The following is a 288,358-nucleotide window of genomic DNA, read 5'->3' on the forward strand; positions in this document are numbered from 1 at the left end:
TTAATGTCAGCCCTGCCAGTGTAAAAGGTGAATGCAGAGTTATAACACGAGCTAAAGGGAAACTCTGTCACCCAATCAGCTGTCGAAGCTCCTGCTGTGTTCCTGCTCCGTCCCCACAGAGACGAGGTCTGAATATTTCATAACCGATCATTTGAAGGGTTGCAAGAGCTCCCAGCGTGACTAAATATTCAGTGAACTGCAACTCACATTTTAACCCGGTGGAACGGGATGAAAGGCAGCGCCGCGGACGAGACGTGAGCTGCTCCTCTTCACCTGGAGGACCGGGGCCAGAACTCCCTCTGTGCTGAATCTCGCGGTCAGGTTTTTCTGAAATGAGATAAATTATTCAGGAATTAATTTAAAACATCTTTTATTGATGTTAATGGTTGTGGTCAACATCATACCAGAGGTTCAAAGTCTTCAGGGAGGGACCTCAAGGTTGACTTGATGTGCATATGCAGACGAGATTAAAGACTGATTTATTAGTTTCAATGCTAATTTTTTTTCTCCTAACTTTTATTTTAATGCAGGGGGCTCAAACTCAATTTACCTGGGGGCCGCTGGAGGCAGTATCAAAATTACCAAAAAATGACAGAAAATGACTAAAAAAAAAGACACAAAATGACTAAAAAAAGACAGAATTACCAGAAAAAAAAGACAGAAAATCATTAAAGACACAAAATTATTAAATAAAGACACAAAATTATTAAGAAAAGACACAAAATTACCAAAACAAGACACAAAATTACCAAAAAAAAGGAATTTAAGGGAGCTTCCACACACAACACAGTAAAGTGCCATTCATATCAAACTCACATTAAACTTTCATATCAAGGTGAGGGCCACAAAATATCTTCACGAGGGCCACAATTGGCCCGCGGGCTGCGAGTTTGAGGCCCATGTTTTAATGGATGTAGCTTTATAACATATTCATTGGGGGTTTGCAACATCAAGCAATGTGGAGATGTAACCTTGGGCTCAGTCAAACACAATGTTTGGGCATTGTTAAACATGAAACGTTGTCTTTATTAGCGCGCCAACAGAACATGACAGAACACAAAGCAGAGATATTTAACAAAGGGTCCCAGCTGGACTCCAATCAGGGCTGTTGTTAAGGGTCCAGGTTCAATTTTTGTAGTGTTATCAAACAAAGAGAAACACTAGAGTACTCTTTGTTCTATGAATGAAGCGGTACATGAGAAGCAGTTGTGTTGTGTGTGTGTAACCAATCAGTGACAGTCGTCCCTGCAAGCTTCACTCCAAAAAGTTCCTGTACTTTCAGAAAGTACCACCCCCCTACCAGGGTCTTAACTTGATTTAGTCCATGGGTGTCAAACTGATCAATGGAAGGGACGGTGTGGCTATTGGTTTTTGTTCCAACCAACCAAGAGCACCCGAGAGAATAAACTGTGTGACGACAGTTCAGTTGATTGAGTGAATCGAAACAGGTGTGCTTCTTATTGGTTGGAATGAAAACCTGCAGCCACTCTGGTCCTCTCATGGATCAGTTTAACATTTGTGATCAAGACGCTGGTCCCTGAAATTGGTCAAAATGAATGGGTTAAAAGGAGAAAAGGGTTTAACATATCTATTCAGATCGTATTCTGCTTGAGAAAACCTTGGCGAGCAAGCAAGGATAAGGGAAAAAAAGAGGTAAGTTAAGCTTTAATAAAATGTATTAAATATAAAGGTGTCCTTGATTTTGAGGCAGTTGTTTAAGTAACTTTAATATAAAAATGTTTGAGATAGAATCTACTTATTTTGATCACATTAAATATAATCTTTATGTGTATGTAATTCTAAATCAAGAACATTTTGAATGAATCCAACACAATAGAATAAGTCCATTTTTAATTGACAGGCACTTCCTGTTAAGTTGTTATTAACTCAACCTGTAACGTAGTTAGATTTAATTAATAATATTGCGTGCAATCTGTTGCCTCAATTCCATTGAGTAGCTATTGTTTATCTTTTTTTACAGTGTAGGATTGTATAAAACCAAACAAAGGTCCCTCCATGAATCGAACGCCTGACGATGTGGACCCAATAGTTCACATTCTTGTTCGGCCTGAACGGCTTCACCCAATAAAAGTTTTTTTTTCTTCTTTTTTGTGCTTTTTTAGACTTTGTTTTTAACTGTGAGGGGGGTAGTTTGTTGATGTTAACATACTCCATTTGTAAGATAAACGTTAGCTGGTGTTGTAAACTGTTGCGTTGAAGAGCAGATGGAGAAGCATAACGTTCCTTTGGATTTTCCCATAAAAAAACATTGTCATTTATATTAAAAATCAGTCATCAAGCTGTTACAGGACACCAAGAAAATAGGTTAAGGTCTCAGATGTTTAGTTACAGTACAATCTGTTCACCCACTTTCAATACAAAGCAATTAATGCATGTTAATGGTTGCACATAGAATCTTTAAACCTCAGTTTTTATTTCCGACATTTATCACCACTAGATTTGCACTAAAGCACCAACATCTTGGACCAAAACAAATGTGCAAGTCGGCCACACATGCATCAGGACTCATTTACACTCAGCCAACTTGGATACCAAAAAACAAAGAGCTCTGACAACAACACAAACAGAAGGAGTCAGGGTGCCATTACACCACTTTATCTTTACAAATATTTGTTTGCTGCTTTATTAATATTGAAACTCTCTTATAGAAGCTTTGAGGTTCAAGCCTTCTGATGTATCCTTGTGCAAGCCACTCAGTTGCTGCGTTTTATTGCTCATCCTTCACGTTGACCTCCCTGGAGGGAGGCGGCAAGCAGTTATCAATAAAGTCTCACATTATCATAATACTGGAACAGCAGCCAAGTGGTTAGTGCTTTGGCTCCGCAGCAAGACGAACCTGTGTATTAATCTTGTTGATTTCTTGGTGGAGTTTGGAGGTTGCACTCAGTCGGCTTTAATAAAAGCTTGAACTGGATCCAGCAACCTGTGACAGGAAAGTCTACCGGGCAGTTGTGATGTGTAACCAATTTCATTTACTCAAGTATTCTACTTGATCCTTGTACTTTACTTGAGTATTTCCATTTTATGCAACTTCCTACATCTACTCCACTACATCTCAAAGACAAGTATACTTAAAACACATCGTCACAATGCTGAAAACAGGGCTGAAAAGTCAACTTTTTAGGTAAACATGGTTCTCACAGGACAGCCTCACTGCAAACATATGAGGATCTTTCTGAATATGATGCATTGCTGTAGATTAAACTAACCAACAGGACGTAAAGGAGTTAAAATTAGACCAATCCTAAACATCCACAGCTGCAAAATGCACAAACACATCAGTTCAGCAGCAATATTATCCAACATCTAAAAACATCATATATTATGGCGAAACACTAACAGAACATTTTTACTGCAGACTGAGAACCTTTGATACTTTATATAAGTTTTAGTAATAATACTTTAACTTTTAGTGGAGTACTTCTGATTGGGATGGGAATCGAGAAATGGTTCCAAATTGATCCATCTAAAACGTAGGCCTCAAAGCTAAGTGGGTCTGAGTGTTTGAGTGATTAACCAATTTATAGTAGATACTGCTGATATGTGACCGCAACACATTGTTGACAAATGACGGCTGTGTCACGATTGATGTTGTTAACACATCATTAATGCTGTAAAAAAGGTCAAGTTTAAGCAACAAAACCACTTCCTTAAGGTTAGGCATCAATTCACTATCATAGCGTAAAAATGAACGCTATGATAGTCAGGATTAGTCTCAAAAACAATACTTCCAGACATAACTTCCAAAAACGAACACCAGTCCACCACCCTTCCAACTAGGCACACATCCAACAGTTGACCTACATGACTTTTAACATTATGATGCTTCATCTCTTGTCAAAATTTTGTAGGATACCTACAAATTCCATTGAATCATCCATCCATGCATTCATCCATCTATTCAACCATCCACCCATGCATTCATCCATCTATTCAACCATCCACCCATGCATTCATCCATCAATTTGTTTATCCATCCATCCATCCGTTTATCCATCCATCCATTTATCCACCCATCCATCCATCCGTTTATCCATCCATCCATTTATCCACCCATCCATCCATGCATTCATCCACTCACCCATCCATTTATCCACCCATGCATTCATCCATCCATCTGTATATCCATCCATCCATCCATCCATGCATTCATCCACCCATCCATGCATGCATTCATCCACAGACCCATCCATCCATGCATTCATCCATCCATCCATGCATGCATTCATTCATTCATCCACCCACCCATTCACCCATCCATGCATCCATCCATCTATCCGTTTATCCATCCAACCATTTTCAACCGCTTATCGAGAGGGCAGCAGAAGCGTTCCCAGGCCAGGCGAGAGATATAATCCCTTCACCGTGTTCTGGGTATTCGCCGTGGTCTCATACCAGTTGGACGTGCCCAGAATACCTCTAACAGGAGGCCCCCGGGACGCATCTTCACCAGATGCCCAATCGGGGAGCAACGGCTCTACTCCGAGCTCCCTCGCTTTCCTTCTTTATTTACAATTTACAAGTTGCGCTGTGATTTCTTTTTTTTTTGTAGTTGTGCACAAAAAATCTTTGTGGTTCAGGTAACCAAATTTTATCACAGACGAGTTTGCTGACATCTTCTCACGGCCTCTTCTCCTGTCACTCACATGCACTTTTGTGGGGGCGTGTGAAAGGAGGCGGGAGGGGTGACAGCCCTTAAAGGTGACAACAATTTCAAATGATATATGAGTCATGTTATTGGTTGAACTCGAAGCAATACAATTTAAGCAAAATCACAGTAATGATATTGACAAGTAAATCTAAAAATGCACGGTTGTGGTCTTTACTGGTCTTGAAATAAAATCCAGAGTCCGCTTTGTCCGAGACAGAGACAAGGTTGAGTAAAAATGCAGTCGATTCCCAGACAAGACCGAGACCTTCAAAAAGTGGTCTTCAGACCGGTCTCGAGACCAAGATCAATCTTGATTACTTCAACACTGCATCAAACCTTAATTTAACAATATTTTATCTCATGCATAACACAAGCTATTTTTTCACTTTTACCACACAAATTCAACTGATTTAACCACCAAACCTAACAAACAGGCTTCTCTCTAACCTGAGAGATTACACTTACTTTTGCTGGTCGTGTGACTTTTATCAGGTTTGCTCCTCTGAAGTAGCCATCCGTCTGTAACCCTTTCTAGAAACAGTCAACTGGCATTGCTGCATTATAGCTTCAAAGTAAGTTCAAATTTTCCGTGGAGCCTACAGCTTGGTGCATCTGACACTCCAGTCATACTTGACTCCAGTGTAATAACCTTAATCAAATAGAGAAATATCATGATGTCTCACCATAATACCAGCTTTCTCTTTGTCGAGTGAGTCATTTATTTGAAGATGACAAACTGAAACTGGCTGCTGAAGAATTTAGGCATCCTTCACTGGCAGATCATACTTTGCTTTTATGAATTATTGTGCTTTAAACATTGTTCCATTTTAGTTTAAATCAAATTACACATTACTGCCCACCTTTACTATGACATGCCTTTGTTTTCAGACTTTTAGATCTGTTTGCTTTCTTTCCAGCAGCCTTCGGTTTTTATTCATTTCAGTAACTGTGAACCTTTACTGCTTTGTTATATTAAAATTGTGTGCACAGCAGACTTTTATTTCTATCAGCTTTCACTTTCACTATCAATACTCCACCACTCAATGGCAGTGTATTGTCAGGGTGTTAACTGTAATGGCTTATTTGATGGTTTTCACACCATTTGGAAATGAATAAAAGGAACGGCTGACTGAAAGGAAAGGAAAAATGCTACTTTATGAAACGATACAATATGATTTAAGGCTGCTTATACAATCATGTACCATTTTATAGCTGTTAGGTTTAAATAGATTTCCACACTTTCATGACTCAAAAAATATTTTTTCCAGTAAGTGACAAGAAAAAAGAAAGGAGTTGAAATGCTTTCATAAAATGTAGCCATTTATTTTATTTTTCTTTATTCTTTAAATGATCAGCAAATGACTGACACTGAACATACAGTACTGATGTTTATTTAGCTATTTATTTTTTTATTTATTCTGTATTTTCTCACCATTAATTTCTAGAGTTGGTTGGCAATGTAGTACATTGTAATATTCCTAAATATTCTTCAATAGTGATTTGATCTAGAAAGCACTCCAAAGAACCATTTTTATTCCAGCCCAAAAAATCATTACGTCGGCCGCCATATAGGTAATTGGTAGATTTCTCCCCTCTAAACACGTTATTGTATTGGTTTATAAAATCTAATACTGGTCGGGCTCTACCTTTCACCTGTAAATCTAATCAGGTCACCATTGTGTCCAAATGGACGTTCCTGAGATATCACATTCCCAGGAAAGGGATGGACGGACAACCCAACTGCATATTGCCTCCAACTACGTTTGTCATTGGTGGGGAGGAATAAAAACCATTAATGATTTACTAAATTTACAGAATGTGTTAGTGAACATTGCCCAAACAGGAGAAAATCCTCTGTTTGTTGGGGACTATTTTCAGCGCTGGATTACACATTTGGTGTTCTAGTGAGTATTTCCAGCAGGAGGATGGTGTATGTGGAATTAATTCAAAAATAAACAACCACGTTCATGTACAAATTAAGGAACTTGTCAGCCAGTGAAACTGTGTTTTAAGCTCCCAGGAAGCAAATCACTCTCATGTATTTTGGGCAAAGTTCACACTTTTTGGTGTAAGATCAACAAACGTATTTGGAACGTCAGTTTTAGTTGGAACCACCATTTATCTGGGACCCAAATCCACCTACAAACACCAAAACTAAATACTTATACATAGCAGCCAGAAAGGGAATAACGGGTCAGTTGGTAGATCAATCACCCACTGATCGGAAGGTCGGTGGTTCGATCCCTGACCATGGCAGCGTACATGTCGAGCTATCTTTGGACAAGATACTGAACCCCAAATTGCTCCCAATGCTGTGTTCATCTGTGAATGAATGAATTCCCAAAGGTGGCACCATTTAGGGAAGCCTCTGCTACCAGTATGAATGTGTGAATGAGCGTAGTCTGTAGTGTAAAGCACTTGTGGCAAAGCAACTAGAAAAGCACTATATGAGTACAGGTCCATAACCAAAAAATGGCTTAAGTCAGTCACTCCAACTATTGAAGACTGGTACATCATAAGCCGCCCCATTACTATTGCTGCGACAGGAAGTTATTCAAAACAGTTAGTCACAGTTTAGTGTGATTAAAACAACTTTAAAAGCTAATGACTTTAGGTAGACTCTAGGTAATTAATGGGAAACCCTGCAAAAGATGGATGACACTGGAAGCTATTCAACCAATGATGTTTGTGCAGCTGTCTGTCATTCTATGTGATTCCAAATAAAAGAATAGTATACAGTATAAAAGAAACTGTGTTTTAAGGAGATTTGGGACAACAATGGAGCTTAATGGCACAGACGACAGGCTGAATACACAGAAAATACAGATGATTAGATCAATTTGGGGGTTTAACTGATGCGATTCGTTGACAAGAATATATTTTATAGAATATCACCAGAGTATCCTTCAACAACAATTCTTTGTGAATAAGGTAAAAAGTGTCTTAAAAGTGTCCCAGACAGATGAACTCTCTCTGATCCTCTTTTCAAATGGGGGCAGCACAAATCATATTACTCTCCAGTGATGTTTGGCATAAACAGCTGCAACAGAAAACCAGAGGCTGCAGATAGAGTGGTGTTGGGGAGAAGATTATGATGATTTTCTAAATGACTTGGGTATCTGTCCACGTTCAGGAAACAGCCAAACACAGAGGACGTTTCACTTCAGGCCGATGTGTTCGCTGAGTCTGTTCTGATCAAACCTCGAGGGTCCTCCACGGCCTTTTCACAGACACACACCAACTCATCTGCCTACAATATGTTTCTGGAACAAAGCATTTGGCTCAACCTCTTATCTGGTAATCAATGTGAAGAGACCACTCAACATAATTGATATAGGATGTGATGTTTTTTTCCCCCCCTAGACTCCAGCACACACACACACACATTCAAAGCTGGAGCACCGGGCGATTGTGGACTGAAGAGGAGGGCGTTCTAGTAGAGGATAAGTTTGAATTTGCATATGAATAACAGCGAATAATGAATTCCTCCTACAAGTTATTGTTTGAAGTGAAGCTGTCCACGTGTTCCCTCTTAAATGGGACCACAATGGAGAGCGTGGCACTTACTGTCCATTGTTTCAGATGCATCACCATTGTACTATCAACTAGCTATTTTATTATTTAATAACCCATTGTAAACCATTTAAGCCTATTGTTTTACTTCCACCTACAACGTTTCATACACTATTGTATATTACTCACATTAGGGTAATTTTATACTTGTGTAAAGCACTGATTATAATGAATATTTCATGTAATTTTCATTTGAAACACCCAGTAAGATGAGAAATGGAGGTTCTGTAAACAAAAAGCCACATTTGTAACCGACAGTTGTGCAACGAAAAAGCAAAACATCAGAGCTCTGGGACCCGAATGAAAATGCCCGACAATAAGTAACGCTAAGCTTTTGCACGGAGAGAGCAGAAGTCCCTACGGCTTGTTTGACTCACTCATCTGAGCGAGTGAAATATAACAGAGCAGTGATGGACGTGGCTCCTGTCTCACCGGGTTCCCTCCAGTTACTCTTCTATGAATTATGGATGAAATATTTTGTCTCCACAAAAAAAAAGAGAGAATGGTTTCAGCACACACAACACAGTGTCTTTTTAAACACATTACTGTGCTTGCATAATAGCCTCAAATAACCTCAAACTACCTTTCTGACAGCAGCGTAGCCAGGTGTGTAGAGGTGGATGAGTAAGGCGGATCTGAACTTCTCTCTGCAAGCCATTTTTCTGTTCATTTTTCACAGAACTAAAGACCTTTTTCACAGCAGATATTCTGACTTGTAAAAGAAGGAAAAGCACAGGTGAATCAAATTTAGTTAAAGCGTAACTGCACCCCCAAGTGAGCCTAACGCTACTTATGTCAGAATCTGGAGGGAAGAAGGGAGGAGTTGAGTTAAGGGATGGAGTGGCGTCCTGAATGGGGCGCCACAGGGATGAGGACTAGGCCCCATGGCGATTCTAAATTCAGGTAGAGGTCAGTAGAGGTGTGAATCAGCATATCGGCCCCATTATACAATTGTATCCCGATACTTGAGTCATGATACGATATTATTGCGATTTTCTGCACTTTGCGATATGGTGAGTATTGCGATACAATGATACAATATATTGTGATTTAACCGTTTAACTGCATTTTGTTACCACACAATTCAATCCAATCAAGAATTGTTTTGTCAAAAAAGAGAAAATTCTCCGTCTATTCATCTCACTTCAGTCTTTTTATTTCTCCACAATGAGAGTCAAACCCACAGACTGACCAACAAATTATTCAGTCAAGCTGAACTCAACTATATAGATATCAAACATGTATGGACGACAACAACTGCAGCATTTTATCAAACTTTCCTCAACTTTAAGCTTCACTGCTCTGATTTTTTTGAATGAAACATAAAAAAGCCGAACTTTGCAGCATTATTTCGCCAACTTCCCGACACGATATCCTGACACATGGTGCTTATAGATTCCTTAGATCTTAGATTGAGTTTCATATGATACCAGTATCCACAGTATATTCCTAAAAGAACAAAAACTGTGAAAAAAAGGAAATATCGATACTTGGCGGCTATGAATTGATACAATATTGCCACGCAAAATATTGTGATACTATGCTGTATTGGTCGTTTTGATGACGCATTCCTTATACAGAACATGTACAAGTTTGTATCACTGGAATAGGGCTCCTTTAACATATAACTCTGATGCAATATCAATTCAATGTCAGACATTTAAAGCTCCCAGTTTATTTTATTGATATTTATATTAGACCTTTTGCCTTATGTTCAGGAGGCCCTATTCAAAAGATTATCGGTAATTCTCCAAATGCAGGCTGTGATATGCGCTGAAGGCTCAATAAGTTGTAAATGATACACTAAAATTACATTTTCCGCTCTGTGAAACAAAATTGCACGTGAGATGTAAATACACTCAGCTACTCAATGTAAATACTCAACCAGGTGCATCTAAGCTTTTAGAAAACATCCTTACAACGGAGTGTAACCCAGAAACCGACCTGTTTAGCTGTTTACCACACAGGTGTTTATGTAATGCCGGACGGTTAAGTGCCTCCACAGATCCACTCTGTCATGATGAATTAGGGCAAACCTGTGTGGGCGTCAGAGTGGAAATCTAACACATTAGATGCCATAACAATAAAGCTTTTTGCCAGGAATGCTAAAATAACGACGCAAATAAACTGTTAAATTATATAGAAGCCACAAAAACATGTTTATCTAAATAAATAAACTGCTGTGTTTCAGAAAGTATTGGATTTTTTGCTGACATTTTTACTAGTTACAAGCCTAGATGTGGGTGTTTTAACGATTGATGTAACACATAAAACTCTCAAGCCGTTGTGCAACTCTAGTCTGGTTGTTTTTCAAAAAACTATAATTTATGTGCCCTTAAGCGTGGCGCTTTGCCCCCAACTGCTGCAGTGAGGCGGCCAGCAGCACATAATCATTTCAGACGATTGTATTGGCAAATGAATATTGTGTAACACACCCTCCCCCGGAGTTAACCTCCCGAGCCATTTGTGTAAATAAGAACATGTTCTGGATAAATAAAGCTTTAACAACAGGAATAAAAAGATGGAAATAAAGCCCGGATAAGGACGTTTAACACCGGAGATAAAAACTGAAGTTGTTTGAGAAGTTGCCTTTGATCAGACGAGGGACGGCGAGAGACTCAGATGGTGATTCACCGCCACGGGGGCCGCTGCCATGAAATGTGAATGACAGCATCATGTCTCATCTCAGACAGCCTGTAGCCAAACAAACAGCAGCTCATTACAGCTTCAGTTTGGATTGCCTTCTCTGAATAGAAGAGAGGTGACATTGGTATAATAATGTGTGTGCGTGGCGGGGGAGGAGGAGGAAGTGTGCGGCCATAAATTGTTTAATGTTTCTTTACGTCTCAACGGTCACAATGTCAAACCAAAGGTACTTGAACTTTGGATGCACCGGCTCTTTGAGTATCGGAGCGAGTCAGCGTTGTGTGAGAAGCTGCAGCCTGTTTCTAATCTGTTTGGTTTGAGATTTGATCCAGACATGCAAACAATTTCCAAGAAGCTGCACTAAAACACAACGGGCACTCGGCCATCAAGTGAGGGGACCGAAGTGGTTGCCTGAAATCATCTTAATGACCGAGCAGAGGGCTGTTCATTCAGTTTAGGAATTCTTAAAACATTTCCTGACTTCCATCTGTTAGATGTGGGAATAATTTGGCAGCATAGTTTGTCCGATAATGATTCAGATGAGACTATAAAGTGATTATTAAGTCATCAGAACAGTGTTTGTTTGACTACTTGCTTCCTTCAAAACATCACATATTTAGATCCAAAAATTATCTTTATAACATTATCTTTTAGTTTAATTAGACACAACTTGAGTTAGGGGTGGAAATGCAGGGAAAAAATGATTGATAATTTTGGTTATTTTCCAGAAAACCATGAAAAAGGCTAGATATGAGCTCTTAAATTAAACTCTCATGAGCTATTTTTGTTGTTATCTTTATATTTGTCCAAACAAATGTACCTTTAGTTGTACCATAAATCCAATAAATCAGGGATGGGCAACTTAAATGCTGGAGGGACCCACAATTTTTCATGGACACTACCACAGGGCCACATATAGGACCTTGCACTTAACCAGATATGATGAAACTGCAATTTTAATTATGTTTACAGTGCAGTAACTTAACATATTTCATGCTCAAATGCATGTTTAACAGCATAAATAGGAATACAAAAGGTTTGAAGCAAATAAAAAATAACCACTTACTGCGCTTTCTTTCTTTTTTTCAGTGCAAGAACAGCAGACCAACATTAATTGCAAGAAGTAATTTTGTGCATTTGTACACTGCACTTTTAAGATTTCATGCTCAAATGCATGTAGTTGTACTGAGGGCCACTTCAAGTGAGGGTGCTGGCCGTATGCGGCCCCCGGGCCTCCAGTTGCCCATCCCTGGTATAAATAGAAATGATCGCCCAGCACTACTCTGAATTTACGACTGTCAGACAAGCAGTTCTGACGAGTATTCTGGCTCCTTTAGAGAACTTTGACATGAGGTTTGCTAACAGAAAAGTCTGCTTTGTTACAGGATGTTCAGTGCTTTGTCTTCTTTTACATTACATGTCATCTGGGTGACGCTTTTGTGGAAAGCAACTTACAATAAGTTCTTCTTCTTCGAATGTTTGTTCAAAAAGTATTCAAATGTTCTCTCTTTGAATAGCTCTTTCAGTAAAAACCATGACGACGACATAACATTTCACTCCCACAACAGCCGAGGTGTTGAAGTGTCGTGATTCAAGCAGCTGAGTGCGGCCACAGCTGGCCCCGCTGATGAAAGCCTGCATCTTAAACAGTCCTCATTACACTGTACATCCATGATGTAGAGGCCGGACGGCATCTGTCTGAATTTGTCGGTTACAGATGTTCTAACAGGCAGGCAGCTGATAAACAGTCGCCCTCTCAAACAAACTAGAGCAGAGGTATTTCAGTGGAAGGACACGCCACTCCTGGTGTGCTGTAGCGGCTGCGTGTCCTTGAGAGCACGACTGTGCAATGAAGCAACAAAGTGCTTTATTAGATGTCCCCCGATAGATCTGGTCGAGGTGGAATTCATGTCTCCAGTAAGAGGGATAATGTTTGGCTGCAGCTCAAGAGGGAGGTTCCCCTCGGGTATCTATCACTGGAGGTGACTGGGTGTCAAATAAAAAAGCAGTGCCGGGTAATTTTACAGGATGAAAGTCAATACAGTCGATACAGGCAATCATCTAAGGGACGCCTCCCGCCTTTCCCTAAAGATACTCACTGGTACAGTCCTGGGACAGACGCTCAGAACGGAGAGGGATGGATTTGGCACATGTTCAGGAACAATGTGTTGGATTTAAGAGAAAGAATCAGTCAAGTAAAAGGAATATTTGCTTTTCTGTGAAGGAAACCTGTAATCATCTGTGTGATTTTTTTGCAAAACTGTTTACGTCACCCTCTGAAACTGAGTAGTTTCAGGGTGTTTTCTTGCTCCTGTCACATTTTACTAACTGTAGCCTCATTTTTAGCTGCTATATATAATATACAATCATGGGAAAATGATTAGACCATTGTTTTCTTCAATTTCTTGTTAATTTTAATGCCTGGTACAACTAAAGGTACATTTGTTTGGACAAATATAATGATAACAACAAAAATAGCTCATAAGAGTTTAATTTAAGAGCTGATATTGAGCCATTTTCCATAGTTTTCTTGAAAATATCCAAAATCATAATCAAGAAAACCATGAAAAATGGCTCTTAAATTAAACTCTTATGCTTTTTATTTTATTTTTATCATTATATTCCTCCAAACAAATGTACCTTTAGTTGTACCAGGCATTAGAATGAACAAGAAATTGAAGAAAACAATGGGTGGTCTAATAATTTTTTCCATGACTGTAATATATATATATATATATATATATATATATATATATATATATATATATATATATATACATATATATATAGTTATAATGGCATAACCAATAACAGAGGGAAAACGCAAGATTCATTTCTTTGATAATTTTATACAATTTTTTATAGAAATGGAATCAACTGGTGTTATCAACATTGTTAAAAAAAATTGGGTCTCAACCTGCTGTACATAATGAGCTATTTATAGTTTCATAATCTCTACTTCCAACCACTTTTGTCCTCTCCTCTCTGCTCTGTGTAAGCAGTTCAGTCCAAATTTTACTGAATTTTAGTCACGACTGTTGGTCTCAACAGAGTCGTTCATGGCTTCACAATTGCCATGAGGATCGCAGAATTTAATGTTTATTACGGGTTCTGGTTAACGCAAACGGTTTGTTATTGGCAAAATTTTAAATGAGACATGTATGTCACAATCATCTATTGATAAAAGAAATGTTATACTGTTTTGAAAACACAAGTTCCTTCATTTTCAGTATCTGTAAACCAATTGTATGTTGTCCAAACTACGACTAATAAGGCAGTATTTTAAAAGGCCGTTTTTCTGGATTTAAGTTTGGATTTGGTTACAACAGTATCCGTTCAAGGGTCAAGCCAATTATTTCCTTGATTATTAAATAATTTGTTTGTCAATAAAATGAAAGCAAAAAATATATATATTTTGTACTAGTTACTAGTTGCCTTATGTCCAAGTTTTTGTATTTTAGTGTCTTGTTTCATCAAACAAACTTTCAAAACCCAAAGATCTCTATAGTAAAAACAAAGAAAAGCAGCGAATCCTCACTTTGGAGAAGCTGCCATTTTTTTCTGCAATATTTACTGAATTATCAAATTTGGAGCCAATTAATGTCCTTTAATTGACTAACCAATTAACTAATTGTTTCTGCTTCTGTAAAAACAGAAAAAAAATCATCCCAAAAGAGAAGCTGGAATGAGGGAATTACTAATTGATTATCAAAAAAGCTGCTGATTAATTCTGTCAGTCAACTAATTGATTGTTCCAGTGAAGGATCCAAACCTTCACACTTATTTTCTCTTATAGATAACGTAGGACGGACTGGAAAGTACAGTTTAAGCCTTTGAAATATGTGACTGAAATGTAATTATGTTAAATGATTTCCACATCTCAGTTATGTGTTATGTGCAAATTGTAATTTCGACTCTTATCGCAGCAAAACAACCAGCGTTGGTTTGAGTTTCACCAGAAGAGATGACAGGGATAAGAAGCCCAGACTTAGTTTTATGTTTCCATTTTCGAGTGGGCAAAACAGGAAGGGAAAAGAGAGCAAACCAGCCTTTGATTTATATTCAAATGAGAAGTATACAGGGGAAATTGGATTTCTCTTTCATTTCAGAGAATGAATTTCCTGGTGGCAGATTGTATTGTATCATCTCGTGGCGTTAATATCCAGCTCAGAGCGTCAGGAGCTATTCTTCATTACAAAGACTCAGAGGAACTTTTACACCTCCTCGCCACAGAAAGCAATGACAATTTCTATTTCTGCTCCGATGTTCAAACAATACCCCCAAGGCCATTTAAGACATTTTTCACCCGTTTTAATTTACACATGAAAGGCGATAACATATCAAAGGAGTCCTGCTTTAAATTCAGAAGAAAACTTGTTTCTGTCTTGCGTCCCTTATGTCAACGAACCGGGCTAATTCTGTACCTCAAAGCAAGGCAGCCGGAGGAGGATCCTTTTGTAGGTGTAATTGAGTTCAGCGTGTTTATACGCCGATGAAAAATTCAACAACGTACACAACAATTCTAATCAGGCTGCACCGGCTCACGGGAGAGGAACGCCATCCGCTCGCCATTAGAAGCCAGCTTTCTGGGGAAAAATCCCTTAATGCTCGATTCTGATTCGGTCTTTGGGTTTGATGCATACATACATGTTGTAATCCTCAAAGGGAACAAGCACAGAGCTTCCAGGTTTCTGTGCCATGGCGAGCATCACAAATGCAAGAAACTCAGACTGGAAACGGGGAATTCTCAGAGAACTCAGTCTGATAAAGCAGTCATTCCTAAAGTGGGTGTTGTGGCACCATGGGGTGCTTTGAGGACTGGCTGTGGGTGCCACAAGATTAGTTAAAATTAGAGCAGCACTGAGTCGGGGCCAGAAGATGAAACAAGGAAGACAAATTACAGAAATGTGAGGGTTTTGACACAGAACTGCCCGAAACTAAGCTATAATTAAATTTAAAGTCATGTGTCGCTTATCCTGAGTAGGTATAGAGAGGAAACCAAATGATGTATTTTTGCAGGCCAACCCAGAAGTTAGCATCACCATGGGGTCTATTCAGTTACCCTCTTAGACTTTGGGTCTTTTAAGAGTTTAAAAAGTAAACAATGAGATGGATTTTCATTATTCCTGCCAGCTCCAAGCACATGAACATTTCTGCCTGGACCTTCATTTTGGCTGAAGTTGCAAAATCTGGCACAGACGCCTGATTTGTAATGAATTAGAAATTACAAACAAAGCTCATTTAGCTCAGGACTGGACCTATGTGCAAAGTTTGGTTTAATTTCATGCACGGGAAGGCAGATTTTCTAGTAGAAAGAATAATAATAATATTGGCAAAAACAAGAGGGACCAGCATGTTTTCTAACATATTCAAATAGAATCAATTGCAATTCACTGTTTAGTTTACAAAATCTAGAATAATAAAATTACAGACTCTCAGCTTTTCAGGTTTTGGCTAGTTGTTGAACAACGATATACATCACAAACTGTTCAACCCGTATCAACAACGGCGGTTTAACTAACTTCAGTTATTACAAACTCGGCTCCTTTTTTCCAACTTAATGTGTTAAGATACAACAAACAGTGTGGGGATTTCTCTGGCTCCACCTAGTGGACTTACACAAGTCCAAACAAAACTGGTGCAAAAATGACAACACAATTTTCTCATTTTTAAAGCGTCTTGTTTTTTTATTGCCACACAGCAAACTGACCTATCATTAGGTAGTTAAAGTGTTCGTTCACCCAAGATATGAAAATAAAATGTCACTTAGCTTTGGAGGAATTTAGCCATACAAAATAAAATCGTTTTGATTTTATTCATCAGAGTGTTGAGATTTCTGCTGCCACCAAATACAATAAAGGTGAAGAATTATATAAATAATACAGTACCGTAATTTAGAGTTCGTACAGCTTTTTAAGCACTTTTCGGAAACTTTCAAGGTACCTTGGTACCTTTCAAGGTTTTTGACCATATCGCCCTGCCGTAATTTTTTTGGTGGTGGCAGAAATCTATCTTAATCTGGTCAAGTAAGATAAAAACTACCTGCATGGACAGATACCTCTATAAGTAAGTGAGAAAATGTTTTATCCCTTCATAACTTAGTTGAACTAACCCTCTAAGCCTAACGAGCAGAACTTATGATACAGAAACAAACATTTAACAGATAAAGCAGTAACGTTAACTTCATCACTTCCCTCAAAAAGACCAAAGAGAGGACTGACTGTTTTTAACAGGGAAGTCACGATACCAGAAATGTAGTCGTCAATGTCGATACCAGTGAAATTCTACAATTTTTCAATTCAATATGATGGTAAAACAAAAAGAAAATAATGATCCCATTTTATTGTTCCTGACCGGCAGAGATAGTATTAAATAACTGCATGACAATGAACTTTACAGCATAGTTACAACTGTAACTCTTGTTTCTATTTGATTCTTCCTGACTCACAGAATTCTTTGTCATCTGTAAGAACCGTAGTTAGAAAAAGGTGCAGTTAGGACTCTGCAGTCTTCTAACTGTTTCAGCAATTTTAGGCAGTAAAAACGTGCATGGAGGCTTAAATTCAACCATGAGATTAAAGAGATTAAAGGGTCTCTCTGTACGCTGCAAATGAAGCTTGCATCATCTGCCGGACTGTCTTTAAGAGACAGTGGGCTCCCCTGGATCGCAACGAGTACCGTCATGTTTACAGAAATTCGGTATCGACTTGATAAAGAAGGTATCTGTTCTTGTGACATTCCTTGTATCTAAAGTGCCACTTATTGTTAAAACAGTTTTGAGGATTTGTGAATCTTTGGCACATGTGATGACAAAGCAACTAAACACACAAAGTTAATGCTGAAGTTGCACTGCAGTGATCTCTGACAGGTGCATAACTTGCTGGAAGAGTTATTCTCTCCACCTTTGCATCCATCTTCTGTACAAATCTGCTGGAAAACCAAAGCATCCGGGTCTCTGTTGGGTCCTTTGTGTCACTTTCTTCACTGTTTTGCATGCAAATAGCAAAAAGTATTCAAATAAATTAAAGTTCTCTAAACTAAAGTGGTAATCCTCTGTCCAAGAAAAGGTTTCTCAGTTTACGTCCAATGTACAGTACATCCATACTCCCTGTGTAATCCAATGCCAATATTCCATCTTGGTGAGTCTCTTCATCAAAATATTCCAAAAATGATGAAATAATCTTGTCCAGAAAATTAAAAGCAGTCAGTCTGCATGTAAGCAGTTCATGGAAGGGATCTCCGAACAGCGAGCGAAGCATATGGCGTGGCGGCGAGATGAATATCAGGACAAATATTTAATTTAAGTGCAAGATCCAAAAATCAATCCCATGTAAGTTCTCCGAAGCAGCAGGAAGACTTTTGAGATACTTTTATTTCACTCGCACTAATTTGAGTCTCTAAAAGCTGCAACATATCTGCAGGATAAGTTTTTGAGCATATGGAGTTCATTCTGACTCAATCAAAAGTGTTCCTCCGCTGCCTCTTGATTAGTAAGGAGAGCGTGTTCCTGGAAGATTGCCAGTTTGATTCCCTGCAGGGAGGGGATAAGTAATAATCTCCTACACCTCTGCAGTCGGGGTACATTTGATCGCAGCACTTCATAAGTTGGCAGCTGCTCATGTCGAGCCGCTCAGCAGCAGAAGGTTAAACTCAGGTATGAACGTGTGTAAAAATGCTGTACTGAGTACAATGTGAGGGATAGTTCGTATTTTTCTTGAGTGGGGTTGTATGAGGTACTTATCTGTAGCAGGTGTAACGACAAGAAAGCTTTGCAATGTACTGTTCTGGATGTTTATTATGCCCATCTAAAACAAGTGTACACTATATTTAGTACAGTTTTACTGCTTTATCTTGCAGTCAGAGATTCCCGTTAATGTTTCGTTTAAAGCCACCAGACTCCTTAGACAAAAACTGTAATTTTAGCTCGCAGAATACGGGATTTGTCTGTCTTCTGCTGCCTTGATCAAATAAGTTTATGTGTTATTTTGCAACTTTGTTGCACAGGAAGTCCTTGAAAAGTTTTCATATTCATTGTTCATTCATTCACTCTTATTTCAGCTAACAAATATTTTCTTTAAATCGATTAATCTGCTGATTATTTTCTTGATTCATCGTTTGGTCTATAAATGTCAAAAGACAGAAGTAAAATGTTTCAAAGATTATATACTTAAATGTCCTTCCATATCCCAAAGATAATCAGTTTTATATGATATAAAACAGAGAAAAGCTGTAGATCTACATCTTTGAGAGGCTGAAAAGAGCCTTTTTGGCACTAAAAATTACTTAAACGATTCATCAAATCTCAAAAGGATCGTTTTTCTGTCAATTGAACAACCGATTAGGCAACTAACTGCTGCAGCTCTGCAGCTCAGAAACGGGTTTATTTGCCACTTGAGTCTGGTGGTTTTAAGGAGAGCATAGATAAAAGTTTCAGTTCCCTCCATGTAAACTTAAACAGGGCTGTGAGATGGCAAAGTAAAGAGGTAAAAATATTAGAAAATAAAGTGCACACTCAAACTGAGATAGATTTTTTTTTTAGCAGGACATTGTTCAGCTTTCTTTCTGGTACTCCTGACTGTGGATAAGTACCAAACTATCCCTTTAAGGACTGACCTGGAGAGCTGACGACAGCAGTCTCACTCATTTACACCTTAGCTCTACCTTAATTATGAAAACAGAACTTTTAATGGGTATTCCCTACAGCCGGACAGACCTGCACTTCCTCCTGGCCACCGGACCGGATGGAGACTGGGATTAGAAGCAGCTGTACAGGTTTGAAGAGGCTACTTGGTGGCAGAATCCCCATCAGGCCTCATGCTGAAGGGCTCCAGACGCTCGCTCTCAGGCAGCATGTTGTTGAGGCGCTCCATCAGCGGCACCGTCTGGTCGATGCCCATCTGGATGCGTCTCAGGATCATCGACATCTCGTTGACCTTCTGGATTTGCTCGGCGTACTTGGCGTAACGCTTCTGGCGCTCCTGCATTATGCTGAACAAGGTTTCCACCGACAAGTCCATCTGGAAGGAAACACTCAGGAATGAGAAAGAGAGATAGTCTTTGACATTTGATGAAAGTTGATGAATCATCTTCAAACAACTCACAAAACTCCTCATCAGCAACTTATGCAAGAATATGATTAATAAAATACAAAAATGTACATTGCAAGCACCTCTCGGTGATACAATATGAATTTAAATATGAAGAAAAGGAGGCGTTAAAGGACAAGAGTCTGAAATGTGGAGCGTTTTAAAATGATCTTTCCTATAATAGTGGTTCACAAGCCTTCAGAATCATCAGGTTTGTGTTTCAACACCCAAAACCCAGATGCAAACACATCAGGCCTTGTGCATGAATAATCAGCCATTTATAAACTTTCATCAACACTTTCATGCTTCCAATTTGTTCTTAGGTAAGATTACATTTAAGGCAGAACAAAAGCTGACTTATTTACTTACTTACTTTGTTTTTACACAGAAGAAAAAAAAATCTTGTTGTTGAATTGTTGAATTGTTGAGGCCTATTTATTTAACATTTTTTAAATGTTTACACTTATTTTAGATGGTCAGATGCAGCCTAAGTCACTTAAAAATCAGACCAATATGCCCTCACACACACACACAGACAAACCTGTCTGGCTGAAGGAGACACGGGGGAGTGCATGACTCTGCATTAGTCCTCATTATTGACTCCTTTTAACATAAATCTTCTGAAAAGTTATCACTCCATAGCCATTCCATCAGTGTCCAACAAGCTTTTTCAGAGTAAAATTCAAGCACGTTTCAATCTTTTTCAAGGTACCAAAATAAAAGATTTCCACTCTAAAATTGTTATTATGAATGCAATTTTGAACAAAGACTATAAATCCCTGAAAATTATCTTCCCAAGACATATTTCTATGTGCTACAGAGGCTGAGAATTTTTTTTATTTACTTTTTTTATGATGTTCATTATTTACATTTTTTATAGAAGTCTTAATTAATTTTTAGGACAAAGGCAATTCTCTGCAGTTACAGCCAAAGGTTTAAGCTTTTAAATGTTTTTTTTTATTTCAAGTCTCTATCTGCAACAGAGGCTGAGAGATAAATTATTTAGGTATTGTGACATTCTGTGCAATTTTTCAGAAAGCCTTCAGGTTTTGGGAGGTCGCTTTGAAACAATGCTGAGGTTTTAGATGGTGATTTTTGAGGCAGAGTTGGATCTTAATGGGTTAAGAATTGAGAAACTGCATGGCAAATATCTCCTGCTGTACTTCTGCAGCCGTACCTCTTTGATCCTCTTGACCAGGGCGTTCTGGTCGAAGGCCACGGCCTCGGCACACTGGTGCAGGTGGTCCTGGTAGCGGACGCAGAGCTGCATAACCTGAGCCGCATCCAGCCGCTCCAAACACACGCTGCTGGGTGACGTCTGCCCGCTCAGCACTCCTGTGGATAGTGAAGGCAAGGACTTGCATGTTGGAACAGAGTCACACTCGACAACGGCGTAACACTTCGTAATTATTGTAATTAGCACAGGATCTGACAGAATTACCCCTCTGGTATTTCAGGAGTGCGCCTACACAGAAAACTTGGCTCATTATCTGCCTTGAAACACGGTGCTAATGGAGTGCAGCGACGATTAGCTTTGAAAATGGACTGGTGAGAACTGGCTGAAAATTACATGAAGCTCTCGATGTATTCACATGACAACTGAAATGGTAGAAGTCTGATAAAAGATCTGCACATTCTACTACTGCTGCTAATGGCTCCCAAAAACTCCTAATTAGTAGAGCAAGATTTTGATCTAAAACAAATCTTTGTCAGACAAACACACTCATTACAGAGATGGAAACACTGTGGTATTATATTTAATTTATTTGGAGCCATCAGTGCACCGTGCAGATCTGCTCCCAGGTTATTTTTTGAATTTAGCACCTTTAAAAGTTATTTAGATGAGCGTAATTAACACTCTAAAAACTACCACTACTACTTTTTAATGGCAGTATTCTTGTAAGTTAGTTCTTATTTTTGAAAGTAGTGCTATAAACATTTGGTCTTCAAAATTTTACATAATTTGGGAGAATATCTGTCAGAAAAAAAAGGATTAGACCTGTCCACTCAGGTGAGTAAATTGTATCAGACTGCATTAGTTTTAGCAAGATGTACCTAATGAACTATCTGTCTGGGAGTCGACATTAAAATTCATGTAAGCAGCTCGGAAAGTTACCTTTTAGAAGAGGCTGAAAGGTCGGTATCTCCTGAAGCTTGATGACATCGGGGTCGTTGTGGATATTTCTCATCGACTGGGTCCCCGGAGCCACGACAACGATGTCATCCATCTTTGCTTTATGCTTCGCTGGGGAGGGAACCACTGCGGTGACAATATTCATGTTAATATCAACAAGCAGCAGTTACTTCACATTTCATCACCTTCTTGCATTCAGAACACAAGCTGGTAAATCTGAGAATGTTTTGAGTACATTTATCAAGATTTATCAATACTGTACTGATCCATTTAAGCAGACTTTGAAGAAATAATATTTGCTTAAGAAGAAGTTTTAATTACAGTATAAATAACTGGTATTAGTTGTCAAATAAATGTAGTGAAGTAACAAATGCAGTACGTCACTTTACAGGTGATGGAAAGTGGAGTAAAGTACATTTAATCAAGTACTATTCTTAATTTAAGGTACCTGTACTCTACTTGAGCATTTTCTTTTCTTTTCTATTTCAACAACATCACATTTCAGATGCGTATTATACTATTTATTCAAAAATTGGTCCAGCAGTTTGTTATTAAAATATCCACAAATAAATGATGTATTATTACAGAATAAAGTAATTTACTGTCAATGAGCTTCACTTTAACCAGTTGCAGCATTAAAGTGATGAACACATTAATGCATCAAAAATTATAATACAATAGTATAATGGATTATGACTTATTACTTTAAATACAGTCTGATCGTCATACTTTAATTTAAGTTAAAATGTAAAGGCAGGACTTTTACTTGTAACAGGTGATTCTGCACTGTGTACATTTACTTCAGTTTTAGATCTGAAAACTCACTCCACCAGTGTCCCTTTGAGATGAAGTGGAGTAGCAGTATACTGTCATGGAAAAAAATATTAGACCATTTTTTAAATTCAATTTATTGTTCATTTTAATGCCTGGTACAACTAAAGGTACATTTGTTTGGACAAATATTATGATAACAACAAAAAGAGCTCATAAGAGTTTAATTTAAGAGCTATATCTAGCTATTTTCCATGGTTTTCTTGATAATGATTTTTGTTATTATCAATAAAACCTTTGAGCTATTTTTGTTGTTATCATTATGTGTCCAAACAAATGTACCTTTAGTTGTACCATTCAATAAATGAACAAGAAAGCAAGGAGAAAACAAGGGTAGTCTCTTATTTTTTTCCATGACTGTAAATCATAGAGTGGGAATAATCAAATAAAACAATACTCACAGTAAACTTCTTCAGTGAACTTACACTTTCACATCAATGAAGTTACTTTCTATCAGTCAAAGCAAGCTGATATACCAGGCTAATCTGGTGTAACTCGAGTCTATGAAGAGTTAAATTGCAAAAACATATTGATTTATTTCAAAATATTTGTTAGTATGCAGTCCAGGAGGTTGTTTCGATATCTCAAGCTTCCCTAATTTTCCTGAATCATTTCAACGGGGAAATTAATCAAACTAATGTTGGCTTATTGTTGTTGTTTTTTTGCAGATGAACTCTTCATACATAACGTTAGTATATAAGTATGTTAGTGGTCTTACCGGATGAGCTGTAGTCCGAGTGCTTGTGCTCCGAGTCTACACTCTGTTCGGCTCCCATCGTGCTAACGTTCGGCTAGCAAGCTAACAGTTAGCTTCCGTTAACGTTTCCAAAAAATGGCAGCGAGAAAAACAAAGACCGTATAAATCAACCGTCTACAGAGACTTCACACGACGTGTAAACACACCCGGACTAACAATGAGAGAACCATGTCCCACCGGAGAGGTTGTTGTTGGCTCTGAGGTTTAAAGCTAGTTAGCTGAAGCAGCTAACAGCAGTTATCCCTGTTACTGTTTACGAGCTAACATGTGAGCACACGTGGGTTTGGAGCTTAGTTAAAGCTCTGCAGACTTTTATCTTTGCGGTTAATAAAATCGGTTTATCTCAAGAAATTCTGTTTAAATGACTCGCCACAGCAGAGATGACAGCCTGAGCATATACTCCAGTTAAAGAAGAGGCAGCACTTCCGTAAATATTGATCACGAGGTTTCTTCATTGCGTCCACAACATATTAGCGCCCCCTACTGACGGTCAGGACTCAACAAACCGTCACCCTGTTAAAATAATCGCCTAACTCATTTTTTTCAAGTTCTGCAGGAAACACAAAAAACTTCAAGTATCATGAGCATTAATGTTATTTCAAAGTGTCATTAATGTTCATGACACATCCCATGTCATGTTTATGACACGTTCATGTCACTCTTATGTAGACACCTTAGAGTAAAGTGTTACCGATATTAGTGTCAACAATAAAACACTGATAAACTTAACTGATAACTAAACAATCTCCCTCTAGCTCTTCTTTGCTGGGTTCTTATCTGATGCCTATGAATGTGGCAAATTGTCAAAGAAGTGATGATCTTAAAGGGGTAAAATCACATGATCTGATCAACTGAGGATGTAGGAGATTTTACCATAGGTGGCCGGCATCATGAGGAGATGATTAAGGCGAAAATAACAATTTTGATTAAAAAATGACTTAGGTGATTATTTTAACAGTGTGATGATATCACACTTAACTTATTCTTCCCAATTATTATCAGAGGTGGAGGAGGAATTATATGGAAGCACATTTCAGCTTGTTAAATAAAATAAAAAATAAGATGGTAACTTTGCTTTTTGATGAAAGAAAAAAAAGCTCCTGTAAGAGTTTTTAATGAGAAAGTTTCCTAAATAGTGACAGAATTTCACAAAAATACTGGAACAGCAATATAATGAAGCTTTCTCATCTCAAAATAATTAGTTTGATCTCAATGAATGGTGATTATTTGAACCTATTCATTATTATCTCAATGAATAGGTTATTATTTTTGAGGTGGAGAAAGTATTATATAAAAGCAGATGTTGACTTTGCCTTTTTCATGAAAAAACAAGATCCTGGAAGTGGTTATAATGAGAAACTGAAAGAATGAGAATCTCAAAATAATGACAAGGTTTGTCAAAAATACTATCTTAAAAAACTGTATTGTATAATAAGGCTATCTCACAATAATGAATTTGTATCTCAATTTTTCTATCTTATTCTTAAGAAAGCTTTTCCCTCAAGTCATTTTAAGTAGGCCAATATTTCAAGAAAGTTTATTTATTTCAGACACTAACTCAAGTAATTCATTATTTTTCTGAGATACTTAATAATAATTTTGCAATAAGTTATTATTTTACATAGTAAGTCATTTTTAGATTTGAGGTTTTATCATAATTAATGACTTCTAGGATCTTTCTTTCTTCATCTCCAAAATCCTGGTTCAATGTATGATTTTAAATGCAGGAGTTTTAACTGTATTGTTGTATTGTATTATTAAATTGTGGTATTGTTACTTTTACTTCAGTAAACCATCTTAATACATCTTCCACTGCTTTTTTTTAAACCCAACTTTGTGGTGTAATTGTGCCCCTTTGTGGCCGAGTCAGACCGCCACATAACGTTACAAACAACAGATATGAGAACACATCTTCAACTCTGTAGATTTAATAAACAGGACAAACTTTATGCTTAAAAGCACAACTTGAATACAAAACACTTACACATACAAGTTAAATGAACAAGTATAAAAACAAAGGCGGTATGGGCCAACATTTATCTCTTTTTAACATGAAACATAAATAAGAGCCAGAACATTTTAGAAACACGTTGAAACAGTAGAACCAGTTCTCTTTTCATGCTGTTTTTGCCTTTTAACCATGTGAAAGTTATTATCGAAGAAGTAACACTATAGTATTTAAGACTTTCTTTGTTGGTCTTATTATGGACCAAATTTGCAAGATTTTTCACATGAATGCTGCTATCTAAACACAGAACCCATTCCTAAACTTTTACCCTAATCCAGTCAAATGCTGCCTGTTACCCAAAGAAACTAATCCCATGCATTACGAAAATCTCTTTAATAAAATCTGATTTAGTAAAAAAACTCAAAAAAATTGAACATAGAAATCGTCATTTGGTGTTGAAATAAACTGCTTTGCCTTTTAAGTCAATGATAAGAACACTAAGAACCAGTGATATGCTCAATGAACAAAAGGAAACGACATACATTCAGGTGGTTCCAGGCTACATGTGTCCCGTCCTCTCTGTGTCCATCTGTGACCCGTTGTTGTCTTCCCCCAGCGGGTACGGCTGCAGGTCCAGGGTCAGAATACGGCTGAACATGCATTCATCAAACTGTGAAGAAGAGAAGAAATTAAGAGACTCTATTGATCTAAAAATGAAAGATTTCTTCTCCAACTAGTTGTGAAAGTTTTTTTTACATCAGAATAGACTCCCAGCAAAGCGTCGGCTTTGGAGAAAAACTCCTCCTTCAGAGAGATGACAATGATCTGCATGTTCTCCCTGGACTCCTCTCTGATGAAACTGGTCACCTGGATGCAAAAAAAAAGCACTATGTAGAGCTGCAGTCAAAGAAAATCCTGATTGATTTCAATGATCTTGATCATCAGCATTTTTAATGAATAGATGCTAATTACTTATTAAAGGAAGACTACAGCTTCCTTTTTGGGTTTTTCAAATGGAAACAACACTGCTAGTTACCACAGTAAGTACTGAACACCAGCACACAGAGTACACTGGTGTGTATGTCACAATTTAGTTTCCTGTCACAAACTGTTGTCTGACAACAAGGTAAAGAGGTGAAAATATTGTTAATATAGCATATATATTAATTTGATAGATTTTTTAGGTGTAACTTATTTTAGGTGGCTTAAACACATTTTTCTGCAGCCCACATCCACAGCGTTATATAGCTCTCTTTAAAGCCACCAGACTCCTTTGACAAAAACAGTAATTTTAGTTAACTGAACACAGGAGTTGTTGGTCAACCTCTGCATTGATCTGTTAGTTAGTTTGTGTTGTTGTGTGACTTTTGTTCTCTGATCTGAACTAACGTGGCGTCCACAGCAGGACACTGCTGAGCTTCCATGTCAGTGCTCTGCTTCTCCAAGCAGGGAACACACCGACCACTACTAGTAACACACGCTGGCTAAAAGATTAAAGATAAATATGTCGCAACTTCATCATCCAGAAACCTGTCAGGTCACGTGCAGAAGGGCTGGGGAAAATAGTATTTTGACGCTATAACAGACTAAAACTTTGCCCAAAATGTAAAAGTTTGGACTTTAATACATAAGGAAGACTACTGCAAAGCTACAGAATAAAATAAGAACCTCATAACAAACAAAAAGCAATGGACCTGCCCTTTAATAGTAAACCCTGGGTGCAGTAGGAATCTTACCTTTCCAATGTTTGTGTTGTCCAGGGCTGCATCCACCTCGTCCAGGACGAAGAAGGGAGCGGGTCGGAAGCTGAGAGACACGACGCCAAACAGCACAGACAGCCAACCAACAACGTGGGTCAAATGTCAGAACTTACAGCTGTTATAAACTCATACGACAAGAGTTTCAGAAGGAAAGAAGTATCAGTCAAGTGGCTTAGAAAAGGTCTTGAATTCAAGAAGACTAGAAAGAATATTAAAAACAGGAGCAGCGAAGATGGATGGGATTCAGAGAGATGTCGAGTGTCTCTAAAGAAGAGAGTTCTTCACATAAATGATGATGATGTGAAAGAGAAAAAGGATCAACAGGCTCTCTAGATTTCAGAGGCCGTTCTTTATGAGTCCATTCATCAGTTTAAAAACTCATAGTCATTACAAGTTAAGTATCCCCCGGGCTAAATATGTGTTTTTTTTTGAAAGAAATTGTAGTTTCTGAAAGATATTTCATCTTGTCTCTGCAGCTGTGCTAATTCCTTTTTTATTTTTTGGTTTTGTTTTTATAGCTGTGGGGGGAAATTATCCAGCTGTCCAGCTAAATTATTATCCAGCAAATGCAGATTTTGTTAAATGAATTTGGGGAAATAGGATGCTGTGATGTCAATCTGCCAATGAAGACTTATCATTCTGTTAATTCTACTTGATATCTGGTGCTTTCATTTGCACAGTTTAGTATCTGGAAATCATTTGTTTGTGTTACTGCACCACAAAGTTTCCCCTTTTATAATCTAATGTACTTGATTGTAAGCCCAGTGTTACCTGTGGATGGCGAACAGCAGGGCGAGGGCAGCGATGGCCTTTTCTCCACCGGACAGATTGTCCATGGACATGAAGCGTTTCCCCGGCGCCACGCAGTTGTAGTTAATGCCCCCGAGGTACGGCTCGTCTGGATTCTCAGCGCTCAGAATGGCCTGCAGCACAAAAAGCAGGATCTTCTTATTAATAAAGGCTCCTGTTCCTGTTTGTTGCTGCAATTCTCAGTGCTAATGAGAATTATGTTTAATAATTTATTACACATAGTGACAGGTAACCATTCATTCTCTCATTCACTAGTATGTACAAAAGGTCACTTTCACATAGTAAGTGTGGGGGACTCTATGTGATTCAGTGAATCAGTGTTTTTCATCTGGTTTGGTTTCTTCCACACTGAGCTTTATGTAAACAAATTTCCTTCGCCTGTTGGACAGAATATGTGAGGGAAAGAGCTGACACTTTAGAAGGAAGTCGCCGACTTCAATGTATTGTTGGTGGAGTTTTTGCCACCATACTGAGACTAAATCATTTCAAGACTCTGTTGGTTTTTGTGTGTGTTCTGTGATTGTCTAACAACAGCCTTTACTTCATCATTAGACCACGTCTGTCCACAAGACATTTTTCATCCTGCTAATACTGTGCTGCTGCTGATTCTCAAATTTCTGCCCCTAATTCAACCCAGATTGCTCAGTGTTTTGGTCGGCTTCCTTCCTTTGGTTCGGTCTGTGTTCTCATCTGCAGAGAATCCAACGTTGGTGCACGTGGCAGAGAACCCAGACCCCCATAATTTTAGAGGACCAGAGTTCGGTTCTTTGGTCCCGAACAGAGTTTGTTAACACCAGCAAAAACCAAACGGATTATCAGACAAAATGCACCAAAGTTTGTTTCAAGTGGACCAAACAGCTCAGTTGGGAATGCTCCCTTAGAGTAACCAATTAAACCTGAGCTGCATGTCTTTGGGAAGCCGAAAGAGAAACCACGCTGACTTGGGGGAGAACATGCCAACTCCACACAGTGAGGCAAAAGTGGCACTACACCACCTTGTAGCACATTTAATTCAGTACAGTCCTGGTTATTTCACAAAAAACAGTTGAGTAAATCAATGTTGAGAGTACAAACAAAAAATGACCTAAATACAGAAAAAAACAGCAAAAACAGAAAGTTAAGAGTATGTTTGATCTTTTGTTGGCTCACCTGGGCGCTGTTGTTCCTGCAAATCCTTTTATATATCTGATCGATTACGATGGACACGTGCTCAAAGCACTGGTTGAACAGCTGTAAGCGCTGGGCTTTGACTTGCTCGAACTCCAGATTGCATTTTCTGGCTGCTTTGGTGCTGGCCTCAAACTCTGAGTTAGTGAGGGACAGGAAACAGTTGAATCAGGTGTCCAGGTACTTTAATGATCATATACCAACATTAAACTACAGAAATAAATCCCATGTGGGCTTCAAATGCTCCAGAATTTTACCATAAACAGCTGACCAATAAGACTCTTTTACACCAGAAAAAGTGTACTTATGCGTAATTATAGTACCGTATTTTCCGCACTATAGGGCGCACCGGAGTATAAGCCACAGCAGCTAAATTGAATGATGTGTACATATATAAGCCGCACTGGACTATAAGCCGCAGATGTTTTAAAGTTTAATTACCATATGTAAGGGTTCGTGCACAGAGGGGATTGTCGGGAAAGAGATGGCTGCTTGAGGAAGCTTCTTTTACAGCCAGATTGACTGTCTTTAACTTAAAAGCTGCATCATATGCATTTCTACGTTTGTTTTCCATAATGAGGGTTTGTGCATGAAAACTTCCTTTGCACAAACTACCTCGCTCTCGTAATGTCGGTCTTGCTCTTGTTCTGTCTTTCGTACCACTCTCGGTTTCACTTTTACTTTTGCGCGCTACCTGTTTCACTCTTTTCCTTCGTCTGCCGCTGATTACACACAAAATTCTACGGCACGGCGACTCCGACAAACTAAGTAGCTTTCGACACAAATACACACAGACAAGTGAAAAACAGCTTAAAAGTATATGAAGGACCCCGAGCCGATCTGGTACGTACACCTGCCTCCAGCTTTTCCTGCTGGAGCCCGCCGCTCCTCGCGGACCGGTCATAGAGCCCATAGAGTTAAAGTTGGTGGACTGTAACCTGTAAAATCCATAGATTTAGGAGGTAACCTAGTGGCCGTTAGCTGTAAAAATCCATAGATTAGCCGCACCGTTATATAAGCCGCAGAATCGAAAAATGGGGAAAAAGGCGCGGCTTATAGTCCGAAAATTACGGCAGGTATATTCCACCTATCAAGGGTCTCATTTTGACATTAAAAACTTGATAGATACCGTGTGTGACTCCCTGTAACTTGTCCTTCACCTCCCTCAGTTTCTCCAGAGCTTTGAGGTTGGGGGCGGTGGTGCGATGCAGCAACGCCTCGATGGAGGACATCGACTCCTTCAGTCTATCCAGGTACGCCTCCACCTCCTCGTCTGTCTGCAGTCTCTGTACACATAAAAATTAATGTACCATGTTAAAGATATACATGTCGGGTCATATGAATAAACAGGAGAAATTAGGACAACGACGAGGCTTTATTTTTATCACCCTGAGTTCTGGGTCCAGGCCGGAGTAGTCGATCACTAGCTGAGCCTCTCTCTCATAGATGGTCAGAGTGGCTGAAGTGCTTTCAGATTCTGTGTCCAGCTGCACAAGAGAGAAGAATCAGCAGCTGTTTCATTGCTTTAGCTTCTCAAAAGTCAGCAGGGTTTCTCAGACTTTATTACTTTAATGTGAGGGTTTTATACAGCTTATTTTATTACATGCTCTACGTTTCTCAATTTAATATCCTGTGCTTTTTCAAAATCATGAAGAACTGGGGCTGAAATGGTAATTTCAGGAGAGACAGAAACAGAACAGTCAGTTCTCTCTCTTACCTGCACTTCGCTGATTTCGTTCAGGCTCCCTGACAGCAGAGTGATGGGCAGACTCTGGATCTTGCAGGCCAGCAGCAAGTTGTGTCTGGCCAAGCGTTTCTGCTCCAAGGCGCTCTCTGCAGACATCACCTCCCGCTGAAGCTTCACCAACTCTCTGAGTGAAAGAGAGACAGTGAAGAAGTGTCGGTCCAGAATCTTCAATCAAGTCTTCATGTTGGTTCATTTTTATCCTTCTGGTCATAAAACATGTAGACTTTCATGAAAAAATGAAATCTTTTGATGGATAGTTTGTTGAACAAGAGAATAACAAGCGCAAATCTGCAAATGTTTTCACCACATACATTCATGCATCCACACACTTGACAGACATTTTTTTCTGGACCGACAAACAACTGACAGGGCAACTTATAGTCTCGAAGGATGTGAGGTTCGTTGTCAGATATGTCAGCTTAGTTATGGAATCATTACTCAAGCTCGATATGGATGAAAGTATTGAGAAGAAAGTAAATATTTATCTGGGATAAACAGATTATAGGTTCTTGGTCTAAAGATATACGCAAAAAAAAACTACTTTGCAACTCTGCGTTTAGTGAGGCTTTTTAAAAACAAACCTGTGTATATTTATGATGATAAAAAGTGGTAAAGAGCTGTAAATCATTTGAAGACAAAGAGGTTTAAGACGAGATCTGGAAACCCTTTAAATTACCAGATAATATAACAGACTTTTGATTGTCAGGAGCGATTAAATTGGCTCAAAACTCCTTTAGTTTGAACCAGGCACTAGTTGTCATCCAGTCTTAATCTGTTTCTTGAGAGACCTGTCAATCAATTTAGCAGTATAAGCAAGTTTTAATGTTTTATTTCTATTCAGCAGGGGAAAAACACTCAGCAGGTAGCAGTAATAACAGCACAACAGCCCAGTGAGCAGAATCAGTGGAAGTGTTACTTGTTGATCTCTTGGAGGTTGAGTATTTTCTGGTCCAGCTCGGCTTTGGCAGCGGCCACCTGGCTCTTCTTGGACAGCAGCTGGTTCTGCAGCTCCAGCAGTTTGTTCTGACCCTCCTCCACCGCCACCAGCAGCTTCTCCTCGTCCTGTGGGGGAGTACAAACATCAGGCTGAAATGTTTGATTTCACATCAACCACAGTGTGTCCAGAAAACAGCCCTAAACACAGACTTAATCAAATCAAATTCAGAGGAAAACAACAGTCCAGGAGGGAGTGGGTATCGTGACTAAACCTTTCATTCTGGACACATTTTACCCATATTACAGGGTTTGAATGAATGCCTGAGGGGAGTACCTTCCTCTGTTCTGCGACGGTTCTCTCCTCCTTTTCGATGGTTTCCTCCATTTTGCGGAGCTTCTTCTTCTGCTGCTCCAGTCGGTCTTGTTCGTACTCCAGCTGTGCATTCAGGCGAGTGCACTGAGTTTCAAACTCCAGCCTGAAGGGAGAAACATAACCAGGTGTTAAGAACTGTTGAAGAATTTAACATGCTTACAAATACCGTCATTATAGTAAAAATAAAAATCATGTATTTACTCAGGACACACAAGAATATTCAGAACCATAAGCTACATAAAAGTTGTTGCCATTTTGCTGAACATTAGCAAAATGTATTGATTTATTCTTTATCCAACCAGGAAGATCCAATTGAGCTACAATATCATGTCTGCCAAGGAGTCCTGTTCATGATGGGTAGCAGAATAGAAAATCTGTGTATAACATTAAATACAATACAAAATATAAAATGCAATCTAGAAAATACAAACAAAAACATCACAAGAAACACACTGAAACAAAACAATAGACACAAATCAAACAAACAATCAATCAATCAATCAGCAGCTAAGAAAGTCACGTCAGTTAATTGACTTATGTATAATAACAAAGATCTTGGAAGAAGTTAAATTATATTATTTATTTTTAATCAAAACTGTAACATCTCAGATTTTGTTGGAAACCTTAAAAAAAGTTAATGTTTTTTAGCTACAGATATTTGATGACTATCCCAATTGTGACTCCATAGATAAATAAGTAAATAAATATCTAAAATCAGCTGATTTCCTCACATAAAATCCTAATATTAGAAAGATATTTTCCTTTTCTTTTAGAGTTTGTAATATTTTCTATTCATCCCAGATTTGGCTGGTTGAGTTTAGCACATGTGGAACAGTTTATCGTACCTCTTCTTGTCGAGCTCCTCCTGCTGCTTCAGATGCTCCTGCTCATACTCTCTGATGTTGTCCACGCCGATCTCAGCACAGAAGTCAGAAAACACCAAGTCCTCCATCTAAATACACGGAGCATTTACAGTGTGAAGTCAAGTCCAATCTCATAAATCACAAATCAAATTAGCTTTGAGGGCCTCTATTGTTATCTGTACAGCATATGGGACCCCCTGTCGTTCTGCTCACCCTCAATATGTGAACAAAACAGACCAACATAGTAAAACGACAGTGGAGACAATCAGAAAATAAAGATGAGAATGAGGATGTGGCACTTTACTGAAACAGTAATACCATTAATTCACTGTAAACCTCAGCATGAGTGTCAGAGTTGCAGTCTGACAGGTTGGAGACAGCGTGCGGGCAGCCGTACCTGCTCAATCTGGTTTCTGATCTTCTTAATCTTTGTATCCTTTGCTTCCACACTCTCCTGCTGCATCTGGATCTGAGAGTCCAGGTTTGCTATTTCGCTCTGCATACGAGAAATGTCCTGAAAACAAAGATTAGGATAAGATTGCGTGGGCTCTCTCTTACCCATTCCATAGGGTTTAAGTGTCAACAAATTCAGCCTCAGTTATGATTTTACATTCGAGACAGTCAGAGTTTTGTGGCCTTACTGCTTGGCACTTGAGGATGTGTTTCTTCTGAATGTTTTCCAGCTCATTTTTTGAGTATTTCAAGCGGATCTGAGCGCCCTGAGCCTGAGCAATGATGTTTTTCAGTTCTGGGTCCTTTCGCCTCAGCCTCATCAAATCCTGTCACAGGACCAGAACGAAGAGTGAAAAGTCAGTAACAAATAAGTTAGTCAAGTCAAGTCAAGTCAATTTTATTTATATAGCCTAAAATCACAAATCACAGATTTGCCTCAAAGGGCTTTACAGACTGTACTCCTCAAAAAACCCTTTTAACAGGGGAAAAAGAAGAAGAAACCTCAGGGAGAGCGACAGAGGAGGGATCCATTTGAGAGTGTCAGTTAGACACTCTTTAAAAGTAATTTCATGTGAGTAGTGAGAGTATACTGAGTGTTAAAAACACAAATAACACTAGTGATTTTCTGACAACTGTGCAAACAGGGCAGAACAAAATAAATGTTTTTAAATCTTCACTTTGAAAAATAATTTTAAAGTTTACATTGTGTGATTTTCCAAGATAACCGGCATTTTGTGTGAATACTCACCCGCATCTCTGCTGTCAGCAGCTCCTTGCGTTCGATCAGCCGTCGCATGTCCTTCTCGTCCCAGCAGCGAGCTTTACTCCGCAGGTAACTGGAGCCTCCAGAGATTGTGCCTGACTTTGCAAACATCGTCCCGTCCAGAGATACGGTCTACAGAAACACATCTGATTACATGAGGGAAAAGGTCACCCATTCCCCCAAAAAACAACGGTTCTCATGCAGAAACCAGTTTCACTTTGCATTAGTTTCTTGGAAAAAGCCATGAAATACAATGACAGAAGCACCGCTGCAGACTGTGCAGCTGGAGCAGTATGACTAAACAAAACTTAATATCTTGTGTTTTTGTTGTACTTGTACTTGTAATAATTTAGGTGACCCCAAGTCATCCGTGGCCGAGGAGCTCACCTTAATGCGAACCTGCCCGTCAAACGCCACACTCCTTGCTTCCTTGATGGTCTCACACACCAACGCGTCACCACATACAAACTGCACCACTTTCTTCAGCTGGCCAGCGCCGGCGTTAACGGAAACCTGCACAACATCGACCACCATCTTGGCTCCGCGCACGTCCCTCAGCCGCTCGTTCAGAGGACTCACCTGGACACACAGTAGTGGTGGTTATAACTAAAACTACACATGCATGTGTGTGATTTCAGATTTCTGCACTGTGCAAATTCCCCTGCTCTGACACACTGACAGGCTGTCAGGTTATTGCCACCAAGAGGACTGTGACATGCCTCGACCGTCAGAGTGCTACAGATTATTGAACTGGTGGTTTGTTCCTGTAGTCGTATTCAGGAGTCGTGCATATATGAAACTTGAGTTCTATAGTTTCGGTTATGCATCTGGTGGAACCTTTAAGTTATATATAAGTTCTTAAGTCTATTAACCTTGTGCTGTTAAGGAGCACTTTATTGATATATTCATATACATACATGTATATGTATGTGTATATATATATATATATATTCTTAGTTGTGTTCCCTTTAGAAAACAACACATACTTGCTGGCATAATTATAATCGCCTTATCGGAAATCATTAAAGATTGTTGAATTGTTGAACTCCTGGATTGCTGCAGTCTTTTTTTACTGAAGGCTTAGGCCAGAATTGTGTACAGCAGCATACTGAACAGTTTTTAACAGCATTTTCAACAATCAGGAAACTTACATCCAAGTAGTCGATGGGCAGGAAGAGCTCAGGTTCACATCGCTCCTCTTTGATGAAAGTGATACAGTCCCGGGCCACTTTCTCCGAGGTCACTACAATGGCGTTCATGTATCGGCCGAACACCTTGATGACAGCCAGCTGGTACTTCTTATGGATCGGGCTGCACAAGTCAGAAAGACGACCAAACTGCATGGGGGGAAAAAATAATTTAAAAGAATGGTTTCAGAATACTTTCATAGCATTTACAAAAAAATGACCTGGTTAAGAAGGTTTCACCTCCTAAAAAAAAATAAAATAATTCTCTCTAAAGATGTAGCCAGAGTGTGTGAGCAGCAGGAAAAATAGCCCTCAGTAAGTATTATGACAGATAGGGGACGTTTAAAAATGATTAAGTTGTAAAAGACGAATGACCGTGTACTAAAGGGATTTATAGCCACAGTATACTTTAATGATGCTTGAAGAAAGAAAAAAAAGTATTTTGATTTGTAGGGATTCATTATCATCTTCCAGGAAACTAAATTGAGCATGTGGGGGGTGTTTGATGTCAACAAGCTGACTGATGTTACTGTCAGGGCTGTGCAGCTGGGCGCTCTCCAAGGTGCTGATCCATGGGGTTACCCCTGTGTCTTTATAATGCATCAAAAAGAACAGTTTTAAGAGCAAGACGGTCCACTTTGCAATCAAGAAATAGATTTGAGAGAAAAACTACTGACACTGCAACAATGAAAAAATATTCCACCATCAGTACCGGTTCAGCCCATGAAATTCAGTTTAACAGCACGTAAAACTTTTGTATTTAAAAGCAAAACTATTGTATTTGCAAACACAAGTATATTTGCAAAAAACATTTTTTAAATTGCAGTGAGGTAACTTTTGCTCTTAAACCTGTTTGTTTCTTTACAAATACACAAAATAACTCCATATTGATCCTACTCCTGGAAGTCTTATCAGTGACTTCATCTGTTTCCTGACATTCCTAACAAGCCTTTAATGTGTTCATACACCAGACAAAAAGCTATCTACAGTTTGAGTGTATTTGTGGGTTTTTTTGTTTGTTTTGTTTCCTTCAACACATCTTCAGTCTCCTGGCTGCATTCTCAGTTTCCCCCCCCCTTATCCTTCTCTGTGTCTTACCACAGTTTCAGGGAAGAGCCTGCGGAGCTTCTCCAGCAGCTCTTTGCGCTGCAGCTGGCGTCTGCTCTCCTGGCTGTCCAGACGGGCGTTCCCCAGCTCCTCCAGCACCTGACCCAGCTCCTGGTTCACCTCCTCGCTGCGCTGGCGGCCCCGCTGCAGCTCTGCACTCAGGGTCTCCTCCTGCTGACGGTACTCTTCAAGGGACGACCTGAAACAAGCAGTAACTCTATTAAGTATTCTCTGTTTCCTTTCTCTGATGTTGCACCTTGATTTATCAGAGTTTGATCAACACCTCCCCGACAGTTAGGGACAGACTGCGGTATAAGCTGTGCACATTACGTACTTGCAGGACTTGTTGTACTCCTTGAGCTTCTGTGCTCTGCTTGTCAAATCTTCCAGCTCAGTCTGGGTGTTCCTGATAGCAACCTACAACAGATGATGTTCCAAGAGTGGTGAAATTAAAGTGGTTAAAATGTTGTGTTTTCTTTTAATTTAATCTCTCTGCTCTCATATATTCTGTCTGACTTTCAGTGAATATTTGTTATGTGAGCCTTTGTCTCAGCAGAATCAATCATGGCTTCACAATGTCACTGAGGAACGCAGAAGTTATTGTTTTTAACAGGATCTGGTTAAGAGACAGATATTTCACTCAGGGGCTGGTAGAAACAAAAGACAGAGCTAAAAGAGAGTGAATATTGGACAACTGACGGACAACAGTATTACAACAGAATATTGGACAACTGATGAAACTGTAACAACATTTAAAAAGGTGACAAGTGAATGTTGTGCTGACAAGTTGTTTCTGCTGCTCCAAAGTAGATTAAAAAATCAGTTATTACATGTTAAAAAAGGCAATTAAACCGTTTCAGTAGCATGAAAATGTGTCTCTCAGCAGCTGTTGAATTCACAGTCATTAATTTCAAAGATGTGTAATAGCAGCACCAAACGTGCCACAGACAGTACCTCCACTTCCTTCTTCCTGCGCTGGTCAAAGGCCATCTCCTCGTTGTCCGCTCTCACTTCCCAATGCAGCTTCTCTGCCTGCTGGCTGAGGACGGCCCCCTGCCTCTGGGCCAGCTCCTTCAGCTCTTTGTATCGCTCCAACTGCAGCAAAAATACATGAAAAAAATACACTGAGGATGGGATAAAAATGTTAGTGTTATTTGTCTCTTAAATAAATATTTGGAAAACTAGTATTAGTGATGAATATTTTAGGATACGGAAGTCCCTCCAACCTTCCAGCGACAATATTTTACATCATATTAACTGACTTCTGGTTTGATTGTTCTGTCGTTCTTCGACACACTCACCTGATCCTCATCCAGCTCGATGTCTGTCCCCATGGCCGCTCCTTCCTCCTGCACCTGCCTCTCATAGTTCGTCCAGGTCGTCTCCAGTTCAGCGATCTCCTGTCGTTCCTCTGCAATCTCCTGCTCCTTAAGAGCCACCAGCTTCTGATTCTTCCTCAGGGCATCCCGGACCTCCTCAGCCTTCTTTATGTGATGGGAGGTGTTGACTTTGGCTTTGACATACTGGGATCGACACTGGGACAGGATATGCTCCTGAGCGCTGAGGGACACAGAGAGGAGAAAGTTCATCATGTAGTATTTTTCTGTTCTATGCCCCTTCCATTAGAGCTAAACAGATGATATCATCAAGGCAGAAAAAAACAGAAATATCACCGAATCTCCTTATCAATGTGCTGCTGCTCTCTGGTGAGACGTCCGTGTTCCTTCTTCCATTGTTTGACCGTCTGCTCAGTGTTCATCAGCTTATTGTTCTTCGCAGCTGCAGCCTGCTGTCTCTCTGTCAGCGAGTCGCTGAGGGCACCGATGCCCTTCTCATTTCTGTAAAGCTCAGCCAGACTCAGCTGCAGGCGACTTTGTTGAAGTTCGTCCACCAGCGCCTGGTACTTCTGGGCCTGGAAGAGTGGAAGGCGGAGGGGTTAATCAATGGACTGTACTGGAAAGCTAAAGAGAAACAAAGGCTACTAAAGTTCAGTTGATGCTAAACTGTCACTTACTGTTAGCAAACATACAAATATCAACGTATTTCTGCTGCTACATGAACAGAGAAAGTGTTTGTTTTTAAGTGCTAGCAAGTATTCACACTTAAATATGCATTATGTACTACTTATGACCATTATAAATCAGTGTTTCTGTTGGAATTAAATGAGTGCCGGTCCAGTAAGATTTCAATCTCCTGGACAAAAAAAGACCAAACTGATACAAGTCATCAAATGAGAAGTTTAAATGTTTGTTGATGCCTTTTTTGTTGTTGTTCCTGTTATGTTTTTGAGGAGACGGTTAAGGGCTTTCTGTTCTGAAGCCCCTCGTTCTGGAAACAGCATGAGCAGCACAAGTGACAGCACTGTAGTAGCATTGTGTCCTCCAGACTGAAAAATGAATATGGGCCACCTGCTCTCAGCCAGACACTTAATTTATCTGTGAGTGGTTATGAGTGTAGCTGGCAGGAAATATCACAACAAGTCACTGTAGCTGGGAAACAGAAAGATTATTCCTTATTTGGTGTGACTTTACCTCTACTTTCTCCTGGGACACCTGCTTCCTCTCGACAGTCGCAGATTTCTTCTTGTTGAAGTGAAACTGTGTGTCCTCTTTGGCCTGCAGCAGGGCTTGTTTCTTCTTGTCGTACTCTGCAATGTATTCTTTCGACCCACTGATGGTCTCTAACATCTTGGTCCTCTCCTTTGGGTCCTTCAGAGCGATGGACTCCACTGCCCCCTGGTGAGGAGCGTAGAGTAGCACACTTGTTTGTAGGGCATCTTTACTACAGTTAAGTCATTGTAATGGCTTAAATTGTACATTGTGGAAAAATGATCCCAAAATAGGGAGAATACCATATATATCTCCCAACATAAAGCATTATGTGTTGTGCTGCCCTGCATCCTGACTTTCTATTTCTTTACAATGTATGTGTATGTTTTAATGCTTATATCACATGCATTTTTTCATATTACATAGGCATAAATGACAAAAACAAGAATATAATTGTAATGTATACCTCTAGTCTTGCTACGTCCCAACCTTTTCCACAAATATTCTACACTACAGTATGTTTTCATGCTTACAACAGTGTTTATTTACCTGGAACACCAGACAGTTTCGAGCTTTGGTCACAATGCCGATCCTCCCCAGCTCCGTCATATATTTTGCTAGAGAGACATGTACTCCATTTATGCGATATTCAGAGGAGTCACCTAAAAAATTAAAATAAATGGCAGTTATAACATATGATATATCTAAAACTTTGGGAATCAAACATTTGTGCTCATCTCTACTTTATACTGCTGAGGGCAACTAAAAATATATGTTTCTTTCTTTTTCAGCTATTAAAGATAGTTTCAATGATAATAAAATTATCTGTATCACATCATGTTTGAAATTATCATTCTTTCCAGGACTCTGGCAAACATATTAATGAAACAAAAAAAAAAGAAATAATCTTTTTCTTCAAAAATAATAGGAGCAAGCAAACTGTGTCATTAATTATTATGACTATAATACATATTCATTCTTCATAACAAGTACTTTTACTTTTGATACGTTTAACATCTGTAAGGTTTTGAATGCAAGCCTTTTACGTGTAGTGGAGTAATTTCAGTTTGATATTAGTACAGTATTGAAGCAAGGCAATAATGTCATGGGCTCTGGTGCAGCAGGACACGCCCCCTAATCAGAGGAGATCTGCTGCACCTGCAGAGCTGAGCTGGAGCTCATTCAGAGCTCATCAAGCTCCAGCATTTAAGCCCCACCAGCCTAGCTCCAGTTGCCAGATTGTCTCTTGTGTCATGCAGAACTTTCCAGCGCTTTCTCTCAGATGGAGATGGTGTCGTCGTTCCTGACTCCGTCTCCTCGCCTCTGCCCTGGTAAACCTGCCTACCTCCTGTCCCTGACTCTGATTCCAGCCTAAGTGTTTCCTGGTTGGATTTTCACCGTTCCTGTGTTGGTGTCTGCTGCTCTGGCTTCTCTGAAGAGGATTACTTGTCAGTCGCCTTCCCTGCTTTAGAGCTGTGCTCGGGACTCTGTTATTTCTGCGTCATTCAGAGACTCTAGTTGCAAGATTGTTTATTGTTCCCTGTGTTTCCTGTTGTGTGTGTGTGTAACAATAAAAGAGACCTCGCTCTCAATCTTGGTTGTACTGTATTTGGATCCTGCCTGATTCATGGCAAATAAATACTTCTCCACTACTGCTGAAAAAACACCAAAAACAAGACTTCTGCAAGAACACTGACCAGCCAAGTGACAATGAAATATTAAGACTGTATAAGAAATTATGCATTTTTAGACTATTCTATCCCCCCTTAGTTTTGGGTTTAATATGAATAACATAATTTTTTTTATTCTTTCCAGTACTCTGGCAAACAGCTTTATGAACCAGAAAACGCCCAAAACAATCGACTACTACAAAAATGGCAGCACCAGTGTCATTGACTTATATGTACAGACTAATGCTGGGTTTACACCAAACGATTTTCACAGTCCCAGACTAAAAACTGAAAGTCTTTAGTAAATCTAGGAGTCTTACTGGAGTCACAGCGCGCTCCCGTCATCCCGATCGTTAAGTGTAAGGTAGTAATCGGCGCTGTTTCTTATCAGTCTTTTCCTAATCTTGGGTTTGCGATCATATCAAACGTGTTTGATATGATCGCAAGTCGCAGTGACGTAACACAATCAACAACCAATAGATGAGCGGGTCCAGACCGGCAGAAAAACCACTTCGACAGGAAAAAGTAACATCACAATAATGTCAGAAAACTCAATCCTAAATACAAATATAGAGATGTAATATATTTATGGCCACAAGCGGGATTTTGGGGGCGCTGTTTCTTAGTAAAGAGAACAGTAAGCAGACCCAGTTAAAATGTATAAATAAATGTATACATAAATAAGTAATAAATAATTGATGATGAATGTGTGATTAACTAAATGAAAGTTGATAGAGCTGATAAGTATAATTATTCAATTAAACAAATAATTAAATAGGACATAAATGTATATCATGAATTCTTTTCTACAGTTTCCTTTCCTTTATTCTTCCTTATATCTATTTTTACTGTAAAATAGTCACTTTTCATGTCAGAAAAACAGAAACCCCTTTTCAGCTTTGTGAGGGGCATTTTGTGGCGTCTTCTCCTCTTCTTTTTGTTGTTTTTTTTTCCAACACAAACCACTGCACACACAGAAATTGCATGGTAGGTAAAAAATGCTAAAGGAAATCTAGTTGTAGTCTTGTAAATAGTGATCCTGCAAGATTCACAGTCTTTGTAGAATCTCAGTCTGAGACTAGGCTGGGACTAAAAACTCTAAACACTTGTCTTTAGATGTGAGCAGGTGTGAGCTGATAGTCTTGCAGGAGTCTTTCCAAATCTTTTCAAAGTCTTCTGGTGTATAGGTAGCATTAGGTAGTTAAACGTTTTAAACTGACCCACGATGCTCCGGCAGAAGACTGTCTCCCGGTCCTCGTCGTTGCAGTACCGCAGGGTGACGCTGGCGGTGTCCTCCACCGGCCGCCCGATATGAGCTCCGTGAATCAGGTCCCGGAGCTGCTTCACCCGGAGGGAGGCCGCGCGCTCCCCCATGGCGAAGCTCAGCGCGTCCATCACGTTAGACTTACCTGGATGAGTCAGCACAGCGCGGAATCACTAGCACATCAGCTAAACTAACTGGCTAACTAACTGTTTAATTATATTTTTGAAACGAAACAAAAGTGAAGCAATAGTTAAATCATGTCAAACATATTATTAATCATTCAGTTCCTTAAAAAGAGCGATATGTGTAATATTACATTTTGTCCGCTAACGCCCCAGTATCTTCATATTAATTGACTAAGTTATTAGCATTAGCAGCTAACGGTAGCTAGCCTCGGAGCTAACAGCCGTTAAAAAGTAAAAAACGTTAATTTACCGGAGCCGTTGGTGCCAATAATGCAGTTAAACCGCATAAACGGACCGATAACTTTCTTCCCTCGCCACGACTTGAAGTTTTCCATGTCAATTTGTTTTAAATAACCCATTTTAATGGACTTTGCTGCAGCTAATCAGACAGTTAATTAAAACTAATCCTTAATGTGAAGTAACGTTAAAGTGGGCCGGAAGGACAGTCAGAGGCGGGAAGAACCACTTTCATCTTTCAAAAACACATTTTAATTACATTTTATTTATTTATTTTTGCCCTTCTGCACATCAGTTGATGTACTTTATTTATCCACAACTAACAAATAATTTTATTTAATTAAATGTTTTTTAAAAATGTAGTATAGTGCATATAATTACAAAGCTAAATAAAAAATATAGGTTATAGTAATTATGGATCTGATCCTTTATTTTTAAAAGATGAAACTTTAAAATAAATATAGTGCAGTAAAATGTACAATATTTCCCTCTGAAATGTCGTGGGGACAAAGTATAATTAACTGAGCTGAAAGTACAATTTTGAGGTATTTTTACTTGAGTATTTCCATTTTATGCTACTTTATACTCTTCACTTCACCACATTTATTTGACATTAGTGGATTTGCAGATTCCGATTATTAATACGAAAAAAATCAACAAATTATATTATTTAAAGTAAAGCTTCCCAACTGTATATAAAGCAATTCAATTGAGAAAAAGTCAAGCCATTCTTCAGTCCCTGCTGATAAAATTGTACATTTTAACATAATAATTTAGAAAGTTAAATAAGATAGAAATAAAAAAAAAAGCCAGGTCAAGTATAGTAATATTCCTCTAAATTTTAAAAATCTCAAGTAAATAAACTAATTTACACAGTTTTACTTGTATAACTTGTGTGTAAAGCAACACCAGAGACAAAGTATTCATGACTTTATTGGTAAATATTGCACATCAGGACAGAGAGATGATTAATTTGTCCTGTCTGTTTATGTCACAGATTACAGGATCAATAAGGATGGTCCCGGACGTACTCCATGATGTGCTTCAGAGCCAGCCAGGTCTCGGTGGCGGTGGGGATGATCTGGTTGGCGGGCAAAATGAAACCGTAGCGTCCGGTGTCTCTCAGCTCGAAGGCGTACGAGTACTTGATGCCGACGTTGTAGGACCAGTCGATGCTGCCGCCGCTGGCTTGGTCTGAGGGGAGGAGGAGAGATGGAAGAGAGGAAAAGGAGAGGAGAGATGGAGGAGAGGAGAGGAAAGATAGAGGAGAGATGGAGGAGGAGGAGAGGAGAGATGGAAGAGGAGGAGAGGAAGAGGAGAGGAAAGATGGCGGAGATGAGAGGAAGAGGAGGAGAGATGGAGGAGGAGGGGATATGGAGGAGGAGATGTTAGGAAGACGAGGAGATGAGAGGGAGAGGAGAGATGGAGGAGGAGAGGAGAGGAAAGATGGAGGAGGAGGAGGAGAGATGGAGGAGGAGATGAGAGGAAGAGGAGGAGATGAGAGGCAGAGGAGAGATGGAGGAGGAGGAGAGGAGAGATGGAAGAGGAGGAGAGGAAGAGGAGAGGAGAGGAAAGATGGAGGAGGAGGAGATGAGAGGAAGAGGAGGAGAGATGGAGGAGGAGATGTGAGGAAGAGGAGGAGATGGGAGAGGAGAGGGAGAGGAGGTCATCAATTGCTATTCAAATGTTTTACATAAACACATTAATAGGGTTTCTGCAGGTTTCAACAATTTAAATTAAAGACCTTTTAAGACATTTTAAGGCCATTATGAATGCAATTTAAGCCTGTATAGTATCGATATGAAGGACTTCTGACAGACTTTTTAAGGCCTTAAATTCAGATTATTGAATTTAAGACTTTTTAAGGACGTGCAGAATCCCTGATTATGTAAAAGAAAGAAAAAAAACATTTTTGATGATTCCTTGAATTTGCCAAAAAGTTAAGAGAAAAAACAGCATATACAGTTTATATATATACATATACAGTAGATTTATATTTATTTTTCATCAAAAAAAGTGAAAAAAGCGACTTACAGATGATCTTGCAGATGCTTCCAACCTTGTACTGGGTGCCGTAAAGGGAGGTGAGTTTCTGCACAGCTGCTTTGCCAACAGAGTGCTGCAGGACACAAGAAAGGAAACAAAACTGTAACAAAATGGTATCCTTTTTTTCAAACCCTCATACCTCTCTGACATTTTACCGGGGTATTTGGTATATGAAGCCACGTTGGTTATACTCAGATTTTCACTGAGCGACGGCATGTTGTACAAATTTTTGTGAAGAAAGAAAGATTCTGACACCTATTTTATCTTATTAAACAAAAAATACAACAGTACATTTGAATTCAAGTGTTTCTCTCTTCCACTGAACTCAGAGAAGCTAAATTGTGTTGTTAACTTCTCTACAACCAGTGGTGGAATGTACATTTATCATACACATACATCTCAAGTAAAGTACAATTTTGGGTTACTTTACTTGAGTATTTCCACATATATTACTTTATACTTCTACTCCACTACATTTTAGAGGTAAATATTGTACTTTTTACTCCACTACATTTAGCTGACGGCTTTAGTTTTAGCTTTTTGGTCGAGATTTAACCTAAAAAAAAACATGAGAATTTTAAAATGATTATGCATGTTTATGAACCAAACATAACCATATATTAAGTAGTTAAATTAGCCCTACCTTGATGACAGTAAAATGCTGCTTACTTAAATGCATCAATAGAAATAATCTAATATATTTAGAGTATATAAAAGAATCTGAGTGGGTTCATTCTGCATAAGGAGTAGTTCTATTTTTGCTACTTTAAGTACATTTTGATGCTGATTCTTTTGTACTTTTACTTCAGTAAGTTTTGAACGCAGGACTTTCACTTGTAATGGAGTAATTTTGTAAAATATTAGTACTTTTACCGCAGTAAGGGATCTGAATACTTCATTCAAGCTGGACAGAAACAAAACTCTACTAAATTAATAAAGACTAAATTGTGTATTTCACTGCTCAGACCTGATTCCTCCTCTAGTGAAGTTACCAGTCTTCTGTAGCCCAAAACCAGAGAAATATGAGGACAGTAAGTTAGTTTCTCTGCCTTAAAAAGCACAAAAACTTCAGCAGTAGTGCTGAAAAAAAGAGTTAAGAGAGATAATTTGTCTTGTGTTGTAGTGATGAGTTTATAATTGGTCGATTTATCAATCCTGGAGCACAAAAATTTGAATTTTTTAGCAATAAAACTTTAATAAGATGAGAAATTGTAACCCCCGAGTTGTTCTGCTGCAGTCTGCAGGATATTGCTTTTTTTAAATCATGAGAGTTACTGAAGGATAACAGAGACAGACGCTTTCATATCAGGTGAATCTTCCTGAGAGCATTTATAGTTTCTGTGTTAGCTCTCCGCTGTGAGGGCTCGTTTGTTTTATGTGACAGCGCTCGGATCTGATTCTCCGTGTTTCCTCTCACCAGCTCGGGCTGAAGGGACACGTCCTTGCAGTTGTAGCCGTAGGGGTACATGAGCAGCTGGGAGTAGGCGTGGACGGAGATGAAGGACTTGAAGTTTCCGTGGTTCTTGATGAGGTTCACCACATTCTTCACCTCGATCTCAGAGTGAGCCGACGGGCCGTGGTAGGAGTCGGAGCAGGGGTTCCTGCTGGCTCCGGGGCCTGGAGGTTACATGGAAACACACTCAGACATGAGAGGAATGACACACATGACCTGTGTTTCTGGGACATTAAAGAGCAGCACAGGGGCTCCACAAGGCACTGTTCTGGCTCCACTCCTGTTCACACTACACTTCAAATACAACTCTTGTGGCGTGTATCAGGAATGGACAGGAATCTGAATATAGGGATCTGATAAAAGCCTTTAGTGACTGGAGTCACAAGAACTATCTCCTACTGAACACCTCAAAGACTAAGGAGATGATCAGAGATTTCTGCAGGTTCAAGCCCCCCTTCAGCCAGTGAATACCTGTGGGGTGGACATGGAGGTGGTGCCAAGTTCTAAGTATCTAGGTGTATACCTGGATAATAAGTTGGACTGGTCCCTAAACACAGACGCTCTCTACAAAAAGGGGCAGAGCCGCCTCTTTTTCTTAAGGAAGCTCAGATCTCTGGACATCTTTAGTAAGATGCTGCAGATGTTTTATCAGTCTGTGGTGGTAGTGTGTTATTTTCTGCTGCAGTCTGCTGGGGAGGCAGCATCACACACAGAGATACAAGGCACTTGGACAGACTGGTCTAAAGAGCTGGTTCTGTGGTTGGAGCCAGGTTGGACACACTGGAGGAGGTGGTGGAGAGATACACTGACAAGATGTTCCAGGCCATCCTGAAATACCCAGATCATCCGCTATACAAAACCTTTATGGAGCAAAAAAGCAGCAGTGGACGGCCCCTCTCTTTCTGTTGCAGGACGGAGAAATACAAAAGATCCTTCTCTCCTACAGCCATCAGGCTGTCTCATTCTAACAGAGATAACAGTAATAACTCACTGAATTTCCCCTCGGAGATAAATAAAGTAATTTTCATTATGACTTTTGATTTACAGAAATATCAACAAATGTGTCTTTTCCTTGCAAATAAATAAATGATCATACATCAAATTATACATAATTTCTGTATCTGTTTCTTCAAAAAGCTGTTCCCCTTCTAGTACAACATCTACTACAAAAACAAAGTTTTCTGTACTGACCACCAAAGCCGGCGTCCCAGTTCCTGTTGGGATCGACTCCACGGCACACAGAGCCGGAGTTCTTGGAGCGAGTCTTACGCCACATACGGTCCTGAACGCATCACAGGGTAGAGTCAGTAAGTCAAACACAAAACTGCAAATACTTTGTTTTTCCAAGGGATCTAAACTTAATCATATCAACAGTGTTTTACTCTCAAATACCAACCTTGCATGATAACGTCTTTTGGTAAATACATGAAAAACAGGGAATAAGAGATGTGAGATGTGAGGGGTTTAGGAGTGTGTTCGGTGACATACGTTGGAATGAGTGTAGGCGTATCCGTCAGGGTTGGCCAGCAGCAGCATGTAGATGTCCATGGTGTTCAGCAGGGAGGTCAGGGAGGCGTCGGTGCCAAAATCAGAGGCGATCTGAGGCAGAAAACACAGTTTTCTCATGCAGTAAAATCTTCACAGACATGCCCACTTTATAATCTTGTGCAATTTGATGCAAAAGCCATGTAGTGTTTCTCCTGCAGTAAAATATGTTATTTTGTCCTCTTGTATGTGAATATTTCTGCACATTGGGCTCCCTAAACAGTCTGTGAGTTGCAAAAATCAGGTCTCACTGGAAAGCTTTATTTAGGTGAGAACATTTTTTTTTAGCTTGAACTTACTGTATAAAGCTTTCAGATGCTATACACCACTTCCCCTAAAAATTCACTGCACCCCAATTCTCTATATTCTCTATTATTTTTCATTATCTATTAATCATTTTAGATGTAAAATGTCAAAGATCAGGACCTTAATATTTAACCCTCTGAGCCCACTTTAATTTACTGAAGTTGATCAAAAGATTTAACCCCAAAAAGTTGAAAAAAATATTTATCAGTAATCGTTTTATAGCGATACAAAAAAACACTACAAAAAAAAAATATTAATGCATCAAAATCAATTTTTTTGCTTATCTTTGACGTATCCAAAGCTGTGATAGAAAATAAATGCCCCAGCCAAAAATATTTATTATGTGGAAAATAACTCACTTTTTGTATGTTTTTTCTTTGAAAAACAGTGACATAATGTAATCAAACTGGCATTTAAAGGGTTAAAATCCTCACAACCTTTAAATGTTTGGTAGTTTTGAGCAGGGCGGAAGTTGTTTAAGAAGTTTATGCAGAAAAAAGTCGAAAAAAATATTAATCTGTAAAGTTTTTATATCACTTTTTTTGGAGGGGGACATTTTCAGCCTTAAGGGCATGAAAGGGTAGTAAATTTGAAAAACAAAATTAAATTTGAATTTCAAAATATATCAAGAAAAAAAACCTTACAAAAATTATGTCATTTGCAGTATCACAGCCAAAATTATTGCCAAAACAAAGTGAAAAATGACAAATATGGCTGAAAATGTCCACAGTGGTCCCAGAGGGTTAATGCATAATGAAATATGCTTAAATTCATTCATTTATCAGACTTATTTCAAATGCTCTGATGTTTTTTTTCAGTTTCTGGAGGATTTTAAACACATTTTAATTAAATGTGTTGTCCCATCTGGTGTTCATGTTGTACCTTGTTGGCGGTCCAGACTCCGGTGGCCTGGGACACCCACTCTCTGGAGTGGATCCCCGTGTCCATCCAGACGGCGGGACGCTTGTTTCCTCCGGTGCTGAACTGAAACACAACAACCAAAGTGTTGATGAAAAAGGTGTCACACTCACACAGGAACACAAACACTGATGTCTCTCTGAGACGTGTCCTACCTTGAGGACGTACATCGGTCTGTTCTCATAAGATCTGCCGATCTCCATCTTGGTGACCAGTTTAGGGTACTGAGCCACCAGAGTGTCCATCCAGCTGTAGATCTGAACCGAGAGACAATAAGTCTTTTCAATACAGACGTTTAATGTGATAAAAAACAGGTAACAGAAGGTTGACTAATAAAGAATGAATTGACTAGTTCAAGAAAGGCACATTAGACTTCAGATACACAAAATAAATAAAATGTGCAAAATCTGTCATTTAAGGACCTAATGTCCCCGCTCTGGTGTTTTTTAGGGGTTCAAGATAAGATGAGATGGAATTTATTAATCCTGAAGGAAATTCTGGTTCCAGATTGCTCCAACTTACAAAAACAATTACAAAATAACCACAATATAGGATAATATAAGAAAAACAATGAACAAAATAGGCAACAATAACAATTTTCAAGCTGAAATTGCCAAATTTAGGCAAAAAATAAATAAATTCATCATTAAAACTTGTTTAGATATGATATGTTTTGTGCAAAATGGTGAAATTAATTTTGAAACTGTAAATCCGAAAGAACTCAGATATCGCACTCAAATCTTTTTTTGGTGATTATTGAAAAATTTGATTAAAAAGGATGCTGATGAATTGAATGAATATTATCAATAGAAATTAAATGGGACAATGTGGATTTATTACATTTATTTACGTTCATTTTGTGGTAATAAAACACATTCCATTTTTTGTTATGTTTAAGTAATAATTCATAAAAAACAGGGATATTATTTGTGAATGTTTTTCCTGTAATATGATCATAATAAAAACATTAAATTCTCACTAATTCAGTTGTATGCAAATGTCCAGATGGCGGTGCTATAATTAAAGGTCAAAATTTCAAACTTTGAAAATGATAACTTCTATGACATGTAACTTTAATAATATTGATAATAAATAAAGTCCTACAGTCTCCAGACGGTGGTAAGCTCCAAAGTTGAAGCTCCGGCTGCTGCGCTCCATCATCTGGTTCTCGAACATCTCCGTCTTCTCCTCATCCAGCAGCTCCTGCAGGAGACACACAAGAGAAAGTTTTAGTCTCTAAATCCAATTAAAAATCCTGAAACAGCTGCAGGATGACGTACCTGCAGGTCGTTGATGAGGACGGAGTAGGGGATGTTATGAGTCCTGAGGAACTCGGTCACAGCGCTCACAGCGGAGCGAGGCACCCTGATGTCCACGGGGAGCTCAGAGGAGACGGGACTGAGCCAGAAGTCCAGCTGGAGACACCAGAGAAACCACAGAGTGGAACATGAACACATCACTCCAGCCTTTGCTGCTCTTTAATATAATTTATCTAAACCTTAGATTGATAACACAAAAAGGAAAAAAGAGTGAGCCATAAAATGTATTAAAATTATATAAATAAAATTATATTCTCACTTATTTATTCTAAAGCTACAGCTGAGGTCAGACCTGGTTTCATGCAGTTTTTAACTACTCGTTTCTCCCTCACACTTTCTTTATTTCTTGTTTTCTTTACTGACAGAAACTTGTTTTCTGTAACTGTGCAAATGGCAAATAAAGTAACTTAAACTTGTTCATCCTATTGCATTTTTCTTTATCATCGAACTCTTCAAAATCTTCAAATATTGCAGAATTTCAGATTATGAAATCACTAGAAAATGTCCCAATATGAATCTTAACTATACATTTAATCAACTAAAATAAACATATTCTAACACTAGAATCTGTTGCTGTAAATACTTCATTAATATTCATAAAATAAGAGGAAATCGTGCAACACAAAATATCAGCTGAGCCTCTGAGAGTTTCTGACTCTCTGAACCTTCAACCTGCAGAAACTCTCCACATGATTCATGAGAAACTGTTTGATACAAACAGCTGAGAAAACTCACGTAGGTGTTTGTACAGTGTGTGTGTGTGTGTGTGTGTGTGTGTGTGTGTGTGTGTGTGTGTGTGTGAAAGAGAGAGTGTGTATGTGTATTTGTGTGTGTGTATGTGAGAGTGTGTGTGTGTGTGTGTGTGTGTGTGAGATAGAGTGTGTGTGTGTGTGTGTGTGTGTGTGTGTGTGTGTGTGTGTGTGTGTGAGAGAGAGTGTGTGTGTGAGAGAGAGAGAGAGTGTGTTTGTGTGAGTGTATGTGTGAGAGTGTGTGTGTGTGTGTGTGTGTGTGTGTGTGTGTTTGTACAGTGTGTGTGTGTGTGTGTGTGTGTGTGTGTGTGTGTGTGTGTGTGTGTGTACCTCCCACTCCTCCTGTGTCTCCAGCTCCTGCAGGAGTTTGATCTGCTCCTCAGACTCAACGTTGACTCTGAGGACCTGATCTCTGCAGGAAGAAATTCATTTCTGAGCGTCATTATTTACATAAGTAAATTACATGAGTTTACACAAGCAAATCTGCTGCAATGAGGTGAGCTGCAGAATTAATTCACTGAGTAACAACATTAAAAAATGATTAATTGTACTGAACAACTTACATCCAGACCCTCTGACTGTCACTCTTAATACGACTGTAATTATGATGTAATCAATTAAACAATCAGTCATTTTCTGCCCACTGAACACACATTTACTCCTTTTACCTGGATAGTTATTCCACATACTGATTATAAGACATTCAAAGGAAGGAAAATACACCTAATAAAGTCTCTTAATACTTTAACTTAAAAACTAATGATGCATTTTCTTTTTCCGAAGTAAATTTAGGGGCTGGGGGAGGACGTTCTTCTAGAAAAAGAAAAACTGGACACAGACTTTTTTTTTTGCAAAAACACACATTTGTACATCTCTCTATTTACTTCAAATGTATTCTATATTTCCATGTTGCTATTTGTAAATCTCTATTTACTTAACGACTTGTTGCATTTGTATTTAACATTGTGGTTATATATTTAGTATAGTGTGCTCTTTATTTTATTTACATACTTACTTATTTCTATTTCTTATAAAGCAGCAACTAAAAAACAAATCACATTCATATATATATATATATGAATATAAACAATTCTCACGCGCTGTAAACATGTGGCGACATCTGTTTTTATCACCGAGGACAATAAAAAAAACACTTTATGACGGAAACAAAACCACTTTTGCTTCTTTGTTAGACAAATTATTTTTAAAAACGCTTGCTGATTAACTTATCTGTGGTTTTCAGGTATGGACAATGCAAATATTCAGGGTTTTTTTAGGTGCAAAACAGTCATAAGATGCAAGAAAGATGCAAAAAACACGAACTGCATCAGTCAGAAATCCATGTTTTAAAGTTTTTTATATGACTTATATTTATAATGAATCACTTTAATACTTGCTGATCCATTTTTTGCAAAAAAAAACCAAACAAAACATTATTAATATCTGGGATAAATTCACTTTTAATCTTCATTATTAAAACCAGTTTAGATGTTATCTGTTTTTTTGTAAAATGGTGAAATTCATTTGTTTCCATATGGAAAATATATCGGGAGATGGAAGTGAACTGACTACAACTTTTTATAATTTTATTAACATTTTGTCATTTCAGACATGAAAAGAATTAATTTATGTAATGTAAAAATTCAAAAATATAAAATTTACATTAAAAAAAAAGATATATATGAGTTTAACCCTTAATAGGGCACTAAATTGAAATACTTGCAAATTCCAAATTTCAACCCTAGAGAATATTGGAGGATATTACATACAGCCAGAATGTGTAAAAAAAAAACATACGGACCCGAGGGAGGAGGGTAATATTTTGAGAAAAAAGTTTACGAGATTAAAGTCTTAAAGTCAAATCTACGAGAAAAAAAGTTGCAAATTTACTAGATTAAAGTGGCAAATCTACAAGAAAAAAAGTTGCAAATTTACTAGATTAAAGTGGCAAATCTACAAGAAAAAAAGTTGCAGATTTATGAGATTTAAAGTGGTGAATCTGCGAGAAAACCTTTTTTTTTTCACTTTTTTTGCACAGATTTGCCACTTTAATCTAGTAAATTTGCAACTTTTCTCTTGAAATATTACCTCCCCCCCGGGTTTGTATTTTTATTTTTATTCATACTTAATATGCCGTCATAGTCAAGCTCAGACTGTTTCTTTCAGATTTTTTTTCTAAATTTTTCATTTTTCAAGGTCAAGGTCAATAAAGTTAATATTATTATATTATTATCATACTGATCTCTCAGGAAGAAATGGGGACCCCATTTTGATATCCACTGAAGTTACCAAATATAGTTCTTCGCCCAATAAAGGGTTAAAGAAGAGGATGGAATGTGCAAGAGATAAGTAAAGAAAGAAAAGATGATAAACAGTCTGCAGAATAAAGTATTGAAACTCTTGACTGGCTTTGAATGAATTTAAATGATAATAAATATGTTGGTGCACAGATGATATTTACCCGATGAAGAGCCTCTCGGCCGAGGCCGCAGCCACGAGCACCAGCAGCAGCCACGTTCCTCTCATCTCGTCTGTGTGACTGCAGAAAGTGTCAGACTTCAGGTTGTCTGCTCTCTTATGGTCGTCAGCTGACAGGTGCTCCGTTCTCACAGTTACACCACTCTGCTGTTATCACACGTCTGGAACAAAAAGTTATTCTGAGGGAGAAAGTTGCTGATGAGGCTGTTGGATCCGTGCAGAGCTCAGCTGCACAAAGTCGGACGTTTCCCCCCCAATCTTTGCTCACTTTAATAAACATGTTTACAGTAAAAGAAGAAGGAAGTATTCAGATATTTTATATCAGTTAAAGTCCTGTGTTCAAAAACATCTTTTAACCCTCTGGAGTCTCCAAAAGCTCCAAATCATGACTTCTCCATGACATCTAGACTAAAAAAAAAGCATATATGTTAAATTTGCAACCTTTGTTCACATTTGCAAAATTGAAAGTAAAAGAAAAGATTCAAAATCACATTTTATGTTGGACTAAAGGCCTAAAAATGACACAAATGACTAAAAAAAAAAAATACAAAATGACCAACAAAAGACAGAAAATGGCTAAAAAAGACACAAAATGACTAAAAAAAACCCACAACATGACTAAAAAAAGACACAAAAAGACTAAAAAGACACAAAATGACTAAAAAGACACAAAAAGACACAAAATGGCAAAAAAAAAAAAGACACAAAATGACCAAAAAAAGACACAAAATGAGAAGACAGAATGACCAAAAAAACCCACAGAAGACACAAAATAACTAAAAAAAGACACAACAACAGACACAAATGGCCAAAAAAGACACAAAATGACTTACAAAGACATGAAAAGACAATGAAAAGGATTCAAAAATGGACAAAGTAGCCCAAGACTCCTTAGAGTTAATAAACAGCTGCATGTGTTGACAGCAGCCAGCAGAGGGCAGCGCAGCACCAAACTTCTCCAACAGGAACCACAGAGTTTAATAAAGCACATCACAGCTGCAGAGTGACATCAGAATTACTCTAAACCTTTAATTATTCATCACCTAGTGAGGTATTTCTGTCATTAATAGAGTAAAAGAGTAGAGTGAGAGTGGAGCTTTTTATAAGACTACACATGATATCAGAATCGAGCTGAAATTATGCATCAAATTACTATTTTGATGAATGATTTATTGTTCAAGTCATTTTTTAAGCACAAATACCAGACTTATGGTGCACTGACTAGACGAGTGATGGAGAAAACATAAAGCTGATGAATTAAAATAATTGTTGCAGCCTCGTAAATGAAGATAGGTCATTTTTTGCAGCGGTGGAAAAAGGACTCCGATATTTTATTAAACAAAATGTAGAAATATCATTGGTCACAACACTCTGTTACAAGTAAAAGTTGTCAATTCATAATATTACTTTAGTAAAAGTTCAGAAGTTTATCTGCAAAATGTATCAAAAGTATCAAAATAAATCAGATTTATTCTGCAGAATGGTTCATTTAAAAGTGTTATAATATTATATTATTGTGATTTTATCACTAGTTTAACCACATAAAAGTGTTTCAATGTTTGAGTTTGTCAGCGTGAGGACAATTTTAGTCACTGTTTTGTTTTTAAGTCTCAAGTCTTTGCAAGTCAAATCTCAGGTCACGACTCACAAGTCCCAAGTCCTTAACTTTGAGTTTGGAGTCCTCAACAAGTCAGATTGTGCCATTTTAACAGTAATAATAATAATAATAATAATAATAATAATAATAATAATAATAATAAAAACAATACATTAAATTTACAAAAATCACAATAACAAACATATATAAATAATAATAATAACAATAATCATAATAATAATATTAACAATACTACTAATAAAATTAAGTTAAGGAAATTACATAAAAATGTAAATGTAATAAAAAATAATAATAGTAAAAAAATAAAAAGTAATAATACGTTAAATTTACAAAAATCACAATAAAAAACATAGAATAATAACAATAATTTAAAAAAATCATTATGATAATAATAATAATAACAATAATAATAAAATTAATGTAATGAATTTACAAAAATAAAATAAAATGTGTATTTAATTCTTAAAATATATATTTTTGTATTTTTTTAAAGAAATGCTGCTTAAGTTCATTATAAAAAAAATAAAAAAAATAAGTGATAATGTTGCACTTTCATAGTGTTTAGCACCTCTTGGGGGGACACGTATTTTCAAGTCCAAAAGTCACAATTCACTGATATTAAAGTCCAAGTCAAGTTGCAAGTCTTTAGTAATAAGAGATGTACAAATAGAAATAAAAAATAGAAATATGGAATATGCACAACTTTGTATTTTTGCAGAAATATACAATGTTGACATTTGGTTAGTTTAGTTTTGCTTTTTCCAGAAAAACTGCCTTTATTTTTGTCATCAAATTTGTTGTGAGTCTAGTCTGAGTCACATCACTTGCATCTTCACCTTTGCTGCATTATAAAACATTTCATATATTACTTTTATCAAAATAAGATTACAATATTCTGATCTGAACTGTAGTGGAGTGAAAGTAGAATAAAATACTTAAAACTGAACTTAATTCCTTCAGCAAAATGTATTTATATGTTTTGCATGTTGCAAACACCTTTAGCCGTCTCCTCGTGTTTGATAAAATAATATAAAATAAAGTGATAAAGAGCTGATGTTTAGTCATATTTCACAACTTCATGTATTATCAGAGGATTCTGCGTGAAGTTATCAGCAGAGCATCGCTCTCAGAATTAATAAAAAGAGGTTTTAACGTGTCGCTTCGTTTCCTCTTTCACTCCCAAACACTCTCCCACGAGCCTCAGAGGGAGGAGCGGCGGCGGCGGTGGCGGGGACGACGGCGGTGGCGGTTTAATAGGAGCGGGGGGCTGCGGGGGACGTGGGAGTTGAGCCGGGGCTTTCCATCTTTCCTCAACGTGGAAATTATTTATTGCTATTCCTGCTCCGCGTGTCTAAAAGTTTAATGTCGCCAAGAAAAGTGGCTTTACATGCAAATGTGGGTGTTTTTCTTTTTCCCCTCCACTGTCATTTGCCTCTAAAAGCTATATGAACACACACACACACACACACACCCTGCAGCTCCTTCTCACTATAAATAGATCCATTTACATTGCATTTCATGGCTGAGCTCCCTCTCAATATTTCAGAGGCCCACCAGTAAATTGACCATTAATCATTTATTGCTCACTTGTTCGGCTCATTTTCGCACAAAGCTTACAACGTGCCCACATGTTTTTAAATTTGAATTTTGAATTTGAATGATCTTTATTTTTTCGACTACCTACTGTACAGCAGAACGGGGTCGGAAACCTTTTTGATATCGATACATTTTCTTGTTCATCAGTGTGCCATATCAACATTAAGCTTAATTATGACATTACATCAAAATTAAATTCACCAACAGATCTGTTGTTTTATTTAACCTGTTTATTCCGTCCATACAGGCCACTGGGTCCCAACCTGGGGCTCAACAGAGCTTCACATAGGGTCAAGTCTTGATTTGAAGGGCTGTTAAGCTGTGTTTTGACCAACAAAGTACCAAGAAAGAGTCCATCTGCTACTTTTGAAGGTGCTTTTGGAGAATTTTGTTGGAGAGTAACTAAGAACTAGAAAATTTCCTCTGGGGAAATTCTGAAAGGGCCACGGGGGCTACTGCCGGTGTGTGTACACTATGATGAGATTCTTCAGAGATTTCAAACAATTAATACTAGTAATGTTATGATACTATATTATATACAAGGAGCACACCTACAACAAGCATTCCTTTTCAAGTATTTATTTATACAGCAACCTATGACCTTTAACCTCAAAATGTGTGTGTGTGTGTGTGTGTGTGCGCGCTTACACGCGTGCGTGCGTGTAACTAAAATCACAAAAAGTTACCTGCGTGTCTGTGTGAAGCAGGTGTATCTGGAGGGGTGTGTGTGCTTACACGTGCATGTGTGTGCGTGCGTGCATGTATCTATAACTGTAATCACATAAAGTGACCTGTGTGTGTTTTATATGCATTTATATTTATATGCAAATTTCAGCACATGCATTTCACAATCTGTCTCTTTTTACAGGATTCTTACACTTTAGCAGTGGTCAAATTCAAGCATTTTTCAAGGACTTTCAAGGTAAATTTTCAAGCTTTTCCAGTATCTTACACCTGTTGTAAATTGCATGTTTTAGATGAGTACTTACATACTAAAAGGGAGAGATTTCACTGAACCATACCAACAGCGATGGTATTACACTTTTAGGAGGAACGGTCTTCATTTCAGATAGGCTACTCATTATTTTTTACATTGAACATGTGATTATCTACAGTCTATAGATGGATATAGTCAGATTGCAAGAGAAATACAGTAAAAATTTAAAGCATTTACAAGCACTTTATCCAAAATCCAAGCACTTTTAAAACCTTGAAAATACAACATTTAAATTCAAGCATTTTCAAGGATTTCAAGCACCTGTACGAACCCTGTTTTTAATCTTTGCTTTTGATATTTTCTGTCTGTGAGCTCCAACACTGTGTTGGTCACCTGAGCTGTTGTGGCTGAGCTGGTTCCTCCGTCTGCTGGTCAGATAACAGAAGAATCACCTGTCACCTGAGACGTCCGTCTGTGAGGAAAACAATCTTTGCTCTGATTCAGTTTCACCGCTCGGATCTGAATCTCAACGTGCTCCGAGCTGTAATTTTATGTGTTTGATGCATCAACTTTTCCTTCATCCTGAGCAGAACGTTTTGACGTAATGAGAGCAAGCAAAGTGACAGATTCAGATTTAAAAATGCGTCGTGACACGCTGCTGAACTTTCTGATCACAAATCCCATCAGCTGCCTGTGAACACTGAACATCAGCTGAGGAGAGAAAAAGACTCTTTGATTCAGGACGACGGCACTTTAGATTTAGTTTACATGTTGTAACGGAGCTGCTGACAGCTTTACTTTAATGTTTAGACATTTATTAACACAACAGACTTTGTAAAAAAAAAAAAAAGTATACAAATATCCGATATAGAAGTGTCTCTAAGTTTAAGTTTAGAGAATAACTAATTCATTTTACTATGACAAGGCTTTTGACAGCTAATTTCTGTATTTACTGAATGTACAATTTATTTGTTGTTGTTTTGCAGCTGTATTAATGATGCGTATGTCCTGCAACAGAAAAGGACACATATTTACAATATTTTTCATACTATTACTACTCATACTACTAAAATAATACTATTTTTTTTATTAAAGGTATTAGGGCCATTGTAGGTAAAAATAGATAAATAAATAAAAAATTACGGAGCTGGAATCTCACCCTCAAACAAACAAATTTTAGTTTAAATGAAGATTATAAAGTCATAAATTGCCAAGAAAAAATTAAAGTGGTAAATTTCTGCGGTGAAAAAAAACCCTCACAAATGTACAAGAAAAACAAATTGGATCAGACTGCTGCTAAACAAAAAAATTCAATTTTTCAGGGTTTTTTTGTGCAAATTAATAACTTTATAATATCCGAGAGTATTTGATTTTTTTCCCTGCTAATTTGTAAGATTTACTTACAAATGTATGACTTTAATCTCAGAGAATATCTCATCTTTTTTCCACATAAATTTACAACTTTAATCTCAGGAGTATCACCCCCTAGATCAGCTAAATATATATACAATATTTTTTTCAATTAATATATTTTTTTTAACCCAAGGTATTACACTTCAACTTCCACCTCTGCTGAAAAGTGAAGCATGCGTTGGTTCTCTTTCTGGCCAGCAGGGTGCGGTGGTGGGCATAAAAAGAACCCTGATTGCATAGAGTTCTTTAAGAAAATGAACCTTGATCACTTGATTTTATTGCCTCAGTAAACATTTTCACAAGTTTATGGCATTAATAAGTAGTTGAGTCTTTTCAATATGGTATTATTTCCTACAAAAAGTAAAATATATGACTGTACAGATTGTGTATATTAAAGCTCAGAGAGGCTAAAAAAACGCTAAAAGCTTTGAAGAGGTGAAATGTTAAAGCAGGGGTCTCAAACTCAAGTTACCTGGGGGCCGCTGGAGGGAGTATCAAAATGACCAAAAAAAGACACAACATTATTAAAGATACAAAATGACCGAAAAAACACTAAATTACTTAAAAAAGACACAAAATGACCAAAAAAGAGACAGAATTAACAAAAAAGACACAGAATTACCAAAAAAAAGACACAAAACTATTAAATAAAGACACAAAATGACCCAAAAAGACACAAAATAACAGAAAAAAATTAAATTACTTAAAAAAGAAACAAAAAGACACAAAAAAACATCCATCCATCCATCCATTTTCCTCCGCTTATCCGGGGCCGGGTCGCGGGGGCAGCAGGCTAAGCAGGGCATTCCAGGCGTCCCTCTCCCCAGCCACAACGTCCAGCTCCTCCTGGGGGACCCCGAGGCGTTCCCAGGCCAGGAGAGAGATATAATCCCTCCACCGTGTTCTGGGTCTTCCCCGGGGCCTCCTACCAGTTGGACGTGCCCGGAACACGTCTAACGGGAGGCGCCCGGGAGGATCCTTCCCAGATGCCCAAACCACCTCAGCTGGCTCCTTTCGATGCGTAAGGCGGCTCTACTCCGAGCTCCCTCCGGATGTCTGAGCTCCTCCCCCTATCTCTAAGGCTGAGCCCAGCCACCCTACGGAGGAAGCTAATTTCAGCCGTGATCTTGCTCTTTCGGTCATTACCCAAAGTTCAACCGCCTGTCCATCTCACGCTCTGTTCTACCCTCACTCGTGAACAAGACCCCGAGATCCATTCTCGATATGAATACAATTATTATTGAGCACCACATGTGTGTAGCAAATGGTATCAACCCAAAAACTGCTGCAACAACTTATGGGACATCTTATCGGACTTTAGAAAGCGTACCCTAATGTTATGACCCTTTATACACCATAATAGGTTTCAATAAATAAATAATTAATTAGTTAATTAGATATTCTTTTAAACAGAACAACTGGACACACAATGCTGAGCTGAAGTTAATCTTCAGGTTCACAACTTTCAGATGATGTCACCACTTCTATGTGGCATTTATTGTTGACCTACTATCTCCCCCTAAACATCCACTGCCCACAACCACCAAAAAGCTCTTTGAACAGTAAGAGATTAAAGAGCTGAAACAAGCTGCTCAATATTTGCAACCATCTGAACAACTTTCCCTCCGTCTCTGACGCCGCTTTGCTTTGTTGACAGGATTTCTCTCTTTCACACCGAGTTTGTTAAAAACACGCATCGAGGCGTTCACACTGATCTGTTTACACATTATATAAGCTGTGAAACAGAGAAACGGAGCCTCCGTGGCGTTGTCACATCGGCGTTCCCCGTCTTCTCCCGCTGAGTCTTGATGGAGCCGTACGTCTGTGCGACATCACGGCTGCACGGAGCGGACAGGCCGGACGTTAAACCGTCCCAGGGCGCATCATTTAATGCTAAAAGTCAGCGTTTTTATTATCGTTACTTCTGCACACTGGAGACGACAAGTCCCCTCATTACCTTTCCCTCCTTGTCAAGAATCCGAACTAACAGCGAGCTGACAAACTGTCTCTCGTCTTATTTCTCCCAGAAATCCCTAAAACAAACCCTGCATCAAAGCTTCTAAATCCGTCTTTTACCTTTCTCTTTTTTTAGCATCATAACACATGACTGCATGATGGAAATACTTCTTCCTGGGTCTGACTCGGCATTACTGCATCACGCCTTGGGATTTATTTATTACGTAATGGTCTAAGAAAAGACCAGAAGAGCCCAGGAAGGCCTCTGCTCGGGTAAAAATAGAAAGGCAGGCACAAAATGATCTGGTTATATTTAGCAACACCCTCCCGTCCGATCCTAAGAATAGCAGGGGAGATGTTTCATATTCATCCTGAGACGTTCCCTGCTTCGCCCAGATGTTTCCATCCCTGTACTCTGTGACTGGAGCGGACAGCAATGCCTTCTGCAGGGCTGCTGAGCTGTTTGTGTGCAGGCTGCAGGCTTTTTTTGAGGTGCATGTCATCAAAATTTTACACACTATTCCTTATTCGGTTACTCATCAGCGCGGCCTGTTTTGGCGTGCGGGCTCCTCGCGGTTGATGAGCTTATAAAAGGGGGGGGCGAGGGAAATAAAACGGGCAGGAAACGGCAGCTCGGAGACTCCGGTATCTCGCCATAACAGCTCAAGTGATATTAGATTCATGCTGAGCTTGTTCAAGTCTGCTTTATTGCTTTAAAGCCTCCGTGTGCGGTGCAGGAGGTCCCAGCGACGCCCTGACAGGTGCATATTAAAAAGGTAATTTTTGGGGGATCAGATAAGACTCCAGATCTGTTTTACGAGCAGCGGGATGTTTTCTTTCTGTTCACTGAGACATTTAAAATAAAATTAGATTAGCAAGATCAGTATCCTCTTTTAAAACGACACCTTTATAGGCTTTATTTCATGTGCAGATGGTTTTATTGTAATGGTTTTGATTTTACTTTTTATTGCTTTTGTTTGACCTCGGTGCAGATGGATGCCATCGATTAGAATCGGTCTTATTAAAGGGAGAGTTGGGCGTTTGGGAAATATGTTTATCCTCTTTGTAGAGAGAGGCAGAAGATCAATGGAGCCTCATATCCGTCTGTTAGTGACGATGCAGGAGGAGGGAATGATTAGCTCAGCAGGGGTCATGTGATCTGGCTGCATCAGAAACACCAACAACACTTTTAATGTTTTATAAATAACACCTTATATCTGCAAAATTTGACATAGAAGCGTCTCTAAGTTTAAGTTTAGAGAACAGCTTTTCAACACAACTTATTTTTTTTTTATTTTTTACCATGATAAGGCTTTTGACAGCTAATTCCTGTATTTACTGAATGCACGTTTGTATTATTTGTTGTTTTTTGCAGCTGTTTTAATTCTGCGTATGTCCTGCAACAGAAAAGGACCCATATTTGCAATATTTTTTTTCAATTAATATTAATTTTCTTATCAAAGGTGCTACAGTACAACAGTGTCTAAGGGCCATTGTAGGTAAAAGTGAATCAATAAATACAAATTATGGAGCTAGGAGAAGGGGGGATTTATTGGAGGTAACCTCTGAATTTCCTTTATTAAATGTATATAGTTATGGGGAAAAATATGATATTTCCTTTCATTAAAGTAGTAAATTTACAAGAATAATAATAATAATAATAGCAATAAAATGTGAAGATTGATTTGGATTATAAAGTCATAAATTGACAAGAAAAAGAGATTAAAGTGATCAATTTATGCAACAAAAAAACCCTCACAAATATATGAGAAAAAAAAAATTCATATTTTTTTTCTTGATTCTTCTTAATTGTAAGATTACCACTTAAATATTGGAGGATTTTCTGAGGGTTTTTTTGGTGCATCTGCAAATTAATAACTTTATAATATCCCAGAGTATTTGATTTTTTTCCCTGCAAACTTGTAAGATTTTTTATGACAAATGTACCACTTTAATCTCAGAGAATATCTCAGTTTTTGTCTCACAAGTGTCCAAATTTAATCTAAAGGAGTATCACACCTTAGACCAGCTAAATATACATTACAGTCATGGAAAAAAAATATTAGACCACCTATTGTTTTCTTCAATTTCTTGTTCATTTTAATGCCTGGTACAACTAAAGGTACATTTGTTTGGAAAAATATAATGATAACAACAAAAATAGCTCATAAGAGATTAATTTTAGAGCTGATAACTAGACATTTTCCATGGTTTTCTTGTTAATGATTTTGGTTATTTTCAAGAAAAACATGGAAAATGTCTAGATATCAGCTCTAAAATTAATCTCTTATGAGCTATTTTTGTTGTTATCATCATATTTGTTCAAACAAATGTACCTTAAGTTGTACCAGGCATTAAAATTAACAATAAATTGAAGAAAACAATGGTGGTCTAATATTTTTTCCATGACTGTATATAAATATATACAATGAATCCATTGAACAGTGGCATTCTACTCAAAGATGATTATTACACAATACAACAGATGTCCACTTTATTAACCTTCACTGTTTTTGGTGTGTGTGCTCAGAAAAATAATTAAAGTTTCTGATAATAGCTTCGAGTGGGAGGACCCCATCATCATCATAATAATAATAATAATAACAATAACAATAGAAAATTGATGATATAATAGCTCAAAACGAAGTTAAAAGTCACATGCAGATAAACACACGGAGCGGATAACGCTCATTAAAATGTTGCAGTGAAGAGGAGCTGGCTGTAATTAACACACTGCCACTTGTTAGCGCGCGGCCCACGCTGCTAGCATGTCAGATCACTTCTCGGCACCGTCAGCCGACTGTTTTGTTGCTGTTAGAGAGCGTGTAACAACTGTGGCAGATAATAAAGCAGAAACACGGGCCTGTGTGTGTTTATCAGGACAGGAGGCCACTACACTCACTCACGCTACACTGCCTCTCCGCTCTGACTGGGCGGTCAATCCAGCAAACAACTGAATAAATAAAATATGACACACGAAACAAAAGATTCACGTGTGATGCTTCTGTGCACAAACCGTTTCTTTTTTGGATTTCCTGCACCGTGAAGCAGATGGTGCCATGATGTTCTGTTATTTCTGTTTTGGAGAAAGTCCCTTTTTCTTTCTTTTTTTCTTGTTTTTTGACTCTCTCGGCGCTCCACATGGCGATAAATAATGAAGCAGAGATGCCATCAAATGTGATCGTACAAAGGATGTCAGTGTCATTTATTGTAAAAAGGGAAAAAGTCTCTGAGGAACCCTTCAACTGTAAACGGCAGATGGCTGGATGTGAGTGAGACGCCTCTCAGTCGGTGACAGCAGCCACCGTCCACTGACTGCTCGGCATGTCACAAGTTCATAAACTAAAAAATCCAACAGATAATTGTCCTTTTTTTGTCCCATGACTTCATCTCTTGAACCCTCAGATTCCCCCAAACCCAAACAATATAATAAAGGGATTTAAGCCAAATAAAATAACCGTGACTGACATTTTTTCAGGCATTTTCCCAATTTGTTTCTATAAGTTAGTGTGCCGCTATTTTAAAAGTGTAAAGTTTTCAGTTTCAGGCTCTCAAACAAGACAGAAGATATTTCCCAATCCTCATCAGAGTCTTTTGAATATTAAAATCTATCAAACATGGATGAAGGAAGGTGCACATGGGGCAGATAAACTCATTATTATTACAGCTGTTATTGTGATTTTCTAATTATCATCATTTTTAATTTATTATTTTTGGATTTTCTAGTTGCCTATCAATTTAGGTATAAGTATGTCTTTATAGGAGTATTGTGATAGAGAGTGTAAATGCTTTTGCGAGGATGTGATTTTGATTATTAATTTTATTTTAATTTTTATTAAATTTTTCTTCTTCTCTTTATTTTATTTTCGTTTTTTAAACCATTTTCTTTCTTTTTGTTTTGATGAAACAAAATGTAGAGCAACATGTGCTGTTTTGTTTTTCTTCAAATAAAAAGTGTAATAACAAAATCTATCAAACAAACACTTGAGAATTCATGCACAAACAATGCTTTGTTTATGTCTCGTTACAAGCTCACTCACTGCGACCAATACACAACTCAGTCTGCAAACATTTCTCAGCTCGTTAATCATTTTGCACAAATATTTAGTATGAGCACAGCCAGGCTGAGACACAAGTTCCATTAATGTGCACACAATGGGACTTCATCAGGTTAAGTGTTTAAATAATTATAAATTAGCGGTTTGGACCTGCAGACCATGGTCGTCATGAGTCTCCATTCTCCTTTGACCCCTGACCTCTGACATCATCACTGCATTTTGGCCAAGAGAAATGTCGCTCACTAAACACCAGCAGCCTCGGATTTAGTGGAACTGGATCATATTTTATGGATTAACCCTTTGGAGTTTTGGGGCTATTTTGTGAGTTTTGGACTCCTTTTCATTCTGCCTGTATAAACCACTTAAAAATCTTTACCATGACGTGTTGGTATCATTGTTTTCAGCACAACCTCACCTATATGACCTTATTATTATTATTTTCATTTTGACTTACTGGATCAACACTTTGAACACAAAAAACACAAAAAAACGTTTACCAAAAATACACATAAAAACAGATAAAAAACACAAAAGAATTTACAAAAAAATACACATAAAAAACACAAAAAAACACAAAAAATATAAAAACACACACAAAAAAACACTCATAAAAACACAAAAAAACACACTCAAAACACACAACACACCAAAAAACTACAACATTTACAAAAACACAAAAAACACAAAGAAATTACACAAAACACAAAAAACAGTAAACACGAAAGATTGCATTAAAAATGCTGAATGCACACTGCAAAATTAGAAAAATCTCTGCAGAAAAAATGAAATCATGTTACAACACTTGGTCAGGGTGTTTTTTACCTTTGCTGAAAAAGGGTTAATGCATTAAATTGGACATGGAAACTTCTGGAAAAGCCAAAACTTTAGAGAAAAGCTGACAGCAGGGCTCCATGCTGCTTGGTTTTTACGTTGTGACGTCATGAGGAAGTCGTGCTCCGGAGCTTTCTTGGACTCCAGAGGGTTAAATATTTTCTGTTTTTCCTCTGACGTCTCGACTCATGGCCATTTACAGAGTTCCTTGATGGACAGAAAGCTTAACTTGTTACTAAAGTACCAAGTACCTAACTGTGGCTGCCAGGACAGGAAGCTCAGAGCATCAGTGAAGTGTTGGTGTTTACACCACTAGCAGAGGAGCTTTGGACCGATGGGAGGAGGAGGTTCTCAGGGCCAGAGCGTGGGGGAAACGCTGGTGCTAAACTAGAGACACGCATCATACTCTGAAGACCACGCCCACAGGAGGGGAAACACACCAAACTCTCTCCATTGACTTTGTATTAAAAGAAGGAGCCTCCTTTACAATTTTGTCCAGTGGAAAAAGTTGAAAAATGGTCAAAAGCTGCTGTTTGGTAGAATGCACTACCAACAAGTTAAAGAACCAGAACTAAGTTTTTAATATCTGACAAACTGAAAAACTGAACTTTAAAGAGGATAATTAAGTAGATATTAGTTTGTTGACAGCCAGCTTGTCTTTCCTGGTAAAAAAACCCCTGATGTGTTTAAATCTAACAGTTTTAGCTAGAAACAGTTCGTATTTAGGCCAAGTTTGTTTTTTTTTGGTTCGTCAGATTTTAAAAACTTCTGTTCTGGTTCTCAAACTTGTTGTTTTTTTCCCAGTTTTTTTGCAAGCGGACAAAATGATCAAGGAGGCTCCTTCTTTCAATACAAAACCATTGGGAGGGATGAAGTGGGCGGGGCATAAGTCCCTTCTGTCTCTATTATATGATATATTTAACATGAATATAGTACGTTAGTATGCATTTCAAACAGCCAAATGGTTTACTTTGGTCTATTTGTGGCAAGAAAAATACAGAATACCAACGAGCCTTACATAGTGAGGCTGCAGGAGATAATACTGATTCAGGTGAAAGGAGCCTGCATTTGGAGGAGTTTTTCAGCCTGTTAGATCTTGAGACACACACTTTAAAGGTGCAATGGTGTGAAGTACGTGTATTGCAGTGTGCTGGCGCCGCTTCAGCAGATTTTATTGGCATCTTGAACAAGGACAGGTACCTATCAGAGTCTCCAACAGGTGAAAAAAACTTTAATACATTTTCTTGTGATGCACCCAAGTATTGAAATAAAATGATTTCACTTTATTTTAGTGTTGTGACATTGTAAGGCTCCAGTGATCTACCAAAAACAACAAAAAAAGGTTTGATATGAATATTTATTTAAAGACTTCAATTGTTACAGAAATAGTCATTTTAAATCTTTTAATTAGTGGCTTCCATATTTTCTATTAGAACAGTAAAACCTGTGCTGTCTTACAATATCACTAACCTCAATCACTGATTATTAAATACATATTAATGTATCAATGGACAAATAATTTCTGATCAGTGTAATCACAAGAATCATGCAGAAGCCATGAATCACTTTTTCGAGGGCTGATGACAAATAATAAATGAGTTTTGGGTGGGTGATCGTTTCTGTTGATGGTTAAAATCAGATCTGTGGTAACTTTAAACACGGCTGCATGAGGTTGGACAACAATATTCCCAGCTGAATGATTCTGTCCCTTTGCTGAGAGCGAGACAGCCCAATTTGATTTTTTTTTTTTATTCCTGCGTTTGAATCATTCTCCCTCTTATTCACATCACTTCAACCTCTGTGTCTGAGAGAACAATGCTGTGAGATGATGTCTGATGAGTGGCTGTGCATGAGCGTAACCAACAACAAAAGAAAGAAAGAGAAGAAAAAAAAAGAAAGACTTCAAAAGAAACATCTGAAGGCATTGCACAATTCCAAAGTGAGATTTTTAAGGCAAAAAAGTTGTCTAAAATACTCAGAAATAACACGTAAAAGATGTCATATTATTACAATTTCTTCCACTGATGCACCTCTGTTAGAAAAGAATCCACACATGCAAACTAAATGCATGCTATAAGAATAAAAAAAAACAGCAGAATAAAACAGGATATTCATCACGAGCATTCAGTTAAACCACTTTGTTAATATTATAAGGTACAGTAAACAACTTTCATGTCCTATGTGTGAAGATTAGTGGGCGTTCATGTGGCCTGGCATGCTGACACGTATCGCCTTGGCGGAGTGACACGATGCAAACGATGAGGCAGCGAGGTGTGAGCCGGCTTCATTAAAGCTTGTTTGTCCACCAGTGGCGCAGGGTTGTTGTTCTTTCTATCCGCCTTGTAGTCGCCTACACAATAAATGCTTTTGATTGTCACTGCTACACCGACGCAGCCTCGGAGGAACAGTGGTTTCACACGTTGCAGCCGCACGTGACGGAGCCATCCGCATACGTTAAGACTTCAAACTCTGCTGGGATTCTGTGCAAACAGCCAGCTCCGTTTGCTCGTCCTGAGGGCAAATCCTACGCGTGCCAAAGCAAACATCTACATGCTGTCACAACTATACGGCACATGATGGAATATTATGTTAGTCATGTGGTGTTTTTTATGATGCAGCTTTGTAGTCAGAGTTCATCAACTCCTCGTGGGGGCTGACCTATTTGTAATTGTTAAAAACAGTTTGTCAAATTAAAAATCAATAAAGTCTTTTATGTCAAATTGGAGCTTTGCTCGTCAAGCTTTGGATTTCTCCACATGTTGAGAGGTGTGTGGGCGGCTGTTTTAACCCATTTCTGAGGTTATTTAGTGTGATATAGAAAAATGCTGCAATATTTGTTATGATTAGTCTAAAGTCTTGAAATCTGGTACAAATCTAGTTTGGGTTGTGAAAGCGCCTTTACATATTTGCCCAAAGTTTAGTCTGTTTGGTTCATCCGAATCAGAGTGAAATTGATACATTTGGTTTGGTTTGTATTTAGTCTGGTTTCTTTCACAGTGCAGAAATGTAAGCAGACAAAATAAAATAAAAAGATTTGTGTACGAAGGTGGAGGGCTGAAAATCTATTCACAGTATTATTTCTTATTGGTTGAAAAGTTGGCAGTGAAAGATGTAATCACGGAAATAAACATAGCAACATGGAACCGATTGCAAACTGAGTCCGTTTGATTCTAGCAGCCGTAATCTGCTCTGGTGTTCACCAAACTAAAGTGGAGAGAAACGCTCAGAACGAGCTCCTGTTGAGGCTCCGAGTCGTCAACAACGTGTCGATCCATTATTTCTAACCTGTAGAATCAGTGAGGATGAGGCTTGATGCGCTACTACCATGATCTGTTTCTACCACAAAGGAAAATATTCAGTTATATTGAACACGTTGAGAATTGTGCAATGACAAATTAGCGTTAGCTCAAAATTAGCTCAGTGTTTTGGTTAATTTCCTTTAATTGGTTCAAGTTCTCGTCGAATCTCGTTCACAGTGGAATCAAATTACACTTGGGACCGAGACCCTCTCTGCAAGAGGTCTGGGACCGCTTGTTTTGGTCTGGACCAGAGTACGATTGGAGTGTTCATAACAACCAAACGAACCGTAACAAGGATTTAAAAGCACCAGAGTTCGATTGAAACTGACTGATGTTTGCTTGATGTCTGGGACGAAGAACACAAACAGGAAAAGCTGAATAAAGTTCACAAAAACATTGACTTTAGGCATTCGCCAACATTTTCCTCTTCCAACTTTCCAACCAATATCAAATAATACTGCAAGTACATTTTCAACCTTCCTAAACGCCTTTTTTGTTATTTGGTCCGCTTACATTTCTGCACTGTGAAAGAAACCAGACTAAATACAAAACAAACCAAAAGTATGGATGTCACTCTGATTCGGATGAACCAAACAGACCTGGCTTGTGAAAACGCTCTAGCGGTGCTTGAAGTGCCAGTACTATCCATATATCACATTGAATCACTCTAACATGTTTTTTTCTTTATCTATGTAACTAAAACATACATTTTCAGGCGCCAATGGTTGAAATTTTAAGGTATAAACAAATAAATACCTTGTTTTAACCCAAGACAGCTAGAAACCTTCTTCTGAAGACAAATTGTCATTTCAGCTCCCAAAGTTGAGGGTTATCAGATAGAAAAGTTGTGTGAGAAAGGGAAAGCTTGACAGGCGAAGCAGCCGTTACTAAAGAGGGCAGAGGTTTCAATTCTGTTTATCATCATTATCTCCCAGAAGGATGTTGTGTTTTGGTCACATTTGTTGGATTGATGAAAAGGGCTGTTGAGGGCCCTTGAATGCCTAAACTTTTAAATGATCCCTTCACAGTTTCAGAAGGACATTCCTACTATTATCTCAATAATCGCTGCTTTCTCACCCGTGTCATGATTGTCAATCACTTTATTGAGGATTGCACAGCCTTAACCAAGTGCTTTTAGTCCAAATAATCCCTTTGGAGTTGCCTCAGAGTTCTTGAAACTCCCACACCAGCTTGACATTCTGGACCTGAAACTGTCATTATATGCTGCTTTAAAAGGTGTAAATGCTGAAGTAAATATTGCGACTCTGAAACCACCGTTTCTCTGAGAAAACAAGCGAGAAAACCCCCCCAATCTTCACTCAACCCTGGCCTTGTTATGTAAGTGTCATGCATGTTTCATACACAATAGCATGTACTGGATGTACAGTGTATACGAGAGTGTGGGTGTGAGATGAAGCTGACATCGTGTCGTGATAAATAAATGAAAGGCCCTGCCTTGTGTTTCAGGAGAAGAGTCACAGAGTCTCGGCAGTTCGCTGCAAGTCACCTCTCCGGAAAACATCCGTACAGTATATACAGAATATATATTTACATATAAAAAGACTGATCCTTCCTGATCCGGTCTGGTTTAGACCAGTGCTACATTGTGCAATTCGATGGCCCCGCTTTCCCCTACGGGGTCCCCGCAATGAAACTATTCAGAAGTGTACAAAATCTACCGGACCACTCGCGCTAAGGGACCCTATTCAGTCAAACTGAATAACCAGCTTTCTGGAATGATTCTCGGCCAACAATGAGACGCTACACTGAACAATATGTCGATTTTGGCAGAGAAACGTTGCTACGGAGTGTACTTGATCACCAGGTCTACTGTTAAACATACATGGAACACACATAATTGTCTAACCATTGGGTTATAAAAAAATACAGGCCTGTCGTTCATGATTTAAATATGAATAACTTATGTATAAACATGGATAAGGCCTGTTAGTCATGATTTAAATATGATTACAGGCCTCAGTATAAAATGTTAGACTTATATCAGCAGTTAAGAAGCAGCAGTACATATACAGTATACTGACACAAAAAAGGCAAAACTTTGTACAGTGTATAAATGTCTAAGAAATTCTTTTTACAAGCAGTTTATACGTTTTAATGGAGCCACAAAGTATCAGGTAATTTTGAGGCGAAAGTTTAGAAAAAACGTTGTAAACTTTCTTTTACATCGATTCCTTGACTGAATAGGGCCCTAAAGGTACTTACAGGATCTACAGTTTGTAGTAAACAAATAAGTCAAATATATAAACGCTGTTCTTCAAACATTTACATGAGATAAAAGGGGAATATGGATGCGTACGGTGGCTGTTCTGAAAGGAAATGGTTTGTGCTTTGTTTAAAGTCACACTGTAAAGTTTTCATGTACACATTAACGGGTGAAGCAGCAAGGCTGAGTTTCACCCTGAAACTTGGCTAAAAGTGACAGTGCAATTACCTGTTTTAGGTTTGTGTATTAAAAACGAGTTTTAGAATATCATATACTCACCACCTGTAGGCTCTGGACAGAACGCAGCTCACTCTTTTGCAGAGGACAGCAAAGATAACAGCATAGGCACATACCCCTATATACTTATGAATGTATGTGTGTTTGTTTTGTTATTTTAATTGGTTATATCTAGAAGGTAATCTAAGGTCTGAAAAAAAACAACCTATTCTGACTTAACCATTCAAGGTCAATGTCTATCTTAAACCATTGGTGGTCAATGCCCAACTTCAACCATTCCAGGTTAGTACTTAACCTTAACAGTTCAGGTTATGAATGACTAAGTCAATGACTAACCTCATCCACTGAAGGACAAATCCTAACCATTCTGGGTCAAAATTTTGTGGTCAATGTCTAACCTTAACCGTTCTAGGTCAGTGCCTAACCTTAACCATTCTAGGACAATGCTTAACCTGAACCATTCTAGGTCAATGCCTAACCTTAACCATTCTAGGTCAACAATTCTGGGTCAATACCTAACCTTAACCACTCTAGGTCAATGCCTAAACTTAACCACTCTAGGACAATGCTTAACCTTAACAGCTCTAGGTTGATGCCTAAACTTAACCATTCTAGGTCAGTGCCTAAACTTAACCATTCTAGGTCAATGCCTAACCTTAACCGTTCTAGGTCAATGCCTAACCTTAACCATTCTAGTTCAACAATTCGGGTTCAATGCCCAAACTAAACCATTTGGGGTCAATGCCTAAACTTAACCATTCTGGGTGAACAATTCGGGGTCAATGCCTAAACTTAATCATTCTGGGTCAACAATTCGGGTTCAATACCCAAACTTAAGCGTTCCGGGTCAATGCCTAACCTTAACCATTCTAGGTCAACAATTCTGGGTCAATACCTAACCTTAACTGTTCTAGATCAATGCCTAACCTTAACCATTCTGGGTCAACAATTCTGGGTCAATGCCTAAACTTAACCATTCTAGGTCAATGCCTAACCTTAACCGTTTAGGGTAAATTCCTTACCTTAACCCTTCTAGGTCAATGCTTAAACTTAACCATTCTTGGTCAACAATTCTTGGTCAATGCCTAACCTTAACTGTTCTTGGAGAACAATTCTGGGTCAATGCCTTACCTTAGCAATTCGGGGTCAACAATTCAGGGTCATTGCTACACCTTAGAAATCTGGGGTCAATGCCTAACCTTAACCGTTCGAGGTACTCTGTTGTTTTAGTATCTTAAGTTGTCCGTTGCTTGTATTGTATTTATGTACTGTATTTCCATGTTCAGAACCCCAGGAAGACTAGAGGCCCACCCATGTGCTTCTAATGGGGTCCCTTAAATACAAAATAAACAGCAGCTGTGGTTAGCTCGGCTTCACAACAGTTACAATGGATTCCAACAGTGACACAGTCTCAAGACGAAAATAAACATATTTAACAGAAAATCTGAAAATATATTTAAAAATTGTTGAATTTTAAAATAATTGTTGTGTTCTTGTTGGATGTCATTGCTCATATCAAGAGACTTCCTCCATGTACGTTGTCAATTTGGAGGTAATTATTCATTATATTTTATTTTATCTTCTTTTTTAAAGAAATATTGCAAAGTACGGCTGTTCCTATCCCAACAAGATACCGAGGAACTCTTTCAAGTAGATTAGAGTTACGGCCCACCTACCGACCTTAAACAATCCATTAATACACTACACTTAATTTAGAAGTCTGCTGTCAGGCTTTTACTGAAACTGCAACAAAATATAGAGAGCATCTCACCCAGTTTTAGCTAACCTAAACTGCACTGGCTGCAGTATTCAGGGAAACACGCTAAAATTAGATTCCTGTTGTCTTTATTTAGACCACAGTAAAATCATGCATTTTTAATCCCACCTACAAAACTCTAAAAGGGTTTGGTAGTTGCTTTTTCCATCTGGGGGTACAAGCTGTGAATGCGCACAACACCTGGAGACTCATTTAAATGTATTAAAACAGGGAGGGGGGAATTGCCACATGAATCCAATATAAGTGTTATGAATTTAATCTGAGCACAGCTGCTGTCATCCCTGAAGTATTCAGTGCCAACTTTAAAGCCTTCAGGAGGTGAGAGTTTGATACAGAAAACACAGGTTTTTTTCTGGTGACTTTTCCTTTAAGGAGGTGATTAGTTACCTGCAATTAAACCTTAAGGGTGACTGATTATTACTGGTCTTTAGTTACAATATTGTTGGTATAAATTGAACTAAAAACTTTACTAACAGTCACTACTTGTATCCATATAGGTAGCTGCTAAAATAAAAGCATCTTTGCACGGTTTTCTGTGCACATATTCACAGTGTGCTGCTAACACAAAGGTGTGAGTCACTTGATTGGAAAGCCACCAAAGTGCTATAATTCCCAACTTACTGTTTGGCGAATATTTTACGAATACTATGTGAGAAAGGTAAAACTGTGAACTCTACAGACTCGACACACCAACACTTTGTTATTAAAACAACCTGTTTTTTTTGGCAATACTAAACAAAGTGAGAGGTAGAGAGACGTAAAAGCAAAAAGAACAAATGCTTCTGAAGTACAATGTTGTTCCACGAAAAAAAACCCAAAGAGACTCTAACACACAGTCAGGTTCGGTAGTGAGATGTGTGTTTTTGACTTCTGGGCTTGGAGATCCACGTTTCCAGAACCCACGGTGGACACGTTGCCTGTGAATGTTATCCGACAGAAGAGTAAGGCTGGTTCAGGTCCCTGCTGCATTTGATTTGACCGGACTCTGAGGGAGCACAGCTTCCTTTTGAGTCAAGGCAGGTGGACGGAGCAGAAGGTAAGGAGCGTGGGAAGATTTCAGGTGCATGATGGGTTTGTTCTTAATGGAACATGGCAGTCGTGGTGGTGGCGGTGGAGGTTTGTGTGGGAGGGACAAAGCCCTGAGTGCAGGACAACAGTGCATGCTTCTTTTTAAACTAGCACATGCTCCATTTATCAAAAAAAGAAAAAGAAAAAAGATACACACTCTGTAACGTAGAACGTGGCACCAGGGCCTAAAACGTCTTTGTACAAAGTCACAACCTCCAGTTTCTGCAGCCGAAAAATAGGAATCTGAAAGGTTTTCACATTGATCGGTATAAATGTCCTCCTGAAAAAAATCCTCCGCTCCAGTCCTCAATTTTGTAAACATTTATATATTGAAGAGACATGATTTTTTTGTGAACGATAGAGGAAGTGGAAATAGAAATAGCAGATGAACAGTGTTTCAGAAAAGGGCCTCTGAACCCAGTTTGGACCCTTCGATTGGTCCGTTTCTGTCCCGTTCACGCTTCCCGGTGGAGGTAGGTGATCTCACACCCCAACTGTCAAAACCCCCGCCTTCGTCCACTACGGGAAAAGTCCCTTCTCCTAAAAACTGGACTCGTCCCACTCGGGGGTTTTCGCCCACGGCTCGCGGGCCAAACGTTCCGGAAGGTGCAACATGAGAGAGCGGACGAGGTTCGCCGTGTGCTCAAAAGCTTCCAGTGAAGAGCAGGAAGAAGAAGAAGCAGAGGAAGGAGAGTAGAGACCAGTAGAGTCGGCTGGCCGGCGTCGGAGCCTCGGCCTTTAGATTCGGCTTACCCGTCTGCAGAGGAGGGGGTGCACGGCCGGCGGGGGGCAGGTGGTGTAAGGAGGCGGCAGCGGGCCCGGTTTGATCCCTCGGGTCCTCATGTAGGACAGGAACTGGTCTGGGATCTCGGCCAGCACTTCCTTCGCCAGGCGAGCCATGCTGAGGATGTGGTTTCCCCGCCGGTCGATGTAGTCTCTGAAGGGGACGAACTGTGGAGAGGAGAGGAGATGAGGTGAGAAAGGAAAGGAGACGAGGAGAGGAGACAAGGTGAGAAAGGAGATTAAACAATGAGAGGAGAGGAAACGAGAAGAGGAGAGGAGACAAGGTGAGAAAGGAAAGGAGACAAGGAGAGGAGAGGAGATTAAACAATGAGAGGAGAGGAAACGAGGAGAGGAGACGAGGTGAGGAGAGGAGACAAGGCGAGAAAGGAAAGGAGACGAGGTGAGGAGATTAAACAACGAGAGGAGAGGAAACGAGGTGAGGAGAGGAGACAAGGTGAGAAAGGAAAGGAGAGGAGACAAGGTGAGGAGAGGAGATTAAACAATGAGAGGAGAGGTAACGAGGTGAGGGGAGGAGACGAGGTGAGGAGAGGAGACAAGGCGAGAAAGGAAAGGAGACGAGGTGAGGAGATTAAACAACGAGAGGAGAGGAAACGAGGAGAGGGGAGGAGACAAGGTGAGGAGAGGAGACGAGGTGAGAAAGGAAAGGAGAAGAGGTGAGGAGAGGAGATTAAACAATGACAGGAAAGGAAACAAGAGGACACAAGAGGAAACGAGAGGGAAAAGAGGAGAGGAGAGGAGAGGAGAGGAGAGGAGAGGAGAGGAGAGGAGAGGAAACAGATAAAACATCATGTCAGAGAAAGTAAAAGGAAAGGAGAGAAGAAAAGGACAGAGAGGGAGAGGAGGATTCAATTTAGAGGAGCGAGACAGAAAACGTTCAGAGTGAGAAGAGGAGCCCAGCAGAGGGTCAACCACCGAGACCTTTCCCATTAATCATAAATCCACATTTCTCTGAAGACATTGTGCTGAGCGAACAGTCTCACAGCCAGTCAGCCGTGTCATCCGTGGGAATACAGCGTACCTGAACGATGTCCCTCTCGGCGTAGCGTCCTTGAGACGAGATCCGCTCCTCGTCCCCGTCCAGCTCGATCATTTCTGAGGACAGAGAGCACATCAGTCACGGCCTGTCGGCAGGCCGGAGCGGCCATGTTGGAGCCAACACGGCACGCACTTAGTCTGTTTTAATGTGCCGGAGCCATTAGCGTGCCACTGGGTTACATTTCCTTGGAGTGTTGGTAATGCCAAACGTGGCATGAGTACACAGGGTTTGCGTCGCTGGGTGTGAAGCCATCGGGCCGTGAGCTGCACACGACCGCACACAAAGAGGGGAAAACATGCGAGGATATGTGTAAGCAGAGGCAACGATGTGCACCACGGGGACATCATGCAGCCGTGCACACTGGCTTTATAAGCGTGACAAACGTTGAATCCCGCTGCAGACTAATTGCTCATCGTGAGTGAGCTTGTTTCTGCAGAGGAGCTGCTGCTGCGTTGAGTTGTAAACACGACAACAGAGGAGGAGCGGGGCCAGAGACCACTACCCACTGAGCAGCTTGACCTCGTTTTTAGAGGGAGACAAGGGAGCTTTAAGGGGGAGACAGCAGGTCAATAGTAGATGCTACATAATAGTGTATACACCATGGGCCAATTGCGGCCCTCGTGACTATATTTTGTGGCCCCCACGTTGATATGAAAGTTTAATGTGAGTTTTATATGAATGGCACTTTACCGTGTTGTTTGTAGAAGGTCCCTTTAATTCCTTTTTTTAGTAATTTTGTGTCTTTTTTGGTAATTTTGTGTCTTTTTAAATAATTTTGTTACTTTTTTAATAATTTTGTGTGTTTTTGGTAATTTTGTGTCTTTTTAAAATAATTTTGTGTCTTTTTTAATAATTTTGTGTATTTTTTGGAAATTCTGTGTCTTTTTTGGTCATTTTGTTTCCTCTTTATTTTGTTTTTTTCTGTCATTTTGTGTCTTTTTTGGTCATTTTGTGTCTTTTTTGGTAATTCTGTGTATTTTTTGTCATTTTGTGTCTTTTTTGTCATTTTGTGTCTTTTTTAAGTAATTTAGTGTTTTTATCAGTCATTTTGTGTCTTTTTTGGTAATTTTGTGTTATTTTTTGGTCATTTTGTGTAATTGTTTTGGTAATTTTGTGTCATTTTTCTGTCATTTTGTGTCTTTTTTAAGTAATTTAGTGTTTTTATCAGTCATTTTGTGTCTTTTTTGGTAATTTTGTGTTATTTTTTGGTCATTTTGTGTAATTGTTTTGGTAATTTTGTGTCATTTTTCTGTCATTTTGTGTCTTTTTTTAGTCATTTTGTGTATTTTTTGGGTCATTTTGTGTCTTTTTTAAGTAATTTAGTTTTTTTTCTGTCATTTTGTGTCTTTCTTTTTTAGTCATTTTGTGTCTATTTTTTGGTCATTTTGATACTGCCTCCAGCAGCCCCCAGGTAATTTAAGTTTGAGACCCCTGGTGTACACCATCTGAAAGCTGAGAACCTGAATATGTATTTTAGATGCAACTCAGCACTCTGTGACTGTGAAGTGTTTCTAGTCACACATCTGTAACACGATTTGTGAAATAATTAGGAGGGAACTATATTTTGACCATTTCCACGCTTAATTAAGCTGCTTGGTGCTTAATTTGACATTTTTTTGGCACTTTAGAATTAATAAAAACTGTAAAAAATCCCTCCAAAATACAAAATCAAGACACCAAGTCCTTGAGGATAAAATAATGCTGGCTGCATTTGTTTTCAAAATGACATTTTGGAGATTTCTGCAAGAATTGCATTTTTCAGTGATTGCATGGCGAGCACTTGTGTTGCCTGCTGAGAAAGCCCCTTATTGTGAATCTAGTGTGTCAGCCATTCATCCTCTGAATGCTCCAGGTCTCTAGTTTGTGGTTGTAAAGTTTCATGAGGCTGTGATTATCCTAGAGGTCACAGCAGCTCATTTTATACACTGAGCTCAAGTTTCACTCACTAACATCATCACGCATTAAGAAAATTGGACTCATTGAATCCACAAGAGTCTCAGCTTTCCAGTCAGACCCGATTTTTGCAGCTCACACATAACTAAATTGTACTGCATGAGTAAAAAGCCATGTTTGTTTTTGTTTTTTTACCTTAAACACCATTGGATTAGCATAAAGTGGGCGTGTCTGTAAAGAGGAGACTCGTGGGCATACCTTTAACTTAAAGGGGATAACAGAAAAAAGAGAACTACAAAAAAGCAGCACAAATGATAATTTTTCCCTTCCACTTAACCTCAGAGTCAGTGGGAGGAGGACGGGGAAATTAAGGGGGAGGAGAAGAAAAGAAGAGCTGCACACGGAAGGGCTGAACCATGTGGGAGGCGAGATAGGAAGCAGAAGGATTACTGCATGCAAATAAACACACATCTACACACACACACACACACACACACACACAGAAAAGCATGCACATGTGATCTGCACCCCGCTTACCATCAAATTCCGCTGGTCCAACCCCAACTATTATAATTGACATGGGCAAAGAAGCAGCCTGTAAAGGGTGGAAGGAGACAAAATAGGCTCATCAAAGGCGTGGAAAGAAGCAACGCTCGTCCTTTTCACATTTCGCTATCTTAAACGCCGCAGGCTGTCAGTGAAATACCCCCAGTGAATTACTAACTGTAAGCTAACAATCCATAGAAAGCAAGCTCAATGGCAAAAAAAAATTCAATGCCATTGTTGAGACAGACGGGCTTCGTCCAAATCCATCTGCCCGGAATCATAAAGCCTCTCGTCCGGCCAGAGTTTTCTAATTTCATGCATCTACAACTTTTTTTACTAAATCTCCCAAAGCTTGACAGCTTAAGAATGACTCCCATTTACATCTTCTTCTGCCCTGAGCTGCAGCTGAACTCCCGCCCTGCGCTGCAATATTGTTTATTAAATCTTAGCCGAGTGGGACGACAAAGTACAGTTGGAATGATGAATGAATGATGTTTTTTTTTTAAGTGTTTCATAACTTCCCGTGGTTATTAGATGGACGCCCACAAATTGCCTGAGATATGAGGGGCACGGAGCCTCCGCGGGCTAGTAAATAATTACTCTCAAATCTTACTTTACAATAACATTACATCACATGGAGGAGAGAGGAGAAAGAGGAGCGAGAGGAGCGAGAGCCGACTGAGGCTCCAAGTATATGAGAAATCGTTACACACATTAACTCCGATCGCTGTAATTAGAAAGCAGTTATTAGAGCTGAACGGAGCAGGATTGGGAGGCTGACCAGGCCACTCCACCTCCTCTCTCCTCCTCTCTCTTCTCATTAGTGAAGACGAGGAGAAGCGAGGGAGCGAGGGAGGGAGGGAGGGAGGGAGGGAGGCACTAAAAGAGAAGGACAGCTTTTCATATTCTCCATGTTGTTTGGTTTATTAGGAGCTCCATTAGTGGCTTAATCAGAGCCGGCCCTGCAGGGCTCCTCACACGTTTTACAGTAAATTAAAGGAGTGAATACGAGCTTACAGTACACGGACCGCTACTGCAGTGTTGTAGTACTCGAGATCCGTGTTGTTGGAATAGAAAATAGAATATATTTGATCAAAATGACTCATTTCATAAAATAACTTGGGACAATATAACCATGTAGTTGTTTTTCTGAATTCGTATAATTTAACCACTTATTACACACAGTGTGTGGGATATGCCAAAATCACGTACATCCAATGAAAAAAAACAGTATAAAATGAAGGAAAACACATTTTAGGAGACTTTTCATTGTACTGATATGTGTGTAAATTTTTGGCCATTTATAATAAGACCTCAGAGTTTCATTATTTTTGCTCCATTTTCATGATGACTGAGCCATTCTGATGAGGACACCGTAATAAAATTTGGTTACCTGAACCACAAAGAATTTTTGTGCACAACTACAAAAAAAAGGAAACATAGCACAACTTGTAAATTCTGCAAAGCAACGCTAACGGAGACGGCTGGGACTGGTCTTGGTATTGACTTGGTCTGGGTTTAGGTTGTCTTGACTACAACACTGCGCTACTGTAAAAATGCTTTTTTTTAAGTCGTGCAAAACGCTCTCCTGTCTTACCAATAAAAGTTTGAACAACAAAACATACAGTACATAGATTAGAGTTTAAATCTGGTACTGTACATTGACGATGGACTCCTTGGTCTGGGCCATGTCGGTGATCACGCCGTCAGAGATGATGAGCAGGATGAAGTACTGAGAGCCGTCCGTCACTGCTGACGCATACCTGACAGGAAGAGAGAGAGAGGGAGAGAACGGGGGGTCAGAGGTCAAACAGACAAAAATAAAAAGCTCCTCGGTAAGAGAAACCCACCCACTCAGAACTGGTTTCGTCTTAAGTGGGAGATGTTAGAATCGGCTTTCACTCCTGGGACGAATGAGTCACGCGGTAGTCACAGGTATAAATCAGCTGCAGAGATCACAGACTGTACAGTCTCCACTTCCTCTTACTGTACAGAAGAGAAGCAAAAATATCCCGGATACGACCGCTGCCACCCTCAGACGTCATTTGAAGTCTGACCCAATCAACACAGGACACTAGTCTGGTATAGTCTGGTTTATCGCATCAAATATTTATTTTAAAACCAAATGTACCAGAAAAATTTGCACTTTGACAGAAGATAAGAATAAGAATGACCTAAAATGACAGAAACTGTGAAGGATAGGGATAGTTTTAAAACTATTATTTGTTAAAAACATCAGTGACTTTGCAGAAAAGTGTTCAACAAACATTTAAAGTTTAATTCCTCTGTTGAACTGCAGGTGAAGGGGGCACATCCTGCCCTCATCCTGAGCAAGGCTCACTTCTTCTACTTGGCTGTGCTGCCAATTTATTTAATCTATTTAAACATCACTGAACTTCTATGTATCACATTTTTACTGAACTATATGTCACTTTCTGTAGTCACGTCCTCGTAACTACTTTACTTCTGGCATTTACGTGCTTTTATTTACTGTTTAAACTGTCTTTTATAACGCCTTACCAGGATGTTTTTTGCCCTAAACTCAAATCTTTGGTTTTGTAACCTAAATTCAATGAAACTGACGCCTTTTTTCCACAGCGAACCTTACGTTAATGTAGTAGTCATATCGTCCTCAACACTATCAGATTTAAAGCATTTACATGCATTTTTAAAAAAATATTTAAACTGTCTTGTAAACAGACTATCTGTGTTTAAATCTCTTCTTAAAAACCCATCTATTCTCTTTGGCTTCTGACACCACATAGAGTGTTGATTTTATGATTTTATGTGTATACATGCATATTTTAGTTTGTGCGGGCAGTGCATTTCATTTATTTTATTTTATTTTATTTTATTTAATTGTTCTACTTCCTCTTTTTCATTGTGCTTTTATTGTGTTATCTATTTATTGAGTTTATCTTTTTGTGCAGCACTTTGGAAACCTTGTGTTTACTAAAATAGTGCAATATAAATAAAGTGGATCGGATTGGACTGTCTTTTATAATGCCTTACCAAAAATATTTTTCTCAACACATCTCTGTTAAGACTCAAATGGGTGGTATTAACAAACAACCTATTCTAACAACGTTTTGGTTGGAGATCTTGTTATTTGACTCATCCACTAACATGTAGTGGGTGGAGTTTATAACCTATACTGCAGCCGGCCACCAGGGGGCGCTCCACATGTTTTGGCTTCACTTTTCAGGAGCTGTCAGCCATCTTTTAAGCATCTTTTAGATAATTTCGCCCCTTTTCTTTCATGATGCTATGACTGTAAAAATAAAAAAATGTGGTATCATCTTTCACTTAGCAGAACTGCTTATATTATGTGAGATTTATGTAATAATGTCAAATTATGTTTGCCAAATGAGTGTGTTTTTGAGTAATAAGAAAAAAAAAATAGCAGTTTAACCGTAAGCTTGGCTTCGTTAAAAAAAAAAAAAAAAAAATCTAATATAACAGAGGTTTTCCACCAACAGTAGGATACAGTTGAAGACTTTATTTGCCTTATCAGTCATTTAAAATGTACTTTATAAGCGGACATTTCACAATTTATTTAGTTCTTCTGATAAATTATTCAAAGCAGAACTCCAATTGAATAAAATCATGATTAAAATATTGCTTCAACTGCTGATGGGGGTGGTTTGTGATGTCAAACAGCAACATTACACATCTTACTATAGTTTACAGAAGAACACTTAAAGTTACATATTGGCCAAAATGAAAAGAGATTCCCTCTGAGTAATACATTATGATTTAAAAGTATAATCTGTGTAACAGGGAACCCAGATCTGTTAAATTGACAAATTTGTTAATGGAGTCTGGCACGTTTGTGACGTAGCAGAAAACAGCAGAGAGACTCACTCCTCTACTGTTCTGTAAAGGAAGTCTATCAACCGTTTAATAAAATTGCATGCTTATTTTGGCAGTAAAAGGGTAAAAGAGACGCAGACAGACTGATGGCACTTCCTTTAACATTTTATTACCATTAAAACAGATATTCTGACTTTTCTTTTCTTCTGGAATCTACCTCTCTATATTCATTTAGAAAGGGCACTCCGCTGATTTAACGCATCAGGACCAATTAACTGGCTATAAGAGTACTACTCAACCTTTAAAACAGTTGTAAAAACGTCTGGAGGAGCTTTCTAAAGTCTGAAGATGTCATCACGTCACAGTTATCTTGGCTGGAGTTTGGAGGCTTTTATCAAGAAATACTGCAAAGGTTTTTTTTTTCGTGCAGTATTTGCAATTTGCCTTGTTTTTTTCTCCAGTTTCCTCCCTTTATTGTAAAGCACTTTGAGCCCCACCCCTGCATGAGAAGTGCTGTATAAATGAAGTTATAAACTGTAGGCACAGAGTTTAGGATCAGGATATTATTCTTGATTTCTGTCTCACTCAAGCCCACCAACTAAATGGGAGCACAAAATTAACTTGCTGGAGTAATTCTACTAAGCGCCCCTCCACTGCTGCTGCAATTAACTTACCAAATAATGTTCCACATTAGGTTATTACACCTCAGTGATCAATAAAATCCGTCCTAGTTTATCAAAGACAAATGGTCCAATTACAGTGTAAGTATTACTGCTCTGTGCAAATAATGCACTTCATGTAAAATGACCAGTAGTGGAAGAAGTATTAAGATCTCTTACTGCAGTAAAAGTACCAATACCACACTGTGAAATTACTCCACTACAAGTAAAAGTCCTACATTCAAAACAAGTAAAAGTACAAAAGTATCAGCATCAAAATGTACTTAAAGTATCAAAGTTAAAAAAAAAATGTTATGCAGATTGTTCTATATATTCTAAATACATTATTATATTATTTGTACTGATGCATTTACATTTACATAAGCAGTGTTTTATTAATTTTAACTCCTTAATATACTGTTATGAGGTTAAATTAAAAAACAGGTCTAATCTCTTTAAATGAATCATGTTTTTTATGTTATACATTAATTATAATAATATATTTTATTTGTAATGCACTTTACATTAGAGGAAATCTCAAAGTGCTACAGGTTAAAAGCATAACAGTCTAATTATAAAAAGGATAAATAAAAAAAAGGAAAAACAGCTAAAAACAGAAGAAAAAGTATACATACTGTGATGAGGTTTAATTTAAAAACAGGTCTAATCTCTTCAAATTAATCATGTTTTTTTAATGTAAAATCTCAATCTGAAAAGTAACTAAAGCTGTAAAAAGTACAATATTTGTCTCTAAAATGTAGTGGAGTAGAAGTATAAAGTAACATAAATTATATATAAATTATACTTTAGTTACAGTCCACCACTGAAAATTTGTGTTTTTCTAGTTATTGATAGTGAAAAATAAGATTTTTGCATTGCAAGCATTAAGTACATAGTGACATTTAGATGTTTTTTGCCACTTTTAAAACCTTTAATGAAACAGGATGTATTGAAAAGAGAGAGTTTTTGCTTTATACTGGCAGTTTTTCTGTTATATAAACCTGTGTGAAATGTCCCAGGACCATATTTGGAGAGTATATGTTATGCACAACAGTCTTACGCACGTACAGTCATAATTAGGAATCTGACGTGACTCGGTGTCACTATGTTTCCGTGGTGTCTTCCTGGGTTTTAGTCAGATGCTCCGGAGAAGCTGAACAATGCAGCTATTCTCAGGCTGAGTGGGTGGACGGAGAGAGAGAGAGAGAGAGAGAGAGAGAGAGAGAGAGAGAGAGAGAGAGAGAGAGAGAGAGAGAGCGAGAGAGAGAGAGAGAGAGAGAGAGAGAGAGAGAGAGATGGGTTTTGAAAGCTGATGATGAAAGGTGGGAGAAGTGCTTGTTACAGTCAATCTTAAAGGATCATGAGACAAGATCTGGAAATAGGGAACGTCAGGTGGAAGCCGGAAAATTCTGCACTACAAACCTGCACGCTGCTTTCTATCAGGGCTGATGTGAGAAAGTGCTGCTGACAGGTGCTGCAATATTATCTGCTCTAAATATTTAAAACGGTCTAGGAGCAGCTTTTTATAATTTGTTGTTGCAATAAAAAATTGAACCGCACTCGGGGGCGCGCATGTCTCTCGTTAATGGTGTTTTTTTTTAATAGTGAAGCAGTGTGTTTTCTACTCGTGTCTACAAGGATTCATTTACTGCTTATTTGTGAAATGGTGGGAGGTGAGACATCGACTGTTATTTACAGCGCTGCTTCTGTTTCTGCTTCTGTGTCTCGGAGTTTTCGGTTTCTCTAAACTTTCTTGGTGCCTTCGCCTGCTCCTTAAAGGGACAGTTCACATTTTTTAAATGTTTTTGGTTGCATGAGGCTCAGAGGGAGGCAGTCGACTCTCTGACCAGTGTTACACTTTTAACCCATGTGATGTCTTATGGGTCAAAAATGACCTGCCATTTAACCCCCTAAATCGTGGGTTTCAAACTCGCGGCCCGCGGGCCAATTGTGGCAGTCGTGATGATATTTTGTGGCCCCCACCTTGATATGAAAGTTAAATGTGAGTTTTATATGAATGGCACTTTACCGTGTTGTGTGTGGAAGGTCCCTTTATTGCGCTTGCTGGAGCTTTGTTTCACTTGTTTCTATGACGACGTTAACAAAATAAAGGCGGCTTCTACCCGACCATTTATTATCTGCCGTGTTGTTGTTACCGGAAGAAGTGGAAATGTTATGTAATTTCATTTTGTGTCTTTTTGGTAATTTAGTTTTTTTCTGTCATTTTGTGTCTTTTTTTAGTAATTTTGTGTCTTTTTTAAATAATTTAGGTTTTTTTTCTGTCATTTTGTGTCTTTTTTAAGTAATTTAGTTTTTTTTCTGTCATTTTGTGTCTTTTTTTGGTCATTTTGATACTACCTCCAGTGGCCCCCAGGTAATTTGAGTTTGAGAACCCTGCACTAAATGATCTTTTTTCAACTTGATATTCAATTACTTTTCCTAGTATGACCCCAACATGAGAAAAAGTAAAATATTGCCTTTGTTCATATTTCCATGAAAGCTGTAGGCTACACTAACAGGGTTCAAATCTTGTCTTAGGGCTGATATTAAATCATTTTCATACCACAAAAACCATAAAAACAATGCATGCATGCGGGCATATATTCATGCATGCTTGCTAAAAAATATTTTTACACCTATGCATTACCTTTAGCAATAAAAATAACAAAATATAAACCCCTTTAGTAAAACAGTAAACCATTTATGACAGGTAGGCTGTAATAAAAACGAGTGGACTCCACTGATTAAATCCAGTTTTTCTGCACTGTAAAGAGGGAAAACCTCAATTTTCAAAAGGTTTGTGATGGCAAAATATCTTTCAAGTACCATTTGATAATGTACTATTTCAATTTGTGAGTAGGGATTGGACTGTATGAATTTAATAATGAATGTTATACTTATGAATTTAATAACGCATTTGAATAATTGCTGATGATGTTTTAATGATGTCTACAATGTTTCATTGTTTTTACATTATCATTGTTATGTGAATTTAAAATTTTTTTGGACCCCAGGAAGACTAGTTCATCCCATTTTGGTGACAGCTAATGGGGATCCTTTTAACAATAAACAATATTGTGCAAACTAAAGCTGTTATCTCTGCTCTTGTCAAAGCCACCAGACTCAATCAACAAAAACAGGAACTTTCCTCAGAGAAAACAGGAGTTGCTGCCTTGATCGTTTAGTATGTTTGTGTTATTTGTGGGGCGGCTGTGGCTCAGTTGGTAGAGCATTTGTCCAGTAACTGGAAGCTGGCAGCTACATGTCGAAGTATCCTTAAACAAGATACTGAATCCATGCTGCGTCCATCGGTGTGTGAATGAATTCCCAATGGTGGCAGGTGGCACCAGTGTGCCCTGGTAGCCTCGGCCAGCAGTATGAATGTGTGTGTGAATGAGCGTAGTGTTTAGTGTAAAGCGCTTTGGATAAAAGCCCTATATAAGTGCACCCCATTTACCATTTTGTGGGAGTTTAGTGAATCTGAAGCAACCCTTTAAAACACCAAAGTCACAGAATAACAGAAACTAACAAACAGATTTAGGCTACATAATTAATGTTTCTGTCAATGGAGTTTGGTGGCTTTGACAAAGGCTTCAGTTAATGCACGTACACTTAAACAGGGCAGACTGCAGCCATCTGCAGTAGATCAAACACTGACTAGAGATACTACAAACACTTGAATAAATGTGTACTGTCCCTTTAAGACAGCCATCAGTCATCGTGCAACAGGTCAGCAGATTGTTGTGACGCGTCCAAACCAGCACAGAGAGTATTGATTCCTCTTTGGAGCGATTAGCACATTTATTTTAATCTTCTCCCTTTGCTTCACAGATAACTGTCCAGCTGCCCACACACACACACACACACACACACACACACACACACACACACACAGTGTCTGCAGCTCCACCACAGCAGATTGCTCTGACATGAATTTCTGCAGCAGAACAGTGAATTTTCACGGTGCCATTGTCCTCCTTGTGACATTTTTTCCTGTGTGTCAGCCCACGTGTTCCCCGTCCCCCGGCTGTGATTACAGAGGACCTACCTGGCCACATGGTTAATAACAGGGGAGAAGTGGGTGGGTCCGTAGAGACGCACGGATTTGAGACTCTGGTAATAGGCCTCCATCACTCCCTCGATGCCGCTGCAGTATGGGTTCTGTGGATTACCGTTCTGCACAAAAAAAAGACAAAAAACATGAATAAAGAGGCTGAAAATAACTGAACTTTAGATGCAAAAAAAAATGTTCACACTAGGGATGGGAATAACTAATCGATGAACGATTAATGGTCAGAATTTGGTCAAAGATGTGGAATTTTTAATTGATCTGTGTTTTTTTTAAATTTTATCTCTGACTGCGTATCAGTATCACTGAACTGAATAATGCTGAGCGTTCAGTTCTGTGTCTGTACATCAATAAGCCAATGAGCTGAGAAATAAGTTGGATAAAGCTACAGTTTGCGAACTGAAAGTCGCAACAACAATGATAAAACACACAGAAATATCAACTGTAGTATCAATGTGAGCAAAGCTAGCTTACTGTATCAAACCTTGCTAGCATGAATTACTGAGTTTAATTTGATCCAAAACGTATTGAAACACAAAACACATTTAAATATGAAGATTAGTGTGACAACATAAAACATTGAACTCCTTGGTGTTATTTTTACAGTTTAATCTCACTGAGTTAGTTTTACGATCGAAAGGATCAAGTCTTTTTTCGTCCTTTCAAAATAAAAGCGCCCGTTATCACAACAGGCTTTTGCATAGTACTGTATAAATATCTTTTATTTTGCCCATGTGTGCATGTTTTTATACATACTGGAATATGTATAAAAACACTGAAATAAGAAAAAAAAGAGAGGAATAAGGATAAGATCAAACTCGTAGATGTTTAGACAGTTGCAGTGTTTTACCAGCGATGGCACATTTTTGTTTACCATTTCAATATTAATCTGAATTAATAGACAATGGACAACTTTATTCTCTGTTTTGCACTATTTTCCTGGTCATCTTTGCAAATGTTTAATTTATCTGCACATTAATTTGCCTGCAAATGTTTAATTTAACAGTTTAACTATCTTTCTTGTTCATTGTAATGCCTGGTACACCAAAAGGTACATTTGTTTGGACAAATATAATGATAACAACAAAATAGCTCATAATAACTTAATCTAAGAGCTGATATCTAGACATTTTCCATGGTTTTCTTGATAATGATTGAATAATTTTGGTTATTATCAAGAAAACGTGTAGATATCAGCTCTTAAATTAAACTCTTGTGAGCTATTTTTGTTATTATCATTATATTTGTCCAAACAAATGTACCTTTAGTTGTACCAGGCATTAAAATGAACAAGAAATTGAAAAAAAATGGTGGTCTAATAATTGTTTCCATGACTGTAGATGCTCGAATTGGCAGGTTTCTTCTAAACGCCCATCCCTAGCTCAGACTGTGTAGAAAGGATAAGAAGACCTTGGGGTGTCTTGATTTCTGAAGATATTGCTTCTGGGATGGCACCAACTAACAGTTCATTTACATAAAACAAGTCACCGTCATTGATTTAATGCCAGCCAGCTAATATGTTGAAAAATGTGTTAAATACATTCAAGGAGAACTGGAATAACTTGCTCCCACAACGTCTCTGTGGCATAGTTTGAAACGACTGTCAGGACATTTTAATACGATGCATCAAAGTTAAAATTAAATTGAACAAAGTTTGTTTTGATCTTCAGACACAGTGTGGCTAAAATAATAAGAAACAAAACTATTAGAATATTTTATATCCATTTATGGGAAAGAGGCCGGGATGGAATTACATTTTATTTTCCAAACAGACATGTTTTGGCTGCAAATTGCAGGATAACAGGATTACACGCATACCCGGAGACATCAAAAAACGGCCACCCGAGGGCCAAAACATCAATAATACTCCAATATTATCAAAACATATTACCCAGTGTAAGAGGCACTGGAGGGTTGCAACCCCTGAGGATGTGAAATCCAATCTAATATTAAACATATTTTAGGGAAATGTCGACAGTTTAATTCCCTTGTTGCAGCATTTCAGTAAAGGACATCCTGAGGCGAGACATTTCACGTTTTTCACTCTGCGTGAGGAATGGAGGAGCATCCATTGTTGTGAGATACAATTAGTTTACAACAGAGGTTACCAGGACCAATCGTGACGCTAAATCATATTATAATGAGTTTGCTGTAAATCCCTGTTTTATGCTACCTATACATCAGAAGACTTTGGAAAGATTTGTAAAACAACAGCTGCTCACATCTAAAGACAAGTGTTTAGTTTTTAGACAGACTGTGAATCTTGCAGGTTAACTATTTACAAGACTACAACTAGATTCTTTTAGCATTTATTTCCTACCATGCAATTTTTTTCCCCCTCATGCTCTTACACAATGTAGGAGAAGCAGCTTTTGGCTCCAGCTGCTCTAGTGTGTGCAGTGGTTTGTGTTGAAAAAAAAAAAAAAACAACAAAAAGAAGAGAAGACGCCATAAATGCCCCTCACAAAGCTGAAAAAGGGTTTCTGTTTTTCTGACATGAAAAGTTGACTATTTTACAGTAAAAATAGACATAAGGAACATTTAGAAATCAATTCATAATATACATTTATGTCCTATTTAACCCTCTGGAGTCCACGAAAGCACCGGCACAAAACTTCTTCATGACGTTGCAACATAAAAACGAAGCAGCATGGAGCCCTGCTGTCAGCTTTTTTTTTCAAATTTTGCAGTTTGCATTCAGCATTTTTAATGCAATCTTTTGTCTTTAATGTTTTTTTGTGTGATTTGTGTGTTTTTATGTGTTTTTTGTGTGTTTTTATGTGTTTTTTGTAAATTTTTGTGTTTTTGTGTGTGTTTTATGTGTGTTTTTTGTAATTTTTTGGGTGGTTTTTGTATTAGAAAAAAGTGTGTTTTTGGTGTGTTTTTGTGGGTTTTAAGTGTGTTTTTATGTGGGGGGTTTTGTAAAAAATTTATTTTTTATGTGTTTTTGGTATTTTGTGTGTGTTTTTTTTTGTGTTGAAAATGTTGATCCAGTAAGTCAAAAATGAAAAAAATAATAATCAGGTCATATAGGTGAGATTGTGCTGAAAACAATACCAACATGGCATGGTGAACACTTTTTAAGTTGTTTATACAGGCAGAATGAAAAGGAGTCAAAAACCAACAAAATAACCCCAAACTCCAAAGGGTTAATTATAATTTGTTTAATTGAATAATTATACTTATCAGCTCTATCAACTTTCATTTAGTTAATCATACATTAATCATCGATTATTTATTACTTATTTATGTATACATTTATTTAAACATTTTAACTGCGTCTCCTTACTGTTCTCTTTACTAAGAAACATCTAAATATATGACATCACTATATTTTTATTTAGGACTGAGCATATTAGCATTATTGTGATGTTCCTTTACTACGTCAAAGTGGTTTTACTGCCCGGTCTGGAACCAGGAAAAATCGCATGGTAGGAAAAAAATGCTAAACGAATCTAATTGTAGTCTTGTAAATAGTGACAATGCAAGATTCACAGTCTGTCTAAATTCTCAGCCTGAGACTAAAAACTCTAAACACTTGTCTTTAGATGTGAGCAGGTGTGAGCTGATAGTTTTCCAGGAGTCTTTTCTAAAGTCTTCTGATGTATAGGTAGCATTAGAAACACGTTTGATATGTTGCAAACCCAAGACTAGGAAAAGTCTGATATAAAAACAGAGCAGTTTACTACCTTAAACTTAACGATGGAGATAACGGGAGCACCGTGACTCCAGTAAAACTGCTAGATTTACTAAAGACTTTCAGTTTATATGTGGGACTGTGAAAATCCTTTGGTGTTAGCCCAGCATTAACAACCAAAGTTTGTTTTTATCCTCCGCTTCCTCTGCAGAAGAAACATTAAAACGGATGGATGGTTGACTGACTTTAAGATATGCAAAGGAAACTCACAAAGAAGCAAACAATACATTATTTAAGCCGCCCATATGTTTTGGGGCTTTCTAATTATCTGAGAACGAGACCATCTTGACTGACTCTGCTTGGTTGCTCGCGGTGCACATGCGACTCCTCCGCTCTGCAAATGGAGCTTGCATAATTACGTCCGATTCAGTGGCGGCTGCCTCCCACCGCGGCCGCACAGCTGCAGCCGTCCTCTTTAAGAGCTGACTAAGTTAAATCCTTAATGGTTAGATTAATGCATATGCGCCTTGTCTCAAAGGTTTCGCCGCCTCTGGGGAGGCTGTTACCCAACGCTGAGCAGCTGTAATGGCTGTAAACGCCTCTGGAGCAACATCTGGGAGAGACGGGGGACCAGGAGAGGACTCTGGGTGGCTGAGGAGCGGCCGGGACGTCTGCAGCCCCGGAGCGCTCGACCTTTGCAGAGTGGTATGGACGGATGGACGGACAGACGGAGGGACGGACCGATGGACGGATGGATGAGCATTAAAAGATGCATGGTTAAATGCTGACAGTGCTGGATGGAGGACACGGCTCTGTGCATGATTTACACATGTTAGACTTGTCAAATGGTTGTAGGATTTTAGGGCTAAAAGGCCGTTCACAACAAGAACAACACCTGTAAAAATAACTATGAATATAAATATAGTATTAAAAATAATTTGTTGTAATTATTTCCTATTGGCGTGATAGTTTCTACAGTCATGGAAAAAAAAATTAGACCACATCCTATAACTCCTTGACGTTATCTTTACAGTTTAATCTCACTGAGTTAGTTTTACGATCGACAGGATCAAGTCTCTTTACGTCCTTTCAAAATAAAAGCGTCCGTTATCACAACAGGCTTTTGCATAGTACTGTATATATATTTTTTATTTTGGCCATTTGTGCTTTTTTCCACACTTTTTTCTCATAAATCTGTGACTTTTTTGACGCAGATTTGCCACTTTAATCTAGTAAATTTGCAAGTTTTTTCTCGAAATATTAGCTAGAAGAAATCCATGTGGTTCTACGACCTCACAGAGAGACACGGGGACCCCATTTTGAATATCCGCTGAAGTTACCAAATATGGTTCTTCGCCCGATAAAGGGTTAAAACCCACAAATGAGAAAACACCACACTTTCTTTTCTTTATTTTCCCCATAGCCAAAAAAATAGTTTATTTACATAATTTACCATCTACAAGAACTGGTGCTACCAGATCTGGTGTGATGACGTTTAATGTCCCCGACAGCCTCTGTAGACTCATTTAGCCTCTTGTTAGCAGCCGCCTTTTTAAGGACATGTAAAAACTACAGAATTCACAAGTGGGGGTATTTACTAACGTATTTTATGTCGTACAACAAACCGTGAACATCTCGTGTTAAGCTTAAGTTTCAGCTTCTAACCACCAACCGGTCAAATCCTCTGAGTTTGAGAGGAGAAACCCCAGGGAGCTAACATGCTAACTTACTAGCGGGTTTAAGAACTCATTCCTGTGGCGACAACAACAACAGACTCCATCAGAAGCAACATGACGGCCAGGCAGCCTTTAGAGTTTTTTGAAACTCACTTGTATACTTGCTTCTTATTTTCCTTTGTATTATTCTGCAAATAAAATAACAAAACAACAACAACACAAAGCTCATTTATCTTCCTGTGTGTTCTCGGGCTGCAGCAGTTGTCTGAATGTGTTCGCCACCCACCTCTAAACTGTTGCCTGTAATTGCCTGGTGGCACGCTGTGTGTTTCCAGTTAACCTTTACAGTCGTTCTGGTGTAACTTTATGTTCACACATCGCTGTGAGAAACACACAACGGTTTCCTGCGCTCTCACTGTGACGGAGCGGCGTCCTCCAGCCGGCATGAAGGCCATTAAAAGATTTATTCTCTGCTTCTCCTCCCTCAGCGCCGCCGGGGTCACTCCTCCACTCTCCTCCACTGTCCCCATGAACCAGAGCAGCTCACACCAGCACCCCAGATGTCAACAACTGTGTGTGTGTGTGTGTGTGTGTGTTCTTGTACTTCTACTACTGAGGATATAATGAAGATGGATAAGACAAAGGAAATAAATGCAAAATTTACTGTGACCTCTTTTAATCTCCCACCAAACAAATACCCCATTACAAAAAACTAAAACTAACACTAAAACAATAGAAACTAAACAAAAACTAGCAAACTCACTCTAAAAACTCATTAAAACTAAAATTCACAACAAAATTAAACCTAAAACTAATGAAAAATCCAAAACTATTATAACCTTGCAAGGGAATTCACTATTACAATGAGGGTCCTCACAAAAGTAGAAGTACAAGAATGTGTGTGTGTGTGTGTGTGTGTGTGTGTAAATGGTAAATGGACCTGCACTTATATAGCGCTTTTGTAGTCGCTTTGCGACCACTCAAATCGCTTTACACTACAGACTGCGCTCATTCACCCTTTCACACACACATTCATACTGGTGGCAGAGGATACCCTAAACGGTGCCACCTGCCACCATTGGGAATTCATTCACACACCGATGAAAGCAGCATCGGGAGCAATTTGGGGTTCATTATCTTGCTCAAGGATACTTCGACATGTAGGCTGCCATGGTCAGGGATCGAACCACCAACTCTTCGGTTGGGGGCCAACCAACTCTACCACAGCCGCCCAGTGTGTGTGTGTGTGTGTGTGTGTGTGTGTGTGTGTGTTTGTTCTATCTTACCATTTTCCATGGTTTTCTTGTTAATGATTTTGGTTATTTTCAAGAAAACCATGGAAAATGTCTAGATATCAGCTCTTAAATTAGACTCTTATGAGCTATTGTTGTTGTTATCATTATATTTGTCCAAACAAATGTACCTTTAGTTGTCCCAGGCATGAAAATGAACAAGAAACTGAAGAAAAAGGGTGGTCTAATAATTGTTTCCATGACTGTAGATCAGGGGTCTCAAACTCAAATTACCTGGGGGCCGCTGGAGGCAGTTATTACTAAAATTACTAAAAAAAGACACAAAATGACAAAAAGACACAAATGACAGAAAAAAACACTAAATTACTTAAAAAAAGACACAAAATGACCCAAGTTGGACCAAGCATTAAAATTGGCAAGAAATTGAAGAAAATTATTGTCTAATATTTGTTTACATGACTGTATATTTTGATTGTTTTTGAAATTTGAAGCAATCTGGAACCAGAATTTCCTTCAGGATCAATAAAGTTCTATCTTATCTCATTTGATCTGATCTTATCTTCATCTGTAAGGGTTGATTACTGGAACATTTTTGGGTGGTGACGATGCAAAGGATGAGAGAAAGTCTTTTCCTCACCAGAGCGAACTCGTGCGAGACGCGTCCGTCTGGAGGAAGCTTGGCGCCGAAGCCGAGCGCGGGGAACATCTTGTCGCTGTCGTAGTCCTGGATGATCTCCCCGACGGCCCGCAGCGCCATGGCGTAGTCGTTGAGCTGGTACGGGCTCATGTAGTGCAGCGAGGTGGGCTGGGACGGGTTGCCTGGGACCCAAAACGGTTCAACACAAGAAAACACACATCAGCATCAAACGGTAATTACGCCTTGCTCCCTCCGGGCTGTGAGTCATATTAAAATAAAGAGCGGAGCGGAGTGGGTGGAAGGGGGTTAAACTGCAAACTGGAGTTTTAGTTACACAAACATTTCTCCACGGCACAGCTGCACTGGAGGCAGAAATAATCTCAGCGCTGGCTTTAAACCTCTGTGGGTAGTGAGGGGAACCAGCGCTGCAATTAATACAGTAATAAGATGACGAGCTGCAGTGACTCAAGACCCTCCGACATCTCTCCCACTGTGAGAACCAGTAAACACGTCACTACTCAGAGATATGCAGCGTCAAACTTTGATTTGCAAATAAAAATAAAGACTTTTTTTTGTCCATAAAGGCTGTTCCTGTCAATAAAACTACAAAAAAAGATGATAAAAACCAAAGTCTGGCTTCATTTGTCTCGTCTTTATTTTTGGCCCCATCAGGGAAATGAGGACAGAAGAGATATAAAAAAACATGAAAGTGAATCAAAAAACTGCTGACAGTAACGGATACGGCTGCTGATGTTCTATATTTTCACTTTGTAGTAGGGAGGGCGTTTGGAAAAAACCTGCAAACTCGAGCATCTATAACTTTAACGATCAATTAATCGATTAATCGCTGCAAAAAGCCTGTTTTGGTAACAGACGCTTTTATTTTGAAAGGACGAAAAGAGACTTCCTGTTGATCGTAAAACTATGTTTTATGTTTTAGCCCCCGAAGAGGCATGAGGTCAGTTTTTACAGTAATCTTGCATATTTAGGTGTTTTTTGTGTTTTAATAAGTTTCGGATAAAATTAAACTCAGTGATTCATGCTAGCAAGGTTTGATACAGTAAGCTACTTTTACTCAAATTAATCCTCTTGTATTTCTGTGTGTTTTATAATTGTTATTGCAATTTTAAGTTTGCAAACTGTAGCTTTATCCAACTTAATTCTCAGAGCTGGACGCTCGGCCGTGCTTCAGTTCAGTGATACTCATTTATTCACATCCCTTTATGAAAGCGAATCAGAAAACTGCAAACAAATTGCTGACAGTAACAGATACAGCTGCTGATATTTTCACTCTGGCACTTTTTCAGAACTGTAACTGATCCTTAGTGTTGTCTGGTGGATCCTCCCACAAGAATTATTTTTTATTAAAAAAGCTTTTTATTTTTTTATTTTTATGCACTCTTGCAATTAATAACATTCATTCAAAGTCCAGGCCTTAATCATTAAAAATGTGCAACGTGTGCATAAAAAAAATGTTGTTTACTTTACAGATTAAAATTATTCATGTGAATATACGAAAGGCTTTTCGCTCTGAAAGACAAACACTTTATTTCCTGCATTCTGGTGGATTCTTTTGCATAAATTTGACTCTTTTCTGCATCAATCTGTAGTGAGAATGTCATGTTACTTTCTGATTAAAGTGTGCAAAGTTTTCTGTTTGCTGGTGAGTTTGCATAATGCCACTGGCTGCTTGACTGGAGGCATTGTTGCATCTTTGAGTCTTATTCTAGCAGTGCATAAGAATCTGCTACTTATTTAAATTTGGAGTTGTGGTGTATAATATTATAAATAATAAATCAACAGGCAATTTCAACTTTTATTGAAAAGTTCAGCCTCAAATCTTAAGACATGAATCTTTAAAGGAGGTTTATTATGATTTTCTTTATAAATAATGTGACTGTGATTGTTGTTTGATGTTGATGGTCTCTATTGGCTCCAAAAATAACATTCCTATGATAAGAAAAACATAGAAAACTTCCTTTAATATGCATGAAATATATGCATATGGATTTCTTTGTGCAGTATTAAGAGAGAAAGTTGGTAAATTCCAACAAAACTTCTGATTGTAGTTTTGCAAATAAAAGCAGCTAAAAGAAAAACTTTCATCATGTTCCCGACTGCCAATAAAAAAATTAAATAATATAATTATACGCATAATATCTCTTTGTGAGTCCATGTTCGACAGATTTGATGATTCCTGATTCGGTGCTAGTGTTCATTTTGTTTTGACTAAATTTGTTTGTCAACAACCTTTTCTCATGAATAAGACACAATAATAAGATGGTTTTGGTCTCTATAGGTGACTTTTTATATAACTCACCCATTTAAATTAAACTAATATAATAAGGAAAACATAGAAAATATTTCTCTTTGTCCTTTAAAATGCATTAAGTATATAGCCTGGCTAACACCAGACTACATCACAAATGAGATCTAGTCTGGATGCCACCAATTCATTTTTCCGTAGAGGAGGCGTGGTTTACGATCCTCCAGAGCCGTTTATTGGCCGCTTAGAATGTCTATCATAAGCGTCTGTATGTAGCTCTTAGCCAATCTTATCATTTATACCAGATGACGTATGTAGAGCAACAGAAATTGATGTTTACATAGCCAGACTAGCCCATCTCTACTTTGAGACTAAAATGCTCAATTCTGCTTCTGCAACGTTTTTCTGCAGCATGTTCTGACTCTGGCTGCTCTGTAGTTTCAGCTCACAGTCTACCTGCAGTGTTGGTGTGTGTGTGTGTGTGTTGCTTGCTGCTTTGCTTCTCCAGTTCTCGCTTTCTGCAAGATTATTTATTTTTACGCCTTATTCCCCCTCATGTCATTCAGCCACACACATCCACTGATTTTATGGTCAATAGACGAGCTGCTGTGGGTCTCTGGGGGCTCAGCTGTCCCTTGGCTCCTAGCCAGATCACCGTGGTTACAGCAGTGAGCGGTAGCGGGGCTAGTTGGTAGATTAGGCTTTGGCCAAATCCTGTCGGAAGCAAGGCTAAAACATCCTTTTTGGTGGTGAAACAGGAGTGTAAAGTCAAACGTTGTTCTTCTTTTAAAATAAACTTTGCTATCTAGAACACTGTCTACAGCTAGATCCAAAGAGAGCTTTGCATCTGCTGCAGCCATGTTGGATCCGTAAGAAAACTACAAAACAACTAGTACGCGTCATCGTCTTGCCGTCTCTCCCCGTTCTGTGATTGGATCCCTAAAACAGTGGTAAGAAACAGCCATGGACACCAGACCCTTTCGCAGTTCAAAATGAAATCGAGCGCGCAAGGCAGTATGGGTACAGCCAGGCTATTAAGTATATGCATTTGTGCAGGAATAAGAAGAAAGGAGAAAGTTAACTAACAGAACTTCTGTTTGTTGTTTTGTTAATGTGAGAAAGAAAAAACTTTCAGCATGTTCCTGACTGCCAACAAGAAGCAGAAGTGATATAATTATCTGCATAATATCACCATTATTTCAGACATTCTTCAGAGACGGGGAAGTGGAAAACTGATTTGATGGCAGTAAAAAAAAGAGAAAAAAACCTGTTTCTCCTGTGACATAATGATGTCTCCAGAATTGTATTACACATATTAACTTAATAAATCATCTCTCGGCGAGAGGAGAACATCCCTCATCCGTGACAAAGTCCTCCGCGCCAAACTGCTCGTTGTGTTTGTTTGTCGTTAAATCGTTGTCACTGATAAATGTACAGTGGTTTACCTGTGGGGCTTCATAAACACTACATGCTGGAATTGGAAATGTGATTTGGAAAATGTGTGTTTAATGAGTTTCTCTGTACGCTGAGGCACAAACTGTACAAACTGTAGAAGAGAGAAAACTTCAGGCTGAGTTCACAAGTTTAAATTTACAGATAATGTTCAAATAGTTGAAATAGTTGTGCAACTTTTCGCCGCTTTGTCATTAAAATAAGTCAATTAAAACCGGCTGATAAGGAGTGACTGAAGAGTTTCCCTCGCATAAAAATCAGAGCAGTGGAATTTTATCATTTTTAAGAGACTTTTTTCATTGATAAGAGCTGTGAAACACTCACCGTTTGATGCCGTGAAATCAATCGCCACTGTGAAATTAATCTGCGTCCTACAAGAGAAAACAAACGGCGTCAGGAGTAACGAGGAAGCATCAATCAGTCAAGATTATACCACAGCATGTTTCAGAGCGTGCAGCGGCGAGCAATTAAGCAGCAGGTTATCGGCAGCTGTCAGTCTTCATATCAGAGCCAAGCCACAGACTCTGGATTTAATCATCTCACACAGACAGTTAGTGTGAACTCACCCGCCTCGGATGTAGTCCAGGAAGGAGAGCTCCGTGTCCACGAGGCAGGACAGGAGGGTCACCTGACAGGCAGGAAACATGCAAAACACGACTGTCACAGCATGAACAGAGTCTGTACGTAACACCTGATCCACAGATTAAATCAATGATTTTACGTTTCTAAATTTGTTATTTTGTGAGGCTTCTGTAGTGTAAATTTACTACCTCTCTGAGTGAGAAAAGTGGATTAACCCTTTATCAGGCAAAGAACTATATTTGGTACCTTCAGGTAATATTTTGAGAAAAGAGTTGCAAATTTACTAGATTAAAGTGGCAAATCTACAAGAAAAAAAGTTGCAGATTTAAGAGATTTAAAGTGGCAAATCTACAGGAAAAAAGTTGCAGATTTACGAGAAAAAAGTGGGAAAAAAGCAACTTTTTTCACCCGGATTCACCACTTTAAATTTCATAAATCTGCGCATTTTTTTCTCATAGATTTGCCGCTTTAATCTCGTAAACTTTTTTTCTCAAAATATTATTTTCGTATGTTTTTTTTTACCCATTCTGGCAGTCTGTAATATCCTCCAGTATTCTCTAGGGTTGACATTTGGAATTTGGAAGTATTTCAATGAGTGCCCTATTAAGGGTTAAAGTCCTGAATCTGGGAGAAAAAAGTAGCTTTTTTCCCACTTTTTTCTCGTAAATCTGCGACTTTTTTCGCGCAGGTTTGCCACTTTAAATCTCTTATTTGTGACTTTTTTTTTTGTGGATTTGCCACTTTATTCTAGTAAATTTGCAACTTTTTTCTCGAAATATTACCTGAAGTTACCAAATATAGTTCTTTGCCTGATAAAGCGTTAAAGACCAAGTCGAAGTTCCTTTTAGTTTTCTTTATTATCAAACATCAGAATACACTGCCTAGGTACAGCGGAGGAGAACTTTGTCAATTTCAAGGCTGCTAAAAAAAGGTGGTCCTGAGTCCAATGGAGCCCTCAGTTCTCTCTGGCTTTTCTGTGTGTGTGTGTGTGTGTGTGTGTAAGATCATTTAATTTGAATGTTCCAGCCCATACGCAACGCAGCGGGAACGAACACGCTGCTAAGTCTACTTTTTAACCTTAGAAGGATACAACCTATACTTGTTTATATTCAAATTCCAACGCCTTTACTGTCTGACAACTCCCAGATCTTACAGGTCAATATTCTGGTTTGAACTTGTTGTTACAGTTCTGTTCTGAACAAAAGGTCGGACTGTGGCTTCTCTTAGTAAAGCAGAACTCTAAAAGTAACATAAAATATACCACTTGTAGCATAAAATATACTACACTTCCATATTAAATGCTAACTAGTGTTCATTTTATTGCTAAAACTATGACTAAATATTTTTGTCAACAAGCTTTTTTCATGGTCTTTTCCTTTAATTTTGTGGCGGTAAAATCAGGTGTTAAGCTGGTTAATATGGACTACAAACTCTCAAACATGTGCACATCTATGACGCTTCCTTATTCAATGTTAATATTATGAACAAAAACTATGACTAAATATGTTCATCAACAACCTTTTTTCATGGTCTTTTCCTTTAATGAGGACTCAGATACTCAGAATTAACTGAGTATGAGCTTAACTATAGTTGTTCAAAAACTTTTGGGTGATGTCAACATCTATACAGTCTAATGCTTGTCTACCTGTTTTGACATCACTGTAACTTGTTATTTTTACTGAATACAATGCAGAAGCGTATCACAGTAAAAGTTTAAGTTTAATCACATAAACTTTGACTAGTAAGTTGGAAATGTTAAAAATTATAGGTGCATCTCAATAAATTAGAATATCATTAAAAAGTCAATTTCCAGTAGTTCAAGTCAAACAGCCCCAACCAAGTATTGAGTCATATTATACTTAGGCTAACATTTACATATTAAACATCATTTTTAAAATTGGTCGTCTGTAATACACTGAAGACACTGAATTTTAGGTCTTCATTCAATATAAGCCATAATCATTATAATTAGAAGAAATTAAGACATGAAATGTTTCATTCTGTGTGTAATGGATCTGTATATTGTGTTATTTCCACTTTTTGAATTGAATTACTGACATAAATAAACTTTTCTATGATATTCTAATTTATTGAGATGCACCTGTAAGTGCAAGTGAAAAATGTCCAAAACTGCTGACTCACCGTTCCTGAGTTTTGGTACTTTTTCTTCTTCTTTCCTTTTTTCTTTGGATTTAGCACCTGTGAGAGGAGAAACAGGAGCTTGAGTTCACAGTTTGTTGTGTGTCAGAGAGCAGTGGGTGGTCCTGAGTGTCATGGTCAAAGCATATTTGGAGTTTTGAGCTCCAGTTTGGTTTGTTTGAGACTCCGACCTCGCTCCACTCGACCTCCACCGAGCCTTTTCACACTCTGCCTGAACTTTAAGATAACACGGCTGAATTTGACGGGTGAATTCAGAGACGCTCCTTCGATGTTTGCCTACAGTCTGAACCTCAGATGTGTAAAAGGTCAGCAGTTTAGCTGAAAAACACTTCACGGAGAATAAACAAAAATGACAGTTTAAGAGATAAAGAGGCTGAGGAAGTCTGGAGGAAATCCAGCACAGAGCTTATACGAAAAAAGGGCAAAAGAGACACAACGAGCTGATATCTGCTGCTGCTCTTTCTGCCTTTACAGTAAGTGATTCAGAAGCACCTTTACTGACTCTCGACCTTCAGTGATTTATGGTTTTCTCACACACAGCTGGAGCAGAAATTAATGGAGCGGGTCAGTGAGCGTCAGAAGAAGAGACAGTTTGTCTTTTTCATCCTGTTAAACTAGAAAAATGTGTCTCCCTTTTCCTTCCAAATTGTGATGTGCAAAAGGTTTAGAGGAGTTAATAACGCAATTAGGCCAGTCTTGGTTCTGTAAATACAGTCACACACCGTAAAACATGGTGAAATGTCAGGAAAGTATTATGGTAAGAAAAATGAGCTGCTGCCCCGGTGAAGAGTCTCACCCGCCCACTTGAAAAAGTGTGTTTCCTTTAAAGAATTGTCAATAATCCAGCATTTATAATCGAAAGAAACCGTAAAAACAGGCATTATCAACGGAGTTTGAACTTTCCAACAATCCTTGAATGGTTCATATGTTAGGAAAGTTTCCAGTACAAAAAGAAGCCAAAACTTGTCTTAAAATGTTGATATTTCTGTCAGAATGTCTTTATTCTACATGTGTCATTTAAAATAAAGCATTTGCACTAAACAGATTGTGTTAAAAACTTTAAATTCTGCTCCTCAGAGACACTGATTGATGATTGACATGATTGATTCTGATTCTGCTGAGACCAACGATCATGTGACAAATATCCACTGAAAATCTGTTTACACAGAGCTGAGAGGAGAGGACAGGAGAGGCTGGAAACATGACAAGACTTCAATATGGACAATATGTGGATATCCATTTTTTTCCCCAATACACTTGGAAAACTGTTTATATATAAATTCCATTTTATTCCAAATTTTAAATTATTTTTTAATGATTTATTTATTTTATTTTTTTATGATTTCTATCATTCTAACTGTGTTATTCTGCACAAAGACAAGTCTGAGTTGTTCCCACTTCTAGTCATGATTGTGCTGACTCCACAGAGCTGCAGGACTTATAGAATTATATAGATTTTATATGTTGCAGAGAAATAAAAAGACACAGTGAGTAAAATGAAAAAAGAGCAAAAAGCACCCTGAGACTGTTTGTTGGGGTTCAGACTGGTTAAATGTCTCTGTCCTAAATTAAACAGTCTAACAGCAGCAGCACTGTTAATGTCTCTGTGGGTGAAGAAAAACAGCAAAAACACTGAAATATAACGAGGCAGAAAGAAAAAAAAAAGATGCTGGTTCAACTTTTTCTCAGCTTTGTGGTCAATAAGTCATAAGTAAAAAATACCAAAGCACACTGCTTTCAAAAATTAAAAAAGCCTTTAATTAACGGGCTGAATGCCGACCGTTTCAACTCCTTCAGGGCCCTCAATATTTTTTGATGATGACTTATTGACGACAAAGCTCAGTACAAGTCTAACATCATGCTTTTTTGGTTTGATTATATTTTCCCTTGGATCCAAAGAGCAAAACCTGTTTTGTTTTTTTATATATATCTATCTTCATTTGTGAAGTAGCACTAATCTACTGAAACATAATGTTGGAGTAAAAATATAAATTAAAACACAGTCCAGGAATTTTAAAGTGTCATCATACAGTTTAAGTAGCCTTTATTTAATGTATTTGTTTTATTAGTTAAAAAGAAAAAAGAAAAGAAAGAAAAGAAAGAAAAATAATAAATAGTTACAAATTATTTCCAACACAGTCCAGGAATTTAAACTATTTATTTATTTGTCACATTTTTTACATTTTAAAAGTATATTTCAACAAATACATTTAAATCAAATCAATCGATTGATTCAGTATGAAATAAATTTATGAATTAATTAAATCCCAACAAAGTTCAGGAATTTTAAACTATTTAAAAAAAAAAGTTTTTTAATTACATTTCAATAAATTAAATTAAATTAAATTAAATTAATTAATTAGGTAATAAATATATTTAAAATTAATCTAATTCCAACAAAGTTCAGACATTTTAAACGATTTTATTATTTACATTTTTTAAAATTAAATTAAAAAAATTAAATTTTACTTTAATGAATGAATAAGTAATAAATACATTTACAAATTAACTCAATTCCAACACAGTTCAACAATTTACTACTTATTTATTTATTTTTCTCTTTTTTCAATTTTATAAAATTTAATTTCAGTAAATTAATTTTAATAAAACAAATTAATTAAATACTAAATACATTTTAATTTAAGTTTCCTCTTCTCCAATTAGCGACTCTGAATTTCTGAAATTCTAATAAAAGACACAGGCGTCAGGACTGTTGATTGAAGAATGAAATTTAAAGTTAATGTTGGATTTTTTTCAGTTAAGATAAGACGGGAGAAACAGGACAGGACAGCTATGAGTTATTCGGTAACAGAAAAAAAAGGACTTTTCCTTTCTTTAAAACTCTAAAAAGTTAAGACCGGAAACACAGTCAGGATATTTTTCTGTAATGATGCCACAGATATTAAGAATCGAAGAGTCGTTTTGAGCCGTGCAGCAGAAACAAGCCTCATGTCAGCGTGTGTGCAGTGAAAGTTTAATGAACTGAAGCGAAACATAAACCAGAAAAGGCAGGTCTTTACAATTTTAAATAACCTTCAAAATCAATATAAAGCTGCAGAATAAGTGCAGCACTCAGATGGTTTTAAACCCTCTCAGCTTGATGAAGCCTCCGAAAAGTGAAGTCTGTGCTCTGAATACATTTAAATCAACTGGAACATTTCAGTCCCTGAGTGCTGGAATGTGCATTTTAAATAACCAGATGAAGATAAAGCACTGTACTGTATCAACACAGGGCTTTCTTAAAGTAATAGATCAGTCTCTGATGTTTGGATTTGTTCAGTTTTAGTCCAGGAGGAGAGAGAGGGAGAGGTTATTGCCACATTATTGTGAGAGATAGCTTCTTTATGACGCCTCCTCCATGGTGTTGTGTGTTTTTTTTCTCCTTCCTGACGTTGATGGAGTGCTCCTGTATGCAGGGCACAGTGTGGGCAGCTCCGAGCCAACAGTTCAAACCTCTGAACACAGGCTGAGCTGACCTTTGTGAGCTCTGCTGCTGCTGCAATCAAAGAGGGCGCAGGATTTCATAATGTATGTTCTTTCTCTTTTGCAGAACTGGACAATATGAAATGATGCATTTCTACGACTTCTTCCTGCTCTGCTCGTTCCATATTCATCATATCTGACTAATCAGGGATCTACCTTCGCTCCTTGAGTCAACCGAGTTTATAATTGCTCAGGTCTCCCTCTGCTGCTGCGCTCAATAAATATAGTTATTAACTTTCAAGGTGATCTCTCCTGATTAAGCCACTCTGCAGACCTCGGTGGAGGTAAACACTGAGCAGAGACATGCAGAGTGCAGCAGCAATATGGTTCTACACAACTACCGGCAGACCACAAGAGGAATATTTCTTTTTTGCAGATTTGTTTTGTTTTTTCACACCTCAGGGCGATTTCAAGACCCAAAGTTTAGTCTGTTTTAATCGAACTCTGGTGCATTTAAATTAGGGGTGCACCGATCGATCGGCACCGATTTCCTCAATTTTGCGTGATCGGCGATCTAGTTTGATTTTGTTTTTTTCTTGGGGGTTTGAATCCACTTATTGAATGTTGCTTTGAACAAGAATGTCGATCAAATGAGTGTAATATATTGAATATTTGCACGAGGGATATGAAAATAGGTGCATTGTCAAAACATAAGCATGCACTCTTGAATAGTTCTCCTCACTTTCACTTAAAACTAGGGGTGCACCAATCGATCGGTCGGCCGTTCGATCTGCACCGATATCCTTAATTTTGCGGGATCGGCGATCGGCCGATTCTTTTACGTCAAACCGATCTTATCTAGCGATCTTATCTACCTCCACAAAGGTCTGAAAGTGCGTCTGCACGTACGCGTACTTCTGCATGACTGTGTTGTATGTATGTTGTACTATAACGAAACCAAAAACTCAGGACACTTTATTTATGGTTGCAGTTCTTTTGTTGGTTTGTCCTGTAAAATGCTGTTATTTATTTTAAGTTCAATATTTTATTAACTACCTCAGACATTGTGATTTCCTTTATTTGTTAAATAAAAATACTGCTGTGTTATTGATTTTCAATAAAATAAAGATTCAAACATTGAAGGTGTATGCTGTGAGTTATAACAAAAATCGGTATCGGCCAAAATAGGAATCGGCAGGTCAGGCTTTTTAAAAATCGGTGATCAGTGACTGCTATTCACTGCTATTTAATCACCATACATCAATATTTTTTTCAGATTTTTTTTCATAAATCTCTTAAACAACTTCAGACTTGTTCAAAACTACCAAACATTAAATCATTTTCAGAACCCTTTATTTATTTATTTTAACCGTTTATATGCCAGTTTATATATTAGACTTTTTTCCATAATTTCTTCCCAAAAATCACATAAAATGAATTATTTTCCATATAATACATAGTAGGGAGCTGGGGTTTTGGTGGTGATTAGAGTCTTGGATATGTCAAAGATAAGCAAGAAAATTGATTTGATTGCATTAGTATTTTTTTATGCAGTGCCTGATACTCCCTCTCGTGACCTTCGTGGCCAGAAAAGGCCATGCAAACAAAAAGTGCTATTAAATCACCATACATTAATATTTTTTTCAGATTTTTTTTCATAAATCTCTTAGACAACTTTAGACTTGTTCAAAACTACCAAACATCAAATACTTTTCAGAATTTGAAGCATATTTTATGTATTTTTTAGACTCGAAAAGGTAAGAGAGCTTGTTTAATGTAGTTAAGGTGCACAAGCTTGTGCAATGCATGCTGGTTAATGTAGGCACAGACCCGACAGCACCACCAGCAGGAGAACTCTCAGCCAATATAGTACACACTGAGGAATTTATTGCTTCAGTGGACAAATACCATGAACACTAATTGGACATTCACATATAAGGTGTAAAACTTTCCCTTCACACTGCAAAAAAAGCCAACTTGTGTTTTTTGGCCTAAAACAGTGATTTAAGTTGGTAAAACTTGGAAATATAAATTATTAACATTTAGGGCAATTATGTAAGTTAGCACAACAAAACAAGCCAGTTGTCTGCTCAAAAACAAGTTTGTGAGTTGTTGTTACTTATATCTTTAAGTTGGGGTTCACAACAAGGGACAATAGTTCTGCTAACTCTTATTTCTTTGTTGTGAAATGCGGGAAAAAGGTGAAATTCGGTCATTAGCGAAACCTAGCGGCTAACCGATGCTAGCGGCTAACTGATGCTAGCAGCTAACTGATGCTAGCGGCTAACTGATGCTCGCGGCGCTGCTTGTTACAGCTACAAGAGTAGCCATTAGCGTATCAATGCTAACTCAAAATTGTGGTCGCAACATTAGCTGACATTTCATAGCGGCGTTACAATCGTGCCAATTCAGCACATTGCAGAAGTTAGCAGAAGTAAGGATTAAAAGTTATTACAATGTAAAATTATAAGTTAGTACAACTTACAGTTGAGTTGACAAAAATCTGAATTCAGAGTTGAGCAAACTCAAAAACAAAACTTAAAATATTTAGTTTAATTGTCCTACTTAAAATTCTATCGAAGTTTGTTGCCTTGAAATTTTGAGTTCACCCAACTTTTCTTTTTTTGCAGTGTAGGACTTTGAATAGGATTTGAATTATGTTCGGGTTAGAGTGAGGGAAAGGACCAGTGTGTGTGTGTGTGTGTGTGTGTGTGTGTGTGAAGACTATCACCTCATAGACGTGGAACTGTGACTGGCTTCTGGACATTTCTCTGTAGCTGGTGCTGAAGTCTCCGATAAAGTCGTGGCTGTAAAAAAAAAAAAGAACACTCCGTCACATTTCTCCTTCCAGACTAAAACAAAAAGAAACCGACATGTTCCGCATTAAAGTGAAACAGAAGCACTTTAGTGAATAAAAGAAGCTCCATAATAACAAAAGAAATGTAAGTGGCTTTCTTCAGCAGGAAGCAGGAGGATCACTAACGAGCTCCGGTGGCGTGGGCGGAGAAACCAATTTCATAATTTCACGGAGCTAATCGGGTCGTTTGGAATCAGGGTCAGAAACTTGCAGGAGCTCAGGGCAGAATGTCCTTCAAGTGTCAGAAAAACGCCTGTGAAATTAACAAATGAAGGGCTGAATGCTGGAATTCACTCACTTTACAAGATAAACACATAAAATGTCTTCTGACCTCTTACGAACACCAGGTCAGGTGGGAAGATTATAATTAAAAAAGTACCTACATATTGTAATATATTGTAATAATGTATGTGATATTAAATGCCTTTGGAGTGGAGAGAAAAATGTGTGACAAAGAAACGTGTGTATATATATAAATATATATATATATATATATATATACACACACACACACACGTATATATACTTTTCTTTGTTATTTTCTATTGATTATTTCTATTTTTTTTCTATGTACATACTATATTTATATATTATGTATATATATATATATATATATATATATATTTATTTAAATTTTTTTCTTCATTCTCTCCTATTGATTATATATTTCTTCTTCTCATCAATTTTAATTTAATGTAATTATTATTATTATTATATCATATACCAAATTGCATACCATATATATATATATATATATATATATATATGTATGTTATTTTAAATGCTTTTGGAGTCGAGAGAAAAATATGTATTTATTTACTTGTTTTTTGTTCATTCTTTCCTATTCATTATATCTCATCTATTTTAATTACAATACATTATTATTATTATTATTATTATTATTTTCACTATTTTATTTACCTTATTATATCTGGAGTGGTATACTGTGTTGCATGTTATTTGTTGTTAAACAACGTCTTTTATTCCCCGACTCGCTCTGAGACGTTATCTGTCAGGAGACCGTTCAGGCTGTATTAATAGTTGATGTATATTTAAAGCAGCGGGGAGTTTTGTCACAGTGATATTTTCTACTTTCTATCTGCTCTAAAAGTGGAAACAGGAGAGTGTGTGAGGACAAACATATCGCAGGGTGATCTGAGACTACAGTCCCAAATGTCCTCCCCTACTTTTGCACATATGCTCTTGTATTTTTGGGCAGTTTTTTATTTTTTAGAAGCATAAAATATCAGTTTCATCAGTCGAAAACTCTTGTTATCCTTGAATAACATGCAGGATAACAAATAAATAAATAAATAAATGAATAATCAGGTCACAACAATATATATCTCAAATGTAATTAGGACGTTTATGCTGCCTCTGGGCCTTGTTGCAAATGTATGTGCAGCTTATTTCACAGCAGGACGTCCATAAAACGATTATACTGTATAGATTAAATGAGCATTAAGAAGAAAGAGCCCCTCACCCTCCATCGCGGTCCCAGTCGTACACCTCCACCTTAATGCTCCTGCAGGGAGAAGAGAAGAGGGAAGAGGGAAGGAAAATCCCATTAAAAAACCAATTAGCACCGCTGATTTACAGTCTTTCTGTGTAAAACGCTGCTAACTGGCCCGTGGAAGGCCGGGGTCCTGAGTGGACAAGACCACGTCACACAGTGAGGGGAAGGTGGTTATCAGTATACCCTGGTGTAACCACGGAGAATCAGGAAGGAATTACAACAAGATTTAAAAAAAAAAAACAAGAATTAGAAGGCACTCAGATAGCACAAACCACCACTGAGGCTGCCCAGACCTCTAAATCTGTGTTAGAATGAGTCTTATGTTGCTCTTCATGAAGGTATTGATAAGAAATATTCCATATTGTGTTTATACAGCAACTTTTAAACAAGAAATGCAGCTCAAAGTCCTTACTTATATGTGGTATTGGAGGGAAACTACATGCACTGAGTGATATATTTAACATGTTTTATGAGCCGTAATCTAAATTAGATAACCTCACTGTGACAAATTATAGCAGGACTGGCGTCAATATTGACATTTCTTACCAAATGTATAAAAAAATCTGCATTATATGGTTTGAATCAGGAAGGAATTGGAACAAGATTAAAAAAATAAGAATTAGGAGGCACTCAGATAGCACAAACCACCACTGAGGCTGCCCAGACCTTTAGATCTGTGTTAGAATGAGTCTTATGTTGCTCTTCATGAAGGTATTGATAAGAAATATTCCATATTGTGTTTATACAGCAACTTTTAAACAAGAAATGCAGCTCAAAGTACTTACTTATATGTCGCACTGGAGGGAAACTACATGCACTGAGTGATATATTCATTCAGGACAGGCGTCAATATTGACATTTATTACCAAATGTATAAAAAAAATCTGCATTATATGGTTTGAATCAGGAAGGGATTGGAACAAGATAAAAAAAATAAGAATTAGGAGGCACAAACCACCACTGAGGCTGCCCAGACCTGTAAATCTGTGTTAGAATGAGTCTTCTGTTGCTCTTCATGAAGGTATTGATGAGAAATATTCCATATTTTAAGCGTTGATGACGGTTTTATGATCAAAGAGTTGGTTGCATTACTAAAGCACTGTATTCATTAAATTTGCATTTAATCAGACTGTATTAAAGAAGTGGATGGAGGACCTCTGAAATAAAGCCAGTAAAAAAGTGAGGCCTTAAACCTGCATTCTTTCTAATGTCCAGCAGGGGGCGACTCCACTGGCTGCAAAAAGAAGTCCTGATAAGTTTATGGTCTAAATCACTAGTTCAAAACTGAATAAAAATGATGGACACAGATCCATCATTTTTACACAGTTTACACAGTTTTACACTTTTTATATTGAACATGTGATTATCTATAGTCTATAGATGGATATAGTCAGATTTCAAGAGAAATACAGTAAGAATTTCAAGCATTTACAAGGACTTTATCCAAAATCCAAGCACTTTTTAAACCTTGAAAATACAAAATAATTATTATTTTTTTAATTTAGATTACTTTATTAATCCCACAATGGGGAAATTCAACCTCTGCACTTAACCCATATTTAAACAAGCATTTTCAAGGATTTCAAGCACCCGTACGAACCCTGAAAATACATGTCAGGTATCATTCTCTCAGTCAAACTGTAATCATTCTGAGTGAAATCTGAGTCTCTTTATCTGTTACCGTACCTGTCGTAGTCTCCGTTACACAGCGCCCTGACAGGGATTTTAAACGCCTGCCACACCGGGTCCAGAGTGTTCTTCACCACCTCTGTTTTGTGGCAGATGGTATACCTGAGAGCGAGACATACGGAGCTGTTAACAGAGGACAAATTTACCTTAAAGTCTAACAGAAATCTCATTCAGTCTCCCTTCTGGCTAAAAGAATGTCTAGAGTTTTCTGCGTAGCCGCAGACTGTAACGGTAATCTGTCGAGTTAACACAAAGCTGAACATCTAAAGTTTCTCCCTTTTTGGTTCCAGCTTTTACCTCAAAGGAGAACACACAAGACGAGATTTAGAGAACAGATATGAATGCTGCGGCAATTTAAAAAACACTTTTAGGTAAAAACTGAACCTGATGTGCACCTCCTTCGTTTTTATACAGCAACTTTCTAACAAGAAATGCAGCTCAAAGTACTAACTTACATGTAGTATTAGAAGATACTACATGTACTGAGTGATATTGATATTTAAACATGTTTTTGAGCTATAAACTATATAAAATAAATATACAATGTCATAAAACACATATGGGCAGGTGTCAATATTGACATTTCTTACCAAATTTATAAAAATCTGCATTTTATGGTTTTAAAAAAGCAGACTGTAAAGTACAAATAATAATAATAATAATAATAATAATAATAATAAAACATTTATTTATAATGCACTTTACATTAAAGGATTTCTCGAAGCATAACAGTCTAATTATAAAAAGAGATTAAAAAGGATAAAACAGCTAAAAACAGAAGTATGTATATATACATACACAATCTAAAAAACATCTGGACAGGAAATGTTGCCAAAAAAAGACACGTCTGTTTTGGAGTAAAGGTGACTTATAATACAAAAGTGCATAAAATAAAACATTGAAAAAGTGCATAAGTATTTCAGTAGTGCATAAGTTCAAAGAAGAGTAGGAAAAGTGAAGAAAATATAAGTTTTCAACTTTCTTTTAGTGAGTATTTAGCTTCCTGTCTATAGGTTGTTTTCTATATCTTTGTGCCATAATAGATGAAAGCTGCATTGTTCAGCTCCTCCTTCTTAAATGTAAACAGTTAACAAAAGCAATGTCAGAGTGCAGCGCTAAAAGTATCTCATGAAGCCTGATCTGTGGCTGAAATAACAGCTTCCTCTCTTCTCTTTTCCACGGCACCTCGTCTGGCTCTTTGTAGCCGCGACGTGCTGCTGTTTGAGCCCGCGGCGGAACATTTAGGCTGCATCAGTAAATACCCAGCTGCACTGAAAGAGAATGTGTGTCTGCACCGAGACGCTGAAGTCGACTTGAATAAAAGCATCTTCGGGGCAGAGAAAGTGCGACCTCCGCACACATTTCTCACTTAACTCCATCTTATCCATCCTTTCTCCTTTTATTTTCCTCTTGTCAGCTCTGTCCCATTATCTCTGCTCATCCCTCTTCCTGCTGCTTTGTCCTGTTAGCGTCTGGACGGGAGTCACATATACAGCGCAGGGTTACGTAACCTCACATAGGCCGTTCGGACCTTATATCCTCTGTATGGGAGCTTTTTGGAGCATGAAAAATCATGCTCACAGTCTTTACATCATGGGTCTCAATCTCGCGGGCCGATTGTGGCCCTCGTGACGATATTTTGTGGCCCCCACCTTGATATGAAAGTTTAATGTGAGTTTTATATGAATGGCACTTTACCGTGTTGAGTGTGGAAGGTCCCTTTAATTACTTTTTTTGGTAATTTTGTGTCTTTTTATAATAATTTTGTGTCTTTTTTGGTCATTTTGTGTCTTTTTTTGGTCCTTTTGTGTATTTTTTGGTAATTCTGTGTATTTTTTGGTCATTTTGTGTCTTTTTTTTTGTCATTTTGTGTCTTTTTTTGTAATTTTGTGTCTTTTTTGGTCATTTTGCGTCTCTTTTAAGTAATTTAGTTTTTTTCTGTCATTTTGTGTCTTTTTTTAGTCATTTTGTGTCTTTTTTAGTCATTTTGATACTGCCTTTGAGTTTGAGACCCCTGCTTTACATACAGACTGAGGTAGCTGCTTTTGTTCATTCACAAAATCATTCATTCACAAAACAAGGAAGCTGTTTGTTAACTTACGATCCGTCTTCGTTGCTGCGGTAAAAGACGAGAAAAGGGTCAGATTTCCCAAAGAAGTCCTTTTTATCCAGTTTGTTCCCGCAAAACTGCAACATCACCGACTCCTGAAACCGAGAAATCACCAAAATATAAACATTACAGCTTCCTTTGTTCCTCATGATGACTGTGAGGTGGACAAAAAAAACCCCAAAAAACCCAGAAAACTTCTATGAGGGCTGCAATTAGGGCTGGGCGATATGGACCAAAAGTCATATCTCGATTTACACTGAACAGAAATATAAATGCAACACTTTTGTTTTTGCTCCCATTTTTCATAAGCTGAACTCAAAGACCTAAAACTTTTTTCTATACACTCAAAATAACAATTTCTCTCAAATACTGTTCACAAATCTGTATAAATCTGTGATAGTGAGCACTTATGCCTTGTTCAGACTGCCAGCCAAAATCAGATTTTAGCCCATCCAGATTGGAACTGGATGGCTCTTTTGAAGTCTGAACAGTCACAAATCACATGAAATCAGATTTTTGCAGACCGGATCGAAACCACCTACTGGAGGTAGTTTCAGATCGCATTTGGGCAGATGCGTCTCAGTCTGAACCGCTCCAAACACTCAGATCGGTCTGATGATAAAACACACTAAATAATAATAATACAGCTTAGAATAAAGTTAAGTTCTTTAGTGATTGTTTGTTATAATTTTGTTGTCTTTACATGATTTATGCTGTTTTCAGTTCATGGTTTATAAAAACTCCTAAAAAAAAGTGTATGCTGTAACATCAATATGTAATGTAATTGTGTGTCTGTACTTGTTTGTTTTAAATCGTTAATGTTTCCAGTATTTTATTGATATTTATGTCAAAATCTCCTCATTACACTGAGCCTTGTCTCTGGAGCACCTGATGGGTCAGACTCGTCACTTTGAAGGCTATAAAAAGCAGACAGTTTGGTCTAATTAGAGGAAAGTGTCTGAAAAGTTTGAAAGTTTTACTTGAAAGGAATCAACATGGGAACCAAACAAACTCTTACCCTGCAGTTGCTCAGCTCTTCTGCTCGCACGATGATGGTGCCACATTTCTTCCCCGGGATCCCACTGGATCAAAAAAGAGAGAAAGACAAAATATTCTCTTTACATCCAAACAGCCACAGGCCTCAAACAACAGGTCTCTGACAGGTGGGGTGATGGTTTGAAACCACAGAGTTACAGTAAAAACTAGCCTGAGAGAAAACACAACTAATTAAACATAGTACATAGACAAAATATTGTATCAGAATCCGTTTTTAACTTTTCTTTAGTTTTTTCTATCACCTGATCTGAAGCTGCTTCCAGTGTTTCCATCCAAAGTTTGAGAGACTTTTAGTCCCAGGTACTACACTGTAAAAAATGATTTTACGGTGAAAAACTGCTAAACCATGACAGTAAAAGACGTAAAATGATAAATGAGTTAATTCAGATTCAGTAACAATGAAACACCGTAAATGTACATATCAGCCAAAACAGTATTTTTTACATTTTCTTTTTTTAAAAATACATTACTCCACTGTAAAATATACTGGTACTGTGTTTGTAGCAAAAAATATACTGTAATATATATACAAGCCATCATTTTTGCATTTATTTTTTGTAAAAAATACTTTTTCTCACTGTTAAATGTACTAAACACCATATCTCTAACAGAAATATACTGTAATATTTAATGGTAAAATATTTTATATTTTATTCATGCAGCATTTATAAAGTATTTTCTTGTCAATTATATGTCAGAACAGCGTTTCTTTAGATGGAAAAACTTTATTTTTCACAGTAAAATATGGAATAAAATGGCAATCTTAAATGTGAAATCAACAGTGCTAATATAATTTTACCATAATATTAAAAAAAAAGTTGCACCATATTTATTACAGTAAAGTTCTGGCAAACACAGCTGCCATTTTTTTTACCGTAATACAACAGTGTACTTTTCAAGGAACTAAAAGGTTCCTGCAGCCCATTATTGTCTGCACCGTTGTCTAAAGACTCTGAAAATTTGAAAAATTGGTCTGCTGATGTATGAAAAAGCAACAGCTTTTTTCTCCACAGACTTTTTTGTCCCTCTCTGGATGCTTAAAGTTACGCTAGGAGTTATTGTTTTATTTATGTACCTTTAAAAAATGAAAAGTATAGACTATATTGATCAAAGAAGGGGGAAAAAATGTTGAGAAGCATATTGCATGAATATTTACTTATGACATTTTTTCACATTTTCTACCTTTGTTGCTTTGAAAATGTACCAAATGTTTTTTTTCCTCATTGCTTGCATATGCACGTATATTGTCTATGAATGTCATAATGTTGCACTTTTTAAAAAAATACAAAGAAAAAGCAAAGGCTGTTTTACAGGTTGTTTTTGCACGCTAATATGCAACAGCAATGAAAACAGCCATTATCAAGCATGAAGGAGATTCCATTTGTGCTGCAGGAAACTTGCACGAAGAAACTCAGAATGCTCAGGAGTTAAAGGAAGATTTAACCCCCAAATCAACATGCATGAGACATTTTTAATGTCTGTGTTCTTCAGTTTTGCTGCACTAAAAAAATTAACAAACTATATCTTATTATATAAAAACATGTTTACAAGGTTTTCCTTAAGGGAAATATTTATATTATGCAAAAAAAAGGGTCATAAATGTCGAAATATTCCTATATATGTTATTCCACTAGGACAAATATGTTTAAAATCACAATAACACTGTTTTGTGAGTTTAGTATCATGATTTGATTGGGTTTTTGGACTGTTTATATCATAATCAAACTGATTCTACTGATCATAGTTTAAATAGTAAACTCACACAGTATTTCTCTGTGCACTTTATGAACCTTCATGCTCCTGTTAAATGATAAACTGTGTTTTTGTTGTTTTTACACATTTTAATATTCTCAATCAGTACTGATGAATACTGTTTCTGTCTACATGAGACATTTATCACCGCACTTAATAGTTTCAGGCAAACAGAAAGTATTTATCATCAACCTCTAGGAAAATATAAGATTATACTGCTGTTAAAATGTCACTTTAATGAAAAAAAAACAGTAATAAATTGTCTCGTCTGAGACCCCTGCAGACCTGGAATCAGATTTCTCTTCGTCTCTCTCACATTAATTTGCCTGATTGTCTGAATAAATATTAATTTATGCTGAATGAACACCTTAAAAAAAAAAAACCCCATCATCTTAATGTAACCACGTTCGGTGACATTTCAGCTGCAGTGTTTGTTTACATCCTGAGCTGGTGGAGCGTGGGCTAATATTCCTCCGATAAAGCCGAGGGAGACCGGCCGCTAAAAATAGCCCACATGAATACCACAGACCCCGGGCCTGATGCACAACCAGGAAGTGGGCGAGATGATTTCATTTGGCGAAGCGCCGTCCAGTACAATAACAGATGTGACGGCAAATTGAAGCGAGGCTTTGATACTCATCACCTGAGACGCACCGCCGGCCCTTTGATGCACGGAGAAGCATTCAGGGAAATTAATTCACTGTACGAGCAGAAAGAGAGAGAGAGAGAGAGAGAAAAAGCTCTGCAGGGGGGCAGAGGGAGAGACGGGAAACAGAGAGAGGAGGAACAAGAAAGAGATGGACGGAGAGGAGAGGAGAGACAGAGAGAGGAGAGGAAACAAGGAGACAACAGTACAAGGAGAACAGAGGACAGTACAGAAGAGAATACAAGGAAAGAGGAGACAAAGAAGTTGAGGAGGCAGGGAAACAAGAGTTAAGGAAATAAGGACAGGAGAGTAGAGGAGACAAGGAAGAGAGAAAGCAAGGGAACAAGAAGAAGAGAGAGGGATAAGGGAACGAAGACAAGAAAGGGGAAGAAAGGAAAGAGGAAGAAGAGAGCAGAGAAGGAGGAGAAGAAAGGAAACAAAAGGGAGAGGAAACAAGTAAGGTGAGGAGACAAGGAAATAAGAGGTGAGGAAATGAGGAGGAGTGGAGAGGAGACAAAGAGAAGATGAGGAAGAAAGGGAACGAGAGGAGAAGAGAGGAGAGGGGAGGAGAGGAAACAAGAGGAAATGAGAGGAAATGAGAGGGAGGAGAGGAGAGGACAGGAAAAAAAACGAGAGGGAAAAGAGGAGAGGAGAGGAGAGGAAACAAGGAGAACAGAGAGCAGGACAGAAGAGGACACAAGGAAACAAGGACAGAGGAGACAAAGAAGTTGAGGAGGCAGGGAAACAAGAGTTAAGGAGATAAGGACAGGAAGAGGAGAGGAGACAAGGAAGAGAGAAAGCAAGGGAACAAGAGGAGAGGAAGCAAGGAAGAGAGCAAAGAAAACAAGGAAACAAGAAGAAGAGAGAGATATAAGGGAACGAAGACAAGAAAGAGGAAGAAAGGAAAGAGGGAGAATAGAGCAGAGAAGGAGGAGAAGAAAGGAAACAAAAGGGAGAGGAAACAAGTAAGGTGAGGAGACAAGGAAACAAGAGGCGAGGAAATGAGGAGTGGAGAGAAGACAAAGAGAAGATGAGGAAGCAAGGAGAGGAGAGGAGAGGAGAGGAGAGGAGAGGAAACTAGGAAATGAGAGGAAACGAGAGGGAAAAGAGGGGAGGAGTGGAAACAAGAGGAAATGAGAGGAAAGGAGAGAGAGGAGAGGAGAGAAGAGGACAGGAAAAAAACGAGAGGGAAAAGAGGAGAGGAGAGGAAACAAGAGGAAATGAGAGGAAACGAGAGGGAGGAGAGGATTTACGATCCTTTTCGACCTCCATTAGGTTGAAAAGAACAAAGTCTTCTTGGACATCTGACTTAACGACGACTGAAAAATGGTCTTTAAGAATCATTTTGCAGTTGCTGCAATTTTTAAATTGTTCTTTCATGTCAGGTAGTAACGGCAGTTTCAAGTCTGGAGACGAACATCTGAACATAAAGCAAAAGGTGTTTACAAATCTTAATAGTGCCATAACCCATTTAGCATTTTTATAAACATTTTGATGAATTATTTGTTTTATAAATATTTTTAAAACATTTTGATTAATTATTTGTTTTATGAATATTTTTATAAATTGTTGTTTTTACAAATATTTTGATGAGTTATTTGTTTTATGAATTTTTTTTATAAATTGTTGTTTTTACAAATGTTTTGAGAAATTAATTTTATAATATTTAAAAAAATATGTTTGATCTAATTTTTTAACAATTTGATTTATATTTTTTTAATAAATATTTTGATTAACTATTTTTATAAACATTTTGATTAATTATTTGCTTTATATTTTTATTTTTTTTAAATTACAAATATTTTGATGAATTCTTTTTATATTTTTTATAAATATTTTTGATGAATTTTTTTTTAAACAATTTGATTTATATTTTTTTACAAATATTTTGAGGAATTATTTTTTTATAAACATTCTTATAATAGTTGTTTTTGTTAATATTTTGATGACTTCTTTTTTTTAAATGAAAATGCACATCCCAAAGAAATCATAACAAAAAAAGCCCCACACAAATAGGGTTAATTTAAAAAAAGGTGAGTAATAATAATAAATAACCACCGATCCTTTTTAACACAGCGCTGAGGGCAATGATAAAACAGAAGGACACTCAAAACAACTGTAAATTATTAAAGATTTATTGAAGTGTATCATTGGTGAGTCCTTCATGCGTCCTGTATTGCTTTAAATTAACTGCGTTATTAATCATGAGGGCCCACACAGACTGAATCCATGCAGCATTCTTTAAAATGTGTAGAAAAATATGTTTATGGAAACCAGGCTGCTCTGTGCAGTGTGACTGTTTAGTGTTATCTAATGTACTGTGATGGAAACTTTCCCCGGCTAGAAACTTTTTGTTACACATCATTTCCTCTTTCCTCACCTCATTTCCTGTCACTTCTCCAGTGTACACTTTCAAATAGAGTTATAAAATGCCCCAATACGTGCTTAAATATGAGCATCCGTAGTGGGTTACGTAGGCGCCCCATGTGTAGAGGCTACAGTCCTCGCTGCAGCTGGCCCCGGTTCGAGTCCCGCATCGGACGGCCCTTTACTGCATGTCATTCCCCTCTCTCTGCCCCCTGTTTCCTGTCTCTCTTCAACTATCCTGTCCATTAAAGGCATGAAAAAGCCCCAAAAAATACATTTAAAAAAAAAAAAAAAAAAAGAACCCAGACCCAGTAACAGGCTTGGAATTTCGTCATTTTAGGGGCAAGGCCATTTGGCCTTCCTGTTCACACTTATTTTATGGGCACAAAGGCCACATGACAGGGCATAAAGGCCGTTTGGTTAAATTACGCTGGTTTTACCTTTCAAATTAATACCTTAACATTCTCATTCACCACCAAGAAACATTAATGCACAATATATTAAATATATTAGAAAGGACCTTTTTGGAAAATGACAAATGAACCTGTTTTGAATAGATGGCAAATGCATATATTTTGAAAAGATGGCAAAATGAATCTCCTGCCTGAGTTCATCTAAGAGTAAGGAAAGAGAAATGCCTCCTCCTGCCATAAAAAAGGAACCTGCTGAGGTGAAATTTACATCAGCTAAATGTGGAGCCCTTGTCCCTGAGGTAGGGAAGACGTTAGCGCTATCCCAACTAGCTAGCTATGGCTAGTTTTCATGATGAAAAAATGTAACGTTAAGGAGTCGACTTTAAATAGGCAAATACAATGGTAAATACCTCTCAATAGTACTTTCTATAAAAACGTAAATGTGAAGTTGTCAAATACTACCACATACTTCAGTCACAACATATCAAAACAGCTTGTCCCGCGCATCAACACATGGCTCATTTGAATATTCAAATGAGCCATGTGTTGATGCGCACATCTGGAAGCACAGGGAGTGGGTCGGGTTAGCGTTGTGTTTACTGGAACTTTGACAGGGGTGCAAAGGCCACCTGGGCCGTAAATTGAAAATTTTTTCACAGGGCAGAGTGTGGGGCAACGACGGCCATGGCTGTGATGTGACATATATATGTTACATCAGGCGTTTATGGTATTCATGTTTATGATATTTCTTATTTTTTAATGAAACTCAAATAAACTAGACACATTTTCTGCTTACAGAGACACAAATTTTTCCGTTTTCTCTGCATCTCCACATTTATCAAAAGTGTGACATTAATAGTGCTGTTTAACAACAAATTATTTTTCAGATGTCTTTTTAAGTAACAAAATAATAATAAATCAATAATAAATAAAAACAAATAACCATTTGCCTTTTTGTTTTCATCTCCATAACATATATCATAATTGTGACTTTAATAGTGCTGTTAGACAACAAATTCCATTTTAGATTTGTTTTTAAAGTAACAAAATAATAATAAATCAATAATAAATCAATATAAATAACACTGCCTCATTGGACGGCTTCTCAACACGCTACTGTAGCTGTAGAACACTGGAAAACACACTTATGTACTTGAGAAAACATACATGAACATTACTAGAACATTTAAAATGTTTGTGACACCTGGTCACCGCGGGTTCTTATGGGTTAAGTTGGTAAAACTTGGAAATATAAATGATTGATATTTAGGGCAATAATGTAAGTTAGCACAACAAAGCAAGCTAGTTGTTTACTCAAAAACAAGTTGGTGAGTTGTTGTGAAATGCAGGAAAGACAACTTTCCGAGTTGCCGCTGCACTTGAAGTCTCATTGTGGCTGTGCTGCCTCCAGCTGGAGTCCACACAGGTAAACAACCCTTAACATGTACACAATCAGAATTCAGAAACTCTAGGCACAACATATACAAACTGTTATAGCTATTTTTTGTTTGGTTTTTCCAAGCATTCTGTATATCTCCTCTAAATGTCCCTTTTTATTTTATTTATTTATTTAGTATTATTATTATTTGTTTGGTTTTATGTGTATGTATATGTATGTGTGTATGTATGTATACATGTGTATGTGTGTGTGTATGTATGTATGTGTGTATGTACATATATATATACACTACCGGTCAAAAGTTTTAGAACACCCTAGTCTTTGTAAGTCATTTTGTTTCTTTTTGTGTCTTTTTTGGTCATTTTGTGTATTTTTTAAGTCATTTTGTGTCTTTTGGTGTCTTTTTTTGTCATTTTGTGTCTTTTTTTTTGTCATTTTGTGTCTTTTTTTAGTCCTTTAGTCCAACATAAAATGTGATTTTGAATTTTTTTTTAAACTTTCAAAACACTATCATGCTCAATACAGAATTTTAAATGTTGCAAATGTGCATTAATTTCAGAGTACACTGATACATTAAACTGCATCATTTTCAATTAAATTCTGGAAAAGTTGGTGTGTTCTTAAACTTTTGACCAGTAGTGTATATATATATGTATATTTTTATTTTTATTTTTCGTTTTTTAGTATTGTTTATTTGGCTACTGTTCACCCCTCCTGTTTTTCTTTGAGGGGGAGAGAGTTGTATTTTCTCATTATCATTACTATTTATTGTTTTTTGCTTTTTTTTGTGAATGTAACTCTCTGGTTCGGGGGCGGGGGGTTGTTCTAAAAGGGGGGAAAATGGGTGAATTGTACCTTTTCTGATTGAATATGTATTATGTCAACCCAATAAAGATATATATGAAAAATCATAATTCAGAGTTGAGCAAACTCAAAAGCAAAACTTAAAATATTTAGTTAAATTGTCCAACTTAAAATTTTATTGAAGTTTGTTACCTTGAAATTGTGAGTTCACCCAACTTTTCTTTTTTTTGCAGTGTAAGCAAAAGACGCCCCTGATCTAACCTCCTCCCACCAGTCATGGGAGATCATTCTTGGCAAAATTGCATAGTGAGGCTTATAGGGAACCAACTAATAATTAGTTAAAGCAAAAAAACAATGTGTCTATTGCCGGATTATTTCCATGGATCCACTCAAAGATAACTACATAATGTCATACTTTGTCTGAAAATGATTTAAGTGTAATAAAGCAGCAACAAAACAAAGTTAACAACAGTTTTCTGTGACTCACATGGAGCTGTGAAACAATCTCTTAGTCACCGAGGTTAATTTATATCAACACACAGCGACGTGACTTAATCCTACGATTAAACAGTGGAGTGTGTGTGTGTGTGTGTGTGTGTGTGTGTGTGCAGCACATTGTCATCTCACTCCTCTTTGTTGCTCTTTTATTTCTGTGATCCGCCTCCACTCCGCTGAGCAGAAGTGTGATGCCTTTTGACTTGAGATGTGTTTTCTTGTGTTTTCACTCGGAGGCAGCGGAGTACACACACACACGCACACATACACACACACACACACACACAGTTGTACAAACTTACAAACAAGCATTGCAGAATAATAAAGAATATCTAAAAATAGCTTCACATATCTAAAAAAAGGAATACAAATAAAGCATGCAAGGATGCACACACACACACACACACACACACACACAAATATAAAACAAATCTGACTGAATGACTGCAGGCCGAGGTGATTACATAACGAGGCGACAGCTACACATTCTTACATCATATTTCTTGTGTGTCATTCTTCAGCGGGCCCATTCAGCTGCAGCCGCTCATTGATTCCGCCACGCATACACACACACACACACACACACACACACACACTCACACACACACACACACACTCAAAGAAACAGACAGACAGTCATGGATGTAGATAGTACAGACACTTCTCTCTCACACACAGACACAGACACACACTGACACAGACACACAGACAAACACACACTCACAGACACAGACACACAGACACAGACTCACACACACACACACACACACACACACACACACACTGACACAGACACACACTCACAAACACACACTCACAGACACACACACACACACACACACACACACACACACACATACACACACACACACACACACACACAGACACAGACACACTCACACACACACTCACAGAAACACACACACACACACACACACACACCTTCACAGACACACAGACACACACACACACACACACACACACACACACACACACACCTTCACAGACACACAGACACACACACACACACACGCACACTGGCCACCACTGGAGGACAGGGATGAGTCGAGGGTCAGACTACTGATGGCTCGCTGCCTCCGGAGGAAAACAAAAGCAACAACAAATTGTTCTCTTCAGCGAGCTGCAGCAGTTCAGCTCTGAGTGTTTCACTGCAGCTGAGAGAAAATGAGACAATCACACTCCAGTTTATTAACCTGCTTTAACGATTTCTCCTGGAGAACTTGGGTCTTCTTATAAGGAGCCTTTGATGGGTTTTGGAGCACAATGTCTTCCCTCAGAATGTGTAATTATTGTGAATGGCAGCTATGACTTTCACTGGTCAACATTAAGGCTCTGTGTTTAGAAATCTATTTGTCCCTCCATGTTTTGACCACTGGATGACATGCAAATGGAGTTCAGAGTCACCAAAAGAGAGATTTTTCAAACTACAACTAAATAATTAGTTAGCTACTTAACTGTTGTTTGATTTGTTTACATCTGCAGACAAATATAAGTTCACTAATCATGCTGAGAATCTAATTTTCAACATACATAAAAACGTTCGAACATAGCCACGTTATGTCACGTTTTTTTCATGATCTTTTCTTAAACCTAACCAAGTAGTTTTGATGTCAAAACTTAACCGTTTCACAACATTAACCAAGGGCTAAAAAAAAATGAAAAAACAATTAATTTTGTTGTTGGATCATGCTCATCGCTCAGTTAATTCTTAAACAAATTATATTCTAATATTCAATTATTCATTATTTTTAACCGCTTATTATCTCTAGATAATATCTTACTGTTCCAATTCGGTACCAGTATCGGAAGTGGCTCCGATGCTGCCGAAAATGCTGGCATCGGAATCCGCGAGTACTGGAGTCCAAACATCAGAGGAGTAATGTTCCGTTAGTTAGACTATTTACATTGCAGCGCACATAGAAAGTCAGGCCTTCAAAATAAAAGCAGACACATGTAGCTTTCATAATAAGAGCACATGGATGTGTTAACAGAGTCCACCACAGAATTTACAAGAAGACTGTCAAAATAAGATGCCTTAAATAAAACATAGAAGAACCCTTATTCTCCTTTACAATAATTCTCTAAAATATGCAATGATTAAGATGGAAAAGTGGCATTAGAATGTGCGAGAGGCACCAAATTTAGGCTTTTAGGGCAAAAATGTTCTCCGGGGGAGTATGCCCCCGGACCCCCACATTTATTTATTTAAGTTGCTGTTGCACTACTGTTTTGTCAACTGTTTCATTTAAAAATAATATATTTTTTTATAACATAATGGTATCAGATCGGTACTCGGTATCGGCCGATACCCACAGCACAAGTATCGTTATCGGTATCGGGAGGAAAAAAATGGTATCGGATCATCTCTAATTATCTCTGGAATTTTTTTAATCAATATTACACAGTGATCTCAGAGAGAAATCAGAAGCATGACAAGGTTGAAAGAAGGGAGACTTCCTATTCTCAACCTTGGGGTCGTGGGATGATTTCTGGGGGTCGCCAAATCAATTTGGAAGTCAGCCCTGTCTCCACTGTGTTAAAGTGTTCATGTGTTAATGTGTTTTAGTCTTTTTGGTCATTTAATGTCTTTTTTTTTTGTGGTCATTTTGTGGGTTTTTTTTTGTCATTTTGTGTCTTTTTTGGTCACTTTGTGTCTTTTTTTAGTCATTTTGATTCTTTTTTGGTCATTTTGTGTCTTTTTCTGATCATTTTGTGGTCAATTTGTGATTTTTTTGGTCATTTTTCCTCTTTTTTTGGGTCATTTTGTGTCTTTTTTTGGGGGTCATATTGTGTCTTTTTGGGTCAATTTGTGTCTTTTTGTGGTAATTTTTTGGTCAGTTTGAGTCCTTTCTTGCTTAATTTTATGTAATTTTTTGGTTGTTTTGTGTCTTTTTTTTTATTGTCATTTTGTGGTCAATTTGATTCTTTTTTGGGTCATTTTGTGTCTTTTCTAAAAAATCCCAAAGTAGCAAGTTGTTAGTTTCCAAGGAGTCTCTGGCTTGAAGCTGACTGTTACACACTCAGGAGGTCAGAATGGACCTTTAAACTTATAGCAAAGGACTTAGATTAAAAGTAACAATAAAATATAAAAAAAATATATAAATGCACAGACAGAGAGATCTTTTAGTTGTTGTCTGCTTCATTATTTGTCCAAAATTCGTCATATCAACTGAGTTTGTATGATCTGAACAGACAACATGCATGTTAAATTGGGGGTCGCGACTCAAAAAGGTTGAGAACTACTGGACTAGAGGATCTTTCCAAACTTAAACTAACCACAGAAAGAGCAGAAAATATCTAATTTATTAACAGCTACAGCTTTAACTCGTTCGTTATACTAGAGAGCAGAAATCAGACATTCATCCAGATGTAAAAGATGATTTCTGGAGGCTTCAGTCGAGGCTTCAGTTCAGTTTAGTCTTCTCCCTGAACGGAGCCGGGAGCTCAGCGCTGACATGTTCCCTTCGGGTGAACTGTCCCTTCCCACTACTCGCTGTTTACCATCCCAACATGTTTACGGTCCGCCATTAGGCCGGCTGCTGTTTAACTATTCATCTCATTTGGCTGATGGAGACAGTGTTCGCTTTCATCAGCATCTTGGCTTATTTTCATGCCCCTGCTTCGCTTCACTTCACTTCAAAGACAAACAAATAGCAGGAGATCTTAAAATAACACGCTGATTTCAGCTCAGACCGCTGGATGCAAGAAACAGATTTCTGTGTCACCTAATGATAGCTCTCTGATTAACTCATAATGCTTCTATGGCATTACTGTAGTTTGTTTGCTTGTTTGTTTGTTTGTTTGTTGGTGTGTGCATGATACTACTCACATCAAAGGTTTTTCCAGGCGGCTTCCCAGGGAGCCGACGATCTCTCCAAGCGTGCAGAAGGCCTGGCCCAGGAAGTCCTGCACGTGAGAAAAACACACAAGACGACACATGAAACAGAAATAATAAGCATTTAGAGCAGCGGGAGATATTCTTTAAGATGTGTTTGATATCATGTGTGGTCATGTGTGTGTATCTGCATTATATTGGCTCAATTAGCCGAATATTATACTGTATTACTATAGTGTAGCGGCACTTTGTTTGCTTTTCCTTCTTTACTCTGCCACTTCTAGAATCAGTTGACAAAAACACTCTTTTTCCACGCGAGTGACGAGACTAGGGTTGTCAAAAGTAACGATACTCAAAAAAGTATTGATACTTAAATGTTGTATCCGGATACGACGCTCATTTTCAAAAGTATCGATACTTCGATATCGCTTCTTCAAACTTGGTGAAACATCTTCAAAGGGACCGACACCCTTTACAGCCTTTACAGTGAATTTCAACAGATTAGTGTCTTTCGTTTCAAACTTACCTATTACTGATGTTATCATGGCCGGTGGCTCGCATTAATGTTAGCCGTGTTATTATTAGCCGCAGCTAGCAATTAAAGGCTGACGTCACATTAATGATTATAAACAACGTAAATAAATAAATAAATCAGGCGCGTAGTACGCCCATATTACGTTAATTGACACAGTGTCAGTATACATAAGCATATAATTAATAAGTTTACATAAATGTTGGCGACTGAAAAGTGTTATTTTCTCTCTTGAAGTCCCAGAATGAAGCAGAGAAAAGTCGACCTGCAACCAAACAGCAACACACACAGCCGAAAATATTGTTGTAATTGTTTATTGTATTTATTTCTTTTTTGCACTACCTCAGACCTGAAGCTTGTTTTCATAGTTGCAGTTTCTTTTTTATTTTTATTATAAATATTTAACCTGTGGTTCTGTTAGTTTTTACATGTTGCATTTTTCTTGTTAATAAAAATATTTTTGTTACATTTTGGCGTCTTTGTTTTTATCCTTGTGGTATCGAAAATGGTATCGAAGTATCAAATTTTTTTCTGAGTATCGGTATCGAGTTGAAAATGTTAGTATCGTGACAACCCTAGACATGACAACTTCTTTGTCTTTTAAAATGTTTACTCAAAAACAACAAAGTAAATTACAAGTCTGACGCACGGTCAAAAGACTGTGTTGCTTCCACCATGTTCTGACTCTAAACGAAACTTAAGATACACAGTCAGTTACCGTAGTTACCACTATATAGTGACATCACAATGTAAAATTTAAAGCATAGAAACATTTTTAACCCTTTAAACATTACTAATTGTATATTTTAAACTAACATACCGTATTTCCTCAAATAGTAGCCGGGGCTTCTATTAATAAAAAATCAGTTTGGGACCCGGCTAATAATCGGGGCAGGCTATTATTTGAAGGAGGCTTTTATTAAAAAACGAAAATCAGAGCAGCTCTGACCGGCACTTTTTAAAGTGTTTTACACAGCGCATTGTAGCCAGTTACCCGGATGTCGGCCATATTGGAAGTACTCGGATGTAAACAAACAATGAACAGCACGCTGAATGTTCATTTGAAGCAGGATTTAAAATGTCTAAACTACTAAAAAGCCCAGAAGAACGTGCGTAAACGGCTCGACTTTACAGAGAATGACTAGGACAGCGGGAGAAACAACCATATTTACCTACAGAACTAACTCGTGTGGCCAAACTTCAAAATACAGGTGTTGAGTTGAAATCTGTTACTGTTAAATGATGTTTCCTGAATGGTGTTCTCCGTAGCATCACCTCCACGGTTGGAGTTAGGATTTAAGTTTAAGGTTAGGCCTTGTAGAGAGAACTGTTTGGGGTTAAGGTAAACTTGGGCTCATGTTAACAACTTAAAGGAGGACTGGTTGGGGTCAGGGGTCAGGTTGGTGCAGGTTAAGGTAAGGGGGACACATATCGACAGGGGAACAGACTTTGACATAACACCGGTAAGACACCCGGCTTATAAAAGAGGCCCGCTTTTATTTACTAAAAATTGTTTTTACACCCAATTTTACTAAATTGGGTGTAAATTTTTACTAAATAAAAAAACAAGGTTACTAAATTACTAGATTTTTATGAAAAAAATTACTGGTTACACCAACTGACAATGGGTTAGATCACGTCATTGACCCATATATACATTTATACAGACTTAAAAAAAAATCATATTTTCTATATATTTTTAGTATTTTGTTATATCGTCAATAATATCGTTATCGCAAAAATACTGTGATAATTTTTTAGGGCCATATCGCCCACCCCTACTTTTCATCTGTCTATTGCAATGAAGTCACAGCAAAACTGTTTATCATGGATCCATACTGGGTGCACACACAACACTGTGTTATTTGTTACTGCCAATTTAGAGCTGGAAGGATTAGTCCATTAATGATTCAGTCAAATGACAGTGACTCAGCAAGTATTCTGTCGTTCCATTCATCATTTCAGTCAACAGTCTGGTTCCAGGTTTTCAGATGCAATTATCTGATTATTTTCTTTGTCATACATTGATAGTAAAAATCCATATTCGTTGGTTAAGGTCTGTTGGTCGGAAAAATCAATCAACCGTCACTCTGCTCTGATTAATTACAACGGGCATTTTTCAGCATTTTCTGACATTTGTTAAACAAGATGATCTATTGATTAATCAGGAATTTAATCAGCCGATTAACCTTTATTCATGCTAATTGTTCCTCCTGCCACTTTTCATCACAATGTCTTTGTTAATTAAGACAAACAAGAGCGAGGCAGCTCTGTGATTAGCTGCTGCTTCGGCTGGACTGATCAAACCGCCGTTACACAGAGCAGCAGGCACAAGAAATACATTATTTCTCAATCTATGTACGTCATTTGAGCATGATAGAAGGAACAGGCGGCAACCTCCGGGTCTGAGCAGGGAGGCAAACCATGAAGTGCCTTAAACTGCATTCTACAGAAAATTCAAGCAGGGGGCGCTGACGGTGGCTGCAGAAGCATTTCGGTCCATTCATTTCAATACAAAATGAGAAAACTTCTCACTTGATTTATTACCTCAGAAATGTTTTTTAGGACAACACTATGGTCTCAATCGCGAGTAAAACATCTTCTTCAAGAAAATTTGATGTTAATAGTTCAAATAATTTCCCCCTTTAGAAGAAAATAGAAGATAAAGAATCATATGATTTGGGGCGGGGCTACCTTTGATTGACAGGTCACTAACAAGGCGAGCCGTCATCAGGAGAGAAGAGAGAAAAATGCGTATCCACGGCAACATGTCAATAAAAGTTATATACATATAAAAAAGGACGTTTACCGGTTTGGTCTCATAACTTTGACCCTTTCACTGTATTTTCAATTTATTTAGGAGTTTATTTGAACATTTTGTTCATTAAAATGTCTTGTTCAGCGTTTGGTTGGATAAACAGACACTCCAAGGAGTCGCTGTTCAGTTTTCTCAGGTAAGTAACATAAATTTAGTTTTTGTTTTTTGCCAAAACTAAAATCCCAGTTAATGCTCCAGTTGGGTTGCCGGTATAGAGAGGCGTGTCCACAAACCAATGGGTGACGTCGTGGTGGCTACGTCCATTATTTATACAGTCTATGAACAGAACACAGAAAAAAGAAGCCTTGGAAAGGTTGTCAAGTCTGCTAAAAAGAGTCATATTGTTGGCCTCCTTTCTTCTTTTCCATGTATATTCTGCACACTGACTGCTAAACGCAGCGTGCAGAGGATCCCGTGTCCTTGCTGATCACTGTAGGGCGACCGTAGCAGAGGATTGGGTTTGGAGAGGAGGAGCCTTTGGCCAGCGAGAAGAGCAAAGAGCAGAGAGAGGGGAGGGGATAAAAAGTCTGTCTACAAGCAGCAAGGAAGGATTGTTCACGCACGGCTACTGAGGCCTCCCCAAACAGATTGTGTGTGCACGTGTGTGAGTAAGCGTGCACATACATATGTGTGTGTGTGTGTGTGTGTGTGTGTGTGTGTGTGTGTGTGTGTGTGTGTGTGTGTGTGTGTAAAAGTGCTTGACAGATGAGCCGTGTTGAGTCCGGCGGGCAGAAAGCTGCTCCAAAGATCTTTGCCGGTGCTGAGCAAATTTCTCCCCCAGCCGAGGTCTCCAAACAAAAAGAGATGACAAAAAAGCTCTGGCCTTTCCATAAGAAATGTGTTGCGAGCTCACTGCCCCGCTGAGCCGCAGATATCTGAGGCCAGAGGCTGAGGCGCCGCGGATTAACGGGCTCAGTGGTGGCAGCGGAGAAGGAGAAAAAAGGTTAGGAGGGTATCTCCAAGTAAAAAAAGATCACAGCTAATGACACATGTCCTACATCCCTTTAAAGTCTCCTCTGCTCATTAGTACGGTGGCCCCGAGAGCTCACAGCACTGCAACTTAATGAGAAACACATGCAAATACACAAAACACAAGCAAATGGAGAAAACATCTTCATCAATTTGACAACACAACAGAAGTGTTTCCAGAGGACACTTAAAAGTGATGCACACATCTGGACACGCTTGTGATATTATCACGTTATTTCAAGATAATGATAATTTCACGTTATAACGTGATATATAGCATTAGCCTGCTAGCCTGTATCAATCACACTGCAGTTAAACGAATCAAATAAATGAATGATAAATAAAATAATAATAATAGATGAACGTTTTAGTTGGTCTCTCTCAACGGCACCGAGTGGGTCTTGGTCTTGCTAGCCAGCTAATGTTAGCATGCAATCGATAGCCGGCTAATGTTAGCACGCTATGATCAGCTGCTAATGTTAGCATGCTATCAATCGGCCGCTAACATTAGCATGCAACGATCGTTATAACGTTATAACATGAAATTATCATTAATTGGAATAACATGATAATATTAAAGACATGTGCATCACTTTTAAGTGGGCTCTGGAAACACTGTGGTCTATTAGCAGCGTGTTTTCTAAATGCTGTGCTTGTTCTTGTCAAATTGATGAAGATGTTTTCTCAATTTGCTTTTTCTTAAGTTGCAGCACTGTGAGCTCTCAGGGCCACCATACATTAGGCTTCTAATATGCTCAATGTATTTATCTCACTGGAAATAGTCTGCTTCATTCAGTTTCAGACATATTTAAAAGTCTCACATACTGTTTAAGCTTACCGAATAATAAGATTTGTCCTCAGATTCTGGTACGGGCCATGAATTGATCACTTTTTAACAAAGTAATGTTCAATTCTTGTAAAGTCTCTTTTATTGCCTCATTACATTAAACAGTCAAATAAGGACAAACATGTCACAAAAAAACCTTTTAAAAAGCTAATTTTACTTCAGTACATTGAATAAGGGGTAATGAAAGTTTGCAGTAAAATCCTGACTGCTTTCAAACAGTCGTCAGGGAACACACAGCCGCTTAATTACTGCCTGCAAACAAAGAAGCCATTTCTCTGCTTGCATTCATTTACTAAAGACTTCTGAACGAGATTACTGTTTGCGAGGGGGGATATTGGTGTATTTTACCACCAAAATAAACAAATAAAGGATTGTGCACGAGGCCGTGACAAGCGTCTGTCAGAATGAAACGGCAGCATCCATTTCATCTGCCTGCAAACGGGCCTTAATTAGATTTTTACTGTACGCTCCATGTGCTCGTCTCCCCCTGCAGCCATATCTGCACAAGGTATGCAAACCATATGGTGCAGGAACAACATCTGCTTTGATGAGAGGAAGGAGGATCATCAAACGCTGTCACCGAAGCTGCCAGGAGAGATACTGTACTTGTGTGCAATTTTTTTTCCTCTTATTTCCTGTTATTTATAGCGACTGGGGATGGACTGTGCCCGGACAATGGAGCCATCACTGCGTGCCAGATCTCCAATCCCACACATCCACAGCGACGACAGGACGCATCCAAGCGTCCTCAGCCTTCATGCTGAGAGTGAGTCGCTACGCTCACATTGCTCAGCGCTCTCAGTGGAAGCCCGAGGGCACGCTGGGGTGGGGGCTGAGGAAAAAGAAGTGCCTGCAGTTGGCAATGAGTATGAAGCCGGGTAATGGGGAGAGGAGAGGGGCCGGGGGTGGAGATGGAGCCCAGGTTACAGACAGAACTGGAGCAGGGTGCTGCTGGAGCTTCTGTTGGAGCTGACAGAGGAGGAGGAGGATGGGGCTGAAGGGCAGCGGAATCTGTAAATGGAGATGGGGCTGGTCGAGCTTGAGCAAAAAAAGGCGGAGTGAGTAATGTTTGGGAGGAACTCTGCCCTACAAAGTCTAACTGCAGTAACTACGCAAAGGGTTAAACTGAGAAAAACTGCTTTGAAGTTTTTTTTTAGTTGGTATGATATGACTACCTGTATTGATGATGTAACATTTATGCAAAAAAATCAAGATGATTTATTTGACCTTTGACCCCAAACATGTAGTTACTGTACTCTGGTTTTGCATTGCTGTAAAAAGTTATAATAGTAATGCAAAACCAGAGTGCAGTAACTCAAATGTTGTCGTCTTCTTTTAAGATTTTATATTTAGTTTTCAGTTAAAAAAAAAACATTTTCAAAAAGTTTTTTTTAGAAGTGTATTTAAATTTTTTTAACAACTCTATTCAAAGATTTGTGTATTTTAGACTTAAAGTAATGTTATATGTAAGTCTTAATATCATTTTATCCCAGTTGTTTTACTTAATCACTATCTAGATCAGGGATGGGCAACTTAAATGCTGCAGGGGGCCACAATTTTCATGGACACTACCACAGGGCCACGTATAGGACTGTGCACTTAACCAGATATGATGAAACTGCAATTTTAAAGATGTTAACAGTGCAGTAACTTAACATATTTCATGCTCAAATGCATGTATAGCAGTATAAATAGGAATACAAAAGGTTTGAAGCAAATAAAAAATAACTTACTGTGATTTCTTTTTTATCAGTGCAAGAACAGCAGACCAACATTAATTGCAAGAAGTAATTTTGTGCATTTTTACACTGCACTTTTAAGATTTCATGCTCAAATGCATGTAGTTGTACTGAGGGCCACTTCAAGTGAGGGTGCGGGCCGTATGCGGCCCCTGGGCCTCCAGTTGCCCATCCCTGATCTAGATAATAATTTCCCTATTAAATAAACGTAAAAGTTCTATTATTCTTGTCTTCACTATTCAACACAATGAAGAAATACAAGGCTACACTGTGAAGTTACTGCAGTCTGCTTTGGTGTTATGTTTAAATTCGTATATATATACTTAGTTGGAATTTGTAGTTACTCTAATTTTTATATCATTATTTCTCTGAAATAAAGCAAAATTGAAATCTAAAACTTTGTCACCAAGATAAAACAGACATCAAGGAGTTCATTTTGAGTTATATCTAAAATTCAACCAAAAATGTAGTTGTACTGCAGTTTGTAGGCTTTGTAGGGCAAAACTTTAACCTTTAATCCATCATCAGAGCAGCTGGAGGGTTTGCGGGATGTTTGCACTCGCAGGAGAAACAAGCAAACGTCTGATAGAGCTGATAATATCTCTCTGCTTTATTAAAGCCCGTCAGCTGACATTTGTGTCTAATATTTTTGTGTTTTAGACTTGGGGAAACGCCTGTCAAGTTGTAACTGATCTCTCCTGCTCTCTGTTTGATCATTTTGATGAGCCATCTTTTCCTCTTACACTCAATGCCGAGAGCCAAAAGCTGCACAAGGTTTTTATTTTATATCTATTTGTTAAAGTCCCTGTGAAATTATTAATTCATGACTTGATATACAGTCATGGAAAAACATTATTAGACCACACTTTTTCTTCAATTTCTTGTTCATTTTAATGCCTGGTACAACTAAAGGTACATTTGTGTGGACAAATATAATGATAACAAGAAAAATAGCTCATAAGAGTTTAATTTAAGAGCTGATATCTAGACATTTAGACATGGTTTTTCTTGATAATAACCAAAATCATTATCAAGAAAACCATGGAGAATGTCTAGATATCAGCTCTATCATTCACTCTTTATCATTATGTTTTTCGTAATAAATGTACTTTAGTTGTACCAGGCATTAAAACAGGGTCTCAAATTCAAATTACCTGGGGGCCGCTGGAGGCAGTATCAAAATGACCAAAAAAGACACAAAATTACGAAAAAAAGACACAAAATGACCAAAAAAAGACACAAAATGACTGAAAGGACTCAAAATTACCAAAAAACAAAAAAATGACATTACATAACCCTAACAAGTAAAACAAAGCTCCATCTTGCGCAATAAAGGGACCTTCCACACACAACACACTAAAGTGCCATTCATATAAAACTCACATTGAACCTTCATATCAAGGTGGGGGCCACAAATATCGTCACAAGGGCCGCAATTGGCCCGCGGGCCGCGAGTTTAAGACCTATGCATTAAAATTAAAAAAAAAGAAATTGAAGAAAAATTGTGGTCTAATATTTTTTTCTGACTGTATATATCAAATGTGTGTCAAAAAACAGCAACAGTCATTTTACATCAAAATCCCTGTAAACCCAGTGAAACAGCTTCAGTGTTTAATGAGTCATCCTGCACTTACAGAAATTAATCCAATCAAATGAGACTTTTGGTGACGAGCTGAAGTGGTCGGCACATGGCTGTCGCGGCTCAGGAGAGATAGAAGTTGTGTGTTTGGATATCAGTACGCAGAGAATCCAGGGTTACAGTAAAAAAAAAAAACAGGGTTTCCATGCAGACTTCTGCCAGCGGGTGAGTGAAGGATCTGATTTAAATCCCTCTTGTAACTTTACACCCCTTAAATATTCAGTTTCACCGACAAATATGTCAGAGTACAGAAGCTAAACATGGACTAACTTCCATTTCATGGACACTTTGAACTCATAAAGCGCCTATTTTAACCAGATAACCAACATCTCTGGTGCTGATGATGATTAGTGAAGGAGTCGATGAGTGAATCGACCAAAAATCAGGACATTTTTCTGATAACTCACTTGTCAAACATCTCTTGGACAGAGGAAATCTATTCATTAATGTGCACTTTGAAAGATTAGATGATTAGACCACCCTTGTTTTCTTCAATTTCTTGTTCATTTTAATGCCTGGTACAACTAAAGGTACATTTGTCTGGACAAATGATAACAATAAAAACAGCTCATAATAGTTTAATCTTAGAGTTGATATCTAGATATTTTCCATGGTTTTATTGATAATAAACAAAAATCATTATCAAGAAAACCATGGAAAATGTCTAGATATCAACTATATCATTCACTCTTCATTATTTTTTTCCAAATAAATGTACTTTAGTTGTACCAGGCATTAAAACAGGGGTCGCCACTGGAGGCAGTATCAAAATGACCAAAAAAAGACACAAAATGACAGAAAAAAACCCTAAATTACGAAAGAAAAAAAAAGACACAAAATGACCAAAAAAAGACAAAAAATGGGTGAAAAAAGACAAAATTACTTAAAAAAGACACAAAGTTACCAAAAAAAGACACAAAATGACTAAAAACATGCCTGGTACAACTAAAGGAACATTTGCCTGGACAAATATAATGAAAACAATAAAAACAGCTCATAAGAGTTTAATTTAAGAGCTAATATCTAGACATTTTTCATGGATTTCTTGATAATAACCAAAATCATGATCAAGAAAACCATGGAAAATGTCTAGATATTAGCTTTTAAATTAAACTCTCAAGAGCTATTTTTGTTGTTTTTTGTTTGATATCATTATATTTGTCCAAAAAAATGTACCTTTAGTTGTACCAGGCATTATATGTGAAAGAAATTGAAGGAAAAGGGTGGTCTAATATGTTTTTCCATGACTGTATGTATATATTTTTGTTTATAGATTATTGTCAATACAGGGCAAGAAAAAAACCCCACTAGAAATGATCTAAATGTAAAGAGTTGTTTCTAATTCCTGCAAGATAGCAACTGTAAATCAGTCTTGTTTGCACGTGTTAGTTGTTATTCTGGCAGCTGTTCTATAATTAAACCACTACACCTCCACATCTGTAGTTAAAGTCACTGTGATGGTGATTCTGAGCCTCAAGTTTCAGGTTATTATCGTGCATTTGCATTGCTCAGAAACACAGAAAGCAACAAAAAAAACGTTTCACAGAGGTGTAAAAAACGTCTGAATTTCATTTGCAGAGTTTAAATGCCAACACGATTGTTCCTGCTCTGCCACTCTTACCTCTGGCATTCTGATTCATATCAGGCTGCTATTGTACTGGAAGGGTAAACATTTGGCTGTATAATATCTCCATGAATGCATGGCTGATTGTTGAACAGCTGAGGTGAAGGAGACACTCACGTGTTTGGAGAGGTTGTCGCTCTTGCAGTCCAGATCGTACCTGTAGAGGAGACGGAGACGTGAGAGGCTGCAAGGTTTGAACACAAATTAGCTTCTCCATTACTGCAACGCACTTGTCCGGTAATAATCGCTGTTAAAAGAAGCTGTTCAGGTTTCAAGTGGGTCGTGATTACAGCATCAAAAGCTTTACAGTGATCCGATTTCACGCTTCAGAGTGCAACCATATTAGTGAGCTCAGGATCGTTAATGGCTGCCAAGTGCAAATCTTCACATTCGACCCAGAATATTCTCCATTCTTCAGTTTAGTAGCAGTCAGATAAAAGAATAAGACAGATGAAAGAATAATTAACTCATAAGAACCCAGACCCAGTTATCCTTAAAGGATGTGTTCTATAAGTGGACCACTTAGAACACATTTCTGATGTTTTTAAAAAAAAAAAAATACTACCCCTAAATGTTAAAGATCTGTGATGTGACATATATGTTACATTGGGCATTTATGGTATTTAGGTTTGGAATATTTCCTATTTTAAAATAAAAAAACTAGACACATTTGCCTTTTTCTTCTGCATCTCCACAACATTTTTTTCAGATCCAAAATCTAAAAAAATGTTAACCCTTGTGTTGTCATAATGGTCCAAAATGACCCATAAAAAACAAAAAAACAAATAAATGACGAAAAAAAGACACAAAATGACAGTTAAAAAAACCCTAAATTACTAAAAAAGACATAAAATGAACAAAAAAAGACACAAAATGACTGAAAAAAAACACTAAATTACTTTAAAAAGACACAAAATGACCATAAAACATTAAAAAAACATCTTTCATTTCTTTCTTTCTGTTATTTCTACATTTACACATTTCATCAATATTGAGCAGAACATATTCTTAGAAAAACAACAATTTTTTTTCTAAAGTTTTGACAAATTATGTAAAATGTGTTTCAATGTAAACGTGGATTGTATTTTTTTTTTCTCATTTTAGTTCACTTTTGTTTTCCTGTATATAGATATAGATATCAGATTTTTATGAAAAAAATAAATAAATATTGATTACACCAACTGACAATGGATTAGATCACGTCATTGACCCTTATACACCTTGAAGTTCGGGGAAATAGTTAGTATTTTGTTACTAATCTGTATAACTACTGTATAATGCCAAAGTAGTTCAAGACTTTTTTCTGGACTGTTAGGGGGGAAATCCAGATATTCATAAAGTTTTTGATAAAAGACAGGTTGTTTCTTCGTGGAAAAATAGATTTGGTGTTTTAAATACAATAATGCTGCTTCATTTTAGGAGTTAAGTTAGTAATAGTGTGGGTTTTTTTACCCTCAAGAGAAGGGGAGTACATAGAATATTAAGACTTCACAAGGGTTAAATTGAACCTCAGGATGGACAGACATTGGTGCAACCAAAAATTATATTATTATTAATTATTCTGGCGATTAAATTATAGATGATAAACTATAATAATAATAATAATAATAATACAATTTCATTGACTCCTTACCCTGATATCGTCACCCTGTTAAAATAATCGCCTCATTTTTCAAGTTTTGCAGGAAACACAAAAAACTTCACCAGAAGTGTAACATATGACATTTATTGATTATTTAACTCTAAAAGGATGTAACAAAGGATGGCTATTGGCATGGTAATAACACTGTGTGTAAAGTATGTAACTTAAGAGAAATAAATGACTTAGGTAATCTTTGGACATGCCTTTGTGACTTAAGCAAGATATGGTAACACTTTATTTTGAAGGTGTCTACATAAGAGTCACACAAGCCTGTCAGAAACATGACATGACAAGTATCACAAGCATTAATGTTACTTCAAAGTGTCATTAATGTTCATGACACACCCCATGTCATGTTTATGACACGCTCATGTCACTCTCATGTAGACACCTTCAAAATAAAGTGTTACCATATCTTGCTTAAGTCACAAAGGCATGTTCAAAAAATTGCCTAAGTCACATTTAATTGTGACATAGGCATAATAAATACGCTTAAGTCACACACTTGACATAGGCCATTATCTTAAAGGGGTAAAATCACATGATCTGATCAACTGAGGATGTAGGCAATTTTACAATAGGTGGCTATGAGGAGATGATTTAGGCAAAAAAAACAATTTTGACAAAAAATGACTCAGGCGATTATTTTAACAGTGTGACGATATATGAGGTCGTATGCAAAGCCTGTATTGTTTAGGTTCCTCCTGCTTCACTTTTCCACCAAGATTCATTAAAATCAGGTCAATTATTTTTCCCTGATCCTGTTTAGCAAACCACAGAGGAAAAAACACAACCTCCTTGGCAAAGATTAGACAGAAATGCTGGATTATTTACATGATGCTATCCTATGTGAGCATGACCTCAATATTTCAATACAACAGTATAACTGTTATTGTCAGCACTGGAATATCACAACACGGAAAGCTGTAAATAAATAATAGATATTTTTCTGTAAAGTAATGAATCTTTTGGATATATGGCAGCAAAAACTACAAAACTACAATCATGCACTGTAAAAAGAAAAAAAAAGTTGTTTTTATGGTAAAAAATGGCAGCTGTGGTTACCAGAAGTTTACTGTAATAAATACGGTAGAACTTTTTTTAATATTACAGTAAAATGATATTAGCACTGTTAATTTCATGTTTAAGATTGGCATTTTATTCCATATTTTGCCGTAAAATATAAAACGTTTTTCCATCAAAAGAAACGCTGTTCTGCGATATAATTGACAAGAAAATACTTTGTAAATATATACTGTTGATTTCATGTTCAAGATTGCCATTTTATTCGGTATTTTACTGTAAAAAATAAAAAGTTTTTCCCTCAAAAGAAACGCTGTTCTGCCATATAATTGACAAGAAAATACTTTATATTTAATTCAAGATTTTACCATTAAATAGTATTAAAAAGTATATTTTTGTTAGGGATATGGTGTATAGTACATTTAACAGTAATTTTACAAAATATAAATGCAAAAATGAAGACTTGTATATATATTACAGTGTATTTTTGCTACAAACACAGTGCCAGTGTATTTTACAGTGGAGTAATGTATTTAAAAAAATGTAAAAAAAATACTGTTTTGGCTGATATATACATTGTGTTTCATTGTTACTGAAACTGAATTAACCCATTTATCATTTTACGGTCTTTTACTGTCATGGTTTAGCAGTTTTTTCACCCTAAAATCTACATTTTTTACAGTGTGGATTTACTCCAAAACCACAAGTACCATCATGCAAACCATGTAATCCACTCACACTTCTCCAGAGAGCAATTTATCCAGCTTTATTTATTCCCAGTAACCCGTCACCTTCCTGTGTGTCTCAGGTGTGTGTCAATATGTGTGTGTGTGTGTGCAGCGGAGTGTGTAAAGGGGAGAGCGGTGCAACAGACATCATGCCATGTAGGATAACAAAAAGTGGGCACCGCTGTGTCCAATACAGCGACGTTACTAATGTTATTCCATAAGAGCAAGGAAACACGCTGCTGTTACGCAACGTGCCGACGGCAAAAAGCACAGGTGCGCTTCATGTTCTATTCGCCCCCTGCCTCTGTCACTCCCAAATGTTCATGAATCATTCATGTAATCTTATTTAATAATGAGACACAAGAAGAGAGACAGAGAGAGAGAAAGTGATGGGGGAGGAAAAGGGAAACATACTGCTCATATACGTCCTAGTCCTAGTAGTCAATTTCATTTCAATAGCTCAGAATGGAACAGGATTATAGAATAGGAAGTCCCTGTCATACCTTTATATAAGAGTATAAGTGCTTCAATATGTGTGTGTTTGTGTGTCTGTACATTAAAGTATAAATTGTTTTTTATTTATTTTTTTCCCCTTTCTGTTTCCTTTTTTTGATTCATAAATTACATTTTATTATTTCATATTTATTTTTATTTTACTTATTTTATTAAGTATTTATTTCAGCCTTGTGAGGGGTGGGTGGGTGGGATTGATTTGTTGTTTAATGTTACTGTTCTGTAACTTTAAAAATCTATAAATAAAGTGTTTAAAAAAATTTTTAAAAATAGCTCAGAATGTAAAATTTGCTTTAACCCTCTGAATCTCAGCAAGTTGTTTCAGGGTTTTTACATTTTACTCACTGTGTCCTTGTATTTCACTACAATATATAAAATCTATATACAGTAGTGTTCAATATAATAGCAATCCAATGTGCATATCATGAATGCTGGGTCTTGTAGGTTTTCTGACAATCTACTGCACCTACTGGTACCTTGTTTGTCATGTAGCAATAAAAAAAATATACTAAAAGCCTGGATTCATCTGGTTAGTCACATTGGACTGCTATTATTTTGGACAGTACTGTATAAGCCCTGCAGCTCTATGGAATCAGCACAATCATGGCTAAAAGTGGGAATAACTCAAACATGTTTTTGTGCAGAACAACACAGTTAGAATGACAGAAATCATTTAAAAAAAAAGAAAAAATGCAAGTTGAATTTCTCTGATTAATCTTTTAAAAAACGGGCTGGAATGGACTTTATATTTTTATTTATATTTGTTCTTCTCCCAGCACCCATAAGTGTCATGAATGTTGGAAAAAATATTGTGTCTCAACATATTGTAGATTTTGATTTTGATTGTTTTATTAACGAATAAACAAAAAAGAACAGTGGATTACTTATTAGGAGCCACAATATGAAAACAAGACGCTAAAACACAATTCTAGACAACAAAGACTCAGAAGCATGTTTACAAATTAGATGTAATGTAAACAAAAATAACATACATAGAATAATATAAGGGACCACCACAACAACAACAATGAAAACGATGATACCACAGTACAAAGGTATATATATAAACATGTTGTACATATTGAAAAATTGTTATGTTTCCAGCCTCTCCTGTCCTCTCCTCTCGGATCTGTGTAAACAGATTTTCAGTGAATATTTGTCACGAGAAGCAGAAGTTTTTAACAGGATCTGGTTTGTGCAAACATTATATTTTTGGACATGTTTTACAATAAAGCAATTCTGACAGAAAATATCACTATTTGAAGCTTCGTTTGGTCGATTTTTGTAACAGAGACTTCAGTAACCTATGATCTGTTGAAGGACTTTTAGAAGGTTCACATTTCAATGATAATGCCCATTTTTATAGTTTCTAGAATCGATAAATGGTGTATTTTAAGCGATCTTTTACAGAAAACATACATTTCGGGGTTCAGAGGGTTAATTTTATATATATAGCTCAGAATCTAAAATAAAAAAAATGTTCTAAGGGCTCTGTATCCTGCAGCTTCTATCCATAAACCCTTGATTTGTATCCAAAACTCCCTCATAAAACCTTTAAATTGAACCTCAGGATGGACACACATCTAATATGTTGTGTGAACAGAAATCAGAACGACCAAATGAAGAATGCATGATGACTTGGCTGCACATGTTAAGTCACACACACACACACACACACACACACACACACACACATTCAGCCACACAGCAAATGTGCACTCACGAGGTGCCGTGGGACATGTGCACTCTCGTGTGTGTGCGTGTGTGTGTGTGTGTGTGTGTGTGGATGACATCACTCTGCATCGGCACTGGGCCAGACAGGGTTTCTCTTGGTCCTGTGCTGTCTGTGGGGGGGGCGGCTGCTCAGAGCTGCGTTTGAACTGATGACTAATGAAGACACACAAACAAACAAACGGGGCCAGAGAAGCAGCACACACAGCGGCACGCCGACACTCCAGCCCCGCCTCCTCACAGCTTCATGAAGCTTCGTTAAGGCTTCATACTCGGCTGACACAAGAAACCGAACCAGTGTTTTACTACCACGTACACGGTGCAGTAACTGGTCCTGAATGTGGTGTTGTAGAACCTGATAATGTAATAAATTCCCGATAATGTAATAAAAATCTGCACTTGAGTCCATTGAAATTGTAATAAAACCTGATAATGTGATAACTTCCCAATAATGTAATAAAGTGCATTTCCAAATAATGTAATACACTTTTAACCAATAATGTAATAAAGTAAAACACCAAGCACCTTTAGATTTCAAGAAGCTGTTGAATGCATTCGTGTGTCGTCATGGATACCTCATTTGTGAAAAACGGATGAACGGGTCAAAAGTTAATAAACATTCAACTTTGACCTGTTGGTGGCGCTAGAGCTCTGGAGCTAGAGTTGCCTACACAGTATCACCACTTGAACCCAAGTAATGGGTGGTCTGCTGTTAAATTATTACAATATTGGGGAATTATTACATTATTAGGACTTGCAAAATGAAGGCTAACCTGATAATATAGTAACCTCCCATTAATGTTATACTTTATTACATTATTGGTAAAAAAAAAAAGTGTATTACATTATTGGGAAATGCACTTTATTACATTATCAGGAAGTTATTACATTATTAGGTTTTATTACATTTGCAATGGACTCAAGTGCAGATTTTTATTACATTATCGGGTTTATTACATTATCGGGAAAGAGATCAACTATTCAAGAGTGCATGCTTATGTTTTGACAATGCACCTATTTTCATACTCCTCATGCAAATATTCAATATATAACACTCATTTGGTCGACGTTTTTGTTCAAAGCAACATTCAATAAGTGAATTCAAACTAGGGGTGCACCGATTGTAATTTTTTCCGGCCGATCATCGATCACCGATTTTTAAAAAGCCTGACCTGCCGATTTCAATTTTGGCCGATACCGATTTTTTTTTTATAACTCAGAGCATATACCTTCAATGTTTGAATCTTATTTTATTGTAAAACAATAACACAGCAGTATTTTTCTTTAACAAATAAAGGAAATCACAATGTCTGAGGTAGTTAATACATTTTGAACCTAAAATAAATAGCAACAATTTACAGGACAAACTTACAAAAGAACTGCAACCATAAATAAAGTGTCCTGAGTTTTTGGATTCTTTATAGTACAACATACCTACAACACAGTTATGCAGAAGTATGCGTATGTGCAGATGCACTTTCAGACCTTTGCGGAGGTAGATAAGATCGGTTTGACATAAAAAAAATCGTCCGATCACCGATCCTGCAAAATTAAGGAAATCGGTGCACTGCTAGTTTTTAGTGAAAGTGAGGTCTGAGAATCACTAAAATACATCAACTATTCAAGAATGCATGCTTATGTTTTGACAATGCACCTATTTTCATATCCCTCATGCAAATATATCAATATATTACACTAATTAGATCAACGTTTTTGTTCAAAGCAACATTCAATAAGTGGATTCAAACCCCCAAGAAACAAACAAAATCAAACTATATCTATAATTATATCCAGCAGTGGAGTCAAAGAAAGAGCCAGAGGGGACAACTGCCCCTCTCAGTGTCCTCATGTACCTACCTATTCCGAGGTACTCTGGCTGCATTATATAGCAGCTTCACCGTATGCTTCATCGCATAAGAGTGGCCTCTTTTATTGCATAAAATCATTTCAGTGTTGTGATTATATATTAATGTAAAACTACAGTCTTCTGACCTCTTTAGCCATGCTGTTAAGTGCTAGCTCCAGTCCACCACCGTGTAGACGCAGCACAGTGCATGTGCATGACCAGAAACATACATTTTGTTTTTAAAACATCATATGTGACGATGAGAAGTATACTGGATTCAAGGTTCTTATGCATTTGGTTCAAACTAGAACAGAATATTGATTAAATTGAGTGAGACAAACAAAGCTAACACAGCTTTTATCCCTTTTGGAGGGTATCTCACATCATTTTTGAGGTCTGATCCAATTTGCCACACTTGATTAGACAACCATCCACCCGGGGGCTTCCACTGGCTCCAGTGAGCATCTCAAGTTTCAGAACCATGAAAAAACAATACAGCACAGAGGAGGAGTGAACATGGCCGGCAGTGAGCTAGGGGGTTAACAGGACTTTCAGGCAGCAGAGGAAGAAATGTGTGTCGTGGCTTTGGGGTCTTGGGTTAAAGGGATATAGCAGATATGCTGGCGGTTTGTGGGGAGCTCTGTGCTGTCTGGCTGGCTGTGTGGATGTCCTGCAGGGATGTGAGGTGCTGCGTGGGAGTGCAGGAGGTGGAGGTAATGAAGGGCTGGGGGAGCAGCCGGAGCTACTGTAAAAAAGACTTCCAGGCCTCAGGACAGCTCAGGAAACCACTGGTCCTGTGACCAGGACTCTGAGAATGTGTGCATGTGTGGGTGAGCATGCATGTTAGAGCTCAGCGTGAGGGGCAAAGAGTAGATCTGTGTGTTGGAGAATTTTGTTCTCTGAGGGCACAGTTTGTGTGTATATGTGTGTGTGTGTGTGTGTGTGTGTGAGTGAGTGGGGAAGCAAGCCATGTCCTCACTGGGAGTGTTCGTAAGGCCATCAGCCCAGCAGATAATAACGGGGCCTCATGCTCACCCACTCACAACTAGCCCTGCAGGGAGTCGGCCACACACACACACACTCACACACACATGCACACACAAGCTCGCACACACTTTTTTTGCAATATCCTCTGTATCCACAGCTTTTCAGCTTTAAACATCTTGCATGATACTCTGGAAAATGTCTGCACTTCATCTGTTTTCTTTAAAAGGTTCCCAAAAAGACACTGTTTATCGTTGAAAGAAACTTCTGCATGTGTCATTTAAAATAAAGCGTTTGCACTAACCAGATCCTGTTAAAACATTAAATTCTGCTCCTCAGAGACACTGAAGACATGATTGATTCTGCTGAGACCAACGGTCACATGACAAATATTCACTGAGAATCTGTTTACACAGAGCTGAGAGGAGAGGACAGGAGAGGCTGTTTACACAGAGCAGAGAGGAGAGGACAAGAGAGGCTGTTTACACAGAGCAGAGAGGAGAGGACAAGAGAGGCTGTTTACACAGAGCAGAGAGGAGAGGAGAGGCTGTTTACACAGAGCTAAGAGGAGAGGACAGGAGAAGCTGAAAACATGACAATACTTCAATATGTACAATATGTGACACAATTTCCCCCTCTCAATATTCCTGACAACTTGTGGGCACTTCCATTTAAAAAAAAATTTGATTTTCCGAAAATTCTTCTTGCATTTTTTCTTTTATGATTTCTGTCATTCTAACTGTGTAATTCTGCACAAAGACATGTTTGAGTTGTTCCCACTTGGAGCCATGCCTGTGCTGATTCCACAGAGCTGCAGGACTAAATTTATATGATATGTTTTTCATATTGCAGTGAAATAAGGCCACAGTGAGTAAAAAAAGCCAAAAATGCCCTGAAACTGCTTGTTGGGGTTCAGAGGGTTAAAAAACAAACTGCTCAGATTCAAACGCCCACACACAAACATCCCTCTATATATCTGCACAAACATGCTTACATGCCTAAAGGTATGAGACTTTATATGACCCTGAATGTATATTGAGTTTAAATACAATGCATTGCCTGCACACACACACACACACACACACACACAGACGCAGCAGCAGCGAGCGTCTCTCCTAGACCTTCACTGTGACCTCCCACAGCTTGTAAGCAGCATGTGGCCGCGCTGACAGGCCAACAAGTAAACAAACAAAAGAGCCGTTCCATATTTCATGAGCGATCACGAGAAATACAGTGAAAATGCGTGAGGCAGGAACACAATAAGAGAAAAATCCAGATTAGCATAATTACTCGGACAGCTCGAGTTTTTAGAGCTACATGAGGAAATGTAACTCTTTTTAAACTTCCAACAGCAGCGTGACTAAAAGTACAGGTGTCTCTGATGAGGACAAGACAACATGGAAATATTATATTACAGCAGAGCTGCAGCTGGATACCAGAGAGTAGAGAAAAATGCAACCAGATGGAGAATCTCAGGGGAGACTTTTTACACATACATCCATTAAAAAAAAGGTTTATAGTTTCAATGATAATAAAGCATTTGTCCTTCTGTTTCCTTTTTCTTTTCAGGATATTGTAGCTCATAATAAAGTTAATAATTGTGTTATTAGGGTCCTGTCACAATAATTACAATACAGACTTATCTAATGTTATCTGGACATGACCACATATGTCCCGTTATGTTTCCTGCAGGTTTGTTTCTTTAGTAATGTCAGCATAACTTTATTCAACATTTTTTTTTTTTAACTAAGTTTTTATTTCAAATTCAACCATCAGTCATTTCAGTTTTTCAAATTCTCTTCCAAGACAGATATAACTTAATACTATCAAAGGGTAAGGGAAAGAAAAGAAAAAAACAGCAACAAAAAAATAAAACCCAGATAAATAATACCAAAAGGAGGAAAGAGTCAGGGAGGCAGTTTGTGTGTGTATGTGTGTGTGTGTGTGTGTTTGTGTTCTTGTACTTCCTACATAGTGAGGACCGGAACACGTTTTTAACCAACAGAGTGAGGACACTTCTTTAAAGGCTTTTTTGAGATTTCAGACTTTCTTTTAAGGGTTAAAAGTTACAATATAATGATAATGTTACAATATAATGATAATGATAATGATAATGATAATTAACTGAAACTGTATTGTGTGGTTACAAAACTAACTAAAATTATAGTGAAAATGTCCTTTGTTTTCTTCTATGTCAACTTTTTTCATACATAATGAAAATGGATAAGACAAAGGAAATAAAGGCAAAATTTACCATGACCTCTTTTAATCTCCCATCCAACAAATACCCCATTACAAAAAACTAAAATTAATAAAAACTAAACTAAAACTAAAGCATTTCAAAAAAATAAATACTAAATTAAAACTAGCAAACTCAATCTAAAAACTCATTAAAACTAACTAAATTGGAAAACAAAAATTCACAACAAATTAAAAGTAATGAAATTTTTTTTCTTTCTATAATCTCAGGTTGTATGTTATATGTTCCATATGGTAAATTTCCAATACTTTCTCAGTCCATCTACTATATGTCGGAGGATCAGGTTTTAGCCATTTAACTGTTATACATTTGAGAGCAGTAAGCAGTATTTTTTAGGTCTGCCATCAATGCCAATTAGCGTTCGGCCCAGCAGTGCCACAGTTGGATCTTCTTTAACTTTTGGTGGAATATTACTTCTAGGGCCTTAAAAGCTTCCTCCCAAAAATGTTTTTACCCTCTGGGGTCTGAGCCGTTTTTGAATACTTTTGATTTTGCCCTTCATGTACCACATAAAAAAAATGTTTACTTTACCCATATTGGTATCCATTTTTATGGCTTTTTTTTCCTTGTTAGCTGCAACTCAAAAACAAACTGTGTGTGAAACTACACAGAGAGCTACACCAACGCTCAAATATTTCTGTACTATCAAATTAAAACTATCATATCTTTGGTTTTACATGACCTAGGAATGTCAAACAAAATCTAGGAGAAAGTTTCAAGTCTGTACTTTGGAGTGAAGTTGATAGCAGCGCTCCATTTGACCTAGTTTTTTTGTAAAACGTCACATGATCTGATCAGGACGCCACCATCATAGACCCCCCGAGGGTTAATTTTGTACATGTCCAGAATATGTGGGTTCCAACATGATGTTTGAAAAGCAGCTTCACTAAAAAAAAAAGCCAACTTGTATTTTTTGGCCAAAAACAGTTTAATTAATTTAACTTGGTAAAACTTGGAAATATAAATTATTGACATTTAGGGCACAACAAAGGAGGCCAGTTGTATGCTCAAAAACAAGTTACTTATATCTTTAAGTTGGGGTTCACAACAAGGGACAATAGTTCTGCTAACTCTTATTTCTTTGTTGTGAAATGTGGGAAAGCGGTGAAATTCGGTCATTAGCAAAAGCTAGCGGCTAACTGATGCTAGCAGCGCTGCTTGTTACATCTACAAGAGTAGACATTAGCGTATCAATGCTAACTCAAAATTGTGGTTGCAACATTAGCTGACATTTCATAGCTGTGCCACTTCAGCACATTGCAGAAGTTAGCAGAAGTAAGGATTAAAAGTTATTATAACTTATAATGTAAAATTACAAGTTAGTAGGCCTACAACTTACAGTTGAGTTGACAAAATTCAGAGTTGAGCAAACTCAAAAACAAAACTTAAAATATTTAGTTTAATTGTCCAACTTAAAATTGAATCGAAGTTTGTTGCCTTGAAATTTTGAGTTCACCCAACTTTTCTTTTTTTGCAGTCTTGTTTTACAGACCTGGGTGCAGTGCCTGAGCCCAATAAAAAGAAATAAAACATAATTTCTGCTCTGTTGTCTTATTTTATGAGGATATTTGAGTGCAGCAGGAACCAATCTAGTTATTGAAAATCTTTTATTGACTCCAAGCTACACTTTCTCTTCCTCACTCGTCTCTCCAAACTCTCTCACTTAAGTTTCCAACGTTGTCTTCTGGCAACAAGTCACCTCTCGAGATTTCAGAGGGAGACTTCTCCTTGAGCGAGACACAATAACCTCATGTCGAGGCCGCGGGCGTTTTAAGAAGCGTTTTTCATTCGCACGTCTCATGCAACACTTACAGTTTCATTTTAATCCGTGCAGCTGTCTGCACCAGCTCCGTGCAGGCTCAGCTGCAGCTCATGGACCTCAACACAACCTGAAGCTTTTATTTACGCTTCAAGCCCATTTTTCCAAACCAATACATGCATAAACATGAGGTGGATGCCCAATAAAAGCATAAAAAGGCAGTGAATAAATCTATTTATCTACATTTTGCAACCTAGTGTCTCTGCACAGAGCCAGAGAGCAGCACACTCTGCTCCTTCACTCAGCAGCTGGAGAGAAAAGACACGGAAACTACTTTGGTCTTGAGGAGCTGCAGTGTTTATTCATGGGCACACTGTAACCTACACTGTACAGTTACTGCTCAGAAAGTTTGGCTGCTCTTTTGCTGCTTGACGCTTTTAAATCCTCAGACACGACATGACCTATATAGACACTCGCTTCTGTGTGTGCGGCATGAAAGCTGTTGTCACTCGAGCGCGATGCTGACGTGACGTTTGCAGGCCAGACACGAGGAAACAAACAGGCCGGATCAAGCAAAAGGTAAAGAAAAGGCTAGGGTCCTTTTCCTATTTTGTCAGACTCTTAAAATAACAATCTGAGCCTGTCAGGGGCTAAAACAAGCACTTTTAGTGGACGGTGAAGCTGCACAATTGGCTAATGTGATTACACTGCAGCTCGTTTTGCAGCTGCAGCTCTCTCTCTCTCAATACTGGCCCAAATAAAAAACTGCATGTTAGTCACTAGTCGCTTCCACATATAAAGTGTGGTGGACTTGATTCTGTGTTTTTCATCTGGTTTGGTTCTTCCACACTGAGCTTTATGTAAATCTTTGTCTGTTGTACAGAATCTGTGAGGGAAAGAGTTGACACTTTTTATACTTTAATGTTTTGTTGGAGGAGTTTTTGATCCGCTGTGCGATTGAATCCATCAGTCACCATTCTGTGGATAAATCATTGTTCACATCTGATCACATCATCTGTGATCATCTGACCATATTTGGATCAGAGCCTTTACGTCATCATTAGATCACGTCTGTCCATGAGACACTTTTCATCCTGCTGCTACCGTGCTGCTGCTGATTTTCAAATTCGCAGACCAGAGTTCGGTTCTTTGGTCCGCACCAGAGTTCGTTTGAGCGTTCACACCAGCAAAAACCTAACAGACTATCAGACAAAATGCACCAGAGGCATTTTAAGAGGACCAAACAGCTTTGACAGCTCAGGGCTGAACGCTCCCTAAGACACAAAAACATTCTGGAAAATAGACTCCAGGTTAAAAAATACAGATTTCCCTTTTAATATTCATGTCTTTGTTGAGGAGGAATTAACTGTTTTTCTTCCAAATTCTGTTAAATCTAACTCTATGACCATTTTATATAAACTTTATAAATGTCTTGACATGTCTCAGACTAAATCATGACCTTCAAAAAGTACAGTATGACCATTAAAATCAAATTTTTAAGCTATTGTTTCAGATTTCAGTGATCATAGCAGAGCACCCATCCTGACTTTTAATTCTAGCAAGAGCCAACGAAAATACACATTACAAATTCTGTTGACACTAAAAAATAAGATGCATGAAGGGTGAGAACATGATGGGGCCCTCAAAGGAGCCATGAGGGACCCCTGAGTTGTTTTTTTTGTCCACTGTGGTAGTTGAGGAAATCTTCTGTCTAACAAATCAGGTACCATTAAACCATTAAAAATAAACATTATACATTTCTTGACATATCTCTAACTGAAGTATGATCTTCAGTATGATCTGACTTTTTATTCTAGCAACAGCCAATGAAAATACACGTTGCAAATTCTGTTTACAAATTACACTAAAAAAGAAGATAGTGAGAACATGATGGGGCCCTGACAGGAGCCATGAGGGACCCCTGAGTTGTTGTTTTTTTCCGCTGTGGTAGTTGAGGAAATCTTCTGTTTTAACAAAGCAGGTTCTATGTGAGCAGCAAGGTCTGAGAAAACTCTGTGCTGACCCAGAGATACCCACCCAGCGCTTAAGGCAACCAATTAAAATTGTATGATCGACTGTGTCAAAAGCCGCACTTAGGTCTAAAAGGATTAAGGCCGAGCAATCTCCTGCATCTGCTGCTGAAAGGAGGTCGTTTGTTACTTTCATGAGGGCTTTTTCTGCTCTCCACAGCATCATAAAACATGAGTCAAATTAATAAACAATCAAAGAAGTAAGTAATGAAAACATCTTTTAAAAAGATGAAATATAATTGACGGAGACAGGAGTTTGGAATAAATCGCCTTTTGCAGGTTTTCTTATTGTTTGCTTGATGATTTCATTATCATACAACTGTGAGGACAAACGTGTCTATTCAATGGATACCCAAGTAAAATGAACAATACTGAAAATAGGTCATAATCACCACAAAGTGCCAAGTGCATGATTCACCGTGTGCACATGGCCCTATTTTGTCTCAAAGCATTGTATGAATGGGATGAATTCAAATGGAAATGCTGGTGGAAAAAAGTGGCATGAAAACTTGTCTTTTATTTAAAAGGGAGAAGACTTACATCTCCCACTGCGCAGACCATGAATATTTCACCCTTTGCTCAACTTTTCTCCACACTGAGCAGCACCCACGCCTGCACAACACACACAATACACACACACACATTAACACCAGCACACGCGAGACAATCGTTAACTCACAGGTCAAAGCGCAGATTCTGCCTCTCCTCGAAGAAATAGTCCAGGATGAATTTGCGGACGAAGTCGGGGTTGAGGGTGTTGTCTATGACTTCTGTTCTGCCAAACTGGAAGAGAAATAAGACAGGGGAAGTTTAATTACTGGCTGAAAAAACATTAAATTACACACCAGAAAAATAAAAAGCCCTGTATAATATGACACAATTTATTCCAGTAATCATCCTGTAATAAAGACTTATACTGATATAACATTAAAAATTATATTAAAAAATGACACAAAATTATCAAAAAATGACACAAAATTATAAAAAAAAAGACAAAAAATTACCAAAAAAAGACACAGAATTACCAAAAGAAAGACATAGAATTACCAAAAGAAAGACATAAAATGACTAAAAAATATAGGTTATATATATTATATGGGTAAAATAGATTTTACAGGCATTTTTTCCAGGCGTTTTAGGCCTAAATGGGTTAAATGGCATTAAAGTTGCTGTTAAAGTTCACCTCACAATGTACAAATAGAAGGTTACTGTCTTGGAAAAAAAACTGTATAGAAGACAGCACAAAAAATAGGTACTTTGTACTTTCTAAAAGTACAGGAACTTTCCTGGTGAGGCTTGCAGGGAGACTGTTAATGCTTAATTCATAAAACAAGAAAGTACGCTAGTATCAGTTTAGGACCATTAGGACGAGGGGAGAACATGCATCTTTGTTTGAGAACATTAAAATTAAAGTTAGGCTTTGCTGACGGCTTCCCAACTCAATTTAACTCTCTGAACCCCACCGGGTTGCCAAAATGACATTCTTTATCATAGAGCCAATCTGTAAAAACAGGTATGATCGTCTGGGTTTGAAGTTTCAGATGGAATGGATTAACATTTCCACCAGCAGAAATAATGAACCATCAAACACTCTATTGTGTGTACTGTTACTGTAAAGACAGATTTTCTTAGTTTCATTTTCCAACTCTGGATTTCATTCATGACCTCTAACATGTCTCAATGAAAACTGTGCACTTAGTGTCATAGTCATAGTGTTTTTGAAATAAAACCATAAAACACTGAACTTCAGGCTTCAGGGTGTGTTTACCCCCATGTAGGCCTGTCATGATAATTACTATATAATTACTATGTAGTGCTGATGAAAAATTGTGGCCCCCTCCAGCATTTAAGTTGCCCATCCCTGAGTTAGACTATTGAAATGGATGTTATCAGCTCTCAGCTTAACTGTGATTCTACTTCTAGTAGGTTAATGCACCTGTTGAAATAGGGACAATAGGTTTCCCTGTCCATTCAACGGCTGCTCGCTGTTTCATTCCATCTCACTTGTACTTTATTTAGGATAAGGCACCAAAAAATGTGTTACAACTATTTATCTAAGGTTAGGGCTAAAGATTTCTTGGTAAGGCATTATAAAAGATAGTTTAAAAAGTAAAACAACTGCACATAAATGCCAAAAATTAGGTAGTTTTGAGGACAAATGTTACTTGCGTTGGTTGTGGGCCTCCACTATTTTTTTCTGAGGTCAAGGCTAAGTTATTTTGTCTTATGCTGGGCTTACACCAAACGATTTTCCCAGTCCCAGACTAAAAACTAAAAGTCTTTAGTAAATCTAGGAGTCTTACTGGAGTCACAGCGCGCTCCCGTCATCCCGATCGTTAAGTGTAAGGTAGTAATCGGCGCTGTTTCTTATCAGTCTTTTCCTAGTCTTTGGTTTGCGATCATATCAAACGTGTTTGATATTTTCGCAAGTCGCAGTGACGGAACAAAATCAACAACCAATAGATGAGCAGACCGGCCAGTAAAACCACTTCGACAGGAAAAAGTTACATCACAATAATGTTAGTAAGCTCAAGCCTAAATACAAATATAGAGATGTAATATATTTACGGCCACAAGCGGGATTTTGGGGGCGCTGTTTCATAGTAAAGAGAATAGTAAGCAGACCCAGTTAAAATGTATAAATAAATGTATACATAAATAAGTAATAAATAATTGATGATTAATGTGTGATCAACTAAATGAAAGTTGATAGAGCTGATAAGTATAATTATTCTTATTAAACAAATAAATTAAATATAATTAAATACGACATAAATGTACATCATGAATTATTTTCTAAATTTTCCTTTCCTTTATTCTTCCTTATCTATTCTTCTTGTCTATTTTTACTGTAAAATAGTCAACTTTTCATGTCAGAAAAACAGAAACCCTTTTTGAGCTTTGTGAGGGGCATTTTGTGGCGTCTTCTTTTCTTTTTCTTTTTCCAACACAAACCACTGCACACACAAATATTGCATGGTAGGTAAAAAAATGCTAAAGAAAATCTAGTTGTAGTCTTGTAAATAGTGACCCTGCAAGATTCACAGTCTTTGTAGAATCTCAGTCTGAGACTAGGCTGGGACTAAAAACTCTAAAAACGTGTCTTCAGATGTGAGCAGGTGTGAGCTGATAGTCTTGCAGGAGTCTTTCCAAATCTTTTCAAAGTCTTCTGGTGTATAGGTAGCATAAGGCATGGTGGCTGAAGCAATTCCCCCTCAATGATGTGTTCAAGTGCCATGCTCCTTGCACTCCTTTTATGCTGATTGAATGTTCAGGTGTTCTTAATTAGCCAATTGACTGCACGGGTGTTGTTTGAAAGCTGATTGGTTAATTAGGTGTGTTTTGAAAGCAGTAACTCACATTTCAATGACCATTTTATCAAGGGGGCTAATATTTTTGACCACCCCATTTTTCACTATAGTTGATATAAAGCAAGCCTTAAATATTATTTTATATTCCAAAATGTACCAAAAGCTACTAAAAGCACTGGTGAATGTTTGATAATATCAAGTTTTATCAATGCTGCAAATATAGGGAAGTATTTGAGGAAAATGTTCCATCATTCCAGGGGGGCTAATCATTTTGACCTCGACTGTAAATGCCAAAAACGAGGTAGTTATGAAGACAATGTTACTTGCGTTGGTTGTGTAAAATCGTGACGCACTGCAGTTAAATGCTCTGTTTACTTCACACAGGGACATGAACCCTGGTCTCCTTGGGTAGAAATCCTGGGTTTGATTGTCTTAAATGAGTCCCGTTTCACAGAATTTGTATAAATGAAAGCTGCAATTTGCAAAGTGAGTTAATTTTCTCTTGTTCATTCCGGCGTGTTTTGCAAGTTAAAACAATGCTTGTGACTGTGAAGGACTCACTGATGAATCTCCAATTTGGCAGCGTCATTTTTTATGGTGAAATGTGAAGCTACTATTATCTGCAAATTGCATGTCAGCATTGTTTCAAAATCACTTTGGTGAAACAGTCTGCTGATCTGAAAGAGACCCGAGGATAATTAGACCTGTAATCAACCCAAACAGAGAGAGAGAGAACACCAACACGATAGAAATCATTTGAATAACTCAGGTCTGGAGTCTCACTTAACCCTCTGGAGTCTCCAAAAGCACCAAATCCAGACTTCTTCATCACATCCAGACTAGAAAACAAAGCAGCGTGGAGCCCTACTGTAAATTTACCTCTAAAGTTCTGGCTGTAAACTCCATGAGGCCAGTTTCAGTTTGATGATGATATACCAAACAAAAAGTTTGAGTAAAAGTAAAGTAAAACTGGAGACAAATAGGTCAAATGTATTTTATATAAAGTGATAGAACTGGATGTAACCCTCTTATATTATATTTGCAACCTTTGTTCACATTTACAACATTTCAAATTCTTTATTGAGCATGATAGTGTTTTGAAAGTAAAAATAAAGATTTAAAATCACATTTTATGTTGGACTAAAGGACTAAAAAAGACACAAAATTACCCCAAAAAAGTCACAATATGACCCAAAAAAGACACAAAATGACCAACAAAGATACAAAATGACTAAAATTGTTACGCTAAACACACAAGACACAAATAAAATAGTCACACTTGAATAAAAACCAGAGTTGGATGACAGGATCACACAAGATCACATTTATGTTGGTTTTTCTTTGTTTCTTTTTGGTTCAAAATGTTGATCCAGTAAGTCAGAATAAAAAATCTATTATTATCAGGCCATATAGGTGAAAAAATATACCAACATGGCAATTAAACATTTTTAAGTGGTGTATACAGGCAGGATGAAAAGGATTAAAAAATGGACAAAATAGCCCAAAACTTCATAGAGTTAATATAAACTAAAAGGACCTGAAAAGACCTCGGCTTTACACGGCATGCACTTGATCTATTTTTGTCACACAAACATTTCAACAAGAATGCCTTGGGAGCGATCCGGCAATGTCATTAACATTTCTACATTCTTTGAAAAGAGATGCCTGACCGCGATTGTTTAGTTGCTCAGCACAAAACAAAACAACAAAAAGAGAGAGCCGGGTTCAATGTGATAAATGCAAACGGACACATTGAACCAACAGGCTTAGCGTAGCATCTCCGCGGGCAAAAAAAAAACACCATTATATGCAGCGGTCTTATCATTTAACAGATATTATAAGCTGGCTCACAGGCCGAAAAACTCATTGTATTTATTCAATATGACTGGCTGAATGGCTGGCTTTTAAAGCTCTCTGGAAGCTTTCACTGGTTATAAATGGTTCTCCCTCCACCACACCGCTCTACTCACCTCTCTCCATTCCCTGTTGGCTATTCCTTGAGTGTACAGCACACAAACTGTTGAGTTAGAGACAGAAGAGGGGAGAGAAACAAGAGAGAGAGAGGGTTAGATTGATTGAAGAGTGTTTAGCAGTGAATAATCAACACCGAGGAGTCAGCTGAGAGCGTGTTCTATCCCCGGACCCCAACATGAGAAGAAAACTCCCTAATTAAATGTCACTAGAACTTTGCCTTGCAGCATGATGATATTTCAGAGAGGGGGAGAGGGGGGAGGATGGGGAAGGGGTCACTGAGTGTTTGTGTGGGCGGAAGGAAAGTCCTCCTTATTGACATTCCAGCGTCTCCGTCCTAAAGAGTCTTGGAGTGTTTTTTGATTACGGACCACTAGTGAAAACACGGCGAGGCAATCATCTGGCACTAAAATGACATTTCATTTGCATTCTAGCAGCCTTTACTGTATTCACACACATCTGTCACATGGCAGAGACTCACAACTCTGCAGAGCCCCGGGACCAGACACTTGGAAATCTGTTTTAGCTGCTAAAATGTTTATATAATGAAAAAAGAAGCGAGTGAGTGAGTGGTGGAATGATGGTATAACATGATTGAATTATACAACTCTAATTCCAAGAAAGCTGTGACGCTGTGGAAAACTAAATAAAAACAGAATGCAATGATTTGTAATTAACTAACAGTTTGTGCCAGAGTGGGCTCCTTATTCACGAATGCATCGTTGAAGGGATTTCAGATGCAAAAGGACGTTATGTTATGTGGGAATTCTGATAGAGGATGCATGTGTGCCACTTTCCTTTTTTAAAAATCCTAATTGGATGCCATCATGTGTAGGCCTGTTCTGATCTCACAGGAATCCGTGAAATAGCCATGGATTTGCTTAACTCAAAATCCGTGGAATAGCCACGGAATCACTCAAATTTCCGTGAAACTGACACGGATTCCGCTACAATGCAAGTTAATGACAGTCCTATCCCGTGGCTGTTCCAACATACAAAGTGATCATGTACATTCACTGAGTGAATATTTAGAAAATAAAACATATATTTCTCGCTAGAAATGTGATCAAAATCCATTTTTATGCAGAAACAAGTCAAAATATTGATTTTTTTCACTAAAAATGAGAGAACTGTCCGCCATGTTTTTTTTTCTGACCGACGGGACCTTGAAAGTCACGTGACTTGGAACACCAATAGCCACGGGATATGACTGTCATTAACTTGCATTGTAAATCCGTGTCAGTTTCGCGGAAAATTGAGTGATTCCGTGGCTATTCCACGGATATTGAGTTAAGCGAATCCGTGGCTATTTCACGGATTCCTGTGAGACCAGGTTCCACGATGATTACTACATCAACTTATCGTTCGATATATAAAAAAGGACACAATCGTTTCTTTCTGGACTCAATATATTGACTTTTTTTTGTGTTGTGTTTAAAGTAATGCTGCAAATGTTTGACCCGCAGTACTAATTGCCGGAAAAAAACACCTATATTTCCCAAGCAGCTATTCCAGCTGTTTACATGTTATTTTAATAATAAAATAATTTAATACATAATGATTATCTCATTGCAATGTTTTGTTGACAGAGCCTGAAAGTCTATTTTATTTGCTTTGGTTGTAGTTTATTGATTTGTTTTATTCACCTAGGATATTTTAATATTTCTTTTCTACATTTCAATTCCAATGTTTAATATTCTCAAGATTTAAAAATTCACTGCTGTGGAAAAGGATATACTTATTATACTCTAATATCATTATAAAACTAAAACAACATTAATACGATACTATCGTTTATCATGATAGTTTCTGAAAAATTTAACTTTCATGAGCTATTTTTGTTGTGATCATTATATTTGTCCAAACAAATGTACTTTGAAGTTGTACCAGGCATTAAAATGAACAAGAAATTGGAGAAAACAATGGTTAAAATACTTTTTAAAACTACATAAAAAAACTTTATGTATTTTTTTTTTTACCATTTCTTGATTTTAAACACACAGATATTCCGACTAACAAACCTCATCTGCTCTGTTGTGTTTGGTTCTTGTTTACTGCTGTAATCTGAGCACCTTCCTCTGGGAATAATCTTCTAAACAAACCTCATGAGGAAGGCAGAGCGACCCGTTTCCAGCCCATTCCACCTGAGCTACAATGATGGCTAACTCGAAAAGGCCACAACGACAACAACAACAACAACAACCTCTGTGTGTCCTTGTCCTATCTGGTCACACGGAGGCACTTAAAAAAAGATAAGAAAAGAGAAAAACACAATAGAAATGAGCCTGGTAGCTCGTGTTGAGTGCTAAGTAACCACTAAGACGGTCCGCCTGGCTGGGTCACAGTCCACAGGGACCCCAAGGCTCGGCTGGGGAGCAGGGTGGTTCTGCAGCTCAGTGAATTGTTCTGGAAGAAGTTAGCAGGTTTGTTCTGGTAGAAAGCATCGTCCACATTTGTCTAGATTAAATCCCAAACTGTCTTGTGCTATTGTTAAATAATTGTTAGCATGTGAGGATTCTGTATACTATACTGGGTTGTACATAAAACTGGGATAGCTGTTTATATTGTAGAGGGTTTTATAAAACACTTAATATTCATATATTTCTATATATAAGAGGGGTAGGAATTAATAAGTGTTTACTTCTTTCTACTCATTTTCAGACATAAAATATTTAAGTTTTAGTGCCTGGAGAATTTGTTTATTGAGATCGATGTTCATTATATCATTGCACTAAGTCGTAAGTCCTGTTTGCTTTTATCTGTTTGTTTTATTATTTAAACATGTTTGAAACTGGTGGATTGCCCCCTCCGGGTGGAGAGAGGTGCTGCCTCAAGCGAAGGAGTTCAAGTATCTCGGGGTTTTGTTCAGCAGTGAGGGTAGAGCGGAGCGTGAGATTGATGGTCTGGTACAATGTCAGCAGTGATGCTGACATTGTACCAGACCGTCATGGTGAAGAAGGAGCTGAGCCTGAAGGCAAAGCTCTCAATTTACAGGTCCCTCTATGTTCTGACTAGAGATAGACCGATATATCGGCAGATATTTGCGTTTTTTACTTGTATCGGCATCGGCCGATATGTGCGTGCATTCGCCGATCAATTAGCCCATTTCACTGAGCCAACAGCAGGCAAGGCTTGGTGCAACATCTGCCATTCTCTGGTGAGCTGCTGCTGATACCGGAAAAAAGAAAAATATCAAATATGTGGATCATCTGAGGCGCCACCACCTCCAGGCCTAGAACAACATACAAATCGTTTGCTATCCAACTGTTAATATGTTTTGTTTGTTTTGTTAATACATGTTTCTTTTTTTGTTTAATTTGAGACTTGTGTAACATTTGTTATCATTGTGTAATTTTTATCATGTAAATGGAGGGAGAAAAGACAATATCGGCTTCAAGAATCAGCCCAAAAAAATCGGCAGCACATACCGGGGATTGGTTAAGACTGATGTCAAAATAATCGGCATCAGGATTAAAAAACCACTAGTTCTGACCCTCATCTATGGCCACGAGTTTTGGGTAGAGACTGAAAGAAGGAGATTGCGGATAGAAGCGGCTGAAATTAGTTTCCCTTCGTAGGATGGCTGGGCTCAGCCTTAGAGATAGGGTGAGGAGCTCAGACATCTGGAGGGAGCTCAGAGTAGAGCTGCTGCTCCTTCGTGCCAAAAGGAGCCAGCTGAGGTGGTTTGGGCATCTGGGAAGGATCCTCCCGGGCGCCTCCCGTTAGAGGTGTTCTGGGCACGTCCAACTGGTAGGAGGCCCCGGGGAAGACCCAGAAAACGGTGGAGGGATTATATCTCTCTCCTGGCCTGGGAACGCCTCGGGGTCCCCCAGGAGGAGCTGGACGTTGTAGCTGGGGAGAGGGACGTCTGGAATGCCTTGCTTATCATGCTGCCCCCGCGACCCGGCCCCGGATAAGCAGACGAGAATGGATGGATGAAATAAAGATACCTCATTCATTCTCTTCCTCCTTTTGCTGTCTCCTTTCCTCATTCTTCTTCTTGCTGGTGTTAATGTCCCGTTGTGTCACATGGTTAATATTTTCCTATTATCAATATATGATAAATATATAAGACTACAAGAAGTTGCCGTGTCTGGCCAAGAAATAGTCTGAAAGATCACACCTCTGAAGACCTCAAAATGTTTGTGATTGGTTGAACTGTACTTAAAGGTTGCAACAAGTGCATATGAGTGTCCAATAGTTACATGCATAGTGGCTTTTCAAAATAAACTTCTGTGTTAACAGGAAATGGCAGTAAAACCACTTGACTTTGGTTAGGGTAAAAGACAAGAGTTGAGCTTTAAAACAACTACTTCTGCACTTAACTACTGGATGAGGTTACGCAGGTTGAATCCGAATAAAAAGACTGACTCTTAGTTTCACAGGGGAAATGAACTCTGGTCTCCTGGGTCCATGGTTTGTTTGACCCATCTACCTCCCCGTCTGTCCGCCATGAGCTGTTCTCTGTAGTACATCTGTTACTCTAAGCACCTAATAATGCCATGGCCGTGTTTACATTACAGTAAATGAAAAGCCTGATGCGTCTCATGCACATGATACAGGGAGACTTGTGCATCAGTATCACACGTCAATAAAACGTTGTCCTAAATAGTTAATTTCTCAGCCCCTGTAGCAGATAGAGACATGAAATAAAAAACATTTGAAAACTTAAACCCTTGGCTTTAAATGTAATGAATTGTCTTGTCCTTAAAAGCAATAAAAAAAATGTAAAACATCAATAAACAACAACAAAAATGTGAAAAATTTAATACACTTTTGATTTACACATGTATTTTCAGCGAATCACGTTGCATTTCAGCATAAATATATCAGGATATGACTTTTGGTCCATATCGCCCAGCCCTAATAGTGAGTAGTGAATAAATCGAATCTCAGTCTTGGAATTAAATTGTCCACATATGAGTATTCTTGAGTAAAGAATGAAGTAGTGAAGTGTCAACTGAAAAGTATTTTTTGAAGCATTACAAGCTGTAATAAAGGCTCATTAAACTCTTTCAAAACCTTTCTCAAAACTACATTTCGCCTTTAGGTCCAGAAACATATGTCAACCCAAATACCATGTCTAATTTATGTTTTAATTACCCTAACATACAAAGAGTTAAGTAAAAAAAAAGCTTGTTCTTAATTAACTTAGTGTAACTTCTAACACTTTGAGGCAGTTCGAACCTGCTGTTTGTGCACAAAATTACAAAGATTAACTTTGACAAGCTTAAAGGATGACGACAGGAATTTGCATTTTATCTGCAGGAGAGAGGCTAGCTGGAGCCAAAAGGTGAAACTATTTAAATGTAGCATAAAAACTCTAAAATCAGGGTCCTGTCAGCAGGGACACCCACGGAAAAAAACACACACACGTTCAATCAGACAGTCTAAAAAAAGAAGTGGAGTTGATCTTCTGACATCTGATTATGGAGGCAACACCTTCCACTGCCGAGACATGCATTATCATTAATTACAGCATTAATTAATTGTAAATTTATGCCTGAGTTAATGTATGAGCTCCCACCTACTGATGAGATGACATGACTGATTTAATCATAGATTCATTAACGGTGACTGTGAGTGAAAATCATCCGATCTGATGAATTCCACCTTCCAAAACTGACATTTCCATCTTTTTAGAGAGAAGCTCCTGCTGAGCTGAGCCCCGATACGCTTACTAACATTTTGTTTTTTCTCTGACTCGCAGCCGTGTTGAAAATGTCTCACTGTTTTTGACGACAAACATAAAAAAAACAAACACCCTAATTACCTAGCGTCTGGTGAAGAGCTCAAACTTTCCGTGTTTTGGCAGATTGTCAGGCTGGATGTTGTATATGTTGCATTGTGGGTGGTGTGCAGCGGGCCGGGGCTCAGCTGGGAGAATATACAGTCATCCTTTAATCTCGCAATGAAGCATCAGTGACATATGGTCTCTGTGTTATTGTGGGTGGGGGGTGGGGGTGGGGGGGGATGGCAATACATCAATCACACGCCCGTAAATAGCGATGCATCCTCGCCGTCTGTACTGGCACACGTCCCATTCATCGGGCTAATGATGAGGGAAGGAGCTCCACAATAGCGCCGCTAACACCATCTCTGTTTTTGAATGTAGGAGATACGGAGGGTACACACTTTTGATAATGTTCCCGCTGACAAATCGCCCTATTCCGATCTGCTAAAGCACACTGATCAAAGCAACATCCTGCAAATATAAACACACGAAAAACAAGATTGTTGTCCAGCTTTATAAGCCAATATGAATATGGTGCGTAAGCCTGCCTGAGGCCCTTTTTATGTGTGTGTGTGTGTGTGTGGGTGTGTGTGGCTCTGCTGAGGCGGTCTAATGCTGTGTGACTGGGGCCAGTGCTGTCAGCAGAGCAGAGACATGGACGCAGCACAAGTGCCTCCTTGCATAAATGTTGGGGCGGGCAGGGATGCTCATCCTCCTCTCCCACCGTCTGACACTTAAAGGTCCAATCCGCGATTCTGGGAGCTCATCAATTATGGGTTCACCAGCACCGGCCGACACTAAAAGCACCACCGGGTCGACTGTTCAGCACCCAGGTGGCAGAGTGCCGAATATTTTGGGAATAACGCAAGGTGGGGGGAAAAAAAAATACATGGGATCCAAACCCCAAGATGAAAAAAAAAGATACATATTTTTCAACTTTATCTTTTCATCATAACTCGGAGTATTTCATGTTTTTTATTTTTAGAGAGCTTTTAACTGACAGGACTGTCACAGGCTGTTACAGAAAACAAAGCTGGCACGACAGATGAAAACAGCAAGGAACTACTTTACAATCTTGCAGCCTGCGTGTGCACATGTGCCCCAGTACGTGAGTGTGAGGGGATCTGCTCTCAGGCTCGGTTTTATTTTGGTACCGATAACTCAACTACAGATGTCAATAACTGATGGAGGTTTGGGGTTAATTAAAATATAGAACCCAATAATGCAGAAGACGAGTGTTTTGTCGGGTGACTGTCGGATAATGTTGAGAATTTATTTGTCTGAAACTTTTCTATGACATTCTACTTTATTGAGATGCACCTGTAAGTCAATTTTTGTCAAAAAATTGTCAAATTTTAAAGTCCCTAAAAGCAGGGTGTTCGTGTCACAGTGAGTCAGGGAAATAACGAGCAAAAAGTCTTTTAAAAACTCCACAAAAAACACTTATTAAAATATGATGTAATACAAAATCATTGAGAGAAGAAAGCGCTCCATGTACTGTACACCTCCTGAGAACAGGGAGCACACTATGCCCTGCTGAAAGACTGACAGGCAGGTTGAAATTACATTTTTGTTATTAGAGAGAGTAAAGTACTGAAAAATGGTACCGAAAGATTCCTGTACTAAATTCCCTTTAGGAAACGTATGTAGAGTATTCTATCACGACTGAAGTGTGTTGTGCGGGGATTGCTGTAACCGCTTTTACATTTCTTTAATAACTTTGTGCATTATTTACTTTACCTTGAAGGCTACAGCAATTTTCATTAAATGTTAATTCATTCTTGGACAAACACATCGAGTCCGATCATGTGGTGGAAATTGTGTTTTGTATGGCCAGTTGTTCAATTTTTTTTTTCAAAAACTTCATTAAAAGTTCCAATTACAGTTAGAACATTCATGTCGGATATAACAAACAAAGTCCGGCATCACAAATTGAGAAAATAAATTAATATGAGACATGTGAATGAAGTGCATAAGTCAGTACAGGTGTAAATGAAACAGAATAATTAAAATAATTAAAAGGGAAAGAGGAAGAAAAAACAAGGCATGATATATTACATTTCTCCAAATATTTCTTGTATTATGTTAACAGTATGTATGCATTTGTTATTATCATCAATTCTTTTAATAAATTCAAGGTAGTTATTGAATTCAATTTCAAAAACAGGAAAGAAAGGTCGACCTTTTTTTTGAAAATTTGGCTTTGTGTATGTGGAATTTCGCCATTAGAATAATCAAATTTAAGTGTTGAATTTTCCTATCTTTATTGCTATAATATAAAAGTATATCTATGGCTTTCAAATTAATTGGTAGGTTGGAATGTGAGGGGTTGTAAATTTCTGGGAAAATGACATTCAACAAAAAGGTGCCTGATTGCTTCCACTTCAGCAATCATATCTTCAATTACATCTTCACAATCATTTGTTAGTGGGGTAAATGTTATGTATGATTTTATATTGAACTTCTTTAATTTTATTGGAGATAGCAAATTTATGTGGAAGGAGCCACGTTGCTTTGCAGTTAATGTCAGAAAAAGTGATTGGCCAGTTGTTACATAGCGACACGCTCGATCCGCAAATGACGTCATTAGATTGTGCAGCTGTCACTCAAGTAGCAATAAGCTAATATTAGCTAATTGGCAAATAGTTACTAGAGACATTGTTCTTCAGTTTCTGTAAAAGTAAGTAAAGCTGAAAGAAAGGTAGGCTGTGACTCTTAATTTACTCATTTGCTTCTGGATCACATAGATTGGCTATAAATATATATATATATGTTCGGTGTTTGTGACTGTCAGCACTGATGGTCACGTTCAGTGATAGCGATTCACCTGCAGAGATAGTGTGTGTGTCAGTTTTGCTCTGAAAAATTGCAGACTTTGTCGTTTTTTGGCCGGTGTAGACCTGTGGCACCTGGAGGAGATGAGCGGGATCGATTTCACGGTCACACCCAACTGCGTTATCTATGAAATGTCATAAACAGTTTAAACCTGGCGCTGAAGGTTGGCCCTGTCTCTTTCCTTCCCACTTGGCGTAGAGAGTTTGTTTGTGTCCGATCAGCGACGAGATAAGCCTGATGAGGAAACATTAAATGCCAGTATTTGGCATTTGATTTCGATACGCTGCGTTACGGCTGAATTTCAGGCTGTACGGAGAAAGAAAATAAGGTTTTATACCCAGCTCTAATGTTTATATGCTAGGTAACAACACTACTATTCTCTAAAATGAGTCCCAGTTTGTATGTTTACAAGGAAAAACATCTTCAGTCCGACGCTTTATGTTTCTCTATCAAGGCAAATTACTGTTGGATTGCAGACTGGGCCTTTAAAAACCACTGGACCAGTTGCCAAATTGAACCCCTGCTGTCAAGGGAGTGAGGAGTGTGTATATCTGAACATGTGTGTGTGTGTGTGTGTGTGTGTGTGTGGGAAGGGAATTGGCTGGTTTGTGTGTGAGAATGATCTGGTTCCCCTCACTCACGTTGGGAGAGAGAACAGTGACGAATACGACCCCTGACATATGCAAATGTCTACTGATTCACACAGGCGAGGCAGAGCGTGTGTGTGTGTGTGTGTGTGTGTGTGTCCATATGTAGTGCATGCAAGCCTGTGTTTGTACAGTTAAAATCTGCCAGCATGTGGTGGATGTTTGTCCGTGGATATTTCTGTTTGTCTGCAGAATTTAATGTGCACGTGTCTCTGTGTGTGTCTGCTGTGTGTTCGGCCTGCTGGGAGCTGCTGTGTGTGTGTGTGTGTGTGTGTGTGTGTGTGTGTGTGTGTGATGAGCTTACTCGGATCAGACTTGGAGAACGTGTCTCTGTCCAGCAGGTTTCTGAAAAACAAGAAAACAAAAGCGACACGTTGAGATAAAGAAAAACAAATAACGGCACAGCTCTCCCACTTCTACAAAGAAAGTGGAACTAGAAAGTTATTACATCATTAAACCTCGCCTAATTAGCTCCCTCACTGACCCCCACTACTTGTCTAACCATAATCCTCCTCTGACTTGATTAACAAAAGCCATTTCATTCAGTCATTGAGGCAGCAACATTAAACAGACTATAAAATCCACCTTAAAGTGGAGCCCATTTATATTTCAAACATACAGAGAAATCAGCAAAAGACAGGACCTATTTTTCACTTTTTTTGCACTCCCTGGGTGCCGGCAACTACAGTCAAGGCTGCCATCAAATTTACATGACACTCCTGTCTTTGCTCTTTGCAAAGGGGAAGGATAAATGCACCGAAGAGTCCCATCACAGAGCAGATGCTCGGCTCCGATGAGGTACTCCACGGTTAAACAGCTCTGAAGGAATTAAAAATGCACACAAAGACGACAAGTCGCAGCTGCCTGGGACCGGAGAGAAGAAAGGAGCAGCTTGAGATGAGGGAAGGGAAACCCGGCCTGTTACGTCAGTGGAGGGCCTGTGTGGGTTTAACTCCGTGTCATTGGCTTACAGTGTCCAGGTCTCAGGAGTAGGTAACCAGGGGGACGAGGACCAGAGGGGCTGATGGGAACCTTCACTCAGTCACTCAGCTTCTTCTCCTGCCACATCTTACATTAAAACCACATAAAGCTTTGATAGAGCGATCTAGGGCTGGGCGATATATCAATATCAAATCAAATCAAACTTTATTTATATAGCGCTTTTCATACATAAAAATTCAACACAAAGTGTATAAGAATAAAAACAGACAATAAAAATGACAAAACCCACCCCTCCCTCCCCCACATATATATAAAAGATATATTTATATATATTTATTCATAATTTTTAATTTACAATTTTTCTCTGTACTGTTTTAGTGTTGTTTATTATTACTGTCATTGTTGTTTTTATGATTGTTCTTATTTGTATTGTTTATTATTGTATGTAACCTAGAGAGTCCTGAAAGGCGGCTATAAATAAAATGCATTTTTATTATTATTATTATTATTATATACTTTTAAATGTGATATGGAATTAGACCATATTGCATATATCGATATAGTTCAAATTTGCACTGTGATCCTTGCTCCAGGCAAGCTGCGGCTTTTATTTAAGATATTTTTTCATTTAAATGTGCACTTTATGGAGCTTTGAGTTTAAAAAAAGATACTCCTGTTGTTATACAGTATTTATGTTCACTTAAATAAACGGTTTCAATAAAACAACTTGTTACATGTCATATTTGGCTTTGACTTTGACTGAACATTTGTTCTCACTTTGGGATAAAAATATCGGGATATATATCGTTTATCGATATTCAGCCTAAACATATCGGGATATAACTTTTGGTCCATGTCGCCCAGCCGTACCTGACGGTTTTACATATCACCCAATCCTAGTAAAAGCTTTTTACAGCCACTTTCCATGTGTGATTTTGATGTTAAATAGTGAGATTCTAAGTAGTGCTGTAAGCTGCAGTAAAGCAGCAGCGTGACTTTGTCCATATTGAGCTCTGCTGACAGAGAAAGAGAGAGACGAGGGGGGATAGAGGGGAGAGATGTTTCTGCTATCATGCTGGCTGCGGGGCGAGCGTTCTGTCGCCCGTCCTGTCCTGGATGACAAGCAGCGAGTGTCTTGAAGCCGTTGATGGCTAGTGATGTATCTAGATCAGGCACTCGTGTTGTGCTGATCCCAGTGTGGCCCAGATGGTAAAACGCCACGCTCTGCTGCCTCGCTGTCAGGGCACGCCCACCGGCTTTTCCCCGGCTCTGAGACCCTAAATAAATGATAATAAGCGATGGAATCAGGCCTAGTCATATCAGGGCTGTGTTTATGACTGGCGGAAAGTCTGAGGGATTTTGCAGGAGTGAGAAGTGGGCGAATACACCTGCCAAACGGGATAAATGTCCAATAAAAAATAATCCAGTACTCTGTTGGCTCCCAGAGGAGTACGAGCGGAGGCAGGGGACAAGTTCCAGAGAAGGGAAGAAGAAGAAGGAAAAAAAGCATGTAAGGAGCGTATGATGGACAGGACGCAAGTGCACACACTCGTATGGATACGGCTACCTCCCTCTGATTCACGTGCACCCTAGGGTTTCCACCTGGCCCTGCAAGAGAGGGCGACTCTTTAAAAAGCCCTTTCCACCGCGGGCAGCCCTGCAAACGCCTGGGCGGTCCGAGCAGAGTGCCTCGTGGTTCATCAAACATTTACGAGCGCGGTCCCTCCTCGACACCAGAATTACATTTGAAATCCCACCAGTTACATCACAGCCACCTAAACATGGCAGCTGGAGCTTTAAATACCTGTATTTGAAGAAGAAGAAGAAGAAGAGGAGGAGGAGGAGGGAGGAAGTGGGGGAGCTCCATCTGCGAGAGCAATTGAGACGAAATTTTCCAAGATGTGTTCTTGAAAAAAGGAAAAGGGAACACTGCTGCAACCAGACATGAAAAGCGGATTTTGTTGCAACATGAGTGCAAGTGTGGGCTTGTGGAAACTGTTTTCTTTAAGATGCTTTGTTAATTATTCATATAATATGTATAATTTTCCACCTATCTACCCTAATATGATCAGATATTTAAAGGCAATAATTCAGACAGTATTTTCATATTGTATTAAAAGTTTTAACCCTTATTTGAGCCTTAGAATTTAAAAGGACAGGTGTTTCCATTGTAAGATAATGAGATGGTAAAGAAGTAAAGGGTTACCATGCATTGTGAAATGGATTGTTTTCCTTTGGGGCGATAATTCATCTACATAATTATTTCACAAATCAAGGCACTTCATCATAATGATGCAAAAAGAACAAATATCCAATATCCTGCACAGTAATTTACATCAAACCCACAGATTATAAACGGAGAGCGACCACATGCTGCATTTGGTTTCCATTCATATGCATATATGAATATGCATGAAGAAAATCTTCACTAAATATCCACCAGCTTTTTTCAACCTCAGTCTTCATACATTGAGCTCTTAAACTTGAGGCTGCCTGGCAACAACAGAACCCTAAACACCAACACACTGCCACACATTGTACTGTATTCTGTGTACTTATTCATTAATTCACTTATTGATGTTATGCTATTATGTTATGCCTAATAGCTTTAAAATGTGAGCCATCATGTTTTCCACACAGTCTGGCATAATGCGTCTTCTTTTAACAGTGTGGTGGTTTTGCATCATAAATGAATGGAAAGAGTCTCTGTGATCTCTACATTGTACAATCTCATAAATGTGTATACAGGTGAACATGGATAAAATCAAACTGGTTTAAGGTTATACACCGAACTGGAACAGCAAAACCAGAAATGGACCCAAGTCTAATGAGGACGCTTTCACAGCAAACTCTGCCTTTAAATCCTTGTTACGTTTCGTTTGTTCGCTTGTGAACGCTCCAATCGTACTCTGGTCTGAGACCACTAGGGAGAGGGGGTCTCGGTCTCGGTTTCCAAACGATCCCTAGTGCGGTTAGATTGCACTGTGAACATAATCCGGCCCAATTACAGGAAATGAACCAGATTGTGGGCGACCTGTGAGATATACACAGAGCTACAGTAGGGCTGGGCGATATGGACCAAATGTCACATCCCGATTATATTTAGGCTGAATATCGATATACGATATATATCCTGATATTTTTATCGCAAAGTGAGAGCAAATGTTCAGTCAAAGTCAAATATAAAGTAGTTTTATTGAATCAAAATCCATTTTTATGCAGAAACTAAGTCAAAATATTGATTTTTTTCATTACCCTCGGCATACAGTGGAGTGCGATTCAATGAGATTGCACCACACATCCAGTAATTACAAAATAAAACAGCGGACAAACGTAGATCGTAACTCGTAGATCGTAAGTCGTCACTTTGTCAACATTAATACAACACAATAAAACATATTTCTCGCTGGAAATGCAATCAAAATCCATTTTTATGGAAAAACTAAGTCAAAATATTGATTTTTTTCACTAAAAAGGAGAGAAATGTTGTTCTGACCGCCGGAAGCTATAAAAGTCACGACTTGGAACAAACCAATAGGAAAAAATATCCATGGAATAGCCACGGGATATGACTGTCATTAACTTGCATTGTAGAGAAATCCGTGTCAGTTTAATGGAAATTTGAGTGATTCCGTGACTGTTCCACGGATTTTGAGTCAAGCAAATCCGTGGCTATTTCACGGATTTCTGTGAGACCCATGCTGTATAACAAAAGGAGTACCTTTTCAAGTTATCAAGTGCACATTTAAATAAAAAAATATCTTAAATAAAAATAGCCTATGAAATAAAATAGGCCAATCTTTTTCTGAAATAAATATATTTATATGACAAAAGAATAATGAACATTACAATAAAAATTTTTTAACTATAACGATATATGCGATATGGTCTAATTCCATATCACATTTAAATATATATCGATATATTTTTTATATCGATATATCGCCCAGCCCTAAGCGACAGATGCAGCATGACTGGGAGAGGTAACTTGGAATTCTATAGAAACACACATACAGGAGATGCTGAATAAAGTCCACAAACACAATGGTGTTTATAAAAATCATTTGAGGTCAACCAGAGGAGAAAGGATTCGTGTGCATGATAGATCAGTGCAAAAAAACCTCAACAGCATTATTTCATGGTGCATTCAGCTCCATGTTGCTTTGTTTATTTCCGTGATTATATTTACAGACTTCCATCTTTGTACACGACCCTCCAAATATCTTTTTTTTATACATTTATTTAATCTGCCTTACATTTAAGCATTGTGAAAGCAAACCAGACGAATACAAAACAACCAAAAGTATCAATTTCACTGTGATTCAGATGTACCAAATGGACTTGGGTTGTGAAATCGCCCTACAAAACGCTGAGGACACAACAGTACAAAAGCTCAGAGGTGCACAATCAAGCAATGCAACAGCTTTTGCAGCCTTTTGCACTTGAAAATGAGATAACATATTTTTTTGTATGCTCACCCACATGCCGGGGACATTATATGTATTATATGTACTATTGTACATTACCTGCTGGCAGAAAAACAAAGTAAGCGTGCAGCTAATGAATATAGGGGTTAATTTAGTAGCAAAAGAGCCACATATTTCCCTCATTAGTTGGAGACCAGGAGGATGAATCTTGGACTCTACTCTTCAGGTGATGCAACCTTGACCTCTAATGGATGTTTATGTTTCTTTGAATCTACTGCATGTGTAAACAGGGAAATCGTGTTAAGAAATCGTAATGATAATACATGTTTGTGGTATAATGGATTGAGAACACCCACCAAATTACTATCCCACAACAGGGATTATTTAACCGACACAAAACAGAACAATTAAGCTTTTGTTTTTAATTTCAAATGCTCCTCCAGCCCTCCATTTTAATTGACACTTCATTTGATCAAACACCAGTAGTGAGACTGAGTACATGTCGAAATTGTGAAACAGCCATCAACACAACAATTTTCCACCATTCAGCCTCCTCCAACTACCTCGACACACGCTGTGAGATGGATGTGAGTGCCTACATTTTTAGCCCGGGTGGCTCCGGTGGGACTGAAAGCATTAACCCTGGCAGTGTTAGTGCCAGCCTCCGCTCGCCAGACTCCACGGGAGAACAAGCAGGAGGAAATCTTCTCAGTAAGAACGCCCTCCTCGTCTTCTTGGTTCTTAAAGTCAGAGAGCTCCAGAGCGGTCGCTCCCATCGTGTAATCTAAGTCCACTAGTTTGACATTTAGCCCTTCAGCCAATGTGTAGGTTTGTTTACTGATCCTGAGTGCAGGAGCAGTTGTCTGTGGAGCTATGAACTATTGAATAAAGAGGCCCTTTGTAATGGACAGCACAAGCTCGTCCTGCTGGGAGAATAACACCGGATCAATAAGGTCAATTGAGTCTGAAGAAAACTCTGAGCTGCTCTGATCAATCCACCTTAGAAGCACCTGAGACACTCTCTTAACTCCCAACGATTTTCTCAGATTCTCTCTGTGTGTTTGCTTGTGTGCGGAGGCGGAAATGATGTGCATCCAATAATGAACTAAAGGAATCCACCATCACTGAGGGAAAGTCACAGCATCAGCAGTCCAAGTACACTAAAAGATTACTGTAGAAGAATTTAACTTTGACTTCTACGACATGACTGTGGGAGCAAAACTCACACAACACACATTTTCCTCTTTGTTTCTGTCTGTTACAACCACGTTTAGACCAAGTTTAAGCCACTAAAAACATTTAATTTAGATAAAAGTTTAAATCATAAATATATTCACGACAAATGGTTCAAGTGGAGTAAACCAAACAAAACTAATTTTAATCTTAATTGATTTGTAATAATAGGTGGGTTTCAGTCATGTGATTATGATGACGCACGAAGGCGCGGCGATTTCAAATGGAGGGCAGGAAGTAAATATCGGTAGCCTAAACATGGAGGAAACCATAGTCCGCTAGATAGATCGCTATCATTACAATGCTACCTCACTGTATCAATCACATTGCTGTTGAAAAAATAAAATAAGTGAATGATAAACGTTTAAGTCTTTCTCAACGGCACCAAGTTGGTCTTGGTCTCGCTAGCCCGCTAACGCTAGCTCGGCCGTATCAATCACATTGCAGAAAATGAATGATACACATTTTAGTTGGTCTCTCTCAACAGCACCGAGTTGGTCTTGTTGGTCAGATAGCCCCGCCCCCAGCCCCTGGCGTATCGGTTCACGGTTAAAGACCAGCAGAGAGTTGGTGCCACTGTGGAACCAGTTTTCCCAGCCGGAAGGAAGTTAATTGGGCACCGGCCCAAAAAGCCCTGGTAAATCCACTATCTATGGCGTTGTTCAGTTACCGTTTTACATTTTTCACCTTTATGGACTACAATTGGTATTCTAAAAAAAAAATTGATTTTCCTTCTCTCTGTTTGAACTATTGGAGAAGCCGTAAACTGCACAAAACAGGCATTTTCTCAGACGACAGATCCAGCAAATTCACTTCCTGCCCTCCATCTGGATTTCGCGCTCTCGCTATAGAGCAATGTGATGTCCACAAAAGTAATTTAATCTCTGAATTGGCACTTAACCTTTTATCCGAACTTGGGTCGCGGGGGGCTGGAGCTGATCCCGGCTGACATTGGGCGAGAGGCGGGGTTCACCCTGAACAGGTCTCCAGACTATCACAGGGCTGACACATAGAGACAGAAAACCATTCATGCTCTCATACACACCTACAGGCGATTAAGAGTCACCAAACCTAAGCTGCATGTTTTTTGGACTGTGGGAGTCAAACCCTCTTGCTGTGAGGCAAGAGTGCTAACCACTACACCACCCAGAAAAAATAGGACAGACGCTTATCAGTTCAATCATTTTCAAGGTACCTTGTAGGGAAGGGCTGATGGATGGAGCCATCATCTGTCGTCCATCTTCCATCAGTCATCAGCCACTGAGCCCAACATCTTGATTTAAACTGGTGGCGCTAAGGCCATTCATTGCATGTTTAAAAATACCAATCAAGATAAACCAAAATACATTTTTAATGAAACCAAACTTAAAGTTCAGTCTAAGAGAGAAGAGACGGACAGGTCGATACAGATGAGCAACAGGAGCGTAAAGGGAATGAGATGCTGGAATATTTAATAATTATTGCATGAATTTTGAATTTTAAACACATCTCCTTGACTGAGTAGTTAAGATTATAGTAGTATTATCACAATATTGATGTTAAATTACTGGATTATAATTAGTAATGCATTAATGTGTATTGCTTTAATGTTTCAGCTGATAATGGTGGAGGATCGTAAGAGATATCAAATGAACATATTGAATTTAAAAAAAAGCAGTTTTCTTCTTTAACTTCACTGCATCTAAAATGCAGTGAAGTTAAAGAAGAAAACTGCTACTCAAAATGTTAAATATTAAAACAGAGAGCAACTGCAACCACTGTAAACCACATTCACTCATACATATATAACATAGTAAAATACTGTAAATTTACGTTAAAGCAATGTAAATGCTGTACGTTTTGCAATGATGCATTTACAGCCTAAAATTCCAGGATTATTTTGAGCAATCTGAAGCACACTGACCACATTAAAAATCTCATATTGTGCTCAGCAGAAAGGCATCAAACACATCTAATCAACAGAATGTCCTTAAATCTGCCCGCATCAATCACAGAGATGGAGGGAAGTGGCTATGCAGAAGATGAAAGCAGAGGAACAGAGCGGGCAGGAGGTGAGCTGGTTAGTAATATGATGGAGCCACATCAGCTCTCTGAGGTAAGCAGGTGAGGCTACGGTGGCTGGCTGGGGCCTTGATTAGGCCAAATGACTCCTTCTAAAACTCATTAATGCAGCCACTCAGCATGACCACCGCTGGGCCTCATGTGGTTTGGTCCTGCCACATGAGACCGCCTTGATCTGTGGGTTTTATGCCTCTTTGCTCCGTTTCACCTAAATGGTGGAGGATTTGTAAAACCGAGGAACCGACACACTTCAGGTAGCAAAGCCACAGGGTGAAGCAGCACTGAGACGGAGAGGTGGAGGGGAAACAGGGGATCTAGTTAGTCTGCTTTCACTTCACCTTGTTTCATTAAAGCAGCGTTTCAACCTGAAGTCGTACTTGGATTTAGTTGGTAGTCAACAAATGCATCGATTGGATATGTATAAAAAAATAGGTGCAATAAGAAAGAATATTAAATCAATAGGAAAAAAGTGATAAATTACATAAACAAACTGTACCTGGAGGAGTTTTTCCACCTAATTATAACAGTACACAGCAACAGGACGCTTCGCTGCTCTGAATTTAATCTCCCTCGTGTCAAAACAGTGTTTTTTTTAATCATTTCAGTACCGTGTTGATTTGACTATGACATCTATTAACTGAAAACAGCATGATTGGGAATACTATTTTCTGTGTTTAAAATGTTAGTTTGATTCCCCTCTAATTAAAGTGTGACTGCTCCCCGAGGTCTGATACAAACGCCACCTACTGCCACATGGAGCATGGATGTATGAAGAGAAATGGATACAGTGTTGGAGGCTGGCTGCCCTTCTTTACAATTAAAGTCGCTCAGTGGCGCGTGAAGCCAACTTCCTTGTGTAAAATGACCCGGCTCTTTAACATCTATGGAACCAAGGAGCAAGTGTATAAGGAACTTCTGCCGGCCGAGACAGTAACTTAAAGTTTAGAACTCTGCTAACTTGAATGGGAATAAAATGATGTAATCGTGCAGCTCTTCCAGGCTTTTCAAATGGTGTCGTACCAAAATAATTAAATACTGATAGTGAAGTTATTTCATGGGGGTTGTGGCACTTTAAAAAATGTATTTGTCAACTTATAGATGTCTCAAAGTTTATAGGAAAAAGTCATTTTGAGCCCAAAGGCATCACATTAAGTTGTCATTCCACCGTTTGGCCATTACGAAAACTGGATTCAAGGCCCAGTATTCTTACAAAATTATATCAGATGCATTGCAGAACATTGGTTCTAGATCTCTAAACACCTACTTGTTGTTGGGATTTAATTTATCTGCAGAGATGTTGTTTTGGAGCTCAATAACTTAGCACATAATCCAACTGTCGGTTGGACAAAAGCAGAAACTCCCATCACTCTGTAAACCTTGAGTTTTGTGGAGTAGTGAGTTGTGAGACGATCAATTGTGGTGGTTGTGGGACTTAAAAAAATGTTTTCGTCAATTTACAGATGTCTTTTTACCAATGAAAGTTTATGGGAAAAAGTCTGTTTGGGCCCAGAGGCATCATGTGAAGCTGTAATGTTCCACCATTTGGCCATTATGAAAACTGGCAGTATTCTTACAAAATGTTATTAGATGCATTGCAGAACTTTTGTTCTAGTGCTTGTTGTTGGGTTTTAATTCACCTGCAGAGATGTTGTTGTGGAGCGGGTAATCACAGTTTCGGTCGGACGAAAGAAGAACTGCCCCTCGCTCTGTAAACCTTGAGTTTTGTGGAGTTGTGATTAGCATTTTTTTTACATTTTATGGACAACCAATTGCAAGTATAATCAATACATTAACCCTATTTTAGCCGGGAAAGCATTATCGCATTTCCACCATTAAAACTGGGGGCACTGTTGCGTTATTCTACCATTAAAGCTGGGAAATCGGATACGTCATTTTGTAGTATTTGTAGTTTTTTCCACCTATTTTCGGTCTCTTGGCCAATGAAATGCATCAGAATACATGTGGGAGTGTCACAATGCAACATGGGACTTTTCCAGAACTTTATAATCATGGCGAAGGGAGCTCAGATATAACAGCCATAAGCTCTCAAATACTTTTTGAATTTAATTTCTATCTGCTACAGAGGCTGAAAAATCGATCATTTAGTAGAAGCGTTGACACTTCTGTTGAATTTCCAGAAAAACTTCAGGTTTTAGTGCGTTATTTTAAAATCGCCCAGAGGTTTTACAGGCATTTTTTTCCAGGTGTTTTAGGCCTTAATGGATTAATAGATAGGTGGATATAATCTTTAGTTGTGGCCCTTCTTTAAGTATCCAGTCACTGAAGGTTGTTTACTGTCCTCATCTGTTCAGATGTATGTGTCGAAAACATGCTTAATATTGCAGCAGTGCTTTGTGTAAAGTACTAAAAAATGAGAAACATTCACTCAGGATTCCTTCTCTGCTGCAACAAGTCTTTCTGTCTCTTTCTTCACCTTCCTCGTGGAAAGTGCAACATCGGCTGTGACACATCGACCGGCCTCTCAGCAGGTCAGCGTCCGGCTTCAATACAGCCACATCACAACACGTCAATTCTTCGACGCAATACACTTCCTACCTTTTGTGCCCAAAGGTCACGGCTATCTCTCCGCTGTGGACCACTCAGATCAGGTGACAGCCACACTGCTGTGAACACCGACATCTCTGCGCACAAATATTCTCAGAGGACCGACAGTCTGCAGCTCTCAGGCCTGCCAGGAGTCAGAGGCACTACGAGGGTTACAAAGGGTCATAGTGCTTCCAGAAAGATTTTCAATTGAATTAAGCTTGGGAATTTAGGAATAAAATATGTTTTTCTATAGTTTCTGTACCCATCCCAACTGGCACAGCTGTCTGAGCCCTAGGACTACATGCTTTTATGTAAGTTTTCATTATTTTTCATGATATTTAAGGTAACCTGCACACAGTAGCCAAAAGCAAAGTACACAGTTCATAACATAACACATTTTTTTCCAGATTTTGCAAACAAACTGTTACCAGGTAGGATGTAGGAAGCTTTAACATGTGCTTTGGTGATTTTAAATTAGTCTAATTCCATTCATTCTTTATTGCAAACTATTCTTTTATAAATTAGTGGCACAATTTAAACCCTAAGTTTGCACTGAGCTCACACTGTCAGCTCAAATTTAACGTACCTTTACCTATTAGTTAATTTGCTACCGAGCTATCTGACCACAAATGAATGGATTCATTTGTCAGATTATTGGATTATGTTTGTTATGATATGTTAAAAAAAAAGTTTTTTCTACCTGCATATCATCGCTAATACTGTCTGAGCAAGAAAATCCCCAATATTTCCATTTTCTTCCAGTTATTTCCAGTTTTATTCCAATAAATCCCAGTTAAATCCATTAAATGAGTTCCAAAATAGAGTATTCGTTGGATTTTGGTGCCCTAACAGGCGTTTATCAGTCAAACGGTGCCGTTGCAGCACATTGGGGGATTTGCTTGTCATTGATGCACTATATATTGGACTTGAGTTAATCAATCTGTCAGATCTTCTGCTTGACTACACACATGATGAGGGTAGCTATGGAGTGGAGGAGGGCTGGGCACAGGATAGAAGGATGGGATCCATCTAAACTGAATGCTTCAGTTGTTTTGCCGACACCAAAGTGGGAAAATCACACCACCCACCAGCTCAGAAGTTTTGTGTTGGTGAGGGTGTCGACTAAAAAAAAACAGTGATCAATTGTTGTTTGCAGTTTAAAAATAAGCAAACAAAGTGACTAAGCAATGGATGTGTCCGTCAATAGTGGGAACTGAACCTGCCTCTTCATGTTATGGATACAGTAGGGCTGGGCGATATATCAATATAAAAGATATATTGATATATTTTTAAATGTTACATGGAATTAGACAATATTGCATTTATCAATATAGTTAAAAAAAAATGTCTTTCTTTATGTATAAATGCTGCCCTTACTAGGGTTTGTCATATTTAGTTATTTTGTCATGTTCGCTATTCTTTTCTTATATAAATATATTTATTTCAGAAAAAGATTGGTCTATTTTATTTCATAGGCTATTTTTATTAAGATATTAAGATATATTTTTATTTAAATGTGCACTTTATGGAGCTTTGATTTTTTTTAAAAAAAGGTACTCCTGTTGTTTTACAGTATTTATGGACACTTAAATAAACGGTTTCAATAAAACTACTTGTGACATGTCATATTTGGCTTTGACTGAACATTTGCTCTCACTTTGTCGGGATATATATCCAATATCGATATTCAGCCTAAATATATATCTGGATATGACTCTTGGTCCATATCGCCCAGCCCTAAAAAACAGAAGGACCAGGTGTGGTAGTTTATCAAAGCTCGATTCATAGATTAGCTAAAAAAAGCTAAACATTTTCAGCTCCACTTAGAATAAGGGCTGGACATCAAATAGACATTTTGAACCAAATATCTTAATACAATTTGGCAAGTTAACAAAAAAAAACCAAGAATGTGAGAATTTTATGCTTTTAAATCATGAACTTTTGAAGGCATAACTTTGGGCTCCAAGATATTGTGATGGGCATTCTTTGGGTATTTTGATGATCAAATCAATCAAGAACTATGCCAATCATTGGTTTCTGGCACTGGCACTGGTTCAGACTGTTTAATCTGTGACATAATTCCAGGCTGAAAATATTATTTCACTTCTGTTGCACCTGAACATGACCCTGTCATGTTGTACGGACACACTCTGGAGTACACTTGTACATCACTTTCAGGGTAAAAATCAAGAATTTCAGCTTTCTAAGAGCTCCAGTAATTAAGTCACACATCCATAAAGTTTGGGTATACGCAGGTACAGATTAAAAAAGAAATAGTCTAAATCAATGCAGCAGAGACAAAGATATCCTGTCTGTTAATCCCTGCTCTGTGTCATTAGACCCTCTGTGTCTAGTAAACACTTCAGCCTCCTTCACTCCACACATCCAGTCTGAAACAGAGGCTTTCTGTTACAAATAAGTAGCCTCTAAGCCTAGAAAACAATATTTACTCTATATATTGTCTCATCCCCTGAGGTGTCGAGATAACTGTCATTGAGATTTGTGCCGCCAACTCAATACGACAGAGGTTAGTGGTGATTTTCTTTGTGCTGCTCACAGCATTGAAAACGGACTAAATGCTGTGAACACTTGGAGCTCCTTCCTACTAAAGAAACACTATAATGACTCTCCTGTGGCTATATCTAGACTAATGGGCAGAATGGGCTTCATCCAACAATATGGTCATTGTTTTTTCTTAATTCTGTTCTTAAGAAAGGTCCTCAGAAAAGGCTAAGACAGAGTCATGAAGGTGTTCCTGAGCGTCTAAAGCATTTCAGGGTTTGTCACTTTCATCACAAAGCTTAGGCACCGCAGCCGAGCCATTTTGAGCTCCACTACTGTAAGATGAATTAATATAAAATCAACTTATGTGGAGAGCATTCAAACTAACTAAATGATCTAATGGTTGGAGTTGATCCCAAATGGACTTATTTAGCAAGTTTGTTTAAGTGTTTGAGGTGTTGTTTGTTCATTATCTGCTCTACAGTAGCTTTTAAACTTTTTACACACAGATGTGGTAGTAATATTGCATTTTTTGTAATTGAAAAACATACAGTGTTCTCACAAACCCCTGACGAATAAGTGCACCACAGTCTTCAACACACCTCTGAAAAACACTGCCATTAGGCGTGTTTCCATTACGTACTTTTCCGTCTAGTGATCTGCTATGGGTGTGGCTTGGGAGAGAGGATCTGCCCAACTTCATTGGTTAGCAGCTCAGGAAGTACCTGCCTCGGTTAGGTACTTTTCTGAGCCGTTACTGAGTGCCGATTTCGCGCATGCATGATTCATTGCAGACTGGTGCAGACTGGACACTGAGGGGTTAACATCTCCTGCTCTGACTGCAGCTGGGAGAGACTGGGCCGCTTGTGAGTGCTTTGGGACGGCGCCTGCTGCTCGTTAAGAAGAGTTACAAGTCTCCAAAAGTCTCCAATAAAACCAGAAACAGTCACTAGATTTGTCACTAATCGCTTTTTTGAAAAAGAGTCTCTAGAGTCGCTAAGTTGGCAACACAAGCAGTGTTGGCAACTTAGCGACTCTAGAGATTGTTGTCACATGAACTCTGTTGGTTAGCCGCTACAAAAGTATGTATTGGAACAGAGACCGAGGGGAACTAACTAGTGGCCAGAGCCAAAAAACTCTGCCGCTTTCCAAAAAGTACTCAGTGTAAACACACCTGTTGTCCTCATAAGTTGAAAGGATGTGCTAGTTTTTCCTACACAGAAAAAAACCCATGTAATTATTATTTCAATCATCTATACACATTCTACAAAGAAATACGAATTCAGTGCTTTTACTTTAAAATAGCAGTTTTTCATGTACTGCATTACTTAGTGATTGTGGTTCTATTAAATAAATATTACTTAGAAACAGTCTGAGTAAAGATTACAAACACTTTCTGTGTGGAAAAACTTGCCTTGCTTTTTTTTTTAAGTAAATGTCACTCCAATTTTTTTCAATGTAATTAGCATAGGTAAACACCACCCCTTTCCCCATAAAAGAACATGAGACTGCAGAGCTGTGTGCAGCCACAGAAAAAATATTGTTAGAATTAAGTCAAAAAAGAAAAGAAAACTAAGTAGAAAGAGCACTGCACATAAATCAAATTGCAGTAATGAAATTGAGGTACTTCTGCAGGAAACGTATGCCTAATGGGCTGTCATATTTAATCTGTCAATTGTAGATATGAAATCACACAAGAAAACAGGCTTATGGGTTGCTGCACCTGCCTCAAGCAGCGTTCAATATACTGAGTTCTTCCCACAGTGGTCCGGACTTTTTCCTGTTTTTTTACCCATTCTCTTTCTTTTTCTTCCCTTTTCCTAACTATCATCTGCTGTATTCTCCAATACAGACAAAAAACTCAAAAAAAAGATAATTATCATGCTAATTATTGCATGGCGTGATTCTCAATTAACACAATTCCTGTGAACTGAAGTTTTAGTGTAGTCTTTACAACCCCAATTACAAAAAAGTTGGACTCTGCGAAAACTGAAAAAAACAACCCAGAATGTAATAATTTGCAAATCGTTTGTACAACAGTATATTAGCCCAGCAACCAATTATTTTGCCCAAACATAATTGTGATTCTTAGTGTGCAAAGATTCTTTTCTTACCACAAAACAAATCATAAATAAGAAATTTGGGTTTTTTAAGAAGAAATGTGTTGTTAAGAATGGGTTTAGAATAGTTGGTGGTGAGTTTTATTAGTTTCATTTTAGCTAGAAACTACATAAAAAACTGTAGATTGTAGACTACATTTACTTATTTTCTTTTGGACTTTTTGCACTGGTCCACCTCCTCCTGGGAGCTGATAAAAAAAAACAGAAACCACACATCTTCTAATGGTCCTATGACTCAACACTCCTTTACAACTATTAAAGAAATGTCCCTGCAGTTCGTCATCACACTCACACTCGTCCATCCATCTCTGTTTGTTCCTACTCACGGTCACATGTGGGCGTTTTCCTACATCATGTTTGTAGAAAAACAGCACTTTGTAGGAAAACAGAGATGATTCACGACTCTTAACACGAGAGATTTTCTTTTTCATGGTGCCACCGTTTCAAAAGAACAATTATTGTGTCCTGATGGTGGCTTCGTCATTTTTTAGTAGAAACATCTTTTCACAGGCTCTGATCTCAGAAATCATTCAGGTCATTACCAGGCTGACTTCTTCTGCCGGGCCATTATCGGGCTTTTATCTCAGAGCGACATGAAGCAACAGCAGCAGCAGCTTGGTGTCCTGCAGCAGCTGGCTGATTTTAGGTCAGTGGAAACATAATTTGGTCCACAGTCTTTGTTCTTCTGCTCATTATGTGTCTCAAAACAAGACTTTACGAGACTTAGTTTCCGGTAAAAACATTTCCGACATGAAGCACATCACAACAAAGTCTGGGGGTATATTATATTGAGTAACTGGGTCATGGTTCCGGTACAGACACATAGCTTTTTTGAGCTTTTCAAATGATTTTGCAGGCTTTGATCCCCAAAAGTGAAGTGCTGTATTGTTCTATTATATTTAAGAGAAGGCGGACATTTCTACAGCCGATATTTCAAACATGATAACTCACTAGGGTTGTCAAAAGTATCGATACTAAAATGTTGTATCCGGATACGATACTCATTTTCAAAAGTATTGATAATATCCGATGGCCCGCATTAATGTTAGCCGTGTTATTATTAGCCATTAGCCGCAGCTAGCAATTAAAGGCTGACGTCACGTTAATGATTATAAACAACGTAAATAAATAAATCAGGCACGTAGTTTGCCTATTTTACGTTTATTGACACAGTGTCAGTATACATAAGCATAGAGTTAATAAGTTTCCATAAATGTTGGTGACTGAAAAGTGTTATTTTCTCTCTTGAAGCCTTAGAAAGAAGCAGAGAAAAGTCGACTTATCAAGCTTGCCTAATATTGTGCACAACATACAACCTCAAAATATTGTTGTAATTGTTATCGTTTATTGTATTTATTTATTTTTGCACTACCTCAGACCTGAAGCTTGTTATCATAGTTGCAGTTTCTTTTTGCACAACTATTTTGATTATAAATATTTAACCTGTGCTTCTGTAAATTTTTACATGTTGCATTTTTCTTGTTAATAAAAATATTTCTGTTAAATTTTGGGGTCTTTGTTTTTATCCTTGTGGTATCGAAAATGGTATCGAGTATCGAATATTTTCATGAGTATCGGTATCAAGTTGAAAATTTTAGTATCGTGACAACCCTATAACTCACACCAAAACAATCCAGAATGATCAGGAGCACTATAGGTAAGAAGGAAAATGTGCATTTAGGATTTAGGGGCGAACTGTCAGACTTATACTAAACCTATAGAGTTAAATGATAGTGAATTATCAAATATCATAATATTTTTACTGCACCTAAATACCTCACCATTTTTATCATATACACTCATATCATTCTATGGTTTAATCATTATGTTACTGGGGTTTAGTGGTGCTCTTAGAGATGAAACAATTTGTCATCTAATGTGTTAGTCAATAGAGAGAAAATTAAGAATAAACCACACTGATTGTTGATTAATTGACTGAGTCAGTTTTCGACCATAAATGCCAAAAAATTAGCTGGTTCCAGTGAGAGAAAAAATTCATCTTTTCTGTTTTATATGAAACTAAATTAAATATCTTTGGGTGTTGGACTGATGGTCAGCTGAACAAGCTATTTAAAGACGTCTCTCAACATCATCGGAACACCGAATGAGATAATATCTGCTGGAAGAAAGCTGTCCATCCTCTCAGCAGAGACTGTGGGAATCAGTGCTAAAGCGTTATATAGTGGAGCTAATGCAGTTAATCAAATAAGTGACTCGATCGAGAGAAAATCAATAACCAACATTTTCTGGTTCTAGCTTCGCAGCTTTTAGGATGTGCTGCTTTTTTCGTCTTCTGTAATCATAAACTCAACATCTGTGCTTGTTTTGTTCCAACAAGAGTCCAAAACTCCATTTAAATGTCACCTTGAGCTTTAATACTACTTTTACTGACCAACTGTTAGGCATATCCTACAATAATTATACAAAAAATCCACAATGTAAATAATAGTTGCAGCCCTGGAAGCTTGTGGTGGACAAACACCTTACAAAGACACTTTTTTGATGATTTTACCAAAAATTATAGCCGATTCTATGCATGCACACTAGATAAGATAATAAATTCATGATCTATCTACCTACATATCTATCCCAGAGTCCAAGGTGACTTGTCTACATGTCATGCTTTGTCCATTTAACTGTCCAAACCCCAAAGGTATTCAGTTTAAAGCTGCAAATCCCCAAGACCGTCAATAATTCATTTTCTGTGGATCGACTCAAGTGTCTCAGCTTGTTGATCGATACACAGAAAGAAAGATTGATTGACATATCCAAAGAAATTAGGATGAATAAATATATAAAATACATTCAATAAAATACAGAAACTGTGATAAGGGATGGCTACAGTGTTTGCCTCTCATCGGCCAGTTGCAGCATCCAGAAATCAGCCTCCTCCCTCCCTCCCAACCCGTTCTACAGTAGCTCTACTATTAGTACTATTACAGTAATAAAGGAGTGGAGAGGATGCTGCTGCTTCTCTAGTAAAACTGCCACAATCCAAACCAAACACATGCCCGCTCCGTCCAGTCTGCACGCACAAAATCCAGGGACAAAAACATGTTTTTTTAAGCAGATTATGACATTACTACCAGGCAATAAAAAGTCCAAATCTGCTGTGATAGAAACACAAATACCCACAGATGTGCATGTGGCATCTGTATCAGAGCTGTACAGTAATAAAGACAACTCTGTCTGACCTCCATCTGGTGATCATCTAAAGGCAAACTGCTGCCAACAGACGCACAAAATCCAGCTGGATTCCCCTTCAAACTCCCCATTTAAGTCCCTAATATACCACTCAATGTTCAATATTTTACACAAAGAGAAAAGTGACCTTTAAAAGGATGCATTTCAGGTTTAAATCGATATTAACAGCAATGGCAACGATCGTGAACGGAATTCCTGGTGCGTTTTTATTCTCCACATCCATCCATCCATCCATCGTAGTGACCGGCAGTAACTCGCTGTCAAGTGTCAAATATCAACACATTTGCACACATATAAACGTGCCCTTTGTGTGCAGCAGCGGGGCACCGAGCGGGGAAACCTGCAGCAGCTTGTACTCACCTACAAGAAACCGTGAGTTCAACTTTGGTGGCAGGTATCGCAGCGGTGAAAGGGTCTGCGTCCCCAATACACGCCATATTCATCGAGCTGCGGCTCTGGTCGATCACAAATCGCCCTGTATCCAGCGCCTTAGCGGCGGCATGAGAGGAGCCCACAGAAGAAGGGAGGGAAATTTGGGGGAAAGAAAAGGGAAGACCTGCGACGTGAAGACAACAAGCCGTTTGTTTCTGGAAGCGTGAAGCACCGGAGAGAAACAGAGAGAGAGGGAGAGAGAGAGAGAGAGAGAGAGAGAGAGAGAGAGAGAGAAACGCGGACGCGGAGCTGCAGCGCGCCGGAGTCGCGTCTCTGTGCGCCTCGCTGCTCCGGAGGAGAGAGCACGGGGAGGAGGGGAGGGAGGACACACATACAAACACACACACACACACACACACACACACACACACACACACACGCACACACACATGCATAGGGGCTACACACGAAGTGGGAGTGGATACTGTTTACCCACTTAAAAGGACCAAACAGCCCGGGTTAAGGGTCAGGTTTAGTTCAAATCCAAGGTTCTTTTGGTGCTGGAGAGATTATTTAGCCCGGGTATGGGGTTAAAATGACCAGGTGTAGTTTAGTTTAGGGTTTAGCTGTGGAGAAAGGAGTTTAAATCACCTTTAAAAGACAGGATAGACATGCTAATGATCAAGGCCGGCTCTACACAGGGGCAAGAGGGAAGGGAGCCCAAAAATCAAAAATTTTAGAAGTTGAGAAAGCACATTTTAATATACTCACAAAATTATTTATACATTACAATTTGACAAAATTATCTGCAGTCGCGGAAAAATCCGCCGAAAAAGGGACACAAGATACATGATTGTTGGTTGAAATCTGGATGAAGGATGTTTTATTTTATTTTATTTTTCAGTTCCCCCCCCTGAGGGATTGCGTGCCTCAGTGACCTTAAGAGCTGAAGACCAGCAGGAGCTTAGTCTTCAGGTGGGACACCTGGACAGGTCTGAAGGTAGAGGCCTGACAAAGTGTTATCCACTTCTCCAGGTTGGGGACCCCTTTCGTTACTAAAGGCACAGAAAAAAAAAGGTGCTGGAGCATGATGTGTACACATGATGCCCCCTTCACATTTCTGACTGCCCCCTCATATATGCTGCCTAGAACCGGTCCTGCTAATGATTGAACATTTGCTCATTAAGGTCACAGAGGTAGCGATCAGTTAGTTTATTGTCATGTTTAAACCCAAAACGTCTTGTCTTTCTGACAATAAGAGTTTTCTATCATCTGGATGAACAAAAAGGTTGTCCACTGCATGATAAAAGCGATTTTAAAGACTGCATTTCTTCTTGAAATAGCTTGTGGACAGATAGCCATCTTTGTTGTGATTGTGGAATTAAAGGAAGGGGAAATACATTTTTTAGTATCACGCAGAAGAGAAATGTTTTTTTCATTCTGGTGATTAAAACCAAAATCTTGAATATTGAGTCTTGAGTTGTGTTTCAGTGTTGATTGCATTTGTAAATTTGTACAAATTTTAACACTGCATTAAATGGCCATTATCAGTTGAATAATGGTTTATGTTGTAACTTGCATGTGACTTGGACCAAATTAATTGATTCACATATTTGTTATAGTAACCTCTGTGGCCAATATGTTAACATGCTGGTCGGCCCCGGTGGTCGGATACGTCAAGTACAGTTACATTTACACTTCTAACTTCTCAAAGTTTGAGCTTTATGATATTTTGGCTTCATTTTTGCGAAAGGAAGAGGAGACACGTCTTGTAGTTTTGATACCATCCATGGTTAAGGTCAGTGGTTCCCAACCTTTTTCTTGAGGGACCCACATTTTTACCATTGTAAACTTTGGCAACCCCCCCATTGTCCATTGCTTCTATGAAGCCGAACTCAATGTGACTTTCATGGTTTCATGTTTCTGTTGTTTGGTAAGGTTACTGCTAGGTGAGGTTACCGCGAGGCTAGGTTACCGCTAGGTGAGGTTACCGCTAGGTGGTTACCGCGAGCTGAGGTTACCGCTAAGTGAGGTTACAGCTAGGTGAGGTTACCGCGGGGCGAGGTTACTGCTAGGCGAGGTTACCGCTAGGTGAGGTTACCGCAAGGCGAGGTTACCGCTAGGTGAGATTACCGCGGGGCAAGGTTACCGCTGGGCGATGTTACCACTAGGTGAGGTTACCTGTGTATACTGCAGGAGGGATGTTACACATGTCCTTATTCTCGCGATATAGCCTTTATTTTTAAACTTTTCTATCGTGATTTTTCTATTTAAATAAATGAATAAACGTTTAATGTAGCCCTTATTTAGTTGTTTTTGTCCCACTAATGAATTAAATGCTGACTCATCTATATTTAACACATTAGATTTATTACATCCCTTAAAATCAAGAGGGCTTTGCGACCCCCCGTTGATCTTTGCCGCCCCCCTGTTGGGAATCACTGGTTTAGGTGACATGAAAATATTAGTGACACGAAAATGAAAGTGACACGAAAATATAAGAAAAATGTGTGTTTGTATTCAACACACTTGTCCCGCGAAAGGTCACATTTATTTGTTTGCAGGTTTTATGTCAATGAGGAAAAACTACTTTGAAGGCCGACAGACGAGGACGGCCTTCAGACAGCAGAGAGGAGACTGTATTTAAAGTTCAATAAGTAGACTTTCACAAAACAATCACAAAAGATCTGCAGGTGGTTGATAAGGCTGATGATCAATAAAGTCATTGATTACTCGGCTGAGAGCTGAGATTCAGGCATTATAAAGCTTATAATTAGATGTGTTGTGGAACACCTTCCTACTCTACCTCCTCCTTTAAATGTAAATTAGACTTTGTTATTTCGGCCTGTTAATTCGGCAAGATTTGAAGGGGTGAAGAGGCCCTGAGTTGCTGCAATTAAACTCTTTTCCCAGCAGTAGGTTGACAATTATGCTGCTTAAAAAAACTGAGCAGTTTTCTTATTTAATGAGTTGTTTGCACTAATGTTTTGTTAGCTCCTCTAATCATGTGGATGAGGCTGAATTATCTAAACGGTATTTTTCCTCACAGCCATCCTTTAAAATATTAAAGTAATTGAGATTAAAAATAGCAAAGAAAACAAAAAGTTTCTCACAGGAGAGCCAACTGAGTCACCCTTGTGGGTGGGAGAAAATGCAATTATCTGTGTTTGAAGTACAAATGCAAAGTAATAAAAATAACAGTGTGACTTAGATATACTCATATAATTTGTGGAATAATGGTTACTTTTTACTAATTAAAGACCTGCAGTGTTTCAAAATGAGACTGAATGCATCTATAGCTGACAGGTAATAAATTACAAAGTTCGTACACTTTTTGAGTGGTCAAATTAAAGCACTTTTCAAGGACTTTAAAGGTCCATTTTCAAGCTTTTCCAGGACCTTACAACGGTTTTAATTTGCATGTTTTAGAAGAGTACTTACATGCTAAAAGGAGTAATTTCACTCAACCATACCAACAGCGATGGTTTTACATTTTTAACAACCAAAAGTACAGTTTGCCAATCTCAATATTCAATTTATTACTTTTTTCATTGAGCATGTGATTATCTATAGGCAGATTAGAGTTGTTCCGATTCCAATACCAGTATCGGAAATTGCTAGCTTGGGTATACCCATACTGCCTTGCGTGCTCGAATTTCATTTCGAACCTCCAGGCAGTCTGGCAACTAGAGAGGTTTCTTAGCCCTGTTTTAGGGATCCAATCACAGAGCGGGGAGGGACGGCAAGACGATGACGCGTACTATTCGGCAGACGGAAGCTTGTAGTTTTCTTACGGGTCCAACATGGCTGCTGCAGACGCGAAGCTCTCTTTAGCTGTAGATGGTGTTTTAAATAGTTTAGAGCGAAAGTTGAAGGGCGAAAGGTCTCTCGGCGGCTCCGCTGTCCCCCGGCTCGTAGCGAGATCACCGGCGTTATGGTAGCAGGGCTAATAGCGGTAGCGTTACGCTACCGTTACGGCGTTATGGTAACGGGGCTATTAGCTATTAGCCCCGCTACCGTAACGCCGGTGATCCCGCTACGAGCCGGGGGACAGCAGAGCCGCCCAGAGGCCCGCAGCAGCTTGTTTATTGCCCATAAAATCAGTGGATGTGTGTGGCTGAATGTCATGAGGGGGAATAAAGCGTGAAAATAAATAATCTTGCAGAAAGCGAGAACTGGAGAAGCAACGCAGCAAGCAACACTCTCTCACAGACACACACACAACAAACATCCATTTCTGTCGCTCTACTACGTCATCTGGTATAACTGATACATTTGGCTAAGAGCTACCTACAGACGCTATTGATTGATAGACATTCTAAGCGCCCAATAAACGGCTCTGGAGGATCGTAAACCACACCTCCTCTACGGGAAATGAACAGCTGGTTTCTAGACTAATCTCATTTGTGATTAGTCTGGTGTTAGCCAGGCTAGGAAATTGCTCCAATACTGCAGAAAATGCTGCATCGGTATCGGCGAGTACTGGAGTCCAGGCACCGATCCGATACCACGTAATTTATTAAATTAGTAATCTATTTACTGATTCGCTACGTTAAGCTCTGGCACAGTTCTTCTTCGCTGCCCTTAAAACAGTGGCGCTGTGCTGCAACCTGCAGTTTTAGAGGGACGAGGAGGAATTGATTACGTAACACAGACAAAGAGCAGGCTTGGAGCTAAGCTAAGTAGCACTATCATGCTAACTGGAATCTCCCACCAGTAAGACTGCTACATGTAACGTGTGCAAAGATAAAATCTCAAGGGGTGGCACGACGAGTGTTGCTAATTTTAACACACACAATTTAACACCTGAAGACGCGTCACCCTAAAGAGCACGACAAATTTTCTAAAACAAAAGGGAAAAAGAAGGGTGAGCTGCAACAGCAAACTCTGGAAGCTGCCTTCCAGCGACGAGAAAAATTCCACAGGGACAGCATAAAAGCAACCAAGATAACAGACAAAATTGTAAAATGTTTTACAAAGGGTTTAACCTGAACCAGGCCTTACCACAATGATAATCATATCACAGTCATGCAGGTTTAGCATGATATTTTTTTCATAACATACTGGTATCGGATCGGTACTCTGTATCGGCCGATACCCACAGCACAAGTATCGGAATCGGTATCGGGAGGAAAAAAATGGTATCGGAACATCTCTAAATCAGATTGCAAGAGAAATACAGTAACAATTTCAAGCATTTTCAAGCACTTTATCCAAACTCCAAGCACTTTTCAAATCTTGAAAATACAACATTAAAATTTAATTATTTTCAAGGATTTCAAGCATCCGAACAAGCATATGAACCCTGAAATTAGACACACAAAAAAAGTAAATATTGAATATTTATGGTTTATAACTTTTCTGTTTACCTGCAACTTGTCGCAGGAAACTGCTTCCTCCAACAACTGTCAGGTATGGAGGTGTGTCACATGAGCCGAGGCCGGCGTCAGAGCGTCTGAGCCAGCTGACAAAGAGCAGCGGAGGAGCAAAACAAACTCAATTAACCCGCCCAGCATGAAACGGAGAGCTAAAAATGGGAATGTGTGCGTCAGCTCCAATTAGTCTGAAGAAACAGACAGGAAGCTCATTCTGCAGGTCAAACACCTGTTAGAGTCCCCAAATAAGGAGCCATGTGTGTTATGTTGCAGATATCGTTGTCACTGACTTGCATGTTGCAGCCCTCTGAATGATCAAAATGTAGTGGTTTTGTTGATAATGACCAAAATCATTATCAAGAAAATCATGGAAAATGTCTATATCAGCTCTTAAATTAAACTCTTATGAGTTATTTTTGTTGTTATCATTATATTTGTCCAAACAAATGTACCTTTAGTTGTACCAGGCATTAACCCTCTGGGGTCTGAGTCTATTTTTTGCCCTTCATGTACCACATAAAAAATGTTTACTATACCCATATTTGGTATCCAATTTTCTCACTTTAACCTACTTAATCAACATATTGAGTTGAAAAATTACACTATTTACTACAATAAAAACCACAAATACGCTCAATGAACTGTTTTGGAACTTGAAAATGTAAACATAGGATACAAATATAGACATATAAAAAGGTAAAATGTAAATATAATAAAACTATATACAAAAAGTCCCATAAAAACATGTATATTTATAGGCTTTTTCCCCTTGTTAGCTGTGCAAATGACACAGAGAGCTACACCAACGCTCAAATATTTCTGTACTATCAAATTAAAACGATCATATCTTTGGTTTTACATGACCTAGGAATGTCAAACAAAGACTGGGAGAAAGTTTCAAGTCTGTACTTTGGAGTGAAGTTGATAGCAGCGCTCCATGTGACCTCGTTTTTTTTGTTAAACGTTACGTGATCTGATCAGGACGCCATGATCATAGAGAGCAGGGGTGTCAAACTCTGGCCCGCGGGCCAAATTTGGCCCACAGTGTAATTCTCACGAGGCAATACCAAATTATTATGTTATTATTGTACTATAAAAGCTGACCCGCCGGTATTATACGGCGCATTTACCGCTAATACTACAAATCCCACAATGCCCTGCTGTTGTCTTGGCGCGTCAATCAGGACAAGACCCAGAAACGCGCTCCTCTGTGACAGTCGTCATAGCAACCTCAGGAGACAGCTAGAGCTGTCTCCGAGCTACCCCTTCCCAAAAATGGCGAAAAGAAAGGCAGAAAACAGGAGCTTTTTGGACAGGTGGGAGGCAGAACATCTGTTTACATATGTAAAAGACAGACCGGTTTGTCTTGTATGTGGAGCTAACGTGGCTATAACTAAGGAGTACAACATTAGACGATTAATAAAGTAATCTTCTTCTTCTAGAAAAGAGGCATACAATTTTTATTTAATAAATTAATGACACTGATGTGTTTTTTATTTGAAATTTGATTTTGCATGTCTGCACTATTTAGTTATATATTGTATGTTTATCAGTGTCGCTGGTTCCATATTTAATGTTAAAGCAAAATATGTTTGTTATATATTAAAAGGTTTATTTGTTCAATGTTGGCCCGCGATTTTATTCAAGTTTTAAATTTTGGCCCATTGTGTATTTGAGTTTGACACCCCTGCCCAAGAGGGTTAAAATGAACAATACATTGAAGAAAACAAGGGTGGTCTAATAATTTTTTCCATGACTGTATATATAAGATATGGCCAAAGGTATGAGGGCATTTTAAAATCCCAAACCAAAAATGAATCTGCAGGGAGCATATAACAGCAATAACATAAGTCTCTATCTGTTTTTATCTCTGAGCTGAACTGCAATCTTACAGCACAGAAGTATCTCACCTTTACCTCTGCATCACATTTTGGGTGAAGGAACAGAACGTGGCTTTCACTATTTCAGTGTGATTTTCTGGCTCAAATGATGCCTAGTTACACTACAGCCCCCTCGTCTCTACCTGAATTCAGCAGCAGGCAATTTGTACAACATAAAAACGCCCACAAGATGATCTGAGTCCTATTTTCCTCCAAGACATTAGGAAAAAAATGAATAAGAAATGGATGACCTCTATGAATTTCATTCGAATTCTTCTTCTAGTATGCTGCTGTCCTTTGGCTACATCTTCCCCCCTTGGAGACTTTTATCCAGGTAAAACAGAGAGAGAACGACTGTTGGAAACACCTTGCTTGTGAAAATGAAAATATCTGCTTTGCTGCCAGGAATACAGAAGACATTTGAAATCCTGATCAAGTGCGAAAACTATCAGCTTCACACATTTAATTAGTGTTTTCTTTTGCAGTCATTGACAAGTACACTGTGTTCTGGATTAGGTCAGTGGGGATTTTAAGAAAGTTTATAATCATCAGTTTATTAAACACTTTATTTGCGAGTCTTAAAAACAAGCACAGCTGTACTGGCTCAGTGGAAATGGAAAGGGACTACTTTTATTACATCCAGTCAGTTTTACCTTTCTGATTGTTTTAGTCTGAACATTTTTATGGGTCTAAGAGGTTTATAATCTATTACAGGGTCATCTCTATGTCCCCAGGGTCCTGACAGTAAGAGATTATCTTCTAAGAGCTATCTTCGCGGGTGAAATTGCAGAAGAGACGAGAGAAAATGGATGTTTGAAATGCAGTTTGAATGGTACAAATCCATTCAGCCGCTGTGGAGATATCAAACTCTCAAGTCACGAAAAACTGTCTCGCCAGTAAATTTGAGGGTGTAGGTTTTTCAAGGAGTATAACATCAGTGAGCTAGAAGCTGTAGGTGTAACTTCAACATGACTCAGGGAAAAATACATTATACATTTGATCTAGGGGGAGAAAAAGTACAGCTGAAGACATAAAAACCCTTTGATAGGTCTCCTTAACCCTCTGGAGTCCATCTATTTATTGAAAATACACGTTTTATTTACAGTAATAACTTATTATAATTATATGTCATTATATATACACAGACGGTTTGTGGTTGTAGAAAAAGTTTCGTTGAATTTAGGCTGAAAAACCCACTGATCTATGTTTAGGGCAAAGAACTTAGTAGTAGTAGATATGGTAGAAAAGTTTAAATAGTTAATAAATGCACATAAATAGATAAATAAAAGATGTGAAGTAGTTATGGGGATGATACGTCTACGGGAAGTGACATAATTACATTAAAAACGTGATGCACAAAACAACATGCACAGCAGTTCAGTGATCTTTAACCCTCTGGAGTCCATCTATTTATTGAAAATTCATGTTTCATTTACAGTAATAACTTTATTTATATATGATATGTAGACAAGCTGAGAAAGCCAGTTAAAGTGCAATCATAGGAGCTTTCACAGTGTGCCATTTATGTTTCTAGACCATTTTTAAAATGTGAATTTTCTTTCTACGATGAAAACTATTACTATTTTTAATTTTCATGCAAATAGACTGTTTTGTAGTTTTATTATTTATTATTATTTCTGCTGTTTTTGTGTGTATAAATGGCAAAAAAAAAAAAAAAAAAAGGTACATTTCCATAGAAACCTGTGTTTTTTGTTTGTATTTTCGGTTCCTGGCAGCTTTATACTTTGTTAATTAAAATAAAATGAAAAATCTGACTGATAGCCAAGTTTGTGTGGAGAAAAAGGAGCCATGCATGTGATGTAAGGACAGACTGAAAGATGCTAAACAGAGACAGAAACGAATGCATAGGAAGTTGACAAATTTGAACCAAAATCTCACATTTCCTCCTCTTATTACCACAAAACAAGATGCTGTTTTAGCTTCTCTGTGAGGCTGCAAAAACTCAGAGTGGTGCTTAAAATCTAACATTATTCCATCTTAATTGACTTGATTCTGGTTTTTATTCTTTTTTGTTTTTAAATACCATGGGGATACTTTTAAATTGCTTTTGTGTTTGAAATGTGCTGCTGTCTATAAATACAGCTGGGTTGCCTTTAACCTTTAGGAGTCTGGGGCTATTCTGTTGGTTTTTGACTCCTTTTCATTCAGCCTGTATAAACCACTTAAAAAGTGTTCACCATGCCATGTTGGTATCATTGTTTTCAGCACAACCTCACCTATATGATTATTATTTTTTTCATTTTGACTTACTGGATCAACACAAAAACACACCAAAAAGACACACACAAATTACAAAAAACAGATAAAAACAGAAATCACACCCTTTTTGTTTTTTACAAAAAACACATAAAAACTCACAAAAACAGAGAAATCACACACAAAAAAACACAAAAAACACGCAAAAACGCACAAAATAACACAAAAAACTGCAAAAAACACAAAAAATTACAAAAAACACAAAAAACATTAAACACAAAATTATTGCATCAAATGCTGAATGCACACTGCAAAATTCGAAAAAATCTCTTCAAAAACTTCAGTAAAATCATGTTAGACTTGGTCGAGGTGGTTTTAACCTTTGCTGAAAAAGAGTTGACGTGCTAAATAGGACATGGAAACTTCTGGAAAAGCCAGAACCCGGCGATTTTGTGGACTCCAGGGGGTTAAAGGAATATTTTAACTCTTAAAATTATTTGTATAATATATCAATTACTCCCCCAGTGTTACCCTAAATTTTGAAGAGAACTTTTCTTGCACGCTTTACCCTGGATATATTGTATCACAATACTACCCATATCACAAAATGCTTAAAATCGCAATAAAATCGTATCGTGGAGCCCCTGGTGATTCCCACCTCTAATAATAGTCATACTGTAGACAGTTAAAATAGGGAGAGGAAAAAAAAAATTAAATAATAATAATTAAAAAATAAAAATAAAATAATAATAAAAAGATAAAATAAAATGATGATAAAAAAAATAATGGTTATAAAAAATTATAAATTAAATAAAATAATAGATCCAGGCTTTTCAGGGGGTCATCAGACAAAAAGGGTGGGAAACAACTGCGACTTGGAGAGCTAGAACATGGATGCCAGTGAAACCATTATGACCCTACTGAGAACACATGTTCACACATGGCTCTCTCTGTATCTAACAGGTTCTTGATCTTTATTTAAATAACAAATGCCCTCTGAGGGTAAAAAAACGCTGACGTTAGCATTTAGCTCAAAGCCCTGCTGTGCCTATACGTACATTCTCACAGAGCTGCTAGCACGGCGGTCGACTCTTAAGTCTTGTTTCAGTTTGTTTGTTCTGCCCGGAGCGATGACACGGGGTTATATAATGAGTCTTAATGATCTCATCTCATCTTTATTCGGTACGAGTGAAATATGAGCTTTGAACAGCAGCTCAGGGAGCAGATGAAGTGGTGAGGAGGTGATTTAACGAAGGCTTTGTCCAGCTCCTCGGTGTAGCTGCCTGACAAATGAGCTTTAATATCAGGGAACTATTTTATCAACTCTTTATTGGGGAACTGCTTGTTCTTCCTCCAGGATCAATTTATATTCTTCTCTGGCTTTTGTTATGTAGCCTTTGGAAATCCATATTAGCCATTAAAAATCATTAATAATTTCAGGATTACACTTTGATTGAGGCCGTATTTAAAAATCCTTGGAAACCTTATTAATTTCTTGTGGGAGGGCAGACACTGTGAGATTCATTCTTTAACATCTGAATCTGAAGCTGGAGTTGAGCAAATAGTTTGACTTTAATCAGAACGCTTGCACGACTTCAATTTGGGTTTAATCCCTTAAATTGTAAAGAAGTTTCTGCTTTAAGCTGCCAGTGTATCTGTCCTGACAGAAGTGTATTATATTCATGCTTCAGTGCCATTTTAAATTATCGGAGTGTAAAGCTGCTCTGACGGCTCCTAATGATTGTCTCCTCAAACTCCCTTTCTCTTAATTTGCCAAAAAGAAATATAGTCTTGCTGTGATAGATTTGTGGAGTTTCTCTAATAAGTATTAAAGTCCTCAGCCCTGCCTGACCTATTGGAAGAGCGCATGCTGTGCAGCCGTTTAAACCCACTGCACATTAATTTAAACTCTGGTTAAGATCCCAAACTTTCCACAGATGTGAAATATATCAAGTCTTATGAAACTTTTAAGTACAACTTTTTGGTCCTTTAAGCTTCGTCAGATTTGAGGTAGGGCTGGGCGATATAAAAAATATATTGATATATTTTTTAATGTGGGGTATGGAATTAGACCATATCGCATATATTCTTTTTTTTCTTTCTTTATATATAAATGCTGCCCTTATTAGGGTTTGTCATATTTAGTTATTTTGTAATGTTCATTATTCTCTTCTCATATAAATATATTTATTTCAGAAAACTATTTGCCTATTATATTTTATAGGCTATTTTTATCTAAGATTTTTTTTTAATATGCACTTTTGGAGCTTTGATTTTTTTTAAAAAGGTACTCCTGTTGTTGTACAGTATTTATGTTCACTTAAATAAACGGTTTCAATAAAACTACTTGTGACATGTCATATTTGGCTTTGACTTTGACTGAACATTTGCTCTCACTTTGCGATAAAAATTTTAGGATATATATCGTATATCGATATTCAGCCTAAATATATCGGAATATGACTTTTGATCCATATCGTCCAGCCCTAGTTTGAGGTAAAGTGTATAAAATTGTATCTAAATTTGATGCAATGGTGCCAAAGTACAGAATGGTACATGTTAGGGCTGCCATTCCAGTATGAATTAATCTTGCAAGTATTTTCTCAAGCAATCAAGTCATTTTTTGGTCTCTAAAACATCAAAAACCACTAACGCTCAAGTTAAAGTCATCAAATGTCTTGTTTTGTCCAACAAACCAAAAGATATTCAATAAACTTTAATTTAAGACAAGATAAATTGGCAAATTCTTACATTTTAGAAGCTGAAATTACTTTAAATGATGAATTGATTGACCAAACTACATTTTTCTACCATGTTTGTTTCCAATTTAAGGGAAATTAATTGAGGGAAATAGTTCATAGGTTTACAAGATTGTTATTTCTTTTATAAGTTTCCATTTTTACCACAGCAGAAAAACAAATGGGACCCAAAACAACAATAATATTGGATAATTTCAGTAAAATATAGGTTGTTATTTAAGGGCACAAAGTTCTGTATGGAAGAAACTCCCACTCAGTAAAAAAACACCTGGTGTCATTTGACATTGTTCAGAGTAAAAGGGTCTTTCATACGTAGTTTGTGCTGAGGCAGGTCAAAATCTGTCTCTAAGGGGCGGAGATCTGCTCAGCAGTGTGCAGCAGGGCTCGGGTGAAAATGTGCACATCTCTGCATCTTGAGAAAACAGCCGATCGTGCAGTTTTTAAATGAGGATTAATAGACTTACATCAAAGAAAGTGGCGACTGACCAATGAACACATCTGCTGTTTGTGAAAAAGTCAGCAGGAGCAGCGGCGGTGCTGACGGCTTTGTTAAACAAGAAGTAAAAGTCTGATTTAAAGGTTTTATTTGGGGTTGAGAGAAATAAACTGATGAGTCTTCTGGGGCGAATAGAACCCGGTATAACCTCAGTGTCATCCACACACAGACGACACCAACACTCACATCAGGCAGCCGGTGATTGGTGCTGCCTGTCAGACAGTCCTGCAGATTTGTGACAGCAGACCCTGATGGCCCCCCTGAGTCGTTCATTAGGCATCGGAACAAAGTGTCTGTATGACAGTTTTGTCTGGATTGTGCCAACTTCTTTGTGTTAGACTTGTAAGATATGGGTCCATTTGGTCGGGGTTTTTTTGTCTTATATAGTCCAAAATGTGGGCTTTACAGTCTGGATAAAATTATGATGAAGATTAATAACTTTATTAATGCCACAATGGGGCTACACGGCTGTCTAGTGGTTAGCACTCTTGCCTCACAGCAAGAGGGTCGCAGGTTCCACTCCAGCCTGCAGCCCTCTGTGTGGAGTTACATGTTCTTGTGGGTTCTCTCTGGGTACTCCGGCTTCCTCCCACACACTAGAAACATGCACTTAGGTTTAATTGGTGACTCTAATTGTCCGTAGGTGTGAATGAGAGTGTGAATGGTTGTCTGTCTCTATGTGACAGCCCTGTGATAGTCTGGCGACCTGTCGAGGGTGTACCCCGCCTCTCGCCCTACGTCAGCTGGATCACCCGGTAAGATAATGAATGAATGAATGAATGAATGAATGACACAATGGGAAAATTCAACCTCTGCATTTAACCCATCCTCATGAACACACCATGCAAGGGTATACAGTATGCTAGGGCTGCATGATTTGGAATAAATATCTAATTGTGATTATTTCAAGAATCTAGAAGGGAATGATTATTTTTACCACCTCATTTTCATTGAAAATGATAAAATAATAATAATAATAATAATAATAACAATAATAATATATGTTTTATTTATTTTATTTAATAACTTATACCTTTTCGCAAATTATTTTCTTCTTATTTTATTTTTTTATGAAGAAATAGCTGTATTTTGCCAGATTATGGTGATTCTGGGGTCGTGATGATGGGGCACTTGAATATTGTTGCCCGGGGTACAGCAAAGTGTTAATCTGGCCCTGCCTGTAGTGATGTCCGTTATTGCTCCCCCAGCTCCGGCAACACCAGCCCGCCATCCTCCCCCATGAACCTGAAAATCCTCTCTCTTCTTCTTAGCCTTCCCAAGCTCACTGGCCCGGTGCTCAGCAGTCCTGGCAGCCCGGCTAACTGAGCTAACTGAGCTAAGTTAGCTAAGTGACTGCAGTTACAAACCGTTAGCGGTTGCCATTAGCAACATGCTAACGTTAAAGTTCCTGTATTTACTTCTACGGATTGATACATCCGAAGCTAGCATGGAGCTAACGCTTTTGCAAATTTAACTCCACAAATAACTATTGTCTACTTTTGGAGGAATAAAAATTAAGGAGAAGCAAACATAAATGTCTAACATGAGTTTGAAGGATGTATCCAGGTCCAGGATGTCAAACTGACAAACTGAAGCTAACAAATCCTTTTAGCCAAGATACACCAGACTCCACTGACGAAAACTGTGATTTGAAGTGTAGTATAGAACTCGACAGAAACAGAATAAAACTGATAAAACCTGCTTGGTAAATCTTTCTACTCTTCCAAAAATCACCACTCCGACTTGGTTAAAATAAGCCCTTAATTTACTCTCTTGTGAGTATTAATGAATTTGTTTGTTGACTTTGAATGTAGTGTATTATGACATGGTAAATTTACTGGTTTTATCAACGGAGTCTGGTGTATGTGGCGAGCGCAGTCCAGCAGCTGTTCCAGTCTATCTCTGTAGGGATCCTTTTTCCCCCACTGTTGCAACATTTAAAAGCAGAAGCCACCATGTACACCAGGGATGGGTAACTGGAGGCCCGGGGGCCACATAAATCTTAAAAGTGCAGTGTAAAAATGCACAAAATTACTTCTTGCAATTAATGTTGCTCTGCTGTTCTTGCACTGATAAAAAACAAATCACAGTAAGTGGTTATTTTTTATTTGCTTCAAACCTTTTGTATTCCTATTTATACTGTCATACATGCATTTGAGGATATGTTAAGTTACTGCACTGTAAACATATTTAAAATCGCATATATCATATCTGTGCACGGTCCTATATGTGGCCCTGTGGTAGTGTCAATGAAAAATTGTGGCCCCCTCCAGCATTTAAGTTGCCCACCCCTGATGTACACTGTTTAGACCCCAGAGGAATAGCTGTACTTATGCAAAAGCTAATGGGAAATTTAATAAATAAACAAACAAACACCCATTTGCTTCATTTTTTCATTTCTTGCACTCCTCATTGCTGGTTGCTTGCAATGTTGTCCGTAAGGCTGAATTACAAACTGCGCCAAGCCTGCGGGCCCCAGCTTTATATTAATTCAGTCACTTGGTTTATAATAATATATTATAAATCTGTTGGGAAAATACAGCACTAATGCAGATGATCAGATATTATGGTGAGGTCATGTAGCTGGTCTTTACATGGTGGAAATTCCTGACTTGATTAGTTTTTTTCCTGTTCCCTGGGTGGTCAGTGGAGCCCACATGTCATTTTTGCCCTGGGGCCTGTTAGTGATTCTTGGACTGTGAGTGAAGGAATCTAAGATATTCTGCTGCTTCTCTTATTAGCCAAATGCCTAAAATGTCAGAGAAAGTATTTTTGGACAGTGACAGCTCTGAGGGTTACTTACAGTTGCTGGTCAGTCCTGGAGGTGCTGCTACTGCCATCTGGTGGCTCAAATATATTCAAATATATGAAAGAAATACTTAAAACCACCATCTGCTTTACAGAAAGTAGCTTCACCTGCAGCCAGGTGTCTGTATTATGTGTAATAGGTATGTATGAAGGATTTATTAAATATTGGTTTTATTAAATATTGGTAGAGGGCTTATAGGGGGACATAAAATATTGTGACCAAAATAAAAAAAGAACGAAGAGAGATGAATATCCCTCTATTGCAGGGGTCTCAAACTCAAATTACCTGGGCGCCGCTGGAGGCAGTATCAACATGACCAAAAAAAGACAAAATGACTAAAAAAAGACACGAAATGACAAAAAAAAAACTAAATTACTTAAAAAAGACACAAAATGACCAAAAAAAGACACAAGATTACTAAAAAAGACACAAAATTACAAAAAAAGACACAAAATAGCCAAAAAAGACACAAAACGACCTAAAAAGACACAAAATTACTAAAAAAGAAGATACAAAATGACTGAAAAAACACTAAATTATTAGAAAAAGACACAAAATTACAAAAAAATACACAAAATTACAAAAAAAGACACAAAATTACATTACATAACATTTCCACTTCTTCCGGTAAGAACAACATGGCAGATAATAAACGCTCCGGTAGCAGCTACCTTTCTTTTTGTTCACGTCGTCATAGAAACAAGTGAAACAAAGCTCCAGCTGGAGCAATAAAGATATTCTTATATAGTGCCATGTGGAAACAATTTACCATTTTCCAAAAAACATTTTGCATCTAAATGGGTTTTAATGATGAAAATGAACTTATCACAGATGCATTTTTCCCCCCTGAAGGAATACTGCCTGAATATTGAACAATTGGTCAACCATTATGGATAAGGGAAGTGCAAACAGGATTTCCTGATCATGTTTGTGATCAATTTTTTGTCAGAGAAAAGTAGAAGAAAACCTGTCATGACTAAAATATAAAACATGGATTTTATATAACTGGTTTTTAGAAAATCTGATACTATGCAGTAGAGGGACATGGAAAACACAACTCAAAAAAAAGAAATACAAATATGATTAAATTGTCACATTTAACTATATATTTGTATAATTAACCAACCTGCATGTATATTAACAGCACTAATAAGTCCTGAAATAACAAAATGAAAAATGAAATGAAAGACACGGAGTTGGTTGTTTTTGACAGATGGCGTTTATTCTCACCAAGGCATCTGACATTAGAATCGCTACAGAGTCCGCCATTTGGGAATGGCTGCTAAAACTCTAGAGTGGGAACGCCCAGGATATGTGGAACAGGGACAGCATAGCAAACAAAACAAAGAAGAAGGAGGGGGAAAAAACAAAAGAAAAGAACTAACCGAAGGCCACTAAACACAATCTGCCACCTCATGGAAGGAAAAACTCTTTTTCATTCTGCCTGTTAATGCAACTTAAATAATGATTACCATGCCATGCTGGTACTTTTCAGCTCAACCTCACCTCATTATTATTTGATCATTTTGACTTACTGGATCAACATTTTTAACCACAAAAAAACACACAAAAACACACCCACAAAAAATACGTAAAACAACAAAAAAGCACAAAAAAAAACACAAATGAAAAACATACTAAAAACACTTTAATTTTTTTTTTATTTTTACAAAAAAAAACAGAAACACACAACAATACAAAAAACATGTTAAACAACAAAAAAGCACACAAAATTAAACTAAAAACACAAATAAACCTACAAAAACATTTTTTTTTTTTTTTAACAAAAAACACAGAAACACACATAAAAAAACACACAAGAAACAAACAAAAAAACACCAAAAAATTACAAAAAACCCCATTAAAAACACACAAAAATAACAAAAATAACCCCAAAACACAAAAAAACAGTAAACACAAAAGATTGCATTAAAATGCTGAATGCACACTGCAAAATCTGAAAAATCTCTGTAACTACAAAATCATGTTATTTCACTTGGTCAAGGTGTTTTTTACCTTTGCTGAAAAAGAGTTGATGCATTAAATTGGACATGGAAACTGAAAGTTCAGCTGACAGCAGGGCTCCATGCTGCTTCGTTTTTACCTCATGAAGAAGTCAAAGTGCTCCAGAGCTTTGGTGGACTCCAGAGGGTTAAAGCTTGTCAGTTCTGGTCCTCCGCAGTCCCACGAAACTAACATTCAGTCAGATTTCTTTTATTTTAAATACATTGTTTACATACATTAGATATGTACTTGAATAATGCCTACAACTGCTGTTTCACCAAACATTCAAAAGTGACAGCACACACACATCAGTCACATGAGGAAGGCCCCGCAAGGATCAGAACTGGAGACAGACTTCAGTGGTTAGGCTCACAACACGGGTCTGAAGGCCTCTTCTCTCCCAAAAAAAAAAAGATACTGTTACATATACATACATGTCAAGGTTATAATAGTTTTGGATTTCTCATTAGTTTTAGTTTTAATTTCATCGTCAATTTTTGTTTTCAAATTCAGGTAGTTTTGATTCGTTTTTAGAGTGTGTTTGCTAGTTTTAATTCATTTTTATCTTTTGGAAAATGCTTAGTTTTAGTTTAGTTTTTATTAGTTTTAGTGTAGTTTTTTTGCAATTGGGTATTTGTTGGGCGCGAGATTCAATAAGGTCACAATAAATGTTGCCTTTATTTCCTTTGTCTGATCCATCTCAGCCCCAATAAGTCATAAAACAAGATGAAACAGGTTTCATATCAATCAAAAGATTAACGTATGAAAAAGTTGACAAAGACGAAAACAAGAACATTTTCACTATAATTTAGTTTTAGTTAGTTTTGTAACCACAAAATACAATTTCAGTTAGTTATCTTTTTTTCTTTTTTTTAAACTCTCGTTTTAAATTTTTTATTTCAGTTAATGAAAATGTTTTTTCAATTCTAGTTTTTCATTATTTTGTTCGTTTTCGTTAACTATAATAACCTTGATACATGTTGCTCGGTGTTCCATGACGAGAAAGCCCTCTTATGGGGTCGAGAGAAGAAGAAGAAGAAGAAGAAGAAGAAGAAGGAGGAGGTGAGCACACCCACTGGCTCTTAAGCAAGAGGCAAAGTGGCCCTAACCTTCCTTCCCTGTACATCACATCAGGACAGACCTCACTTATCTACACGTTCCCCTCTCACCTGATGTAATCAGAGTTAAGTTCAAAGTTTGAGTTCCCACAAGGCCTTGCGTCTTGAATATCAAGTTCATGTCCCACCATGACAGGAAACACCAAATTTCCTTCACAGGCCTAATCTACCTGAGGATCTGAGGCTGCTGCTTGGTTCACAAGGAGTCATCCAGACCAGCTTTAAGTGATCAGTGAAACTTTAAAATCAATTCTGAATCGATCAGGGAGCCCGAGGAGGAAGCCAGGATTAAGGCGATGTGCTGTCGTCTGTTAAAACCCGTGAGAAGCCCTCGAGGCTCTGAGCCCTCTTCAAAGAACTGTGTCTGAACTTGATTTAAAGTTGAAACATGTGCAGGAAATGTATGTAGCAGTGACAGAATGTTAAAGTGTGACAGTGACAGGAAGTGCTGCAGTGAGACTCACTCGGAGGCGGTGAACAGATGGCTGCTGTCGCTGGAGATGGCGTTGATGGGGCTCTCGTGGCCCTTCAGCTCCCACAGAGTCCCCAGAGAGTCCGTGTGCCACAGCTTGAGCACCCCTCCTCTGAGCCGGGCACCACGCCCAGCACACACACCCAGTCACGGTGGGCGTTCGGGACTTGCTGTTCAAGAGGAAGATTAAAGGTTTTATACAAGTTATGGAAAGGATTTCTGAAATAATTATGCAGCCGATATGTCCCTTTTTTTCACTGATAAAAATGTATTTAAGTACGTAAGTAAGTAAAGTTTATTTTAGGGTTGTCAAAAGTATCGATACTCAAAAAAGCAACCTGGTCTCACAGGAATCCGTGAAATAGCCACGGATTTGCTTAACTCAAAATCCGTGGAATAGCCACGGAATCACTCAAATTTCTGTGAAACTGACACGGATTTCGCTACAATGCAAGTTAATGACAGTCATATCCACGGATTCCTGTGAGACCAGGTTCCAAAAAAGTATCGATACTAAAACGTTGTATCCGGATACGATACTCATTTTCAAAAGTATCGATTACTCCATGAAAACACTTTTCTTTAACATTCCAGTATCAAGCAATATGAATGTTTGTGGAGTATGGAGTCTGTGTTTCATGTCATATTTAATTATTTTCATGTTGGGAAAACTTTTGAAACAGCATGTTGGCAATTAATGACAAAAAAAGCGTCAAAGTTATGAGACCAAACCTGTATACGTCCTTTTTTATATCCACATAACGTTATATATAACTTTATTGACACGTTGCCGTGGATACGCATTGTTCTTCTTCTCTCCTGTTGACGGCTCACCTTGTTAGTGACCTGTCAATCAAAGGTAGCGACGCCCCAAATCATATGATTTTTTATCTTCTGTTTTCTTCTAAATGGGGCCATCATTAGAACTATTGACATCAAATTGTCTTGAAGAAGATTTTTTACTAATGATTGAGACCATAGTGTTGTCGTAAAAAACATTTCTGAGGTAATAAATCAAGTGAGAAGTTTTCTCATTTTGCACTGAAATGAATGGACAGATTTTCATTTGCAGCCAAACTTAGCGCCCCCTGCTGGAATTTTCGGTAGAATGCAGCTTAAGTTACTTCCTGGTTTGCCTCCATGCCCAGAAATGGAGATTGCTGCCTGCGAGAGACTTGATGCCGTTGTAGTGCAGTGGCTCTAAGTTGTGTGTGGGTCCGATGCTCCCCAGAGACACACACACACACACACTGCATGTTAGAGTGTGTTTACACATACACACTTATTTTGTGAAACTCAAGGTAAATGTAAATGTGTAAGTATCTTTAATAATACATTTATGATGTTCCTGAATGCTTTAAAGAAGCATCTTGTCAATCCTCTGTTCCTGTAAAAAAATGTTGCTAATTAATTTGCTGACGATACCACCCTGTTTCTGTCTAATTAACACTTTGAAATTGTGATGAATGTAATTTACACAGAGATGTGCAAGGTTGCATATTGGTTTAAGGTGAATAAGCTGAGTCTTAATGTTAAGAAAACTAATTTTTAGAAATAGCAGTAGAAGTACACTTTTTTTTAGGTGTTTAGGTGTGCAGATGAGAAGCTTAGTTAGAAACAACATGTTCCAACTTTATTTTTTTATTAATTTATTTATACATATACAGTCATGGAAAAATTATTAGACCATTGTTTTCCTCAATTTCTTCTGAGTTCATTTGAATGCGTGGTACAAGTAAAGGTACATTTGTTTGGACAAATATAATAATAACAACAATATCTCATTTTCCATGGTTTTATTGATAATAACCAAAATCATTATCAAGAAAACCGTGGAAAATATCTAGATATCAGCTCTTAAATCAAACTCATATTAGCTATTTTTGTTATTATCATTATATTTGTCCAAACAAATGAACTTTTAGTTGTACTAGGCATAAAAATTAACGAGAAAAATTTAAGAAAAAGGTGGTCTAATAATTTTTTCCATGACTGTATTGACTATATAAAAAAGAAATTGAAAAAAGAAGGAATTATCCATAAAATGATACTGCATATTCATCATCTTGGCCGAATGTGTGTTTCACTGTTTTAAGCCACTTTAGTCTTAAACTTTGTCGTGGAAAATAGGAATTGCCCAAAATTTAGAGCTATGATATGTTTTTTTTCCCCCAATTTATATCTATTTACATAGATATATTTATAATATTTATAATATTAAGGAATTATCCATGAAGTGGGCACCATGTTCAACCCTAAAAGTTCCCTTAAGCTTTACTAAAGCTTTATATATCCATATCTTTCCTTTTGTAATAATGTATTGGCTTCCTCAGACAATTTTTTCTTTTTAGTTATTTTGTTGATTCTGTTTCATTTATTTAGTATTCATAATTATTTAGTGAGCGGGAAACTTATGAATGCTGATCCCAGAGAACGTGTTAGCTATAAAAACAGGGCCTGGTTGTTTCCAGACTGATCCACGGTCAGACAGCTTCCCTGTGGACGCAAATCTGACAAAGAGAGGAAACATCACGTCAGAAATTAATAACACAAAATCTAATAGTCTGTCTGGCACAATGGTGGTGCCATAACTGTTTATACTGCAGGAATAATAAAAAGTGTCATGTGAGTAAACAAGTTCAGTCTTTGTGCATATTGATTTAAAGTTATTTCAATCTTCCAGCCTGCTGATTATAAACACTTTCATAGTTGGAAGAGGACGACTCATCAAAAACATACACGAGAAATGAAGCGAGACAGCTTTGGATTGGATATTTGTCAGGTGAATCAGAAAGAAGCTGCAGCTGAATTAACTCACAGTGAGTTTGGTTTGCATGTAAAACTGCAGAGAATTATAAACAGACTGCAGCAATATGAAGACTCAAATTCACAATACTACAGAAAATGCTTTTTTAATGGACACTTTCTTCAAATAAGAATGCATCAATATGAGTCCAAATATTATAAGAAAATATATATAAATTGGTATAAATACCATATTGTAGCTCTAAATTTGGGCCTTTCATTTTTTTCCACAACAAAGTTTAAAACTAGAACACTTAAGTGGCTTAAAACACTAAAACATGCATTCAGGTTTCACAAGCTGAGGTGATGAATATTCAGTATAATTTCTTGACTGAATGTACAGTCATGGAAAAAATTATTAGATCACCCTTGTTTTCTTGTTCATTTTAAGGCCTGGTACAATTTGAGGTACATTTGTTTGGACAAATATAATGATAACAACAGAAATAGCTTATTAGAGTTTAATTTAAGAGCTGATATCTAGACATTTTCCATGGTTTTCTTGATAATAACCAAAATCATTATCATTGTAAAGTGTTTTGGGAGCATGCTGCATAGTGATTCAACACTATGAATATATTTTAATTGAATACGTTTTGGGGAAAAAATCCTAGAAAATGCATTGGTAGAAGTTTGTACGCTTTATTATCCATAAAAACGGAAAAAAAATGTATATTACTCAAATTTATGGGAGATTTTAAAGGAAAACTTCCCCCATGAACTGATCATTTTTGCATGAAGTACTCCGTTTGTGTTAACTTGAAATCTTAGAAAACTAGTGTGATAGCCTGGGGTGATAACCTGGGGCAACAGAGCTTCCTCAATAGCCGCCTCCTCCCTCTGGAACTGGCTCCCAAAAAACAAAACAGACTGTTCACATCCAACAACCTTCAAAAAACTTGTCAAAACCAACTTGTTCAGTCCACAACTGCTTTTAATGTATGACCAATGCTGTTGATTTATTATTGTTCATTTTTATTTGTTACTGCATTTTGGTTGTTTAATTGCTGTTGTTTTGGTCTTGTATGTGTTACAACTTGTATGTAATTTTTTAATATGTTTTTATTTTATTTTATACTTTTTAACTTATTTATCCTCTGTTAATGTGAAGCACTTTGTGACTTCTGTCTGCGAAAGGTGCTATACAAATAAAGTTGACTTACTTACTTACTTACTTACTTACTTACTTACTTACTTACATTTTAACTGTTTTAACTGTTGAGTTCCATGTTAAGCACTATTATTATTATTGTATAGTATCTTATAGTCTCTTACTCTATAATCTCTTCTTAAAAACCACCTCTTCTCTTTGGCTTTTGACACCACGTTAAGTGTTGATTTTATGTTTTTATGTGTATACATGCATATTTTATTTTCTGCGGGCAATGCATTTTATATATTTTATTCTATTTTTATCTTATTGTATTTTATCATTCCATTGTCCACTTCATCTTTTTATTGTGTTATCTATATATTGTGTTTATCTTTTTATGCAGCACTTTGGAAACCTTGTGTTTGCTGAAATCGTGCTATATTAATAAAGTGGATTAGATTGGATTTGATAGTCTGTAAATCGTTGTTTGATGTGGTTTTCCTGTTGTTAAACCTGGTCTCCATTTACTTCAATTCATAAAGGCCTGATTTTGTTTTCTGATTCTCTGTTGCATGCAACAAAAAAACATAATTCTTGATAATAATCAAAATCATTATCAGGAAAAGCATGGAAAATGTCGAGATATCAGCTCTCAATTTAACTATTATGAGCTAGTTTTGTTGGTGTCATTATATTTGTCCAAACAAATGTACCTTTATTTGTACCAGACATTAAAATGAACAGTAAACTGAAGAAAACAAGGGTGGTCTAATATTTTTTTCCATGACTGTACCTGTAGTCTTTAACAAAACCAGTGAAAACACAGAGACTGGTGGAAATATATCTTGCAGCGAGACATAAAACTCAATTCTCAATGGAAACAAAACACAATAAAAGTCAGGAAAATTAGGTATTTTATGATCTATGGGGATAAATAAGAACTCCACTTAAGTGTATTGCCAATATCTCATCCTCCATCTATCATCATAAGAAGCTCGGAGAGTTTCTCTGTATGTCACTTAGCTCACCCTCGCACCGTGCACATGACACTCTTAATTAATCCCTGCCAGCTTTTATTTGCCGTTATATAAAAACCATAACAGCACGTCAAAGTGTAATAAATTGGCAGCTGCCGTGAGGAATACTGATGAGAGGAGGAGCGGGAGAGTAATTAAGAGAGGAGAGGTGAGGAGGATTGTGGGTATTAACCTTTGGATCCGGAGAACAGGAGGTCGTCGGTGCAGGCGACACACAGAACCGCTTTACTGTGTCCCTCCGCCACATGGACGCATTTAGTGCTTTTAGTGGGCGGCACAGGGTTAAAACCCTCTGGAGTCTCCAAAAGCGCCAAAGCATGGCTTCTTCATCACATCCGCACGCTAAAACAAAGCAGACAAAAAAAAAAAGACACAAAAAAACACAAAATGACTAAAAAAAAGACACAAAATGACAAAAAAAGACACAAAATGACAAAAAAAGACACAAAATGACAAAAAAAAGACACAAAATAACTAAAAAAAGACACAACAGACACAAAATGACCAAAAAAGACAAAATAACTAAAATAGACACGACAACAGACACAAAATTACCCAAAAAGACACCAAAAAAACACAAAATGACAAAAAAAAGACACAAAATGACAAAAAAAGACACAAAATAACTAAAAAAAAAGACACAACAGACACAAAATGACCAAAAAAGACAAAAATAACCAAAAAAGACACAACGACAGACACAAAAGAGACACAAAATGACTTACAAAGACATGAAAAGGATTCAAAAATGGACAAAATAGCCCAAGACTCCATAGAGTTAATGACACCCCTGGAAAACACACACACACACACACACACACACACACACACACACACACACACATCACTGTTAACACTCATTGAAATACTTGCAAATTTCAAATTTCAACCCTAGAGAATATTGGAGGATATTACATACAGCCAGAATGTGTAAAAAAACCTGGGGACCTGGGGGAGGGGGGTAATATTTTGAGGAAAAAGTTTATGAGATTAAAGTGGCAACTCTATGAGGAAAAAAGTTGCAGATTTATGAGATTTAAAGTTGCGAATCTGCGAGAAAAAAGTTGTTTTTTTCCCCACCTTTTTCTTGTAAATCTGCAACTTTTTTCGCTCAGATTTGCCACTTTAAATCTCTTAAATCTGCGACTTTTTTTCTTGTAGATTTGCCACTTTTGCCGTCATAGTCAAGTTCTCCTCGTACAAGTCAGTGAAGAATAACACGACTGTTTCTTTCACATTTTTTTTCTACATTTTTCATTTTTACATTGGAGGTCAAGGTGAATAAAGTTAATATTATTATATTATTATCATACTGATTGGTCAGATGTCATGGTGTCACCGTCTGTGACGTAGCCTGATCTTTGCTGATTGGCTGGAAGAAATCCATGTGGTTCTACAACCAAACAGAGAGACATGGGGACCTCATTTAGATATCCACTGAAGTTACCAAATATAGTTTGTCGCCCAATAAAGGGTTAATAAATGCAAGCTGGACTAATAATCTGAGTGCAGCGCTGATATAAATCACACCCACGCGGGCAGGAGTCATGCACAGCAGGCAGCTCTCGTGACTGATTAGCACGATGCTGCAAATCGAAAAATAGAAAGATGTGACGAGGAGAATATAAAGAAATGTGAGGAGACAGCTGTGGAGAGTCACCCTGCTGCGCTGCAGAGAAGAAGAGCAGTAAAAACACCCACAGCATCAGGAGATCCTCTTTTCCAGCCCGTGATAGATTAAAAACAAGACAGATGATCATTTGGAAGCATCATCAGGGACCACAAGTTCAATAAGCATCACACCAACCACATCGATCTCTAATTGGCTGGTCGTGTGGACAAACTGGCAGCTGATAGTGTAATTGAACAATCAGTACGGCAGCGATCGGCCTCAGTAGGACGAGCTGATAGTGAACCGCAGATCCAGACATCGATATCAGGAGTTTTTCCATGAATGAGCGGTAAAAGGCCTGCTGTGTGCAGGATAAAAGGCTCGCTGATGTGAAAAAAGGGCTCATATAAAGAAAGGATTATTTAGGGTTCAATAACAGTAATAAGCTCAACACGATGACACTGTTTGGGTTAATTGTAATTACATATTGATCCCAGAGAGAGAAACAATCAGTGTTTTTAACCCTCTGACCCCAACAAGCAGTTTCAGGCTGTTTTGTTTTAAATTTCTCTCACTGTGGCCTTGTATTTCACTGCAATATATATAAAATCTACATAAATCTATAAGTCCTGCAGCTCTATGGAACCAGCAGAATCATGGCTAGAAGTGGGAACAACTCAAACATTTCTTTCCGCAAGTTGAATTTCTCTGATAAATTATTTTTAAAAATTGGAATAAAGTGGAATTTATATATAAACACTTACAAATGCCTAGAAGTGTAGCAATGGTTGAAAAAAAAGTTTTCTCCACTTATTCTACATATTGAAGTATTGTCATGTTTCCAGCCTCCCCTGTCCTCTCCTCTCTGCTCTGTGTAAACAGCCTCTTCTGACCTCTCCTCTCAGTCTGTGTAAACAGCATCTCCTGTCCTCTCCTCTCAGCTCTGTGTAAACAGCCTCTCCTGTCCTCTCCTCTCAGCTCTGTGTAAACAGATTCTCAGTGAATATTTGTCACGTGACCGTTGGTCTCAGCAGAATCAATCATGTCGTCACAGAGTCTCTGAGGAGCAGAATTTAATGTTTTTAACAGGATCTAGTTGGTGCAAACGCTTTATTTTAATTGACACATGACAGAAATATCAACATTTTAAGACAAGTTTTGGTCACTTTTTCTCACGGAAACTTTCTTAGAACTCAGACGATGACGCCTTTTGGTGGGTTCAGAAGGTTAAATAACTGTTTGTGCAAAACTCCCTACAACCGTGATAAAAGTCTTGAGAGAAAAGAAAGAAATCCACACTGAGTGAGTCCGTGTTTCCCTGCACAACAAAGGTGACATTTCAGTGAACCATGAGGTAAATAAAAACGTTGTAGTTCGGGGAGCGGAGGGGAAACAGAGCGCAGGATGTGGCTGGAGGACAGGTGGAGGCAGCCATTCCTCCTCCTGGAGGGGAAGAGAGCATCTGATGTTCCTGACACCTGATTATTAGCTGCTGAATTAAACACCTATTAACATTTATTTTGATAACGGTACAAGAAATGATTGTATACTCCATTGAAGCAAAACAGAGGTTCTAGCTTCGCTCAAACAAGCAAAGATCATAGCATAAAGTGTTGATAAAATTATGTAAATATTGCTATAATGCAGATCAGACACTGGTTTTATTTTGTGTTTGTATGTTTGTATGAAAAGTGAAAAGTGTATTGATACAAATAAATTCTGACTGATTGATTGATTTAACAATGTGACTAACAAAATATAAAAAGGACAGAAAAAACACTTTTTCTTATGATGGATAGATGTTTCCAGCAAATCTGTTTGAATTGACTTTCTTTTATTTTATGATTTTCTATTATTATATTCCATTAAAAGTATTTTACTTTACTTTACTTTACTTTACTTCTACTTCACTACATTTTAGAGGTAAATATTGAACTTTTTACTCTAAAAATGTAGTACTAAAATTATTAGACAAATTAAACCTCATAACATTTCATTAAGCAGTTAAAATGAGCCCTACTTTGACAACATTAAACACTGCTTACATAAATGCATCAATAATAATAATCCAATAATATATTTAGAATATATAAAACAATCTGCATAACAAGTATTTTTACTTTTGATACTTTAACCCTCTGGAGTCCATCTATTTATTAAAATACACTGAGCATGGTTTATTTACAGTAATAACTTTATTTATATATCATAAGTAGACAAGCTGAGAAAGCCAGTTAAAAGTGCATCATAGGGGCTTTCACGGTGTGACATTTATGTTTGTACACCATTTTTAAAATTTGAATTTTCCTTTCTACAATGAAAACTATTACTATTTTTTTTAAATGTAAATGCGAAAAGAATGCTTTATAGTTTTATTATTTATTTTTCATGCTGTTTTTATGTGTATAAATAGTAAAAAAAAAAAAAAACAACAACAAACCTGTGTCTTTTGTTTGTATTTTGGGTTGCTGGCAGCTTTATACTTTTAATTTTTTTTAAAAGAAGAAAAATCTGACTTCAGTAAGTTTTGAATGCAGGACTTTTACTTGTAGTGGAGTCATTTCACAGTGTGGTATTAGTACTTTTACTGCAGTTAAGTATTCTGAATATTTCTTCCACTCACTGGTTTGGTCTCCAATGTTTTCAGACTTAAAATGAACTTAATATATTTAAAGAAGTAGTCCTACCTTGAGGAAGCTCGTTATTTTATCACAACACTGTAAAATAAGAATGTGTCTTCATGTGTGCCTCATCTCTACATAAACAGGAGAAAGTGACTGTAATCCTGCTTTGCATCTTTCCTAATCTCTAATCTGCCTCTCTGCCAGTCCTACTTATCTCTGCTTCTCCTGATCCTGCAGGATTCTCACTGACTTCCTGTCGTTCAGATAAACGCAGCAGGAGGAGAAGAAGTGAGCTGCTCCTCAGGTTCCTGGTGACCAGGCTGTGGAGGAAGACGGTCGGGCTGCCAATTAAAGCTGCGGCGTAATTAAAGTGTGCGTTAAGCTGTTTGCACACTGCTGGCAGGAGAGTGGGAGGACGGTTGGAGACAGACGGGGGACGCATATGCTGCATTCATGTCATATGGGAGAAAGTGTCAGGACAGCTTGACAGGAAGCTGTTCAGACTCATCTGAAGCTGAAAGAAGACGTTTCCTGTTCAATGCAAGTGACTATATATGGAGATAAAGATCCTGCTTCAGCACAGCAACAAACACATTGCTCTGTACATTTTTATTTATTTAAAAGCCGAACGTATCCCACAGATCTAGTCAACTTTATCTGTATCACAAACATCAACAAAACCCTCTATTCTCTGTCCTCAAACCTACTCCAATGTCCAAAAGTTATGACATTTTAACAGCAAACTTAAAAACTTAGGGATGTTTGTTTGAACAAATTTTTGTAAATTTTGTCATGATTAGCGTATGAATTGTTGAATGTAAAGACTTATTCTGTGAGATCACATTGACCTTTGAATCCAGTCAGTTCATCTTTAGGTCCATGTGGACATTAGTGCCAAATTTGAAGAAATTCCCTCGAGGCGTTCCTGAGAAATCACGTTCACAGGAAAGAGACGGACACAAGGTCACAGGACAAAAACCTCAAAGATGTAATCAGTTCATCCTCAAGTTCAAGTTCCACATTTGAAGAAATTCCATCAAAATTTCTTCCTGAGATATCACGTTCAAAAGAATGGGACGGACGGACCGACAGACAGACAGACAGGCTGACAATGTGACTACAATCTGACAATTTCACTAAAACAGTTGCCATTTGACATGAATGCAACGATATTAAGTTCTCATGTATCAATCCGATGCACTCACACTCTGAACATGCATGTTGGGAGTAAATTTAGGGCTGGACCCAATAGATTTGCAGTATTCTGTGTGTATGCTAAACTTGGTAGTTTCTGTAATATTTTGGATAACATTTTAATGCCTGGTACAACTAAAGGTACATTTGTTTGGACAAACATAATGATTTTCCATGGTTTTCCATTTATTTATTGAAAAAAAAAAAAAAAAAAAAAAAAATATATATATATATATATATATATATATAGAGAGAGAGAGAGAGAGAGAGAGAAAGAGATAGATAGATAGATAGATAGACAGAGAGAGAGAGAGAGATTGTATACTTGGAATTGATTTGTCTCACACACACCTATCTTATTTTATCTATATATATCTCATGAAATATATCCACTTTTTTATTGATTCTTCTATATATATATATATCTTACTGTTATTGTGTATTGTACTTGTGCTTTGGCAATATTGTTTTGAAACATTCATGCCAATAAAGCCTTTTGAATTTAAAATTGAGAAAGAAAGAGACAGAGAGAGAGAGAGAGAGAGAGAGAGAGAGAGAGAGAGTCTCACATGTATACATTATTAGATAATTAGATTATGACTGGTCAAAACTGATTCAAGGATGTCTTTAGTTTTATTAATAGATATCAGTAAGTCCTTTTTGATTTTTTTTGTTTTGTTCAGAAAATAGAAGCCACCCCTTGGCTGTTTGATGACTTACTCTGAGATTTTAAACGCAATTTATACAGATAATTTATTAATCTGTCGTTCTCAATTCACCGAAATACAGTCAGAGAATAACAATCATTCAGAAATCAAAGAGTTAACACTTGACTAACTTATACAGAAACATTTCAACGTGAGGGTATTTCTCATTAATAGCCTTTTGAGTACCAGACTCAGACTCAATCAGGAAATAAAGATCACAGAATGATTAAATATAGTTGGAATCACCATGTCTCACCAGATTCTTCCACTGGGTGGCGCTTTGGATCCATAAAAAGAAATGTGACAGGATCAAATACACAGACACACACAGAGAGGTGCTATCTCCTCTTCTGTTTGTTTTATTGTCTCAGGCCTTCAGAGTTTTGGCTTCTGACCGTTCTGTTTCTCCAGAGACAAAAAGTCACCTTATGTGAAGGGGCCTTCAAAAGAGAGTCCAGTTAATTTACAATCAAAAAGAGAGAGATAGGATTATTTCAAAACTAATTTTACTGGACCTTAAACACCATAACATGGAATGTCCAAAAATGGCCCCCCTATAAAAAAAGTCATACTATAGCATGTCGATTTTTGTCTGTAGATACGTATAGTCCAAAAATAGTGGAAAAACACCATATTATGGGATCTCCAAAAATGACCACCTCAAAAAAAAAGTCATACTGTAGCATATTGATTTTTGTAAAAAAAATGGTCAAATTTTAAAATCCCTAAAAAATGCTTAAAATTGGTCAATTACAGCCTGTTGATAACTATGGGAGTATAGTTTGTACAAAAATAGCAAGAAAACACCTTATTATGAGATGTCCAAAAATGACTCCCTAAAAAAAGTCATAGTATAGCATGTCGATTTTTGTCAAAAATGGTCAAAATTTTAAAAGCATAAAAATGATTAAAAAAATGTTTTCATCAATTTTAGTCTGTTACGTGTGGGAGTATAGTTTGTCCAAAAATAGCAAGAAAATCCCATATTATGGGATGTCCAAAAATGACCCTCCAAAAAAGTCATACTATAGCATGTCGATTGTTGTCAAAAATGCTTAAAATAGGTCAATTATAGTCTGTTGACACATATTAGAGCATAATATGGCCAGAAATGGCTGAAAAACAGCATATTATGGGATAAAAACATTTTTTTTAAAAGTCATACTGTAGCAAGTCGATTTTTGTCAAAAATGGTCCAATTTTTAAAAATGCTAAAAATGGGTCAGTTATAGTCTGTTGTTAACTGTGGGTAGTAGTAAAACAACAGCAAGAAAACACCATATTATGGGATGTCCAAAAATGACTCCCTAAAAAAAAAAGTCATAGTACTGTATGTCATCTAAAATCATCTAAAATCATTAAAAAAAGTCATAGTACTGTATGTCATCTAAAATCATTAAAAAAAGTCATAGTACTGTATGTCATCCAAACAATGTAAAAAATAAATCCTAGTATAAAAAGTCAAATTTCACAAAAAAGTCACACTATACTATGTTGTCAAAAATGCTATTAAACATGGTTAGTATGTTTTATATGTTATAAATGTAGATGTGGTCATGAAGGCCAATGAAGTGCAAGAAAACAATTATTACTTGTCACATAAATCACACAACCACAATGACATTCTCAAAATCTTTAGTTTTACTGGAAATATAGTTGATTGAACAAATACATTTATACATTTTTTGGACATCTGTGTCCCTTTCCTATGAGTAAGAAACACCTTTGCACTTAATTTCTCTGTAAGTGCAAATTACTCTTCGCTGCTTTACAAAACTATTATAATACAGTATGAAAGGACACACTTCCCTCAACCAAAGAAAACAAATTGATACCGGAGGAGATTAAACTGTTTCCGGTACAGTACAGATATAACATGGAAAATTATTTAAAAAAGGAAAAAAAAAAGAAAAAGGGAATGCTCAACGTTTACTTTGCGTTTATACAGCAGCTGCTCTGAAAAAATAGACTTTTATTTCAAATAGAAAATGTTTTCTTCACTCTATAATTCATCAGGTAGCAGAGGCTGAGAAATTAAAAGCAAAAAGCATAATTTGTTATCACAAATTCACAATTCTACAGTCATGGAAAAAATTATTAGACCATTGTTTTCGTCAATTTCTTGTTTTTTTTTATGCCTGGTACTACTAAAGGTACATTTGTTTGGACAAATATAATGATAACAACAAAAATAGCTTTTAAGAGTTTAATTTAAGAGGTGATATCTCAACATTTTCCATGGTTTTCTTGATAATAACCAACATTTTTATCAAGAAAACCATGTTAAATGTCTAGATATCAGCTCTTAAATTAAACTCTTATCAGCTATTTTTGTTGTTATTATTATATTTGTCCTGGTGCAACCTTTAGTTGTACCAGGCATTAAATGAACAAGAAAGCAAGGGGAAAACAAGGGTGGTCTAATAATTTTTAAATAATTTTATGAAGGAACTGCTGTTTAATCATCTAACATTTAATCTTCGGACTGTTTGGTTGCAGTAAAAGCTGATGAGTACCTCAGGGCGTCTCTAAAGTGCATACAGATAGAAAAACAACGGTTTCTGAGTCATCACTCGTTAGTAGTGTCACTGTTCCTGTTGTAAAATAAAAAATAAAATATTCAAGAGATCCTTCTACACAACCTGCCTTTTTTTTAATGCTTAATTACTTAATTCCAGGAAACTTCACCCGTAACAACTTAAATTTAAGATTTAAAGTGGTGCTTTTGCATGATAAAAGTTTACAGATTTGTCGATTAAATCAACTTAGTTTCTAGATTTCTAGATTTTTCTAGTCCAGGATAGCCCTACTTATTATAGCGGTGTAAATTTACTGTCAATAAATTAGCTCCAATACAATACTGTACACTAAAAGTGTGTGTGTGTGTGAGGGTTAAATCAATATATTCATCATGTGTTGTTTTAATTTAAAATCAAGGATTAGCAAGTCAATTGTCAATATTATGGAAAACATTTTTTCTGCAGTTATTTTGAGATTTGAGTTAGTTATGATTCAGTGTAAATTGCGGGAAAGTTTTAGTGCCCCCTAGTGATTGAGATGCTTATTTGTACTACGGCGTATTCGGGCCAAGTATGAAAAAAAAAAAATACGGGAAATATTTCGAGAATAAAGTTGCAAATTTACGAGATTAAAGTAGCAAATCTACGGGAAAAATTTTCTCATAAATTTGCGAATTTTTCTCTCACAGATTTGCCACTTTAAATCTCGTAGATCTGCAACTTCTTTTCTCGTAGAATTGGTAATTTTTTCTCATAAATCTGCTATTTTTTTTCTCACAGATTTGCCACTTTAAATCTCGTAAATCTACGACTTTTTCTCACAGATTTGCAATTTAAAATCTTGTAAATCTGCAACTTTTTTCTCGTAGATTTGCCACTTCTTTCTCGCAAATTTTCCACTTTTTTCTCATTCTCTATGACTTTTTTCATGCAGATTTGCTACTTTTTCTTGCAGATTTGCCACTTTAAATCTCGTAAATCTGCGACTTTTTCTCGCAGATTTGCCACTTTTTTCTCATAAATCTGCAACCTTTTTTCTTGCTGATTTGCCATTTTAAATCTCGTAAATTTGCGACTTTTCTCTCAAAATATCACCCCCCCTCCCCGGATCCGTATTTTTTATTTTTTTTTTTCATACTTGGCCCTAATACACCATAGTAAATTTGGGGGAATAACGGCTCAAAAATGTTTACAATTGGCACAAAACATTCTGTCAAACCCTTGTTTTTGTCGGTTAGAGTTAGGAGTGTGTGTGTGGCTGGTTAGAGGCGCGTGTCGTGTACGTCGTCCTCGGCTTCCTCTGGCAGCGAGGAGATTTTGGCGGTCTGCGGCGGCGCCCTCTTGCTGGAGTTGAGGCGGTGCAGCGTGGGGAAGAGGCGGAGCCGGTCGGCGGGGCTCATGGCCTGCTTCAGGTGACTCGTCTCGTTCAGCAGCTTCTGGATGGAGTCGTAGCGCTTCATGGAGCTGCCCTCGATCATCTGCAGGAGGAAGAGAGGAGGAGAAAGGAGGAGTTGTGTTTACAGGAGCATCTCAATATAATAGAATATGATGGAAAAGTTCATTTCCAGCAGTTCAAGCAGTCAAACAGCCCCAACCAAGTATTGATATTAGACCACACTTGTTTTCTCTAATATCTTGTTCATTTTAATGCCTGATGCAACTAAAGGTACATTTGTTTGGACAAATATAATGATAACAACAAAAGTAGCTCATAAGAGTTTAATTTAAGAGCTGATATCTAGACATTTTCCATGGTTTTCTTGATAATAACCAAAAACATTATCAAGAAAATCATGAAAAATGTCTACCTATCAGCTCTTAAATTAAACTCTTATCAGCTTTTTTTGTTTATTTGGTAACACTTTACAATAACCATCATTTATAAACCGTATATAGGCCGTTTAGAATGGTAAATAGATAATTTATTAATGTTTAACTAACTAAATAATTTATAAATGCAAATAGATGGTATATTAACGTAAGTTTATAGTTACTTTACCATTAAAAAACAATTAAATTATAATTATTAGTTTATTAATAGTTTTAGCTGCACTCATTATAAAATTTTTAACACCATAATAAGTATGTTAATGATTTTGAAATGATTCATATACCTTTAAGAAATTGGTTGAAAACATTTAAAGATTGAATATGTATAGCACTCTGTAGAAGGTTAATAATTGGTTTATAAACCATCTACAAACTTAGTTGGTTATTGTAAAGTATTACCGTTTATTTTTATAATTGTCAAAAAAAATGTACCTTTAGTTGTACCAGGCATTAAGATAAACAAGAAATTAAAGAATACAAGTGTGGTCTCATCATTTTTTTCCATGACAGTATAAATTCATCACATAAAAACCCATAATGAGCGCTTTTCTCCACCCAGTGGTGGGAGGTTTCAAGCAAACAAACAAACAAACAAACAAACAAACAAACAAACAAACAAACAAAACAAAATGTCTCTTACACATTTTATCCAAAAGCTTACCAGGAATGATTGACACTCCAGCAGCGGCTCCACTCTGTGCTCTGATAGGATGATGGTGCAGCCGGAGAACGCCTGCTTCAGCGTCTTCCTCAGGACCTGTAACGTTCTGCTCACACAACAAACACACACACACATCATCATCATCATCATCATCATCATCATCATCATCATCATCAAAGGCCGTCTCTCTCTGCTAACACACATCAGCTCAGCGTTCAGTTCCCGGTGAGGCCGACATGAAAAGCTGTGTTGGCCTCAGGTTAAATTAGAGTGCTCATTATAGGCTTCATTTACCATTATGATCACACACACACACACACACACACACACACACACACACACACACACACACACACACACAGTAGGTCAGAATTACTGGATTTTAGATTGTCACCATATGCAGTGACAGGAATACCACATGTTGGATTTGGGTGACTTCGGCTGAGACACACACACCCTTGTTTATCTATCTTTGTGAGGACTGCCACTTACTTACTTACCCTAACCCCCAACCTAACCTTCACCATCACAACTAACCATCCCTGACATAAACCTTAACCCTAAAACAAAGTCTGAACTCTCAAACAAGCCTTTAAAGAGGTGAGGACCGGCTGAAATGTTCTCACTTCGCAAAAATTTCCTCACTCTGTTGGTTAAATTTGTGTTCTGGTCCTCTCTATGTAGGAAGAACACACACACACACACACACACACACAGATGGGAGTGTGTTGGCGTTGGTACTGACATGGGGTCGAGGTAGGCGGAGGGCTCGTCCAGCAGCAGGATGCGGGCCTTGCTGAGGATGGAGCGGGCCAAACACAGCAGCTGTTTGTGTCCGTTGCTCAACACGTTGCCTCCGTCCTCCAGCTGAAAGTCCAGCTTGTCAGGAAACTGTTCAATCACCGACTTCAAGCCCACCTGAGGACACACGGCACAGATTTAACTTCCCACCACACTCACCAAAATCTGTGTCGTCAGCTCAGAGGCTCAGAGGCTCAAAGACACAAAGAGAATGAGGTAAAAGAAAAGTTTCTCCTCTACTGGCACTGTAGTTTTATTTAAAGAAGCTTATTCTGACTTCAGGTATTGTTTTGGTTTAGTCACACAGGTTGAGCACATTTTACATTACACAATTTTCATTCTTCATTTGTTAATAGTTTTGGCTGTGTTCATACATTTGGCAGGAATTTTGGCAAGATTCTGTATTTTTATTTGCTCTTGTTATTTCCAGCTCAGCTCCTGCAGTAAGGCTAAAATACACTGTGGATGAACAATAACTACACTCTTCAGATTGAGCAATTTTTTTTTTGTTTGATCTCACTTATGTAAAAGCATAAAACATGCATTTTCTTAAAACTTGGTGTCAATCTGGGCTTTGGCCTTGGAATTGATCATTTTTACTACTTTCCACCAGATTGCGTCATTTTGACCATACTCAGCATATAGAGAAAAAACATGTGATTTATACACACAAGCATGTACAGCTTCAAATAAATCTGAACATGGATCATCTTGAATCACATCAAAGATGAGACATAATAAACTCATAGCAAAAAAGATTATTTATACAGCTGTGATTGCAGCCAGTTCTATAAAAATGGTGGCATCATGACACAAACCTGGCATAATAAGGGTTAAAATTTTCAAAAATAAATTCGTTTTTGATATCAATTATTAGGTCAGATGTAGATGAAAAAAATCTGTATCATGAAAGTAGAATATAATAATGTATAATATTTGTTTTATAGCTCGCTTTTTTATGAGCTAAGCAGAACAAGTGTGAGTATTTGACACTGCACAAAAAAAAAATAATGCAACAAAATCACTGTTGCTGCTAATCATTGACAAGTTCCAGGCTGCAATAATTCAAGATTTTTTTTTTACTACCATGGTTGTATTCAAAACCACTTTTCATTTAACAAAAGCATCCAAACAAAATCCTTACATTGGTTAATCCCAAAACGTCTTCACATTTTCCTTTCAACGTCTCGTCTTTTACGTTCATTACTTCTTATTGACTGATTAAATGTCTGGTAGCCTGGAATGATTTATAAATGATTGATATAATTCAAAGCGGAGCAGAATAAAAGAAGGATGGGAGCCTCACCTCCTCTGCGACCCTCCACAGCTCCTCGTCGCTGTAACGTCCGTGGGGGTCCAGGTTCATCCGGAAAGTGCCGGTCAGAATAAAAACTCTCTGTTCAAAACAGACCAAAAAAGATATTGAAATCACATAGTAAAGGGACTAAATGAAGGCACGTAAATGTCTCTCTGTTGCAGTCAGTTTCTTCACGTTTGAATATCTACCTTCAAATTTTTTATTGTTTTTAGCGAGAGCTGAATTATCCGCAGAGTTCTCCTCCTCTCCAAAACAACCAGACCGGCTGATTAAAACTGGTAGAAACACTAATTAAAACAGTTTCATGTTAAAAATGTATGTATATCCAGTGCTGTTTTGCACACAAGTGCTGCTGTTACTAACTTTTGCTCAGCTTATTTGAGTTGATGTCTGGTGACTAAAATCCTCATCTGGTTAAAAATATAGAGTTTAAAATGACCAAGATTTAAAAAGTGTATCGTTAAAATGTGGCTTAAAACATGAAAGGAGATAAGACGCCATTAACAAGTGATGGAAACATTTTGGATAATGAAAGAACACAATAATGTGACTTATTTTAATTGATTTTGAACCTCTGAGCTGCTTTCCAAAATAAAATCAGAAATATCTCCCAATTTAGGATATAAGGCGTGTTTCCACTGAGTACTTTTTGCGTGTGTTTCGGCTCCGCCCACTAGTTAGTTCCCCTCGGCTTCTGTTCTCATACAGGTACTTTTGTAGCAGCAACAGAATTTTTTTCTAGTAAATCTGCAACTTCTTTTCTCGTAGATTTGCCAATTTTTTCTCATAAATCTGTGACTTTTTTTCTTGCAGATTTGCCACTTTAAATCTTGTAAATCTGAGACTCTTTCTTGCAGATTTGCCACTTTTAATCTCGTAAATCTGCGACTTTTTTTCTCGCAAATTTTCCACTTTTTTCTTGTAAATCTACAACTTTTTTCTTGCAGATTTGCCACTTTAAATCTCATAAATCTACAACTTTTTTCTCCCAAATTTTCCACTTTTTTCTCGTAAATCTACAACTTTTTTCTTGCAGATTTGCCACTTTAAATCTCGTAAATCTGCGACTTTTTCTCTCGCAGATTTGCCACTTTAAAGAGAGCAGGAGATGTTAACCCCTCAGCATCCAGTCTGCAAATGAATCGCATGCACAAAACCGCCGCCTTAACCGTATCCAATCAGCGTCGACTAGTCAGTAGCGTCTCAGAAAGTAGCTACCTGAGGCAGGTACTTTCTGAGCCGCTAACTGGTGAAGTTGGGCAGATCCTCTCTCCCAAGCCATACCCCTAGCGGCTCACTAGAGGGAACAGTACCTAATGGAAACGCGCCTATTGAAAAGATTAAGGTGGCCTAAAATGAGAGCCATCTCCCTGTGCAATGAGTTACTGAAAGCAGTTGTTGGTTATTCAAGAGCTGTGAAGATGAGAATACCACAAGAAAATTCAATTTTGCTTTAAGTTCACCTCTTGAATTTGAATCATGAAACCTTGTCTTTTTGAAAAGTGTCTCTGCAGTCGTAGACGTACCTGCGGCACCACCCCGAAGGCCTTCCTCCACGTGTGCAGGGACACGGAGCTCCAGGAGACGCCGTCGATGCAGATTTCTCCGTCAGTGGAGGCGAGGCGCAGCAGAGCAGAGAGCAGGGTGCTCTTCCCTGAACCTGTTCGCCCCAGCAGACCAATCTACACACACAGAAACATTTCTATCTGATCAATGTGTCCACTCATTTTTCAGTTATTTAGAAACCTGAACTCATGCACCATCTTCAGTGAGTTCATTGGCTGGTGTTCCTGTGTGCATATACAGTTCATATAGATTACACGTGGCATTGTGGTATGAACTGCTGCCTTGTGGTGTTTAGGAGTCTAAAAGCTCTCTGTCCTTTCTTCTGCAGCCTCGAAGCAACAATTAGTCCGTTTATCAGGAGGCCATAGAGGAGCTAATGGGCCCAGGCTAAAGTGCTGATACTTACTGAGTTCCACTGTCCTCCAGGATTCATTATAGAGGAGCTCAAACTGACTACAATTACCTCCAGGAGCAGACAGAGCAGTCAAATATTCAGTTTTCACTATTTTCCACTGAAAGCTATTTGCCCACTTCTTATAAGGATGTTCTTCTGCTCCTTGGTAAATAGCATAAGGCACTTTAAATCCAGACAGAAGTGAGATAAAACTAATATGAATGTATGAGTTGGAAAAGTGCGTTTTACCAGCAAGAACTTAAGCATTTATCAGCAATGTTATTGCTGCTGTTTTTACTTATGCAGTGCTCTGTCATTTTGCTATTTTATTTTAGTAGTCTCACAGCACTGCAACTTAAGAAAACACATGCAAATACACAAAACACAAGCAAATTCAGAAAACATTTTCATCAATTTGACAATACAAGCGGAGCATTTAGAAAATGCGCTGCAAAGACCACAACACAACAGAAGTGTTTCCAGAGGACACTTAAAAGTGATGCACATGCGGGCTAGCGCTAGTGTGCTAATGTTAGCGGCCGATCATAGCATACTCACATTAGCCGGCGATCGATAGCATGCCAACGTTAGCGAGCTAGCAAGACCAACTTGGTGCCGTTGAAAGAGACCAACTAAAACGTGTATCATTCATTTATTTGATTTGTTTAACTGCTATGTGATTGATACGGGCTAGCGGGCTAACACTATATATCACATTATAACATGATAATATCATTTTCTTGAAATAAGCATGTCCAGACGTGTGCATCACTTTTAAGTGTCCTCTGGAAACACTTCTGTTGTGTTGTGGTCGTTGCAGCTCGTTTTCTAAATGCTGCGCTTGTGTTGTCAAATTGATGAAGATGTTTTCTCAATTTTCTTGTGTTTTGTGTATTTGCATGTGTTTTCTTAAGTTGCAGCATTGTGAGCTCTCAGAGCCATCGTATGCATCGCTCTGCTGAGTTTCATTAAAATCCAGTCACATCTAATTCTTATGCAGTGGAAGTCAGTAAAACCACCCTCATTTAAACACTGGGTTAAGGAGGTGCTTTCTATGATTCTATTAGAGAAGCTGAAATATATTTGTGGCGGCAGAAAGGACAGATTTGTTCAAACCTGGACTCCCTTCATAGAATTAATTGAGAACGAATCTCTTACTTAACTACTTACTTACTTGACACCATCTTAGTACACTAACCTGATGCGATCAGCTGGACCTGTGTGTGTGATATAGGATGTCCCTGTCATACCTTTATATAAGAGTATAAGTGCTTCAATATGTGTGTGTTTGTGTGTCTGTACATGAAAGTATAAATTGTCTCTTTTTTTCCCCTTCTGTTTTTGCCCTTTTAAAAAAAAAATAATAATAATTTTAATTTTAATTTTTTTTTTTAAATATTATTTTTTTATTTATTTATTAATTACATATTTTATTTATTTCGGCTTTGTGAGGGGTGCGGGTGGGTGGGATAGATTTGTGGTTAAATGTTACTGTTCTGTAACTTGAAAAATCTATAAATAAAGTGCTTAACCCTTTATCAGGCAAAGAACTATATTTGGTAACTTCAGGTAATATTTAGAGAAAAAAGTTGCAAATTTACTAGATTAAAGTGGCAAATCTACAAGAAAAAAAGTCACAGATTTAAGAGATTTAAAGTGGCAAATCTGCGCGGAACAAGTCACAGATTTACGAGAAAAAGGTTACTTTTTTCTCCCAGATTCACCACTTTAACCCTTAAAAGGGTACTCATTGAAATACTAACCCTAGAGAATATTGGAGGATATTACAGACTGCCAGAATGTGTAAAAAAAACATACGAAAAAAGTATTTTGAGAAAAAAAGTTTACGAGATTAAAGCGGCAAATCTACGAGAAAAAAATGCATAGATTTATGAGATTTAAAGTGGTGAATCTGGGAGAAAAAAGTTGCTTTTTTCCCACTTTTTTCTTGTAAATCTGCGACTTTTTTCTCACAGATTTGCCACTTTAAATCTCTTAAATCTGCAACTTTTTTTCTTGTAGATTTGCCACTTTAATCTAATAAATTTGCAACTTTTTTCTCGAAATATTACCTGAAGTTACCAAATGTAGTTCTTTGCCTGATAAAGGGTTAAAAAAAAATTACAAAAAAACTTACGCTCTGCCCTCCGTCCACTGTGAAAGAGATGTCGCTGAGGACGGAGCGTCCAGCCTCCGTGTATTTGACAGTGAGTCCCTTGACATCCATGTGGCCGCGGTTGGGCCAGCAGTCCTGGGCGTGAGGGTTGTCGATGACGAGGTCAGCGCCTCCTTTACCGCCGGATTTCCCCGGCAGCGGCTCCTCTGACGGCAGGTCGATGAACTTGAACACTCGATCCACCGAACGCATCTGAGAGGAGAGAGAGAGAGAGAGAGAGGAAGAGGATGAGGATGAAGAGAGCTGCAGATAAATGCAGTTTATTACTGTCTTCATTGAGTTGTTGAGGGAAAAAAATTCAATTTATTGTTGTTTTTCAGTACAATGTCTGTATCCTGCTGTACACATCTTGAAATAAGTAAATAAATTCATATATATTTTATTTTCCCAACTTTTCCATTGTATGGCATTTAACTTACAGAAACAAAAACAATGCATCTTTTAATTTTATGTTTAATTTTTCGGATGAACTGAAGCATTTGTCAAAAGGGTCGGGAATGATTCCAACTAATGAGCTACAAATAAACTATTTTAAAAATGGTGGAATGTCTAAAAAAAAATCTAAAAATCATTGTAATACAGTCATGGAAAAAATTATGAGACCACCCTTTTTCTTCAATTTCTTGTTCATTTTTTAAGGCCTGGAACAACTCAAGGTACTTTTGTTTGGACAAATATAATGATAACAACAACAATATATGATAAGAGTTTAATTTAAGAGCAGATATCTAGACATTTCCCATGGTTTTCTTGATAATAACCAAAATCATTATCAAGAAAACCATGGATTTGTCTAAACAAATGTAACTATAGTTGTACCAGGCATTAAAATTAACAATAAAGTGAAGAAAACAAGAGTGGTCTAATAACTGTTTTCATGACTGTAAAGCCGAAAATAAGACTTTTTTTGTGTTTTTCTTTACTTCAGCACTGTTACAGCAAGAGCAAACTAAAAGTACTTGTGCTTGAGAAGATAGTTTAGTATCTATTCTTACCATAACTAAACATGCTCTTCAGAGGGAGTCACTGTGATATGATTTTTCTTACTTTCTAATATCAGTCACACTGTTAAGAGCTCTGCCAGCTCCCCTGAACAGACACACACATTTGTGTGTATGTACTGAACAAAACGTCCTGCACTGTAATTAGCTCCGTCAGCTCCACTAACAAACAGAACAACAACCACTGGATGGGTAAAACAGCCTCATACACTCTTTATAAACAGAATTGACTGCTGAGAAACCTGCAGTTCAACCTGTTCAATCCTCTGAGTAAGGAGCGGTAAGGCAACATCAACTGCAGTTACACAGGACAAGAAAGGAAATTTTTCTTATAATAAGTGCATTTAAACTCCAAACAAACAAGTGTTCAGCTAAATATCAATAATAACTGAAAGTACTTCCCTCCCAAACAAACAACTGTAAGAGTGAAACCAATTCTGGAGAGCCTTAAACCTGCATTTTTTCTAATGGCCAGCAGGGGGCGACTCCACTGGCTGCAAAAAGAAGTCAGTCAGTTTTAAGCATAGACTGTGTAAAATAATTGGATGTCGCCACTGTAACATAATTTACTGGTTTGTGGATTAAAGTTTTAAAGAGATTAAAGAGTGTTTTTTGAGCCAGAAGTGACCATATTTGAGTATTTGAGCCCTGCAGGGCCAGACCAAGACCAATTAGTATAGCAAACGCTGTAGTGTTATGTAGCAAGGTAAATCTGTAATTGATTCACATTAACTGTGATTTTAATTGGACATTCTTTGTTCTTGGCTGAGATTGACTGTATAACACTCCTGTGTTTATGCCAAACAATATATAAAGTTTAAAAATGTAATTTATAAATAATAAATTCATTAGGAAAATATTTATGGACCTGCACTTTTATAGCGTTTTTCTAGTCGCTTTGTGACCACTTGAAGCGTTTTACACTACAGACTGCACTCATTCACTCACACATTCATTCAGGTGGCAGAGGCTACCCTAAATGGTGCCACCTGCCACCATTGGGAATTCATTCACACAACGATGAACGCAGCATCGGGAGCAATCTGGGGTTCAGTATCTTGCTCAAGGATACATCGACATGTAGGCTGCCATGGTCAGGGAATCGAACCACCAACCAATCAAGTGAGGTCCTTTTCGAATAGACTTCTATATCATCTGGCTTCTTTTTGCAGCCAGTGGAGTCGCCCCCTGCTGGTCATGAGAAACAATGCAGGGACTAGCTATTGACGGGACCTTTCATTCAAAGTCCACATCAAAGCTCCTGATGTCAGCTAGTTTTTTCATCCATTCTTGATTATGGCGATGTTGTGTATATGTGTGCCTCAACCAGCTGCCTACATGACATTTTGTATGTCTTTGTTCCTCGTGTCAGAACTGAAACAGGAAATAGGTCGGATATACTTCTTTATCGTCTGACTTCTTTTTGCAGCCAGTGGAGTCGCCCCCTGCTAGCCAATAGAAAAAAAGCAGGTTAACCTGAGGCGCTAACCAGTGAAGAAGTTGGGCGGATCCTCTCACCAAAGCCACTCCCACAGCGGCTCACTAGAGGGAAAAGTACCTGATGGAAACGAGCCTTATGTGTGTTTGTAACGCTTGATCCGCTCTTGTCCGGCCATTGGATGTGTGGTATTTTAATGCAAGTCAGGCAGCTTGTGTGTGTGTGTGTGTGTGTGTGTGTGTGTGTGTGTGTGTGTGTGTGTGTGTGTGTGTGTGTGTGTGTGTGTGTGAACCACATACCAGTCCGTCTACAGTGATGCTGGTGATGACAGCCCATTGGAAAGTCCCCAGGATGAGCATGGCCAGGGCCACGATGATGCCAATCTCCCCTGGTTTATCCTCTGCAGAGCACACACACACACACACACACACACACAAACACAAACACAACAGTGAATTCCCTTGCAAGGTTAAAATAGTTTTGTATTTTTCATTAGTTTTAGTTTTAATTTTTTTGTGATTTTTTAGAGTGAGTTTGCAAGTTTTAATTTAGTATTTATTTTTTTGAAATGCTTTAGTTTTAGTTTAATTTTTATTAGTTTTAGTTTTTTGTAATGGGGTATTTGTTGGGTGGGAGATTAAAAGAGGTCACAGTAAATTTTGCCTTTATTTCCTTTGCCTTATCCATCTTCATTATGTATGAAAAAAGGACATTTTCACTATAATTTTAGTTAGTTTCGTAACCACACAATACAGTTCCAGTTAATTATCATTATCATGTAACCTTTAATCCTTAAAACAAAGTCTGAAATCTCAAAAAAAGCCTTTAAAGAAGTGAGGACCGGCCAAAATGTCCTCACTTTGCAAAAATGTCCTCACTCTGTTGGTTAAAAACGTGGTCCTCACTATGTAGGAAGTACAAGAACACACACACACACACAGTCAGTACTGTCCAATCAGAGCTGCTCTCTCTGATGTCAGGTATCGTAGCTCTGTTACTTGCTCTATTGGAAATAATGAGCTGTGAAATGACCCTTCAATCTGCTCTCAACATAAACACGGCGGTCTGACGCAGCAGCACGTGTTTCTATGTGTACTTGTGCACTTGTGTTTCCCATTCATTTAATTGAACACACACGCACACTCACTTCCTTTTGTACATGACATTTTATCCGGTGGCATTCCAACTCTTTTGCTTTTGCTTATGATCCTGATATCTGACTCTACACACTGTAACACACAGATAAGGCCGAGGCCTCCTTACAGTGGAAATAACATAGTGTTTACTAACTGAAAACTAACTAACTGGAATTTGAAAATGTTCCCTCCTCTTTCCTGGGATTTATGTGTGCAACCTGCTGCTGGCTGGTGCTCTCATTTCCTTAAAAGCTAGACTCACAAAAGGACAGCACCCTTTGCCACTTTTGCCTTTTATGGAGCATAAATCCTTTTTGTCGTATGCAACAAAGTACATTTACTCACTTAAGTTCAAGTCTGCAGTACTTAGGCCCTTAGTCACAATAATTACTATATCAACTTAGCATTCGATATATAAAAATGGAAACAATTTTTTTTCTGAACTCAATCTATTGTCGATTACATGCATGACTTTTTGTGCTTTTTTGTGTTGTGTTTAAAGTAATGCTGAAAATGTTTGACAGGCAGTACAAATTGGCCAAAAAAACCTATATTTCCCAAGCAGCCATTCCAGCTGTTTATGTTATTTTAATAATAAAATAATATAATACATGTTTATTTCATTGCAATGTTTTGTTAACCCTTTGATGCACAACATATAAACACTTTCTAATGCACAACATGGGTAAAAAATGACCTTGTGCATTAGAAGCGTAGTGATTAAAAAGTTTTTTTTATTGAAAAAGGAAAGAAATGAAAACAAAAAATTAAGATGTATGATGATCAAAAACAAGTTAATTGAGAAAAACCTGCAATACTGAATGATGAAATTGATTTAATCCAAAGATATAGAATATAAAAACTTAGTCGGGTCACTTTAGACCCATGTTGTGCATCAAATGGTTAACAGAGCCTGACAGTCTATTTTATTTGTTTTGGTTGTAGTTTATTTATTTATGTTTTATTTATCTAGGATATTTTAATTTTTTTTTTCCACCTTTCAATTCCAATGTTAAATATTCTTGAGATTTAAAAATGCATTTCTGTAGAAAAATATGTACTTATTATGCTCTAATATGGTTATAAAACTAAAACAAACAGATAAAATAGACAAAATAGATACAACGATACTTATGTTTATCGTGATAGTTTCTGGGAAAATATATTGCCCTAAAAATTTGTTATCTTGACAGGCCGAGCAGTACTTGTACTTTACATTAGTACTTCTACTCCACTACAGTTCAGGGGCAAATGTTTTACCTTTTTACTGCACAATCATCTGACCGCTTTAATTACTTTGTAGGTTGCGGATTATGAAAACAAAATATAATAGAATCATAAATTCTGATGTACTATTACAGATAAAACTACCCAATAATATATATAAAGTAAAATAACTCCATCTTTACCAGCTGCAACATTAAAGTGATGAATACATTAATGCACCAATAAGCAAAATACAAAAATAGAAATTCTTCTGAAATATGCCGTAAATATCCTGTATGAAGAGTACTTCTATACTTTGGTACTTTTAGTATATTTTGAAGCTGGTACTACTTTTACCAGAGTACAAATTCTGAGTACTTCTTCCGATACTGGTCCTATGAAAACCATGCATCAGTTATAATTAATGTGTATTATTTATGTAAATAATAGCTGTTTTAAAATTGTTTTGCTGTTAATTTTGGCCTCCATTTCCTGTGTTTTCTAGGATTTTTTTTTACTATTATTTCAGCCATTTTCTAAATCTGTTTTTCTTGCCGCCAGGGTGAACAAAGTTTTCTGCCAGATTTCAAGGTATCATAGGATGGGAAACTGATGTTTTCTCCTTGCTTTCTTGTTCATTTTAATTTTCCATGGTTTTCTTGATAATGATTCTGATTATTATCAAGAAAACCATGGAAAATGTCTAGATATCAGCTCTTAAATTAAACTCTTATGAGCTATTTTTTGTTGTTATCATTATATTTGTCCAAACAAATGTACCTTTAGTTGTACCAGGCATTAAAATGATTTTTTTTCCCCCCATGACTGTACAAATGGTTGTTTTAGGGGGTGAAGTATTTCTTTATTATCTTTAAAGGTAGAATAATGCAATCCAAGATGAGTCCAAGAAAAGTCTAGGATTCCTTGGACCTCCTTTAAAATTTGCTGTATCCAAAAGTATGCTCTGCCCAATTTAAAACAAATCTGTTCTTTCCCTGAGAATCTATGCTAAATCCATACACTGTAATGAATTATTCTGTAGTCATTTAATATTACTTAGTATATGTGATAAAATGTATTAAATATAAATGCGTCCTTGATTTTGAGGCAGTTGTTTAAGTAACTTTAATATAAAATGTTTGAGATAGAATCTACTTATTCTGATCACATTAAATATAATCTTTATGTGTATGTAATTCTAAATCAAGAGAATTTTGAATGAATCCAACACAATAGAATTAGTCCGTTTTTAATTGACAGGCACTTCCTGTTAAGTTATTAACTCAACTTGTAACGTAGTTAGATTTAATTAATAATATTGCCTGCAATCTGTTGCCTCAATTTTATTGAGTCTCTGTTGTTTATCTTTTTTACAGTGTACATGCAACCCTTCATGCGTCTATCCACACTCATCCTGTCACTCACGGTTGGTTCCCACGGCGATGAAGGCGGCGGCGGTGAAGAAGAGGACGAAGATCATGTCGCAGCGGAAGAGGAACCATCGCAGCGTGGACAGGTAGTGGAACCAGGTGGCTGTATGAGTGTTCAGTGCCTTGTGGAAGAGCGTCTCGAAGTAGGTCTGACGTCCAAACGCCCTGATGGTCCACAAACCTTTCAGAGAGATGATGAGGTGGGAGAAGATGGGGCTGCGAGCTGCAGGAGAGGAGAAACAAGGAGTCAGTTAACCCTTTATCAGGCAAAGAACCAGTGGCGGTTCTACACAGGGGCCTCCAGGGGCCACTGCCCCAGTGAAGAAGCCCTTGGCCCCTGCTGTGGCCCCTGTGTCAAATTAATAATAAAATGATCAATTTATAACAATGAACGACGGAACAATTCTTACCTATATTTTGTTCAAACAATTTCTCATTGTACACAAAAGTAACCAAGAATGTGTACATTGTTTAATAGTTTAATAGTGCAATAAAAACTAAATATAAAGATTATTCTCACTGTAGCGCACTTTCAAAATAAAAATAAAAAGTAATTGTGCACAAAAATGAGAAATGTCATTGTCGTACAAAAATAATTAATAATGTTGGTAAGTCTCATTGCTTCAATCAATGTAGTTCTTCCAAATATGAGACTTTTAGCTAAAACAAAGGTTTTGAATGCTTAAATGCCATTTTTGATGATTTTCAATGTGCCCCTCTGAATAAACACTGGCCCCTCCTTGGCCCCCACAGTAAAATTGGTCTAGAACCGCCACTGCAAAGAACTATATTTGGTAACTTCAGTGGATATCTAAATGAGGTCCCCATGTCTCTCTGTTTGGTCGTAGAACAACATGGATTTCTTCCAGCTAATCAGCAAAGATCAGGCTACGTCACAGACGTAGATATTTTGAGAAAAAAGTTGCAAATTTATTAGATTAAAGTGGCAAATCTGCACAAAAAAGGTCGCAGATTTATGAGAAAAAAGTGGGGGGGAAAAAAAACTTTTTTCTCGCAGATTCACCACTTTAAATCTCATAAATGCGTTACTTTCTCTCGTAGATTTGCCACTCGTCAACTTTTTTACCGTTAATTTGACATTTTTTTCTCATAAATTTGTAACTTTTTTTCTCTAAATATTACTCCATTTGCTTGTGTTTTGTGTATTTGCGTGTGTTTTCTTAAGTTGCAGCGCTGTGAGCTCTCAGGGCCACCGTAATCAGCGATATCTTTAAGTAATATAAATAAAACAATGCTGCCAAACAGCAAAAGCCTAATAAACATTTGAGTGACTAATACACGTAGAATTTCAACTGTGTTTTGTCCGACATGCTGCCTGCGACACCAGGATGGGGTTGGAGGAAATCCCAGCTCGGCTCATCTCTCTGACCCCGATGTGCTCTCAGCGGCTCCGGAAAGAGTTTGCCGTCATCGCCGAAATGCACATTCAGTGACAGAATCGAGAGCCGAGCAGGGAAACCAAATCACACACACACACACACACACACACACACACACAGACACACACACACACACACACACACACACACACACACACACACACACACACACACATCCTTGTACTTCTATCTTTGTGAGGGCCCTCAATTGGAACAGTGAATTCCCTTGCAAGGTTATAATAGTTTTGGGATTTTTCATTAGTTTTAGTTTTAATTTTGTTGTGATTTTTTGTTTTCAAATTCAGTTTTAATTCGTTTTTAGAGTGAGTTTGCTAGTTTTAGTTTAGCATTTATTTTTTTGAAATGCTTTAGTTTTAGTTTAGTTTTTATTAGTTTTAGTTTTTTTGTAATGGATAGATTAAAAGAGGTCACAGTAAATTTTGCCTTTATTTCCTTTGTCTTATCCATCTTCGTTATGTATGAAAAAAGTTGACAAAGACGAAAACGAAGGACATTTTTACCATAATTTTAGTTAGTTTTGTAACCACACAATACAGTTTCAGTTAATTATTATTATCATGTAACTTTAACCCTTAAAACAAAGTCTGAAATCTGAAAAAAGCCTTTAAAGAAGTGAGGACCGGCCGAAATGTCCTCGCTTTGCAAAAAAGCCCTCACTCTGTTGGATAAAAGCGTGTTCTGGTCCTCACTATGTAGGAAGTACAAGAACACACACACACACACACACACACACACACACACACACACACACACACACAGTGGCATCTTCGTCAGCAGTCCAGTGTTTTCTCCTCCTCTTGGTGTGCAGAGCAACACACTCCTGCTGGTTTCCACACTAAGACTTCTGTACTAACTTTTAGATGAACGTGCTTAAATATGTTTTCAGTATCTAAATATACAGTTTTTCCGGTCTCAAACTCAGACTCATTCAACCTCCTCAGGAACCAAAATGATCACTACAACTGCACATTGTCCCCATGGAAACAATTGACATTGTGTTTTCTGCATTATCCGAAGTATTAAGGAGTGTTTCTGGAAAGAGACGTTGCTGCTTCTAAGTAATAGCTCAATGCTTTCTATTCATAGGCTACACAGAATATATTATTTTATCTTCTCTTTCTACTACAGCAACTTGGCCTGCTGTAGTATTTTACATGGTTGAAGGAAGGAAGTGTGACAGGAAGAGTCCAGAAGAAAACGGTTAAAAGTACGTATGAATAATAGTACATCAGCCTTCTCATAATATTATACAGTCATGGGAAAAAAAATGTTTTTTTCATCTTTTATGGTAATTTCACTTCTTTTTTTTGTCAATTTTGTGTCTTTTTTTTTAAATTTTACATCTTATTTTGGTTGTTTTGTGTCTTTTTTTGGTCATTTTGTCTTATTGTTGGTCTTTTGTTGTCATTTTACATCTTTTCTCGATCATTTGGTGTCTTTTTTCACGTATCCTGGTGAAAGTTTAATTTAAGAGCTGATATTTAGCCATTTTTCATGGGTTTCTTGATAATGATTTTGGTAATTATCAAGAAAACCATGTTAAATGTCTAGATATCAGCTCTTAAATTAAACTCTTATGAGCTATTTTTGTTGCTATCATTATATTTGTCCAAACAAATTGACCTGTAGTTGTACCAGACATTAAAATTAACAAGAAATTGAAGAAAAAGGGTGGTTTAATATTTTTTTTCCTATGCTATTATTGTTTCAAGACTTCTTTTTAGGATTGACATTGTTTGATGTTTCATGCTTTTCAAGCTATTCAACTGTTGAATATGGTGAGTTTTTACCTAAAATATTGGTTCTAATTGAGAGTTTTAGTTGCATGTAGTTTGAATATTATTTCAAAAGCATTTTCTACCACCAAAACATGCTCGTTTCAAGTATTGCTGGCTTATTTTAATGTTACAGTCAGGTTATTCAAGCCAAAATTGCTTAAAATAAGTATATTTGGATTTATTAAAACATATCATTGGTTTCCCAGTGCCTAGATATTTTTACTTATTCAAAGATTTCTTATAAAGACAAATTTACTTACTGCACTGGCAGATCATTTAACGTGTTTCGAGCAAGTATTTGCTTAATTCAAGTTATTTATTTCTTAATTTTTGTCAGTTGGTTTTTGCTGTGTAGATACAGGGATGGTCTTTTCATTTTTTTCCAGAGCTGCAACAGACAGACAGACAGAGGACAGATTGGCAATGATGAAATGGCAAATATTCAGGAAGAGTAAAAGTGAGAACATGAGAGGAAAAGCAATAGAGCAAACAGAGGAAGAGAGACGACAGGGCAGCAGACACCACAGTCATCAGAGCTGTCAGCAGGGCTGGTGGAGGGCCCCGGGGCCCCGGGGGCCGAGGGGCTAAAGGTCCCGCCCAAGAACAAAAACATGGCAGAGGAAGGGTTGAAGGAGAGGATGGATGGGCTGCCTCAGAGGGGCGGGACAGCTAGAGGAAATGAGGGAAGGTGAGTAAAATATCCTCCAATCAACAAAGAGTTTGGTAGGGAGATATTACTAAGAGCTGTCAGACATTAGAGCAGGGATGGGCAACTGGAGGCCCGAGGGCCACATACTGCCCGCACCCTCACTTGAAATGGCCCTCAGTACAACTACATGCATTTGAGCATTAAATCTTAAAAGTGCAGTGTAAAAATGCACAAAATACTTCTTGCAATAATGTTGGTCTGCTGTTCTTGCACTGAAAAAAAGGAAATCACAGTAAGTGGTTATTTTTTATTTGCTTCAAACTAGAGCTGCAACAATTATTCGATTAATGGAACAATAATCGATTATTAAATTAATAGTCAACTATTTTGATAATGAAATAATTGGTTTGAGCAGTTTTTTAAAGACAAAAGTCCAAATTCTCTGATTTCAGCTTCTTCAGTGTGAACATTTCTGGTTTCTTTGTTCCTTTATGACAATAAACTGAATATCTCTTTGGTTTGTGGACAAAACAGGAGATTTGAGGACGTCATCTTGTGGTTTGGGAAACACTGATTGATAATTTTCAACTTTTTATTGACCAAACAACTAATCAATTAATCGTTTAAATAATCGACAGATTAATCGATAATGAAAATAATCGTTAGTTGCAGCCCTACTTCAGATCTTTTGTATTCCTATTTATAATGGTATACATGCATTTGAGCATCAAATATGTTAAGTTACTGCACTGTAAACATATTTAAATTGCAGTTTCATCGTTATTGTTAATAAACTTGACCCATATCTTGAGCCAACCACAGCTATCTTACTCTGTAAAGATTAGCAGTTAAACACATTAGCTAGACCCATTAATAATATATATATGAAAATGTGCAAATTTCCGTGATCCACATTTGAAACTAAAGTGTAGCGTTTTCTTTTCTTGTGCTTTCTGTGATACACAGCTCCTCCCCCCCTCTCACCTTCAGCCTCCAGCAGCTTGAGTTGCTGTCCGGTTCGTAGGAAGTATTTTCTGAGGATGACAAAGATGACAGCCAACGGGATGGCAGCGATGAAGATGTAAGGCCGCATGATGGACACGGTGAAGATGGCCCCCGTAACGATCAGCGTGAGCTGGTGAGAGAAAAATAAAGAGGAGAAAATAATAAGACCGGAGTAATACAGCAAAAATAATAAAGTATTAACCTTCTGGAGTCCACGAAGGCGCCGGAGAATGACACCTCATGACGTCACAACATAAAAACTTCAGCAGCATGGAGCCCTGCTGTCAGCTGAACTCTAAAGTTTTGGCTTTTCCACAAGTTTCCATGTCCAATTTAATGCATCAACTCTTTTTCAGCAAAGGTAAGAAACACCTTGACCAAGTGTAGTAACATGATTTTACTGAAGTTTTTGCAGAGATTGTTTTGAATTTTACAGTATGCATTCAGCATTTTTAATGCAATCTTTTGTGTTAATGTTTTTTGTGTGTTTTTATGTCTTTTTTGCCTTTTTTTGTGTGGTGTTTTTAGTGTGTTTTTGTGTATTTTGTGTTTTGATGTGTTTTTTATGTATGTTTTTTGTGTGGTTTTTCTTTTGTGTGTGGTTTTTGTATTTTTTTTGTGTGTTTTTTGTGTGTTCAAAATGATGATCCAGTAAGTCAAAATGACAAAATAATAATCAGGTGAGGTTGTGTTGAAAAAAATGATACCAACATTTTTTAAGTGGTTTATACAGGCAGAATGAAAAATAGTCAAAACACATCAAAATAGCCCCAAACTCCGAAGGGTTAATAAATTGGGTTAAAGTTAAATAAATAGTTGTCAGATCATGCTGAAGTTGTGCTAAGAAAATACCAAACATGGGTATATATTATGTGGTATATCAGACCCCAGAGGGTTAACACTGGCTGTGTTTTCGTTCAAAAGTAAAAATTTGAAATGCTGCAAAAAAATCTAATCAATGCACATTTTCATTAACTGGTTTGGACCAAGTACACTCGTAGAAGCAGATGGAGCCAACTGGAAACAAAACAAGTTGTCTTGTCCATCTAACACAAAAAACTGAGAGGTGTCCAGGAATTTGGCTCAATCAGGCAAATTTTAATTGTTCTTTCATGCCATCTGGGATCAAAAACACATTAACATATTACCTGTTGTGTATATTTTATTGCTGTACATATTGGATATCTTATATTTAGACTTGCGCTCAAAAGTTTAGGGTCACCCAGAAAATGTCTGTGTTGTTTTCCCATGAAAACAAACTGTTTTATTCATGAAATGAGTCACAGAATGAATCAAAAATATCGTAAAGACATTGATAAGGGCAGAAATAATAATTTTAACGTGTACAAATCTTCAACTTTACCTCTAGATACTCAGCTAGATGAGGAAGGATCATGATCAATCAGCCTTTCAACACTATAAACGTGGATTAACACAATGAGCCACTGGAACACAGGACAATTTACATATAATAGATATTCTGTAATAAAATCAGACGTTTCCAGCTTTAATAGTAATTTACCACATTAACAATGTCTATTCTGAACATGAATATTTATTTATTTATTTTTATTTATTTATTCTTTTGGTACTGCCTCTTGTAAAAAAAATGCATAAATGTGGCAGGATGAATTGAATATGTGATGAAGCTGCTAATATTTGTAATTTCATAACCTGCAATAAAGTAATAAAAAAAAACAATGTCTACACTGTATGCCTGTTATTTTAATTTTTTAAAATGGTGCTTTTCTTTCAAAAATAAGGACATTTCTGAGTGACCCCAAACTTTTGAGCAGTATTGTATATTTCATGTTCAGTACTCGAGGGGGAAAAACAGCACAAAAAAGTGGATGCATGTTGAGAAAATGACAAATCAACTGCCCTCGAAACTTGAAAAGATTGTGTTGTGTCGCTCATTGTGCGGGTTAAATACCTGTATGAGGTCAAACAGCACCAGAGGCAGCATGTCATCTATGGTGGCCATGTCCTTAGTAAATCTGTTCATGATTCGGCCTGAAGAGAACAAATGAGGAGGAAAAATTAGGTTTAACCTCATTGCAGTGAATAACTACATTGGAATGGTGTTTTACACAGATGTGGAAAAGAAAACAGGTGCCACATGAGAAACTGGGAAGGTTGCGGACGGCCAAAACTCTGAACTAAATTCTGCTCATTATTAATTTAATCGCTTTATAAAATGCAGTAAATTATCTGGTTTTGAGCTGCTACTGGTCATAATACGTTATGATAAGACTATGTTAATGTGGAGTAACTCAAATATGGCAGTAAATACTCCAATCATTATCTCACTCTGTAGAAGCATTTGGGTCCATTCATTTCAATACAAAATGAGAAAACGTCTCACTTGATTTACTACCTCAGAAATGTTTTTTAGGCCAACACTATAGTCTCAAACGTAGTAAAAAATCTACTTCAAGACAATTGGATGTTAATAGTGTAAATAATGGTACAATTTAGAAGAAAATAGAAGACAAAGAATCGTATGATTTGGGGCGTGGCTACCTTTGATTGACAGGTCACTAACAAGGTGAGCCGTCATCAGGAGAGAAGCAGAGCAATGCGTATCCATGGCAACGTGTAAATAAAGTTATATATAGTTATATAGTTAGCATAGTACATATATATATATATATATATATATATAAATAAATAAATAAAAGGCCGTTTACCGGTTTGGTCTCATAACTATGAGCCTTTCACTGTATTTTCACTTGATGACAGTTTATTTGAACATTTTGTTCATTAAAATGTCTTGTTCAGCGTTTGGTAAGTAATTTTGTATTTGTTTTTTGCCAAAACTAATATCCCAGTTAATGCTAACATGAATTAGCAGCGGCTTCTCTCAGTCAGGTTGAGGTGTAGAGAGGCTGTAGTCAGTGATCAGATCCCTCTCCTCCTCCACAGTCCAAATATGGTCTGCTTCCTGTTTCCGGAAACAAGATGGTGACGTGTGTAACGCTGAACTCAATGCCTCAAACGGGCCATAAACCAGCGGGTGACGTCACGGTCACTACGTCCATTATTTATACAGTCTACGTATTTAACCTAAGAGTCATGATTTCTGTCTCGTTTAAACACAAACAACCAAACAGAGAAGCCTTGAAGTGAACTGAGAGAACGTCACCTGACTTCATGGTGTTGAGAACGGCCATGGGGGCTCTCAGCACCGCGGTCAGCATCTGTTCATGCAGCCGTTTGGACACGGTGAGTAGCGTGTGCACTAGCGGGAGGCCCCTGAAGACTCCCAGGGCCAGCACGCTCTCCGACGTGGCCACGTAGATGTAGATGATGTAGTAGGCGCTGGTCGGCGTGACGATGACTGCCAGGTGGACGGGCGGCGACGAGGCGTTCGGGTGCTGCTCGCTGACGTAGTTTGGTGAATTTGGGTTCTCGCCGTCCCTCCTGATCGTGCTGAAGGATTGACAGAGAAATATTTACTTCATTTTAGTCCAAAAATGGTCTTATCTAATCTGGTCTAATAAAAACCAAAATCATTATCAAGAAAACCATGCTGTTTTTGTTGTTATCATTATATTTGTCCAAACAAATGTACCTTTAGTTGCACCAGGCATTAAAATGAACAAAGAAATTAAGAAAACAATGGTCTAATCACATGACTGTACATTGTACTGTTTTGTAGTTATTCCTGTAAAAGTCAGAAAAAACTGACAAGAATTCCTAGAAAAGCAGAATTTAACAATTAAATAGCTTAAATTCATGACAATATTTAGTATTTCCACGGGGACAAATACTGCACTATACAGTTTTCGGTGAACACTGGAACAACAAATTGCACTAACGTTGTCTCTTGTTTTTAGCCTCGGTGTCTTAATGAACATGAAACATGACACTTACTCAGTTATGAGGAAAATGCCAATGACTGAACCAGCAACCTAAGTGGAAATGAAAAAATAGTGTTAGATAAATTCACATAAGTAAAAAACAACAACTTGACAAAATGGTGATTTTTTTATTTTACCTCAATGGCAAAGACAACTAGGATGAAGAGCAGGACGTAGATTAGGCTCTTGTTGGTGGTGATGTAGCGCAGGTAAGTGCTCCATGAGGTAGTTTCAAAGATGTTCGTACGTTCGTCTGCGAAGCATTGCTGCGAAGAAAACAGAGCCGTTACAACACAGACTAAACTGTCTCTTTGAGACAAAATCAGGTACATTTTGTTGGTGTTCACAAGATAATTAGAGACACGGTTCAGTGTTTTTATGACAGTCTGGGGGGGGCACTGAACCATCTATGGAGGTTCAGGGGCATAGCCCCAGGAGAAAATAAAATAAAATGCATCAATCTTTCTTCAATCTTTGAGAGCTAAATGAGAGAAAACACCTCACATAACATTTTTCACAGTCAGGAGATACCGTATTATACAGTCTTTGTTATCCTACTGTAACATTTTTAATTGCTTTTAATAGCTTTCCACTCGGACATGGAGCAGCCAGCCAGTGTGGGAAAATAGCTGGCTAGGGGGGTCCGGGGGCATGAATGAATCTGCATTCTCCGGGTCTGCAGAGACATACTATTGGTTTTGACTGACTGACGGGTGACTGACATTCTGCTGAGCAAGGGCAACACAACGAAAAATAACTTTATATTACGAATCATGTAAAAATACTTTCAGTTGCTTGAAATGTGACGTTAGCGCCAGACTCTAGCTAATTAATGGGAAACCTCGAAGTTAAAGAAAACCGGTGGATTCTTCTGGAAGCCCAAACATAACAATGTGCTCTCTTGAGAAAAGGTCTAACGAAGCTCTACCTCCATGTCTTCTTCGTCCACTTCCTCACTGATGTCATAGACGCTGTCCTTGGACAGGCGGCGGGCGTAAATGTCCAGCTCGGTGGCGAGGTCGCACTGCGGCGTGATGGACAGCTTCTTCCTGAAGGAGGACTGCATGCGCTCCCTCTGCTCCTGGACCTGAGAGTTGGTGATGAACGCCAGGACGGACTGGCGCCGCTGCCCGTTGAGGTGCTGCAGCCCGTGATGGTACAAGTTCCCCCTGGGGAGCACCTCCTCCACCTGGTCGTCCTCAGGAACGACCGAGAATTTCCTCTCAGAGAGTTCCCGAACCCCGTCCTCTATCGTGGTGGACTGGGGAGCGTTGGCGGTCTGCTGGGAGTTCCCGATGAAGGAGAACTTGCGAGCAGCCGCCAGCGGACTGAGGATGAGGGACTGTTTGCGTTTTTCTGGGTAGCCGTCACCTCCAGGATGGCCTTGAGGTCCAGAGACGATAATCGGAGGCGGCGGCTGGCGGAAGGACTGGCGAAGTGTCTCCGGGCCTCGGAAGCCAGCGGTTTCGTCGATGGAGACCCTGCGGAGCGTCTCGGTGAGGATGGAGCTGCGGCGCTCGGCGTTGATGTTGTCGTAAGCCTCCATGCCGAGGAGGAGCGAGCTGAAGTCGGGGCGCTGCGCCTGCAGCTCCGAGAAGGTGCCGTAGAAGAAGCAGTCTCCGTTGTGCAGCAGGAGGATTTTGTCCGCGCGTTTCAGATGCTCCAACTTGCTGGTGACCACGATGCGTGTCTTGGAGGCCATAAGTTTACAGACGCATCTGTGCAGGGAAACAGAAAACAGATACTGTAAAGCAGGGGTCTCAAACTCAAATTACCTCGGGACTCTGAGGTGGTATAAAATGACCAAAAAAGACACAAATTTACAAAAAAAGACACAAAATGACCCAAAAAAGACACAAAATGACCATGGAGATTACTAAAAAAGACACAAAATTATTTTAAAAAGATACAAAATTATTTTAAAAAGACACAAAATTACTAAAAATAGACACAAAATAACCCACAAGACACAGAATTACCAAAAAAAGACACAAAATTACCCAAAAAAAGTAATTAAAGGGACCTCACACACAACACGGTAAAGTGCAATTCATATAAAACTCACATTAAACTTTCATATCAAGGTGGGGGCCACAAAATACCGTCACGAGGGCCGCAATTGGCCCACGGGCCGCGAGTTTGAGACCCCTGTTGTAAATGTCTCTATGTCTAGCGTATGGAGACTGTATCCTAATTCGGACACATCTACAATGCCGCACTTTCCGGTGTTTTCAGGGTCATTTCGAATAATATCGCCACCACCAATGTATGTATAATTGATTTATACATATTTAACAATCTACATGTGAAATTTAATTTATGTACATGGAGATTTACATGTCTAACTACATAAGTAAGTAACTCTGATGAGAGAAAGCAGTAAGAAAGCTTGGGTGACGATTTTAAAAGTACATCTTAATTTTTACTGCACTGTATTTTATTGTGAAGGACAAAAGTATGGTCCGGGTGTGTTGATAACGATGGTTGATAACGGTGTTATTTATTTGGCTTTCCCAGAAACATCCAATATACCCCGAAAAACTCAACAGCCCCCAAGCTAAAGTCTAACTTCTTAATTAAAATGTCATGGTATAACATGAAATTATCACATTATTTCATGATAATGATATTTTCATGTTATAACATTATATATAGCATTAGCCCGCTAGCCCGTATCAATCACATTGCAGTTAAACAAATCAAATAAATGAATGATACACGTTTTCGTTGGTCTGTGAGTTGGTCTTGATCTTGCTCGCCTGCTAACGTTAGCACGCTATCGAACGCGGATAACGTTAGCATGCTATCGATTGGCCACTAACGTTAGCACGTAATGATCGTTATAACGTGAAATTTTGATTATCTTGAAATAACTTGATAATATCACAAGCGTGTCCAGACGTGTGCATCACTTTTAAGTGTCCTCTGGAAACACTTCTGTTGTGTTGTGGTCTTTGCAGCACTTTTTCTAAATGTGTGTTGTCAAATTGATGAAGATGTTTTCTCAATTTGCTTGTGTTCGGTGTATTTAAGTTGCAGCACTGTGAGCTCTCAGGGCCACCATATTTTTGTCACTGTCCTGCAAAGTCTGATCCGTGTATGTTAATTACATAAAGTTGTGACTTGTAACCTGTAACTACCTCCGGCGCTTTGAAAATGTGAGATTGATTTTCTGTATGAAAGTGTAACAGTTTCTTTTGTCGGGAGAGAACGCTGAAAGACTATTCTCTCTGTGCTGCACGAAGCAAAGGCTTTTGATTCATCACACCGGCTTTCTGCAGTTCTCTTCAGAGCAACACTCAGTATTTTGAGAAGAAACTTCTCTTACAAGAGCTTTTCAGTTGTCAAGCATATCACATTAGATTGATTTTAATAACTTTAACAGCAATGTGCAGCTGTATAAGTATCGGATTGGTACTGACTGGTACATGACTCAGATTGGGGGCAAATAAAACTTTATTATCTGGGAATCCCTCCATTAAAGAATAACTTAAAATGAACAAGCTCCTGTGTGTATTTATTACCATGACTATGTTGAGTCTTTGACTTCATAACAAAAATGTTTTTCCCCTCTGACAGATTGCCAAAGTCCACATTTCATCAAAGGATAATTCCCTTGTACTGAACTCCCATTTCCTGAGAAGGTTACAGTTTGATGAAGCGGCTTTAACTGTGTGTCTGAGACAACAAGAGCTAACCTTGACCTTGAACCACCACCACCCTCCTCCTCCTTCTCCACATGAAAGAGTCTCTGTTGGAAGACTCACTTCTCAAAGATCTCTTTCTCCGTCACGATGTCCAGGTGGGTGAAAGGTGCATCCAGCAGGTAGAGGTCTGCGTCTTTATACACAGCCCTGAGGGGGAGAAAACACACATGGGTGAGTCAGGGAGAGACAGAAAATAAAGTAAAAATGAAAACAACACTAATCCTTGACCATTAGTTTAAAGGTTGATGGCCTTGAAGTAGATTTTATAACTTTGTATTATTTTTGCAATATGCAAGACTGCAAAAACTTTGCTTGTTGTCTGCTGCCAATAAGAGCTGTAATGGTTGAAGTTTGGTCTATTGTTTGCATGTTGTGAACTGTATGAGGGCGAAAATTTAACTGAACAAAATCAAGGAAATCTTTGTCATCTTTTAGTCAACGATATGTTAATATGATTTGTGCAAATTTTTGAATTTTAGGTGAATTTTAGGAAACAGTTTTTCACTTGAAAACACACCAGGAACAGCTTGAAACAGAGTACTAAATTATTATTATTAATATTATTATTATTATTATTATTATTATTATTATTATTATTTTTAAATAGAGCATTATTTCTGTATTTTTCATTATGGGCTGTTTCAAGCACTTCATGAACACATTTAAATACATTTAGTGATCCAAATTGAGTGTATATTTATATATATTCTCAAGTTTCAATAAATATTGTCAGACTTTTAATAGATATTCTCAGATTTCAATACATATATATTCTCAGGTTTTTTAATCCACATATATATAATACATATATATACATTTATTATTTTGGATTTCTGTGCTAAAAATAAAAATATATGTATATCATATATAAATAGACCATTATTTCTGTATTTTTCATTATGGGCTGTTTCAAGCACTTTATAAACAAATTTAAATACATTAAGTGATCCAAATGGAGTGTATATTTATATATGTGTGCACAAAAGATGTATAATGTCACAATTTAATGAAACTGCACCCATAAAATAACTTAAAATTAAGGTTAATTCCTTTTCATGGTGTTTCTTTTTTTCTTTTAGCAAAGAAAATATTTGAACTAGAGACATAATGACTCATACTGATACAAAATGAAGAGAAAGAAAGAGAGGAAATATCTAAATCAAAATGGTGTAAATGAGGAAGTTGTGTTCCTGTGGGAATAAATCAATCCAAGTGAATGTTTACACTGATGGAAGAAGACGCCAAAAAAACCAAATGAGTGGCTGCAAATCGATGCCAGGACACTAAACCAATAAATAATGCATGGGAATATGAAAGTGTCTGTAACCTACACACAGATTTAATGGAGTAATAAAGTGCCGCTGAGGTCGTAGAAAGTACTCGTCATTAAATTGTGAGACCATAAAAAAATGCAACAGTTAGTGCAGGCAGACAGACACACAGATAAGACTGATAGGTGATGGTTAACAGCTTCGGCAGGTTAAGATTATGTTCAGTAGAAGCTGCATTACTGATACTGCTGACAACCAATATTGTAAAAATGAATCATTTCCAAAAAACTTCATAAGATTTACAAGTTAGCAAGTATTTAGGATCTGAAGTTTTTATTGGCTTACATGGAACCTCTTACCCTGGAAGTGCCAGTAATGATAATATTGAATAATCAGTGATAAGTTTATGACCCTGAAATCGACACTCATGTAAAATAAAATAAAATAAAATAAAATTAAATTAAATTAAATAAAATAAAATTAAATTAAATTAAATTAAATTAAATTAAATAAATAAATAAATAAATTAAATAAAATGAATATACAGTCATGGAAAAATTATTAGAATTATTGTTTCCTTCAATTTCTTGTTCATTTATATATATATATATATATATATATATATATATATAGTCTTAGTTTTGTCCAGGCCTTTATGTGTTGCTTTGCAATGGACAGAAATAAAACATAATTTAGGATCTGAGTCATACTCCTTATTGATGAAGAGATAAATATAGCACATGGTGAGCTGTTTTGTGGCTTTTTTACATTTGTTTACTAGAACCTGTGGTATATTTGGCTTCAATGACAAATTGAATTACCTTTTGCTGGGAAAGACCAACATACAGTCATGGAAAAAAAATATTAAACCACCCTTTTTTTCCTCTTCAATTTCTTGTTCATTTTAATGCCTGGTAAAACTAAAGGTACATTTCTTTGGACAAATATAATGATAACAACAAAAATAGCTGATAAGAGTTAAATTTAACAGCTGATATCTAGACATTTTCAATGGTTTTCTTGTTAATGAGATTTTGGTTATTATGAAGAAAACCATGGAAAATGTCTAGATATCAGCTCTTAAATTAAACTCTTTTCAGCTATTTTTGTTGTTATCATTATATTTGTCCAAACAAATGAACCTTTAGTTGTACCAGACATTAAAATGGACAAGAAATTGAAGGAAACAATAATTCTAATAATTTTTTTCCATGACTGTATATTTATTTATTTAATTTTATATATAAAGGTTAATTCCTTTTCATGGTGTTTCTTTTACCAGCATGTTACAAGCATATTTAATGAATTTTGGAGGACTTATGGATGCACCTTGTTAACCAAGCTAGCTAGTGCAAGGGAAAGCTGAAAACCTAGTGTCCTCCTGGTCCTGATAGCACAACAAACAAGACAAAAAAACCCACTGGGGGATGTGAGGTTGGCTACGTACCGGGCCAGGCCAAGGCGAGCCCTCTGACCACCGCTCAGTGTCGTCCCTCCTTCAATGAGGAGCGTCTTGTCTTTCTCGGGCAACATGGCAAAGTCCTGGAGAGGAAAGGAAGAGGTCAGTAGGTCAAACTGGGCCTTTCCTTTCATGCAACAGTAAGAGGAACTCTGTGAGATCACAGAGCTTGGCGAAAATGTCACTGAGGACAATTAAACCATCTCTTTAACCCTTTGATGCACAACACGGGTCAAAAATGACCCTCATTCATTCCCCATGTTATTTAATGCTGCTGTGTGTTTCTATGCTCTATCTTTGATATCAATTTTATGATTGAATATTCCAAGTATTCTTTAAATATCTTGTTTTTGATAACAACAGATCATTATTTCAATTTGCCTCTCATACTTTATGAAGTAAAACAGTTTTTGTATTATTACAAAGCTAACTACTTAGCCAAGAAGTTAGCCAAGTAGTTAGCTTAGCAAGCTACTTAGCTAAATACTTAGCCAAGAAGTTAGCTAAGTAGTTAGCTTAGCAAGCTACTTAGCAAGAAACTTAGCCAAGAAGTTAGCTAAGTAGTTAGTTTAACAAGCTACTTAGCAAGAAACTTAGCCAAGAAGTTAGCTAAGTAGTTAGTTTAACAAGCTATTTAGCTAAAAAATGGATATGGATCATTTTTGACCCATGTTTTGCATTAGAAGATTAGTGACACAAAAAGGGATTTTATTAAAAAATTAATAAAGGAAAACATAAAATTAGGATGTTTGATGATCAAAAACAAACTAATTGAGGAAAACCTGTAATACTGAATTATGAAAATAATTTATTGCAAAGATGTAGAACATAAAAACTCTGTCAGGTCACTTTAGACCCATGTTGTACATCAAAGGGTTAAAAATATCTCACATCCACCTCTTCCATATCGGCCTAAATTTGATCTTCTGTACTTTTGCATCATTTAGGTCCTTTCTTTCTTATTTCTTCTTCTCCTTTGCACACGTTTGTTAGTTAAATGCCTAAAATGTGAATAACCAGGGTGTGAGGCACTACCAGTGTGCTACAGTTACTGGAACTAGGTCAACGCTTTAAAGATACTGTAAATTCAAACTTTATCTACTCATTCTGATAACTTTGGGATGAAAACAACACTAATCCTTGGCCGTTAGTTTAAAGGTTGATGGCCTTGAAGTAGATTTTATAACTTTGTTTTATTTTTTGCAATATGCAAGACTGCAAAACTAAAACTTTGTTTGTTATCTGCTGCCAATACGAGCTATAATGGCTGAAGTGTTTACATTTTTTGCACTGTATGACGGATCGATGTGCTTGTGAAAAGTACAGAACACTTCTGTATAGGTGTATAATTTCACAATTTAATGAAACTGCACCCATAAAATAACTTAAAATAAAGGCTAATTCTTATTCATGGGGAGCTTTCAAAGAACTGTATTTGCAACAAAGTATCCGGAAACTTTCAACTTTCACTTTCAACTTGTACAACTCAAATACACAAGAGAATGAGAATAATAAAATAATAATTCTAACTTTTGAAGTAGTGACACACCAAAGCTAGTTTATTCTGAACAAAACAAAAATAAAAATTTTTGGACAAATCTTTTCAGATTTCTGCACTAAAGATATAAAATAAAGAAAAAATATATGTATATAATACAGTCATGAAAAAAAATATTAGACCACCCTTCTTCAATTTCTTGTTCATTTCAATGTCTGGTACAACTAAAGGTACCTTTGTTTGGACAAATATAATGATAACAACAAAAATAGCTCATAAGAGTTTAATTTAAGGGCTGATATCTGGACGTTTTCCATGGTTTTCTTAATAAAAACCAACATCATTATCAAGAAAACCATGGAAAATGTCTAGAAATGAAGGAAACAAGGGTGGGCTACTCATGGAAAAAAAATATTAGACCACCCTTGTTTTCTCTATTTTCTTGTTCATTTTAATGCCTGGTACAACTAAAGGTACATTTGTTTGGACAAATATAATGACAACAACAAAAATAGCTGATAAGTTTAATTTAAGAGCTGATATCTAGACATTTTCCATGGTTTTCTTGACAATTATTTTGGTTATTTTCAAGAAAACCATGGAAAATAAACAAAGAAATGTACATTTAGTTGTACCAGGTATTAAAATGAAGAAAGAAGAAGAAGAAATTGAAGAAAACAATGCTCTAATATTTTTTCCATGCCTGTACGTATATCATAAATACCACAATTCATGTTCATATGATGAGAGACTTTTAGTCCAAGTTGAAACCACACAAACAGCACAAAGCACAGATGGGAGAAGCACACAGAGGATGTCACTGGTTGAGACATTTAGTTTGTTCGCTGGTGACTGATAATGAAAATAGACGCCCACACCAATGAGGATGAAGTGACAGCACAAGTTTATCATCGTTAAAGAACGTCCTACCTTTTTAACGGCAGCTTCCGCCGTCCCGACGGGAGCGCATAGGGGATCAAGTTAACAGGTTGTTTAACAGCTTGTAAAATAAGGCAGCATAGTAAAAAAGACATGTTGTGTGTCTCAGGGTGAACAAAAAGCACCTGCCGGGCCAGCAGAGAGGCAAAAGATGAGTTTACAGAGGGGAGACCACCCACGGCAGTCTGTCTGCTGCTTCAGGGGGCAACAACAGAGAGGAATTACAGCCACAGAGCCACTAAACGCCTCGTCTGTCTGCAGAGAGCTGCTCTGGGTGTCTCTCCTCTCTGGCAGCGTATTGTTCTCCTGTCTGCATTATTTTAAGTCAGTTTTTGCCTCTTGAGGGATTGGCAAGACAGATAACTGAGAACTGATGTTGGGAATTGGTGCTTTTAAAGTCATAAATCTGGAAAAAATGTTGTCACAGATTGTGCTGCCTTGCATCTTATAATTAATAGCTTCTTGAAAATATCCAGTCATTGAAAAAATATCAGACCACTTTAAGAGCTGATATCCAGCCATGGAAAATGTCTAGATATCAGCTCTTAAATTAAACTCTTTGTTATCATTATATTTGTCCAAACAAATGTACCGTGACTATGATACAATAATCTGGTTTGACGGGGCAGCTGAGGGTCTGTTGGTAGAGCGGTCACTCACTAATCGGAAGGTCGGTGGTTCGATCCCCGACCATGGCAGCCTACATGTCAAAGTATCCTTGGTAAATGGACCTGCACTTATATAGCGCTTTTCGACCACTCAAAGCTCTTTACACTACAGACTGCGCTCATTCACCCGTTCACACACACATTCATACTGGTGGCAGAGGCTACCCTAAATGGTGCCACCTGCCACCATTCATCTCACACCGATGAGCGCAGCATCAGGGGCAATTTGTGGTTCAGTATCTTGCTCAAGGATACTTCGACATGTAGGCTGCCATGGTCAGGGATCGAACCCCCGACCCTCTGATCGGTGGGCGACCCTGAGCCTTGAGCAAGATACTGGACCCCAAATTGCTCCCGATGCTGCGTTCATCAGTGAATGAATGAACACCCCATGGTGGCAGGTGGCACTAGTGTGCCCTGGTAGCCTCGGCCACCAGTCTGAATGCGTGTGTGAACGGGTAAATGAACCCAGTCTTTGGATAAAATTGCTATATAAGTGCAGTCCATTTACCGTTTTATTAAAAACTGAGTCATATGAGCAGATGTTTTATGTATGTTTAAGTTTGGATAATAGGGATTGGTGGTGCTTGTTTTGGATGCACAATAAACATATTAGAGAGCTATAAATTAAAAACTACTGGAATGCTACACATGAAAAACAGCATAGCTAGTTACCACAACTGACTATCAAATAACAATCAGAATTGTCCTTCCTGTTTTTCAGCCTCAACACATTTCCATACAGTCTCCAGCAGAACAGGCTGATTCGTCTCCACGCTACTTCTGTGTCTTCTTCACTGACACCTCTCCTCAAAGACAAAATAGAGGCTTTTTCTTTCTTTTTTTACAGTAGAGTGAGGCGTATATGTTGCACGCCAGCTTTGTTTGCTGTGACAACATGTTGTGTTTTTGTCAAAACCCAAAACCACTGAAGCACTTTCACTGGAAAACAACCCTCTGCATGAGCTGCTGCATTCATTTTAAGCAATAATGATGATAAATAATACTAATACAGAATATTTAAGAATATTTATGTGTTATAAATGCATCTATTGAGACAAGTCTGTGGTTTAAACAAAAAATGTTATTCATATTATTTAGGCATTTATGTCATAGTTCTTTTACTTTTATTAATTTTATTAGAATGTTTTTTATTTATATTTATTGTGATATTGTTTGTTAAGTCATATGTCAGTAAGCCTATGTTTATATCATGTTTGTTCCTATTATTATGATGGACATTTGTGTATGCATTCATTTTTTTTTATAAAATGTGAAAAGTTAATACACACTTAGGAAAAAAATACATATTTTACATATTTAAATAATTAACTAGTATACAATTTGTTTAAATTAGTTCCAAAAAAAGATTTAAAAAAAAGTTTCATTAGTTAATTTTTAAGTTATTTATATTTATTTTAGTTATTTTAGTTATTATTTTTTAAACAGTTTAGCACTCAATTTATTACATATATTTTTCAGAAAAATATCAAAATAATAATGCAAATTTTATTAAACATGTCCCTTGTAACTCAGACATAAAAAAAAAATTCTGAAACTGAGTCAAAATCTAATTCTCTAAGAGTTTAAATCTAAAAAATGTATACAGCATGTTATATTAATTTGTGTCTTTTTACACAATGAAAGTATTTTCTTTATAATTATACATAAGTGTGTATGTTAAAAATAAATATCTAATAAATAAATAAATAAATACAGTCATGGAAAAAATTATTAGACCTGCTACAACTAAAGGTACATTTGTTTGGACAAATATAATGATAACAACAAAAATTGCTGATAAGAGTTTAATTTAAGAGCTGAAATCTAGAAATTCTTGAAGGAAAATTATGGGGGATATACCCCAGACCACATAGAGCACATTTCTGATGTTTTTTTTTTTTTTTTTTAAATACTAACCCTAAATGTCAAAGATCTGTGATATGACATATATGTTACATCGGGCGTCTATGGAATTTATGTTTATGATATTTCTTATTTTAAAATAAATAAACTGGACACCTTTTCTGCTTACAGAAACACAAATTTGTCTTTCTTTTTTGCATCTCCACAACATTTATAAAACTTGTGACAGGATAGGATAGGATTTTTTTTGTTTATATTTGGTGAAATGTACTTTAAATTGAACAGCAGAGCATATATATTAATTTAAAATAATTTAAAAAGTGAAAATAATTGAGTATTACCATTTTTGTTATTGTGACACATCATCACATCAAATACGTCACATCATTTCCGATTTTTAGGTTAAAAGCCCGATGTGACATTTAGGTCACAATAATATTTTTTTTAGCAAAGGTTAAAAAAAAAACTTGAAGTGTGTTGTTAAATGGGTTTAAACTTAGCCTAGTAACAAAAAATAAGCTTTTTAGAAATTAGCTACTTTTCCACATTTTTGTTTCCAGCCACACCCACATTTTAGAGAAGTCACTTCTTGTCACAGTCAAACAATCTTGCTAAGGGTCTTAATGAGTTAAGGTGAAGCATAAAGCTGAATATGGGAGATTATAGGACATTTAAAGTGTTTGTTACCATGGGTTCTTATGGGTTAAAAGTGTACAGATCTGATGCTCTAACTATCCATACAGCTCATCCGTGTTGTAACGTCCGTCACTGGGAACCAGCGAGCTCATATTCCATCCCAGTGACATAATGTGAGATTTCCATAGCAACAGAAGAGACATTATTCTGCTGAGGGACCCGTCAGTCAACACTGTGGCTTATGAGAGTGTGTGTGTGAGTGTGTGTGGATCAGTGTAAGAGACAGAGAACGTGCAAGTATGCGCGTCTTTGTGTGTGTGAGGGATATAATGGGCGAAACCTGAACCTTCTTGATGCCTTCAGAGGCTCCGAACAGACAAACGGAGACAGCAGAGAGCATCAGTCTGACGGAGGAGAACAGAAAACTGCTGCTGAACACAAAGTTTATTTGTAAATAAAATAGTGAATTTTTTTTCGCTTTTCCACCCTATCCTAGAAGAAATACTGTTTATTGTGTTTTGAACATCCATGTGGTCCATCTGTATGTTCAGTATGGTCCAAATACTTCGGTCTTACCAACATATGGGCATTTATGTTCATATTTTGAGGAAAATGTAAGCGTTTGAAGCTCTCTTGCCATATTATGTGGATTGTTTAGTCGATAGTGTTGCCAGAGAGGGAAAACATTGACCTCCGCACTTTGAAAATCTTTGCAAAATTCTGCTATAACATAAGTTTGTGTAAATATATATTTAATGTTTTCATGTGGGTTTACAATAAACAGCAGATTATCTGCGTGGTTTGCATGAGCAACAACAGCCACCATGGCTGAAATCCACTTCATCTGCAGAACAGAAGATGTCAAGAAGAAATAATATGATAAAGTGAAGGTACCTCCTCCAGCGGGCAGGCTTTGATAATAGAAGTGTAGCGGTACTCGTCGTAGGTAAGTAGGCAAGTAGGCAAGTAAGTAAATAAGTAAGTAAATAAGTAGGTAAGTTAGTAAGTAAGTAAGTAAGTAAGTAAATAAGTAAGTAAGTAAGTAAATAAGTACATAAGTGAGTAAGTAAATTAGTAAGTAAGTAAGTAGATGAGTAAGTAGGTAAGTAAGTAGGTAAGTAAGAAAGTAAGTAAGTAAGTAAGTAAGTAAATAAATAAATAAGTAAGTAGATGAGTAAGTAGGTAAGTAAGTAGGTAACTAAGTAAATAAATACAAAAATAAATAAATAACTGAGTAAGTAAAATTAGTAAGTAAGTAAATTAGTAAGTAAGTAAATAAGTGAGTAAGTAAATTAGTAAGTAAGTAAATTAGTAAGTAAGTAAATAAGTAAGTAAGTAAGTAAGTAAGTAAATAAGTTACTAAATAAGTAAATAAGTAAGTAAATTAGTAAGTAAGTAAATTAGTAAGTAAGTAAGTAAGTAAGTAAGTAAGCAAGTAAGTAAGTATAGGTAATTTAAATCGTTCCCTTAAGGACAAAATTTCTCAGTTGAAACCCATTTAAACCACACAGAAGATTATCTGCGTAGTTTGCACAAGCAACAGCAGCCACCATGATCAAACAAACCTACAGAAATCCACTTCATCTGCAGAACAGAAGATGTAAAGAAGAAATTATATGAGAAAGTTAAGGTACCTCCTCCAGCTGGCAGGCTTTGATAACAGAAGTGTAGCGGTACTCGTCGTAGGTCAGACCGAACAGGATGTTGTCTCGGATCGTCCCCGGCATGATCCAGGAAGTCTGTGGTGAGAAGGAGATCCGACCACTGTGTCTGATTTTTCCTTCTGATGGCACCAGCTCCCCCAGGATCATCATCAGCATAGAACTCTGAGAGGAAAAACACCTTTTATTCTACTACATTTTTATTTTGAGGCGCTAAAGTGTTACTCCCAAACATTACATTAATTCATATAAACACTAAGATGATTTCTTTGACCTACCTTCCCTGAGCCGGTGGATCCAGCCACCGCCAGCATCTTGCCCTTCTCCAGGTACAGGCTGATGTTTTTGAGCACAGGCGTGACATAGAGGTTAGTGAAGAAGAGGCCAGGGTCTCCGTTCAGGTGTCCGTTAGCTTTGTTCTCCTGTTTAATCTTCTCAAACAGCTCACCGATGCCCTGAAGAAGAGTTCAAAATCACAGACATCACTGATTTGAATGCACTGAAACAACAGGATAGGATACTACAAAGACCATATAGTACATCCCTCAATCCTTGAGCATGTAAGTACATAAGTAAGTACATAAGTAAGTAAGTAAGTAAGTAAGAAAGATACTAAGTAAATAAGTAAGTAAGTAAGTAAATAAGTAAGTAAGTGAGTAAGTTAGTAAGTAAGTAAGTGAACAAGTAAGTAAGAAAAATACTAAGTAAATAAGTAAGTAAATAAGTAAGTAAGCAAGTAAGTAAATAAGTAAGTAAGTTAATAAGTAAGTAAGTAGGTAAGTAAATAAGTAAGTAAGTAAGTAAGTAAGTAAATAAGAAAATAAGTAAACAAGTAAGTAAATAAGTATGTAAATAAGTAAGTAAGTAAGTTAAATAAATGGATAATAACCAAAATCATTATCAAGAAAACCATTGAAAATGTCTACATATCAGCTCTTAAATTAAACTCTTATCAGCTACTTTTGTTGTTATCATTATATTTGTCCAAACAAATGTACCTTGAGTTGTACCAGGCATTGTACCTTGAGTTGTACCAGGCATTAAAATGAACAAGGGTGGTCTAATAATTTTTTCCATGACTGTATTTGGTAGCTATGATCAGGGCGGAAATGTATTAAAAGATTTAACTCTAAATTAGAAATAAAAATAAAATGCCATAAAAATAAAATCATTTTATGGCATTTTTGACCTTCAAAGAGAAGAAATATTTCAAAGTTAGGCCCAAGGGTAAAGTACACATCATCATGTGTGTGTATGTGTGCATGAAATGTGCAGATTTGTTTGGTTTATGTACAGCGCTGCCTGCTTCGGTCCTGACTGAGTGTCCGTTTGGACAAACTTCTGTGAGAAACAAGAGATTCTCCAAAGACAGGAGAAGACTCACAATGGCCTTATTTCACCTCATCCGTCAGCAGCTCTGTATAAAGATTAACGGGTGACACATCGCTGCTAGAAAAGGGGAACTCGGCTTGACTTGTCGGCTTAATCATTGACCCCCTGCGACATTTTATGGGTCACCGTTCCTCTAATGCCGGGATTTGCTGCAGTTTGTATAGGTTTGTCCGTGCGATTCTCATTCTAATGAGCTGACGTACATGCTGTCAGCAGTAAAGAAAGGCAACACCCCTCCCATTCATGGGAGAATGGCACATTCCAGGAAGAGGAGAAGGCAAGAGGAGAATCTGGGAATTAGGTGATGAACACAACTCCCAATCTCAAAGGGAAGGTTCAGAGTGTTCCCAGCGAAGGCAAAGTTTGGTGACGACACTGGGATAATTAATTATGCAAAGTGACGGAGAAAAACACAGTATTTCAACAGAACAGTTGGTTTTCTCACGGTATTGGGTGGTCAATGAATCACACCTGTTGGGACAAATTTTACAGCTTCTGCCTATAGATAAGATTATACTACCCACTACACCACAGTGATGGTGAGAATGTACCTGTAATGCATGGATGACTTACATTTTAGGAGCTATAACTTCTCTCTCACAGTAAATCTACTATAATCTGGCCAATACTGGATTTCTGGGGCAATATTATATACCAATAATATCAACATTTGAGAGGCAGATAGCAATTTATCAGCCAATTAATAAACAAATAACAGCATCACTGTTTCTAAACTCCCTTAAACATGTTGGTTTATCTGACATTTCACATATAGATTATGAATAAAAATATCAAAATAATAATAACAATTTTATGCCGTATGTAAATCAGACATTAAAAAATATGAAACTGAGTCTTACATCTAAAATTTTTAAAATGTATATTTGTACGGCATGTTAGATTAATTTGTGTCTTTTTACACAATGAAAGTATAAAATAGGTCAGAAAATAAATAAGTAAGTAAGTAAGTAAGTAAGTAAATAATTAAGGAAGGAAGGAAGGAAGTAAAAAATAACTAAGTATGTAAGTAAGTAAGTAAGTAAGTCAGTCAGTAAGTAAGTAATTTCTCAAGAGCTTACATCTAAAAATGTAAAAATGTGTATTTGTACGGCATGTTAGATTAATTTGTCTTTTTACAAAAGACGAAAGTATTAAATAAGTAATTAAAAAAATAAGTAAGTAAGTAAGTCAGTAAGTAAGTAAGTAACACAAACTCCATAAGATACAGTGCTTAGTATAAATGTTCAGTGAAACTTATTTTCACATTCAGTTTTGACACAAAGAAGAACAAACCTCGTCCCATGATGCAGACACGTTGACCAGCTCCAGCTCAGTGGTGGTCAGGTTGTACTCCAGCACTCTGTATTCTTCCTTCGTCAAGAACTCCTGAAGACAAAACACCAAAAGTATCACACATATATTTTAGAATTAATTTGTTCAATGTGCATCATCTACCTCCCATCTTCTCTGAACTCACCTCGATCTTCTTGACCAGTGCCAGCGTGTCGTACCACATCTGGATGGATCCCGGCAGCTGGCGGGTCAGCGTCATTCTCAGCACCATGCAGTAGGACGCCGTGGTGAAGATCCGCCGCAGGATGATGCCTTTACTGAGAGCGTGCGGCACGATGGCAGACACGATGACCAGGATGGCCGAAAAGAAGTACGAGGCGCTGTAGAAGTATCGCAGCGAGCCGATCTTCCTCGTCAGCGTCATCTCGTCCCTGATGAGGGAAGAGAAGAGACACAGAAGAAAGAAAGAGATCCGTTTTTGAACAACTTTTACATTTCACAAGTTTCTACAGTCATGGAGCTGCTGACGGATGAGGTGAAATAAGGCCATTGTGACTCTTCTCCTGTCTTTGGAGAATCTCTTGTTTCTCACAGAAGTTTGTCCTAACGGACACTCAGTCAGCCCTGAAGCAGGCAGCGCTGTACACTAAACCAAACAAATATGTACATTTCATGCACACATACACACACACTGGATGATGTGTACTTTACCCTTGGGCCTAACTTTGAAATATTTCCTCTCTTTGAAGGTCAAAAATGCTATAAAAAGTTAAATCTTTTGATAAATTTCCACCCTGATCATAGCTACCTAATACAGTCATGGAAAAAATTATTAGACCACCCTTGTTTTCACAAATGTCTTGTTCATTTTAATGCCTGGTAAAACTCAAGGTACATACTTACTTACTTACTTACTTACTGACGTATTTACTTACTTACGTATTTATTTATTTATTTATTTACTTACTTACTTATTAACTTACTTACTTACTAACCAATTTACATACTTTCTTACTTATTTACTTACTTACTGACTTACTTACTTACTTACTTACTTAATAACCAATCTACTTATTTACTTTCTTACTTACTTACTTACTTACTTACCTACTGACCTACTGACTCACTTACTTAGTGAGTTAAATCTCTTAATAAATTTTGGCCCTGATCATAGCTACCAAATACATTCATAGAAAAAATGATTAGACCACCCTTGTTTTCTTCAACGTCTTGTTCATTTTAATGCCTGGTACAACTAAAGGTACATTTGTTTGGACAAATATAATGAAAACATCAAAAATAGCTCATAAAAGTTTAATTTAAAAGCTGATATCTAGACATTTTCCATGGTTTTCTTGATAATAACCAAAATCATTTTTTATTTTTTTGATAAAATGTTGATATACATACTGAGAAAAAAATACATATTTTATACATATTTAAAATAATTAACTAGCATACAATTTGTTTATATAAGTTCCAAAAATGATTATAAAAAGGTTTCATTAGTTAATTTTTAAGTTGTTTTATATTCATTTTAGTTATTTTTTGTTATTATTTTGAAACAGTTTAGCACTCAATTTATTTCATATATTTTCCTGAAAAATATCAAAATAATAATACCAATTTTATTGTACATCCTATGTAACTCAGACACAAAATAAATTCTGAAACTGAGTCAAAATCAAATTCTCAAAGAGTCTAAAAACGAGTGTGTTTGTACAGCATGCTAGATTAATTTGTGTTTTTACACAATGAAAGTATTTTTTTTTAATTATACATACACAAGTGTGTATGTTAAAAATACATATATAATATAATAATATGATAAATAAATAAATAAATAAATAAATGAATAAATAAATATGATAATGATTTAGGTTTTTTATCAAGAAAACCATGGAAAATATAGAGCTAGATATGAGCTCTTAAATTCAACTCTTGTGAGCTATTTTTGTTGTTATCATTACATTTGCCCAAACAAATGTACCTTTAGTTGTACCAGGCATTAAAATGAAAAAGAAATTTTAGAAAAATGGTGGTCCAACAATTTTTTCCATGACTGTACATTGATTATTATTATTATAGTGACATCGTACAAACCTATTGCCTGAATCCTGATAAATTACAGGAACTGTCTTTTGTTTTCCAGAAGCAACCGACTTCCAAAAAGGCGTTTTGGTGAGCAGCATGTCAGGTTTTCATGATGCCATTATCAGGTAAATGTGAAGTCTTGATGTCTCCGTGTTAACTCTGATAGTTATCGAGAAATGTTTCTGCACTGTGATACCAAAAGTCTGTCACATTCTTTTATCGTACTTGCCAATTACAGTGATCCTGATTCTGGCTCTGACAGCCAGCAGTGACGCCAGCACGGTTCTGCTGCTTAACCACATGTTTTAACATCTCGCTCTCAGTTTTAGCACCAGGTTGATTCTGGTTCTGCTGCACCATCGAAGCCTTTTGATAGCGACTCTCTCTCTCTTGTGTCATTTTCCTTTCTAGCTCCATTTATAATATAATCATTATACACATAATGCATTAAAAAAGATCCTGGAGAGATGGATGTCTTCAAAGATAAGATGTTGTATGCTGTATTTGGGAACTTCTGTCCATAACCGATCCCGACAATCATCAAACACATTTTGTGAATGAAAAGTAAGTAAGGAAGGAAGGAAGGAAGGAAGTAAAGAGGTAAGTAAGTAAGTAAGTAAGTAAGTAAATAAGTAAGTAAGTAAGTAAGTAAGTAAGTAAGTAAGTAAGTAAATAAGTAAGTAAGTAAGTAAATAAGTAAGTAAGTAAATAAGTAAGTAATTAAGTAAGTAAGTAAGTAAGTAAGAAAGTGAGTAAGTAAGTAAATAAGTAAGTAAGTAAGTAAGTAAATAAGTAAGTAAGTAAGTAAGTAAGTCAGTAAATAAGTAAGTAAGTAAGTAAGTAAGTAAGTAAGTAAGTAAATAAATAAGTAAGTAAGTAAGTAAATAAGTAAGTAAGTAAGTAAGTAAGTAAATAAGTAAGTAAGTAAGTAAGTAAATATTAAAATATATACACTGTTTGTTTCTCATTGTGACTACATGGATGTATGTGTACTTATGTGTGTGTAAGTTAATAACAAGTTGTGTATGTTAATAATGGTAATAATAAGTTATACTACATTACTATGTGTTATACATACATATATATAAATATTACTGTTGTTATATAACTGAATACAATAAATTAACATAGGGTGAAGGGGATTTAATAAGCTCTGGCTTCTTCCCACTCATTTCGAACACAAGTGTTGAGTCTTGTTGTTGTTTCATTTTGTGTTGTTGTCTTGTATGTATTGTTGTTCGTTTGTTTTTAATTGTTCATCTTTTATTTTGTGTTCAAATAAATTCTCTATCACAATCAATCAGATATAAACACGTTTATTAGGATTTTTTAGCTTCTGACTCTTTTGGATAATTAAACATGCCCCGGGTCAAATTGACCCACAAACATTATTGCTGTTCCTGAGAAAGGAACATAACAGGAAGGTTAAAAGAAAATAAACATAGAAAATGCTCCTTTTGTGATATAGGTTTTGTGTCTTTTAATGTCTTACTGTCTGATGTTCTTGATGATGGTCTCCATCACTTCTTCCCAGCCGTACGCCTTCACAGAGTGGATGTTGTCCACGATCTCTGAGGTGAGAGCCAGGCGGCGGCTGATCATCCCCGCTCGCTTTGCCCTGTTTACACGACACAGTTTTACTTACCGCAGAATGAATCATACGTGTATAGAAGCAGATCTCTGTATGCTCACACAGAGGCATGCATATGCAGACACAATGCACTCATGCAAGCATTAACCCTTTGGAGTTTGGGGCTATTTTGTCGGTTTTTGACTACTTTTCATTCTGCCTGTATAAACGACTTAAAAAGTGTTCACCATGCCATGTTGGTATTGTTTTCAGCACAACCTCAGCGATATGACCTGATTATTATTTTTTTCATTTTGATTTACTGGATCAACATTTTCAACACAAAAAACACACACGAAATTAAAAAAACACACATAAAACACAAACAAAAACACACAAAAAATTACAAAAAACACGCTTAAAAACAACACATGGAACACATAAACACACAAAATTACAAAAACACACGTAAAAATCACTTTTTTTTTTTTTACAAAAATCCCACATAAAAACTATTAAAAACACACAAAACACATCTTTCTTTCTTTTTCTTTTTTTTTCGAAAACCACCCAAAAAATGACAAAAACACACATAAAACACACACAAAAATGACAAAAAAACACACATAAAAACACAAAAACAGACAAAAAATTGACAAAAAACATACAACATACAAACAAAACATTCAAGCTTTTTCAGTATCTTACACCTGTTGTAAATTGCATTTTTTAGATGAGTTCTTACATACTAAAAGGGGGAGATTTCACTGAACCATACCAACAGAGATGGTATTACACTTTTAGGAGGAACGGTCTTCATTTCAGATAGGCTATTCATCATTTTTTACATTGAACATGTGATTATCTATAGTCTATAGATGGATATAGTCAGATTGCAAGAGAAATACAGTAAGGATTTCAAGCATTTACAAGCACTTTATCCAAAATCCAAGCACTTTCTAAACCTTGAAAATACAACATTTAAATTCAAGCATTTTCAAGGATTTCAGGCACCCGTTTGCTCACCGGTGCGGTCCCATCTTCTGTGAGAGCCAGGCCTGGATGATGCCCAGCAGAGTTAAAGCTGCCAGCGCGCAAAATCCATTCACCTCGATCAGCTCCCAGATCAGACCCACACACAGAATACACTGCAGAGGGGTGATCCAGACAAAGTGGGCCAGACCTAAGCTCTGAAATAAAAATACACAGTGTTACGACCCGGCTGGATTTTGTGAGCTATAACATGTAATAGGAATAGAAATGAGGTGGAACGCAACACTGGGCAGTTCTGGTTAATTTTGACCAGGGAGAGAGTGCTCTTGTACAATGAAATGAAAAGGAGGCTATATGGGGGCTGAAATGAGGTCAAAAATGACCCATATCCATTTTTTAGCTAAGCTTGTTAAGCTAACTACTTAGCTAACTTTTTGGCTAAGTATTTGGCTAAGTACCTTGCTAAGCTAACTACTTAGCTAACTTCTTGGCTACGTAGTTAGCTTAGCAAGCTACTTAGGCAAGTCATTTGCTATGTAATGATACAACAACTTTAAATAATAATGAAATAATGATCTGTTGTTCTCAAAAACAAGATATTTAAAGAATACTTGGAATATCCAATCATAAAATAAGTTGATATCAAAAGATAGAGCACATCACACAGCAAGCATTTAATGACATGGGAAATGAATGAAGGTCATTTTTTACCCATGTTGTGCATTAGAAGGGGTGTCCATATGTTGTGCATCAAAGGGTTAACAAAGGGTGTCCAAAATCTTGGTTTCAGAATCTAACAATTTTGCAAGCTACACACAATTACATAATTGGATATAGGGAATATGATTCCCTATATACAGGAGAATCACTGTGACACTTTCCAGTGAGGATATGTTCTTTCTCTCCTGACCACAGACAGGTCAGAGTTCAGGTTCAAGGAAAACGCTACCAAGAATCTTTGTTTTTTGCATCATAGACTCACTACCTAAAGGCATGAAAAGTCAATAGAGGACAGCAGCTGTAGTCAGTTTGGATCAACACAACAGACTTGGAGAGGTAGTCAAGTAAAACAAAAGTAAACAGTTAACCAAGCCAGCAGCAAACTCCCCATATTTTTGTAAAAACATGAGGGTCTGAACATACTGAGCATACAGGTAGACAGTAGAGCAGGTGGGCTGTGCCAAGCTAGGCCATTATGGAGTTCAGAAGGAAGAAGAAATCTAACTGTGATTAAAAAAAACATTACAATTGAAATACATTTAGGCACTTTATTTCTGTCAATTGCAGTTTTCCAATAGCTTGTGCATCTTATTTTGACACTTTAATTGGTAAGTTTCTATGAAGATAAGATAAGATACAACTTTATCTATCCAGTGGGGAAATATAGACACATAGATATGGAAGACAGAATAAAGAATATAAAAAATAAGACATATGCATTCTTTTTATATAACACACATTATATACAGTCATGGAAGAAAATATTAGACCACCCTTGTTTTCTCTAATACCTTGTTCATTTTAATGCCTGGTACAACTAAAGTTACATTTGTTTGAACAAATATAATGATAACAACAAAAATAGCTGATAAGAGTTTAATTTTAGAGCTGATATCTAGACATTTTCCATAGTTTTCTTGTTAATGATTTTGGTTATTATCCATTTATTTACTTACTTACTTACTTTTTTTTACTATTTATTTAATAGAACCACTTTTTAAAAAAATGAAAATATTCAAGTAAATTGCAGATTCACTGATGTCCCTCAATTACATTTTACTTGGAAATATCAACTAATTAAGCCAATGAACTGGTTTAGTGAATATTACTTGGAACGAATGATTCAATTTACATACAAAACTGAGGACACATAATAACAAACAATCACTAAGTAATGCACTACATGAAAAACTGCTATTTTAAAGTAAAAGCACTGAATTCATATTTCTTTGTAGAATTTATATAGATGATTGAAATAATAATTACAGGGCCAAAAAAATCTCCTTTTTTCAGAATGTTTGCACTTTGTGGTTGATTAACTTCCCTGTCTCCTTTTATACTCTGCATGAAAGATTTGCAGTGCAGTATAATGAATGAATGAATTAATACAAGACAGAATGAAAGTATGGAATCACAAAAGTAGGGAAAATAGTCAAAGAAAGACACTAAGAAAAGAAGTTTTGAGGAATCCACTTTCATCCAGTTAGCACTGTGCAGATGAACCTCAGCTCTCACCTCAATGAGCTCCCTTTCATCCACTCACCTGCAAGGAAATCAACTCAACCACATGCACACACACACACACACACACACACACACACACACACACACACACACACACAAACACACTGGGTAACCCCCAACAGTCATTATGAGCAGAGAGTGGTGCATTCATGGCCAAGTCACATCCAAGCCAGGTGATAATTGTTTTAAAGCAGGTGGCAGAGTGTTTCCACATTCAACGCCTCAGTGAGACCCGAGGCAACACCGAGTTCAGTCCACACACACACACACACACACACACACACACACACACACACACACACACACACGAAAACCCTGCAGCTATTGCATAATCAGACATTTGTTTTTTCAACACAGATTCACAGTTAAAGAATACTTTGCCTAAGTACACACAACTTATTGTGTTTGTTTGTATACGTGTCTGTGTGTGTTTGTGGATCTATTGTCTATTAATGGTCCCTCAGTATGCAGAACACCTGGCTGGCTCTGTGTTGGGCAATAAAACAGATTCAATGAAGTTGAGGGTGTGAACTGTCAATCGTTCTTTCCTTCATCCTGGTGTGTCGCATTGTTTTTCAGGCTGCCATGTAGCACCCTATAATAAATGGGTACCAATCTTGCGGCCCGCGGGCCAATTGAGGCCCTGGTGACGATATTTTGTGGCCCCCACCTTGATATGAAAGTTTAATGTGAGTTTTATATGAATGGCACTTTACCGTGTTGTGTGTGGAAGGTCCCTTTAATATTTTTTGGGGTAATTTTGTGTCTTTTTTTAATCATTCTGTCTTTTTTTCGTCATTTTGTGTCTTTTTATGTTTGTAATTTTGTGCCTTTTTTGGTCATTTTGTGTCTTTTTTTAGTAATTTTGATACTGCCTCCAGCGGCCCCCAGGTAATTTGAGTTTGAGACCCCTGCTATAATGTAATAATTTCCTGATAATGATTGTGGTTATTATGAAGAAAAAAATGGAAAATGACTAGATATCAGCTCTTAAATTAAACTCTTATCAGCTATTTTTGTTGTTATCATTATATTTGTCCAAACAAATGTACCTTTAGTTGTACCAGGCATTAAAATGAACAAGAAATTGAAGAAAACAAGGGTGGCCTAATCTTTTTTTTCCATGACTGTATATAGGCTAACAAAATGTTTGTGTTTTCTCACCTCATCCAGCTTGTTGAGGTGAGCTGACATCAGACTGACCAGCTGACCAGTGCTGATCTTATCCAAGACTTTGCTGGACAGCTTCAGGGTCTGAAAAGGTCAAAGGTCAGGAGTCAGCCAAAGCACAAAAGGCAGAAAGTGAAGTGAGAGGAAGCCCCGCCCCCTCACAGCTCCCTGCGGAGCGCCACTACTGGACCTCCGCACGTGAGAATCTTTCTGGGAATGTTCAGTCACGGTCGCTGAACACGGTGGAAGCATTCAGCCGATCGTTCTGTCTCAACTTAAAAACAATAGCGGGGAAAATGCTGACAAATGCTCACACACAACTGTCCTACTATCTTATCAGCTGGGTTGTTTTGTCTTGTTCCAACAACTGGTTGTTACAGCAGTGACATTAAGTAGCGAGTGTAGCCAGTGATTCATGTGTAATCAGAAAAACAAAGGCCCACAGTGTCACCGGATACAAGATTTGGGAGACTTTACTCTGGAGCACATGTCAAAGGCAGATATTGTATTTTTTACACTCATTATGTTATAATATCAAGAGGAATTTATTAAATATCACCCCAAAATGTCAACTTCGTAGGACTTTTTTATGCATTTCTTTTCATTTTAGGCATAAATCTTTCATATGGAACTCAGGTTGGAAAGTTGTCTCAATCTGTAAAGACCTTCTTTGGTTTTAAACACAAAAATAAACACTCTGGCCCTCATTTATCAATTATTGACAGTGTTTAACTGTTATTTCTACAAACATCAGATCATGAATCTACTCCAAATATTAAAAATCTCCCCCCAAATTTTTTTTTTAGTAATTTTGTGTCTTTTTGTAAGTAATTTTGTGTCTTTTTTTGTTCATTTTGATATTGCCTCCAGCGACCCCCAGGTAATTTGAGTTTGAGACCCCTGCGATAGTGTAAAATCAATTCTCCGACTCAGACGTGTGTACTTCATGCTGACTCAAATTTGCGACCACGAGCTGAGAGCAGACGTGAGATCTGATCGTACCCTCCGCTCACGTCCAAACTGATAAATGCCGAGCCTTGCATAGAAATGATCGTACGTCCACTTTACGCTCACTTTCTGGCGTAAGCTCGTTTGATAAATGATGGCCAATAAATAGACCCTTACCTTTTTGTATATGAGACTAAAAAGGGCGATGCGGATCTGCATGCCCAGGTGGTGCAGGCCGAAGATGGCCGGCTGCAGCAGGAGGAAGCGAGCGGTGAAGAGGAGGCAGAGGCCCAGGGCCAGGAAGTATCCCTGGTTACGCTCCGGGGCGTGGAACGGGTCGAAGGAGGCGATGATGCGGCCCAGAAGCTGAGGCTGCACTGTCTTGGAAGCCTCCTACACCAAGAAATGGGACGGTAAGAGAAGGTGATTGATTAAATCTGCTCTTACATTACAGCTGGGTTAGGCAAAAAGGTTCATAAACATGAACTTAGCTGCAGTCGTGAGCCTTATTGTTCTCATTGTCAGACTCTTTTAGACTTGTCCAGATTGTTCCATCAAGCCCATGTGGCTGCAGATAAGTGGATTAAATGACTCGTGTCTGTTGTGCTTCTGCTTGACTGGAAGGAAAACCTGCAGCCACATGGCCCTTTATGGAACAGTTTGGCCTGCATGTAAAGCAACCCAAACAGTTAAGTTGTCCATGTTGTCAATGCTGGAGTAGCATTGTGGGGTTTTCTGTCATTAACCCTTTGATGCACAACAAAGTGACCCGGCAGAGTTTTTATCTTCTATATTTTTGCAATAAATTATTTTCATCATTCAGTATTCCAGGTTTTCCTCAATTAGTTTGTTTTTGATCATCATATATCCTAATTTTTATGTTTCCTTTATCAATTTTTGAATAAAATCCCTTTTTGTGTCACTACTCTTCTAATGCACAACATGGGTCAAAAATCACCCATATCCATTTTTAGCTAAGAAGCTTGCTAAACTAAATACTTTACTAACTTTTTGGCTAAGTATTTAGCTAAGTAGCTTGCTAAGCTAACTAATTAGCAAACTTTTTGGCTAAGTATTTAGCTAAGTGGCTTGTTCAGCTAACTACTTAGCTAACTTCTTGGCTAAAAATTTAGCTAAGTAGCTTGCTAAGCTAGCTACTTAGCTAACTTCTTGGCTAAGTATTTAGCTAAGTAGCTTGTTAAGCTAGCTACTTAGCTAACTTCTTGGCTAAGTATTTAGCTAAGTAGCTTGCTAAGCTAACTACTTAGCTAACTTCTTGGCTAAGTATTTAGCTAAGTAGCTTATTAAGCTAACTACTTAGCTAACTTATTGGCTAAGTATTTAGCTTAGCAAGCTACTTAGCCAAGTAGTTAGCTATGTAATAATACAAAAACTTTTTTTCTTCATAAAGTATGGGAGGCAAAATGGGAATAATGATCTGTTGTTATCAAAAACAAGATATTTAAAGAATACTTGGGATATTCAATCATAAAATAAGTTGATATCAAAAGATAGAGCACAGAAACACACAGCAGCATTAAATAACATGGGAAATGAATGAGGGTCATTTTTTACCCATGTTGTGCATTAGAAGGGGGGTCAATATGTTGTGCATCAAAGGGTTGAATCAGACATTCAGCAATAATCAGAAGTGCAACTAAATATTGTTGGAAAAATATTATGGGTTTTTTCATTAAACCAGCTCAAAAAAGATACCGTGGAACTGGAGATGCCTGCTGGAGGTGTGGTATGGAAGGAGCTAATCATTTCCATGTTTTCTGGACATGTCAAATTATTCAAGGGTATATATTGGGTTGAGATTCATCATCATGTGCAGAATGTGTTCTCAATTGTTTTCCCATTTTTATTTGAAACTGTGTATCTCGGTAACATAATACTAGACGGCTTTAGCAATGGAGACAAGAAACCGCTTTATATTCTTTTAGCAGCAAGAAAAAAGGCCATTAGTACCAGAAGATGGCTCAAGCCTGAGCAACTAAGAAATGAGGACTGGATCAACATTATACAAGAAATCTACAAAATGGAAAAAGTGACTTTTCAACTAAAATTGCAAATGGACTCATTTTATAAAACTTGGAAGGATTTCAAATATGTAAAAATCACTTTAGAATTAAAATAAAAAATATATATTAAAAATGATTTTTAGCAAAGTGACGATATGAGAGGACATCAGTGTCAATGTCCAAATAACTAATTTAACATTTTTAATGTTTTTGCATGTGTTTTGTCTGTGCTGTTTTGTGTTTTCTCTGTACTCTCGACATCATTGTAAATGAGGGGTTGCCCTCAATGATTCCTCGAGAAAATAAATAAAGGATTAATGAAAAATAACCCTGACATAACTGAGATTCTGCTAAATATTTAAGAAAAAAACAGTAGAAAAAACTCCTCCGGCTTCTCCTGAGAAGTGTTTCTGTTTCCCCAAACAGCCTCTTTGACATAACAGGCATTCTTGTAGTCATGACAACCACCTAAACAACTGTCCAAACTGACGGCTGCTGTCACCAACTTCCCATAAGTCTGGGACAGTGAGAAGGTTTGCGACACCATGGTGCGACATGCTTGTGATTTGTTTGCGTCATGGCACTGTGGCTCTACAGGCACTTACCACTGCAACACTGTTAACCCTTTGATGAACAACATATTGACCCCCCTTCTAATGCAAAACGTGGGTCAAAAATGACCCGCATTCATTTCCCATGTTATTTAATGCTTGCTGTGTGTTTCTGTGCTCTATCTTTTGATATCAACTTATTTTTGATTGAATATTCCAAGTATTCTTTAAATATCTTGTCTTTGAGAACAAGAGATCATTATTTAATTATAATTTAAAGGTTTTGTATTATTACATAGCTAACTTCTTGGCTAAGTAGCTTGCTAAGATAACTACTTCACCAAGAAGTTAGCTAAGTAGTTAGCTTAGCAAGCTACTTACCTAAATACTTTGCCAAAAAGTTAGCTAAGTAGTTAGCTTAGCAAGCTACTTAGCTAAATACTTAGCCAAAAAGTTAGCTAAGTAGTTAGCTGAACAAGCTACTTAGCTAAATACTTAGCCAAAAAGTTAGCTAAGTAGTTAGCTGAACAAGCCACTTAGCTAAATACTTAGCCAAAAAGTTAGCTAATTAGTTAGCTTAGCAAGCTACTTAGCTAAATACTTAGCCAAAAAGTTAGTAAAGTAGTTAGCTTAACAAGCTACTTAGCTAAAAAATGGATATGGGTCATTTTTGACCCATGTTGTGCATTAGAAGAGTAGTGACACAAAAAGGGATTTATTTCAAAAATTAATAAAGGAAAACATAAAAATTAGGATGTATGATGATCAAAAACAAACTAATTGAGGAAAACCTGGAATACTGAATGATTAAAATAATTTATTGCAAAGATATTGAACATAAAAACTCTGTCGGGTCACTTTAGACCCATGTTGTGCATCAAAGGGTTAACAGGTAAAACACACACATACACACACACATACAGGTGGCAATGTCAGTGAAACACACTGGTTGAACTGCAGGAATTAGTGTATTCTTTGAAGATCAATTCATTGTTTCAGTCATTTTTTAAGAATAAATAGCGTAAAAATTCAAATTTTCTTTAACTCCAGCCTCTCAAATAAGAGAATTTGCTGCTTTTCTTCGTCATATATCTTTGTTAAATAAATATTTTGGGTATTTGGACTTTTGGTTCGACAAAACAACATATTTGAAGATTTTTTTTGACATTTTTTTATGTTTAATGGACAACACGATACTTAAACGCAACTTAGAGGCTTCTAGTCATTTCCATGTTTTTTCTTGACAATAACCAAAATCAATATCAAGAAAACCATGGAAAATGTCTACATATCAGCTCTTAAATTAAACTCTTATGAGCTATTGTTGTTGTTATCATTTTATTTGTCCAAACAAATGTACCTTTAGTTGTACCAGGAATTAAAATGAACAAATGCAATGAAGAAAACAAGGGTCGTCTAATATTTTTTTTCAAAGACTGTACCTTGATTTTGACACTTCCTGTAATAATCTCTTAGCTTTCTTAGAGACTGTAGGCCTAGCTGTGAAGATATACTCAATTTATTTTTTGGTAAGTCATTTCAGACAGAAGGCAGAAAAAATAGGCCTTGTGATGAAGAGGTGAAAGACATCCATTCAGAAATCCACACACATGTTTTTTCTACAGTCTGTGGTTTAAACTAAATCTTTTTCTATCTACTTTACAAATAAACAAACCGAACATCACATCACAAGGTTACATCTGCACCTTAACGACTTCCTAAGTCGATTTATGTCAGATCTGCTTCTTCCAGAGACGACAGACCGACAGACTCACCCCGAGGTAGAGGAGGATACCGAAGAAGGCGAAGGGGCCGAGGAAGCATCGGGCCAGCGCTCTCATCAGCCGGGGCTTGTTCTTGGCCGAGACCACCTCTCTGTCCCATTCTCTGCAGGGAGGACAGAGTTACAGCACAGTTAAACAGCGCTGCAGGACAATAACACATCCACCAACCAAATGCCACCAAGGTTCGTCTGAGGCTGTTCTGTTTGTCCACTATGACTCTGGCAACAAACCTGCTGTCCTTTCTTAACTTTAGCTGGTGATTCAGTCACAGAATGAGAAGCTGGTAGTGCGTTTGTTTATCTACAGTCATGGGACAAGTAAAGGTACATTTGTTTGGACAAATATAATGATAACAACAAAAATAACTTATAAGAGTCTTACCCTTTGATGCACAACATATAAACACCTTCTAATGCACAACATGGGTCAAAAATGACCTGCATTAATTTCCCATGTTATTTCATGCTAGCTGTGTGTTTGAATATCTTTTTATTATTATTACAACAGATCTTTATATCCATTTTTCGTTTCATACTTTTATGAAGAAAAATAGTTTTTGTATTATTACATCAAGTTTACACACATGGGTCAAAAAATGACCTTGTGCATTAGAAGCGTAGTGATACAAAAAGTGATACACTAAATTGACAATTTGAGTATATGTGTAACTATGTTTGTCTTATTTTGAAGGTTTAACTTTAAAAGAGTTGTTAGAACCACCAGATTACATTGGAAAATCACATACTTTAACATTTGAGACTTATTAGAGCCACCAAATGATAATTTCCATTGGAAAAACACCAATTTAACAAAATAGGATAGTTAATATTTGTGTCTTCTTTGTCAGGTTTTAAATTGGTGACAACATATAAACACCTTCTAATGCACAACATGGGTCAAAAATGACCTTGTGCATTAGAAGCGTAGTAATTAAAAAAGGGGGTTTTATTAAAAAAGTAAGAAATGAAAACAAAAAAAATAGGATGTATGATAATCAAAAACAAGTTATTTGAGGAAAACCTGCAATACTGAAAGATGAAATTAATTTATTGCAAAGATATAGAACATAAAAACTAAGACGGGTCACTTTAGACCCATGTTGTGCATCAAAGGGTTAATTTAAGAGCGGACAAATAGCCATTTTCCATGGTTTACTTGATAATGACTTTGGTTAAAATTGGAGAAAACAAGGGTCTAATCATTTTTTCCATGACTGTATTTTAACATTGTTGGAATTGTTTTGACTATCAGTCATTTAGAAATTTAGAAACATTTACATACAAAAACACAAAACATACTAAACGTAGAATTATTAATAAAAAAGAATGTTGTATTTGTTTATTTCTTCTTCTAATATTTATTATCAGCGTTTTCCCTTTATGTAATTTCAATTGAGAAAATACACACTTTTTTTTAGATCATAAGGATAGGGCACTGACTCTAATGTGCATTTTTACAAGTTTTATAGATGTTTCTAAAAATATTTTGGGGTATTGAAGCATTTGAGTTTGTTGGCCTTGTTGCGACACAGTTGGATTAACTTCCACAAAGTGCCCTGGCAGGCAGTTACAGCTACGGTAAAGTAGCAGCATTGTTCTCTGAGGGTCATTTATAACCGGGGTGATTTGGCTGACCGGTTCAACGGTGAGTGATGGGAGACGAAGTGGGAAAGAGAAGAAGGACACCAACAAGGAAGAGACTGATAAAAACAGAGTGAGAGGACAAAGTCTGAAGTGTTTCCCGATCATAGGTATTGATATCCTGAACCTAAATAACAATGGACTCTACCCAAGCCCTTAAAACCAGAACTAAAGATGTCTACCAGTACCTTTGCACTAGGGCTGGGCGATATATTGATATAAAAAATATATAAATGCTGCCCTTACTAGGGTTTGTCATATTTGGTTCTTTTGTAATGTTTGTTATTCTTTTCTCATATAAATATATTTATTTCAGAAAAAGATTGGCCTATTTAATTTCATAGGCAATTTTTATTAAAGACATGGGTCTCAAACTCGCGGCCCGCGGGTCAATTGCAGCCCTTGTGACAACATTTTGTGGCCCCCACCTTGATATGAAATTTTAATGTGAGTTTTATATGAATGGCACTTTACCGTGTTGTGTGTGGAAGGTCCCTTTAATTACTTTTTTTGGTAATTTTGTGTCTTTTTTTAATAATCGTATGTCTTTTTTAAATAATTTTGTGTCTTTTTTTGGTCATTTTGTCTCTTTTTTAAAGTAATTTAGTTTTTTTTCTGTCACTTTTTGTCTTTTTTGGTAATTTTGTGTCTTTTTGTGTCTTTTTAAGTAATTTAGTGTTTTTTCAGTCATTTTGTGTCTTTATTTTGTCATTTTGTGTCTTTTTTGGTCATTTTGTGTCTTTTTTTAGTCATTTCGTGTCTTTTTTGGGTCATTTTGTGTCTTTTTTTAGTAATTTTGTGTCTTTTTTTGGTCATTTTGATACTGCCTCCAGCGGTCCCCAGGTAATTTGAGTGTGAGACCCCTGATTTTTTTTTTTTTAAAAGCTACTCCTGTTGCTTTACTGTATTTATGTTCACTTAAATAAATGGTTTCAATAAAACTACTTGTGACATGTCATATTTGGCTTTGACTTTAACTGAACATTTTCTCTTACTTTGCGATAAAAATATCAGGATATATGTCGCATATCGATATTCAGCCTAAATATATCGGGATATGACTTCTGGTCCATAATGCCCAGCCCTACTTTGCACAGTATATTTATCTCAATTTGCAGATTAACAGAGGTATGGATCAGCACAGATACGGACTCTGAATGGATTGGAATGATGACTTAGTTGAACCACAATAAACTACATTTCTACTATCTATCTACTTTTTCAGTGGAATACAACATAACAAAGTGCTTTCAAATATCACCATAAATTCTTATTTTACATTATTAAAATTCCATTTAAAATGCATTGTTAAAACACTCTTGTCTTGTCTATTCCTGCTCTTGATGTATACAAAATATCAGTGTTTTTGCAGCATCATGAATCGTTTCCATGCCAGGAAAGCTCACTGAACTGAACTGAGCTGAACCGAGAGGGTGATTCAGGGCCGGACGGTACACACCGCACTTTAATGGAAGGTAAAGTTCACATTCCCAGAAGCCTTCACTGTTTGCCCGATCGGAATAATAAAAGAAAAATCACCCACCACTGCTCATTCATCACCCGGTGGGCACCAGGCCCCTTCTGAAAGGTCAACTCTTTAACACCCATGTACATTAACTGGCTTGTTGGCACCATTCAGCGTGACGCAGGACGCTGGGTAACCAGGAGGCAAGGCCACTGTGGGACACTGCTCAGGTTGTTAAGTCCAGTCAAAATAAAATAAAAGAAAGGAAGAAGACACATGAGTATTAAATCTTACTTTGTTTTGTTGGAGAGAAAAAAATCAAAGATGTGGCATTTACTCAGTGCTATAAGAATAGTAAAAAACAAAAAAAAGGATGAGAGGAGAAGAGAAAAGGATAAATGGAAGAAAGAAACATTATAAACACGCAAAAAACATGAAGCTGACCAAGTATTTTTTATCTAGCAATAGTATCTTAACTCTATGGAGTTTGGGGCTATTTTGTCCATTTTTGAATCCTTTTCATCCTGCCTGTATACACCACTTAAAAAATGTTTAAATGCCATGTTGATATTACAATTTAGGTCATTTTTGTGTATTTTTTAATCATTTTGTGTCTTTGTAAGTCATTTTGTGTCTTATTAATCATTTTTATGTCTTTTTGTCTCTTTTTTGTGTCTTTTTAAATCATTTTTATGTCTTTTTGTGTCTTTTTTGGTCATTTTGTGTCTTTTATTGTGTCTTTTTTAGATATTTTGTCTCTTTTTTGGTCATTTTGTGTCTTTTTTTTTAGTAATTTTGTGTCTTTATGTGTCTTTTTGTGTGTTCTTTTTTAGTTATTTTGTGTCTTTTTAGGGTCATTTTGTGTCTTTTTTGGTCTATCTATCTATCTATCTATCTATCTATGAAAATGAAAAATGAAAAGACTGCCACAGAGATGAGAAGGAAAGGAAAAAGTAAAGCCAATACAAGGTTCATTTAAGTTGAAAAAAAGAGAGCAAAAGAAAAGAAGAGAGCGAGGGAAGGAGAGAAAAAAGATTGGCATGATGAGAAATGGGCAACAACAAGAGATAGATTCACCAAGAGTGAGAGAAAAATCAAAAGCAGACAGAAGAGTTAACCTTGTCCATCATCTGCTGCCTGGTTGTTTGTTTGGCACACACAGGTTTGGTTTATGTCAAGCCCTGTTTAAATGCCAGCCCATATTTTAACTTGACTGTGAGGGAAGGATGGCTACTGTAAACACATGCAAAGGGCACTTATGAAACGCATCAATGGAGCTCACCTGTGGGTTTCACTTTATCTGGAAATTAATCCAGATACACATTATGCAGGGTACATGCTACCTACAGTCATGGAAAATATTATTAGACCACTTTTATTCTTCAACGTATTGTTCATTTTAATGCCTGGTACAACTAAAGGTACAAATATAATGATAACAACAAAAATAGCTGATAAGAGTTCAATTTAACCCTCTGGAGTCCACGAAAGCGCCGGAGCACAACTTCTTCATGATGTCAAAATAAGAGACAAAAATGACTAAAAAAGACACAAAATGACCAAAAAAAGACACAGAAGACACAAAATGACAGAAAAAGAGACAAAATGACAAAAAAAAGACACAACAACAGACACAAAATGGCCAAAAAGACACAAAATGACCAAAAGAGACACAAAATGACAAAAAAAGACACAAAATAAAATAAAAAAAAGACACAACAGACACAAAATGACCAAAAAACACACGAAAAGACATGAAAAGGATTTAAAAAATGGACAAAATAGTCCAAGACTCCATAGAGTTAAGAGTTGATATCAAGACATGTTTCATGGTTTTATTGATAGGGATTTTGGTTATTATGAAGAAAACCATGGAAAATGTCAAAACGACCATAAAGATACTTGCAAAGAGCATGAAAAAGGTGCAAAACAACCAGAAACACACACAAAAAGACTACCAAGAGACATATAGAGACTCACAATGACTATGAAAGTGGCAAAACAACCACGAAGGGATTCAAAATTACCAAAAAAAACAAACAGATAATGCCTTCCAAGAGACACAAAAACAGCTACAAAGAGACCATAAAAAGACTCAAAATGACTGTGAAAAGCGGTGAAACAACCACAAAGACACAAAAGGACTACAATGATTTTGGTTAATATCAAGAAAACCATGGGCAATGTCTACATATCAGCTCTTTAATTAAACTCTTATCAGCTATTTTTGTTGTTATCATTATATATTGTCCAAACAAATGTACCTTTAGTTGTACCAGGGATTAAAATGAACAACAAATTGAAGGTCTAATAATTTTTTTCCATGACAGTACACATGCTTTTTCTGCTGTGACAACTAAAAATGTTCGCTCTGTAAAAGGTTTTGGACCATGTGCTCGCACTGGAAATTTGAGAAAAACATCTTCACAAAGAAGCCTTTTGGAATTTGATTCTAGTGGAACTGAACTGTTAACTCTTGATGTTTTAAAGTTTATGGCTTTTGTGTTAGTTGTAAACTTCACTGAAGGTGCATAAAATATATTGAGGCATCACAATGTTTGTGTTTAGCTAACAGTCAGTTTGAGAACACATTAAACAATAAATTTGACCCATAAATGGTTATAGGATCATAAACTGCATTTCATCACCCTGTTAAAATAATCGCCTAACTCATTTCTTGCAGGAAAAACAAAAAACTTCAACAAAAGTGTAACATATGACATTTATTTATCATTTAACTCAAAAAGGATGTAACAAAGGATGGCTATTGGCATATAAATAACACTGTGTGTAAATTATCTAACTTAAGAGAAATAAATGACTTAGGCAATTTTTTGAACATGCCTTTGTGACTAAAGCAAGATATGGTAACACTTTATTTTGAAGGTGTCTATATAAGAGTCACACAAGCCTGTCAGAAACATGACATGACAAGTATCATGAGCATTAATGTTACTTCAAAGTGTCATTAATGTTCATGACACATCCCATGTCATGTTTATGACACGCTCATGTCACTCTCATGTAGACACCTTCAAAATAAAGTGTTACCATATCTTGCTTAAGTCACAAAGGCATGTTCAAAAAATTGCCTAAGTCACATTTTATTTTGACTTAGGCATTATAAATCAGCTTAAGTCACACACTTGACATAGGCCATTATCTTAAAGGGGTAAAATCACATGATCTGATCAACTGAGGATGTAGGAGATTTTACCATAGGTGGCCGGCATCATGAGGAGATGATTTAGGCAAAAAAAAACAATTTTGACAAAAAAATTACTTAGGCGATTATTTTAAGTGTGACGATTTAAAAAACAAAAAACAAAAACAGGACATAGCTGCTATGACACCATTGCTTTTTTGACCATGGTTTTGGAGTCTTGAGTTTGTTGTCACCATCATGTTTTTTGGAGCCAGACATGACCATATCTTGGCAGGAGCTAGGGACGGATATGACTAAAACTGAGGACACCACCATGGACCATAATTTACAAAATAAACATCATGCTGAATTGGAGGACACTTGAATCGAGCAACCGAGACCATAAAATCATTGGGAAAATGTTTTGCTGAGGTAATAAATCAAGCGAGAAGTAGGTCCTTTTTCCCATAGACTTCAATACGATCAGACTTCTTTTTGCAGCCAGTGGAGTCGCCCTGCTGGCCATTATAAAGCATTACAAAGCAGCTTGTAGCCCTACTTAAAACTTAAAATATTTAGTTTAATTGTCCAACTTAAAATTTTATCGAAGTTTGTTGCCTTGAAATTTTGAGTTCACCATACTTTTCTTTTTTTTGCAGTTTACAGCATAGCAACTCCCACACTGCAAAAAAAGAAAAGTTGGGTGAACTCAAAATTTCAAGGCAACAAACTTCGATAAAATTTTAAGTTGGACAATTAAACTAAATATTTTAAGTTTTGTTTTTGAGTTTGCTCAACTCTATGTCAGCTAATGTTGCGACCACAATTTTGAGTTAGCATTGATACGCTAATGGCTACTCTTGTAGCTTGAACAAGCAGCGCCGCTAACATCCGTTAGCCACTAGCATCCGTTAGCCGCTAGCTTTCGCTAATGACCGAATTTCACAACAAAGAAATAAGAGTTATCAGAACTATTGTCCCTTGTTGTGAACCCCAACTTAAATATATAAGTAACAAAAACTCACAAACTTGTTTTTGAGCAGACAACTGGCTTCCTTTGTTGTGCTAACTTACATTATTGCCCTAAATGTCAGTAATTTATATTTCCAAGTTTTACCAAATTAAATCACTGTTTTAGGCCAAAAAATACAAGTTGGCTTTTTTGCAGTGCAGTAACAACACAACAACAACAACAACAACAAAAAGCCCATCAAGGGTCAGGCAAATAAACAGAACCAACCTTTCGAGTCTCTCAGAGAGATTGTCTGCCAGATCATAGGAAGGAGCTTTATACACATCTGTCAGCTCCAACTTCTTTGTGAAGCCCTTCCTCAGCAGCGGTGTCGTCCACCTGCACGAAGCCACAGATTAGACAGATTGTTGGGATCAGCTGCATGAAGTTATGAGGCACATGCAAAAGTGTGAGAATATCTTGAGAATATCCCAACAGATAGAGTCCAACATGCACAAAAACTGGCTGCAGACTCTGGATGCATCATCTTACTATAAAGTCCTGAAAGATACTGTGTAAATCATAGGTCTCAAACTCGTGGCTTGCGGGCCAATTGCGGCCCTCATGACGATATTTTGTGGCCCTCGCCTTGATATGAAAGTTTAATGTGAGTTTTATATGAATGGGACTTTACTGTGTTGTATGTGGAAGGCCCCTTTAATTACTTTTTTGGGTAATTTTGTGTCTCTTTTTTTGGTAATTTTGTGTTTTTTTTAAATATAATTTTCTGTCTCTTTTAATAATTGTGTCTTTTTTAATAATTCTGTGTCTTTTTTGGTAATTTTGTGTCTTTTTAAAATAATTTTGTGTCTTTTTCTTAGTAATTTTGGGTCTTTTTTGGTAATTTTGTGTTTTTAAAAAATATAATTTGTGTCTTTTTTAAATAATTGAGTCTTTTTTAATAATTCTGTGTCTTTTTTGGTAATTTTGTGTCTTTTTTTAGTAATTTTGTGTCTTTTTTGGTAATTTTGTTTCTTTTTTAAGTCATTTTTTAAAATTCTGTCGTTTTGCGTCTTTTTTGGTGATTTTGTGTTTTTTTGGGTCATTTGTCTTTAAAATAATTTTGTGTCTTTTTTTGGTAAATCTGTGTATTTTTTTTGTCCTTTTGTGTATTTTTTTTTGTCATTTTGTGTCTTTTTTAAGTAATTTAGTGTTTTTTCAGTCATTTTGTGTCTTTTTTTGTCATTTTAATTCTGCCTCCAGCGGCCCCCAGGTAATTAAAGTTTGAGACCCCTGGTGTAAATATAGCTCATTAAACACATATAATTAGGTTAAGATGTGACACAAAATGTGTTTGTTTGCTTGTGGTTAGAGGATAACCCTTTAAAGGCCACTGTTGGGGTGTCTGGAAGCGTTGAGTGTCCTGGTGTTAGCTGTACTAGCAGTAATCTCTGAGGTTTCACTGTCAGACTAATGACACAGCAGGGAGATACAGTCAGATGTTTGCTCGTCCCTGAGAGTTTACATCATCTCACTTTTTAAGTCTTTCTTTGAGACCTCTCATTAGTGTGAGGAGAGCGCACATAACAGTGTACCCTGAACAGAAGCCATGCTGTATCATAATTTATTAAATGCCACAAAAAGTTTTGCAGGCCACGTATTGAACCAGGTATTCTCACAGCTTTTTCTAGAACAAAACTCACATGTTGCGCACCGTTTTAACCCTCTGGAGTCTCCAAAAGCGCTTAAGACTTCTTAAAGCAGCGTGGAGCCCTACTGTAAATTTACCTCTAAAGTTCTGGCTGTAAACTCCATGAGGCCAGTTTCAGTTTGATGATGATATACCAAGTAAAACTGGAGACAAGGTCAAATATATTTTGTATTAAATGATAGAACTGGATGTAACCCTCTTATATGTTATATTTGCAACCTTTGTTCACATTTGCAACTTTTAAAATTCTTTGTTGAGCATGATAGTGTTTTGAAAGTAAAAAAAAGATTCAAAATCACATTTTATGTTGGACTAAAGAGCTAAAAAAGACACAAAATTACCAAAAAAAGACACAGAATGACTTAAAAAAGACACAAAATGACTAAAAAAGACACAAAATTACCAAAAAAGACACAAAATGACTAAAAAAGACACAAAATGACGAAAAAAAGACACAAAATGACGAAAAAAGACACAGAATGAGAAGACAGAATGACAAAAAAACCCCACAGAAGACACAAAATGACAAAAAAAAAGGCACAAAAAAGACATGAAAATGATTCAAAAGTGAACAAAATAGCCCAAGACTCCATAGAGTTAAAAACCATCAGGTGCGCATTTTACGCAACAACCTATATCCAATTGACTTTTTATGAGTAACATATTGTTTTAATCTCATTTGGGAAAAAAAAACAGCACATGACGACTGTTCTTGACAATATAACAACTTTGTTAGGATTTGAACGCGTGCCATTCACAGCACAATCACCTTTTTTCCCCTCAGCAGCCTGCAGCGCCTCAAAGTTTCACATAAATCATCAAACCTGCACATACACCTATAGACAGAATAATAACCAATCGAGACAAGTGAAGCACATATTAATCACTGACGATATTCATTCATCCAAGCTAGATTTCTGAGAAGCTGCGTCTGCACCAGATAAAATAAAAAATACTTGAATAAACGAGTCTTACCAGAAGAAATATTTGGAGAGGAAGTTTGCATCTTCCACTGGTGACTTCTGCATCCTAAGTGCGCCGCCAGTTTGGTTTCTCTGCACCTGAGTCTGTTGCGCTCACATTTGTGTGCCCCCTGAGTGGCTCCGTTCCCACAGTTGGAGAGACGCTGCTCACCGGTTTTATCCTCCACTTTGCACCTCCGGTAAATATGATGAAAGCACTGCGACTTCTCGTCCTTCCTCCCTAAAAACCAGACTGGTATCTCAATCCTCTGTGCGTCTCCTTGGTCTCTTCTGGTGCCAAAGTCTGTCTCTGTCTCTGTCTCTGTGCTCCGGTTGTCCTGCTGCCTCTCCTTCAGTGTGACAGCTGGGAGGACAGTCCATCCTTTATGGGCTCGCCAAAAGTTGCGGAGTCACACGTCATTTCCACGCTGACGAGCCTCAGGTCGCATATTGTGACAACAAGCTGAAGAGGTGAAGCCAGTTGCACCAAATGAGGCCACTTCAGCAGACAGACATCGATCCATATACAGGCAATGATCTGAGGTCTGCCCAAACGGTCAGCTCCTTTAAATCAGGACTAAAACACTATTGTTTACTGCAGCGTACTCTTAACTTAAACACTTATCTGCTCTACTCTACTGCCCTTTCTTTTTAACTATGCAATGTTTGACTTGTGCTTTTTATTATTTTATCTATTTTCTTATCTTATATTTGCAACCTTTGCAAATGTGAACACATTTGCAACATTAACATTTTTTATTGAGCATGATAGTGTTTTGAAAGTAAAAAAAAAAGATTCAAAATCACATTTTATGTTGGACTAAAGAACTAAAAAAGACACAAAATTACCAAAGAAAGACACAAAATGATTAAAAAAAAGACACAAAATGACTAAAAAAAGACACAAAATTACCAAAAAAAGACACAAAATGACTAAAAAAAGACACAAAATGACTAAAAGAACACAAAATGACTAAAAAAGACACAGAATGAGAAGACAGAATGACAAAGAAAACCCCACAGAAGACACAAAATAACTATAAAAAGACATGAAAAGGATTAAAAAATGAACAAAATAGCCCAAGACTCCATAGAGTTAAAAACCATCAGGTGCGCATTTTACGCAACAATCTATATCCAATTGACACTTTTTTATGAGTAACCAAATGAGGCCACTTCAGACAGACATCGATCCATATACAGGCAATGAAGGGAAGAATAGGTCCATATGGAATATTTTTTACACTTTGACTTCATTCAGGGGGAAATCTAGTTTATTTAACCCTCTGAACCAGGAGATTTTGGTTCAAATTTGTCAACTCTGTTCAGCATCTTTCAGTCTGTCCTTACATCACATGCATGGCTCCTTTTTCTCCACACAAACTTGGCTATCAGTCAGATTTTTCATTTTATTTTAACCCATTTAATCCCAAATTTTTCCCAGACATGAAAATATCCAAATCATGTGACATTAGTACTTTTTTGAAATAATGAACCATTATTTTAAAATATTTTCATGGAAAAATAGGTGAAAATGTGTGTTTTATGTTTGGTCACAATAGTGACTGGTGGGATAAGATGTTGTATCTACCATTTACCCATCAGGCTGTCTCATTCTTCAGAGTTAACAGACTAACTGAATTTCCCCTCGGGGATAAATAAAGTAATTTTGATTTTTTTAAATTTGATTTATAGACTACATTAACATATTTCTCCTATGCAGTCATAAAAAATATTATATTTCCCTTTCCAGTTATTAACAAATGTAGAATTCTGTTACTGGTAGTCTCCAACATTGCCACTAGAATGTTATCCCAGTGTGACTTTGGCCTAAATTATCAATTATACAACTATACCAATATGAATACTGAGAGGACAATACATAGAGCAAACAGAAAAAAAGCAGTTATCGGTCTAACTCAACATTGTTACTTTATTGTATCAGACATACCATTTTTACTTTTGGACATTTCCAATGTGATCTCCCTTAGAGTGGGAGGAGGAGAACATCCATTGGCTCAAGCCAGCTTTATTTGACATATTCTGCAGGAATAGAGCCTTATAAAATATTTTTACGGTCACTATTGTGACCGGTGGGATTAAATGGGTTAATTAACAAAGTATAAAGCTGCCAGGAACCGAAAATACAAACAAAACACACAGGTGTCTATGGAAATGTGCCATTTTTTTTAACCATTTATAGACACAAAAACAGCAGAAAAATAATAAATAATAAAACTATAAAACAGTCTATTTGCATGTAAATTAAAAAAAAGTAATAGTTTTTATGGTAGAAAGAAAATTCACATTCTAAAAATGGTCTATAAACATAAATGGCACATTGTGAAAGCTCCTATGATTGAACTTTAACTGGCTTTCTCAGCTTGTCTACATATCATATATGAATAAAGTTATTACTGTAAGTAAAACATGTGTATTTTCAATAAATAGATGGACTCCAGAGGGTTAACTAAATCTCTTTTGAAGGATTGTGAAACTCTTTGTATAAATAGAGCCATAGCCAATGATTGCCAAAAGAATGTTTCCTAAAACTTTCTGCAAGACCCCTTCATGTTATTGACTACAATTTAAAAAGCTGTGCAAAAAGAAAAATATTTTCCACAATGGGAGATGGTCCGTGGAGCTTTAAGGAGTCAATGGCATTTTAAAAAAAACCCATTAACCCTCTAGAGTCCATGAAACCACCTGCACATTACTTCTTCATGACGTGAAGACATAAAAATGAAGCAACATTGAGTCTTACCATCAGCTTCCCTCTAAAGTTCTGGTTTAAAACTCCATGCCAGATTTTCTTTTTGATTATATTCAGCCAAGTAAATGAGAGATAATTTCAAATATACTTAGTATAAAAATAGTAGAAAAATAAAAAAGTAGATATTACCCTCATTTTACCTGTTATATGTAATATTTGCAACCTCCAACATTTAAAATTATGTGTATTGAAATATAATTTTCAAGATCAGATTTTATGTTTTCTTTTGTTTCTTTTGGGTTCAACATTTTTATCAAATAAGTCAAAGTTAAAAATTAATTATCAGGACATATAGCCGAGGTTGAGCTGAAAAAACTCATGCCAACATGGCATGGAAATGATTTTTTAAAAGACATAATAGCCAAAGATTTCAGAGGGTTTATATGGAGAAAACAACTGCAAAGTGGTCCCAAACAAACAGAAACTATTGGTTGGACAATAAAGCAAAAACAGCACTACACAGTACAATATTCTGTACTATATGTTTTCCATACAGCATAAAGTCTCCTCTAGCTTCTTATGCCAGTATATATGATCCAACAAACATAACAGAGCCTAAAACTGAGCTGCTGCAGGTCTGCTGAGCTACTTCTCACCACCAAGCTGTTGCTTTTTAATTTCACTCCACTCAGCTGATGATTCACAGATAGCAGAAACAGTTCTGGGACATCTAAAACTAACTTGAAACTTTTTTTTTTTATTATCAGTTTCAGGTTACGAACAGTTTCAGGAGAGGGAGGATCAAAACCTCCAGACATTCCATAAGGGAACAGAGATAACGTGTGAAGATGTGGTTAGGTTTTAGTTGCTGAGTATACCAACACACACACACACACACACACACACACACACACACACACACACAAAGAAAGTGACAGTGGTATACTGCGTGGCATTAAACTTCCCTAACTGCATCTCCACCAGTGTCAGTATCACACAGAAATGTACACATTTATACTGAAGCTTAGTAAAAACCAAGGGGAGGTAATTCTAAATACACAACAAGATAAATGTTTCTGAACTGATATTAACTATGGAGTCTTGGGCTATTTTGTTGATTTTTGAATCCTTTTCATATCTTTTTTGTGTCTTTTTTTTAGTTATTTTGTGTCTTTTTTGGTCATTCTGTGTCTTTTTTGGTCATTTTGTGTCTTTTTTTAGTCATTTTGTGTCTTTATTTGTATTTTTTTGTCATTCTGTCATCTCATTCTGTGTCTTTTTTGGTCATTTTGTGTCTATTTTTTGTCATTTTGTGTGTGTTTTTGTCATCTTGTGTCTTTTTGTGTCTTTTTTTAGTCATTTTGTGTCTTTTTTGGTAATTTTGTGTCTTTTTTAGTCCTTTAGTCCAACATAAAATGTGATTTTGAATCTTTTTTTTACTTTCAAAACACTGTCATGCTCAATAAAAAAATTGAAATGTTACAAATGTGAACAAAGGTTGAAAATATATCACATAAGAGGGTTATATCCAGTTCTATCATTTTATACAAAATATATTTGACCCTGTCTCCAGTTTTACTTGGTATATCATCATCAAACTGAAACTGGCCTCATGGAGTTTACAGCCAGAACTTTAGAGGTAAATTTACAGACTCCAGAGGTTTAAGCAAATATGAATAATAGAATATAATTTGCAAGCCCAATTCATTGTTGAAGCACCCAAATAAGTTGAATAAATAGAAATATTCTAGTTTTTACAAAATAAAACTTCAATAAAACTAAATGGCACCTGCAATAAAAAATATGAGTAAACAGAATATCCAATTCAGACAATAAAACCAGAAGGAACAGTAACTTAAATGTTGAAATACTGAATGGGACATGTTCTGTCAGTCTCACTGTGTCTAACCAGAGGCTGTGTCAAGTAAAGATTTAATTAATTTAGCAGAGAATTGTGTCCTTTTTTGGACTTGTGATTACCTCTGTGAGTAAGAGACAAGATGCCGTTGGCCCTAACTTTCTAAAAGGATTTGAGATATGATAAAAAAAATCACATAAGGTCAGACTGTTCATATTATTATTGCTGATGGGACACCATCAGCCTAGAGGAAAGAGTGACCTCTGCTGGACATTTACTGTCCTCTGCAGCCAGATAAGATTTTATCCCAAAGCATGACATTTCACAATGCCAACACAGTTATAGATAATGGTCGTTTATACCCAATAATATTCTGATTTGAGTCTCAGTAAAATACCAGAAAAAAACTAAAAGATTGAGACAACTGCTTTATAAGGATACTTACTGTTTAATGAAAGTATAAAACACTTAAAAGGGCCATGCACATCCTCTCAAATTACACCCAACTCTATTCTCCTTAACTCTCTTGGGCTATTTTATCCATTTCATCCTGCCTGTATACACTTAAAACATTTTTAAATGCCATGTTGGTCTATTTTTTTCAGCACAACCTCACCTATATGACCTAATAATATTGGTTTTTTTTATTCTGATTTACTGGATCAACATTTTGAACCAAAAAGAAACAAAGAAAAACCAACATAAATGTGATCTTGTGATTGTGTGTGATCCTGTCATCCAACTCTGGTTTTTATTCTAGTGGGACTGTATTTTATTTGTGTCTTGTGTGTTTAGCATAACAATTTTGGTCATTTTGTGTCATTTTATAGTCATTTTGTGTCTTTTTATTTGTGGTCATTTTGTCTTTTTTAGTCCTTTAGTCCAACACAAAATGTGATTTTTAATCTTTTTTTACTTTCACTGCACATTGTATTATATTTCTATTTGTTATGTTGTATATTTATTATTATTATTTCCATATAGCAAATATATATATATATATATTTCCAGATATCAGTAGTTGGCATTACCAAAGCACATTTATAATAATAATAATAATAATAATAATAATAATAATAATAATAATAATAAAAAACTTTATTTATAGAGCACCTTTCAAAACAAACGTTACAAAGTGCTGAACAGCAAGTAAAACAAGCATACAAGACAGAAACAAGCACACACAAAAAAAATGTACACCCTTCCCCCACCCGCCTGACCCCAGTGCAATTTAGATCGGACAGTAAAAACATATTAAAATTAAGCGATGTGGTAAAATTAATAAAAAGGCTTTTTAAAATAGATATGTTTTAAGAAGAGATTTAAAAGATGTCACTGATTTTGACCGTGGGAGGTAAACAGCCACTTTATCTTCAATATTTAGTCTGTTATGTGTCATTTAATTTAACATTTGTGTTACTAAAAGTGTAGGATTACTTTGTAGTGGTAACTTCACTCCCACTCTGTTAATTAAAGAGTTTGTGTGAATGTAGGCTAGTAGGGACGAAAAAGCACAGTAAAAGTGTAAAAAATATTATAGTATTTCCCATATTTAAACTACATTAGTATATAGGGTGTAATACTGCACTTCTTTTCATTATATCCAGGAAATTGATAAAATTAATTATATTTTTGTCTCTTAAGTATTTGCAGTATTCGCATTTACCTCGGAAGTCGGAATTTCCAACTCGGATCTCTCCGAGTTCCGAGTGCAATCGAACGCATCAGTAGTCGCAAGTAAACAGGGTCACTAATTTATCCGTAACACCGGCTCGCTCTACACTATCTAGCACCAATTTATCAATGGGCAGCTTTATGAATGACGCCTTCCCGGCTGGGGATGAAAGTGACGCCAGCAATGATGAGTGGGACATCGGCTGTTGTTTGGATAAAAAAGAAAAGTCTCCTCGTATCAAGGTAACTTTAGAAAACCTCCATCTCTTCTCTAACAGCTTCATGCTACTGGAAGCTAGCAGTAGCTAACATCTTAAGCTAGCTTTCGTTTCTCCTTTTTATGGTAGAAAGCTACTGCGCCGTTTTGTTCCTTATTTTCTGGCGAAATATAAAGAAAAGGGAAAAGAGTTGGTTGGCAGAAAGTAGTTATGATCAAGAATTGCAGCTTATGAAAATAATGTGTAATGTAAAAATGGTGAGAAGGGTGGACTTTGTGCGCAGAATAATACTTTTTTTCCGCTCTTCACATCGGTCGAGCTCAAACTGCGCAAATTTAAGTTATATTAACCCTTAATAGGTCACTCATTGAAATACTTGCAAATTCCAAATTTCAGCCCTAGAGAATATTGGAGGATATTACATACTGAGGGGGGTAATATTTTGAGAAATTAAGTTTGCGAGATTAAGGTCAAATCTACCAGAAAAAATGTGCAGATGTATGAGATTTAAAGTGGTGAATCTGCGAGAGAAAAAAGTTGCAAATTTTTTGTTGTAGATTTGGCACTAATCTAGTAAATCATATGCCTGTATAGGCCTATACCACATACAAAATGTTTACTATACCCATGTTTGGCATGATCTGACTTTTTTTTTCACTTTAACCTACTTTATTAACATAAAGTATAAACATGAAGAGAGGAGAGGCAGAGAATCCACGTTGCCTGAGGTCCAGTGTAAAGTTTCCACAGTCAGTGATGGTTTGGGGTGCCATGTCATCCGCTGGTGTTGGTCCACTGTGTTTTCTGAGGTCCAAGGTCAACGCAGCCGTCTACCAGGAAGTTTTAGAGCACTTCATGCTTCCTGCTGACCAACTTTATGGAGATGCAGATTTCATTTTCCAACAGGACTTTGCCAAACTTTTAAGAGCTGATTCTCAATATTAGCTGTAAAAAAACAAAGGAGCTCTTTCTTATATTTAGGACTATATGTGTAATCAATGAAATAACTTATTTTTTATACAGAGTGGACACCTAATGGAACATCTGTCAATCACCATCATCAATCTTTATTTCAGTCTCACAGAAAGTCCGATGTTACACCTAATGCCAGGAAATGCATCTGCGGAATATGTACAGCTTTCTATATATCCACTAATGTTTTGGGTTTTTTTGCTAATTATTAAAATATTTCTCATTTGCTGTATCCCAGGGGTAGGCAACCTGAAGCTCTGGAGCCACATGTGGCTCTGGCTCCCTGTGGCTGTGACAAAATAATTATGAGAAATTAATTACTGATTCCTTTACATTTTTATTTTCATTTATCATTGGCTTTGACCCATTGGAATTTGTATTCTTCAATTGTAAAAATGTGCAGCTAATATATGGCAATAAAAAGTTAACTAAAATCTACAGCCTGGGGCCTTACCTCTAAATTTTTTCAACTTAAAAAAGTTTTTCTAGCTAGGCGAGCTTTCGATTCCAAATCTCCTGAGATATTTCTTTGGTGTCCAGCTTCTCATTTGCATTTTGGGCCCTCGCTGCATTTTCCATACATCCATCCACTTTCGGGGGGCACCAGGCTAAGAAATCATATTAATAAATGCTCATTATGGCCTATTAGCAATGTTGATAGGCTAATTTAGACTGAGTGGGCTGTTTTATCTTCATTGTAAGGCTCAAAATAAGGTCTGCGGCTCCATTCTGACATTTTTCCTCTTTTTTTGGCCAAAAATGGCTCTTCTATTAGTGAGGGTTGCAGACCCCTGCTGTATCCTCACACACACAAATGACACAGTTTCCACAGTTTGGTGTTTTGGGGTATTTCTCAGCTTTTTTATCTGTTTTTTGTAAATTCT

The 288,358-nt window shown here is 37.3% G+C and overlaps 6 protein-coding genes across 7 annotated transcripts in view; 1 reads left to right on the forward strand and 5 right to left on the reverse strand.

Annotated features, from left to right (window-relative positions):
* Positions 1–220: 220 nt before the first annotated feature.
* On the reverse strand, positions 221–24,208 carry borcs5 (BLOC-1 related complex subunit 5). 2 transcript variants are annotated; one of them, XR_009394496.1, is made up of 5 exons: positions 23,661–24,208; positions 22,094–22,237; positions 21,155–21,312; positions 19,605–19,908; positions 221–327 (listed from the first exon to the last, which is right to left on the reverse strand). XR_009394496.1 is itself a non-coding variant. In XM_059334438.1 (4 exons), the coding sequence occupies exons 1-4, from the start codon at positions 23,716–23,718 to the stop codon at positions 19,675–19,677; spliced, it is 594 nt and encodes a 197-aa protein (XP_059190421.1). In that variant the 5' UTR covers positions 23,719–24,208; the 3' UTR covers positions 19,064–19,674. The 2 variants fall into 2 exon arrangements, 1 of the variants encoding a protein (XP_059190421.1); XM_059334438.1 differs by lacking the exon at positions 221–327 and having other exon boundaries at positions 19,064–19,908.
* A 1,403-nt stretch (positions 24,209–25,611) lies between these two features.
* smc1b (structural maintenance of chromosomes 1B) lies at positions 25,612–42,966 on the reverse strand. Its single transcript, XM_059335654.1, has 25 exons — positions 42,732–42,966; positions 42,253–42,441; positions 39,912–40,024; positions 39,345–39,548; positions 38,487–38,725; positions 38,115–38,373; positions 37,768–37,908; positions 37,148–37,230; positions 36,805–37,012; positions 35,671–35,856; positions 34,907–35,098; positions 34,505–34,651; positions 33,945–34,082; positions 33,701–33,817; positions 33,286–33,392; positions 32,402–32,543; positions 32,048–32,193; positions 31,102–31,255; positions 30,773–30,871; positions 30,514–30,670; positions 29,367–29,521; positions 28,179–28,330; positions 27,384–27,453; positions 26,404–26,514; positions 25,612–26,317 (listed from the first exon to the last, which is right to left on the reverse strand). Exons 1-25 carry the CDS (start codon positions 42,838–42,840, stop codon positions 26,207–26,209), a joined length of 3,729 nt encoding a protein of 1,242 aa, XP_059191637.1. The 5' UTR covers positions 42,841–42,966; the 3' UTR covers positions 25,612–26,206.
* A 669-nt stretch (positions 42,967–43,635) lies between these two features.
* Positions 43,636–53,845, reverse strand: cpa4 (carboxypeptidase A4). The gene is made up of 11 exons (XM_059335655.1): positions 53,516–53,845; positions 51,385–51,466; positions 50,267–50,401; positions 50,091–50,189; positions 49,142–49,243; positions 48,951–49,052; positions 47,706–47,816; positions 47,409–47,499; positions 46,182–46,381; positions 44,753–44,837; positions 43,636–43,912 (listed from the first exon to the last, which is right to left on the reverse strand). The coding sequence occupies exons 1-11, from the start codon at positions 53,578–53,580 to the stop codon at positions 43,725–43,727; spliced, it is 1,260 nt and encodes a 419-aa protein (XP_059191638.1). The 5' UTR covers positions 53,581–53,845; the 3' UTR covers positions 43,636–43,724.
* A 13,903-nt stretch (positions 53,846–67,748) lies between these two features.
* LOC131973180 (copine-8-like) lies at positions 67,749–184,194 on the reverse strand. The gene is made up of 20 exons (XM_059335066.1): positions 183,991–184,194; positions 164,899–164,939; positions 155,378–155,424; positions 150,776–150,879; positions 135,698–135,737; positions 125,407–125,483; positions 113,643–113,706; positions 112,616–112,719; positions 110,512–110,616; positions 108,793–108,834; positions 107,184–107,259; positions 101,012–101,068; positions 98,854–98,915; positions 98,612–98,658; positions 94,570–94,751; positions 87,346–87,473; positions 80,486–80,588; positions 78,817–78,874; positions 76,369–76,442; positions 67,749–75,497 (listed from the first exon to the last, which is right to left on the reverse strand). Exons 1-20 carry the CDS (start codon positions 184,071–184,073, stop codon positions 75,285–75,287), a joined length of 1,707 nt encoding a protein of 568 aa, XP_059191049.1. The 5' UTR covers positions 184,074–184,194; the 3' UTR covers positions 67,749–75,284.
* Positions 184,195–217,863: 33,669 nt separating this feature from the next.
* Positions 217,864–280,254, reverse strand: cftr (CF transmembrane conductance regulator). Its single transcript, XM_059336003.1, has 27 exons — positions 280,053–280,254; positions 277,655–277,765; positions 270,156–270,267; positions 265,983–266,198; positions 264,852–264,941; positions 261,477–261,640; positions 260,373–260,498; positions 256,971–257,217; positions 256,787–256,879; positions 254,380–254,556; positions 254,075–254,266; positions 246,822–246,916; positions 244,164–244,250; positions 241,325–242,114; positions 240,534–240,662; positions 240,410–240,447; positions 239,679–239,965; positions 238,467–238,546; positions 236,513–236,663; positions 231,676–231,903; positions 228,208–228,308; positions 225,431–225,661; positions 222,860–223,015; positions 221,322–221,411; positions 219,960–220,132; positions 219,215–219,320; positions 217,864–218,201 (listed from the first exon to the last, which is right to left on the reverse strand). Exons 1-27 carry the CDS (start codon positions 280,103–280,105, stop codon positions 217,986–217,988), a joined length of 4,539 nt encoding a protein of 1,512 aa, XP_059191986.1. The 5' UTR covers positions 280,106–280,254; the 3' UTR covers positions 217,864–217,985.
* Positions 280,255–286,360: 6,106 nt separating this feature from the next.
* asz1 (ankyrin repeat, SAM and basic leucine zipper domain containing 1) overlaps positions 286,361–288,358 on the forward strand; it is a 38,980-nt gene continuing 36,982 nt past the window's right edge. The window contains exon 1 of the mRNA XM_059334331.1: positions 286,361–286,527. Within this exon, the coding sequence (XP_059190314.1) occupies positions 286,414–286,527 (114 nt within the window). The 5' untranslated portion in view covers positions 286,361–286,413. The remainder of the gene's footprint in view (positions 286,528–288,358) is intronic.

This window comes from Centropristis striata, chromosome 6 (assembly GCF_030273125.1).
Source record: "Centropristis striata isolate RG_2023a ecotype Rhode Island chromosome 6, C.striata_1.0, whole genome shotgun sequence".
Lineage (NCBI taxonomy): Eukaryota > Metazoa > Chordata > Actinopteri > Perciformes > Serranidae > Centropristis > Centropristis striata.

What these genes read in the sequence shown, in the direction of transcription:
- borcs5 (XM_059334438.1), bottom strand. Translation starts at nt 23,718, where the DNA reads ATGGGAGCCGAACAGAGTGTAGACTCGGAGCACAAGCACTCGGACTAC. An exon ending in CTCGGACTACAGCTCATCCG is followed by an intron (nt 22,238 to 23,660) that starts GTAAGACCACTA and finishes TTGTCACCGCAG; the next exon opens with TGGTTCCCTCCCCAGCGAAG. An exon ending in TGGTCAAGAGGATCAAAGAG is followed by an intron (nt 19,909 to 21,154) that starts GTACGGCTGCAG and finishes GTTTCCTTCCAG; the next exon opens with ATGGACTTGTCGGTGGAAAC.
- smc1b (XM_059335654.1), bottom strand. Translation starts at nt 42,840, where the DNA reads ATGGGTTATTTAAAACAAATTGACATGGAAAACTTCAAGTCGTGGCGA. An exon ending in GCAGGAAGAAGGAAGTGGAG is followed by an intron (nt 37,231 to 37,767) that starts GTACTGTCTGTG and finishes CATCTGTTGTAG; the next exon opens with GTTGCTATCAGGAACACCCA. An exon ending in ACGAAATCAGCGAAGTGCAG is followed by an intron (nt 30,872 to 31,101) that starts GTAAGAGAGAGA and finishes TCTCTTGTGCAG; the next exon opens with CTGGACACAGAATCTGAAAG.
- cpa4 (XM_059335655.1), bottom strand. Translation starts at nt 53,580, where the DNA reads ATGAGAGGAACGTGGCTGCTGCTGGTGCTCGTGGCTGCGGCCTCGGCC. An exon ending in TCCTCATCAACGACCTGCAG is followed by an intron (nt 50,190 to 50,266) that starts GTACGTCATCCT and finishes TGTCTCCTGCAG; the next exon opens with GAGCTGCTGGATGAGGAGAA. An exon ending in GACCGATGTACGTCCTCAAG is followed by an intron (nt 49,053 to 49,141) that starts GTAGGACACGTC and finishes GTTGTGTTTCAG; the next exon opens with TTCAGCACCGGAGGAAACAA.
- LOC131973180 (XM_059335066.1), bottom strand. Translation starts at nt 184,073, where the DNA reads ATGAATATGGCGTGTATTGGGGACGCAGACCCTTTCACCGCTGCGATA. An exon ending in CAGAATCTGCGCTTTGACCT is followed by an intron (nt 135,738 to 150,775) that starts GTGAGTTAACGA and finishes TCTCCTCTACAG; the next exon opens with GTACGATCTGGACTGCAAGA. An exon ending in TCTCGCACGAGTTCGCTCTG is followed by an intron (nt 87,474 to 94,569) that starts GTGAGGAAAAGA and finishes TTTTTTGTGCAG; the next exon opens with AACGGTAATCCACAGAACCC.
- cftr (XM_059336003.1), bottom strand. Translation starts at nt 280,105, where the DNA reads ATGCAGAAGTCACCAGTGGAAGATGCAAACTTCCTCTCCAAATATTTC. An exon ending in CTCTCTGAGAGACTCGAAAG is followed by an intron (nt 270,268 to 277,654) that starts GTTGGTTCTGTT and finishes TCCTCCCTGCAG; the next exon opens with AGAATGGGACAGAGAGGTGG. An exon ending in TGTCTGCATCATGGGACGAG is followed by an intron (nt 254,557 to 256,786) that starts GTTTGTTCTTCT and finishes ACTCTTCTTCAG; the next exon opens with GGCATCGGTGAGCTGTTTGA.